The sequence below is a fragment of the Lichenostomus cassidix genome, chromosome 17 (genome assembly GCF_008360975.1).
Source record: "Lichenostomus cassidix isolate B80296 chromosome 17, HeHo_3.0, whole genome shotgun sequence".
In the NCBI taxonomy this organism is placed as follows: Eukaryota; Metazoa; Chordata; class Aves; order Passeriformes; family Meliphagidae; genus Lichenostomus; species Lichenostomus cassidix.
In genome coordinates, this window is record NC_139497.1 from 1,173,769 (window position 1) to 1,462,126 (window position 288,358).

Here is a 288,358-nt window from a genome sequence, read left to right on the forward strand (position 1 = left end):
TTTTAGCTCCTCACACCCGCAGGGACTGGACATGGAACCTTTTTGGCCACATTGTTGGGGGATGCCGCATTCATCTCTAACTTTTTCTTTGCCTCCTGTTTTCAAACCTGTTCAGGATCTTTGCTTTTCCCCATTCTTACTCTGACGATTTTAATTGTACAAGCCCAGCTTTTCACCTTTTGTTGCTCCACGGATATAGGAGAAGGCGAAATGCAGGTAGAGCACCACAAAAGCAAAAGGCAGGTGAGCTTTGAAGGAAAAGGGATCTAGGAAAGGGACAAAAAGGAGCATAGAAATGGAGGGTTGATCTCTGTTGTACTCACAGCATGGAGTAAGCCAAGCAACAGCTACTGTACCTTAACTAGGCAACCGGTAGAAAATCAAACCTTCCCTGTGATCAATAGGATAATGGTGAGAGTTTGATTAGCCTTGGAAAAATTACAATAAGGAGAGAATTTTTTCTCTCCATGGGTTGGGTGATTTCCCTGTGAAAGTTTTTACAAGAATGAGGCTGCATATAATGCGTCTTGTTAACCCAAATTACATGCACTCGAATTCCCTCTCTTTCCCCAAAGAAATCAGAGAAGAAATCAGGCGTGAAATGGCATGTGGGTGGGGCTGAGCCGAGGCAGCACCACTCTCGTAATTAAATGAGACTCACTGAGCCCCCACTTCTCAGAGCCTTTCAGTTCTTCTGCTGGGCTCTGCTCAGTGCCCACAAACACGGGGCTGTACTAGTTGTGTACAGGTTTTACACACTGTGCAGGAGCAAGCAGCCTGTGGGAAAGGGGGAGCTTCTGGCCTTTCTCCAGGTCAGGGAATCCTCAGACCCGCACTTCGGGTGCTGCAGCCCAAAACCTACATTGTTGAGTCCACTTGTCAATATTTCAAGCAGAGCTCTATCCTGTTTGCTAGGGAGAACTGGACCATGTGGTGCACTGCAGTTTAATTTAATCATCGTTTCTAGCAGATAATGGCACCAGCCATGCTGGCAGCCCTTTGCCCTGCCCTCCAAGGCTGACCCTACACTGCTGTTGGCCCTAACCAGGTGAAGGTCCCTGAGCTGGTCACTGTTAGTGAAAAGGCACCTGTGACACTGCTTTACAGCCTCTCCTGTTCACTTGTTTCATTAGCAGGAGGCCTGGGAGGCTCTTGAGCCTTCATGTGGCTCAGCATTGCAGGGCGTTAAAGTCTGCAGGAGTTTTGCAGAGGCCAGGTGAGCCCTGGCTGAGCACACAGAGGTGTGACCCTGTGTTGGTGTGACACTGGAGCAGGCAGAGCCCCCTGGGAGCCTCTCCATTGCCGTGACACGCTCAGAACTTAGGCAGGTGAAAGGAGTACTTCAGCCCCACTCTTGCAGCTGAAAACAGAGCTGCCAGTAGAATTCAACGGCGAGATGGATGTTTGGTTATTACAAAAAGATGTTGTGACTCTTTGGCTTTGCCATATGTTTCCCTGTGCTGGTGTAAAGAACTGCCATAGCTTCCAGGCCTGTGCTGCTCCGACTCTGTGGCCCTGCTTGTCCCTGGAGCCCGGTGTGTCCTCCTGGGCTTGTGTCCCTGTTTGTGCTGCTGGTGAGCTGGCACTGTGCCTGCTGGGCTCCTTCCTTCGCAGGCTGCCTCCCTCCTGGCTTTGTCTGTGCCGCTGGAGCACTCGCTTCGGTGCTCTGGTGATGCAAGGCGAGGCTGCATTGCAATAACAAACCGAGCTGCGCCGAGCGAGTAAAGCCCTGGGGGAGCAAGCTGGGACAATGCAGCCCCGGTGCTGCCATCCCCAGGGAGCTGGGACAAGGGACAGGAACAAAGGAGCCCATGGCAGAGAGGCAAGCAGGTGGCACTGGGGAGGCGGCAGGTGGAAGCGAGACAGCGGCACACAAAAGATGAAAAGAGGAATGTAAGGAGAATATGAAGCTGGAAGAGATGCTCGATCTGGGCCAAGGGAACGCTGGAGAAGGAGCCACGTTTTAGGCCTTTGCAACAATAGGTTGTGAGGAGGTCTGCTTAAGAGAGGATCAGCTCTCCTCCTTGACTGGCAGCTGCTAAATGTGTCAGTAGCTCAAAAGGAGATGTTTTCAGTGCATGCACCTCAGGCTGCCCCTGCTGATCCGCTGCCTCAGGTCAGGTATGTTTTATACACTATAAAATAGCAGAATTTCCAGCAGTTCCTGAGAATCTCCCCTCCTCGGCACTCATCAAAATGCACTCCTCATTCACACTCTCCTTCCGACACTGGGAATATCTCAACCCTTAGCAACAGGTGATGACAGGGCATGACATGTTGTATCAGTGTTTCACTCTCTAGAAGATTAAGACTGGATTTCTCCCACTTTTGCATTAATGTCCTGTGAGATGCACAGGGCTCAGCTTGCAAGGAAAGTATTGTGTTTCCTACACACAGATGTATGGCTGAGCTCTGCAACAACACAACTGATATGTTGGGAATCCTTTTATGCTATTTTTATAATTCAGACCTTTACTCAGAGCCGACTTAATGCAATGCTTTGACAATCCAGATGCCATGGCAAGAACACATAAACTCGTTTTTCATTCATGCCCCCTTAAAATAGCAAAGATGGTCTTATGGAAAGCACAAGCAAAGCTGCTTTTTTTAAAAGATATTTTGTACAACTCAGTAGTTTCGAGATGGGGCTCCCCAGCCAGCTCCACCTGCTAAGCAGGCACAGCCCTGGGGGTCCCACTGTGCCTGGGGCTGGGGGCTGTGGGCCAGGGGCTGCTGGGGCGGCCACTGCCTGGTGACACAACCTGGCTACCCCACAGAGCTGACCAGGGAGTCACCTGGTAAACCCCCACAATTATGTGCTGCAGACTACTGCTTTTAGTCTTGATCTGTGTCCAAAAGCAGTAAGGAGAACAAAGCAGGGGGGGTCTGATGTTATTTAGGTATTTACTTCTTGTTCTTCCTATATCCAAACATTCCTAGAAACTGTTAGGAAGTCTGAACACCTGCTTGCTTCTTCGTGCTGTGCCTCTGTGTAGAGAACTGTAAGCCCAAAGCAGGAGCTCTGGAAAAGACTGCGTTCAGTAGCAGGAGAATCTGCAGATTTAGTGTTAATCTAAAGGAATTGCTGCAGCTGGGCCACATCAGCCCATTTTTGCAAAGCAATGGAACGGGTGGGGACAGACAGGTGTGGCACACGGGACCCAGACGGTGGGAGCTTTCCCAGAGAGGTGACAGCTCTGCGCACAGCTGCTGCATTCCCGAGCACCATCGATCCCATCCTGCAGACCTGCGAGCCTTCCAGCCTCCCTAATGACTCCGTTAGCTGGATCATTAACAGTGATCAGCCATGCAAATGGCAAAAGAGTAACCAGTTATTAACAGAGGGCTCTTTTATTGTTTCTAAAAATAGGCCCGTGCAGTGAGGTGTTTTCTTGTTCTCCGTGCACACATAAAGAGAAACTGCAGCACAATAAACGTTAGTATTTAAAACACCCAACTTAAGAAGGGCACTTTCACTGTAACTTTCCTCTTTATGGAGGAATAACAAAGGATCCCTAAGCTGCTATGGTTCTACAGAGACTATAAACTGATTGTGAGTTTAACTGAATCTTTCCTGGGTTTGAAGGTATAAGATTAGTGTCTGTCAAGGGAATTGGCTTTGTTAATACTTGAGGTTCAGTCCAGCTGCATTTTCCCCGCATTTTATGACATCTGGTTTTGTCACTTTCAACAGTTTGGTAAAGCACCAAGATAAGAAACATACCCAAAATTAAACTCTGTAAAAGGAGAAATTGGGCTTAGAGCTTCCTGTTCCAGGCTTTGTAGTGTAGGAAACCCAGCAGCCAGAATCGTGTGGCACCAGTGCAGTAAGTGACATTTTCCTTGTCAATTATTCTTACGTAACAGCCGATCTGCTGCTAAGTAAATACATTTAATGAAGAGAGCCAGCTTACGGCAGCAAAGAGCAGTTTGGGGTGCAAAATAGCCTGGATTTGTCTCCTTCAGATTTCTGACAGAGCACTTGGCAGTGTGAAAGGGAGCACACAGCCCTGTGACACTCCTGCACCTCTTCCCTTCCTGGAGCAGCCAGGGTGGCTGTGCTGAGCAGCTGGGGAGGTTGGGATGTTCAGGTATTCTTACACACCAGAGGCAGCTTTGACCGGTGCAACCAGAGTCTGAAATTGTTCCTCAAACCAAAAGCCTTCCCGGAGGCCTGAGGTGGCATCACTTCTAACACAGTGACTTCTCCTTATCCTGGGAATCCTGTACTCCTGACCTCCATGCCCACTGTTCTTCCCAAACACTGCTCAGTGGGTTTTGTACAGAAATTGGTCTTTGCTTTCTTTCAGTTGTAAAGCTCCTGGGACTTTGTCTGTGTCTCAGGGAAGGGAGAGGACAGACTGCTCATGCTCTCAGCCTTACCTGTGCTGGCTGTGTTCAGTTTCCCACAGCCCTATATCCCAGTTCCCTGCTCTCTCATCTCCAGGAACCATATTTATAACCTAGTGCCTCCTTCCTGGAAAAAGGAGATTCCCTTCAGTACCTTCCACTCTAAATTCCTCTGAGTGTGTTGTCTGGGATTGATTTGTTCCTTCTCACACACCCTGCAAATCCCTGAAGGGACGTGCACTAGTTTCTGGTTTCTGTTCTCCAAAGTAACGTAAGCCAGGCCCTCCTGTCGTCAGCACGGCCGGGTCAGCAGCAGTCAGGAGCCAGAGGTGAGGCTGGAGCTGCACACGTATGCTCACACTCATCTGCTGCAGTGCCATTTTCTCATGGCCTCCCACGGGAAGTGTAATGACTTCCACTTTGCCTTTTGCTCCACTTTGGCACTGTTCAGTCCAGGACTTCAAAGCACTTTCTCAAAATAACACTAAGTAAGCTCTGGACAGGCGCCCTGTGCTGGCCACAGAGTGTCTGTGGTGGAAGCAGGAGGCAGGAGTCCTGCCCTGGTCTCTGCTCCAGCCAACAGGCAGAAAAAGAAAGAACAGAAATACCTGGAGTCCTGCCAGAAACACATTCTTCCCTCTAATGCCTGGCATCAGATCCAGTATAATTCTGGAATTAAAACGGATTATATTTTTACGCAGATCTTGTAAAAGCAGCCCAGCTTTCGGTCTGCTCTAAGGCAGCTGATAATGATGGTAGCTGCATGTAAGTGGCTGCAACACACCTTGTGCTCCCAACACAGATCCACAGGAGCTGGAGCTGTTTTGTGAGGAGAAAGTGATTCTACAAATAGCTGCCAATGTCTTTTCTGAGACTCCTCTTTTGTGCTGGAATAGCCAGAAGGGACTCTGGAGAATCCTGTCAGTGCCAGTGGGTGTTGGTGTGCACAATCTGTAATCTCTGGGACAAAACAGAGAGATAGAAAAAGAGAGTATGGACACAAAGCATGAGTAGGAACTGTCTGCACTCGGGGAGCTGAAGAGTAAAGAATCACAGAAAAGACCATTGTACAGCTTTTATATTAATCTGACATGGGTTCCTGAATTCCATACGCACAATAGGGGCAGACCTGGAAAAGGCATGCAGAGAAATGAAGGCCACAAATGGCCTTCATAACGTTGAAAAGCCTGTCAGAGTGTGGGTGGTTGGGCTTATTCCTGTAGCGTGAGTGGCACTGGCTGTGGTGGAACTTCTGCTGTCATTCAGGGTGTTGGATGAGGAGCCAACGGGGGTGAAATGGAGAAAGTCTGGGTCTGCATTAATGAGAGTTGACTGAACGAGGTGGTAGGAACTGATTTCTGTAAGCATAACATCAGCTCCAAAAGGCATCAGCAGCTGGCCAGGGCAGGACCTGTTCCCAGGACTCTCCTGTGAGCCCTGGCCAGATGAAAGTGAGCACTGCAGCCAGTGCTGGGGGCAAGAACCTGCTTTCAAAGAGCAGTGCAAGCTCCAGGCTATGAAACATCTCTCCCCAGCCCACGGGCAGTTCACACTTGTCTGCCTGCTTCTCAGAAACGGTCAGATCATACAGGAACAAAAGCGGAGACAAAAGCTTTTGAGCTGCTTCTAAGGGATCTGTGCATGTGAACTAACAAAGGCAAGTCCATGGTCAGCAGGGTTAAATTCACCAGACAGTCTGTGCTCCAGCAGAAAGTGTTCTGGGATGTACAGTGGGAAAGAGCTGAAACTGCCTGTCTGGGATAATCACAAAAGCAATGATAAATAAAGTGTTCTCCTGCCTCAAAAAGTTTCATAGGACCATTAACAAATTCTCAGAAGGCCTGGCTTCAAGTGATGAGATGCTTGGGAGGCTTGGTCCAAGCAGTGATGTCCCTTTACCCTCTTATCTGTCTGTGGGTGACAGACTGACCTCTCAGAAACTGCTCTTCCCCACATTCCCAGAATCTTTGCCCAGACTTGGCATCAGCTTCTCGCTCAATCACAGCCTGCAAAGCCATATTACAGAGTATCTCTTTTGTTGGGCTTCTTTTCCAGAGGAAGGACAGCAAAAAAACGACTGATGAAACACAAGGAAATTATGTGGGAAGGCCAAAGAAATACTTGGTGAAAGAGCAGTTTCTGTAGGCTGGAGGTTGAAATCAGAAAAGAATGGTTGGAACCTGTGCACTCTGATGAGAACATAAATGTGTATCTTGGACTCATTCCTTCCTTCAGTCATCACAGAGAGCCAGTAAGGTCTGTGCATGGAGAGCCACAGGGAGAATCTGAGGGGTTAGCTCTGTGTAGGGAAGGATTCATCTCTGACTGTCTGCTACAGGCTTCAGCCAACACAAATAATCCATGGATTAGAGCTCTTTATCACTGATACTCTGTATGGGACCAATATGCCCATGGAAAATCAATACCTGTTTCTAGGAACACTAAATTACCAAAGCCTGAGGATCTTCTCACTGGTTTTGAGTAGTAACGAAGGAACATTCCATTCACAATAATTACTGTTCCATGGATGGATAACAGCCTGGGTAGTTTTGTGTCACTGCAAGAAAAACACCTGGTTATTTCAGTGTTTGCAGTGCTGCAGATCCATTGTGGCTTCCCAGCACTAATCACCCCAGGGTCTGGATGCACTGAGGGAGGCAGCACTGAGATTTATCAATTAAAACAGGTCAGCACACAGTGAAGTCATGCTTCCCAAATATTTGTGTCCCTCTTGTTTGGGCTGCTACTTTTTTCCCCCACCATAGCTATTGGGCTAAGCTATGCAGGGGGAAAAATAGATTTCTTTCATTAATGAAAAGCTTAATTATTTCTTTTTTTCTAGATGTTGTTGCAAAAATGCAGCTTCCTGTTAAGTGCTGGATTTTACAATGAATTAAATTGATATAGTGGCATGTAAACAAGCTGTGTAAATATATATGCAGAGCCATGCCTTCTACAGGGCAAAGAAGAACTTGCACAGAAGTGGTATTCTCCAGAAATAATAATTTGCACAGTGTTATGCATTAGTACAATAAATGATACTGCAAGGTCTGAATTTACTGACGGCAGGTTGCATATTTTAAGTACTATGTTTTGCTCATATCAAAACCCCCAAAATATTTACTGGCCTTAGTTGCTACAAAAATCCAGTTATTAGGCCCAAAAGAGCTGCTAACCTCATACTAATCTGAGCAGAAATCCAATAAATGCCCAGTGTATATTTTTCCCTCGTCCTTGAGAAAAGGAATTGTCAGATTGATAAATGCCATTCACAGTCCTGGTCCAGTTCAGCTCTGGTTTTCCCAGGTGGAATGGTGGCGTGAAGCACTTGTTTCATGAGTCTGGAAGGCTGGGGGGAAGAACACAATTGCAGCAGAAATGGCAGTAATAGAAATGTCTGTCTCTTAGGCCTGTCAGTATTTGCTGCTTCAGTGGAAATAATTTTTGGGCTGGGCTCTGTGTCCTCACCCTGGACAGGTCTGATGCTTGAAGGAATTCATTTGTTGTGTGTTCTCCCTGCTGTGTGTGGCAGGATTTCACCTTTGCAAAAGCAGGTGAAAAGGACCTCAGAAATGCACAGCCCATTCCATTTACAGACTGGATGTCAGCTATGGACAAATTAATTGCTACCAGGGATGGTATAAACCCTCCTTCTTCAGCAAGGGTAAATTCCTGTAGGAGCAGGAGAAACTGCTCTGAAGTGCTGGGGTGACTGCAGGGTGACAGTGCAGTGACACTGTGGGAGGCACAGGAGAAGTGTTTGCCATGCAGGGAGCAGAGTGAGAGCTTTGCCAGGGAGCTGATGGACCTGTCAGGAACATCAGCTGATATATCATAATACAGCCTGGGGAAGAACCAGGGTTAAAGACTTGGAAAGCAGAGAAAAGGGGAAAAATGTCCTCTTTCAAAGCTCAGGGCTTATCTCTTCACGCTGATGCTCTGACTCTTCCTAATGGCAATTTATGTCAAATTGCATTTTAAAAAGAGTGACAGAATGGTGTGATTAGCTCAAGCAAAAAGCTTGCTGAGGTTAGAAATAAACAAAAAAAAAATTATAAATCACCTACTTTCAGTTAAAATCCCTCCTTCCAAGCACTATTAAGTCACTGCAGACTATAAGCATGTACACACAAAACTTCTTTCAGACACCTGGATGTCTTTGCCATCATCACACCGAAGTACGAAGCCTCATTCTTATTTTGATTTGTGTCTTTTTCTCCTTTTCCTTTAGAGGAAGATTGTTCCTACAGGTGCCCAAGCTTCCTTCCAACAGACAAAAAATTAGCGAACAGTTACAGGAAAGCAGTCTAATTACGTGGAGTTTTTAAACAGCCGGGAGGAAAAGATAGTTTGAAAACCAAAATATCTTGGAGGCACCTTCTGCATCCATAGTATATTTGATAAATTGACTTTTGCTTCCAGGGCACACATTCAGCTTCTTCATTAGTATAATGATCCTTGGTCTTGCTTCCCAAACTTAGATAATTTGAATAAAAAATAAGTTTTATGAAATGTAGCCATTAACAGAGTCAATAAATTTTAAGCTGTGGTTACATATCACTTGCAGCAATCCCATCCCTCTCTGCTGTAGATCAAAATATATTCAGCATTCTTAAAATCAAATGTCCTTTCTCTGTTTGACAAGAACAATCTAGTGTGCTGGTGAGTACCAAGGTGACTTGAAAGTTTTTCTAGTGTCTAATCCCCTTTTATATTCTATATTATGTATGAACTCAAAGACAAAATATCTGAATTATCTTAAGTAAACTAGATAAAATGTATTTCAAAAAGCTTCTTGAGTCAAAAAGTAGCAAATCATTGTATGTATTTCCATATTTGTATAGTTTCATTATATTCTTGTTCTAAGTTACTATTAAGTCTCTTTCATATTTAAAAAATGAACTACACACCTATCATGCAAAATGTAAAGAAGTATGTTCAACTAGTTCAAATTAGATATACAGTAAAAATACACTTCCAAAGAAATATCATTTCCATTTTTGTTCATGTTTTTAACAGAATTTCAGACTAATACATCAAACTGTGGAACTGTACAAGAATGTGAAGAAACATTAGGATTGCAGTAGTAAAAAAATGTACAGCATTCAAAACCAACAAGCTCTAAACAACCAAACAATACCACAGGATTGAAACAATCATGGGGACAACATAGGTCATCGGAGCCAGAGTGAATCCTAATGCACCTACATAAAGACCCTACATAGAATATTGTCTCTTATTTATATGCAAAATCCCTGATTTGATTAAACCAGACAATTTCTCTAATTGTCTCGTATAGGTTTCAGATAAGATTAACATGAGAGTATTCCCCTTCATGAAGGTCAGGTGTTTGAAAAGGCAATATTGAGAATTGATTTGAAAGGTATTTCCATTCACGTGGATTCAGGTAGTTAAGATACAAGATCACAAATAATAGCAGTACAATTTTAAAGAACCACTGGAATTGTTCTCCGCTACATTTGCCGTAACACTTCGGATTTCAGGATTCAGATTTTTTAAACTGTTTACAGGTTAATACACAGGGGTTTTATTAAGGGCTGTAACCATTTAAGAGTGGACCAAAATTGCCTTTTAAATCAAGAAAAGATCCAGCTAAGCATGTAAAAAAAAAAATCTCCAAGGTGATTGACAATGAACAAAACATTACAAACAGCAGAATCTCCGTGTCGGAACAGCTTTGAAAGGCAGATATGTATCTGTTACAGTCCACCAACCAGCACAACGTCCTTAGCAGACATTTGAATCACGAGGAAAAATGTCCTGGACAAACCTGTAACATTTATAAATTCAACACAAATTGTCTTTTCTAATGTCTCATCATTGTGCATAAACTCAAGGGACTCTGCCACCCGTGGGTTTGGTGAGCAGACCCCACTCCTCTCACAGATCTCAGCTAGTGCCCATTTTTGAGGACTGTCTTGCTTTTCCCATAGCTCACCTGTGGGGTTTTTTAAGTTGAAGTGTAAAAAAGGTTAATAAATGACCTAATTATGTCAGCTTTTCTATCCCACAGTCCTCATGCTCTGAAATCTCTCCCTGATCTCAATAGGAATTTGGCTTGCACAAGAATGGCAAATTTGCACCTCAGAAAGCTGAATAAGTGTAGCACTTTTAAAACCAAAACATTGTTAGGAAAGAGTCCAGCCTACAAAATCATCTTCAATGCCCTGAGAAGGGGAAAGAACACAAATCTGGGCATCTATCTTGCTGTTTATTTGGAATAACTTTTTAGTAGTTCTGATCCAATGGGAATGAGGGATTAGTTTTAGAGAACTGGCCAATACAACCCAACATCTGACTGAAAGAACTGATTGGAACAGGTTTGAAAAGGAACAACCATCTGTATCTTATGTACCACTCCAAACCTCTAAACCTACTGGGCAAACAGCATAGTGTAGACTCGTTCTTATACATATTTAAACTTTGCTGAGGTATTTCTTTTATTATAGAAAAACAACTTAAAAAACAATAGGAAAAAACCTCAAAATATGAGTTATATTCTGCAGAGAATTTTGGGGAGAAGGAATTCAACTGTATTGAAAGGTCCATAATCATTACAGGAATAACCACTTTCCGTGTCAATAATATATTCTTCCTTGGCTTTTTATTCCTTCAAAGCATTATGAAAAATGTAAGGCTGTGACTTTATAAAACATGATTTTGCCTCGACTTTGCCCACTAGTGTTGTAAAATAGCCTGAAATAATTCTGTCTTTTTCCTAGGGAAAACCTTTCCCAGTGTCCACCTCCGTGATGGACTGGCTGTGGCCACACAGCTGTGGGAGCTGCACTGGCCTCCTCCAGGACATGGACAAGCCACATCTTGCACAAAAGCGAGATTGTTTCACACAGGCTGGCCAAAGTCAGGTTTCCTTCACTCAGCAAAATTAAGTATAATTCTTCTGGTTGAGTTGTCACATTATCTGATAACTTCTAACTGCAACAAACATTATTTCTCTACAATGAAGATACCTAGACCGTTGTACAAGCTGGATTTCTCACCCATATATACTTTGGGAACAGGAGGAATGTGTACATCATATTTAGGGTTTTTCCTAGGCAGACACTGTGTTTGAAATGCAGTTTTCTAACCCTTTAAAATCCAGTCAGCCTACCTCGATTGTGACACTAATGTTAAATGTAACTGCAGCCATTACCAAGTAGTTTCCGTAAGTGGTTTTATTACTGGTTAGATTTTACAAATTCTGGTATTCCAACAGACTTCGACCTTAAAATTCTAAAACAACAAAGCAACCAATGAAAGGCTTAGGACTATTCAAAGTAACAAACTCTTCAACATTTTTGCCCTGGTCATAAATATACAGAGAGAAAAAGAGAGAAGTGGACATGGAATCCAAATAATGTAGATAAAACAGTATATAAGGCACATGGCAGTCTTTGAAAATACAGAAGCTTTAGCCAACTTAAATTAATTGCTGTTTCCCTTGCTCAGTCCACAAAACTGTACAGTTACACAAATGTTGTGTTGCAATAGATCTTCCAAGTTATTCTTCAGTCCATACTCCGTAATACCAGAACACTACATTTCCTTCTGTTTTTCAGGAGAGATCCTAATTGTGGTTAGTCAGTTGCTCAAAGCCTCTATTAAAATACACTTGGAATTTCAGCTAAGAATAATTTCTTTTTTAAAGAAATTATTAAGAAAGAGTCATCAGAAAAGATTTGTAAGAGTTGTCTGTGAAGGACTTCGAGATTCATGAACCTCAAGACTTCCGGGCACTGATGTCAAGACCGATGTCACAGTTGGCATAGTAGGATTAGTCAAGTCCGTTAAAGTAGTGGGAGTGCTGGATGGACTCATGGAGGCATTGGATATTTCTGAGGCAGGACCTGAGGGGGTCCCTGCTTGGAGTGTTGAGTCTGAAGTCTTATCCACCCCTGTGTTTTCTTGACGTAAGAGGTTCCGTCTGAATTTGGCTCGAGCATTTTGAAACCAAACCTGAAATAGTTTAATATAACAGGGTAGCATTTAAAGACCTGCAGTGTTCAAAAAAGCAAAAACATATTCACAGATGCATCAATGCTGGAATTGGGAAAGATGTTTTTACTGGTAACATATTAGAAAAGTAGCCCTAGCCATGAGAAGCAGCCTCTGTCTGCAAAATATTCCTCCTTCCCTCTCCTTCAGACCCTGGAAACTGCCTGGGACGGGAGTGCTCTGAGGACAGAGGATGACAGTCTGTCTGCACAGGGTATGTGAAAGGATGCTCAGAAATGTGTCAGCCTGCAGGAATCCTTGCCAGCCCTCGACCCCAGCAGCATTTATCTGTGTGAGGCAGACACCAAGCACCTGATGAACACAAAATCAGGAGTTTTCCTGCCTTATATCTCATGTCCATCTCCCTGTCTTCCCAAAGGCTCCAGCTCACCCAGGAGCTCCCTCACATCCCCGTGCCTGCAGTGTTCCTCTCTTCTGAAAGGACTGTCCCTCTTTCTTGCTCTTCACTTGCTCTTTCTCAAACGCTTCAGCTTCCTTCGCCTATGCCTGTTTCCTTTATCAAATGTTTTCAGAACTGGAATTGTGTGAAAAGAGGCTGGAGTGGTATTAAAGACCCACAGTGCGTCAAAAACTGTGATTTCAGTACGAATAGCATCCACACGAATTTTTCTCAAGGTTTCTACCTCTTGCATTCTTTGATTATCGGAGTGAAGGACAGGGAAATGGAGTGTGTGGGACTCCTGAGGACACAGCAGAGACTGTGCTCGAGGCTCTGGAGCTGCCTGGCCCTGCTGCAGGATGGGCTGAGTGCCGGGAGGGAGCGGCGTGGGAATGAGGGCAGAGCTGGGGAGCTCTCACTGCATCCAGAGCTTGTGGATCTGCCTTGGCTGCTTCACCTCTCTCCTCTTTTCTTCTCATCTAGGGAAGCTCCAGCTGCAAATTCCCCCAGTTGAGCACTCTTCCTTCCCTGGGAAGCTTTCTCCCCCAGCCAAAGGTCTTTAATGTGCACACCCTGTCTCTTACACTCTCTCCAGGGAATGCTACAAGGAAATAATCCTCAGGCACAAATTCAAGGGCCATGCATAAATCACATCCCTACAGGTCCTTCTTTCTGGAAGCTCAGTATTTTAAGCCAGTTTATGGTGGCATTCCCTTTGTTAAAATACTTCATTTAAAGGCTATTTAACAGTTTCATATACAAAAAGACAAGTTCTGCTAAACCAGCACAGGTAAAAATATCCTCATGATTTGATAAGAGTCCAGTATAACAGTGAACCTGCTACAGACCGGCAACGTGATCAAATGTTAGACATTGAAAATACCATATAATCTTGCAAGTATTACTCAAAAATAGAGAGTATATGACTGCTTTCACTCCCTTCCTCACTGGAATATTGTCAAGGTTAATCAGTTAATGGTTATAAGGCTCTTTAAAGATGTCTAACAAAAAATATTTGTATTATTACTGAAATATATCTAATTATTCATTAATTTAAATTCTGAAAATACCTTGTCTTATGATAGAAAGGGGTAACATTGTTATCACCATAGTGACATCCTGGTATGTGCTTAAGATCTGACAACACCCAGCAAAGCCTTCATGTTAGAATGGTGAGAGATGAGCACTGCTGTGCCCTGGGCTCTGGGGCTGTCCCTGCTGGTGGCCCTGGCCATTGTTCCAGCTGGGACAGGGCTGGAGCTGGGGCTGCCTGGCCAGCAGAGCTCAGACCCTGCACCTGTATGGGCACGGCAGAAATAACCACCCAAACACACACAACTGAAAGAATCCTTCCAGAAGGACTTATCTCACATCAATTACACAATTCCTTCAGGACTGAGGCATAAACAAAATCATTGGGAAGTATTTAGTGGGTTTCTGTCCAACTGTATCAGTACAAGGCTGAGCTATTTCAAATCAAAGGGGAAAATATGGACCAAAACTCCCACTGAAAAATAAAAAGCAGCTGCAAGACCCACCACTGATGCTCCCACACTCCGGTGAGCGGGGCTGGATGCATGGAGCTGGGCACTCAGCAGCTAGGCAGAGTAATATTTACTGAGGTGAAAATACTGCACTGCCTCTTCAGCAATCTGTGCAGCCAATTCTTTGTCTCCACCAAGTCAAATAAGAATAAAATAACATCTCCATATGATAAGGTAGTACTGAATATAAACACACTAAGTATTGTGAGGGATTTGGATACTAAAGGGAATGGGATCGTCACCTTAGGTAACTTTATTTTCTGGTTTGTAACGCCTCCATTGCTGCATCTGTTACATATTAGCTGTGTGAGCAGCTTCTGCTAAAAGCAAATTTTTAAACACAAATTTGCTCATTCAGCTACCTGGAGATGTTTAGGTTCTCTGAATTTCACTAACAAGTAAGTGGAGAAACAAAATATAGAGGATGCATCAGCACAAAGCCGACTACATTCACCCATTGCACACACAGTGATTACTCTGCTGTAATTAGTAACTGTACAGTCACAGGGATGTCAAATGAATGGGGGCTTGGGAAGAGCCTGCAGCCTAAAGCAAATCTTCGCCCAAGGCCAGCACAGGTCCCCACACGGGCTGAGAACATTTTAGGCTTTTTGGCTGCTGGAAACTGGACTAGCAAAGTCCAAATGCATGCAGTGGTCTTTGTAGGGCTCTGGTAGCAACTTCACTGGGGACTGATTCAAGAAAAAATAAGTGGTGTACAAGACACCCACTGAAAAATGACGCTTTATGTTCCTACAATGGTTTGGCTGTGGACAATCTTATTCCTAACCCCTGGGGAGAGAAGAGGTACAAACCTATAGCTAACACACCATACCTCCTCAGGGCTGTCTGCTTTCACCTTCCTTTTCTAAACTCACAGAAAGAAAGATCAGTTCCCCAAAGAGCAGCATTTATGCCAGTTAAGTTAGTTAGCTCACAGTTAGCCAGAGCCTCTAATTATGAATGATAGCTTACAATAAAGGGCTTGTGTTCCCCAGCTGTAGTACAAGAGGTATACATGAGTTAAATTGCAAATGTAAACCTAAATTGCAAGGAAACAAAACAAAAATAGGTGTTAAAAATATAATTAAGCTTGCTGTGATTCTAATATGGCTACTTCAGAACAGTGTGCATTACAAAGGCACTGAAGGAAATGCATTCTGAGAAGCAGAGTGTTACATCTCCAGGCCATCCCACCACTGGACATGTGCAGCTGGTGACAAATTGTATATAAAGCAAAGATATCAGTCAGGGCTTCCAACTCTAGTATCACAGATCATTTAGAAAATGCTCAAATTCTCTGCTAATCTACGAAGTCCCCTCATTACATGTCGTGTGGAGCTGTCTCTACAGCAAGGGCACTACAGCTGTTCCCTAAACCACCAGGAGCTCTGCTCTGTGTGTTTAAGAAGTGCATTGGTTTCAAAACAAGTGAGAATTTCTTTCTCCCAATCTGCTGCCCTGCATTTCCCCTTAAAATACATTCTGTGAATAGAATCCACAGAGGCAGGATCCCTCACCAGATGAATGGAGATCTGAACACACAGAAGATCCAGCAGGTCACAAACACCTTACAGGAAGTGTGGCAGAGTCCTGGCTTGTGGCAAGTGTGCCTCGACACCTGTGAGTCCAAACTCCTCGGCTGTGGGACTGACTGATGCTCATGTTTGTTTAGATCAATAGTGTCAGTGAATCACTTTGTGCTCAGTGAGTGACACAGATGGAATGCCAGCCTTTCTGGCTCCAAGGAATTAACAAGTGACGCTGTCTCAGTAACCATCATGACAAGTTTTCCCCAGCAAAGAGCAACCTTGAAACTCATATAGGTGAACTTTAGAGTCTGAAAAATTGCCACTCACAGGTAGAGATAGATCAACAGGGCACAAGGAGACTTGTGTGCTGTCCATGATGCTTCCCAGGACAGAACTTGCAGCCCTGCCTGGCTCTAGGAAGGTCACAGATCCTTTTTCTACAATTAAGATCCATTTAAAATTTTCAGCAATAGATCCTGGAATGCCATGGCTCCTATATGCCCAAATTTATCTCTAGGTATAGGCATTTGGGTAAGTGCTCCTTAAAATTGGCTTCTTGAGTCAGAACTATAAATTAAAATGCAGCTAAATCAACTAATATTGTCCCCTTCCCTTCTCACAAAGGCTCAAAAGGAGTGTGTACCCATGAAGTAAGAAAAAGTACTTTAAAATGCAGTTTCTTTTCATTCTACGTTACTAAATTATGAGCAAAAAATACATTTTTTAAAGTCGTAATTTATGTCCACTTCAGTCATGAAAGAAAAGCCCTCCTCCTTGTCCTAATAAAATGAATTCAAACTGTTGATTAATTTCTTACAAAGGTAAACATTGACATGTTTTCTGAGTTTCTAAACTAAAAGCTCTCTATTTACAGTGAGCAAACTAGCCAAAATAAGTCACTTTTTTTTACAGCAGCCTAGAAGCTAAAACATGCACCAGAATTAAAGAACTCCAGGAAAAAAGCAGGGCTCCATACCTTCACAATTCTCATAAAAAATTAGAACCCAAGTGATCTGCTTTAGAGAATCTGAAAAGAAATAACTCTTCTCATACTTTCTTGGAATCAACTTAGCCTCAGAGAAGGTAAGAATGATTAAGGATAGCTTGAAAATCAGCAAAATCCATGGCATTTTAAATATAAAATTGATACTTTGATCCCTTTTTGAGACAAAAGACTGCTCTTACCTGAAGAACTCTTTTGGTGAGGCCGGTTTTCTGAGCTAGCTGTTTCAAGTCCTTGGCATCAGGATTGTGGTTAATAGCAAAGTATGACTTCATTGTCCGCAGCTGGTGGTGTTTGAAGGATGTCCTCATGCGCTTGGTTTTCTGATTGCTGGGGTATTGCTGGTCTCTGTCCAGGTGGTCACCATCGTTTTCATTGCAACTTAAAGCTTAAGGCAACAAGAGGAAAAGGCCTGTAAATCTCTTGCTCCACAGCCAACGTTTCTCCGAGTGCAGCAATTAAAATAACACACCACAGCACCAGCCCTACCTGCCTTTACTCCATTTCATAGATCTGTAAAGCAGTTTAATTTGGAAAAGCCCTCTAAGGTCATTGTGTCCTACCATTAACCCAGCAGTGCCAAGGCCACCACTAGCCTATGTCCCCAAGAGCCACATCCGCATGGCTGTGAAGTCCCTCCAAGGATAGCTGCTCCATTGCTGCTTTTGAGGAAGAGATGATTCCCAATATCCATGCTGTCCCTGTTCCCTGGGAGCAGATCCTGACAGCCCAGCTGTCCCCTCCTGTCAGGAGCTGTGCAGAGCCACAAGGTCCCCCTGCGCCTCCTTTTCTCCAGGCTGAGCTCCTTTCCCAGGTCCCTCAGCCTCTCCTGGTGCTCCAGACCTTTCCCAGCTCTGTTTCCTGTCCTGGACACACTCAGCCCCTCAGTGTCTCTGCTGCCATGAGGTGCCCAGAGCTGTCCCCAGGACTGGAGTTGCCCCAGCAGTGGGACAAGGACAGCCCAGGGGCCGCTGGCCTCTTGCCCACCAGGGCACAGCTGGATCGTATTTCTGCATCTCCCAGCCATTCCCTTACAATAACCAGCCTGCAAGGACCCTGAGCTGCCCCTCTGTGGCTCTTAAAATGTCAGGTCTGTTTCCTTTTCCCTCCCCTCCACCGCCACAGAATTTTTCCTCCACTTTCTGTGGGAGGACAGTAGCTGTCCTCAACTCCGTAAAGGGTTTTACTGTACTTGATATCACCATAAATTGCACTATAACACACCAAGAGAGCTGCACAATACACTCCACTTAAATCTCCATGGAACAGACTAGTTAAAATCATAATTATTTCTTCCATCAAACTAAACCCTGTAGAGTACAAGAGAGACCATTAAATGAAACACTGTAAAAGAAATAAAGTTTGTGGCTACCAGACAGCAAATTACGACTATAATCTGACTAGCTAAAGAAATAAAACTGTTAATACAACATATTCACTGGCATGCCAAACGCAAAAGCTTTTTAATTATTTATATGTTTATATTTCCATTTTAAAAAAGGTGTTTGCAAATACTAGTTTGAATGATCACTTTTGTCATATCCTTTTGAAATCAAGGAATGACACTGGTTGTTACACTTGCAGAAATCAACCACAATAAGGTCTGTGAGCAAGGAGCACTGTAAAAATTATCAAGTAGTATTAAATGTTGAATGCCAAGCAAAATAATCTTGTAGACCAAAAGTAGTTTTACATTTATTTGTGCATACACTAAACCATAGAAAACCTCTTAAAATAACATTAAAGATTGATCTTAAATCCAATAAAAAAATTAGGGATATAACTGAAAATTAGCTGTGACAAACTGTTGTTAATTAGCTTTTCCTGTCCCAATATCTACAGCTCCCTCCTAATTTCCTGCAAGGTTTATGCTACAAGTAATGAAAAGTCACTCTTTCTGTTCTATGCAGCATGTGAAAAATTACCGAAAAAATTATTTTAAAACATGAATTGTCGCTGAGTTTCTTAAACACATGAACAGATTTGTTTTTAACTGTCCACTACTGCTGTTTAATTACAACTGAGTAGATCTCATGGACCTATCTTTACAGTGTTACTTGAATTCATGCTGTCCATCAGTGGGTCTCAGCCCTAGTGAAAACACTCACATTCTGAAAAGAATTCATTAAAAACAAGTTTTAAAAATACACACAAAATGCACAGATTCCTAAGGTTCCCTAAAAAAGTTTACAGCAGCTACAGTAGCTGCTTTACCAACCTCAGCCTTTCAAAACCTGCTAAAAAGATGTGGCACAATATAGAGCAAAGGCTGCAAAAATTCAGCTCTAAGCCCAAAAGCACGTTTGTTGAACAGATACGCCCAAAGTGTCCAAAACCTCAAACTTTTCTGTGTTTCTGTTCTCCTATAATTTAAAAAGCAGCTAAAAAAATGGTACTGTATATAGAAATGTGTGTGTCTGTGTGCGTGTGTGTGTGCATGTGCATACATTTGTATAAATCCTTTCCAGACCTCGGGATCTTGTGCCAAATTCTGGCAATAAGAAACATTTCTGTTTGTTTTCCTAGGGCAAGGAAAACTGCAAGCACCTGAATTTAAAATGTGTAAGATACTTAAAGTGAGATAGTAACAATGGAGTTGTAATAGAGCTGGATGAGATGCAGCAAAATGTTTTTGGGTTTAAGAACAGAGACTTAGTTGCCCATCTGGGGTCATCCCATGTGCTCCAGTATCCTCCATAGCTACAATTCCTGGTATAAAGAGCCCTGGGATGAATAACATAATAATGTTCATAGAAAATTCTGTTATGGAAATGTAAAACCAAATCATGCTTGTTTCTAAAATGTAACCAAACATTTTTAGACATTAGTAATGGAAAAGACCTTCGTGTGCCATCTTAGAGGCTTTCAAACACTCCAAGAAATAACAAGACAGAGACATAGGAGGAAATGCATCAAAATATCTGTCTGCAGGACTGAGGTCTGGTTCCTGTTAATACACAACAAAACAAAGCCTAGGGCTGCAAGGAGTTGGATTTTAACATGTCCCATAGAGAATGAGATACATTCAGAATCCAAGGATATAGAACTAATTCTAAACCCTCCCAGAACATAATGAAGGTGTTAGCTTTTCACCAAGCTCTGATAGGACAAAGAACAACTTATGCTTGGAATTTCTCGTCATTTTACCTCGTTATCTGCTAAGTAAAAATAATATTAAAATGACAGTAAACATGTACCATTTGAGAGTGGCAAAATGTTCTTGTCTGTGCTGGAAGTTACAGAACAGATTTGGAGAGTGCACGAGGGCGTGTGCTGCTCGTTGTCTTGCGCAAGTGGTTTGGCTACTCGCAGGCATCACCCAACATGACATAAATAGTCCTAGTTGGTGCCAATTCCCTGCGTGTATTTGGTTGTGGTGCCTGGCACCATCCTCAAAGGCTATTTTATTCAGTCTAATATTATCTGCATCTCTCACAGAATCTGCAATGTCATTGGGTGTTGCAGGCATAGAAACACAGAACGGGCCAAGGGTGTAAGTGGAGATTTTAAGAGCTGAAGAGTTTCTGCAAAAGGCATCAGGGTGTAAAACTAACACTGTACATGCTCCTCACGCAACCCTCTGTTTTTCAGGCACTATCTTCCCTGTTCTTTTGTGGTGTCCTGTGTATCTCCCAAAGGAATTGCTGAACTATCCATATGTAACATTTCCATTCCATTGCAGTATCTCAGGCTCCTGCTGGGATTTCAGAAATACAATTGGTAGAATTCCAGTCGAATAGAGGAGCCTTAAATTAACTAGCATTTCACTCCTATTTTTTGATAAAACAAATTCTGAAGCAGTGCCAAGTCTCTTTTTTGACCCTAGAACATTTCTAAGGCCCTGTGCCTTTCCCCAGACCCCACACCATTGCCTTTGCCCTCCCACCTTGGCTGGTGCAGCAGTGGCAGCACTTACACCCTCAGCCCCATAAGGGCCACCTGGTCACAGGATGGTGATGTCCATGGACAACATCACTACTTCCCTACAGATTAAGATGAAAACATTTTATTTTGATATTGGCAGCTAAAATACCCTTTGCAGATTAATGCGTAACACCTCCCCAAACCCAGCTGCAGGAGCATAAAGCAGGATGTGCTGACTCTTTTGTAGCAAACTCTAGAAGAGAAGAACTTTGGGAGCATTGCTTCACCCTCAGATCACCAGAGCCCCCCATGGCTTGGGATTCGGGGCAAAGCATGTACTTAGTAAGTTGCTAAAGATATGGCACATGAAGATGAGAAAGACAAATTTCCTTTGGGGGAAATTTTGTTCTCAGTAGCTTGTGTTTGACATGTTAGATTATGCCAAAAGAAAGAAAACTAATCCTGATTCTGAAAGAATGATGAAACAAGAGACACGTTTGGTGTGTGCATTATCTCTCAATAGTGGCTCAGGAACATACACCCCTTTCCTTTGTAATCGGAGTCAATCGGGGGTGTTTTAACCTCCTGCTGCCTGGAGAGGGAACTTGTGATTAACTAGACCAGGCAGGGGTGCAGCCGCATTTGTTGTTTGGTCAGAGTGTGTAGAGGACTTTGTGGTACCCATGTCCTCAAAGGGGACAGAAGTGAGACAAAGCCCTCTGAGTAGTACTTGGGACAGGAACAGAGATAGTCTTTCTCTTTGGCGGAAGGAGAAGACACTTGGATAAGGCAGATGCCTGAACTTCTCACCACAGGAATTAAAAGGGGTGAAGCTGTGGCCCTGGGAGCAGGCAAGGTACCCGTGGCTGCTTCTGAGGTGCCTGGTGGCTCCAACGGGAGACTGGCTCTGCCAAGCCATGAAGCAACAGACATGACAGCGCTGCCTCAACCTTGACATTTCCAGAAGTGTTTCTGAGGAGATAAAGCCAGTCTCAAGGAGCCCAGGCCGAGCATCACAAGGCCAGGAGGGAGCAGAGCCAGGATTAGAAGCCCTCTTCCTCCGGCCTTCCCCGGCCGCCGCGGACAAAAGGGCTGCGCGTCCCGCTGCCCCCCGGGGCTGCCGAAGGGCCAAAGCCCCCTGGCCGCGGTGCACCCCGCGGGGAGCGCGGCCGGGCCGGGGCTGCGGGGCGGGAGAACAAAGGGGCCGGCCAGGGGCGGCCGGGCCCGGGCCCCGCGGGAGGAACCGCCGCCAGGGTTTTTCCCCTCAATTAAGCCAATTGAATGGCGCTGAATGGCCGGTGCGAGTGCGCGGTCAGTCCCTGAGCGCCGCGATTAACCCGGGCAGCCCCGGCCGAGCCGAGCTCCTCGCTGCCCGCCCCGCCGGGGGAAGGGGCTGCGGCGGGCTCTGCTCCCGGGCCCTGCCCGAGGGACCCCGGCCCTGCAGCTCCCGGGGCCCCGCTAGCTCTTCGGGGAGGCAGCGGTGCGGCGCCCTGCCCCAGCCCCGACCCCAGCCCCAGCCCGACCCCAGCCCCTGCCCCGGCCCCGACCCCAGCCGCAGCCCCCCGGGGAGGGGCCAGATGCGCCCGGGGACCCGAAAGGTGACCACGGCCCGGGGGGAGGGAGAGAAGGCGGAGAAGCAAGAGGGTGGAGAAGGGGTAAACTCTAATTTTTTCCTAGGAAATCTCTTCAAGACATCCGATTTTAAGTTGAGATTCCTGTCTTCTCGCTCTGTCACATTAGTCACAGGGAAGCTTCTTGTGAGCTTTTAGTCCCAAGGGAAACGAGGAAGAGAGATTCGCTCTTCAAAACTTTCCAGGCTTTTCGCATTTTTGTCAGAAAAGAAAACCAAAGCACTTTTGACACAGCCACTTGGGAGGGTCAGCTCCAGGCAGCCCCGGCGCTGCCCCGAGCCCTGCCGGGAGCTGGGTCGGTGCCTCCGCTGCCACCCTCCCCGGCAAGAAGCCACCCCCAGCCCCAGTCCCCATCCGCCGAGGACTTCCGTCCAGCCTGGATATTCGGTCACCCTCTCAGCGAAGCACTAGGCATTTTCCTGCTAGCAAAGGAAGGAAGTATTTCTTAATATCTTGGCTGTTTGTACAGATTATGGGTATTTTATCAGCTCGTCGTGCCCCAAGTTTGCGCAATACATCTGTCATTTTCCAGGATATTTTAGTGACTTAAAGCCAGACTAGATACAAATGAATAAAACATAGCAGGCTGTGGGAGGTTTGGGGTCTAATTCACAAAGGGAGTATTCAGAATTCTTTACAGGTGCTTCTGTGTTCAGCAAGCTTTCAGCCATTGATTTACTGACCTAAAAAACCCATCAAACTCCATTCCAACAAGTGAAGAAGGAAATTATGATCACAGGAATACACTTAAAAAAAAAAAAGAAAAGAAAAGAAAAAAAAAGAAAAGAAAAGAAAAGAAAGAAAAAGAAATCTTTTTGAAGTTTCAGCATCCTTCTAAGCTATTTTCCACTTGTCAGGCTCTATCCACATCTAAACCCATCATCCCCCTGCAAACAGAGTCTCGTCTAAGTAGGGGAAAAAAGTCAGTCTAATTCGCGTTGCAGACGAATATTTGCTGCAATTTACAAAATAATTTCGGTCTCGACTCTGCCAATTTTATGGGTCCCCCTTTTCCCACCACCTCTGGGTGTGGATTTATTTACACAAACTATTCTACACAAATTACCAAGAACAGATCCCCTCAGAGGACAACATTTTGCATTTCTGGTGCACTTCTGAGAAGGAAATGACAAGTTTCACTACGAATAAAAAGAGAAACGATCACATTTTTAAACGGTTTTTCTTTTAAAAGCACAAAATCGAAGGGTTTGCAATAATTCGCTTGTTTGTGGAATTTTACATCAACAAGCAACTCAGTCTGATTTCCAAGATCAATGGCACTTATTACCGCATAAATTAGTCAATTACAGGTCTAGTAAATAGTTAAGTAGATAAATAGCTTAAGCAAAGAAGCCAAAGGTTACTCAAGGAAGATCTCTAAAGATTCAGTTGCAGGCTATAAACCAAGATTAAAAGACAAAAAAGTCGGAGGGCAATTACTTTGTAAACGAATTTTTCAAAATGCAGTTACAGGCAGTTTATTTAGGAAGTCAGGGAGCAGTGAGACTTTCTCAGGCTGTGCTCCCATCCAGGACAGATGCCGCTGATTCGGTTTACAGGTCCTTTGAATCTGAACATCTGCCCTGCACAGGGAGACAGCGGAAGGACAATTAAAAGCTAATCCCCCCGAAAAGGAAACGTTTTTAAACGGGAAAGATGTATATTTGATGCATGTTTTAATGCTGAACTGTTACTCGCGAGAACACTACATCCACCTTTCATCAGCCTTCACCACTGGGACTACTACCGCTTTTTGCACAATTTCCAAATTATTCAGCAATTAGTTCAACCAATAATAGCTGGCAATTTCGCTCCCGAGGTGCGCTTGCCGGTTAGAGATGCGCCTTTTCTCCCTTCCATTTTCGGTACAAACCACCCCATTTCGTCGCTATTGCTACTCCCTTTAGGCGCAAAACACCCGCAGCCTCCCCTTGCCGGGCTGCCTCCCCCGGCCCGAAGCCCGAGCCCCTCACCAGCCCTGCACTTCTCGCTCTCCCTCCCGCGCCTTCCTCCCCCCGTTCCTCCACCTCCTCCCCGCGCGGGCGGAGCGGCAGCCGCCCGGCTCAACCCGCAGCTGTCGGGGCACGCAGAGATGCGGCTCGAAACAAACCGCAGCAAACTTGGCCTTTACCGAACGCCCTCTCCGGGAAAAAAGAAACATGTTAAAGGCAAATCTGCGACCTAAGGGACACGTACGAACCAGGTAGGTTAAAGAGAAAACAGGCAGGGACAAGAGGAGGAGCGCAGAGAGCACCGGGGCACGGAACGGCGCAGGGAAACGAGCTGGGTGCCCAGGATCTGGCGGGACGGCCCGAGCGCTCGGCTCGGAAAGCGCCGCGAGGGGCGGAAGCCCACCTCCGCCTTCAAGTCCTCGAATAAAACCAACGTTTGGGAATTTTGTTTTGTCCAAGCATTTTTTTTTCCCCATGCATACAAGCGGCAGCACAGGAAGCCCCCGGGATGGCAGCCGTTCCGGTGGCAGCTACACGGGGAAGTGGAGCTAGGGGAAGGGGGGAGCGGAGATGGGGGCGCAGGAGATTGCTCGACTTCCTTCGCCTGTAAAATTACAGTGCTGTGGCGATGGGGAGGTTAAACGAGGAAACATGTCGGAAAGTTTGCTGTCGGGAACAGAGAGCCCTGGCTGCTGCCAGGTTCGCTGCCGCTCCTCCTGCTGCCGGGCCCGGTTCAGGGGCAGGGGCTGTGCCGCGGGGCAGCCATGGGCTGCCAAGGGGATGCTGCGAGTTTCCCGACTCTTCTCCGAGTCACGTCTCACGAACAAAACTCCAGCGGAACTAGTCCCCGCGTGTGCAGGCTCTGTGCTGCCCGCAGACACCTGCTGCCCGCGGCTCCTGCCCAGGCGCACCCAGCCCTGCACCCCCGGCCGCCTCCCACTCCAGGCCCTTGGGAAATGGCCACTTCCTCTCGGTCTTTCCTTCCAAAACTTTGGGGTGTAAGGGCTCAGGACAGGGCTGAATAATTCTCCCATCAGCAGCTTTAGAGTGTAGCCACTAAAGAAAATTCACTGGTCTCTGAAGTGCTAACTTAAAATCTCTGGTTTCCAGATTTTATTTCAGGCTGCACTCCCCCTTCTTCCCCCCCTTAACCAGATGACCTTGCTTCAAAACATTTTATTTCCAGCTGAAGTGAAAAATGCTAACATATTAGCTTCTGTAATTGCAGTTTGACAGCACTTGATCTCAATAATTATGCTGCAGCTAAACTATTATTAACAGTTTAAGCTAAAATAAACGGAAATCCCCCTTTGGAAGTGAACAGAAACAAACCATTTGAACTGTTCTGGGGAAAGGTGGGGGTCTCTTACCTGCATTGTAGGCTGCCAGATCTGCTCCAGGCCCCGGGCTTTTTCTTTTCCTGGGTCTCCCCTTCTGGACAGTCCCCACGCCGTTGTAATAAGGCAGTCCCAAAGTGTTGGCAGAGCCCGCTCCCAAAGCCGGGCCCTTCCCAGCAGCTACATCCGAGTGATTGAAATGCACCTGGTACTCCCCCTGGATGAGAGTCTCGAAATGGAGGCGGCAGTACACCAGATTGTCCTTCATGCCAAAGTGATCGCCAGTGGTCAGCATCTTGTTGCAAGTGGTGCAAGTGAAGCAATTTAAGTGATATACCAAATCCCTGGCCCTCATGACCATCTCGGAGGCAGAAATCCCCAGGTGACATCTCGCACATCTCTGCACCGAAAACCTCCTGCAAAACAGAAAGGCCAGAGGGGACGGTGAGAGGCGCATTCCCCCCCACCCCGTCCTTGGTCGGTTCAGCCTGGAGGGCGGCAAAGGGCTGCGAGTCCCAGAGCGGCCACCTCGGCCGGGGCAGCGGCACAAAGCCGGGATGTTCGCGGAGCACAGCCAGGCGGGCATCCCGGGACGGGAGCGCGGGGACACTCCGTCCCGTTTCCCAGCTCTCTGCGCAGCTCCTGCCCCGCCAGACCCCACCAGGACAAGGCACCGACCCCCGCCCCGCCAATGTACCCGCGCTCCGGACCGGAGGAGGCACCGCCGGCGGGCGAGAAGCAGTCCCGCTGCCGCCACCGCACCCGGCACAGGAGGCCGAGCAGGGCACGCCTGGTGAAGGCCCCAGCAGCCGGAGCAGGCTCGGGGGGAACTGTGCCCCCGGACGTGCCCCTCTCCCGGCAACACTGGACTCATCCTCAGCACGAGTCTCCCTCTCCAGTGGGAGGTTTTAGGAGCCCACAGCCTGCCCCACGCGTGCCCACGGATCCCCTCCGCAGCCTCGTCAGGACGGGGTCTGCTCAGCGGGGGGAGCGGCGGGCAGTGCCCCCGTCCCTGGCTGGTGGCCGAGGGCAGGCTGTACCTGTAATAGTCCTCCTTGCAGTAGATGCTGCCGTCCTTGCTGAAGCAGGTGAGCTCAGACTCCAGGTTGAGTTTACATTCACAGCACTTCAGGCAGCGCATGTGCCACTGTTTGTCCACAGCCAGGAGGTAATAACGGTCGGAGATTTTCCCCCCGCAGCCGGCGCACAGGGCAGCCCTGTCACTGCTGATGGAAGGCATGGTCTGCTGGGGGAAAACAATTACAGACCGTTAGCGAGAGGGAGAAACTCATGAGCACGGCTGGGCTCCCCCTCCCCCTGCCCGGCCGGGGCCGGGCTGCTGCTCTCCTGGCAGAGGAACGGGGGCCCCGAGCCCGCCACCCCGAGCGGCCCCCGCGCCCGGTCCCCAGGGTCCCGCCGCATCCCACCTTCCCGGGAGGAGGCGGGGAAGCGGGCGAGACAAACAGAAAACCACCCTGGCTTTTAGAGGAGGCATCCAGACCAGACCCAGAACTTTTTTTCTGGTGGATTTTTCAGTCCCAAACCAAGAAAAGATGCTGTTCAATAAACAGGCGCAATAATAACAGAGTAGGGCAAATCGCAGACAGTTAATTTTAAAATTTATTATTATGGATATACTGAGAGTCTGCACAGTTAATGCTCTGTGAGTGTGTGTATGCGGAGCGTGTCTGTGTGTGTATTTTCCTAGCTATAAAATTCCGAATGAATTACGATCAAACCCCCAGTAGTCACAGTGCTGCAGACACAGCTCTCTGCAAGCTGGTTCCAAACAACACGGATCGCGATCTGCTGTGACCCAAAGCACTAAAGGGATCAGTAAATAAAGCTGCGGAGGAGATGAGCGTTACTAAACCCGAGGTGCAGAATGTTTTATCAGGAAAACGAAATAGTGGGAAACGTGTAGGAATGAGAGTGGGTAAAAACGAACAGAGCACTTTAGATTATGCTGGGATAAACTTGGAAGCAATAAAACTAAATATAAGCCCTATATAATTTAATAGTTTAGTGTCAAATCGCAATCCAATCGAAACCCGCAAAAACCCCCAAATTCATACATATCCTGTCAACTTCTACCGAGCAAGAAAGAGGGAGAAATGTCGGAACCGTTTAAGCATGCTTATTTATTTCAGCAGACACCTTAATACAGCATTCGAGAGAAGACGCTCGGTAGAGCAGCGTTTGGGGCAGACCTTGCAATATGCTGCTTTCCACTTCAGTCCCAACTCACTCTTACCCGCTTTGCCCAAAAGCCCACGGCAGATCTGTTCTTGTGCAAGAGAACCCGAAACATTTCCTTACAGCTGTGACCAACACGCAGTTTGTTTTTGTTCGGGGCGGGGGAGAAGTTGTTTGTTTGCTTTTACCTCCTCTAGAGCCTTAAATCCTCGCGCAAAGCAAAAAGCAAAGACTACGAATCGGGGGAAATCGAAAGGAACCGAGGCTGATTTTCCAGCACATGCCAGACCCATTGCTTTCATCCTGTGCTTGCGGGGATCACAAAATCCCATCGCTGTGAGCACTCCCGTTTGCACTGCACCATTCCCACTAGGAGAACTCCACACAAATAAAACCCTGGCACTCCACTGGTGTTAGTCACAGGAACCCACCGGTAGCTTGTTTCTTTAAGGCATTAACTGAACTCCGAGTAGGGATCGTTTTATAACCAAAGTAGTTTCTTGTAAATCCACTTAAAATTAAATAACGATTTTTTTTCTACTTTACTTTTTCAGTAACAAAAATATTCTGAAACCTACAAATGGTACTCAAGGATCCAGTATTCCAACACGCTATTTGTTATATACACACGTGTATCCATATAGATTGTATATAGTTATACGAAGCTATCACGCCACAATATTTATTTCAGCAAAGATCATTGGATGTTGTTTAATTGTACGGAGAAATATTAACTTTTTAAAAGAAAATCAAAACCGTTTAGATTAGAAATTGCATCCCACCCTTATAGTACAAAGGCCGTTTTCTAGCCGCTATTTCAGGATTAAATAGTCTCACTGTCACCTTTAAGCAAATTTCCACATAGCATTACAAGAAAGAACACATACTGATGAACTTTGAAAACCTGAGAACGGATCTTCCTTGCATATGCCTGTATCAGTTTACAAGACAGCATTTAACCAATGTACGAGATAATTTCACTTCAGAATTGTAATTTGTTAACAAAAAAAAAAGTATACATAAATTGTTCAATCACTTAAGACACTTCAGAAATTCCTTCCACTTCGCCAGCTTAACACTAGTTAGAAGGATGCATCTTTTTATTATCTAAATGTATTAATATACAAAGACTACGCATCAGCAGATAGAAGATAAAATGCCATAAAGTTATAAAAATTCGCATCCGTCTCCCTGAGACATATCTCCTAGTTCTGTTTGCTATGTTTACAAACCCACATGTTAAAATTATTGAAAAAAACCCCCATAACTTAAAGACACTCGGGTTTGTTTTTTTTCTTCTTAAATAAATGCTATAAAGACTATCTCTGTGAAGACATCCTACCTGAAAAATAACACAGAATTGGATTCTTTGGTGTTTGTGTTTCCATTCTGTAGACAAAAAATTCGCTGTGCCAAATTGTTATTGGTATAAAACCACACTTTGCCTCTTCCTAAAAACTTTGGAAGGCTGGACAGGCTGGGGGAAGGGAAGGAGTTCTCGGACGCTACCAAAAGGCTGGTCTATCTTTCTGTTTTCTCACAAGAGTAGTACCGTTCATTTCACCCAAGTGTTACTATTACTATGCATATTATTAATAATTAACAGTTTCATGCCTTTCCCCACGGTTTCATTTAATCTTTTGGGGTGCCTGTATGCTTAATTTTCTTCTGATTTAGTATTTTGCATACGTTTCCCCCCGATCTGTTATTTTAGGGGAAAAGCTGTATCTGTGAGGGGTTTGGTATGTTTAGGGATGACTCTCCCATTCCTTCGGCTCCTACCGTTTCCGTCTCTCCCCTGTCTATAGCCGAGCTGATGGCCGGTGCTTCGCTTTTGGTTCTCCGATCCATCTCGTCGATGACCCCGTGCATCTCCGAGCCGGAAAGACTGTGGAAAAGCATCGCTGAGGAAGCAGAGGAGGAGGGCCCGAGTTGCTGTTGCTGCTGACAGTTGTCGGGGTCCCTGCAGGAGCCCAGAACTTGCATTAACCGGAGCCCTCCCCCATGCATCTAGCACGGCCGCCCCGTCTCTCCTTGGGCACCGGGTTTTTCCCCCGGCAGAACTCTTCGGAGCGCGGCGCAGGCACTGATCCGAGGTTTCAAGGGATGGGATGCAGAAAAGGCGGGCGAAGGGGATGAGGGAGAGGGGATAACTGATGGTGTGAGCTTCGGGGCTTGGATCTAGTCTGTTGCGCGGCCCCGGCACATCCCTCTAGGAGGCTTCTTCAGTGCAGGACTCATTGCCCCAGGTGCAGTCCCAGGCTTTATGCGCTGGCCCAGCTGGCAGAAGGCTGGGCACGCTTACGGTTGGGAGGGATTAATAAATAGTAGAAATATTATAAAAAAAATTAACCATCTTCGGTGAGAAATAAATAAGAATTACGGGGAAAAAAATTACGACAAGCCTCCTACATCGTACTGTGCGAAATTTAGAAGAGGAAAGCAAGGGACAGGGAGGTTGCAGAAGGCGGAGAGCAGGCTGGTGCCGCAGGGAAGCTGGGGCGGATGCCCACCGTACGCACTCACAGTCCAGAGGGCTGGCAGCGGCGGCAGCTCAGGGGCAAAGTTTGCTCCTTCCCCCGCTCCTCCCCCAGCCCGCTGGAGCTCATTGGGAAAAGAAAAAGCCAAGGGGAAGGAGGAAGAGTTGGACGGGCACCAGATGGGACGGGCACTCGCGGCCCCCCTGTGTCCTTAAAGCGGCGCGGCCCGCGGGGCCCGGGGCGGGAGCGCAGCCGGAGCAGGAGGCACCGCGGTGCTGCGAGCGGCGCGTCTGCAGCGCGGGGACCGCGCGGGGCTCCGCGCCTTTTCTACAGCCCCTCTGACATCATGTCCTGCCCCGCCGCCATTGGCTGCGCCGCGCCCGGGCCGCCGGCATGTGCTCGGGGCCGGGCGGTGTCCCCGCGCTGGCCCTGGGCGCTGTCCCCGCGCTGTCCCCGCGCTGTCCCCGCGCTGTGCCCGCGCTGTGCCCGCCGCCCGGGCACCGCCAGCGCTGCCGCCTCCTGCTCGCCCCGCGGCCTCGGGAGCCGGCCCGGCGCCCCGCGGAGCTCGGCATTTGTCGCCTGCTGACCGTCGGCGATGTATCGTGCCATGGCGCGCCGAAGAGGCTGTGGGGCACAACTCCTCCGGCGCAGGAGATGGAGGCGTTCGAGAGTTTGTTTCCACTCCGACATCATGATACCCCAAACATTCATGGCTAGTTGGATGCACCCAATAACCCTCGTTATGAAAAATAGTCACTGTTGGAATATAATAATTTGAGTCGCTCCAGTTTGTGGAGCCTTCCATTAACCAAGGCTTCTCGCCTCTCTCATTTCCATGTAGGCTGTAAGAAAACCAGGCCAGGTGGGTCTCTGAACTCGAGCAAAAGCTTCAGGAAGTCTCCAGAAAAGACAAAGAGTGCACAGGGAGAATGTTTGTGATGTCTAAATATTTATCCAGGAGGTGGGTAGTAAGGAAGGACTAATTAGTATTAAAGATGTCAAATATCACACTTCTAATTATGTTAGCAAAGGTAGCACAACGGAAGGTAAATCTGAATGCACATCTGAGATCATGAGACTCACTGCCTAATCCGTGACCACGAATTATTACATCAGTTGGCGCATTCCCATCAGGTGTTGTTTTCTGACAGTGATTTGCCTCTTACAGGTGTAGTGCAGTTAAGATTATCCTTGCTAAAACTGGAATTCTTCTGTTTATAGTCAAACTTTGCTGGGTTTATGCGTTCCGTTCTTACAATAATTGAGGCTTTTTATCATCTTTCTGTTGGGATTGCTCTGAGTAGTTAAAGACATTTGCATGTCACAGAGGAGAACAAAGTGTCTCTTGTAGAAATGCATATGAAATAGCCACAAGACCACTCAAGAACCCGTACAGAATGCAAGCTAATTTGGCATCTGTGGGAACTATCCAAAGACTGTCCTAAAATCAGACCTTGGAAACAATGGAAGTTCATGTTTGAATTCAGATTAGAATTCTGCAGCACAGTTAGTGGCTCTGTATAGTATTTATCTTGATAAAATCATCCCTCCCTTCCTCCGCAGAGCCGCGAGATATTTCCAAGCCCCGCCTGTGCTGGAGCTTTGGTGCCAGGAGCAGCTGTGGAGCATTGCTCACCGGACACCACCTACCCCATGGTGGGACAGCACCAGCTCACCTTTGCTCAAGCAATTTGCTGTAGATATCCTCACTCACAGCTGTGTACCCTACTATCCTCAGATGTTTTAATACCAGATTAATTCCCTATCACTGAATTGATTACGTACATTTTACACTTAAGAAAGGTCATGGGTTCGTACTCTATCTGACATTGCTAGTTATCAAAAATATTTTAGATATTTAACAGAATTAAAATACAGTATTTTATGCTACAGAATTGCCTCAGTGGATGGAACCAATAACACCAAGAGCAAGCTGAAAAAGTATGGCACGGCCTCCATTTCACAGGGTATCTCTGATTATCTTCCTAATGGATATACAAACAAGAAGACATCCAACCCTTGCTACCAAAACACAAGGAGAGTAACAGAATGTAAACATAAAGCTGCTAATGTACACACTGACACATGAATGACATTTACATTGTTCAGAATAAAATCCAGGATACTCTCGAATAATGAGCCACAGAAAAATTGCTGGAGCAAAATCGTCTTCAGAATGAAACACGGGCTCATTTGAAATGAGAGTTTTTTCATTTAAAAAAATGGTGCAGCTAATAATAAAGTCTTTTAACCTGTATTTTGTTATAGGTGACAGGTGAACAAATCACAGGTCTTGAGTTTCTCTAGCCTGCCTCTCTAGGTAACGTCATCTCCAGTACCATCTGCTACCTACCAGACAAACAGACCAACCACATAATGAGGACCAGCTTCCACCCAGCTACCGTGACTAAATCAGAACAAAAGATTCAACGCCTCCTTCAACAAAGGAACACAAGTCTAAGCTGTCTTTGCTAATTGCTGGGTTTCAGGTTGTCTGTTACAGATTTTAAGTGAGCTACAAACTTCCATCAGATACTTATAGCTGTTGGATAAAGGTACTAAGAATAAAAGATAAATGGAAGCAAAAGGTAAGAGAGAAGAGAAGAAAGCTTAGAAAATAACTAACTACTTATGGTAATTTAAAGGCTGTGGAATAACATAAACATGAAAGACCAGGGGGCAGAGTGATTGATATCTCATATGTTTTCGATGCCCCTACGGTTATTAGACTGCAATATATGGGAACATACAATAAACTACGAATTAAAATGTAATTGTAGCTTCAGGCATCTTCTTCATTGTCTGCTGTGGTGTTATGTCTTCATGCACCGTGATTGACAAGGTGTAATTAATCATCTTACTCAGTTGTAAATATGGGCACCCTTCACAGTAGGCATCAGGAAGTGTGTACCAGCAAAGGAAGCAATAGTTGACGCTGAGATACCATTAAATCAAAATCAGAACGCGTATATGTTCAGAAATGTGTGTTTGGTGTGATGCTGTTATCATTTATTTCTAAAATACTGTACCAACAGATTTACTTGATTTGCAAGTTAACTACAACATTAACTGGTTTTATTTATTTTGTCTCCTTCATTTTTATAGGCAATGATGTTGTTCTCCTAAAATGTGAGCCAGTTTGCTTCCTGTCAGCAAGTGGAGCTCAGCTCAGCTCTTCCTCTCCCTGAGCTGCTGCAGACAGAGCAGCAGCTTCAGTCAGCTGCTCCATGGACTGACTTGAAATGGTTCAGGGAAATTATTACTCCATTCATGGAGCACTTTTCGCACTTCTCTTATACTGAGTTAGACACTTCTGGTAATTTTAAAGTGAAAGAGAATAATGAAATTATCTTAATGTGAAATACTGTTCCATTTAAAAATAGGACATTTCTTGTCACCAATGCTGTCCCCAAATTGTAAATGAATGTCTTTTCAAGGACTTTTTTTCAGTATTCCAGGGTAGGAAACATACTATATCTGTTTCTTTTTCTAAATGATTGCTATCCTTATCTAGTTAGTACAGAAATGGTGTCTGAGTCATGGGAAATTTAAGTGGTTTGTCTCAGGAAAATTTGGTGGTATGCATGTTTTTGATGCACGTAGAGCTGCTGAATGAATAATTGGCCCCTATTTAATGTCCTCCGCTTTAAAGCTGTCTAGTACATTTGCTATTTTAAAAAATGTCTTTCAAAGCTGTTAAATATGTAACAAAAAGAGGTTGCTCTCCCCATTCTGATATGAACAAAGCCATACAGTGAGCTGCTCGAGGTACTTCCAGCATGGGATTAATTACAAACACAATCATAAATGGAAATTTGCAAAGTTTTCTGATTCTTTTTCTTTGAAATACCAGCTGATGAGTATTTGATAAAAGCATGCAGTAAAAATATCAGTCCAGGAATTAGCTATTAAATATTAAGCCAAGCATTTTTCAGAGAGAATGGGATCTGTTGGATCTATAATTCCAACATTTACCCCTGATGGAGTAAGATTTCTGGCTGTCTTCAAAAGCAAACCGAGCTTAAAACAGGAGCGCACTCTCAAGAAGATGATCGACTAAGAATGTGTTTTATTTTGATTTGAAAAACTGTCAATCACAGATAAAAAAGACAAAATAATATTATTATATATACTAGCTAACTGTATTTGTCTGGTGAACCAGGCATATCCAGGAAAGAGAAATAATACAGTTTAAAAGGAAAATATTCCGAAGGTTTTGCCCAGATGTTGTGCTGAAACTGTTGTTCACTGGTACAAGCAATCGATTTCGGAGGAAAATACAAGTATGTCTCTATAGATGTGAGAGAGAAATAAGATGTCCAATGTCTTACATATTTCAGTTTATATAGCCACAGCTATTTAAACAATTCCAAAACTGCCTCTACGGGTGTCAAAGAGGGAGGGAAATCTTCAACCACATGATCTTCTCTCCAGAGTCCTGTTAAATCCACTGAACTTAAAACAGAACAAGAAGTGTGAAATATGGGTTTGAACATGTTATGTCAGAAATGTAAAGGTTGGAAGCCTTTTTAGTAACCGATATTAATATTGTATTAAATGTTATGAAAAGGTAGGTGTTGGAGAGAAGGGCTGGGCTCATGTGCAATTTTGTCAAGGTTTTTATCTGTGATTATGATTCCAGATGTATCTATTCCCTGAGGAGAAAAATGAAGTAAAGTTGGCATGTGACATGTGTTTTAAGGTGTTTGGCACAGTTTCCCAAAGTGATGACAAAATGTTCATTTTTATTACAGTGAATTGGTAAAGAAAATACGATTCTGAAGGTCAGTAGCTGTATGTTTAAGGTAGCTTTGGAGTTTTATTTTGGGGAATACACATTTTTGGTGATGTGCTTAGATCTGATTGCCTATCTACCACAGAAAATAATGTCAACAGAATAACTTTTACAAAATACGACGTGGTAATTACTAGAAATTCAGTAAATTCATGCACAGAACATGGCAAAGATTATGAAAATGTCTCTTTTTTGCATCCAGTAGCATAGCTGCTTCTTAATTTTTTAAAAAATCTGTTTACTGCAAACTAATCTTTTTGCTCTGCAGTTAGAGCTCGAGTAAGTGTAACAAGGTGCTTTGTATGAACATGTTTTTAATGCAAATGGACAGATTTTAATTTTTTATGACAAACTGGGGAAGGTATTTTTGGGGGTGAAGAGTATTTTGCCTAAACGCACATGAAGAGCTGAGCTAAGGAAGTTGCCTGTGGCTGCCCAGCTCCCCCTGCCTCGTCGCTGCAGCCCCTGTGTGTGCAGCAGTGCCGCAGCTCCATGCTGACAGCAGGGCACCCCGGGCTGCAGGACCAGGCAAACACTCCCTCATAAACATTTTACAAGTTCAGCATCGACCAATCGGCGAGGTTTGGGAGCCTGTCCTGATTGGGTGTATCAGGGATTTGGTAAACACGGCTACATAACAAAAACAAGGTTTGTAGAGAAAAGGCTCCAATAGTATTGCCTGCTTTGAATATTCAGAGCCTAAGAATATGATTAATTCCATACTTTGTAAGTAAACTTCCCCAGCTCTGTATCCATCTGCAAATATTCAGAGTGATATGCTCAATGCATTCCTTTCTGTTCTACAACCACATTTCTTTGTGAATTTAACCACATCAGAAAGCACTTCGGATTTCTAACACAAATATTCGATGCATTTAATGTAAGGAAGCTTCCTTTATTGGAGGTGATTGGGAACATTTTGTATTTTATAGGTATATTTAAGAGGTTAGCAGTAGGGGGGAATCGTCTGTGGAAAATCTGTCTACAGCTGAAATTCTTAGATGCAGAAGTGTTGCTGAAATGCCTAATACATTTACATTCTTTTGTTAAGTAGCTTACAGGACTATCCTCTTAGCTACCAGATACCCAGATCCCTTTTTTTTAAAGTCAAATAGCATTTCTCCTTTTTTTTTTTCTTTTTTTGTTATTTCCAGGAGTATATGCTTGGTTTGGGGTTTTGTGTGCAATTAGAAGATTTTCATTTTCATGGGCTTTTTTACTCTTTTCAGTTAAAATTTTGTTGTTTTTTTCAATAATCTTCTGCAACTTTATTTCATCTCTAATACATGCAGAGAAGCCCCTCATTGGCTAGTGCATTACTGATAATGATTTACAAGTTTTCCCAGATTAATTTTCTATGGGGTAATTTTTTGCCACTATAACATAGCTCCAATTAAAGAAAAGAATGTCAAAGGTTAAGGTATTTTGTAATAAAATTGAGAAATTAATTTTTGAAGTCCTTGTGTTTGTATTTTAAATTTAGAATCTATTTATATTTCAATTTCAGAAAAATAATGTGGAGAATTTGAAAATTAGTAGTCTGGTGTTTTCCAGATACTGAAATGTGCCTGCCTAATGAAGGCAGAAGACTTGCTCACTAGATTTATTTTAAAGCAATGCTTTTAGATATTCATAAATTAAAATGGCAGTTTTCAATTGGATGCTTATTACTATTTTATTTGATATTTGCAAGATACCTGACCATTTAATATTTATCCTTTATTTCTCTGAGCTGATCTAATTGCACCTCTCTATTTTGCATTTATTTCTCTTTGCAAACACTACATTATTCACTCTCTCCTGTGCTTATTAAACAGTGCCACCTGCACCAAATGAAACAAAGCTTCACCATCAATCTATCCCAGCTAAAGAACCCTGACTATATATTATAATTAATTGAAGCTCAATTGAACACTTGAGTCTGAACTAGATACAGTAACCACAAAAAACATTAAAAAAATTAGGATGTACTTTAAAGAAATCTTTTAAATGAAAATGTTCACTCAAAACTGAGAACCTAACCTTGCACCAAGCACTCTTCATCAGCTCTGCACAGTACCTCAAGTAGCAATTAGCAGGTCCTTTAATTAATTAACTATTCCCTGTACATCACAGGGATTTTTGTGGCACTAACGTCATCCTTCATAAGTGAATACCAAATCCAGTCAATATTTTGTCACTCTAAACCCTTCTCTGGACTACCTGAATGCCACCGCCTGGCTCTGCAGCACCATTTCCCAGCCCCGAGAGCAGGTATGGAGAGCAGAGGCAAACTTTGCGCTGCAGCCTGGGGAGTGGGGATGGATGGATGGATGGATGGATGGATGGACGGACGGACGGATGGATGGACACAGCCACGGCCATGCAGGGCACCTGACGTGTAAATAGTGGCAATAAGGACTCAGATAAGATGCAAATTGAAATAGTGGCAATGAAATCTTGTAAATGTACTCGAGAGAGGTGATTTGATCTAAAAGCTGCATGTGTTGTGAACTTTGCAAGTGCTGGAGGCTTTGCTGCTGTGCTGCCTCTCGCTAACACTGTCCACTCCCAGACAAGAGCAGATTAATTAAGTGGCAGGTCAGACACGAGAAGGTGAGAGGGCATTTCCCACCAATCCGGGACATTTTGCCTAGTTTATACTTTGCAAACTTTTTATACAAATGTGGCTGATTCTTTTCAGTGTAATTCTCATTTGCAAAATATTAAGTAATTTTCAGGGAATTACCGTTTGAAGATGAGGCACAAAATACATATTGCTGGTTTTAAGATTTACAAAAGATGCAGTATGTAAATTTGTTTATATAAATATGTATAAGATATATCACAGTATGAGGCTCTGTGTGTGTGGATGAACATATGTGTGTGTAACCATCTATCTATTTGCAGATTCAGACACAGACATATGTTATCATTTCTTAGAGGCAAATAGCTGCAGAAATAATTCTTTGTGTTCAGTAGTTTTCTTCAGTGTGTAGCAAGTTTCTCTTCAGAGGTTTCTGTGTTCAGGAAAGATCTTATGAATTTATGTAATGTATAGCACAATGAAATCAAATAAAGTATGCCTTGTATGATTTTGCAAGAATTATACATTAGCATTCTCTTTCATTATGTGTAATATTTTGAATTATGGGAACCAACTTTATAGATAATTTTAAAAATGAATAATATATATGATGGACTTGTAGAAATAGATACTGTAGAAATCTCAAGCAAGAAGAAAGAATTATTATTCAAATATTTTGAGATGTTTGCCAAATGATATTATAATTTTAGAAAACCCACCACATTTAATTTGAACTCTTCATGAGGAGTAATATGTATTTAATTACTAAAAGATAGTAAATGATCCCAGTAAGATTTGATATTTACTAAGAGTTACAGAAATTTCCATTTTCACCTTATGGATTCTCCTGCATTACTGTTATTCCAACTTCAGTTAAAAAATTTTTGGCATGAGCGAAATATGAAATAAAATATAAAGGTCAACTGATAAGATATGATTGTATCTCTGTTTTTGCTGTGTAAATCTGCTCTTATCAATAATTCACTATTCATGTTCTACAAAGACTCTGTCTTTACATTTTTAATTAGCATTTAAAATTTTACAAAGATAATTAAAAAAAGGGAGATACTCTGTACTTGGAATCTTTATGTCATAATTTACTACACATTTTTTCCAATAGATTTGGCAAATGAATACTCTGTTTTGATACATCAATCTCAAACAAAGGTGGACTCTGATGCAATTTTTCACTGTTCATTTCCCTGAACCTTTTGGGATATAAAGAATCGTGAACAAATACTTAACAGCCTGATCAATAGCCATTGACCATTTGGAGCCCCTCGTACCCTAACAAGCACAGCTTGATCATGTATATTTGATCATGTAAAATTTCAAAGCACCTTGATAGAGCACAGCAAGTCTTTCTATGGCATCTTTGTGTTATTTCCTAAAGCACATTATTTCCCATGATTTAGCTTTACCATTAATGGAAACTTATTGCACATATATTTGATGAAGATCAAGATCATGAATTTCAGTGTTATATATCCACAGTATTTCATAAGAATGGCAAGTATAAAACACTATCCTAACATTTTAGGATAGGAAACTCTGGATGTGCCTATGGATTCAATGGACCCCAGAGTGCAAATCTAAAAAGCCCTATCATTATAAATCTTGCATTCCTGTTAAGTGTTGGCATGCACATTACACTGAGGTGTGTTAAGTTTATTTTAGTGGAAAAATTGCAGTAAAAACCTTTCCCTTGATATCCTTTTAAATACATATGTTCACATATGTATAAAATAAAAAATATCCAAGTTCACAGCAGTGTTAGCCCTCAGCCTTATTAATATCATGGAGAGAGATAAAGATCTAAGCAAAAAATATTTACGGTGAAAAATTTCTTTGCAGAACTTTATTATTGTTCATAATTCCATATCCAATATTTTTCACACAGGAATTTTAGTTTATCATTAAAATATAACACTGATGCTACATTTGTATAGCTGCCTTTTCTGCTTACAATCATAATGTTTATTCTAACTTTCTGGGCTTATTATTTTAGACAGATATCAGTTTAATTAGCTTAAGCTGTCATACTCTAATAAATACAGACGGGTTGCCTGGTACGAGAGGAGGAAGGTGGCTGCAGATTTCAGAAGCAGAGACACTTAATGCCTTGTACATTATCATGTAAACAGCAAAAGGACAAAAATAATTACCTGATAAACTTTCCATTTCTGACTGTCCCCTATATGCTTTCTGACCAATTTTTCTATAGAAAATCCATTCAAATTAGGCAAGTCCTCTAAATATCTGCAGCATCTGCTGGTTCAGACACCTTCCTTTATGCAGAGTACCATTTTCATATGATAATACATGTAATATGATATAGAATGACAGAATGCATGACAGTTGCCCATAATACATAGAAAGTCACTCAAAGGACAGAAGCGACATTTGGATAATTAGCATCCATTGGGCAGTCAATCATGCGAATAGAAAAAACTGAACAAAACCCACAATGGAGTTAGAAAACAAAAGGGACCCTAGCCAGTCTCAGGATTAACTGCTCTAAAGCGATCTAAATGCTTTTGTATCTAAAGAACTGAGGCTCCCAGGGCTGCCCTGTTCCCCTCTAGATACCCAGGGAACTAATTGTGGCGATCAAAGTTAAAGCATTCTCTCTTCTTTATAGACTGCTAAATACACAGAAAAATTATTTCTCCATTTGTGTTCATTAAACTATTTTAAAGTTAAAAAACTGATGCCACGTTCTTTTGCCAAGTGAAATGAGCTAGAGTATTGAGATTGTCCTGCTTTTATGAGAACACAACAGACCTTTTAATTTAAACTCTGCCTTTGTTTGATTAATATTATTTTGCCGTTGTCCAGTCTGCTATCTCTTTCTTTTTGGATAATGAAGGCAATTGTCATTAGCAACTCCTGTGTGAGAAAAACCTGAAAATAGGAATAGGAATAATAATGATAATAACAAAGCCCATTAAACAAAATTAAGCAGGAAAGGTCTCACAATTTCTTAGTAGCTTCCACTTTATAAAATAAATAAAATATTTTGTCACTCAATATATGCAGCTCAAAATATTTCCTTTCCCCAGATTAGATGGAAGATGAGGGCAGCTTCCTTTAAAGCTCCATCTAACAGAAGAGAAAGAGAAAGAGAAGAGATACAGAGAGAGCCCCAGGATGTGGAAAGTCATGAAAATACCTACCCTGGAGACAGTATTCCCATAGGATCCTTTTCATACAAATTCCAACTTGCCTAATGCCCTTAATGAATGAAATAAAAAGAGAATTCAGAAAGGCCCATGCTGATGGCTCCTGCTGGAAAGTGTGTGGTTTAAGGCATAGCTGCAGCAGTTCTGGGAGGGAATCAGCTCCGGTCCCCATCAGCCAAGCAGACAGGAATCACTGGGGCGAAATCTTCCCCCTCACACATTTGCAAATGACTTGAAATAACATCACGACACCTTTGGATAATTGACGCCTTCTTACCTTTCGTTGTCCTTTGTAATTAATATTTGTAGATCTAGAGGTTTCTCCCAGCCACAGATAACAGGAAGGTGGAAGGGGTGGGGAGAGAGAGCGTGTGTGTGCGCGTGAGTGTGTGTGTGAGTGTGTGCGAGAGAGACAGAGGCAGAGGGAAGGAGAGAGGCAGAGAGAGGCTTTGGTTGTGTCTCTGCTTGGGGAATGGAGTGCTGGTGTATTTGTGTGGATGTGCACTGGGGGCTTTGCAAACCTCTGGAGTTCTAAAGGCAAGGTAAAAAGTGAGAAGTAGGATGAGCTGGATGTCCCCTGTCAGTCCTTACAGAGTTTCAGCAGCCGTGACCTTCAACCCTTTAGCTGTGTTTCAGCCCCAACTTGAGCTCCCTTGCCCAGCCGCTGTGCCAGCTGCCAACGCCGAGAAGGGAAAGGGGACAGCAGAGGGAAGGAGGCAGAGAGAGATTGAGATCAGAAGGGCTTTTCGCCCAGTCAAATGGGCCTCTGGTGACAAATCAATCACGGCCCGTTCAAACCAATGATGCTGCCAGTCTGCAGCTCACCAAGCCCTCACAACCTCCCCCGGCTCCTCGGGCTCTCCTACATGACACTCAGCTGATGACGGGGGCTCCAGTCAGAGCAGGGCTGCTTTTTACAGGTTGATTTGGCCATTAGCATCATTTCTTCTCTATCTCCCCCTCTTGCTCTCTCTTTACCTGCCATCTATTTATTTATTAAATATGGAAAACTAATATTAGAAGAGGGATTGAGACACACAGAAACACTTGCAAATAAGTTGGTATACTGCCTTGTTAAAGGAAACCAGATTTATCTATTTATTTGATTTTGTACACTTAGGAAGAGCTACCTGTTTTAATGTAATGAGTTCATCTGATCAATATAATCAGGGACAAAGAGAGCAGGCCTTACAAGATGCTCACTTCACCTCGTCCTTCTCTTTATTTATTTTACACTAATAAAAAATTGGCTTTAATGATTTTTCCCACTATACCCATAGGACAGGAATTATTTATCAATTTTTTTTGCAGCCATTTGTTAAAATGCAATTTTAGGTCCCTTTTAAAGCTATGAGGAAGATCTTTATCTGGAACAAATTTGCACTATACAAGAAGTGTACAGTGATAAAGCCCTAAATGAGGTAGAAAAAAACTCTCAAAACTACTCCTAAATCCTAATAAGTACTTCTTTCAATACTGGCTTTTTTCTGAATATCTGAAAAAGTGTTTTAAAGCAGTTACAGAGAGAAACCGTAATAGAAGAAGAGGGCTTAAAAGTTCAGGAAGAACAAAGTAGTCTTTTGCAGATTTTGTGATCATAGGAATTACATTCTCTGTTTCCTCCTCTCTTCTCTCCTTGCCACGCCCCCCCCCCCCCAATTCCTAATACATAGGAGAAAAAAATCAAAACAAGGTCTTAACAGAGTATATCTTGCTCTGTCTTAGTCTTCTTTACCTTAATCCCTGGAATGAAATCCTCCTACAGCACCCCCTTCCCCCAACCCAAAAAAAAAAAAGAATTTTGCACATTAAGGAGAAGGGAACACTCTCTTCTCATCCTCGCTGATCTCCAGTGCCAACCTCTTGGCTCAGAGCTACCGTGTCCCTGCAGCCAGGGAGAGCAGTGCATGTTTTAACTAACAAATTTACATGTTGGCCATCTGAGAGCAACTGGCCAGGGTGGGGTGGGGTGGGGAAGAAGGATGGAAATGTGTAGAACGGAGCCCAGCTCTTCCAGGCCCTGTAAAGAGAGCCTGGGCACGATGCAGTGGTATAAAAAATATAGTACAATATACTCAAAAATGTCTCCCCTCTCTCCTTTCTACCATGAGTGAACTGTGGAAACTGAAGTGAAGTGCATTGCAGACAGCAGTGTGGGGTGCTGAACAGCCTGTAGCTGGAGAGTGCTTCGGTCTTTATCTTCAAAGCTGTCCTGTCAAATACAAGGTCTTTTAAACATCAGAGGGATAAAGTTTCTGATTCTGAAGGGTTCGTTTTCCTCTTGGTTTTCCTCAATCAGAAGTTAAGCCCATACGACCCCCACAGTAAGCTGGCTCCGGGATTGCTGCCCTGCTACTTGCCCCATGATTTGGGGATGCTTGGATAGAGCAATCTTGATTTGCTCACTGTTTGTTGAGTTCAGTTTTCTTCATGTTAGTTCTTTCTTCCATCTTATGTGTCTTGAGGCTTTTGCTGTGTGGCAGTGAATTGAATCTTATGAACTTAAAAGAAAATTGTGGCTGGGACCTGGAGAATATTCATCTGTTGCAGAAAATGCTGAAGTCTGAACATGTGAGAATTGAACTAATGAGTTTTCCCCTCATTTCAGTCCCTCAGTCTCTTTTTTTGCCATACCTTAATTGCAGTGTTTTGACAAAATAATCCTAGCTCCTAAAAAAATTTAAGTGTGCATCTTCATTTCATTGCTTGTACTTGTTTCTACCAATATAATAAAAGAAATTAAGATGATTTACAAAATAATGTGCCTTTCTGTCATCTTCCTGTCAATAAATAAGTACTACACCTAAATCTAGTTGATTTTTAAAATGAAAATTCATTACATTTCTGGAAACTTGAACAATCAGCTCCATGCATTTTAATTAGATTGCCTGTTTTTTCATTTATTACTAATACAGTCCTCTTAACTATGATTTATTTGTTAAACAAAGTGCCATAATCCGTCACTTATTCATCTTAATTTCAGCAAAATTAAAGTAGTCGCTGTTATATTACACCTAATTGCACTTGCAATGAAAAGAACGGAGATGTTAATCAAAATAAATTGAAGATAAACAATAAAATCATTAAATCTTTGCTGCAGTAAGTGTAACTAATCAGTTTTGACTTGAAGCGACCGAACACAAATAATGAATCTGTCAGTGAAGACGCGCTCATTAAATCCAGCCTGGTCCGCCCGGGTCCTGCAGGCAGCAGGCACCCCCGGCCCCGCAGCCTCCGCGCCGCTCCGAGGGGACAGCCAGGCGCGGGGGACAGCCAGGCGCGGGGGACAGCGGATCCCAGGCAGGATCAGGGTGCCCAGAGACTGCCCTGGGATCAGGCGAGGATGCAAACGCCACAGGTACGCAGGAACTCCTGTAAGCACCGCGCCAGGAACAGGGAAACACTCTTTGTTTTATTCAGCCACCAGCAGGTCAGAGATTAGAAAAAGGGGGGGAAGGGAAATGAGACCCAGAAACTCAGGCATAAGAAGCACTTGGTTTTAAAACTTATTAGAAGTATTAGTTTCATGGCAGATCGATGTAGTTGGCATTGTGTTAAATAATATATGTTAAAGAATACGTTTTGCAGTAGTACGAGGTACTGATTATAGTCCTCTGCTATCCCCACGGAGTAGGGACAATGCCTGGATTAGCAACAGAAGCTGTTCATGTCCTCATTGTCTTTCCACCAGTTACCACTTCTGGCCTCACTACCTCATTACAAGGGACAAAATGGGCACTCCAGTTATTTCCAAATACGTTGTTACACTTGCAAGGAGTCCTATATCTGAGCAGGCTGGTGAACTAAGCTAGAGCACTCATCACTTTCTACTTCAGCTTTCAAATTGTTTACTTAATGATTTCAGTTCCCCCAATGGAGTATTTGTGAATAATCACTGGTTAGCAGGAATTTACACGGCAAGGAGCAATATATCTTAAAATAGTTTTGCACGACACGCTTTTGTCTGATCTGAGCCAGCAACTAGGTGCAGATAGAAAATACAGCAGTGGTCCTTGCATTTAGTTACTCTGAACAAAGTCATTATTTTCTTGAACCGTTATCAGATCCTAAACAGAAGACACTGTTTCGTATTTTTATGTTTCCCCTCCCTGTATTTTACCAATCATTTTACTTATTTACAAATCTTCCTGTGCTTTGTCTTAATAATTTACTTAAGCAATATAATTCAGCTTTAAATGTTGATCAGCACAAAGGATGTCTGCCTGGCTCCTGGAATCAACATAACCAATTAACATTTTACAATGCTAATGCTTTCTCTTGTATTTTAAACAGTGGTCAGTACAAATACATGTAAGATAGTTTAACAGTTAACATGCTCTAGCTCAAGTATATTTGAGAATTACACACATTTTAAAGCTTATTTTTTACTATCTTTGGATAAGAAACGGACAAGATAACCCAGTGCCCTCTGAGCAGAAGGCTAATTTCAGCTCAGTTTTCTTCTTTCTTTCTCTTTCTCTGTATATAGTTCACATTTGGGTCATACCAAAAGACAATAATCATGGGACAACAACAGCCCAAATTCAGGTTTGGATGACTACTAAGCAAGTTTTTCCCCTCTGTTTTTCTCATACTGGTGTGATTTCATATCTGTGAATAATTAACCTTCCTTTTTTTAATAAAAAGTCCAGCTGATGGACCTTTTAGTTTCTGTTCTGCATCTTTCCAGCATTTATAATGCTTAACTTGGGACCTGACATCTCTCAAGGTGCTCATTTGGAATGATTTATATGGGCTTTGTTAGTTCAGTGGCAGGTGGGTTGTTCTAGAAATTAAATATTACCAGTTTTTTATTGATATAACTATAAGCACTTAACAGAATTAGTAAACATTACTGTTCCTAATTTCTAGGAAAGGTTAAAAAAAAAACCAAACTGAAAAGTGGCTAGCAAGATAGGAACCAGGTAATGATAAAAAATTACCGAAAGGACGGACCTGATCCTTCATTAGCCAAAAACTCCTACTGACTGCAGTCAAAATCTGCCTTGAATGAAAATGATGGAGGGCTCTGGAGCTGTGGCCAGTGTAAAGTTAATCTGAGAATCTTATTCCAGTTGCTTTCAGCAGGTCTCTAAAAAATATTCCCCAATACAAGTGGCACTAATTGGACCCCATGTTGGGAGGCTTCGCAGAGGAGCTGAGGATTGAATGGGCCCTGGCAAGTGAACTCCCTGTGCTATCTGGATGCTGCTCCTGCAGGTCACACTCACAGCGCCCTGGGGGGCAATGCACAAGGTCGCTTTTCCTTTACTTGTGCTCTACCTTTGCTGGGGCAAGAATACTGCCATATCCAGGCTTCTCAATGTATTACTTTCTGCTTGCTCAATATTTCAACTACCCTTTCTGAGCTTTTTTCCTTCCCTTTTTTTTTTTTGGTTTTTTTGTTTTTCTGGTTTTTTGTTACTCTAAAGTGTTTTGGACATTCTTCAAGTTAAATCCATTTTCAAACCAGAAGCATTGACCATACATGGTGAGAAGCTGAATGACATGCAGTATGTACATAGTGATTAAGGAATCAGCGGGGGAAGACTGCAGAGCAGGAAAGAGGGAAGGGATTCTGTTTAGTCCTGTTCTGAACAGCAGATGATGGTGAGGTATCTACGAAGACATTTCAAGAAGACAAAGTGAGATTTCACGTCAAACAGGAGAAGACAGGTTTGGAACAAATAAGTGGATCTGACAATTGGGAACATAGAGATGATAGCTGAATCTGTTTGACTGTGAGATTACACCAAAATAAGATTGGATTGGAAGGGGGAGAAGGCAGCAAATAATATAATTCCACTAAATATCTTCAGAGACTTGGAGATGTGATGTCAGGATGAAGGATAACTGAAGAAATTATTAGAGAGGCAACTGAAGAACCATGAAAAGACAAGGTCAGGGAAATCAAGAAGGACAAGATGTCAAAATCTAGAATTCAGTCAACAATTCTGAATGGTGAAACGTAAAGGCAGACAAAATTGGAATAGTATTTCTCAGCTTTAACAAAGAAGTCTGTGCTGTACAATGATCAGCCTAACTTAGGTATTCACCTCCTAGAGTGAAGGTTTGTGTGAGTATGTAAAACAATTCTCGCTCTAGATCTCTAACTCCCTCCCACAGCTGGACACACTGCCTTGCCCGTTGTTTATGCCTGTGTGCAGCACCCTGGTTTGCCGGGCAACCTGTGACTTCGGAGAGCAGCACAACTACTACATCAACTCTGACACAAGGTAGCAAAGGATGGGAAATAGAAGAGATTCTTTAGAAACAGAATCATATTCAACTGTATCAGAATGTATTTTTGAGCATAACAATGTAAGTAATTAATATCCACACCTCCAAGCTCCCAGTCCCATGGAGAGAAAAAGGCACTTTCAGAGAGGGATTGGTCCCCCCATTTTGGGGTAAGACCCCAGACCATGAGGGCTGTCAGTTTGCTTCTCCTAATAACAGAAATGCTCCCCAGTGAGCCCAGACTGCCCTGGCTCTTTACTGCTGCACACCCTAGCTCAGCCAGACCACGCCTGCACCTCTAGCACACGCATGCCTAACATTTACTTTTTATTTTACTACTGTTTACTGTGAGGCCATTTTCAGTTGGAAATGAGTAAATTTCAAAACATTCAACTAGCTTAGTAGATATGTTGGAGGTCACTGTCCTGGAGGGCTGGAGAAGCACATCCTTTCAGGACAGGCCTCTGAATTCTGATCACATCACTCTAACTTAAGGGATGGGCAATTTTATTTTAACTGGTTTATATTTCTTACATATATGGATCTCTGTGTTGTCATTTCTAGAACTACCCTTCACACCTTTAAGGGGATAAATGCTTTCTACTTTAGTATATGTGCTGATTTTAATCAGATTTTCTGTTCTTGTTGGTAGTTCAGAAATTTCTGTTTGAAATCCCCTTAGAATTTATTTATTTACTTGCCAGTCTTAGGAGTCTCTTTTTATTTAATTTATGAATTTGTTCCAGCACATCTTTTAATACCTGTGTTTGACAAAACCTCTTCTATATTACATAAGAGGAAAAAATTTGGTCTATCTATTTTACCCTAAATTCTGTGTGGAAATGCTAATGCAAACAAGTCATTTACCTTCATTTCAGTGTCTCTGTATTCTCATTAGTTTTCTTACTTTTCTACCAAATAGCCCTCTGGACTTATAAAATGTCTTGCAGGCTTGCTGCTTCTTAATACTTGAAAAAATCTTATTTTCATGTCAGGCTATCTGCTCCTCAAATCCTCTGTCATCCTTCTAATCTCCACTGGGTATCTTAGCCACTGTGTTTTATCCCTATTGACTTCACAAGTTATAATTCTACCTTCAGAAAAATATATGTTTGACTATACAATCTCGTTGAACCTTCCTGCAGCCCTGTGGCTCATTTTTGCTTGTCAGCATCCGTATTTGTTTGGGATTATGCGTGCCTTCTGCTACCCTGTTATGGTTGCTCAAGTAGCCTCCATGCTGAGTCTAAGGATTTTAATTTCCTCACTTCTGACTTTAGGGTCTTTTTAACTAGCTTCCTCATTTTTTGTACAATCTCTCCCCTGAGGATGTTGAAGTTAATTATATTGTGGTCACTATTACTTAGTGGTTCAGCTTTACTTACTTTATAAACTAACTCCTGTGTATTACTTGAGAGGCTTTTCTTGACTTAGTTCTTTATAGCTCTACGATTAAAACAACTAACATATGTATCAAAACATTTTTTTAACATCCTAGCAGGGCTAACTGGAAAAGTCTAGCAAAAGGCTTACAGGGGAATTAATAACAAGGACCAAGAACATTAACCCTGGTGAAATACCACCCAGTCTCCATTAACTGTAAGACCAGGACAAATCAAACCACATTTAACGATGGCTCCATTTAGAGGCAGCAGGATAGGAGCATACTGGTATCCCCACCTTATAATTTTAAATTATACCACAAAAGTGTCAGAACTAGACTCAAAAGAGCATTTCCAGCAGGATGTTATCCCCATTTTAGAGAAAGGGAGCATATTTGCTGGCTCGCAACACCACCTATTTAAAGTTTCTCTATTGAATTCAGAAGAAGTTGGTATTTGCTAGCTCATGGTATCACTTCATTATACCTTGATCACATATAGTTGCAGTAATTACACAAATAAAATTTACTTCTCGTGAAGTATAAAGTAAGTGTCGATGTTTAAATAAGTGCACTTTGGTTTGTGTTTGGTTTTTATCCCCAATATGAAATGGGATCATTAGCATCAAAGAATTAATTATAGTAACATCTAGAAATAAAGTACCACTCTTTTGTTAAACAATGCCTACAGTTTCAGAAGAAACCTCTCCTATACTGTGACCCTGTGGAGTCTGTGAAGAATAACGCTACATGCTTAAAAAAATTAAGTAAACTCCAGACACTAATCAGTGACAGTATAAAGACAATACCCAAGTTAGTCAAGAATCCCTGATTTTTTAATAATACGACCAGGCTTCTTCCCCCACCTGGCACAGGACATCACACACATCTTATTTGAACTCCTTGAGCAAAAGGGGAGTACAACCAAGAATGGACAGATCCGGAACTTACTTATCCTAGTATCAATCACAGGTAACATTACTGATGTCTTCTGGATGTCGACGCAGGAAAATCAGTAAAAGAAATGTGTACATCAACTCCATTTTATATATTTAAGTTCAGAACAGCTATGGCCTGCCTAGCACTAGGTGTTGTCAGAAAGGTAAGTTGGAATGTTATGTTTCAGCAATCATATGGAATTATATTCATATAAAATGAGTATAAGTTACATAAGACTTAGGCCCCTACTATTCAATCATTCTTAAACTGTTGAAGATTGTAGTAATTCAGATATTTGATCAATTCTCCACACAGCAATATAAATTAAATCTTGATTTTAACATTATGTAGTTCAATTTTGATATCAGCAGATACTTTCCCATTGTTAAAACAACCAGCTTACATTACAGAAGTGCCATTTGATGTTTTCTTAATAACAATTCAAAACTAATAGCTTATGACAACATGTTGTCTGACAACTTAATAAGTAGTGAGCTATCAATAGTTATCATGTTCCCCCCATCCTATGGCAGAAAGGACAAGCAGATTTCTCAGGACAGTGAAGCTGACACTGCTACTGGTCTTTTGATTTTTGGTGATTGTAGTGATTATATTTGAAGCCTGGCTCAAAACATGCTTTAATTTTTTATTTAAAAGTTCATTTAATTGCTACTGGAAAGTCTGAAATTAGGATCCTATCAACTCTGTGAGATGGGGAAAACCCAGAAAAAATAACCCCACCAACACCAATGCTTCATATCAAGATTTTATTGTTCTTATTTCTGCAATGAGTGCAACAAAATATAGCATCATGTTTCAAATAATAAACATTACCAAGTTAGAAATACTGTATTTTATAAACTCCTTGTTCTTTGTTCATTCATTCATTTGTTCACACCTTCCTTTCTTACTTCTTTTTTTATCTCTTTCTTTTTCCTTCCCTCTCTTTCATGCTCTTACCAGCTTAAGCTGGGCACTACTGTACAAGAGTTTAGTATCATCAGAAGTAAGTACTTCACTCTGCTCCAACAACTTATGTCTTGCTGTTCTGGATTTCTCCTAAGTATCCTTGTTCTTCCAGGCTCATTAATAACTTAGAGAGACTTGAATGTAGCAGTCTGATTTACATCAGTGATCTTATTCCTTTCAGCTCAGGAGGGTTATCTTTTCTGTGACAAAGGCTATCACAGATATGAATAACTATTTTCATACTGGGCTTTTTTTCGTCTAGCCGGAATCACACCATCATAGATTTTGCCTCATAAATCTGACTTCACTTTATAGAGCAATAACGGTACAGTCAGCACTCTGCTATCACAGCAAGGTGAACAGAGAAGAGTAACTTAGGTCAGTTGCTTCTTTATTATTGGCAGATGAAATAGTGTCTTCAACAGCTTCAGAGCAAGAACAGGCAGGCAGTGTTTGTGCTGGGAAGGCAGAGCCATTCCGAGAAGCCAGAGCCAGACAATTTTTGCGAGATGCAAGGAGAGGTCTGTAAGCCCCAGACTAAAGCAAACCACTGAGTAGGCAACCTGCTGTTGTTACCTACCTAGTGTTAATTTAAAACTGCTTGGGTGAAAATTTGGAGAATGAAATATGTGTGAGACAGTATCAGGTAGCAAAAATACTGGAGTTCTGTTAACTCTGGTAGACTGCAAAGAGGAGGATAAACACTGCAAAGCCAATTCCATCTAGTTAGAGTTGTATTAAAAGAAAATTTGGGACCAGTCGTGCAGGACTTTGTCCCTTGGAAAGATGGGCATTTCCCGCTTTTCAAAAGATTTGAGTGTTTCACTATAGCTTTCTTTACTTTTCCTAAGTTTTTTCTTTAGTCTACCTCCTGGTATCTTTGGTAACACGCAGAGTTATGTTCATGGTGAGCCAGATATATTTTGGGTGCAAAACTGCTGTTCTCAGCTGGAGAATGCTCTGAAGTCAAGGCAAAGGTAAAACCCTACAACATTTATAACAGGACCAATTTCTGAAATTAGAGATGAGCTTAATGATGATACAGGCAAACAGATCCAGCAGGTGAGAATAAAAGTGATTATGGGGAAGATGCTGGCAGGAGACAGTATAAAAACTGTCTCTGCACACACCAAACATGAAACAACCACCAAAGGGTGCTCACTCTTTTACCATAATACTTTTCTAAGCACTGACTTCTTCATGCCAAATTGGCTACTTCTCTCCTATGCAAACAATAGAAATAAGTAAAGAGAAAAAAATTTTCTGACAGAAAAATCACTGCACAGATAAAATCAAATAACCAATTCCTGTTAATCATAAGAGATTCTGATGAGGAAGTTGTTGTCTGTTGAGAGACAGTAGCACAGGGAAATATTTGCCATATTTAGATCTCCTTTCATTAAAAAATGAAAAGGCCATTTCAGGTCAATCATCTTGAGCTCTTTTCTTTAGGGGAATGACTCTCCAGCATGGCTCATTACATTAAAGGATTTCATGGGCCTGAGTTACAGCTATTGGTATAATCACAGGTATCAGAAATAAGAATAGTTACTTCTTATTTCTTTGTGAATGGAAAATGAAAAGGTCATTCAGTGTATGGTACTTCAAACACTTGAAAGGGAAGGTATTTTACTGCTTGCTTAGCTTTTAAAAGGAAGCCTACAGAGGGTAGAAGCAAGGACAGGTAGACTGAGAGGAATACATAGAAATTGTCTTAACAGTCAGGTATCAGATCAGGAAAGCTAAAGCCCTGATAGAATTAGATCTGGCCAGGGATGTCAGGGGCATCAAGAAAAGCATCTACAGGTACATTGATAATGGGAAAAACAGGAAAAAAATGGGTCCTTTCAGGAAGGAGATGAGGCACCTGGTTACCCAGGATATGGAGAAGGCTGAGGTACTCAGTGACGTTGTTTGCAATGACCTGATCCATAACTCATGAGGCCTATTGTTTGATAACAACAAGAATTACAAAATTAAGGTTGATGAAATAACTTCTACTTGACATCTAAAAAATAAGCTTTCCATCAGTTTATAAACATGGGTGGAGATTTTCCTAATATTCGCCCACTGAGAAATTAGGAAAAACGTACGTGAACATTATAATCAATATTAGTCAGATAGCAGGATATTCTCTTCGAAGGCACAACCTTTTACATGGAGCTTTCTATTGATCTCTAAAGTCAGCATTTTTCCCCTTGCCATTCCCATTGGCTGAAATGTAGCAGGGAGAATCTCCCCAGTAAATTCAGGTTACATTGTGCTTCAGAAGGGTTGTCACAGCACAGAAGAAACAGCAACTGTGTTCTCATGTACATTTGTTGCTGTGGGTGTGTTATATATTAAAATACAGGTTCAGCCACATTCACCAAATCCATCCTAGAAGTATAAGACTTCTATTTCTATGGTATTGAACTTAGATTTTCAGGTCAATCTGGAAGCATCCTAAGGCTTTCACCAAGCTTTTAATTCCTGGATTATTTTCTTCTGCCTGAAGTTTCCCTTCTGCTTCCCTTTTGTTTGCTATTAATGCTTCATCTCTTCTGGGAGGGTGACTCACAGTTAATCAGCTCATCTATTCTGAGCCACTCACACCCAGGGCTCCGTGGCCAGGCCAGCAGGCATTGCTGGAACCCTTCGCTCTCCTCGGGGGCTTCGCTGTCCCTGCTGCCCTGTCACTGGGACACAATTACATCAGCCATTGGGCCAGCTGCAGACATGGGGGCCATCCACACAATTGCAGAAAATGGGATTTGGGGTACCTAATGAGCAGCTTATTTACATAAATACAGCAGGTAAAGCAGGGGGAAAAAGGGTTCTACAGCTTGGAACACAAATTATTTTTAAGCAGATAGAGAGAAAAATTTCCTGAACTTGGAGAGGAACATCTACATCGTGTTTAACATTTTTTCCCATTTTCTTTTCCACAGAAAATACAGTTTTCACAATCTGAACAAATATTTAAATATTCAGTGTCTATTCAGTTGAAATTTGGAATGAATTTGCCTATTCTATTATCAACATTTGGAGAGTACAAGCATGTTCTGTATCCCAAATTCTGGAATATATCTGACTCTGCTTGCTTCATATATGCAAAACACAATTAGAATGCACATTACAAATTCCATGCTGAGTGTCTGTTTTATCCTTTAAGTAGCAGGAATTCTGGACACTCATCCTGTCCTCACCTTTCTGGTTTCCTCTGACTTAGCATTACACCATTTACAAGCTCACACCTATTTTATTAGGCAGTCTGTTAAACCAGAGTTTCCATAGACTGAATTTGCATGTTTCCAGACCCATTATGTCTTCTTTAGCAAGGACAGAACCTTACAATTTTCCATACATGCCCACTTATTTTTATTACTTAAATTCATCTTCATTAACTGGAACTTGAGGTATGTAATCACCTCCTTGAAATACACTACAATATTGTTTTTCAGATATATTATGCTTATCACATGACCTATGTGACTGCAGTATCTCTTGCTCAAAAGTTCAGGCATACAGCTGCACAAGATTCCTGGTTGAGAAACTGCTGATGAACAGATACCAATATGAGGTTCCCATTATAATTTCTTCCCCACAGGTAGGAAAATATGCTCATTACAAATCAGTCACCTACAAAACAGATGTTTCACCGAGACACATTTAAATGAAGTTACAAAACACTATTTTTCCTGACATTTGATAGTTACCAGGCGCTATCAGTTCATCCACCACCGCAGCTATCTGGTCCTGTTCTTGAAATCCACCTTTCATATCTTGTTTGCCCCAAATTGGGGTGAATGAACACTTTCTAACCACTCACTTTCTCTGTGAGAGGATTTAAATTGCTCATTTGAATCACACAGCCTTTTATTCCTTAGCATGTCCAGTCTAAAAACTATGAAATATAAAAGTCTACTACTCTTGCATATGTCTTCATTAAGTATTTCACCTGTTCACATTAGTAAGTTTACCAAATCTTTAAAAAACTCACTACACAAAACAGAGCAAAACTAAAACTGAGAGACTGTAGCTCTGCCTCTTAAATTTAATGTCAATCCATATTCCAAAAAAGGAAAATGTGATGAAATGTAAGGGTGATGAGATGCAAGCAATTCTGTTAGCCACTCCTAAAATGCTGGGTTTTTTCCCACATTGTTATTTTACACTGCATCAGCATTGTATTTATCAGCTTCCTTATTTTTTAACTCATTACTGACCATAGAGGTTTTTTTTTGCTTTTGTAACTGATTTTAACAACATTTCTATAAACTTACTCCACTTGATGTGTAACCCATAGTGCATGGATTTGTTTAAAGGGTTAGAATTCCCTGGTCTGGACACAGTAATTTTGGTTACAAAGCTGCTTTACGTGGATACAGGTACATCTGAATGAGACAGGGAACACCACTACAGATCAAACAGTGATTCAGGGCTGGGGAGAAGTACATCCACACCACAGAACAAGGCAAGGCTGAGGTCAGAGCTTTCACAGCTCCTGTGGCAGAGGCTGTGGGTGGAAGCCTGTGGTGGAAGCACCTCATCTCAAGTACTCAAATTAGTACTAGAAACACTCCTCCTCATCCCTCCAAACATGTCTTTGACTTACTGTAACTGTGAATAAATCTTCCAGGATTTTTTGCATAGTGTTTAACATGTTTTAAATTTATTACTTGAATGAGGGTGGTATGATTTTTCCTGCCCAGTCTCTCTAGGGAGCAAACGTAATGTTAAAGGATCACAAATGGGGTATGTTCTCCCCAGCCTTTCTAGATGACTAGGTTCTTCAGCTAAGCACTTGGTGTCTACAGTGATTTGCACTTTTAAAGACAAATTTTCAATTCTTTCATTCCTCACTGTAGATCATCCCTAACTCTAAAATGTTAGAAATTGCTAAATTATGCTAGAAATACTCCAAACCTCCCTGAAAACTTCCTGTAAATCCTGTTTAATGAAACAGTTGGGTACCTGTTTGTTCCTGTTTGCCAACTCCAACACGACAGGTTTCAAAAGCTGTCTGCAATTTTTGAGTCAATGTAAGATGTGTTTCCAGCAGACTGCATTCCATCTCTCTTTGAGAAATCTCCAGTCCCCTCTTATGACCTTGCTCGGCCTTGTGATTCTCTCTAGTCATGTTTTATTGTCTTTTCAGCCGCTTTGGTCTCTATGCCCAGCAGTGCACAATGTTCTGTCACAGCTCTGCCAGAGCACTCCCAGCTCCTCTCTCTGCCTCTTTCCTCTTTGACTTCTGCAGTGCCTGGACACCAAACACCTGAGACTGCGGCCTGTGCCTATGGGGACTGCTGCCTCTGCACAGGGCTTTTCAAGAGGGACAGTCTGGCCTGGATATCAGTGGATATCCGCGGCTCGGGATCAAGCTGGTGGCGGTGCCTGGCAATTCTGCCCCACTGACGGGCAGGCAGCTGGCTCCTGCCGCCGTCGGGGTGAGTTCCGTCAGCCCCGGCCCGGCCCTGCTGCTCGGTGTTCCTCCGGGCCGCTCCATAGCCGCTGAGCGCGGCGGGTGCCTGAGGAACCCTGAGGGGAGCGCGGCCGGCCCTGCCTGGATCTCCGTGAGGGGAGCGGGCTATCCCGCCGAGGGCTCCCGCCTAAATCTCCGTGAGGGGAGCGGGGCCGCTCAGCGTCGCCCTTTCCGACCCTCGGTGCTCCCGGCCGCCGTCACAGAGACACAAGACGGATCGGGTAGGAAGGGACCATAGTGGGGCATCTGGTCCAATCTCCCTGCTCAGACAGGGTCATCCTAGAGCACATGGCACAGATAGGATTCTGCCCAGACGGTTCTGGAATATCTCCCGTGAGGCAGACTCCCCACTCTCTGGGGACAATCTGTTCCAGTGCTCGATCACTCGCACAGTGAGGAAGTTCTCCCTCGTGTTCAGGTGGAACTTGCTGTGCACCGGTTTCTGCCCGCTGCCTGTTTTGCCGTGGCTCGGCAGCACGAGCAGAGCCCGCTCCGTGCCCTGACGGCTGCTCCGCACTCGGGCACACCGCCCGCCCCGGGCCCCGCCGCACTACAACTCCCGGCAGCCCCCGCGCCGTGACTCGGCCGGGGCGCCGCGGCGCGGGCCGGGATGGAGTGAGGGGCGAGCGGCGGACAGAGCGCGGCCCTGCGGCCCCCGCCCGTGTCTCGCTCCGCCCCGGGTCTATGCGGCCCCCCGGAGACCATGGGATCCAGGATCAAGTGAGTGCCCTCCGCAGCTCTCCAGCCCTGCTCCAGGCCCTCGGGAGAGCGACAAGGGGACTGACTTCCCCGCCCTCCCTCCGCTCCGTGTGAGGCCGCGCGGGCGGGACCCCGGCCGAGCCCGCGGGCCTCGGGGAGGGCGAGAAGGAGAAGGGAGAAGGAAGAGAGTGCTGCCCGCCCCGCGGGCCGCAGGGACGGGCAGGACGGGCCGTCAGAGCCCAGCTCCGGGCGGAACCCCCGGCCTGCCCCAGGAGAGGGGCGAGAGCCGACCCTGCCTCAGCCACAGCGCTGCCCCTCCCGCGCTCGGGGCCGGGCGGAGGGCAGTGCGGTGTTATCGGTGCAGGCCTGAGGGAGGGCGGGGGTGCTGGGATGGGAACATCTTCATTGCCAGCACAGGCGACGCCTCTTCTGGGGTGTGGAGGGGTCGAGGGAGTGCAAATTTCGTTTAGAGTGTGCTGACGGAAGGACCGCAGTCTGGTTAGGAGATCTTCAGAGCGCGTTAGCGACGGGGTTGGGGAAAGGAGAAGAATGATGCTAGTGACTGATGTGCTGGGCCTGCAGATCCATGCCCTCAATGTTTTTTTAAATTTTCATAAAACTGGTGGTTGATTTACTGGTAAGCCCTGTTGGTGTGTTTGGTATAGTCACAGTAAAAGTCTCAGTTCGTTCATGTGACATTCGAGGAAAATTCAGTCCCTTGGAGGCAGGTAGAGGTGTAATAAAGCTATTGCCAAGCAGGGAGTGCTGACATCTCTGTGTGTGAAAGGGTTATAGAGAGGAGAGACCCAGGTAGATCCTGTTTTGTTCAGCAGTTTCAGCAGGTGCTGTTGAGCAATTGTTTTTCCTTCTTGAACACAGTGATCTTCAGGACTACGTTGGGATTTAACTTTTCCACTTCTTTTGTTTACAAGGGTACAAGACTGGAGGGAACATAGTTTGTGTGATGACACATCTTCATGTTCCCCAGCCCATAGGCTGGAGAGATGAAAATGTGTCTTTTCAGCCAGGTATTTTAAGAAAATGTAAGTAGATAGTGACTGTAATGATAGCACTGTGGCAGTTGGTTGGTTCCAGAAAGGAGTGAACCTTCCTTCCTTCCTTGAGCATACTATGATGTATGTGTTCTCAACTGTTTTTTGGTGTATGTGTTCTCAACTGTTGCTGCAGAGAAATGAAAGCCTGAGAAACTAGTAAAACTCTTACAGTCAAATACAGGTAGAATTGAAAATTGTAGGTATTTTGGCAGCAGAGCAGGCTTATCTCTAACTTGCACCTTCAGACCTTGCAGCACTCACCCGTGCTTGAATCACTTCAAGATTATGATCCAAAATAACTTCTTATGGTGACCTTATCTTAAATCTATTAAAAGGTTGATGGTTACTTTCAGTTTCTTTTGTGTGCATACTGAATCCACAAGTTATGTTTGCCATCTTTGGGTTTGTGATTGCTGATTGGACTTCAGTGGCTTTGAGCAGACCTTGCTAAATGAGAATATCATAGGCAGGTGAGGTGCTCCAGCTGGAAACTGGTGTCAGGGAGATGTAGCTTTTAGAAATATTCAGTGCAGCCCATGGAGTTTAGAACTTTTTCTGTACAGTCTTTCAATGTGAACTTGTCTTTAAAGATTGTAGGTAAAACCCATGTCTTTCCCAATCACCAGGGTTACAGAGGTAATAAACCCAGGTAAACATTGCTTTTCATTCTTCTTGGACTTTGTGAGAAAGCATTTTGTCCACTGAGTGATTAAGCAACTTTGCCTTGAGCAACAATTAATAAACTGCTTTTTTCCACTTTGGACAGAACATTGTACCTGAGCAGTGCAAGGACAAAATTTCAAAACAATCTTAAAATATATAGAGTGAGAGAGCCTGTCTGAGTAAGAAGCTTTTCTGGTCTGCCTTTCTGAGCTGGGTGTTTAATCCAGCAAAGATTTTAAAGTTGATAATTAACTCCCTTATTGGGACAGGCTGGGAGTGTGAATGAGAAAACTGTTTGGTAATTGGGTAGGTTGAGGCACATCTCCTTTAGGGGTGTCAGCCCTCTGTGCTGGAGCCCCAGTAAATATCCAGTAATCAGATGTCTTGCTTCTTGCAATAGATTGATAACTATGAGGGATAGTAAACTCCTTGGCACAGGATCCCTTGCATGCACTGTGATAGACTCTGCATGAAACCCGGGCGTATCTGTCAGGTAGTTTTCTGATGGGTGTGTAATAATGAGTCATTTGACTGAAAGATTGCTTAGAGAAAAGTATCAGTAGCTGCATCAGACTGAAGTGAAAGAAATCAAGGAATTGCCAGCAGTCCTGTAAGCTTTTAGCTTCTGTATAGCTGCAGGCAAAAAAAAAAAGCTAAATTGAGTGTTAGGTTATAGTGCTGGCTTAATCTTTGTTGGGGCATGTCACAGGGAACGTGCCAGGCACTCTGTGCCAGCCAGGTGAGGTAGGATAGGAGCCTTGTTAACCTGCTGCTGTCACTGCTCAGGAGCCTTTGAACTCCACATTACAAGACAGAGAGGATTTCTTATTTATTTTACTCTGCATAAATCTCTTATTGTTTGGTAAAAACTGCAGTTGTTGATTGTAAAAGGTACCTAAATGTCTTATTTTAAGTATTATCTTCAGTGTAAAATTGAATTTTATATTAATTGCTTTGATACTGAAGTTATTTCTACATCAGAGATTTGAAGTAATTAATACAACTAGCATTTATTTTCTCACACAGCTCCTTTCTGAGTTTGTGTTTACAAAGAAGTATTGCATTTCCTTCTGAAATTACTTAATTCTCAAATAAATGAGGTACTAATGTTTTTGTACCTCTGTGTCCTATGTATTTTTTTAAATTGCATCTGTTTGTTCACTTGATAAGTGACTGGGTCTGTAAGTGATTTTTGGGTAGGAGACAAAACTTGGTGTGTGTATTCAAGGCTCTCGTGCTGTGGAGGATTGCAGGGGTTGGGGTTTCAGTGCATTGCACAAGTGACATTAGACTGCAGAATATACATTTTATGGTCATGTTTATGCTGTATTTGCAAACTGTATGAAGTCTCATAGTGACTTGTTTCCTTAATGCCTTTGAAAAGTTATAAAATATCCACAATCCAACAATGACTTCATTCTCATACTGAGGTGTTGGTTGTTGAATGCAGCCTTTAATACTTTCTTAGTTGGGAAAGCCACTTTAATTTCACTGTTCATAGAAATAAATGGACGTTTGTCACGGAAAATTAAAATACAAAATGTGATGTCTTTTTGTCTGAAAGTTTTGGTATATAGTCTGTGCTCCTGCCAGCTGTGTTACACAGTGCTTTCACTTAAGAATTTGAACATGGGCTCTAACATAATACTAAAAAGGTGTTTGTTGTTTTAACCATTAGCTGTAAAAATATAAAGTTTATAAACTTTTAATTAAGGAAACAGGGTGCTAAAAATAAAGACACAAACAACTAAGGTATGACAAGGCTGCCCAGCAATGTGTATGAAAGGAAAAATACATTTCTGATGCTCTGTGGATATCATTCCATCCTCACCCTGTACCATGACTGTTGGAATGTAGCTAAACCCCAGTATTTGCAGATTATGTTCAGCAACTTGAGTTGCACAGTGAGAATTATGTAAGTTTGGTTTATATTGCACAATAATAGCTGACTTTGGATTTCTCATAAGTTATGAATGTAGTTTTCTGAAAAAAACAGCTGCTTAAGACAAATCAGTTGGGAACTGGTGGCAAATTAAATTACCATTAATTGAGTTGTGAACCATTGTTGCTCCTGAGAGGTGCTCTGTAAAACTGAGGAGTGTGATCCTGTGCTACTGAAAGCAATGGTAGCTTTTTTGTCAGTTTAAATAGGTGTGGGGTTTGGCTTGGAGCCACTTGAGTTAGACTAAATGGGCCTGTGGCATGGTTAGAAATGTTTTCCTTAATCCTTTTGGTGTTAAAGTAGGATTAAAAATAATAGAAATTCTCTGAAGAGTAAGCTGAACTCCTTGACATGCTCATATGTTTTGTTTGAGATGTTGGGTAAGGTGAGTTTAATTCTTTTAATTATCATTCAGTCAGGAATTTTAGCATATATATTTATGGATTTGTCATTATTTTCATCCTTAGCTGTTAGGGACTTACAAAATTCACAAGTTAATTATACTGCTGCAATTTTCTAATGTTAGCTTGCATTAACACATTGGAGACAATATTATCACTATACAATCAACCATAAATTTGGAACAGTAATTATGCAATTTTGATTCTTGATTTTAACCAGAAAGTCTAAGAATAAAGTGTCACATGTTCAGACCTGCAAAATCCTTATTTCAGTAGCTAAACAACTACAGTCTCTAATCTCATAAAAATATCTGGAGTAGCTAAAATTGTTAGTCAGGAATTAACTCAAAATATTCTTTCTTATATAATCATCTGCTGCCTTTACATACTCATTATGAGATGTAATTCCAGAGCATCACTTACAGAGTTAAAACGGTAAGAACTGAAAATATACACTAAATAGTTTGTTTCTTTTGAAGTAATATCATTAGCTTATTACTTTTACTACTGTATATTTATAACTCTTGAGCAGATTAAATCTCTCTCCTCAAGCATCATTTACATCTTGTAGCTCACTTTGGTATGGTTTTTGACTATCGCACCTATTTCCTAGCATCTGGCAAATTTCTGGATTTAAGACTCTGGAGTCTCATGAGACCAAACCTTGTGCATTTGTAATATTCTCCAACATGGCCCTTTTTTGACAAAGAGAGAGAAATATTTTGACAGGTATTAAAAAGGGGCACTGTCTGCATCTAAATACAGCCTCTTAAGTTTTTCAGTAGTGTGTGCAGAGAGTGACTTTTTCTCCTCTTGACTGCAACTTCTTTTTTTTTTTTTTTTAACTTTTTCCTGGACAAATAGATGCCATGAAGTTGAACTCAAGGGTCACAGTAATGAAAATGTGAATCTGGGTTGTTTATTCAGTGTTGGACAATGTGACTTTCCAGTCTGGTGAAAATTTTTCAGGACTTTTTTTTTTTCTGAAAAAATCTTTACGTCCAGGGCTGTAAACCAGGAAATAGAGAATCTCTAGTTGTCATTGTACTGTGTGCCTTCTGAGAACCCTTTCTGACTGCCTCATTGCAAGTACACTTAACCCAAATTCTCAGTGTGGTATGTACCTTTCTTTTGTTTCAGACAAAATCCAGAAACTACCTTTGAGGTGTATGCAGAAGTGACCCACTCAGGAATCAGTTGCATTGGGAAAGGTACCGTTTTGCACTGTAGTTCTACCTATTTATTGGCTAAAACTATTCTTAAGAACCATATATTGTGAGATAATGAAGTGTATTTAATATTATGCTGTTCTGGCTTTTAAAAATGTCTTAATCGCCAGTTCTGTGGAATCTTTTACAGTTAGGATTAATAATGAGAAATTTATGTTTCTGTGCCTAATTATGGACGATTTTCTGGTTTCTTTGACTGTTTTGTCTCTTTTTGTCTTTTAAAATAGAAATAACTCTTTTCTTGATTAGGTTGAAAAAGTAAATGCTTTTTCTGGTTGCCACTTGCTGCTCATGTAAGAAAAGGGTAGTTTTAAACCAAAAAAATTCCTTAAAACGTCTTGTTTGGAATTTATTTTTACTTCCTCTTTCTTACTTGTCTACAAGAGTATTTTTATCTGCTTCCAGAGTTCTCACTTTGATCAAATGACTTTATCTGGAAATTAGGCATGGATGCACTTATGATTTAGTTAACTGTTATTGAGACATACTTATACAAATATTTTTCTACAATATTATTTTTAATAAGTATTTCTATGTTTATGGTAGAGAAGTCCCATAACTGCTGAAACCAACATGTAAGTACATTTTGGAATTTTTAATTGCATTTTTATCTAACCTGAGGAACTTGATCAAATAAGCAGGAAAAGCAAAGGTTGAAATTCACAGTTCCAGGGTTGAGTTCAAGATACTGTTATGTGAGTTCAGTCTCTAGAATGGTACAAAAAGGAAGTTTGTCAAAATTAAATAACTATGACTAGTCAGCATATACTGAAGTAGTATTTCTTTTATTTTTTATGAAACAACCATGCGTGTTGTAGATATGTTAAAGTGAACCAATTGTAGATACGTTATAATGAACCAGTTGAAAGGATTTTTATATTTTATTGACTGGAAAGCCACTTACCTCCTTTTATATCTGTATTAGTTTGTTACAGTCTGTGAAAGTCCAATAGCTGCAACTCCTTGCTTGCCAAAGCCTCCATAGGAGTTGTAACTGGAATACAGTTTTGGCTTGTCCTACTGCTCTGTGCCATCACAGCTATTTGATGTAACTGCAGGAGCCCTTTTAATAACTGGTCTTTGTTTCTGCACATCTGACCTGGATTCTAGTGCCAGAAAATCTGAACAAATTTGACCATAAACATTACATTGTACAGTACTAGTGTCTGGGTATAATCTTCTCTTTGAAGTTTGTTTGCATCCCCCTGGAGGGATTAATTCCCTGCTGTGGGAAGGTGGGTTAAAAAGCACGGAAACTACTTTACAGGTTTTTAATTGGAGAATTTAGTATACATTTTGTTCTATAAACCAACTGATTCTGTGGGAGTTTCACTTAGTTGTGTTTTTAGGTTTGTTGTATGCACTTGTAGGTGCAAAATCTTGAGAAATTCTTTTTAGGAAGTAAAGAAAAAAGTTTTTATAGTTATTTTTACAAGTCATGTATTCTGAAGTTACTCTCTCTGAAGAATCTTTTAAGAGATTTTTCCCAACCAATTTTTTTATACTTGAGAGGTGCCTTTTATTCCCAGAAGCCTTAGACTTGTGTATACCCAAATACTTCGTCCTTCTGTTCTGAATGAAGGTTGTCTGGTTCTCTGCAGTTATATTTAACAGTTGTACTGTATCCCAGGCAAATCACCATTCCAGAAATACAGACCTAGACACTGCCATGTAATCTGTGTCCACTTCTTGGCTGACTGTTCTGTGTCAGAAAACTAAGAATATAGATTAACTTTTATTTTTTTGCAGTCTGGGAGTGTATGTTGCATGACAGGGAACAGCTACTGTTGAGAAAAGCAAAATGCATAAAAGGTGTATAAGAAACAAATTATCAGGCAGGTTTAAATCTATTTCTCCCCATTTAATTGATCCCAAAATTAACTAAGACAGCTATTTTTGAAGTCTGTGTCTAGTATAATAGTGCTGTTGATACTTCCAATGCTCTTAATTCTGGTATCCATCTTCTACTTGGTCTTGAGGAGAAAGAATTGCTCCAAAGTTGTAGCTGTCCTAGAGTGGGGGATTGTCTGGCTTGTGAGATGGTAAAACTTGCCTCTATTTTGCTATTCAAAAATTTGTGTAGCTGTCATAGATTAACCCCAGCTGGCAGCTCAGCCCCACGCAGCTGCTCGCTGCCCCAGCCCTGGTGGGATGGGGGAGCAATTGGAAGAGGAAAAGTGAGAAACTAGCAAAGGATGTTTGCCATGTGACTGTGAAATATCAACTGAAATTTGAAGCTTTAAAGTATTTGAAAGTTCACTTGCATCTTGCAGAAATGGGAGACACTGACTTGTGTTCAAATGTTATTTGTTTCATAAGTTTTAAAATTGATGAGAAGAGCATTTTCCATTTGCTCATACAGAATTATTTAGGTTGCAAAAGACCTTTCAGATCATTGAATCCAACCGTAAACCTGATGCTGCAAAGCCCATATCCCTGAACACTAGGACTTGCACATCTCTTGGATACCTGCAGGAATGGCAGCTCCACCACTGCCCTGGGCAGCCTCTGCCAGTGCTGGCTGTAGAAGAGTCCCTCTTAATTACTGAGACAGTGGACTGCAGAAGGGAAAAATCTGTTCTGGGTTCCAAGGAAGACATTGATAAACTGGACCAAGTTCAACGGAGGGCCACAAAGATGGTGAGCGAGCTGGAGCTCTTCAGTGTGAGGAGCTGAGTGCTGGTCTGGTCCAGCCTGCAGGAGGCTTCAGGGAGCCTGAGCATCAGCCTTCCATACCTGCAGAGTTCATTGGGATGAGGTATCCAGGCTCATCAAGTGATGTGTCGCAGGAGGACAAGATGCAGTGATAGACTGAATCGAGACATTCTGAGTGAATATTGGGAACGTGTTCACCATGAGGAGTCAAGTATTAGAGCAGGTCACTCTAGAGATGTTGTGCATCTCCATCCTTGGAGGTTTTCAAGACCCAACTGCTTTCCAGCCTGAAGAACCTGCTCTGACCTCACACCTGGCCTGTCTTTGAGCAGGAGGTTGGTCTAAAGACCTTCTGAGGTCCCTTCCAGCCTGAATTATTCCATGATCCTAAGATTTGATTCATAGTAATGTAAGCTTCAGGATCATCTGAGAAATGTTTTGTACCTTAATGAGGTACAAAGAGAAAAATTTCATTGAAACCTAAGAAGTTGAAAAAGCAAACCTAAGAAGTTGAAAAAGCAAACCTAAGAAGTTGAAAAAGCAAACATTGTTTTATTCCAGTTTGGGCAGAACTTTGCCAAACCACAGTGAAATGTGAGAACTGAGAGCGGAAATGATTACTGGATCAGCTTGCTGTGGTCTCGCTGTCCTTTCCTGTAAAGAAGGGATGGGAAAACGTGTGATTTCCCTGTTCTTTCTGTTATTGTCAATGTACCTATGGAAGCTTTCCTTGTTGCTCTTGGTGTCCTTGGCCAGATTTATTTCTGCCAGGGCATTAGCAATAACCTGATGCCTGGTAATTCAGACAGTTTCTCTGCATTCTTTCCAGGCCATCTTTCCCTGCTTCCACCCTCTGTAAGCTGCCTGTTTGTGTTTAGTTTGTCCAGGAGCTCCTTCTTCATCCCTGCAGGCCTCCTCTTCCCTGGTTTCCTCTTTGTAGGGATGCACTGCTCTGGAGCCTGGAGCCTTCTCACCGAAAGTGAGAAGCTGCAAACCAGAATAGAAAGGAGTCTGTGTTTTTACAGTGACAGTGTATGGAATTTATCTAGTGAGAAATCTGTGTTGTGTGTGTCAGGTATAAGTATGTCAGGCATAGGAACTTTGCAAGTCTAATGCTTCTCACCAACTCCCACACATTTACTTTCAGAAAGAGAAGGAAAAATAGCTATGCTTTTATTGTTAAGATGAAATATTTTAGGGAAAATATTGGCTCAAAGTTAAACTAGTAAGTTTTGTGTCTCTGGTACATGGTCTTCTCTTATTCATTGGAATTGTTACATGACGTGGATAATCTGAGAGCAAAATAGAAGCTTTGCATGAAATACTGCTATTTTACTGGATTTCTTTTCCTATATTTAATCTTTGTCTAAAGGAAGGAAAAAAGCATTTTATAAGATTATGATTTTTGTATTTGTCATGGCATTTTGTAATAGTGAAACTTCACAGAAACTGAGGTAGTAAATTACAAAGAACTTGTATTGTTTTTTTTAAAGACCATAACTGCTTAAGCTTACTTAAGCACTTGTAGACACCCAGTTCTATCCTGTTGACACATTGTATACAAGTAAAGAGCATTGCAACTGTTTCCTGTGTTTTTAATCTCAGCTAGAAGCTTGTTTTGTGTGGTTTTTTTAAGATGCAGAAGTAGAAAGACTCTGCTAGCAAATTTAGTTTAAATACCTTTATAAAGAAAGTGAAAGCTTACTACTTGTGAAATTTTTCTTTTAACTTTCAAAGCACTTTATGATCTTAAAACTGCTGCAGATCATTCATCAAAAATAGAATGTGACAAATTTAAGGCTGTTGCTGGACCTCAGCCAAAGATTCTCTCTTGTTAGAAAGGGCTGTGAGGAGAATTGTAGTCTGACTGTCAAACTGTTCATATAGCAAAAGAGAATTTGTTAGTCTAAAGTAACCGATCAAAATAGTCTCTGAAGTAAGAGCATTTGAAAGTAAATGCTCACAAGAGTAAAACACCCCCTACACCCCTGTCTGGGAGGACGTACCATGCTTTTGTGTGGGGTTTTTGTGTTCTTGCCAAAGCAGACATTATAAAAGTATGTCAAATCTGTAGCTTTACCATGTAGTGTGCCAAAAGGCCTTTCTCTCCAAGGACCTCATCTTTCATCTTTTTGTGAGTGTAGCATAAATTCTTGCTGTGTGTTCAAGGAAAAAGCTGAAATGGTTTAGTACAGCTAAAGGATTTCTTTCTCAGTGTTTTTTTAAAAACCATGGTAAGTTAGAAGCCTAAATGCAACCGCATGGACAAAGTGTAAGTGTGTTAGAGTTTAACAAATGTTCACTGGATTAGGAAAGGAAATGTAGTTTATGCTACTTCTTTTATGACAGAATTTAAAAGGTCTTGCTGTAAGGCTCTCCATGTGCTTTCTTTTCTCGAAAACATACCACTAAGTTGAAAAGGGAGATGAATCTTAGAAGGAAACTATTAACTCTGAGGTAGTTTATCATTGTTTGAGTGAAAGGATGAAATTTGCATTTGAATTGGCTCCTAGAGTAGCATGTACTACTAATCTTGTTCCTACTAGAAGCTTGTGAGTAGTTTAAGTACTTCCTTCTTTACTTTTCATGTTCTAGCCTTGGGTTGTAATAGCTCATTCCCTCCCTCCCCCCCTTCCCAGTAGATCACAAATGTATAACTTAAACTAATCGAAGTCCTTAACTCTACTGGGAGAAGTCACGGTATACTTGGGCCCTAAAATTATTCTACAGTTGTCACTATGGTTTCTGCGGTAGGACTTTCACAGGTAGAGAGAACTAGCAGGTTTCTGGCTCTGCAAGAGACACACTGCTGCTCCTTATCATTACCTTTTGTCATAGATTATGATGTTACATAGCAGAGCAGTGCCTCCCATATTGATGAAGTATTTTCTTGAACATAAGCAAAGTTACTGGACTAGGATTAATTTAAGAGTTGGTCATTCAAAGGTTTGTAAACCTTACCCGTGCACGTCTCAGAGCAGCCTTTATTTTTTTAAGATGAAAACATTTTATTGGTTCATATCTGCCCATTCTGTATTGAGAAATAGATAAAGTGCTGAAAATTTAGGAATAACAAAAAAAGTGCAGAGTTCAAGTCTCTTTCCATTAAACAAGGGCTTTCCATTGAAGAGGTGCTGGAATTCCCATATAATGAGTTTTCCTATGGCATCTTTACAGTGTTATGTTGCTACACCGAACTTCCTAAGGCAGGATTGGAAAAGTAACCAAACCTAAGTAGGTAGGTGGTATTTGGGAATTCTAATTCTCCTAAGCTGCTGCTTTGCTTTTCTGTTTCCATTTGATTGCTTTGCTTCTAAGTACAAACAAGGTGGAAGATTTTAACAAAGAGCTTACTGAGACTGCAGTGTCCGGGTAAGTCAATAGCACTGTTTGAGCTGTTTTGTGTGAAGACAGTTCACAGTTTGGTTTTTACAGTATAAATGAAATACAGAACTCAATTTGAAGAGAAACTCACTTAATGAAAAAAATATTAGAGTCTGTCATATTGCAAGTCATCATAAATTTTATCTAACACATTTTTAGGCATATTCTTATCTGATGACACTAGATATAATGAACCCCTAAACCAGTAATACCAAGTATGAGTGTTTCTCTGTTGCTGTAGGGTATTTTGTGGGAAGAGAGCTGTTTGGCCTTTTTGCTTCATGCTTTAACTACTTCTGTCTACAGTCTTTCCTATTTCACAAGTATTTACTAATCTGCACTATATTGCTATGCTGGCACTGTTTAACTAGACAGAAAAATTCAGCACAGAAAGTCTCACTCACAAGACTTTAAACTCTTTTGTTGATTTATATTTTTTTAAAGGAGCTTGACATCTTCATCAAGTTCACAGTGGGCCTGCTTTGTTTGCTTTCTCTTGAATGCTTGATAAGATTTTTCTTCTATTGTTTTGTGCAGCAAGGACAGAACTTGCCATGGCTGAGGTGGTTTTTTTGTAAATCCACAATATGGTCATTGTCTGCTGCTGAATAATTGTGACTGCTTTTTGTACAACCAGAACTAAGGCTTTGGCTGTGAACAGATTCCTTCTTAGCGTGAAAAGAGACTAATCCATGTAAATACAGCCCCAAAATAAAGCTTTACAGAAAAAGGGAAAGGCTGCTAAGCAGGAGGGCAGAGGTCAGCAATTTAACCTTTAACCTAACAAATAAGAAGCATGAAAGTTCCCGAATTGGTTTACAAAGGCAAGCTCCTGTGATCTGTCAGTTTTTCTTTTCATGATAGAGTTGGGTGAGAAAACTGACTGACAGCTAGTGCCTTTTTAACTGCAGGTTGGAATTAACTGCTAAACTGAAACTTTCTTAGGGAGGGTTTTTTCTAGTGATTCTAACAAATTATTTTCATTCACTAGCTATACTTAGAGTTTTCCTTGAATTTATGGATTAATTTGAGTGGTTGTTCCTTTTAAAGAGTTCTTGAGAGACTCAATTTAGATATCCAATACTACTGAAACATTTAATATTTCAGCATTTGAAGCATTTAAGAATTTGGTGAAGCACTTGTTGCAATTAACTCTCTGTTACTGTGCTGCTTTAAGAGTAGGGCTGCTCTGCCAGTATCTGCATAGAGTCCAAATGTTGATCTTAAAGGGATGTGGGTGTGTTTGTGTGTGACTTTATTTAAGGGAGTAGCTTTAACTTTAGTTCATTCTCAGTCACAAACATTTCCAAGGTGGTTTGTTTTTTGTTTGTTCTCACTTAATCACAACAGGTAATCTTGTTAATGAGTGTTAACTTCTGCTCAAAGCTTAGTGCGTTGGCAATCAGCAGTTAACCTAGATATAGACATTGCTGTAAAGAACTTTCAATTCGAGTGTCATTCAGGTGAAAAAGAAACAAAGTAGTAATGACTTTAAAGGAGACTCCCCGTAGATTTAAGAATAGCGACTTTGGGTGGTTGCTTTGCCTAATGTTGTTAGCACCATCCCAGAAGTGACTGGCTGGTCCATCCACAGTTGAATGATGCTTCCTATGAACGTTTTCAATAGAAATACTGGAATTTAGAATTTGTATCTATCTTTGGTCTGTTGAGGTGTAGGTTGGTAGTTGTACCAGAGCACTACAAAGTGCTTTAGAGCCCTTAACAGAGCACTGCTTGAAGTGCTCCACTCAGGCAAAGCAAGTTTGGAGAAGCAAAAGATGAACTACATCTATTTTTTATTGCTGGTTCTTTTTGTTATGGGGAGTTCCTTGCAAGAAAAGAATGTAAACTTGAATTCCAAAAGAGGCCTGGCAGAGTGCCCTAGGCAGTACTGGCCTGTCTGCCTTTGGTGTGATATTTTTTGTCGTAAACAAAAAGTGACATTGTCAAGTTTTCTTGTGGTTTCTTGTTAGTTTTGTTTTGTGGGTTTTTCTGTTTGTTTGTGGTTTGGGTTTTGGGGTTTTTTTTACTTGAAATGGAATTTAAAAGAGAGATGATTTGAGGTTAGATTATTATCGAGTAAGTGTAAAATGAATGCAAGACTATTGTTTTTCTTCAGCAGTGGTTGTCAAAACCCAAGAATAAATCAAAACAAATCCCAAACTCCACCTTCTGTGCTACCAGAGACAATTTACATTTTGGTCTTTCTGGGCTAGCAGGTTTTGGTAAACCATTTGTCAAAATTCCAGATGCTGACAGATTTTTGGCTCCTGGGAAGATGATTTTTACATGTTTTCTTAGATGAAAACAGCTTTTTATATGCTTTTAGTATTAGTTATTTCATGGAAGAGTGAAATAGAAACCAAGGAAGTTGAACTTCAATATTAAGGTTCATAACTTTGGATAGAGGGATGGGAAGAGACAACTGATAGTGATAATCTGTTGTCTGGAATGGGTTATAGTCTGGAGAGTTTTTTCTGAACACTTTCCTGACTGGAATTTCCACCCTTAGAATTTGTGCTGGGATTTTAATGGTGGTGGAGGGAATTAGACTTATAATTGCCATTGCATTCTACATATGTTAACTCAATCCTGTATTTGGTTCCTTTGAAGAATCATTTACTTTGAAACTAGTAGTTATGAATATAAATAATGGCAACATGACCTTTTCATGAATTGATTAGTACATTGTTGCACCTCTTAAGTAAATGACTCTAATTTATGTCTCTAAGATACTTTGGAGATCCTTGAGGTCTTCTGTTCCAAAGATTCTAAAACCAGATTATCACTCTGTGGAGAAACACCTATCAGAAATAATTAATGCAGACTCAAACCAAGTGTGAAAATGTGAGGGCAGAATGGCTGATTGAGCACTACAGTATGGGCAGACAGAAGAATCCTGTTGCTGATGTTTCTTATTTGTAAGCTGAGTATTTGACTCAGTGTTATTAAAATGGTGTGCTTTATGTTTATGTGAATATGGCACTAAGAGTGTTCAAACAAGTAGGGAAGGAGCCCAGGAGGTGAGGAGCAGCTCTGGAGGAGTGGAAGCTGGCACATGCTGTAGGCTGGGCTGTATGTCTGTAGGACAGAGCTGCTCAGTGGGCAAGGGCAGCAGCAAACCCTAATAACACATGGCAGAGGAAAGGGAGAAAGCAAAAAAACCCAACCCCAAAACAAAATGCAACACCCAAAACTTTCCTTTGGAATAGGTATGAAATTTTCTTCTGAAACCGTGCTTCGCTTGCGCCTGAACTAGTTTCTGGTTTTATCTGATATTTGCCCATTGGTGATTGACTGTTTAATTTGGAGAGTTTATCAAACATGTTAAAAAGATTCATTAACGTAAAGGACCCTCTATTCAAGCTATAACCTATGTCCACAAATGCATTAACATTCATACTCCTTTTTTACATTTGCCACAAACTAATATATTGATCTCATCTTATTCCATTTTATCCAGTGGTGATCCTGGCACACAGAAAAATGTTACAAATATGCTTATTTTGCTTCATGGTGATTAATGTCCTTCTACAGTAAAGATCAGGTTACATTTGCTCTGTGTGTTTGTGGCTTGAGGCCTTACTTGTGTTTGTGATGGTCCATCACCTGCTTTTGTACACAGTAGCGTTAAAAATTGTTTTGATTGTGGTTTGGGAAAATGTACTTGTAAATTATTAGCTAAAAATATCTACCACTACAGTATAACACAGATTCCATCAGTACTGTATAATTAAAATATATATATTTAAGATATTTTCTGCCAGAAAGAATTAACATGTTAAAACAGAAGTGTGCAGCTTTGTGTGTACCTTGGCAGTGTTCATAAACAAGAATAGATGTAGTGAGTAAATAGAATTATTTGACTTGTTCAGTATTTTATTACTTAATGAACTGTACAGGTAAAGAGTAGTAAAATCTCACCATTTGCCATCTCTCTTGCATGGATGGCAGAAGTGTGTTTTGTTGCACTTTTGTGGCATCCAGTAATACAGTAATTACAGCTTTTGATTTTGATGTATTTCTTGATTGCTTTGCTCTACGCTGGCCATGGGATTAGGTCCTTCACTAAATCATCTTGAGACAATTCTGTATCTAGACTAAATCCTTAGAATATAGTGGGTATCAATCACGCGGACAATTAAAATTGAGTATTGACATGTTTTTAAAATAGTCATACATCTCAATTTTGTTTATCTCAAAGTTTTAAAAACCTAATGACCTCATTGCAGCTCGACTATAATTACCATGTTTAAACTTCTATGCATTTTTTAGTTTAAACAGCCTTTGTGTTTTTTTAAACCAAAAGAAAATTAATGAGAAGAGACAAAGAGACATCAAAGAGGTTTTCCCTCTGATTGCAGTGTTAGAAGTTTTGCCTGAAAATAGGTTACATTTCTTCTGTTTTCAGCTGAATCCTCATTAACTTTACATTTTAATGATGTCCAGAGCAAATTATACGATTATGGTAGATGCCTTAAAGGGAGGCTTAAAGGACACCTTTTTAATGTTTGTTTCTCTATTGGTGTCAGTATTTGCACCAGTATTATAAACAGCATTAGACCACTAGAAGTAATTCTAAAACATATAAAAAATATGTTCCATTTTTGCCATATATGTAGTATAAGTGTATTAATTTAATATTTAACACAAATGGAACATGTTGGGGAAGATCTTCATCTTTGTAGAAGAAAAATGTAAATCAGATCCTTTGAAAGAGTTTACAAATTACTTGTGCATCTTCTACTCAGTTTAATTTATAATGATAAAGTAAAATGGAGACACATGATTTAACAAAGTCTCTGAACTATTTTGTTTTCTTGAACCTTCAATGGAGACAACAGTTGAAATGTTAGTAAATTGATAGTTTGTGTTTTTACAATCACAAAAAGCGTTATTGGGGGAACTTGGTGGAATTTCCATTTATTCTGTTTAGAGGAACTCTAATTAAACAGCAGTTCTGTGTTCTAATGAACTTTTCCTACTAGAAATTAAGATTGCATAATTAGCTTTCTAGATGAAAAGTTGTGTTATATCAAATGCAGCAACAAAATCTTGTATTCAGTGCACCTTAAACAAGGTTAACTGAAATTGGCAATAGCTGGAATGGAATTTGGGTAGTTCAGAATGAAATATGTAATTTCTGACTGTAGCTCAATGAAAAGTTAGAGCAAAAGATCTTGTGACAAGTGGGGTCTTCTGTTTCCCTGCCCTGACACTTGGTGTCTGTGGTTTATGAATAGAACCTTTGATTTTCTTGTGCTGCACTTTAATCAATACATTTTTGGGAGGTGGGATTATGACAAGGGGATGGGAAGCAGTAGGAGAGTCCCGAAGTACAGCTGCAAGGTAGAACTCAAAATCCAGTTGACACAGTGAAATGCTGCCATTTGAGATCTGAAAGGTTCATCCTTCCTGTCTCCATTCCATAATAAAAGTGAATTCCTAATAATCTCAGATTATGCCCAGAGATACAGTTCGGCTTGGCATATGGTTTGATAAAGCTCATTATTTCAGTATTTCAGATTGGTATTTCTAAAAATTTTCTTTGCAATGGAGGCAATCTGTAAAACTTGTTTTTAATAAAATCAACCTCCTAATGTTGCAGGCTCTCCATTCCTGGTGCTGCCCAGGGTTTGGTGTTGGGGCTCAGTGGAGCTTCACTCACATGTACTCATCTGCTGCAAGAGGTTCTTGAGATTTGTAAATGTGACGATCAAAATATGTGTCTTGATGGAAGCATTTGATATGTCCATCATTAATAATCATTGAATAAAGCAAGAGTTGTTAGACAAAAAGAAAACTAAGTTTAATCTTTCCTTTTCAGCGTGATTTTACGTCTTCTGTTTCATGTTAATTTTCTGTAGAAACTGTTCAGAAGTCTAAATTGTCATGATTGTCTGGCAGTTACGGCAAACCCAAACAGCACATCCAGAGTGGTGTGCCTTAGGTGATATTGTGTTAGAAAATGGGCTTGGGTCTTTCAAAGGCTTGGCTCTCTGCAGGCAGGAAAACAGATGTTGTAAGCTGTGGTTTAAGTTCCTAGTTTATCTTAAATCTTTCAGCTTTGATACCTGCTAATGTAACTTTAGCTTGAAGATGATATTGCTGAAGGAAAAAAAGGTTGAGTGCAATTTCCTGGTTTTTCTCATTTTAATTTTATAATTATCAGAGAATTTACAATCTCTAGTTGAGATGCAAAATAAAACTACAGTTTAATAAACTCAGGAAAATTCAGATTACCGAGTTCTAGCTGACAGAAAGATGTGCATGTTATTTTTATTTCCTTGGCATGAAGGATTTTGTATGGAATCATATTAGCACTGAAAACATGGAATGTTCTTCCTGGTAACTTGTTCTCCAAGTATTTGCTGTGTGACTGTTTCCAGCCCGTTATGTGTTAATGATAGTGCAAGGCTGAAGCATTCCAATCATTCATATGTCTGTCCTCCCTTTCTCATAAGGGCTTCTTTGCTCAGGGTTTTTGCCTTATTCCTTTTGCTTTGTTGTGGTCAATTCAGTCAGAATAATAGCAGAGACACTGGCTTTTTTTCCCCTTTTTTTTTCTTTAATAAAGAGTTATGTTAGAGATATACTATAACAGCGATAAGAGCTATTTATGTCCTAAGCTATTGATTTTTAATTAATGTTGCCTGGGCTCATGCATGTTGGCAGAATTGCTAACAGCTTGTGGCATTTTTTAATTCACATCTTCTTTTTTGGTATTTTGACAGTGTCATTCATATCTCATGAAAAAGTACCTTGTCAGGTTAAATGTGTTAAAACACCGAGCAAAAAAAAAAAAAGGAGAGAATGGAACATAGGGCTGCCTAGAAACCTTGATCCATTGCCAAAGTATTTAAACAATTTAGTGTTTTGGTTTTCTAGCTCCAAGCTGCTTCTCAAATCCCTTGCTAATTAATCCAGTTAATTCTTTGTAGACTAACTGTATGCAGGGCTTTTTCTTGGGCCTCTATCGCTGAGAACCCTGTTTTGTTTGAAGCAAACCTAAGCTCTGCTATAAAGGTTGTAGTAATAACGTGAGTACTTGCAGATGTAAATACAGTGTTTTGAGCCTTTTTAAAAGGAGTTGTGTTTGTGTGGGTAACTTCTAATTTAATCTTTCATGTTTAAAAATTAAGCATATATGCTTGTATAAAAAGATGGAGAGAACTTCATCATTAGTTTGATCACTTAAGAAAAGGCTGTGGAGCCTCTATGGAATGTTACGTGGTTCAAGTTGAAACAAAAAGGTGAGGGTGAGTCCTGAAGGGTACAAGGCCAAGTTCTGAAGTGTCCCAATGAAATAATTATTGTGTTCTCTTGTGTATGATCTTTTAATATATGAACTTGCACACCTGAAAACTCAGGAATGTGTTGGTGACTGTGGAAACTGTTGGTCAGTTCTGTTTCATAGCACAGGTCTCTGGGTTGTAAGTGCAGTGAGGGTGAGGCTCTGAGCATGGCTACACTGGAAAAGCTACAGCCAGAGCACCACTATGGAATCAGCTCCCCAGAAATGCTCATGAGGTTTGGCTGTCCATTGTTGATGAGGACATGGATGAATCAGATTTATTGTATGGTAGATAGGCTGTATCTTACTGCACATGCCCAAAAGCATTTGTGGTGACGTCTCCACTGCAGAGACCAATAGAATTGTGAACAAGGTTTGCAGCGTTTCATCTTTGACAGAATCGTTTGTTCTGTTCAATGCCATCCCAATAACTAAAGCATCCTGAACTGAGCAGAGATGCACTAACAGAAGCCATCAAGCCCCCCAGCTGGCTGTGCAGTTCTGTTTTCTCTGAGCTCTGCAGTTGCTGTGCCGCAGGTTCCATCAGAGGGTGTTTGTGCAGTCAGTGACAGAGCAGTGTCTGGGAGCAGTGCTGCTCCACTGCAGTAACACATGGGCACTTGGAGACTGCAAACAGTTGGAGACTATCAATATTGAGAGTATGAAAGTGGGGTCAGAGTTTGAAACATTAGAAAGTTACATTGCTTGAGGCTTAGAAATCAGTATTCACTGTTGCATGTGTAACAAAGAAGGTTTCTCTCTGTAGTTCGGGCAATTATCCAGTTGCTCAAGAGAAGGGTTGTTGTTTTTCCTTTCTTAGTACAACACTTCAAGAACTTGTGGTTGGCTACTACACTTCGGTTCCACGTCCTTTTTCAGTCAGTTCAGGTTTTCTTCAAAGCAACAAATAAAAGTTACCTGGTTGATACGGGAAAGTAGAAAATGTAACATTTCTCATAAAATTGATTGATTAAGGATTTTTTTGAAAAGAAGGTGCTTAGTATGCCAGTGTTAGGTATGAATTCAGTTGGCTAAAAACTCTAATTTTATCAAATATGATTTATTTTTGCTGCTGTACAAAGTGAGTTTAGAGAAATTGTTTTGGGTGCCTGTGCTTGGCCCTTCAGCAGAAGCAGTAATCTCAGGCCAGCAGATAGGCATACAGAAGCTGTTTGAAATACATGTCGTGTAAATATTAAAGAAGTGACTGTTTCTTATAAAGCTGTCAAAGCCCTGGTTGCTTTGGTCCTATCTTGAGAATTTGCATTCTGAAAATCTAAGTCAAATTATGAGGTTTAGACAATCACTGCTTGTATTTGGTATTGTTAAACGCTAGATGATGCACTAATTTGGATTAACTAATTAATCAAGGTTCATTTTTGCTGCATGTTAGCTAGATGTGATAAAGGTCTTTTTATTTTTCTTTCTTTATTGCTTTTGAGACTTTTGGAAAAATCTTAGCTTGTAAATCCTGCCCTGTGTGGTATTGGCACTTCCAGACTGTCACATTTAAATCACAGCCTGAAATATTAGTTAACTGTTTCTTTCATATTCCCAGGACAAGGAGGGTTTGCCAGCTGCTGTGGAAGTGGAGAGACTGTCACCCGGCAACTCTGCTGTCTTGGAATATAAATACAAAGAGGCAGGAGAGAAACAAATTCAGTATTCATGGCCTGAGCACTTGAAATACATCTCTATTAAATTTATAGAGTGTCAAAAAGGTTATGAGAAAAAACATAGTGATCAAACACAAATTTTAAAAATTATTAAACCCAAAAAGAGCCTCTTTAAAGTAGGTGTTCCCATGCAACTTCTGCATTTAAACTCTTTTGTATAATTATTACAGGCAGCCTGTAAAATGTTTCAAAACACTTCGTATTTCATTTTGTAAGCCAGGCTTTGTGGATTTCTTGACCATTGAAGTATGATTTTACCTAATTATACTTTTTCAAGTTTAAGCTGCTGTATAATTTGTTGACTTAAATTACAAGGGGGAAAAGAATTAAAAATATAATCCATTCAAAATTTGCAGTTTGCAGGACTCCTGGAGTTTGGCTTAGATTTGCAGGAATACTACGTTTCTGGGTTGGTTGAAGAACAGATGGTTATCAAGAGAAATATCCCCTTAAGTGCATAGTAAAGCAAACTCAAAAGATTAATCAACTGTGCTTTAATGTGGGCTTGAGGTATCACCAAAGCCATTAACCAGTGCAGAGAAAAGATCTGAAGACCTCAAATGAAGATGGGAGAAACGTGTAACAAACAGGACCTGAAATAAGTACTTTTTTGGTCTTCTGGTTTTGATCTTTGTTACTTTAGTTTTAGCTCTAGCCTGTGTATCCCCTTCTTACAGTTCTTGTTTTAGTTCTGTCAGTATCAGCAGTTTAAAGATTAATCTGGACTGAAAGCTTCCTGCTCTTTGTAAAGAAATAATTCTGAGTTTGCTGATCACTGTAAGCATCTTATGCTTTCTAATGTCTCCTTACTCGTAGTAGTTTAGAATATCAGCAATAGCCATTAACCTGCACCAGTATACAACTGGGTTTTGTAAATCTGAAATCATGGTATGGATGGAACAAAAGAGTTTAAGGATTTAATAGATATTTCACCAGTTGTATTTCATATTTTGAACGCTCTGCTCGCAACACAACTGTTTCACAGCTTCCATTAAAAGAATTAGTAAAGTTTTGATTAAACCTGGCTCCATTCCATATGAGAGTGCAAGGGAGTAAATAATAGCAGTTAAGATGGAACATGTTGCCTTATAGAAGGGTCTGACTAAATGTTGTGCACATGGCAAACTGGGCAGTTCAACAACTTTCCCTGACACCGAATAATTGATGAGGAAACCAATGGAACCTCTTCTTGTAAAAGGCAATGAGTGCTTGTCCTGTCTTCTTATCCAAGAAGTGAGTGTTGTTTCTGTTTATTTAACAGGATTGTAAAGTGAAGCAAGACCCCTTTAGATAGAAAGTTGGTTTGTCTTCTAGGAACGATGAAAATCTCATATTTAGTGTTTACTCTGTTTACTTGGAATGGGTTATAAAGCTGCTGCTGGTCTAGTGCCTGCACTGGAGAGCTGAGGTGAGGGGATCAGAAAGCCTGGTGTGCACCCCAGATGTATGGACACGACTCTGACAACCTGTGCCACTTCTTATGTTGTTAGAGCTGGTGCCTCTCTATAGCTCTTCATTCCAGAATGCTGTATATTGCCATGAGTACAAATCTGCAATGAAATCTGTAGTTTAACCTGCTTTTTTTTTTTTTTTTGGAAGGATTTTTAAAAGAATCACAGAGGTTGCTGAACACTGCCTAGAAAGTTTTGCTCCTCACTGCCCCTCTGGCTCTTGATGTGTTAATAATATAAAAACAATTATGGAAATCATAGTGATTTGCTTAATCTGTTCTGGTTTTCCCCCTTCCTTCCTGTTTCCTATGATGTATATTTTATATTGCCTTTGCTCTCAGTCTTTCCTGCTTTCACATCACTTTACTGAAGCCTGAACAGCATTTTTTGTGTGAGTTACAAACCTTATATTACATTTCTAGATAAAACTTGTGAAAACCATTTTCATGTGAGGTTTGAGTACGGTTTCTGGCGCTTGCAGGGCAGACGTCCAACTGTTCTGTTAAAGAGAGGGAGGCAAACTTGCGAGTCTGTTTTCTGTGACATTAATGTCAGTGGCCTCGTGCACAGCAGCTGATGTAGCAGTCCTGGCTGATTCTCTCAGCTGGTGCTTGCTGGGGATTCACAGAACCTTCAGTACTGGCTTAGGCCTAAGCTGTCCCAGGGAGGCAGCCTAGATCCTGGGTGTGGGATATTTGTTTGCACTGTGATCTGCTAGGTGAAGAGGTTGATTCCAGACTATTCTCACGTGGATTGTGTGTTTGAGTGTGGAACCTCTGCAGGTGCTTGCTGTGCTCAGTGATTCGTGGGGCAAACCTCAGTCTCACACACTGTGGTGCTAGCAGGCAGCAGGGTTGTGCGATGGGGTGGAATTCTACTTTCTGGTAGAATTTTCTTCTACATCTTGATTGTTTTCTGACTTGTATGCTTTTAGAATAAAGAGCGCTTTAGGAAGAAAATATTGAAGGCTTAAAGCTGCATATTAAATAAAAATGGAAATTTTTATTCTATATGTATTTTATGCCAGAACTTGTTCTGAGGTTTCGCGTCTGTCTTCTTGTGTCTGTAGGTTTTTTCTTTCCCACATTTTCTCCACCCATCCCCGCCTTTTTCCCTCCTCCCCTGCTTCCCCCTCTCTGAGATGGTATCTGCAGGCTGAGCTGCAGCAGGTTAGGGGCAAGCAGGAGTGTTCGGCTGTGCTGAGTGCAGGACACCAAGGAGTTTGCAGAGGTTTGGAAAGAAGTTTGCATTGCTTTTAGTTGTGCTGCATAAGGATGAGAATGTGTAGTGGGTGTTGAAATTAAAAGTTACTTGGAATGGAATTCCAGTTCATTTTAGAGGGATTGCAGCTATAAGGACCTTAAAGAAATGAATGAGGTAAAGAGTTAGGAGAAAAAATGAAGTAATTTTCACTATATTTTTCAATTTGGGATTGAAATGAATTATTTGTAGCCAGTATGGATTAAATTGGCTGGTTTTTATCAGAAGAAGCAAGTTCGTTTTTATTGGGTTTGCATGGTTTACTCTGGGAAGTATTTTGTTACAAGTTTTTGAAAACTTCCCTGCTTTTATAATTTCCATACAATTCAAATACAGACCAGTTTGAGCTGTGCTATTTGTAGAAGTAATTAAGCCTGTGTCTTTTAAAAGCAAAACTCCTCACTTTATGATGTAAGAAAAGAATAAAAGAGCATCACAGTTACACTAATATGCCATTGTAGCATGTTCCCATCCTGTCATCTGGAAAATTAAATCAGGTTCCAGCATGGATTAACATCCAGACTTGTGTGGAGGGGAAGGTAGTGTCTTAAATGCCATGAAATTGAACAATGGGATTATACAGTTCACAGCTAATTTCAATATTCTGCTGTATTTGGCTTTTTGTTGAACAAGATTCTGTATGGAGAGGCAGGGATAGCTTTTAGAACTTGGAAACGTTCACATATTTAATGAAATACTAACAATAATAGCTGGAATATGGTTGAGTAATCAGTGCAGTGCTCTATGTAATGTTCACAGACGTGACATGGAATCTCTACTTCCAGAGGGATCTCCTCCTGCCCTCGGCTGAGCTTTCAGAGCTCTCTTAAGTTATAGGTGACTGCAGAGCTTCAGCTCAGGGCTTTGCTGTAGCTGGGCAGGAGGTTGGTCGGGATCTCAGTCTGGCTCTTCCCTTGTTCTGATGTCAGCAAATAGATTCCACTCTCCTGAACTTGAAAAAAAGTATTTTACATGTGTTTACTTTGCATCATTTCACTCGAAAGCCTGTTAAGTACCTGGAATAACAGCGTTCCCTGTGTTTTGAGCTGCAAAGGGCTTTCTTACTGTCTAGAGCTACAATGGAGCTGCATCTGACTGTTTGCATGTGCTGCGCAAAACAAATTACTGCGAGTAAAAGTGTTTGAAGTTCCCAAGTTACTTTAGTTTTACAGGCAGAGTTGACAGTCAGTTATGTTCATGTGTTTACCAAGTATTTCACAGAGTGCTGAAGCAGTTTTCGCTGGTGCTTGTAGTGCTGATTAAAGCTGAATCCCGGGGGCTGGTTCGGCCTATATCCACTTGTATGACTGTTTTCCCTTGTTCAGAATAATTTGGATATCATGTGTGTAGAGATTATTGGGTGAATTGTGCTTATCCTTTCAGGGAAGAGCCTGGATGGGCTGATTAATAGCAATGTTTGGTTTAGAGATGTTTGTATTTCATAAAGTCAGGTGTCTCAAAGGCCACTATTTTATGTATTGATGTCAGTCCTCTTGGTGTAGTGAGGGTCGTCCAGCTTCCTGAACCCTCATGGCATGACCATGTAGAATTTAAATACTTAAATATACTTTTATTGTGTATATATGTGTAGGTAAGTATAGTTGAAAACACCTTTCAAATGCACACTGGGTAACCAGTGAAGAGTGGATGCAATAATGAAAGATATTAAGAGGTGAAGTAGTTTCTTTTTCCCTTGTGTAGTGTTTTCCAAATAAAGATACTGAAAGTTTAGTAAATATTCCCAGACCATTTAAAAGCTAAAGTGATGGAGCTGACGCAATGGTAAATAGAAAGGACTTGTAAAAACATAAGGACCTGTGGCTGCCAGGCATAACTTAGAGTGATTTTCTTACCCGTAGGGTTCCAGTTTATAATACAATAAGCCATCCTGATGCTGTTGCGGGATGTGTCATCCCAAATGGCCTGTGGACAAGCTGTGTCCCTGTGGCACACGGGCATGTGACAGGCAGGGCAGTTCCCTCAGGTGGGATGGAAAGGCACTAACAGGAATGTGTTTGCTCGAGGGGAGCTGTAGCTGCCTGCGCTCACGGTGAGCGCTGGAGTCTCACAAAGCCCTGCACAGACCTCTGCCTCTCGACCCAGAGCTGAGATGGGGCTTTCAGGCTTCACAGAAATACACTCCAGTAGGTTTCTCTGGGCTGTCCTTCATGGCAGGGAGTTCCAGGAACACAGAAGGGCTTTCAAGATGCTAAGAAAACAGGAAAAATACATGTTTACACACACACACACACACGATTACTTTGTATGGCTAATCTGTTTTGTTGGATTTTTCAAGAATGAGAATGTGGGTTGCCATCTATGGAGGAATGTGTTTAGCGCAAACACACTTTGGATTTATGTCAATTTGAGTTCCTCATTTCCCTAAAAAATGGTAAATGATAAAATGCTGTGTGTGGCAGTATGTGTATATGTATTTATATTAAATTTGAGAGCAATGGATCAAGAGAAGTGGGGGGAGAATATAGGTATAATTTTCAGATACCATTACAGATATCTTCAGCAATACAGATTTATTGCTTTCATTGATTTGGGTTTTTTTGCTGTGAAATTCTGAAATCTTGCCCTGTGATAATTATTTAAAAATTGTTTTAAAACGTGCATCCTAATAGATGTGGCATAGTTTCATCTTACCACTGATACTGTACTTGTTGTGCCGAAGTGTGAAGCCATACTGTCTTACTAATTCTAATTGTGTGCAGAGGGTGCCCATGCCAGCACATCTGGTCACATCTGTTTGTGTGTTTGGGCACTTTGCTCACTTACTTGCGTGAAGATTGAAGAATTTTCAAAGCAAGGCTTTAAAAGGAGATCCCTTGCTTTCTGTTTCTGATTTGCTGTGTTACTGTAGATGGGCTTGTGTGTTTGCAGTGTGATACACTGTATATGTGTCATGGTGAAATGTTAAGACCAAGCATCTGATTGTCTGGAGAACGTGAAGCTGGAAAGTTTAAAAAGGCCCAGGCTGTTGGATTTCCCATGTGGAAAGAGAACACCTTGATAAAGAGTTTGCACCTGCTGCCAACAGAGTCACCATCACTGAACTCATCGCCCAGCTAGCTCTGCTCTGAGGACTCTGGGCTGGGACTGCTCTGAGACACCAGTGGTGCTGCCAGTGCCACCAGCACAGCTCCCTGCAGCACTGAGCCCAGCTGTGACGTGGCCTGCAGGGCTGTGTCTGCGTTTGGACTCCGTGGGACAGCATCCCTGCATGCCAGGCCCTGGCACCAAACCCAGCGGGGCACCAAGGAGGATGCTGCCAGGGCACCACTCACTTTGCCATGCCTTGCACTTGAGTTTGAACTCTTGTCAGAGTGTTGTATGATTTGGGTTTTGTAATTAAAAAATAATCTTTGTAGAATGGAATGTGGCCTTCTCCAAAGTATTCCTTTGAAAAACGGATGGCTTTGAAGAGATCTGTTTTAAATACGTTGTCGTATAAATAATTTCAATCATGATATTCTGTTGTTTTATGAGCATCTCTAATTAAATTTAAGATAACTTCTCAGGGAATACTATCGTATTATTTATTCTGACAGCCAAAGGAATAAGGACATTGCGTCAGTCTTGAATGCTTGCTGTCTGAAGTGTTTCACACTTGTTTTCTTGATGAGAGAGGTTCCAGGGCTGTGTTAATTGCCTCTTTCAAATTCTGGATAAATATTTCTGTTTTTCAGGGAGCATACCTTAACGTAAGTAAAAAGTAATTTGAGGGATTTGTAATGTGGTATCACTGAAAACTGTCTATGGAGATAAATCAGCACAGTGTCTGGAGCTGGCAAAACTGGTTGTCTGAATTTAACCAAAATGGTGTGCATTGGGTAAACATTTGCTGGTGACAAACTCAAGTGGCAAATTGCAGCTGGAAAGATACTGCACCAGGTAACAGCCTAAAGTTCAGTCTAGCACCAGGGCTTCTCTTAAGAAGTGATTTATATATATATGTGTGTGTATGTGTATGTACACACACAAATTTTGGTTTCATGTGTTTTGTGTGTGTTTTATGTACAGTTTTTTTCTTTCTGGAGGAGGGTTAAGGGAGAGCCTTGAAAAGTCCTTCCCTGCTCTTATCAGCACAGCAGCCTCAGCTGCCCTCCTTGGATCCCCTGCCAGGGTTGCTATCATCTTCTGATCAAATATTAATGTGTGATTCTCTGCTTGCTCACTAATCCAAAGCCAATTAATATTATCTGTCAATTATTTACAGATCCTGAGGTGCGGAGGCAATTCCCAGAGGGCTACAGTGACCAGGTTTGGAATGCGTAATTAATTTTTTACATGACAAAATTTATTTCAGGGTTGTTCAACATATTATTGCTGCTCTTTTTACTGAAAGAGATAAATGCATTCTTAGAAAGAAAAAGAAGCTGTAATTAGAAGCAGAAGGATAAAAACATTTTTACATTTAAAGCAGAAAATGGAAGAATTTGGATCTCGTAAGATTAGTTTACAGTCTCATTTTTACAAGCAAATATGAGAGCGAGAAGGAAAATTGATTAATAAATTTCACTTTTTGCCTTTAGGTGCCAGAGCCACAGTTCATTTGGCAGAGCTCACTGCATTGTCTGAGGTTTATAGCTGTGTTTAACTGGGCACCTGGCACTACAGCACATTTTTTAAATTCTTGCCTGATCATGCAGTCTCTATTCTGCCTCAAAAAGATGGTATAAAACCCCAAATGTGTGGGTAGAACACACAGGCATTTATCTTTTAGTTTAAACACCGATTGAATTAGGAATTTTTCACAGGATCTCTATCTGACTCAGGAATTACCAGCTCCATATTGTCTTGTCCTTCCCTGTCCCATGGGGAGTGGATTGGACTGGGGATAGTTCTGGGGTGTCAGTAGGGAGCACTGGAGTTCCAGTGCTCCTGCCAGGCTGAGTGCTGGGCTGGCACTGCCCTGGACTGCTGCCCCTCCAGTGCTGGGAAGAGCTGAGGCTGTGGCACGCTGGGGCTGTTTAATAGAACAATAAATGAGTCTCTGATATTGGGTGATACCAGGTTAGGGTCAGCACAGCTATTTTAGCTCAGATCCTTTCCCTCTAATTATGTTTTCATACAACAGGAAATTTTGTGGCATTTAGACTAAAGCATTTAACAAATTGTTAGCTGTGACGGCTCACCAGGGCCAAGACAAGTGGTTTCATTTTTGGCTGTAATCACTCTGTGCAGTGGGACCTTGACCAGGCCTTCTGGGTGGTTCTGTAGTAATAATATTTTTTCCAAAACACCTATTGAAGTACCTGACTGCTTTTCACTGTAGTTCATTGTTAGGACTTGCTGTACACATGGAGCTAGCATGGAACTAAACCTTTTGGAGGACTGCATCCTTATTGGCATGATGGGTCTGTAATTTGTTAATAAACAGCTCTGTGAGTTTGGATTGCCAGAAGGACTAACTACTCTTCAGCAAGTGTTGTGTGTCAGGGTGAGTGAACAGATGGTCCTTCAGAACCTGGATGGTCAGACTGTCCATGATCAAGGTGTTACAGGAGAGTCTAGTAATACAACTGACTTTATAAAATTCCTAACAGTCCCCTTTCTTCTGCTGGAAATGGTTAGACTTCTATAATATTGCTATGAATATGCAAGACTGAATGAAACTCAGAGGAGCCACAGGCTCATAAAAATTTGTGAGATGTTCACCCAGTTGTAGTCAGAATTTCCAATCGCTGATGTCAGACCCCCCAAAATACAGTGCTGGGTTTGTGTGGTTGTGGGGTGGGTGGGGTTTTACCTTGTCAGATATTTAGCAAATACAAACTTACAGGGAAAGCAAAAGAAACAAGACTGAAATTCTCAGACTTGAGAAGATTTCAAAGATGTTTTTCCCGTTGATGCACAGAAGGAATATTTTTTGATCCTGGTAGCTGGACGTTCTTAAAGAGGAGAACACATCCAGAGCTGACAGATTTAGATTTCAAAAATCACTTACTTGTGAAGATTCAAGTAAGCCAGAGAGGAAGAGCTACATCCATGTTTGTCCTGATTGATTTAGAGCTCTGGGAAGTACATAGGCTGCAAATCAGTCAAGTTAGGTTTATTTCTTAAAACTTATGGTTTATTATTCTTTGGAAGAAAAAAAAGTGTAGAAGTGCCAAGTCACTGCAGATGAAGATCCGTGGTAAGAAACCCTTGATTTTTCTGTGTGTATTCTGTATGCAAAGGAGAGAGATGATCTGCATGTTAGTGCAGGCAAAAATTGTTTCTAGCAATCAAACATTTATGATTTAATCCAGAAGGAATATTTGAGTTAAATCAACACAAGGTAAAGCACTTATTAGTAAGAGAAAAAAAAAAAGGAAAAACACCTCAAGTTTTTTTTATTCATCTAAACTCTCAGTGCTTGTTTTTACATACACTGTATTTCCCATGTACCAGCACATCTGATCAGAGACCCTCGCTGCTGCTAGATGTTTTATTCTGTGTGTTCTTTGTACCTTACAGTAAAAGAATCTGTCACAAATTATTGTGCCTCACTGCTTTAGAAACTGAGAAAAAAGGGAGGTTAGATTGACATCTGTGACTGAATAATGATGACCAGCCTTTTGGCTCCCCTTGAGCCACAAAGCCAGCATTGCCTTTAGAGAGGAAAAAGGAGTAAGAAGAAAGGGGAGGGATAAAAGAGAGTTACAAATCTGTGGTCCCGGAGATGTATTACTGTTGGGCCAGTTGTCTGCGTGGTATGATAATCCATTTTGATCTTCTGTCTTAATTGTCTGCTAAAGACAAATGGGCAGTAAAAGTTCATCAGTTTCATCTTTTGCTTCTCATTTAGAGACAGAATAAATGATCCATGGCTACAGAAGAAACCTTTCTTTCTGACACGGAAGTAATGCAGACCCAACACGTTTTATTAAAATATTTCTCCCTCATTATTTCAGTCCTCTCAGCTCTGATAGATCTTACTGTTTCATGAAAAATGTAATCTGAAATGTAAATAAGGGGTTTGATACAAAGTCAGGAAGTAATGAGCAGGCCAGCCACATTGCAGGAATTTTGATTGTAATTACTGACAAAGTGAATTCTGCATGTCCTGATTTTTTTCCCTCAAGTTGTCTTTGACATGTTCAGACCACAATGACATCTACGGTTTAAATCTGTTAAATAACTGTATAAGGGAATATTTTATAGAAAATGTCATAGACAAGGTAACTGAGGAGCCTTACCAAGGGGAGAAAATGCTAATGATTGCTCCAGGCCACTTGAAATGGGTAAAATGGGGCTTTTTTGAATGGCAGGAGGGGCGCTGGAGTAGTCTTGAGATACATTTTTAAATATGAGAGTGTTTTAACTTCTTGGGCTGTTTTATAATAGCTTTTAGGAACAAAATGGGTATGTATGTGTTTGTGGTTTTACCTAGCATGAAATCAGTAATTGTTGGTATTATAAGCAACAGTTTTCCAGTGTTGGATTTTTAGCATGACCTCAGAATTTAAACCAGATGAGAACTCGTAGTTTTTCTTTATAAAATGCAGTCATTGTAGATAGAAGTATCCTTTTAAAAACCAGAAAAATCCTTCTGTATCGCTGTATTTTCTGGTTTGGGTTCCTAATAAAATGTTATTAGTGAAGTTCTTGTTTTGTAGGTGGAATCTGGTGCTGTTGGGATATTTTAGACACCAAGCCATGCCTAGGTCACCATGTGAATTTTGGCTGTCCACTGTTTGGAAGATTAATCCCAAGATTATCAGGTCTCCTGGGCTGATTTAAATACAAGGAAGTTTGCAGCAAAGATACAAACTTCTATCAGAAACAATACAGCAAATAGTTGTTGTATAAATACGTAGAAATGGAAAATAGTAAAAGAATCAATGGAAGGTGTTGGAGGAGTTACACGATCTAGTAAAATGCAGTATATTTTGAATTATTTTTTCCTTTGAGTAGTGCATCATTTGGTTCCTGACTGGTTTAATCTTTATAGTTCATCTGGAAAGGAAAGAAAAACTGCTGTGGTGATGGCTGCCGTTTGTGAGCTGCTCTCAGTGCTATGATGGCTTGTCTGTAATTTGATGAACTATTGTATGTTCAGTTAATTACTCCAGGAATGACTGAGGTATGCGTGCTTGCAAGCTGGTACTTATGCAGATTGCTACTTCTATTCTGCTGGTAATTTTTCTTTCCACTGGCATTGAAACAGAGTTTATAACGAAACCAACAATCTTTATACATTTATAGATAAACTATAAAACTTTTATGGCAGTCTTTATATAGAAACTAATGGTCTTTCTTGTACAAAGTCTATGAGCATTGTGCAAATATTGCACACAGGGAAAAATAAAAAGCACTTTCTTTGTGTCATTGAGAGTTGTATGATTGGAGAGTAGTTACACAGTGCTGGCCACTAATGGAGCATAAACCCCCTGTCTTGGAAAGTCTGTGCACTAAGGGGACTCAGTTGCTTGAAGAGGGATAATTATAATCCAATTGGATATTTCTGAATCGCACATAATATCCTGAGAATAAACTTTTTACCTTACAGGTTTACCTTACAAAGTATGATAAAACGTGCCTTAAGAGTAATTTAAAATAATAGCTGTCCTTCAGAGCAAATGAAGAAGTTGGGTGGGAAAGGCTGAGCAATTAGTAATTTAGAGAATTTAGAAAAGTGGTTCTGGTGTTGTGAAAGCCACTTTGTATTAAGTCAAGGCAGTGTATATAGTAAATATACAAACTATTTGATACTCTCAGTCTATACAGAACTCTCACCTTGCATTTGAACAGGGAGGCTTTTAAAGTGAAATCCAAATAAAGCAGGGCAGGTGTGACCATGGCACTGTGCAGGGAGCACTGTCAGCCAGGTGGGTAAAACCTGGGGGGAGGCAGTGAGGGCACCTTTGGGGGAGCGGTGGCTTGGGAAGGTGTCCCTGGCGCAGGTGAGGAGCTCCCTGTGTCCCTCAGGTGCTCGTGGGACAGCAGCTTTTCACTGGAGTTTCTGCAGGTGCTGTAGTCATGAGGACAGAGGTGGTGGACAGAACCAAACCATGGACTTTGACTGTAGAACTGAGTGCTTCCTGAATTCAGACTGTTTTTCTAGAGAGTACCTGAGATAGTGTTGGACTCTGGAGTCTCTCTGTGAAAACCATGTCGAAAGCCAGTGTCCAGAAGTCAAAAGAATTCTGAACAGAAATAGAGAAATAATTGGGTTCAACTGTGAGGAAGTGTGTTCAAGCCACTTTCTAAACAATTTCAGTTCTCTTTCATGTAAAATTTGAATTGATATTGGAAGTTTGCTCAGCACGATATGATTTTACCTCAGATGATTCAGCGAGTGCAAATATTACTGGCTACAATCGCATGGCCTCTGTTATACAAGAGGTCAGACTAGATGATCATAATGGTCCCTTCTGGTCTTAAAAATCTGTGAATATATGAATAATTTAAAACCTGTCCTGCCAACCCTTATTCGTTGAGGTGGTCATATTAAAATCCTTTGGGACTCCTCGTGTGAGTAGAGGTTGTGGGATCAGGCCTAGAGTGAGTAATCATTATCACTTATGTTTAAATTTATTGATAAAGGTATAAAAGATTCACTGCAAGTAAAGCTGGGTTTCTTTAAAATGGGAGATGCTTCAGCAGTATTATTCTACTTGGCTTTCTTGAGCGAGTCAGTAGCCAAATAGTTTTGGAGGTTGTCTTGTACACCAGGCTCCTGAACCATTTAGTTTTATACTGAATTACGGTGCTATCAATCAATTCACAAACTATTTCAAGATTATTGTTTAGAGACTTGTAATATGTATGAAGCACCTTTGTTTAGTTTAAAAAGAATATAAAGTCACATTCAAGGTCCTGCCAGTGGGGGAATGGGCATGTTGAAGTACAGCCAGCTCATCTCCCTGCATGTAAAGCTCTTCCTTGCTTTGACTGCTGTTGGTGGTTGACAGGAATGTTGGGAAGGACTAGTGAATATTTTTATAGCTCTCAGGTAGACCACCATTCTCTCTAGCATATTCTTGTATTTGGAAATCTGAAAGTTGTGGAAAAGCTGTATAAATTTGAAAAGCTGTATCCTCTTATAACCTTCAGTTGTCTGAGGTTATCACTGACTCCATCTCATCTCTGCAAAATATACTGTTAGAAAAGTTCTTCTTGCCCTGGGGGCAGGAGTGTCCTCATCATACTCATAATTTTTATCTTGGTTCTTTAGGGAATTCTCAAACAGGTGTGATGGGAGTACAAGCTTGAAAAAAGGGCCTTGGGAAGTTTCAAAGTTGGTCAGCTGTTGCCCCCTTTGGGATGGTTGTTTAGTTTTGTTACATTTCCTTGCTGCAAAAGGCCGATATTACCTGGGTGAGGGAGGTGTTACATAACTTCATTAGGGGCAGCTTGGAACATGTTCCTCAGCAGTGAGGAGCATCTTGGGCACAGCAATTGGACACCTGTGAGGAGGTGAATCCAGGGATTGTACCAACTTCTGGGGTTTGATAACACTGTGAGAAGTGCATCCTCAGCAGCCATATTTAATTTTTAGGTAACAGCTCTCAAAGTGGTGTTCTGGTTTCTCCTAAGTCCACTGGTGCTGATGGAACTGGTTTGCTCAGTACTTGTCAGGAATTAGGGATTTGCTCAGTTCTTGGTTTGGATTCCCAGTCTGTAGCTTATTCCTGCGAGGGCTATCACTGATGGAAGATTCATGTTTTGGAATGACAAAGGGAATTCAGGATTCTCTTTGGTAACCAGTGCAGGAAGAAATTGAAGTCTAATGTTAATCTCTCACAGTTTTTAATGCTTTGAATTTCTAGGAAAGATCTTTGCAGTAAAATGACTTAATTTTGCAGTGAGAGATGGTAGAATTTCTCTAATATGGAAATGGCAGTAAAGTGATTCCAGAGGCCTCCTGTGTACAGAGGCAGAGATTGTTGACAAATCTTTACCTTGTCCTCTTAACCACAAAATTCTGCTCATGGCTTTAAAGTGTTCCAACATCGCAAGTTTCTGCACATCCTTTCTCTTGAGCAAGAGACAAGAGTTGATTTTTAATGATATTTACTATTTGTTGAACTAAGTTGGTTGTTTGTTTCTTTCTCTCTCTTTTTTTTTTTTCTGGTTGTTTATTTATAACATCCTAAGGATTAACTTTTCCTTTAATTTAGTTTCCCATCTGTTGTGCCTGGATGTGGCAGAAGTGTCTATGAAAATTTGCACCCAGCTAGAAGAGATTACAATCTTTAAAAAAGTAAAAACTGTTTGTGGGGTTTTTTTCCTACCTCATGAAAAATTAATGTCTTGTTGGGGCTGAACTACAGTGCAGATTTATAGAGGTGTAACAGTCACATGGGCAGGATTTGATTTTAAGTTTTAATTTCAGTTTGGAGCTCTAGCCCTTCCCTTTTAACATATTATATTTGTGTGAATGAATTCCTGTGGCTTGCATTATCTGATTATAGCAAAGATCAAATCTGGTTGTGTATATGACTGAAAATCTAATTGGAATAGTGCTGTCATAATGGTCTCCCGTGATCATAAAGTTTGTGTTTGATGAACAGAGCTCATTTTTAGGTACTGCAGCAGACACTGCTTTCGAGTATTTCCTTGCCTGCATTTTGGGAGGCTGCACAGTGGCTGGGGCAGTGCTGATTAGCAAAGCCTGATCCTGCCCAGTTATGTAAACAGGGCATTTCTTTCGTGCATGTCTTGTTAACTCTCCGGTGCAGACCTTTATTGGTGCTTCTTCAATAATTTGTTTAAACTGTGCAGTACAGATTCCTTATTTTAGCACTAAGACTTACAAAGGCTTCTTTTAGCAGCCTTTAATTTTGTACTTATGTATGTGACATAGCCTGTGGCTGTGATCTCTGCTGTGAATCTGCAGTTGTTTTGGGATGAAAGCAGAAGGCAGCTGGAAACTCAGTAGCTACATCTAGCTGTCTACCTAGAGAAGGCCTTGATTTCAAGTTTATCTAAACAAGCTCGACTAATCCCAACTATCTGGGGGGATCCACTGTCAAAACAAGCAGCATGGCCCTAAGGCAAACACAACCATACAGAAATGAAGGCTGGGACTTCCAATACTCTGATGACTGCATACTGGAGGCTTTTTTTTCCTGAAAAGAGAGTAAGAGAGGTACAATTTGCATAATGCCTTTTCATCAGGAACTTTTGGAAAGCTGACAGAGGTCCAGCTTATAGCGCTGTAGCCACAATACAGAGTCTATAGGAGAATCCTTGAATGACCTGACCATATTGAAAGAAAAAATGAAAGCATCGAAGTATAGCCAAGTGAGTGTGGAAAAGAGGGCTGGTGCATTGTCTAACATCTGCTCTACTTCTCGTTAGTTTTGTTCTTTGGTATTCTATGTGGACTTTGGAGAAACCTAAGACAGCCTAACATGAATCCTATAATCTTCCTTCTGAATATTTATGTAGTGTGCCAGCCTCTAAGCTGTCCTTTGCATCTTCCTACTTCCCCCTCATTTTCATGCTCTCAAATGAGGCCAACATTTCAAAAGCTAAATAAATGTTTGTGAATGTTTATAAAAGATTTGCATAAATTTGTCCTTGTTTGACAAAGATCACTTTTTTCTTATGCCAGTTCTGAAATATTTTAAAGGTTTCAGTGCTTGTCTTGACAACAAAGTCCTGCCTCAGAGAACAATGATTGCTGATTAAGTGGGTATGTGCTTGGAGCTGAATAGAGCGATGGAGACGACGGCTGAAAGGGCCACTCATCTTAAGCCAGAATTATAATATTTAACAAATGCTAACCGAAGGATAGATTTAAAACCTTGGTTGTGGTGAAGTGTACCTGTGCAAGTGACTTACAGGCTGAGCAGGATGTGATTATCTTTTCACAGCTAATAGTCCTCACCTAATTTCTGCTAAATCTGCAAGTGAAAATACTCCTCGTTTTTAGTCACTGAATGTTTAAAATACATTTAATTGAATCAGTGTTCCAGCTTTCTGATATTGACACTTCTTGCCTTTACCAATTGATCACTGTTTATGCACGTAATTGGACCTGATTTTTTTTATGCCTCTTAGGATAATTTTTCAATTCTTTGTGATTTAAGACTGGAACAATTATTTAACAGTACAACCGTAGCTGTAGAATTTTTTTTTTATATTGTATTAGCTAAAATCCATTTCTCTTAGACTAAAACTAAATCTCTGCTTTTACTGAAGGGGTTTTAAAGACATTTGTTGAGGAAATCTCTTTGAAAAACTGCTTAAATATTTAGTCCAGCATTACTTTCAGATTTTTTTCGACTGGAGAAAAGTAATAGTCGTTCCCGTTCTTTTGTTCTATGAGTTGAGAGGTTGAAGTTGTCATTAAGGCAAAAACTAGAGCTACTTCTCTGACACAGTTTTTATCACATCTGCTAGGCCTGTGTCCCAGGAGGAGCTGAGCAGAGCCCGGAATTCAGCATAGGCCCATTATCTCCTGTTTTTGCGTGTGTTGTAAAAGGAGTGAGACCTCAGGGAGGCTTGGAGCCTCCTCCCGTGTAATGTCCAAATCAGATTTGAAGGACTGGTGGCAGGAAAGCTTTGGCCTTGGGGTGTGAATTCTAAGAAACAGAGTCACAATTAGGTTTAAAAAATTCAAGGATTTTGAGCTTTATCTTGAAATATGTTTTTAGTAATGCAAGGAGAAAAGTTGCCCATCTGTGCACATATTTTGTACGTTTAAAATATTTAAATGCTAGCAGGCCTCAATATGCTTAGGAAATGTTATTTATCTCCTGCACTTCCTGTTTCCAGGATTGTGGATATGTGTGTTGGGGTTCTTTTTTTTTTTGTTTGTTTGTTTGTTTTTTTAAAACAGCATTTTTCTGAGAACAATCAGTTACCTTCCATAAAATCATGTTATTTTGCATAGCCGTGTTCCCCTGCTGACCCTCAGACAGGGAGAGGTGACTTTGGTAGAAAAACCCTCCTGTAATTCAAGCTTTAGAATTGCTCACAAGGAGCTGATGGATTTCTAGAGCAAGAATCAAATGGATAATCTAGTGCAATGACGTTGTACTGGAATAGCAGTAGAATTAGAATAGTAGAGATAAAACTAAATTCAGACAATTTAAAATAATTCTATTAAGCAAATTATATCCTGATCTTTTTGGGCTTCCAATTTCATCCAGATTTTCCTCAGGTTTCCTAATACAGGTCCTCAACCTGTTGGTTAGTGTGGTGTGTTGTTTCCCTGCTCTGACTCACGTTCATATTTAAGTATCATGCCTTAATCACTCATCATTTTTCACAGATCTCTCTGTATTTTAATTTATTTTCTGTCCAACTTCTCCCTACACTTCTTGTTCCCCTTTGCCCCTCTGTTGTCTTGTGCATCTTTCTAAGAGCAGATCCTTTGCAGCAGCCCCTTCTCTAGCCCAGCCATTTCCACATCATTTATCAGAGCAGTTTTATTTAATTGCAGTTGCACGTGGGATATTCGTTAGTGATGTTCATTTGTGCAGGAGAAGTGAAGCAACCCACTGTATTTAAGAGAATCTGAAGTTGTTCTGTTGATTTGGAGCTGGGAGCATACGGTGAAGAGTTTAAAAATAAAAAGACTTCAGCTACAGCTTGCATATTAAATTCACAAGTGAATGTGCACATTTTTTCAGCATTGTTGAGCTTTCTTCACTATTTTGTTGCAACAGAGAGATGGTTTGGGACATGAGCCTGCTGTGCTTTGTGTGTATTTCCCAGCCTGGCTTTCCAAGTCTGCCCTGTGTGTGCAGGAAAGCCTTGCAGAGCTGCCTCACCTTCAGGGGTGGCTGTGACACAAAGGGGCTGAGCGTCGTATTCCTACCTCATTTATTTTGAAAACTTTGCTACCGAAACCAAACTTAATCAATGAGCTCTGTGTTGTCTCCGATAAGTTATGTACTGCCTTTATTGATTGGGAAGGATTTTAGAAAAGCCGTGTGGGGTTTATAATGTCAGCAGTGTTTTGATTATGAAAAGAGTTGGAACCTTGGGACAGGGAGGCAGGTGGTGGCTGTCCTGCAGCCCCCGGTGCCACGGCTGCGCGGTGTCCCTCGGGACACGGTTCATGCCCTGCACTTTAGCTCTGGTGACTGCCTGCTGGAGATGCACTTTCTGCTCATTAAAATGTTAAAAATCAAACTGCATGTAAAAAGATTTGCGAAAATATAAACTTGGGGATTGATCCAGAAAACTGGCGTGTGATCCCCTGGAGACCCCGGCTGCAGCTCCTGGGTAATTTACATTGATCAGCTGCCTGTCCTGGATTGTTGGGGGGGTTCTGGGCTTTTTGGGGGCTTTTGCTTTAGAGGCATTCATTTAGGTTTTTCTTTATGAAAATAGGCATGAGGGAGTAAAAGAAGAAAACAGGCTATTGATACTTCCTCTATGCTGCATGTTGGGTAAAAAAAAAATCCAATTATAAGATGTTGACATGGAGTGATTCTAGGTTTTGTTTTGTTATGGTTTTTGTCTGAAATATGAAGAAACGAAGATTTTTCTAGGTTATAAGTAATAACCCACCTAAAGAGGTCAGGTAGGATGTCCTATATGAATGATGTAGGTATTGCTTATCTTCCAAACTGAGGAGTATTTAAAGAATTAAAAAAAACCCCAGCATTATATTTAGAGTAATGAGCTTGCAACTTTAGCAAAAATGGAATAGTTCTCCAGTAATTGTTTTTCTTACATGCAAAAGATCAGCACTTTCGCTAATTAAAAACTAATTCTATGTATGATATTTATAGTCTTTTGATAGTTACCACTGAAAAATAAGTCTGCAGTTAGCCTGTGTTAGTCTCAATTTTTTTTGTTGTGAATTCAGCCAGATAAGAATTGGTGTATAATGAACGGCAAATTATGTCTAATGCCATTACAAAAGCCAGATAATAATATCACTGTAAAACCTTTCTTTAGAAGAGAAGGCAATGTGGAGCAGCACAGAGCCAATATATTGCCTGTTTAAGTGAACATTTCATTTGCTGTGCTTAGGAAGCTGTAAATATCAAGGAACAAGTGCAGAGTAAATTCTGAGTAATGCACTTCTACTGTGACACAGTGCTGATGAGATGCTGAATGTTTTGTTATGGGAATGGTTTTACTTGAAGTTACAGGAATTATTCAAATCATCAAAATAATGGGGAGAATATATTCTGCCATTTTGAGGTGACTGATGGCTTATCTTCTAACACTGTTTTATTTCAGAATTTTATGTGTCTATATGGTTTTGTTTCTGAAAAAATAGATAAACAGTCATAATTTTGAGGACAACGTGGATTGATATGGCCAATAAAGATACAGGCATTTTGCTCTCCTGCAATTATAATTTCATAATTTTAGAATTCTTATGGGGGGTTTTTTTGTTTGTTTTTTAACATTTTGCACTGTCAGATTCCAGTTGTGACAAAGGACACAAAATAGTTGAAATTTATCAAGATGTAGTTTTTGTGCCTGAGCAATTGGAGTTGTTCAGCTTGTGCAAGTCAGTGAGATTCTGCACCAGGGGGAACCCGATCATATTAATGAGACCTTTGCTATCAAGGCATTATTTTGTATCCAAATAGAGATTTCTGCAGAGTTTACTCTGCAATCTACATAGCTCCTTTCCAAGTTTCCTGCTGCAATTCAAAGGAGGAGACGTCTTTGCTCTACATGGCATTCTTCAATAGATCCTTTCTTGTTCTTTAAAAACAGGAGGTTGTTAAATAATCTATCAATAAACTGTCAAGGAGTCAAAGTTTCCATATCTGTTTTTGCCTGAAATCCTCAGAACTTGCCACATTTTAGTTGTCAAGAAACCTCCAAAGAAGAGTGTGAGCAGTTGAGCCTGAAACCACGGCTAAGGATGGGCTGTGCTCGTTTGAATTATGCAGGAGGAACATGTTCCTGCAAGGGAGTCAATATGTTTTGTGCTTCACTGAAGAGGTTATTAGATTGATGGAGTTTATTTGAGAACGATGGCATTTGGGTTAGAAATAAATGAAGCGAGAAGCATCTATTTAGTTATTGATGATAATTTATTGCTATTGGTCAGAAAAGTGTTGAATTTATCAGAGGGTTTGTTGTTTGTTCAGGGGTCTGAAAGCAGAAATAGAATTTACACTTCAGGACCTGAAATATTGAAATGTGAAGGAGAATGAGCAATGAATTGGCTGTAGGAAAGATCTGCAAACTGGGAGACCTTTATGTGGGTTACAGAATTCAAATTTGGAAGATCTAATGGTTTACTTTTGTCTATGAACACAAGTATTTTGTGACTAACATATTTCTGGTTTTGCCTCTTTAGTGACTTAATTGGTTTAATCTTGTAAAATTGAAAATTATTAATTTATCTGCTGATCATGTTTTCACTTTCCATATTCATCCTTTTCTTTGCTCTCACGTTTAAACGTTTTTCTGTTTATGGTGCTGTTTTGCAACTTTTAGAAAATGGTGTGTAGGTTAAACAATCCATATTAATTTTAATACACATTATTTTAATCAGTCTTTTAACAGTCAGATTTCCTTTCTGAAAGCAGTAGGCAACATTAAACATTCCTGCTATGAGACCTATTGGCTTCATCTTTTGTTATTTATCTTGCTGATGTTAGGAAGTATTCTCTAATCCCCCAGACCTCTGTTCCTAGGTAACAGTCAAAAGCTGTGCCAGCAGAAGTGGTCCTGCCAGGCCAGGCCCATGTGGTTTGGTGTTATTCACTCCAATCCATATGGTCAGGGTAGGGATTGTCCCCAGAGAGGTGTTAACACTCAACAACCCAACCTCCTCCTCCTCTGTGGAGAATTGCTGGATGGCTCCTGCTGCCTGCCCATGTGTGAATCTTGATTAATTTTTCATTTTTAATGAAGTTTGATCATGTTTATTATTTCACATGATTGACTGCCTGGTACTCCTTCCATGTAATTGATAAAGCCCATATTTCTTCATCTGTCTCTTATTTCTTCAGGGCAAAGTTGTGAAATTGTGTGATGTGGTTAATATTAGATTTATTGGTCCCCATAGATGTATAAATTATCTTCTTTTTTTTTCTCTCTACAGGAAGTTCTACAGACTCTGACCAAGTTTTGTTTCCCCTTCTATGTGGACAGGTATTGTTAGCTTTTCAAACTTTACAAGAAAATAAGCTTGTCAATAAAACCCCTGTAGAAAATAAAAGCCATACCATTCATAGTGTTCTGTCTGTGTGACTGGGACTTAAAGCACCCGAGTGCAAATTACAGTCTTAGAATCACTTTTTCCTGGGGTTTTTATGGGCACCATCAAAAAAAAAGAAGTTTTAAAAGTTAGAGTTGTTCAGTGGCAGCACTGTGAGGGCATTTTGTTTTACTTCTGCACAATGCTTGATGGAAAATGCTTGCTTAGGAATTGTCAAATACGCATATTAATGGCAAAGCTTTGTCTGCTTATGCATTTCTATTCTTAATTGCCAAAATTGTGCTTTACTTGGTGGCTGCTTAACGGGACTTCTAATTTTGGGGGGGAAAATTGTAAAATGAATGTGAGAAGATCTGAGAATATTTAATTCCTTTAATTTAGAAAACTCTAGAACTTTAGTTTTGCTTTTACTGTAAGTTATTTTTGATGGTTTCATGAAAAGAACAAGAATTGAGATTTTGAAAGGATGCACCAGTGCTCATCTCGTCTCTGAGCATCATTTAATTGGTCAGAATGACTTGTCTTCATCAGCTGAGACTCTGAATGGTTTGGGTTGAGGGAATTGACCTTTACTGTCATTAAACTGCTGCAAGTCTTTCTCTCATTTTAGAATTTGGAATCACTTTTTTGCTGCTCATCTTCTTCATTTCCTAAGGGGTAGAAGTAGGGAAATACTCATATATTTTTGTCATGTATATGTGTCTACTGGAAATATTTATGCTTACTATATGTAGATTTATTGTACCTAGGGGTTTTGTTTGTTTTGTTGTTTTTTGGTTTTCCTCAGCAATATAACATTTTGAAAGAGAGAACACTGAAAACCCATATGGGGTGCAAATGAGAACATAATGAAAAGTGATTCCCATTTCTGGATCCATTTGTTTGTCTGAATTTCACAGACTGTCACTGAAAGAATGCAAGCCAACCAGTTTGAACGTAAAGGAGACATTGTCACCTATAGCATAATTAATAATTTAAGATGGAGAATGGACTTTCCATGCTGCAGGAGGCAGAGCACAGCCCAAGTTAAGGCTGTGGCAGCTGATGGAGATTCTTGTGCTCCTTCTCCTCTGGATGTGAAAATACACAGTTGTGTCACTGAAGGTTGTGGCATTCAGTGGCACAGACACTCCATTCTTCTCATATTGATTCTGTTTATAGATACTGTGCCAGTGGTCAAAACCCCAGGGACTAGTTGGCCATTCTTGTAGTCAGTGGACTAGGAGTTTGCTGCTGCTGTGGTGCTGGAATCAGGCAAAGGCTCTTCTCCAGCTGCAGGAGTGCAGAGATGCTCCTCAGTCCAGCTCCCTGCCAGGATTGTGTCAGGCAGCTGTAGGTGCTGGGGGTGATTTTATGGAAGTCACTCTTCCTCTCTCCCCTTCCCTCCAGCCCTAACTTCTGTCTGCCCCGTTAGAGATGAGATTTATGTTGCTTCCATCCTGTGAGGCTCTGAAATAGACCTTCTGCCCATTTGAAAACAGAGCTGCCAGTCTGAAGGACTGATAGTGAAACCTTAGGCAGAACACTTTGTATTGGGAAGTTTATCCTTCCCTATGAAGAACTTGCATCAAAACTTGAGCAAGTCCTGTCAGTGAGGTTTGGTTTCTCCAGGTCACATAAATGCAGGACTCTAGGTTTGCTCTGGAGGAGCTCACTAGCTTGTCACTGTTGTTTAATAAGCAAGCTTCTCCCTGCTGCTAATGAAACATGTTTTTTCCTCCCTGTTCCATAATTTTAATTGTCAGCTCGAATGCTATTTCTCACACATGCTCTGCTCTCAACCTTGTTAAAATTAAGCATATAATCCCCTTTTAAAACACCATACTAAAATCACCATAGTAACATTACATCCAAGCTTTACAGATAAAACACACCACCAGTGAGGGATTTTTGGGTATCCCCAGCAGCTCAGTGTGGTTTATGGAAGTGGTTGCTGTGCTGACATTTAGATTTCAGGAGGATGATAGTACTTACATTGGCTAATTCTCAGACTACTGAAATGCCTTAAATATCTGTGGTTTTGTTCATCTTCATCACTGCATGTTTGTCCTTCCCTGTTTGGAATCCACTGAAAGATTCTTCTTTCTAAGCTGGACATCTGGATCCAGCTTTTACTTCTGCAAGTCTGTTTTTCCTTTGTTTCCTGTAGGCACTGAGTGTGTAATCTCCCACAGAAATTGTTTTTTGTGTGTGGAATCATAGAAGAGAATGTTTTAAGGCCTGTGACTGTTAGTTAGATGGCCTTGAATTTAGTAGGTATTTCTTGCAGTTGGTAGGAGTGACTTGTAAAGCTGCACATGTCAATGTAAGTCAGATTTCTCAGTTCTCAGAAAACCTGAAAAACCCCTAGAACATGACCTGAAATAAGTCGTAATTTCCTATAATTAGAAATATTTTGGGTTATGTGAGAGAACATGGGGTCGATTGCTGGTTGATAGTCAGAACCATTTTCATTTAACGATAACTCATTTTTAGTATCCTCCCACACTTAAAAAACTGGGGAAAAAAAACCCACAAAACTCCCACTCCTCCCTCATCAAGCATATTTAAGGTTCTAGAGGGTGCATACTTTTCAGTTAATTTATGAAAAAAAACTCTGCTGAAAGAGGAAATGTTATAAGTTCAATGACTTGGATGTAATGCTTAGAGTTAGCTCAGCATTCATTTTTCTTTCTTGCTCTGTGTGTTTCCAGCCATGCCATTAACCAAGTTGGGCAGAACTTCACATTTGTGCTCACAGACATTGACAGCAAGCAGAGGTTTGGATTCTGTCGCTTATCTTCGGGGGCCAAGAGCTGCTTCTGTATCTTAAGGTAGGTCTGTGGTTTTGCTTCTGGCTGACTGCAGGAGCAGTGTTTGACTGTGCAGTTACACTGCAATTACCATTTCCAGCTGTTCAGAGTTATTTCCCTATCTGGTCCTCAAAGTCACTGCTCTTCTGCACAAGTCGTGCAAAATCCCTTGCACTTGGAGTTCTTCTGAAGATAACTGTATTTGTTTGTAGTCAACGTTCTGGAGTTAACAAAGTGGAAAAAGTCTCTTTGCAGTAATTTGATACAACATAGCATGATGGCAGCTGTTATCTTTAGCTGTCACAACTGATCTTGTTAAGACACTTTGTGGACATTTTGTATATGCAAGTTTTATTAACAAAGCATCTGTTGGTAACTGAGAGAAGGTCACTGATGCTCTCCACAGCCCCGAAGTTTGTATGTGTGAACTTCCCTCTGTCCTGTTGAGGGTTTTGTGAAGTTTGGCATAATAAAGACTGTCAGTGGAAGCTGGAACTATGCATTTCACAGAAAATGGGCCAAGAGCTCTATCAGAGTACTTTTTGATAACCTCCCACAGTCGTGTTGGAATACAGTCCAGAATTTTCTATTTATATTTGCTGCAAGAAATGATGCCAGTAAAATCAGTTTTGATGTCTACCAATATTTTAGTTCCGTTAACAACTTCCATGGATCAAAGATTTTTATATGGTATCTGGTCTGTCTTCCTTTAAACAAATTTAAGAATTGCCTGTCTTCTGCTTTCTGCTTTTCATGTGTTTATGAGGAATGGGCAGTTTAGGAGCAGTGGCCCAGGTAAAGCCAGCCCAGAGTCACCTCTGGACAGCCAGGGAGGTGACAGCACAGTTGGGGCTGAAGCCTCACAAATGAGGACACTTTGCTCTGTGAGCAGCTGGAAACATCTGTCAGGACCATCCCTGGCTGGCTTTGCACAGGACACAACCAGTGTGAGGACAGAGGAGCTTCTCTTTGTCCTTTGAGTGCCATGTGGGGCACCTGAGAGTGTCACCCTGGGTGTGTCTGACTGCATGTGCCCTCTGAAGCATTCCCAGGGGACATTGCAAAATACAACGTCACCTCTCCTTGCAGGGGGCTGCACACAGTGTTACGGAATGGGAGCTTAATATTTGGAGAAGTTGTTGTGAGATCTAACAAAACTCCTAATTAATTGAGTGGGAGGCAGAGTGACAGGTGTTCGCTTGGTATCTTCTTTCATTCTGTCTTTTCCCTAGCAGACACTTCAGTTATTATTAGCTCTGGCAGTCCAGCAGCATGGACTGAATCCTGCAAGCAGGAAGGTGTTTCCCAGCTCTTCCCACAGAGCTGCTCCCCTGTACAGTGGGGTGCTGATTCCCTGAGTCTCACGTGGGCAGTGTCTGCTTACAGAAGGTAACTTAGCCTGATTAATGTCAAATTAAAGGAGAAACACAGTTTTAAAAAGAAAATCTGAATGAGGAATAGTGTGGGTCCCTTCTGATCCCTCCTGGATAAGAGTTCTTTGCTGTCAGCTCCCTTATGTTGAGTGAGTGCCAAGAAGAAATGGAGGAGTTCTGTTGTAGTTAAATGCCTTCTGCTTCAACTCATAACCAAAAAAAAACCAACCACAGTGCCTGAATTGGGACTCTTTGCTTCCTTCCTGTTGCCTCTTTCCCCTGTGCACTGATGAGAAAAAGAAAGTTCATCATTAATGCAAGTTTATGCAAGTTTTAGAGGATAATAAAGAGTGTAAATCAGCTTACATGAAATCACTTCCTCTATTCCCAGGACTACAGCTCCCATTATTGATGTGAATCTTCTCAGTGTCCTTTATGTATTAAAGGATGGTGCATTGTAAATGGATGGAGAAAAACATGCTGAAGAATGTGAGAATGATAAGTGAAAGCAAATGGGGATGAAAAGAATGTTTGTTTAATTGTTTTTAAAGTACAGATTGGATGGCAGCAAGTTTCAAGTATTCCTTGCTATGCTCAGCAATAGTATAAGAATTAAGTGGTGGTGTTTATTACTAGAGATGGTATTCACATGCTTATCAAGGATTTTCTAGGACTGACCATGGTAAAATGGTTTGGAGGTGGAAAATCATCATATGTTTAGATTAGTTATTGAAGAGGAGCAGCAGAAAAAGGAAATTCTTTTCACTCAGAGAGTGCTTAAAAAATTTCTGCAGCATTCTGGAAACAGACTTGGAAGCTGACACAGTACTTGGGGGCCAGAAGTCAGGGTTTGGCCTTGAGCTTTGCAGTGACCCAGAGACTTTTCCCTGTGGATGCAGAGCACAGTGAGGCGCCTCTTGGAGTTCAGTAGCAGTGGGGTTATCCTGTGGCCAGCAGAAAGGCAATTCCATTTGACAGGGAACTGCTTTGACTATTTTACCCAATACTGCTTAGAAATCCACTTTTGAGGTAGTTACCATAGATTTTTTCCTGCTGTAGTAGCTTACACAGATTGATGAACTCTCTGATAACCTTAAAACCTGCTTTTCCGGGTGTCCCTTGGTTGTCTTTAAAGCAGAACCACTAAATTCAATGTCGAACCTGCCTCTCTTCTTCGAGTTCCTTTGCCCTGCGCCGATTTTGTCGCTCGAGGTGAAGCTGCAGGTCTGGCTGGGGTGACCCTGAGCGGCTGCGCTGCGGCGGCGGCGCCAGCAGAGGGCGCGCGGGGGCGCAGGTAGGGCCAGGTGAGGGACAGAGCCTGGAAGGAGGGTTTGGGGTGAGCCAGGTGAGGGACAGAGCCTGGAGGGAGGGTTTGGGGTGAGCCAGGTGAGGGACAGAGCCTGGAGGGAGGGTATGGGGTGAGCCAGGTGAGGGACAGAGCCTCCCCAGAGGATTTGGGGTGAGCCAGGTGAGGGACAGAGCCTGGTGGAGGGGTTGCAGTGAGCCCTGCTGAGTCCCAGACCCTGCTGGGTTTGGGGTCTGGGCCCAGGTGAACCCCAGACCCCCAAGGCTCTTGTGGCACACACCAACATCTCCCAGGGAGACTGGAATTCCAGACTTCCTTTTTCAATGCAATATGGTACAAAACTTAAAATGTGCTTTTGAATTATTTTCTTTACAGTAGAGTAAGAGCTGATGTCCTGTCATCAGGACATTCTGAGTTCTGATTTGGGAATTTTAATAGCTTAGAAAAAATTTCACACCCAAATATCTTTTCTTTTTAAGACACTATTTAAGAATTTCAGGATTTCAGCTGCAGTGGGATAAATCCTAATGGATATACATTAAGAGGCTGAACTTTTATTGTTCCACTCTAACTTCGCATCAGATTCTGCATGGGCTTTTGATGGAGACCAGTGTAGATAGTTCTGGATTTAGTGAAGAGCTCTGATCTTTTATTGAAAAAGAAAACAAAACCAAACCCAACTTTGTGTAGTTTTGCTTTGGTTCACAAACTTCCCGGGCAAAGTTACTGGTTTGCAAAGATCCCGTGTGCAACTCTGATTTCACTTTTACTGAATTTGAAGTTTTCGGTGGGTATTCAGGTTTTGTACCCAAACTGAAATAATTCTTTTGAAGTGAAATGCAGAAACATTTGTGTGGAAATCCCTCTTGGCCAAAATAGCTGAGCTCTGCACCGCTCTTTTTCTAAGATAAAAAGAAATGAATCCATAATAGTTTGTGACAGATGGCAGAAAATGTAACTAACTGAATGTGATTCTGTATGGAGTTATTTGAGGTTTTTGGTGTGATTTGTTGTGAGTTCCTCTCCTCCCCCCTTCCCTTCCCTTTGATTGCAGTCTTTGTCCATTTATTCTTAGGACAGAATAAGATTTCTGAGCAGGGGCCTCTCTTGTGGTGCAAAGTGAGAATTGTTTTTAATTGAGCAGAAACATGTGGAAGGATCAGGAATATCTCAAGGGATTACAGAAAAATTCCAAATTTGTACTACTTACAGCTTGTGTTTAGAGCGGGGTCTGCTGGGAATAAATGTTAGTTAGTGTGACCTGTGACCTTAAAAACTGTTGACATGGATTTCAGCCAGAAACTGGCCACAGAACTCCTTTGTTAGGCTCATTCATAGCTCCTTGAAAACTCCAGTCAGTGAAAGTTGCCAGCTCAAATCTAAGGAAAGCAGAGCCCTTTTTTTTCCTTTTTTTTTTTTCCTCCCCCCCTTTTTTTTTCCCATGCTTTGGAAACAGTGGCCGCCCCTTAACCAGCAAGACTTCTTTAATAAGGCTGCAGGGCTGGGTCCTGATTGGAACTGACAGCTTCCTGGCCCGGCTGTGCCAACTGGCAGGGCTGTGACCATGGGCCAGACAGCTCCGGGGGCTGCACTGCCCTGCAGCCCTGCCCCAGCCCAGCCCCACTGCCTGCTGCCTCTGGGCGAGGAGACAGCCTTCTGCTGGGGCTTGCTGCATACCAATTTCTTGTTATCTTCTAGAATCTTCCCTTTTCATTGATTTGGCCAAAAGCCACGGAAAAATATTGACGCCTGAGGGAGAGAATGCGTTTTGATTTTAGAATTTGGACGTTATCGTAAAATGGGGCTGCATTGCACTTTGAGAAACCTCATTGTCAAAATATGAAGGGGTTAAATTTACAAAACCTCTTTTATGTGCATGCACTTCTTTACAAGTTTTTCCACTTGCTGGGTTCTGTGTGTCTTCAACTGATTCTGCAGTGGGATTCAGTATTTGGCTGCACAAAGGCTCACCTGCCTTAAATTGTACTTTTTCACCACCCCATCAGTGAGTTCATTTATTTACCATGACATTTTCTGTTGTTTCTCAACTGTGATGTGAGATTACTATTATAATTACTATTTAAAATAAGTTCATATATAATACACTTATTTGGAAGGAGGGGAAGAGAACTGACAATGAAACTGGGCTGTCCTACAACAGAGGAAGAATTTCTTTTGCTAGTTTAAAATTGTAATTATGAGTCAAAGCTGCGATCAGTGACTGTATATAACCCCTGGGCAGAGACAGCCTTAAAAAAAAACCAACAAAAAACCCCCTCCATCTCTCTCTCCATATGTATCTCTTTAACTTGATTTCTTTCCTTCCCCTTTTCACTGTTAGATTTCTGGGTAGACACAAAGTTAGACATGTTACATTCTAATTATGTAGGAAAAAAAGTCCAGGCTTTATTTTCTGAGGATTTACTATAGTTGTATGTTGAATAAAATGATAATAAGTGAAATCAATGTTTTGCTTCTATATGTATCTATATGGTACTTTGAAGCCTTGCAGAAGGTGTTTGGTAATGGCTGGAAATGCTTGGAACACTTTTTGGACAGGCTGTTTGGTCCTGGAGGTGTATCGACCCTGCAATCCCTGTTCTACTTAAAATGCTTGGGAGATGAAAGCAAATGGCAAACTGCTTCTGTTAGACATGGCAAAGGCCACAAAATACATGTATAAATCATGGGAAATTGGATCTCCAATTCAACGCTACAACAGAATTGTTACTAATAAAAATGTTGCTGTTGAGCCTCTGACGCCTTCATAGATTTTTTCCCATTATTATTTTTTTAGCAGTGGCTTCAGCACTCGCACTGACTGTCAGTGAGAGCTGGAGAGCAGAGATGCCTCAGTTCCTTTGCATGGGCCTTACAGAGAAAAGAAAAGAGGGCAGGCAGGCCTCGGAGCTGCAGCCTGACCTTCTTTGACAGAAACTGGAGTTTCTTACAAGCTGTAACTGTAGCAAACCAGGGCGACTTTCTGTGCTGGGTGACAGGAAATTGAGCTGAAGTGGCTCAGAAAATGTGCGAACGCCCCGAGTGCGTGTGCAGGGCCAGAGGGGCTCCGGGTGCTGCAGGCATTCTGCCTTAACTTGACATGTTTATAAAACAGTTTACATCTCAAAAGTTTAGGGTTTTTACCCCTGCTGATTCGCTTAAACAGACACTGGCTTTTATATTCAGTTGCTTGTCAGAATATATGTGGAAAAGTGATGAACCTAGTGAAGAGGGAGCTTGACATCAATTAAATTTAGCTATCTGCTTTGTGTTTCTTCTTCCTGATACACTGTCTCCAGTATGACTTTTCCAAACTTCCTGTGGTTTTTCCTTTATTGTCTTTACAAGTTTTACAAGATAGAAATGAGCAATTTGAAATTACTGTTCCAGGGAAAGAAGAATAGAATTTTGTATTGCATCTCTTCATTTGTTATCTTCCATTTTCATCTCTGCCATTAAGCTTTTTGTAGACTCTAGAGATTTCTTTCAGAAAGACTATAAGGCTTAGTGTCTTCTCTTGCTCAAGTATCTTTCAATAAGATGATAAAAATAATTTAAATATGCTAATAATGCCTTATGGCTGGAGTAGGGGATGTGACGTCACTGCTGCAGAAGGTTTGCTGTGTGTGATCAGCTGGTGATGATATTTGAACCAGAAGTTCCCCTCTGTTTCTATCATTTTTTCTCTTACTAGAAACTAGAAACAGAAATTATTTATGTCCATCCAGCAAGCTCGAAGTTTTACCTGCAGGCATGGCTGGCTGCACTCAAATGCTGAGAGATTAAGAGGTTACTTGGGTGATATGGGGAAGATATTCTTTCCTGCAGAACTTCCTGGATAAACTGGACCTGCTCATTGATAAGTGTGGCCATGAGCTCTACAAAAAAATGGTATGTCCTGGGAAGTATTGATTTTAGAAATAAGTATTAAAAGTCAAATTTTCAACAGTCAAACTTAAGTCTCTCCCTACTTGTAAATCACAGGTTGCAAAGAATATCCATATGGTGCTTTGCACTGGAGAAAAGATGCTGATTTTGTCTTCCACTATGTATGTGCATGTACACATCATTGTTCTTAGTTGAAGTGTTATCCTTTATCACTGGTGTTTATTTATTTCCATGTTGATTTTGGTACCAAGGCTGAGCTGTGCACTTGCATTAATTTTGTAGTGGGATGAAGTTATCCCACTTGTGAGTTAGCAGCAGCCAGAAAGTACAGGGAGTTGTTTACAGAGAGCCCATCGATTCTGCCTTTCTGTGGAAGCATTCAAGCAGCAAGGGCTGCACAGTCTGTTTGGCACAGTAGCTGCTCTCAGCTGGCCCCGTGCCCTCCTGCTGTTCGGCAGGGCAGAGGATGTGCCAGATCCCGGCTTGTGACGGAGCAGAGCCTGCCTGCAAATCTGCTTGTAGTTAGCCTGGGGCCTTTTGGCAGCACTCTACAGCCGATTGATTTAGTTGCAATCCCTTTTCCTTAATATTTTCCATCTGGCCAACAATGACCTATAATGACAGACACAAAACAGAGTTTGAATTATGAGCAACGTAATTGTGCAAATGCTTCCAAATCTCGCTCTAGAACCTGCACTGATGGGCTCTGCTGCCGTGTGGCTGCAGGGGTTTGCTCCACACTGCTGGTGCAACAAGGAGAAGCCTTGGAGCTCTGGAGTTTGAGCTCTGGCACAGAGAAATGTGCATTTCAGTTAAACTTGGAGTGTGTTCCACTCTTGCTTTTCCTTGTTTTCTGTTGGTCCTGAGCCGGGGGTGCAGCACTTGCAGCCTCAGCCTCCTCACACTGCCAGGGCTGAAGCAGCCTGTGGGGCTGGAGCCAGCAGGAACAAGGGATGCTGGAGCAGGGCTGGACAGGGAGAGGAATGTGACTATGGAAATGCTCCAGGACATGCAGCAACAGGTTTGGGGCCTTGCACTGTCAGGGATGTTCTGAGCCCACAGAACTGCAGCCATGCTTTCCAGAGGGAGCTGCTTCCAGGGCTGGGCTCTTTGTCAACTCTCCCAGTTCTGGACAAGCAGAGTTATTGCTTCCAGTACAGTGATACTGAACACTTCTAGTCCTCTGTGTCTCTGAAGTCTATATCCTTGGAGAAAATTTGTGAACTTGCGCAGTTTCATGCATTCCAGCAGTCCTGGCCCTGCAAGCTTTTCTGTGTACAGTTTGTCACCTTCTCCTGGGAACGCTTTGGGGTGCAAAAGGATTCATGTTTTTTTCCATGAGAGATCTGAGACCCAGGATCCCTAAAAACACTCCTCCCCTTTCTTCTCCTCTTCCTTTGCATTGCCAGGGCAATAGTATTGTAAAAGACTTTTAGTAAATGTGAAAAATAGTGAAGGTGTGTTGAAGGAAGTTTGTTACAGATTTTGTTGAAGCTTAATTACTTGATTGCAAGTCAAAACACTTTTGTAAAATATCAATGAGAAAGATCACAACAAAAATGTCAAGTGTTAGTAATGTATCGCTACTGGTGGAATTGGATAAAGCTGAGAGTTCTGCATTCAGTCCAGCTACTTCACTGGTCTTGCCTTCTGACCAGAAACCAATTCTACTTAATTAATTAGGCCTTCGTGTTGCGCCTTCTTTCGTTGCTGAACAACTGTAACAGAAGTAATTAAATCATGTCACTTTTTATTACCTTTGGCCCTGGCTGACTGGCTTGGAAACTTCATCTTAAAGCTAATACAAACTGAATTAGTGCATCACCTTGGGGAAAACCCTGCTCCCTGGCATCAAAAAGGTAGGGAGGAAGTAGTTAAAGTACAAGATGGATAGATCCTCTCTTCCACAAATGGATCACTTTTGGGTTGCTGTCTGAAGGCTTACAAATGCATCTGTCAGGAGTGAGAGCATCCTGTCCCTGCTGACAGATGTGTACAACATTCCCAATGAGATTACATGGCAACTTCCTCCTTCAAAACTGGAGCTGTGGCAGAGCCCTCGGGTTATGCAGAGGTAATTGGAGACTCCAGGGCTGCTCCAGAGGTGGAACTGCTGAGAAAAGCTGCTTGAGTAACTTGTGCATATTGTTCCAATAGAAACCGAGATCCAGGCACTCTGTAATCACAGGAGAGAGGCTTTGTGTGGCTTCCTAGAGGCAGAGTTCCCTGGGCTGTGCAGGGAGCCCAAATAAAACCCCTCATTTGTAACCCTGGCTGTTTATGAACATGCTTGATAAGGGACAGATCTTCCTCCACACAGAGCAAGCATCACCTGCAATAACTTTCCTCAGTGTGTTTTAACGTTTATTAGTGTTTGAGTATACAGAGAATAAACTGATTGTGGGCAATTTCCTGTTTTAATCATTTGCTTAAGCTGATGGTTAGACAAGAAATATCATAAATAAAAATTTTGCTTGCTGACCAGGAAATGGGCCTGAAAAACTTTCCTGTTAATTTATGTGTCACATTTTCAGGAATTCTGTGGATATGTTGATCAGTGGTGTTTCTGCAGGTGAAGAGTCAAGCACTATAATTTTGTATGCTTATTTTTACATCTGAATGTTTGCTGTGAGTCCTAAACCATTGTACACTGTGGTCATAAATAATCTTTACTCAAATGTCAGACTCTGACTTGATCTTTGTGGCCTTCCACTCAAGGACTGTGTTGACATCTTGCTCTGCAAGTGCCTGTTTGCTGTAAGGTGATTTTTGCATGCCTGGCCCAGCTCCTTGCATTCTCAAATTATCAGTTGCAAGTACCACAGCACTGACATAATCATGAATTTTTCACTTGGCTCTTTCAGCTCTGCTTGCATTTGAGTTTAACTTTTGTGACTTCCTACCAACTTTGCTTATTATTAGGAGCCATGTGTACTCCCTCTGAGCATGTGAGTATTTCTTCCCTGTGATGAAGCTCCCTCCCTGTGAAGGGAGCTGTAAAAGCCCTTGCTTCACTTAACTTTGTTTCTTTGCAATAGGGAGCACAACTGGTTTGGGAAATGCAGAAGAGGGGTACATGTAAATGATTTCTCATCTGTTACTGAAATATCCTTACTCCCTACCCCAATGTTGTCTGTAGTTAATTTACCAAGATGCAAGGAATCACCATTGTGTCTCCTGAACTCACACACAGGGATCACAGATACACACCTGATGCTCAGCTGCGACTTCTCAATGTATGGCAAATCCCTTTAGCAGCCGAGCACAGCTGGCTGCTGTGCAGTGGGGCTCCTGAACACAGAGGTGTGTAAAATCTTTCTTCCCTTCAGGAATTTATCTGTGTTACAGATGGCAACACAAACTCTGTCCCAGAGTGGCTTTGGAGCTCCCTGCAGCATGTGCCAGAGCTCAGGGCCTGGAGACTGGGAGGCAGCACTTTTGATTTATAATAAAAAGTTCACAATTCTACTGAAATTTCAGCTGAAACTTACTACTAGAGGGCATAGCTTGACAAGCACATATGATTGGAGTCAGTAATGAAAAGGAGCTGTTTCTCTGGTCAAGGAAAAAGGGTTAATTTGCATTGGGATGAAAAGGCTGTTCAGGATCTACTATTTCAACCTGTGATAGACTTAACAGCAGGCTTTGATCCCCAAATGAAATGTGATGGATTTCAACTGATGCCAGATGTCTCAAACCTAGTGGGATCTCTGATTGTCTGCCACATCTAGAATTCTCTCTTCCAGCACTTTCATGTGTGCTTTTAAACATGGTTTGAGAAGTGAGATTCCTTGACAAGCTAAGCCTTTGGAATCCTCTCTCTGTATTGTCACTTTGGCGAGGATCTTGAGGCTCTCATGCTGTCTAGTGCATCCTGCTTTTTAAAATCAAGCTTCTTGTGCCAAACTGCTCTAACTCCTTCATAACCAATTTTTTTTAAGCCCAGATAATTTAGAGCCACCGTCATCTGTAACTTTTCTCAGTTTGGGGCTGTTCTCTACCTTCTTCTTGTTTGCTATTTAGAGCATTTTACCCTGGCCGAGTACAATGGTTGGTCGATGTGTTTCTGTTGGTGTTAAAGGGAACGTAGTGCTTCAGGCACCTAAAACCCATTGCCTTCGGATGAAAATGTTTTTCAGTGAAAGTCCAAGGCATGTTTTTTGTGAAAATACTGTTAATTTTTCAGACTGTAAAATGAAGTTGTTTTGTCCCTTCTCTGCACACCCACGAGAGGCCAGGAGGTGGCTGTAGGTGCTGCACGGTGCCACACTCTGTCGTGGTAAACTCCTCTGAATTCCTTCTATTTACAGAAATTCCACAGCGCAGCTGCACTGGACTCTTTTCTCCCCCAAGGTTTTAGAGTGACCACAAAGAGCCTGGGGAAGGGTGACAGCTTTGTCCCACTCAGCCTGCCGCTCCCATTGCCATGTCCCAGTTAGATGTCAGTGCAGGAACAAAAGCCCCTCGGAATGGGCATCTCAAGCTGCCCTGGCACTTCTCTGCTTGACTAAAATGTGAAATTGTTACATCATAAATCTCTTGGTTACAGTTTTCTGGCTCCGTGTTGTTCTGGGGTAATTCAGCTCTCTTGAGCTCCTTTGTGAGCTGCAGCTCCAGAGTCCTTTGGGAAGGGCTGGGCTCAGTGCTGGCATTTAGGGAACTTGGGAGGCTTTGTGCAAGGGAGACTTGCTGTAACTGCTCAGACACAGTCACACTGCCTAGGAGACAGGAAAGGGAATGGTTTAATGGACTTTTATTGGTAATACACAGTGGCAAGTCAGCAAAGTAAGCACCTGCTGTTGACACATATATTAAGATGCTCCATAAAATGAGATCCAGTTCTATGGGGTTTAGTACTTCTAAAATATGTACATGAGTCATGCTTAAGCAGCATAATTTTCAACCGAATCATGGAAGGATCACTCATGGGTAATAATCAAAAGGAAGTTTATTACAAAATTGAGGAAAATGCAAGAAGAGAAGAAGTCCTGTGGGAGCAAGAAGGGGCAGGGGTGCAGCTGGCTTTGTGCACTGGCAGGGCACTTATGGTGGGGCAGGTCTGATGCACAGACAAACCTGAAATAAATAAATAAAAAGCTGATGTTCAAAGGAGGCTGTTGGCTGCTCCGGTGAAGGTAAGGCTGCATCTCATCCACATGCACAGGGGTTGCTATGGAGATTTGGGGTGTCTGTGCTTGAGCTTGTAAGTGTGAGAAGGTGTCAATAGACTGAGTCTAGAGCAGAGAATAATGTGGCACTGAGGTCCATGAGGTGGAAGGGAGACACTGGAACAGAGAATTGGCTGCACTGGGAATTTAGCCTGCCGAAATTCCCAAATGAGCCTAGGGATGCCTTGGTTCTTTCAAATGCATTTTGTAAAGATGCTGGGAACACTGGGTGGCGGAAGAAGGTGGGGAAAAGATTTTAATAGTGTATTTCTGCGAGGAAAATAATATCATGTGGAGATTCATCCCTCTCTTGAGCAGAGAAAAGGGATTAGTTTTAAAATTTTGTAGTTTGATGTCAGTTTACTTCATCTTAACTGTTAAAAATTAAGGTGAAATGTAGAAATAATTAAAAAGGGAAATGAATACTTCTAATGAAGGGAAAGAAAGTGTTTTGATGATGTGTTTTTGCTATTTAAATTCATGTTTGTGTAGAACCCCTAAAGAACATTGTGACTTGGCAAACATAACTTAGTTCATCATTAGAACATGAAATCACCATTATTAACTTAAAATAGAACATGATTCCATGGTGAGGAATAATGCTGTCTGGGGGGAGAATCACTGGTTGCCAGGTATAGGAGGATGGAAAGAGGCAATATTGGGTTTAAGTATAAATTGCAGAGTTTTATCTTTAAAGGCAAGAAGTCTTAAGATAACAAGTCACCAAGAGACTGGAATAATTTTTGATCTATTTTCCATCCTTGCATTTTTTCAAACGCTATGTTGGGATTATCCACAAGGATCCTTCTGAGTTCCTGCTGAGGATTTGTCATTTGTCCTGCAGGAATTGACAGGCACTATGAGTCAGAAGATATGTTCTGCTTCACCAGGAACCTTCATTGGGTTCATACATGGAAATTAAAAATGGCAGTAGTAGTAGTGGCAATAATAACAATAACAACAATAATAATAAGCAACTCCATCTCTTTTGCTCAATTTGCTGAATCTTGGGATTTTAAACTCTCATTGCCATGCTGGAGTTTCCCCATTGGTTGCAGTGCTGTTGTGTGGAGGGGACTCAGGGAGAGGTGCAGGTGCCCCTGTGGCACAGACTGTGACCCTGCTGGGCTCCACGGTGACATCACTGCCACAGCCAAGGACCTGGTCACTTTTATTTGTTACTGTCTGTTCTTCAGAGTCCATGAACTGAAGCACTGGGTGTTTTAGTGGCACATGCATGAGTCGTGCTGGCAGAAGAAGCATTTGGCCTGAATTTCCTCTTCCTTACACTTTGTCAGTCAGGGATTTCTGGTGAAGTTAGTGATGGTGCATCTATAGTTCATATAATAACTGAGGTCATGATTGCATTCTGTATTCTCGGTCACTGTTGGTTATTGTGATGAGCAAAAGGTCAAGATTTGGGAACTCCTTGAAACCAATCCTGGCTAATACAGACAGATTTTGTAAGCCTGTCACCACAGAGAAGTGTGCCCATCTGCAAAATGGAAATGACTGTTCTGTTTTGCAAGGGAGATGGCAGTTGGTTATGCTGTTATCAAAATATATATAGTATGTGTTATAAATAAATACATGTTAAAAATTCCACTTCTGATCTGTGTGAATGGAGGGAGTAAAAGTTATGAGTGCTTGCAACTCAGTCTAGGAGGAGGTGCTGCATGAAATGTGTTGATGTCAGACTCCTTACTGAGGCCACTAATTTCAAATGAGAGCTGTACCTGAGTGCAGCTCAGCGTGTGCACAGCCTAGGAGCTGCTCCAGTGCTCCTGGGATTGTGTGAACCAAGGTAGGACTTCACAGGTCCAGAGGAAACCAAAGGTACCACAGGTACCTTTCCACAAGGGTTGGCTCTGCTTTTTCACGGTGTCAGCACACCAGGAACATGGAATGTTGGAGGTGGCAATGTTAAAAGTTAGTTTTATAAACAGTTGCTATGGCAATTGGCAAACCTTCATAAATCATTTGAAAAGGTCCCCCTTGCCACTGGGGTTTGCTGCTGCTGCACTGGAATATGGAGCATTTTTGCTGGTGAGGTTCTCAAACCATTTAGTGCTCCATGGGAGTTGGTTTTGATGATTTCTGTGCTCACAGATTGGTTATCTTGCTATTGCTTCCTCCTTCCTGATTGCCTGCTAAAAATAACAGTGGAAAATCTCTGCCTTTTAAAGTTGACTTCACTGGAGATTTACCTTTCTCACAGTAGGTAAATTCCTGGTTCCACAGTGTGTTTGGTGTTTGCCCAGCCCCCTCTGCCCTTGCCTCTGGATGGACATGATGTCTGTGGGATGGCTGCAGGATGTGGAGAGGTACATGCTGTAACTTATGACTCTCCTTCATCCTAATGAGTGCTCGAAAATATCAAAAGAAATTATAATGGTGGAATTTTCACATCTAAAGAAAGGACATTTATTATCAAACCCTCTCTTCATTAGTAATGCTTCAGAACTGGATAAGAAACAGCTGTTTTTTCCTGAGGAAAGCATCTTTTCCTTGATCAAGAAATCAACTGGATGCCAGTGTAGATCTTCTTAGAGATTTCCCCTGTGCTATTCTGTGTTGTTGCATCTTCTGACTTGGGATAGAAACAGATTAAAATGAGGCATCCATTTTTGGTGTGTGTTGTGGTCTTTGTGGTCTTTATCCAGAGGTACTGTTTGACCTGGCTCAGCTTCAGGTGCTCATTTCAGTGAATGTCCTGGGGGAGGCAAAGCCCAGAGCCCCACGGCCATGGCTGGGCTCCTTTTCATGCTGATTTGCTCCTTTTTGTCCCTTTGCTGTTGGCTGAGCCTGGCCCTCCGTTGTTGGGTTTTCACCTCTGTTTAAACCCCACAGTTTGGAGCCCTTTGTGTTTCCCCAGCAGCTCAGTGCTGTTGTCTCAGGGCTCTGCCTGCCCTGATTGCTGTGACACATGTAAGTAATGATGTTTTGTGCTTTCCAGGAGTACTAAGAAGGTGCTGACACATGAGTTAGTGAATGCAGCACTGTGCAGGGAGCTTGGGCAGGCCTGGCTGGGGCAGGAGCAGCTTTCCTGGCTCGGGCAGTGCTCCTCAGCAGGGCTGCCTGTGCTGCAGGGACTGTGTGGCACCCGCAGGCTCAGAGAGCAGAATTGCTCACCCATCTCAGCTCTGAGGAGCCCCAGCTGATGGGGCTTTGGTTTCGTTCTCAGGGCTTGTGGCAAATCTGTCACTATCACAGTGAGGAAACTGAAAACGGGGGTAAAGCTAAAAAAACCCTGAAATTTCAGATTGCCCTTTTGTTTACTGTTCAACCCCAATCTGATTTATGCTCATTGGAGCCTTTGAACTTCAGCTCCCCTGGATGCTGCCCTGTCCCTGGCTGGGTTGGTGTTGCTGGCAGGGGCTGCTCTGCTGCTCTGCTGCTCTGGGCAATCTCACTGCAGAGAGCTTCCCTTCCTTTGCTTAACCTCTGACCTGTGAAAACAAGAGTTAATCAAAAGTTCTGAGGTAGCTAAGAGGAAGGGGAAGTGTTTGGTTACAAATTAAATATGAGCAAGTCATAAGCCATAAATCTTCAGTAGTGCTACCAGTTGTGCTACTTAAGGTCCACGCGGTACAGAAAATTTTGGGTTATAAATTCAGCCTCTGTTTCTTTGGAGGGGTGTTTAAAGGCTGCCTTGAGGATTTGCATTTTATAAGAAAAAAAAAATATTTTTTTTCTTTTTTCCTTTTGGCAGACATCTAGAAACAAATTCAGATAACTATATTTCTTGGGGGATTTTAAAGGTGTTTTTCAACTTTAACTGGTCACAGTTTGGTCTAATAAAAGTAGGACTTGTTTTATTCTTGAGTAGTCAACACATGGAATAAGTGATGAAGTAAAAGTATTGAAGATGGCAGGATAAATTAGCTTTCTAATGTATACAGAAATTTTGGGTTGAGAGAATCCTGAATTGTGCAGTGACAGTGGAGGGAGGTGAAAACTGAAATGAGTTTGTTCACATAATTTACACAGTTTTGTGGAGGGTTTGTTTTAGTTTATCTTGCCCCTCTCATGAGCAAGAGCCACACAGATCCCCCTGTGTTGTGGAGTGCTGAGTTCTGCTTCAGCTCATTCAGCTGCTTCAACCAGCTCATTTCCTCAGATTCCAACCTGTGACACTGTCCTCAACACGGGAAGTTATTCTCAAAGTAGAAAAAGAAGCAGTTGTGGTGAGATGCTAACCCATCATTTGGAAAACGAGGAGGAGTGGATGTTAAAAAAAGGACACTAAGTTCATCAGAGGATACTGGTGGAGAGAAGGGAAAGCCAGGGAGTCACAAGTGTAGTGGAAATAGGGCTGTGTCTTTTTCTGTGTGGAGGGTTTGCTGGAGTTTTGACATTGTGTGAATATGAGACTTATCTGGGCTATTTTTATTAGAATCATAGAGGCTCTTTTCTAGGTGCTGACTAAAAGATGTAAAATTGGTTTGGGCTGGAGTATTCTCATGGCTGGAGCCTACAGATCTGTCGTGTTGGGTACATGATGGTAATAAAGGAAACTCCCTGGAAGCTGCAGAGAAATTCAGCAGTGAGCACAGGACAGGACAGATAAGGGGAGCTCTGAAGGACACCCAGGATCTGCCCCTGCTTTGGGGGCTCAGCGTTGCCCCACTGGGTTCCTGCTCTGGCTGCCCTGGGCCCTGAGGAGGTGGGATCCTGGGGGAACCTGCTTTTGTTTTCCTCTTTTGCAAGACATGATAAACAGACATTAGAAACACAGCTATGGTTTTAAAGATTCTCATTTTAACTCTGTAAATGTATTTTTCCAGCAAAGTCCCTGAGCGATTAAGTAGAACTTTTAATTGTGCCTCCCTGAGAGCAGCTTTGGTTTCCCACTGCCAGGGAGCTTTCTGCCTTCCTGCTTTTCTGTCTTCTCAAACTCTTTTGATAGATGCCTTGCACGGATTTGTTTACCAGGTTCTTAATCTCTACTTAGCAGATATGTTTGGAGAGGATTTCTTGTTACTCCTGTAATGGCTTTTAACTCGGCTGAAGTTTATTTAACTAAACACAAAGAAAGAAACTTATCTTCTACCTAATCCTTCTGGATTGTTTACAATATAATGCCAAACTTAAATGCTGTTTAAAGTGGTAATTGTCTGTCTTTCTGCTCTATTCGAGTACACACTTTGTAAAGATGTTTAGAGCATATTAATTTAAACGATAATACTGTCATATAACATGAAAAGTTAAGTTGCTTATCAGTATATTTTGATAAGCTACTTACATTTTACAGTAGCATTTGCAGGCTTCAAACAAACGCTAATGATGGAGTGCCAGTCACTTTGTCTGTCTCATATAGAGCTTCTCACCTCATTTATCACCAGAGCTGCACAGCCAGGGACCACAGGGCACTCCATTCCTTACAGCTGTCAGGATGTAGTCATATTTTATAAAAACTTTAAATCCTGTCTAACTATATCAAAATAGAATCCATTTGCTTCAGAAAGCAGCTGTGATTAAAGAGCATCAGGGAGTGCATCACTGACTGGCTTTGCCTTTGCCGCAGCCGAGGAAATTCCTCACTGGTGTTGGAAAAGGGGTTGAAATGAAGAGCTGTGCCATGAAAACAGAGCACAGAATCCTACCAAAGGTGCAGTGAAAATGAATACCCTCGCTGTCTTACTTTATGGAATGGAGATGTAAAGTAAATTAAAAAGGTGTGATTTCTTCTGCATGTTTCCCTTTTATTTTTGTTTCTTCTTCTCTTTTGGAAGTTGTGTGCAAATGTACTGAACGTGAAGTTTCTATTTGACTGAAGTAAGGGCTAGGCTAAATACAGTGATGGAGTGAGATTTGAAAACAATTAAAAACTGAGATACTGACATACAATTTAAGAAGTCCACTTGTATTAGGATTCAAAACCAAAATAACTGTCTTTTCTTTTTCTTTTTTTTTTTTTTTTCAGTTACCTCCCATGGTTTGAAGTCTTTTATAAACTGCTCAATGTCTTGGCAGATTATTCAGCAAAAGGACAGGTATTATTCTCAAATACTGACCCTCCTTTTCCTATCCCAATATCAAATGAGTGAGGTTGAGAGGATGAAACAAACTGTTTGAAGAAGTGGCTCTGTCGGAGATGACCATGTGAATTATTATTCTGTATGATGCAGTGATGTAGAAGATCATATTCAGCTTGGCAAATGCCTCTGAAAAATAAATGTGCATTTAATTTTCTTTTTGGAAAAGATGAAGTCCAAGCCTGTGGCTGTGGATCCAACACAAGTCCCTGCAGTCACCCATGCTGGGTTTATTGACTCCCTGACGTGTGTTCACCACCATTCCTGCAATTCCCATATTGCAGAGTCCCATGAGTCTGCTCCGTGTTTGCTTGTCATGGGCAGTAGAAGTAGAACTGATCTTATGAATGTACAATGTTTACCCATCTGGCATCCTCTGGCTCACACTGCCCTTCTGCCTCGGAATTTGCCTGGCGACAGCAATGCCCGCTTAGTATTGCTTGGTGTTTCTCCTTCTCATTTCAGGATAGTCAGAGGAGTGAGCTCCTAGAAACATTTCATAAACTTACCATCCCTGAGCCAGGAACCTCTGTTCATCTTGGAGTGGTAAGTGTGTGGGGGAGATGTAAACTAAGGAGTTTAATATCAGAAGCATGTAATATATAATTAACTGCTCATCACATTTTCTGGTTCCCTCTTCTCTTCTTCTCCCCCCTCAAAAAACCTCACACAAAAAAGAATGTATTTCATTTTTATATCTTGTGAGAAAATGAAGCAATGCACATTGCTTAGATCCCTATAGATGTGAGATTTTATTGATGGGATTGTATTTTGAATTTAGTCTTTTGGGGTTTTTGTCTTTGAGAGTTCATGTGGACCCTCCTGGGAAGTCTCCCTTCTCTTTCCTTTACTCCTTCTCAAGCACTTTGTGGCAACAAGCAGCTCATGCCCCTCACTGCCCCCAGGCTGGCAGTGCCCAGGGAGCAGCTGTGTGGCCTTGCTGGTCCCAGCTGGCCCTGGACATGTCCCCAGCCCCTCGGAGATCCCTCTTGAGGAGCAGCGTTTCTGTTTAGGGCAGGAGCTGTCTCCAAGGCCAGGGTCACTGGGGATATTCCAGTTTTTCATACCAGTGGTTCCAAGGAATGCTGCCTGTCTCCCCTTGTCTCAGACATTTCATGGGTGATGAAGCAGGAAAGGATATAAAAAAGCAGCTCAGAGACTGTGTCTTTCTCATTTGATTTTGGCTGTTTCTGAGCCCATTGCAGGGTCAGAGTGAAGTTCCTCTACGTGATACAGCTCTGAGTGCTGTTTGCTCTCTCTTGGCATTCCATCTTTGCAACCAAACCAAACCAAACCAGTGATGCATCAGAAAGCAAAACTTGTGTTTCTCATTTAGTGTCTCTATTCAGTGTAGCTGTGGTCCCTGCCTGCTATTTCAGGTTACAGCCTGATCAGGAAGCACTGAGATGGCTGAGATTTGTGTACAAGAGAATTGTGCCAATTGTGGAATTATGCCAAGAATGGAACAGCCTTTAAGGCTTCAGCCAATAATTAATAGCTAGTCCTAAGACAAATTGTAAAAATCTTAAAAATGATGCAAACTGTATACAAGTCACATTCTCTCCTTTTCCAAAGCCCTGACCAAGGATCATGCAAGTCATCCGTGGTCAGATTGGGAGCTGGAATGAATCTGGGCTCCTGGAATGCAGACAATTAAAAACATTGAACAATATAATGGATTATGAAGTTATGAGAGCAATATGGTCTTTCCAAATGTGCTTTTAGGGTGTATAAAAGTGACCTAGAACTGTTGAGTATTTTTCAGGTAAGCAGGCATTAAACCTTAGGAAGCATTTCCCAGTACATTTCCATAGCTTCCCCCTTGGCTGGAATGAACCTCTCTGGTGCTGTGAGTCAGAGGAGGCCCTGCCTGCTGCTGTTCCCTCAAGTCCATCCTGCCGTGGGCTGGGGAAAGATGGCTTGAATTACAGCCTGCCTTGGAGTTTCCTTGGCATCTGTCACAGCCTGTGTGTCTGCCTGTAGCAGTGTCTCAGAAGAACAAAAACACGGACTATAACTTTCCAGGAGCATTTGATACTTTCTATCTTAATGCATTTCCTATTGCCCCGGTGATCTGGGAACCCAGCCTGGGCAATCCAGGACAGACAGCTCAGGCTGGTAGTTGGTAACAAATGTTCTGTCATTTTTGCTTAGCTGAGCAACTGCTGTTAGTGCTGCTGCTAATACCAAGCAATAAATTTAGATTGCTTTTGACATTATTGAAATAATCAATATTTGCTCTTTTTGTAGCACTCTTACTTTACTGTGCCTGACACCAGAGAGCTTCCCAGTATACCCGAAAATGTGAGTATTCGAGAGGACCCTGCACTTTATTGTTTCTATTTAATACCAGCAGCTACATAGATGACAAATATTACTCTGTTTGGAATAGGTTATATTCTGTAAAAAGCTGAACATGCAAGAGCTGACAATCTGCATGTGTGATTAAAAGCTGAACTGTATGAAGGACAAGGTACTGTTGGACAGATTGATATGGGTAGCAGCTCTGCTAATCCTGCACTGCCACCCCTCTGGAAGAGTGACCTGAGAGAGCAGGGAGAACACTCTGCTTGGTAGATTGCTCCTGAAAGTGCCAAGCACACCTGGGCTCTTTAGAGCCACTTTCTGGAGGCTCTTTAAGCCTTGTGCAGTCGAGTGTGTTCCAGCCTGGCTCAGCTTTCCAGCCAGATGATAAATCTGTGGGAAGACAATGCTGGCATTTGCTTCTCTTAAATACTCTTTAATGTGCTCCTGCTCTGTCTCAGCCAAACTCCTGTGCCTGACATCTCAGTTTTCTTTCCCGAGCATTTTGCGGTCGGTCTCAGCATCGTATTCTTCAATTGATGGCATGAAAGAAAAAAGGGAATCATCAAGACATTCCATCTCATTTGTGGGTGATTTGTATAGCAGATAGCATTCGGGGCTTTTTGTTTGGCTTTCAAAACACTGTTGCTGGTTTTTCTGTGTTGCAGACTCTTCATTCTGACACGTCTCCTGACAGGAAATGTAATAGATGTGCTCTTTCTTCTGAGGTGCTTTATTTTTGTACAAATATGATATGTTGGGTGTAATTCGGGAATCAATTCCTGAGTCGAAACCAGCCATCAAATCCTGTCGTAATTCACAGAATCATAAAATCCCAGAATGATTCGGGTTGGAATGGACCTTAAAGCCTATCCAGTGCCATCCCTTGCCATGGGCAGGGACACCCTTAGCTATCCCAGGATTGTGTAGTTTCTTAGGAGGTTTTTATCTGTCTGTTATTGCAGCTTTCATGTGGAATTGGAGCATATTAGGGAATAATATATTAAATGAGCATAAGTCTGCTGTATTTTAATCAATTGACCTGATTTATTAAAAGTTATAAGTATCTTACTAGTAATTGCACTTAAAACCCATATTAGCAAAAGTTTTAGTGGTGCCAAACTTTGAACTTGAATGTGATGATGAATGGAGAGCTGCAGAGAGCTCTGTTTGGAATGTTAACAAACCTCTTGGAATTATCTGACTTTGTGTCAGATCAATGTGTTTAATGAGTCACAGAACCATTTAGCATGGGCGCTTTCTGTAGCAGCAACTCATTCCCTGGCTCAGGAGATGGGAGTTTTGTGAGGGATGCGTAAATGCAGTGTGACTTCCGAAATAAATGGGGTTGGTTGCAGGAAATGCAGTGCAAGACTGAATTTCCTGGCTGTAGCTGTTGTGTTTCAGAAGTAGCAGGTAAGTTAACAGGCTGAAATGATGGCATTTTCTTGGGGTGATGTCCTGGGTATTTTTGTATCACTGGGTCCATCTTCCTCATTAGATAATGGTGGAAGAGAAGTAAGTGAATTTTACTCTCAAAAGTCAGTGTAGTCAGTTTTTATTGATACTAAATAGCAAAAGATCAAATAGATGATTGATCTGGGAATGAGCTTTCAGAGGAGCATGAGGGAGTTTTGTAGCACTCTTGGTGAATTTTGAGAGGAGTGGGGATACCTGTTCTGAAAATCCCCCTTTTTACTGCCCCAAGAAAGGTTTAAATCCTAGGAAGCAAAATACATAACAATTATCCTGCAAATTGGAACGCTTTCATTTGTATTTATTTAACTCATTCATGGTTTTGTCACTTACGAGACATGTCTTTCAAAATACATGTGTAAGTCCCAATTTCAGCTTCAGAGCTGACAGCTTTCTTATAAATACAACTTCGAGGGAACACGTGAATCTCCTCAGTACCAATACATTTCCATGCAGCCCACATGGTTCCCAGGTGTCCTTGGCAAATCTCAGAGAGCAGACAAGACTAAAGCCTTACAAATCTTTCCATCTGAAGGTACATTTGTGTGTCATGTCATCACAATAAACTCGATGGAAGAACAATTGCAAATCAAGTCCCCATGTCTATTTTCCTCTCACAGTGGAGGCTGTTGCCTCCCAAACAGATCCCTGTGAAGCAGAGCTGCATCCTCACGCTGGATGCAGGGATTGTGTGCTGCTTTTGCTGTGCCCCTGAGTTGGGTGGCATCAAAGGGAGTTCAGGGCTCCTTAAACATTCTTTTAATTCCCTCTATTAGCAGGAATTGTGTCGTCACGCGCTGTGTTTTGGCGTGGTGGAAGGGTGGGTGAGAGGGGGAAGAAGAGCCGTAGAGAAGACAGCTTATGTTTAGACAAAAATATCATGTTAATCAGCACAGATGGGATGAGAAATACAGAAAAAGTACATGATAGTTTAATAGGTTTTTGGCAAAATGTGTTGGCTTTTTTTTTTCTCCTTTGACTGTACCTGTCTGTGGCTCCAGCTCTGCTGTAACAAAGACCTGAATGATTGTTTTATTTTACATGTTTGAAGCCAACCATAATGAGCTCAGTTTTTATCCCTCTACATACTGGTACCAAAGTCTCCCAAATACAATGCTTAATTTTCCTTCAGTTCTTTGTGTTTGGATGGCAAGCTGGGGAACATATTTTTGCACAGTATGAAGCATCTTGGCAGACTTCTCAGGCCAAGTATCTTGGATCTGTCAAAAGTGCTAATAGGCTTTGTTGAGCTTCTTTAAGTTTCTAAATCATATTTGCTTTTTGCTTTTCTGCACTTTTTTATTTAAGGATGATTAAGATTGCACTTGAATTCATGACTAATCTAATTTTGCTCTCACATGTGCTTTTTGTATAAGGCTGTCTTTATCCGATAGCAACCCTTTCATGTCTGTAAGAAGCTATTGGAAAACAAAGTCCCAGCATTTTTGGGTATTGTCTTTTCCTTCACCTCTCCCCTTTTCTTTAATTTCTATGTTTTAAGAAGGGAAATGTTCAGAGAGAGAATTCCCAGCCTCCTTCCTCAGTTTCCCATGGGAAGTTCTCCTGTCTCCCACCCTGGCATGTCTGAGTGCCCAAAGTGAGGGGTTCAGTTCAGACAATTGGTTTTAATGTGTGTTAAATGCCCAGATGTGTTTCCAATAGCCTGAATTATTCTAGCACAGACTAAGCTCACAATTGCATTTGTTTTATTACAATTGGCCTCAGAGCTGCTTTTAGTGTTGGGGTTTTTGGTACTTTATCAGGCAGCTTTGAAGTTTCCATAAAAATGAGTCAATTTTTTATTTTTCACAGAGAAGTATATTGTATTCAAAAAACTGTGTGTGAAACATCATCACTTTTATTACTCCGAGACCCAGCTCCCCAAAACTTTTGGGAAAGATAACTGCAATTAGAAAGGCCTCTGCCATAAGATGAAATCCTGCTTTCTTTTGTTAAGCCACATACTGGATGTAGCATAATGGGATGAAATCTCTTTGGTTTTGGTTTTTTTGTTATTTTGTTAAGGACACTTGGTTTTGTAATATCATGAGTCAAAAATTATCTTCTCTCTCCCCAGAGAAATCTGACAGAGTATTTTGTAGCAGTTGATGTCAACAACATGCTGCATCTCTACGCCAGTATGCTGTACGAGCGCCGCATCCTCATTTGCTGTAGTAAGCTGAGCACTGTAAGTAAAATGCACAATAATTTCTTCTATTCACTGTATTTAATTTTTTTTTAATTACAGTCATAGGTGGAAAATTACCTGATCAACTCCAGGTCCGTCTTTCAACCTCAGTTATGCAGACTCAGCTCAGTTCTGTGCCTTATGTGAGGATTTTACAGAACTTGTGTTGGCCCCCAGTGTTTAAATGAAAAAGGATTTTTTGGATACAGGGATTTTTGTGGCTGTTTGGTGCATGAATGTTCAAAGACTTAGGCCATAGTGAAGTCCTTTATTCAGAATTTACTTGACAGGAAAAAAAAAAAGATAAATGACACTGTCAAATGGATGTTCTAGTGACCCTTTCCGGATGGACCAGAGGAGTGGGCTGAAGTACATTGACAATGCACAGTTTTGCAGTTGTGTTTGATAAGGTTTAGACTTAATGCTCCTTAGGCTCCATCAAGTGTCTGAGAGATGAAAGCTGCTGAATATTCTAGAGTACTCTCTTCTAAAAATGGCTGGAGATCAAAACAAGCACAGGGCTTGATTCAGTTCAAAGTTTTGTGTTACGCATTTCAAGGTTTAGCAGTCAATAAGATTGTGATTTTCGTTATAAAAGCAAATGCTCTGTGGTCATCATGTTTGCTCTGTAAATGGCTATTGATTGCTTTGCTTTGTGAGTGCTGAAGATGGTTTAACTAATTTTGGTTTCTAGTGCTGTGGGCTGAGCACTCGAGCAGTCCTGGCTGAAGTAGAGCTGCCATTGCCATTTCCTGTGGCTGAACTGGTGTGTGGCTGTATGGCCAGAGCTGCTCTGTGCTGGAGATTCAAACTGCCTCATGGCACTGGATGCTCTGGAAGGCTGGAATGATGTCCACAAACCCTCATAAGTGTGGGCTGTCAGCACAGGGCAGAGAAGTGAGAGCAGTAAGACCTCACACTTAATGCCAGAATAACTATTACAGCATCATTTTGAAAGGTACATGAAAGGAGGAGAATTACAATAGCCTCTGGGACCTAATAATAATTATTAATAATGTTTACAATCAATCCCATATTTAACTGAAAGCATTTAAGTATTATAAAGTTTAATACCATAGAAAACTTGTAAAATCATAACTTCTCTATCTGCCACATGTTCTATGTCCTCACTACTAAAATAAGGAAAATTCCATCCAGGTGTGGTAATGGAATAAAATGAAGGAGAGGTGTTTATTTCAGCAACCTACGGAATGAAAATAACAGAAAATGATCAGAGAGGAGGGAAAAAGAGAAGGGCTGCCCAAAGCATTTCAGAGGTTGTGTGGTTGGTTGGTTTAATCTCTCCCTTTGTGACAGAGCCTGGGAAGAGGAATTACTTACCTGTCACTGTGCCTTCCTTAATGAGCTGCTTCACAAGTGGGGCTGGGTTTTTTTTCCTCCCTTTCTGCTATTTCTCTTCCTTTTGCCTCTGTCCAAGATAAAAGCACGTCTGGTTCTTGGGAGGGAGGGGTATTCATACTGTGTGTTCTTAGCTTACAACTTTATATATAAGCTGCTGGCAGATTGGAGTGGCAGTGTAGGACAGGTTTGAAGAGCTGGGCCGGAGCCAGCGGTTGCCGCTCGCCGTTCCAGCCCAGGAACAAGCTGCACACTCTGCTTTCAGCCTGTGCTCAGCAGAAGCCAAGACCTTGGCACTGGAAATGCACCAAACCCTCCAGTCTGGGGTGCAGCCAGCCCGAGGTGCTGCTCAGGGGCTGCTGCCTTTGGTTTGGGTTTTTAGCTTTTTAACAAAAAGGTGGGAGGGAGCTGTTTGCAGTTCATTTCTGTTAGCTTTGGGAGACACAGATTTAAGGCTTGAATTTAATACTAGGTAAGAGAGAGAAAATTAAACCATCCTGGGTAGAAAGTCTTTTATGGTAGAATGAATTCTGTGCTACATCATCTCAAATCCATATTTTGATTTTAAGTATCCTTAAGTTGAATAAAATTTAGAGGTAACTGAACAAAACTGTGTTTGTTAGCTGTTTTATAAATCATGTGTACTGAACCTATGGAGAAATTATTGCTGTTTTCTTGGATTTTATTCTGCTTTTTTGCAGAAGGAAATGCTGATAATTTCCCAAAATGTTCAAACAGTTACTCCTGTTAAATTTTGCTACATGTTCTGTGATCCAGCTCCTCAAGAAAAGCCAGATATGAACCAAAATGATAAACCCCCTGTGCTTGGCAGAAGCTCCCCTGCTGGTGGGAGCATGCTGCTGCAAAAATGAAACTAAAGCTCTCCTTGCACCCAGAATTCTCTTTGCCCTCAGACCTTGCAGCTCTGCCACCCCAAGGTGCTTCCTGACTGTGAGCAGAGCATCAGCCCAGTGCCTCTCTTTAGAAGGTGTCTTACATCAAGCTCTGAGAAGGCTTAAACTTGGGGACTTCAGCATACTGAAGTGGATTTCTTTGCCTAATTGTCCTGTGATTTTTGGAGTTTTCACACAAAGCAAAGAGTCCCATTCTGACACAGATGCTGCTTTGATCCTGGAGCAGAGCTTCCCGTGCTGCTTCTGCCACGGCTTCGGGAGCTCTGACACAACGTCTTATTCCCTGGCTGGGGTCTGACGAGCCTCAGAGCTCTGAGGATGAGGAATTAAAACAACATATGATCAATTTGATACCCCACATGTCCTTGTGATGCTTCACAGCTGAGAGCTTGCCCAGCTCTAGTGCCACAGCTCTGTTGCTGTCCCTGTAGGTGTTGGCCTTCGCACTCCCCCTTTGTGACAGGCCACCACAGGGACCTGAGTCCCTTAGGGTTCATCTTCTCAGGACTTGTGAGCAGCTCTCCCCCTTCTTCCCCTTGCCCAGAAGGCATTAAAGGCTCTATTTCCTCCTGCCTTCTGAGAACTGGGAGGATTTGTTGAGTGTTGTGTTCAAAACATCTCCCACCAGTGAAGCACAGTTTAGTGCTTGTGCTGGGTGTCCCCAGAGATGAAAGGACACTCTGAACTGGGAGCACGGGCAGGGTGGATGTGACTCTTCCCTGTCACCTCCGAGTCTGCCTTGGATGTGTCTGTGTGTGAGAGCTCTGAACTGATTGATTTGTTTCCCCAAGTGTGTGTGCTCGTATCCTCTTCTTACAGTGTTTTGCCTATAGCTTTTGCTGAGATTACCTTATTGAGCATTACCACCTTCTCCATATTAATATCCTTAGTGAATGTGACAAATATCCTGCTTATCTTCTTTTTGAAATTAATAATTATTGTTTGAAATAGGATTGAGAGCAGTAATTTCCTCTCTGAGGATTCTCACCATGGCTTCACTGGCACTTGCCTTTGCTGTTTCGGTACCTGCCACATCAAAACTCTGCTGCATGGGTTTTTAACAATATAACTGAGAAAATCAATGGATCAAATGATTAGGTGGAGGGCAATTAAATCAAATTCCCTTTTAAATCATCAAGATTTAATCACTGGGTTTAACATACTGTGTTTTTAAGAAACGCGTGCCACATTTTTTTCAGTTTGTGTTATAATTTCAGGCAGTTCTAGGATATTTAATGGGTGGTAATTTCCAGGTTTGGGAGACTTGCCATTACTATTTCTTAGTTCCCTTTGTGTTTGCATTTCCATGTTTCTGTTGCTTTATAAAACATTGGGTGTTCTTTGCAGGTTGGGTTTGTTGAGTGAATCCTGTTCACAAAGTCAGGTGGATGACAAACAGTAATGCTCCCCCCAAGACCCTTGTTTTTACTAGCAGTTTTGTGTATTTTCTAATAAAGCATTGATAGGAAAGCCGAATTGATTCTTTACTTTCTTGCCTCTAAGTTTCCCCTGTGAAGCTTGGGGTTTGTCTCATTTACGCTGTGGTTTCTCTGTGTGTTTTCCAGTTAACTGCCTGCATTCATGGGTCTGCAGCCATGCTCTACCCGATGTTCTGGCAGCACGTTTACATTCCTGTCCTGCCGCCACATCTCCTGGACTACTGCTGGTAAGGCCCTCTATGTGTGTGCATTGCTTGTGTGTGTTACGGGTGTGTATATCTGTCACTCAGTCCCACAACACTGTGCACGTTTCAGAGTATCTGAAGCCTTCTCCTGATGCAGCTGTTCTTGGGGATCCAGCTGGGATAACCAGCAGTGAGCGAAGGCCTAGGAGCTGAAAGGTGCAGGTTGAAGGGAAGTTTGCTCCTCTGCAGCTGATTTAAATGTTAAGTGTGTGCCTGCGTGGGGCATATGGGGAGCGGAATCTAAAGACTGTTATCTCCTGTGGAAATGAGCCTTCCCTGACTCCCTGCGCAGGAAGGGCAGATCCCAGTCATTTGCAGTGCCAGCAGGTGCCTTTCCCTGGATAATGGGCTTCTCACGTGTAATTAACACTTGGAGAGGCTGCCCCAGCTCCCCTCAGGTACCTGCTGCTCGCAGGGCTCAGCGCAGGCTTTGCCTTCTGAGATCAGTTATTCATCGACTTCCTGACAAAGGCAGGGAAAGGGGCTGCTCAGAGGGTGAAAAAGCAAACCCTGGGGCAGGAGAGAAAGCCACGAGTCACTGAGCATCACTGAGGGATTCTTTCGTGGCCAACACCCGGGCATGGCAGGAGGGAGCCAGGCTGTGTGCAAAGAATGGTTTCAAAATGTACAACTGTTAGGCAGCTCACAAATGCAACAACTGATTTCCTTACCCAGCCAGGAACTTTAATTGGAGAGGTAGCTACACACTCTGTCATTGTTTGAGTAAGTCAATTTAGCAACAATTTATGTGCCATAAGTATATTTCCCAAAATAGAGTCCATCATCTATTTTGTAACCATGTGAACTTGGAGATGTCATTTTTGCCTGGGAGGACTGAGCAATCAGCTCCCTGCTCCTTGCTTTAAGGCAGTATTTCTGCTAACTGGTGTCTGCCTCTTAAGGGAAATGACCTGAGATTATTTAAAATAGAAGAGTTTCATTTAATTTTAATTATTGCCTGGTTATTTCTTTTGCAAATATGACATAAGAATTTTAGAGTGCTGAAATGGGAATGAAACTTAAAGCAATGAGAATTCTTCAGTTCTTATGAATACGGAGTATCTTGTTCATTCAGTTGGCTGTGCTCATTTACTGACTGTGCTGTGATGCTTTTGAATCTTCTCCTGCTCTTTTGAAACTCACAGAAGGATGGATAGACTGTGTCACTCGGGATCTTTGAAAGTTTTTGAAAAAAGTGTATTCCACCTGTGATTATTTGCCTTTTGCTTCCCATTCCCCTCTTGAAAGGATTTTCTTAAACATAATATTTCTGTTCCCCTGCATTCCTCACTGATGTACCTTCCCTCAGAACTGAAAATGCCAAAAGGTTGTGTCTCCCAAATGTTTGTTCTCAGTGCACTTGCTCTGTGGTGGGGATGCTGAGTCAGTGCTGGTGGTGGGTCTGGAATGACTTCAGTCTTCTCATCCCTGTCATGTAGATTTGTTGAGGACAAGGGGTGGCAGGGGAAGCAAGAGTGCTATCCTTTATTTTTATTTTATAATTAGGCTCTGCTCTTTAATATGTTTTCCGCCCAAGGAAAGATTCTGGATGGAGTAGACTAAATACTGTCATTAGATTTCACACCTTAATACCCAATTGCTTGTTCCTTTGAATGCAGTATAACAAAGGAAGGACAGCAGCACAGCTGCACTGCTGCTGGTTGGTTTGGGGTGTTTGGTTGGGCTTTGTTTGTTTAGAGCACATGCCAGCAGGTGCTAGAAGTCGTGGTCAGTGAGATGCTGCCACCAAGCATTGATAGTCAAGCCCATACAACTATTTAAATTTGACCAGATCATCCATCTATTTTATCGGGACTTTAAACATATCTTGATGTGAAGGATGCAGTGTATCAATTTTCCTCACTACTTTTTCCAGTTTGTTTTTTGTGTGCTGCAAAACCACTTCCACTGTGTCTGTTTGCTTCCTTTTTGCTCTCAGTGTCTGTGTGTAAAAGGAGCCCTTAGAAAAGCCCATCTTTGCTGAGCTGGGACACAGCTGAGTGTGTGCTGAGCCCCAGAGCTTTGTCACCAGAAGCAACAGTACATTTTGCAGGGTGATTAAAACAGTCTTTTCTATCAGACAGACAGCTTAGCAGCCAACATGAATATATTCTGGGAGCACCCTGGCACAGCTGCTGAACAAACCCTTGTATTGGGGCAGTTTGCTCTTTCTCCAGGAGTTTTTTTCACTCCCTTTCTATTTTCCAAATCTGCATATAGTCAATGTGCTCCTCTGAGTAGGTGGAGGGGGGAGCTGGAGTCCTCCTGCTCCTGGGAAACAAAAATTCCTGCCCAGGGAGCTCTCGGTGGGCATTTCCATTGAGGCTGGCACACCTGGGCACTCTCTAAAGCCTCTTGTAGAAGCTCTCCTGGTGTTGGAGCTGTGTGTTCTCTGCATTGTTCCAATTTATGCAGTCAAGTTTCTAATTTGCATCAATTACCTCAATAAATTTTGGGTGGAATTCTGTTGCATATCAATGAGGGATTTGAAGAGAAATTGGGAGACTGCCCTGGAGAGGGAAGTAGCAGTGGTGGGACAGAGCCACCCGTTAAGTCAATGTTTGTATATCAAGGCTTGAATGTGGTAAATGTGATCTCATCCATTTTCCTGGAACAATGAAGCAAAATGGTGAAATCCCTGTGTAGCTGTAAATAGGAACCTTTTGGAGATCCTTGGGCTTTTACATTACTTTTCCTGGTGAATTGCAGTATTTTTCAAGGCTGGGCTTTTTTCACTTAAGAAGAAATGTCCCTCTATTTCACCTGCTTCTCTTCCAATTAGTAGTTGCCCACCTCTTGGGAGCATAATTAAGAGGTCTCTAGTTTGCCTAAGGAAACGAATTAAAGAAATTGTAAAAATGCAGCTGTAATAAATGGGCAATATATAGCCATTATGTCCCCAAAATCCATATTCATGCTTATGCATTGCTACTTTAATGATTTGATATTTACCTATATAACTCATTTGATTATAAATAAGGCTGATTGCCTTGGGAGCCAGTGTAGCACAAGAGGAGTAATGACCCCTCTCTTTGTTCCGAAAGGCTCATGCAGGCACTTTGTTTGAGCAGTAAATACGTGTGGTAGAAACTGATACTTCTTAATTTTGCACTTAATGGCTATTGGCTGCCAGCAAACAACTTTGAGTAATTAGTAGTTGTGGCTGTAAGAAGCCCTAGGACTGATGAAGTGTCAAGCAGTGGGGAAGGCCTGCTCTGAAGGGCAGTTCTTTAATCTGCCAGGGCTCCCAGAAGGATTAAAGGTTGTGCTGAGTGTTTCTGCCCTTTATACAAGGGATGTGTCTCGCTGAACTTCTCTTGGAAGTCTTGCAAGTACAAATCTACCCTGATAAAATATTAAAAACTCCTGGAGTGTTCCACATCTCAGGACCTGAATTGCAGTGAGGAAGGGCTGTTCCAGTGTGCCCTGGGTGGGGAAGGGGGGACACATTACGTTCCCCTGCACAGGATGCTAAAGGTCTACTTAAATAATGGCCTATGATTAACTCCTGGTCAAGAGAAATAGTGATAAAAGCAATTTATGAAGTCTGACATGAACTTTCAGCATTTACTCCTAGGTGTGTTTCCTTTTCAGTCATATTGATGAGTGATGACGGAAGAATAGAATCTCTCTGGTAGATTTTATTGGAAATATTTATGTTTTTTACCAGAATTACATTTTATTGAGGTTATTTATGCAGTCCTTGTAATTGTTTTATGTGCTGTATTGCCTTTACATGTAATGTTTGCCACTTCAAAACTGAAAAGATGAGTCTTTGCATCTAAAGCTGATCCATGTATCTTAAGCCATATCTTTTCTTTCTCCATTTGAAGATGTAAATAAATGGCTGGTTTTTAGGAATACTGCACTCTTCCTGCTTCCTTTCATTACATTAGCAAAGGTTCAACTAGATGAGACATTTGCAGGCTTAAGACTTCCTGCCGAGGTTCCGACTCTGCATTGTGGGGATTGAAGCTGTCGTGTTGCTGGAAGTGCTTAATTGGAACCACATTGGTGGCAGTGGCACCAGAGGGGCTGGGGCAGCTGAGCCCAGCTTGTGGGGCTGCAGTGCAGCCAGAGCCAAACCAGTGCTTCATTCTCAGAGTGTAAAATTCCTGGCTGTGTTCTTGCTCCTGGGCTGTAGCCACTGGAAGTGAAGAGGTGGCATTTGTAACAAATCAGATGTGTGCTGTGACAAATCAAACAGTGCTCAGCTGAGCAGCACTCGTGTGTCGTGGGTGAGTGGTCAGAGTCTCTGTCCAGGGCCTTGGGTGGATGTTGCAGTTGTCACCTGTGGAATTCCCAGGGAGCAGAACATCCAGGACAATTCTGTGCCATATCAGCCCTTCTGGCCTGTGGCACTCATGGCAGTGATGTGGGACAAGGCCCTGGAGTGTTCTGCCCGTGAACTGGGAAGGGGCTTTGGAAGTTGGATGTGTTTAATGTCTTCAAAAGGAAAAAACATGGTTTCACATGAAATGTCTGCTGAAGAGGCTGTTTCCACCTCAGCAGAGCATCCTACAGAGTGGCGGTTTGAGGGGGTGTATTAATAAACAACATAAATATTAATATGCTTATCAGTAAATATGTTTTAAAGGTATTTCTCAGGAAAAGGAGAAGCAGGGATTTTTGCTGGCCTGGTGTCTCAGGAGCTTTTTCAGCACCGTACTGCTCTTACTGAGCAGTAGGCACCAGCTTAGAGCAGCAATATGGGAGATATTTTAATCCAAGGCAGTACAGTGACATTTCTCTCATTTTTTTCATCTGAAATTGAAAATGAGCTCTTTGAGCTTCTGTATCCAAAGCGAGCTGAGGCTCTATTTTAGAAGTTGTGTCTGTCTGTGTGCGCTGCGTTTCACAGGCAGGATGTGCCATATTTGCAATTAGCAGCTCTGGCAGCCTCGCTGATGGCTCTGCTGCTGGTCCCTGATTGCCGAGGGGAGTCTGCGAGCAGCTTAATATCAGAAATCCTCTACACAGAGATGCAGCTCCCATTCAGGGCTCTGCTGGGAGGAAGCCCTGCTCGGTGTTTGCTCACATCAGGGCAGGAAGGTGGAAAACATCAGTCTTCCCTTAAACACTGCCATTCTGTGGGCTAACAAAGGTGTCTCACTTGTGTCCGAGGCTACAACCTGGCCCAAGAGCCTCTAGGGTATTTCAGTTTTGTGTTCTGAGGGGAATATTGGTATCAGCAGATGTCCCAGGAACTCTGGAGTTTATCAGGGGCTTCAAAAGCACTTTTTATGTTTTCTTTTACAAAGGAAAAAGCGTCAAGACTTATACTTAAAAGTAAATTACTTAAAAATATGTCTGTACTCATTCAAAGAGTTGTGGACTTGTACTACTGGGTGATAGATATACATTAAATTAGCCACTTTACGCTACAGCAGGAACCAGTTTTTGAAAGAATACTCTTAGAAAAGTCTGGGTATGTTTTTTTAAATTGCAATAACACATTTTATTTGGTTTTCTAACAAAAGACCCCAGTGTTGGGAATATGTATAATAGCTGTCCTTAGGTACCTGCCTAAACTTAGTCACTTGGAAATTCTGATGTCAAGAAAAAGTAAGTCATACAGGAATGGGAGGCCTTTGCATGGTAACAAAAGTCTTTCAAATGTGGAATAACATTTTGTTCACATGTGATTTGTTTGTATATATGTATCTGTTATTTTTTAAGCAAAATCTAATCCAGTACCCCAGTGTTTTCCTGTAGCTAATTTTATAAGTCATGTGTGTTACTCACTGTTATGAGGATGTAAAGCCAAGTTTCTTTCCTCTCCACAGTGCCCCCATGCCCTACCTCATTGGAATACACTTAAGTTTGATGGAGGTAAGTCTCTCTCACCATTTCTGAAACTATATATAGTGCTATGATTTAGAGCCAGATTCTGCAAGCAATTACACATTCATTCATATGCTTAAAAATGAAATAATCCTGTTAATTTGGGAGTGCTGAGGGAATAGAGTGGAGCATACATGATAATGTTGAATCTTCAGGAGCCTTATTTGCTGCCCTGTGCTCCTTGGGCAGACTTCCCGTTTGCAGCTCGGCGGTGACAAGCTCACGTCGTGCTCCCCTCCCCACCCTGGGGCTCCATTTAATCAGTTCAGTGCCTTGGTTGGACTCAATCACAAAGGCAGACTCGGTATTAAACCACAATGTTGACAGTTACAGTTCTCTTTTAGGTTTTTGCAGACAGATTGTAATTTTTTTAATGTTCAAAAGATCTGAAAAGAAGGAACTTGCTGTTAATGTTAACACAAAGCTGGCAGAGAACCAGCCCTCACAGAAAGCTTCTCCTATAAACAATTCCCAGTAATTCATGTGACTTTTTAAAAACTCTAAAAGTGGAAATAACACATTTGCTTTTGCTTCCAGTACTGGTGAAACAGTCGATGACTTTCCTCAAAAGTATCTGGGGGACAAGAAAAAATACTGACTTAGGTGCCTATGAAAATTGTCATCCTTGGTGATTGTGTTCCTTCCCAAGGAGTGCTCCGGGAGGGAAGAGGCATTCCTGTGCAGGGAGCTCTGCCTCTCTGGGGCAGGGCTGGAGAGCTGGGACTGCACATGCCATGGATCTGTGGATCTGTGGATCTGTTTGCAAATCGAGCCTTCGTGTTCAGGATACAGAACAGTTTACAAAGCTGGGGTTTACATCACATAAAGGAATCTGTAGTACTAGGATAATTGTTCTTGTATTGTCCACAAAAATGCATAATTTCTCTGGAAATATTGATCAAGTATTCTTTCACTAGGGGAATTGGGTGTAATAATGATGCCCTGTTTGTTTGTTTGTACTGTGTAACATCCCCCCTTTTCCAGCATTAATGGGAAGTAATTTCAGAAGTGAGTTTATTCAGAAGAAAATAGATTGCATGTGCAGGATGTCTTTTCTTCTTCTTACCATCCTGGGTACAGATGATTTTTAATGCCCTTTATACTGCTAAATCAAGTAAAGAATTGCAGTACAATGTGTTAGTGAATAACCAATTAGTTTAAAAGTCAACATGTACATTTGTTTGCACATCATGTGCTTCTGTTCAAGGGGCTTCTCATAATCACCCTTGGATACTGCATAGGCAGGAGCAAGGAAGGAATTTATTTTTCATATTGATTGAGAAACTTTCTGCCCCATGTACGTCCCAGGCAATCATTGGTGTGATTATTGTGGTATCTGTAAAAGACAGAAGAGAGCTGGTAGAGGATAGGATAATATCTCCATACACACACCTGTCAGCTTTCACAGACATTTGTGCTCCCAACGAGCTGTGTGGTTGGCCTGGGAATGGATACAGAAAAAGAAATTAATAATTACACTTTGGAGTTGCTTTGTGTGATGTCTCACTCCTGCCTTGCTCCATAAATCCATTGCCTCTTCCTTTGTCTCTATGTTTCGAACTGCAGGGCTCTGTGGGCCTTCCAATCTCCATCTGTAAAAACTCAAAAAAAGGAGTTGTTCTTGGAGAAGCCAATTTTCATCCATTTTAGTAACTTGTGAAAAAATCTGTTTAGTACTAAATCCAGTCTGGCTTTTGAATAGCTGGAGATTCTGGAACACAGACACGCTTTGGCAAAGTACAGTTATTCAAAGTGCCTTATCAAATAAATTAAATAAATAAACCAAACTGTTTGCTCTGCTCTGATGGATAAATTGAATACAGACAGAACTACATCTTGCAGCTAACTCTGCTTTTTCCATTGACAAATAGCATAAAATCTGACAGTGGCTGGTGGCTCTGTCTAGTGGCAACTGCTGCAGAATTTCTGTGCCCTGGGCGAGGGAAAGGTGACATTTGTCACATGAGCTGAACAGTTCCTACGTTGCCTCTTAGCCTGTTTGTGGTGCTGCATGCTCACTGTCTTTGTCCCTTCCTTTTAAAGCTGTGTGTTTTATTTGTTAGAGTAACATCACAGTTGCAACAGCAATTCTTTTTCTCATGATCTGGCAGTTGTGTATTCTCAAAAATATATTGTCTTTCCCATATCAAAATAATTTTATAAACTAGAACTACAAACTACTGCCATTATTCCTTATTCTCTAAATGCTGACATTTCAGCAAATAGGACTTCAAAAGTGTTCTGTTAATCCACATGTTCTAGTGCCAGGATAAGGGATTCACTCCCCACTCTTCCACTGCAGTTGAGGCAGGTGGACTCCTTCCCTGGTGTGGAGCCCCAGGGGTGCTGCAGGTAAGTCTGGGCTCAGGCTCTGCCCCAGCAGCTCCCACGGTTGGATTTGTCCTCCTTGTGCAAACGTTGGCAGCCTAATCTTGCCCAGGGAAAGCTGTGGTGTGAAGGCGAGAAGGGATTTGGAATATAGGAAAAAAAATTTTCTACCTCTAGTCTTGTTTCTGTGGGTTTTGCTGTCTCAGTGTTGGAATTGGGCCTCTTTAAGAAGCAGAAGTGTTGGTGATTTTAAACAAAAGACAGATTTTTTTCTGAACTGTTTGGTACCTTAAAGTTAGTTTGCAGTTTCCCGTGTTCCACAGGGGCTCTGTAGAAGGAACAGTTATTTTAATGGAAAATGACAAATTTTTCTTATGATTAAAATATCAAGCCTATCCATTGACTGTTAAATCTAATTTGCTGTGACTGAAATGTTCTCCAGTGAGATAAGATAATCTCCTGTTATAGGTCAGAGGGCTCCAACTGATTTATGGGGGAAACCCTTGGTAGAAAATACAGAGCTGTGTTTTGTGCTCTTATTTTTCAGCTTTTCTATCATCACCTAGTTAGTCATTCTTTATAAGATTTCCATTTAGCAATCCATAAAGTGACTTCAAAGAAGGCTAAAAGTTTATAAGCTGTTGGATAAGCAAGGCTGGAGCTATCACATGAATAATGGAACATGCTTACGGAACTAATTGAATTCATATTAGATGAAGATAAGTACTTAGCAGAGATAAATAATGAGATAGGAAAATGAAACTCTATCAAAAGAACACACCCCTTTCATAATGTTGTTTTCTGCCTGTGCTCTGTAGGCTGTTTTAGTCTTCAAATTATATTAAATTGCCCTTTGTGTTGGAAGCTGAATCAAATTTAGCTGCAGCCTTTTACATTTTGTCAGAGTAAACAACTGTTTCTGTAGGAAGGTTATCAGTGTGATGGTGCTGATGGAGGGGGAATGCCCTTGACCTAGGGATCCCTGCTGGAATTTGGGCACATGTGGTTTTGATTGACTCCTGGGGATGGCTGTGCTGGGCTCTGAGATGTGGAGCTCCGCAGCCAACTCCAGTGTGCCAGGATCCACTCAGGAGAACATCCACCCTTTTCCTGCTCTGTTTGGGGCACAAACCCAGCATTTACAGTTAGAATTAGTGATTAGAAAAGTATGTCTTGTATTTTTTTATTAGTATTACAGATATTCAAGGACTTTTTCTGGGACTTTAAAATTGGAATTCTTGTGAGATTATGCAGGATTAATTTGTGTGTGAAACTGCATGTTGCATTTCAGAATGCTTTTCTAACGTTCTTCCTGAGGAAAGACGACAGTAGTGTGTATCATAAAAGCTGTATGAGCAGATTTTTGTTTTACTTCGGCCTTGTATCAGTAAAGATGTTCATGTGAGGAAAGGAAGGTTCACTGGAATTGCTGTTGTGTGACACATTGGAGGACATGGCTGATCTCACCTGGTGCCAATAATGTATCCTTGTGCAGCCAGGGAGGTGGAACTGGGGCCCCCTGAACCCCACACACCCCTTTGGGGAGCGCTTTTTGGCACATTCCCCTGCACTGGTTCAGGGTGAGGATGCTCTGCTTGGGATCCAGTGTGACCACAGCCCAATTAGTGTGCACTGAGTCTGAGCTAACGAGCCCTTAGCACGGGTTCTGTGAGGCTGGGCTCAGGCCTGACCCTGCCATGGGGCTCCCCTTCCCCACCACACACCCTGAGAATCCATTGACCACTGGCATCTGCCGCTGCTAGTGTTAATTGTTAATTATAGTTTTGATTGGGGTGAGAAGCAGTAATTAGCTTTTTCCACCCATTTATACTTAGTAAATCAATGCCTTTTCTACTTGAAACTGAAGAAGTTCAGCTTTTCCATAGGATTTTAATGAAGGGGTTATAGATTAGCTTAAATCCAGGTCTTAGACCCCTAAATGCAGTTTAGCCACTCACAAATATTACCAATATGGCTGTACGTGGTTTCAGCAGCATTGGTAAAAATGCCTTTAAAAATATGGCAGATTGCGTAAGGAATTGTCTTTTACCCAGTTCTTGGGAAAATGGAAATAACAACCATGTGTTAATAAGGGATTCTGGGGGGATGTCTGCGGGTGAGTTTTCAGAAGGCCAAGCCCTGCAGTACTGAGCAGCCTTCCTCAGAAGCACAGAGGTTTTCCTCGTGTGCCACAGTGCTGGGGCAGCCCGGGTGCTGTTTGTCACTCAGTTGGCAGCAGCTGCTTGTGATAAGGATCTGGGGAATCACCTGTAGAGGCTCAGGGTGCCCGGAAGGGTGGGAGATGTGCTGGGGGGTGCAGCCCACCTGCTGTGCCCGGATCAAAGGGCTCCGGGGTCAGGGGCCACATCCCGCTTAAGCAGAGCTGTCTGCTGAATAGCCATTTCAGATTGTAAATCTGGCCGTGATTTCATTAAGTCCTTCTGGCTGCTGTTGGGGCATGAAATAATAAAATTTTATATCCGTTGCCTTTCCTGCTTCTGGCAGCCAGATTGACACATTGTTGTCTGCAGCGTCGTGGTGTTTTCCTTAAGAAAATAAATGGAAACTATTAATTCAGTAGAGACAAGTCATTAAGCAAATGGATTTTAGACTTGTTGTGAATCATACTTTCTTAACAATTTCAAACCTAATGCACAAGCTAGCTAGAATGTTAGTTTTTGTTAGGAGTTTTGCCTTTCCAGAAGAATCGGTGGAAGGTATGTTACCTTTTTACTGTTACATTTTTTAACATGTTGATCACATTTGTACCTGGTTATAAAACCTCATGATCTACTTGGTTTATGTTTTGGCAGCAATTTAGCCATGAAGTTATGCAAACCTGGTTTGTGGGAGGAAAGGCAGGGGGTGCTGGTGTTTGATGGTTATGGAGGTGTTTTGTTTTGTTTTGTTTTAAATTGAACTATTCAATAAAATTGTTCACCTGAAAGAAGTTTAACTTGCGATTCTTTTATGGCAGAATATGCAAAACCTGCCAACTGTAGCCAGTGATGATAAAATACCATTTAGTGTAAACTGGTGTTATTGTTATGGATGAATATTTCTTCTATAGGGTGTGATGGGAGTGAGATGGAGGAGCACCCCTTAATACTTCTATTAAAATATGGTTTCTGAGTTTTTGTGAACTTCCACATAAAACGTTTAAATGACTCAAGCGTTTGGCTGCCTGTGAGCAGGGCAGGCGCCCGGACTGCACTTATTTACGGACCTGGTGTTTAAGGCCCCCTGGAGTTTGTTTGAAAAGTTAAGAGATTTTCACAGTAAAGGTGCCATTTCTGAAATTTAAAGTGCTCTTTTCACCAGGAGATAAGTTCTCTCTGATTAAGTCAGTAATTCTTACTAAGCCATGTTTATAGAGGCCATAAACAATGGGTTCAGTGTGCTTGTTAAACCAGCTTTCCATACCTCTCCACTCTTTTAAAAAGAGACATTTAAAATAAAAGGCAGGTGTAGATGTTAGCTTGATTTAGATGGATTTTAGGTGATTAATTATGGCTAAAAGTAATTGGGCAAGGATGGTTAAGAAAGGTTTGCAGGAGTGAGATGTGATGCACGTTTTCACTGAATCTCTCCTTTTGACTCAGTACATGCCTGCTCTGAAGGAAAATGAGATAAGGAAACTGTAATGCTCATGTTTCCTCTTGGCCTTTTCTTAGCCACATTTTTTTTCAGCAAAATATAAATCTGCTGAATACAGTCCAGTCTGTTGCACAGGTATCACTTGTAAGATTTTGTTTAGCTCTTCAGGAAGCTGTGAAATATGGATTGGGACTGTGTGTGGCTTGTGGCTGTCCCTTCCCATTTCCAGAAAATTACGACAATGCACAAACTGTACTTGTGAAAAATTATCTACATGTTGTTGTGATTCATAGAATCCAATGGGGTTTAATGTGAGAATTGCGGTTGAATGATGGGAATTTTTACTCAAGTTCCAGCAAGAGAATAGATACTGTTATTTTGTCTCGGTTGGGCTGATTAGGTGCCAGGTTTAGTGAAAGAAGCATGTGATAATTGAACAAAAGCCCTTATAACTGTCTGATAATCCTTTATCAAAGATGATAGTGACAGGAGAGATGATAAAACCAGCTAAGGATTAAGATGAACTGGTCAGTATGCATTTCTGTAGAATGAGACACAATTGGACCATCAAAAAATTATATGTTTTTGAATGCATTGCAAGACAGATGCTATTAATCAAGTTAGTCTCCAGTGTTTTATTAAATCTGAGGGTTGGTCTCAAGGGAAATCCACTGCCTTTGTACAAATATTATGAAGTTTTACAGTGAGGTTGAGCTCTTGTTTGTGTAAAGGTGCAGCCCAGCAGAGTTAACATCAGCTCCCTTTCAGATACCACAATTTCTGGGCCAGCTGTGGGGTGAATACACTGAGTAGCATTTACAGTCCCTGCACCACGAGAGCATCATTCTGGCTTGTCCTCCCTGCCTGAGCCTTGCTGGGCACAAGCCTGTTCTGTGCTACAGAAAACCCCAAATTTTGCTGAAGGGGGGGAGGTGCAGGTTCATCACCAGAGTTACACAAACACCCCTGGCACATTCACCACACGTGTGCTGCTTCTTCAGTGGCAGTCGGGAGAGAGCTTTCATTCCTTCTGTCTTGTCCTGCCAGCACTCCAGTCTGACAAGCTTCTGGCTTTGGTTAAGTACTTTGCAAGACCTTTTTGTTGGAGGTTTTTAGAGTCCTCTGAGTATAAGTGAGATTTTTAATTTTCTGAAACAGGAAGGAGCAAATCAGTTTGTCTGGTGCTTCCGGACTCCTAGAAGGAGCAAGGCTCCTGGATTGCTTTAGAGTTTATCAGATGCAGCCAACGGGGTGACCTTTGGTTCCTGAAAGGCAAAGTACCTGGTTTGTTGGGCAGTGCTGGTGCTTTTTATATGGAAAGCATTAAATGTAATATTCTTCTATTTAAGTTAAAGAAATGTCTCATGAAGACCTAAAGTTAAATGTCTACAAAGTGGGTTTTATGGTTGTTGGGGTTTTTTTCTGCCCTAAGTACACAGCAGTTTGCTTTACAGACAGAGGACTGAGCCTTGAAAACTGAGGGTAATTATTTAGCTGCCTAAGGCTCAACTTTGCCATTGTTTTAGGACTTCAGTTCCTTTCTTTTAAAGGAAACAATTCCCTCCGCCCCACAAAACCTTAATTAAAAATTGAGTATGTTTTTGTTCACTTTCCTGCTCAGTAACTTTCATTTGGTCCTGTGTGTAGGTAGGTAGGTATTTAATAGTTATTGACAGTGTCTCTGGGATATTTCCTCAATTGCCATATTCTGTAATTCCAGTTTTTCTGATTTTGAATTTTCAAAGCTTTATTTGAAGAGATTAAACCTGTGTGATTAGTCAGTAAAAAAAAAAAAAAAAAAAAAAAAAAAGACACTAAGACAAACATGAATAGAGCTGCTTGAAATAAATCTTTGCTTGAATAATCACAGATTCTCTGGTTTGACAAATTTCAGTGTGCCTGATATTAAGAACTTCCCTCTGCCAACTGAAGGTTAATTTTTTAGCATTGTAAAATGAATACATAAAACAAATGATGACAGGAAGTCAGGAATGTTGATTGTTTTTAAAAAGGTTGAGGTTCTGTAATGTCATGTTGTTCTGCCATCACTTGTGTCTTTTATGCCTAAAATGTAATTCCTCCTACTTATATTTTCCTTTCCCTTTTCCTGAATTTGCTCCCATATAGAAAGTAAGAAGCATGGCCCTGGAAGATGTGGTGATTCTTAATGTAGACACCAACACACTGGAAACTCCTTTTGATGATCTTCAGAGCCTCCCCAATGATGTGGTATGTATGGAGAGACTTTTCCAAGGGTTCCATTCCCTGGCAGCAATTCCTGCTTGGTGTGTGACCGAGGGGTCTCACTGGGAACTCTCGTTGGTAGCACTAAACTGCTTTACCTCAATTCCTTCTGTCCCAAAGTGTTTGGGAATGTTTGTTTAAACATTTGCAGACATGCATTGAAGCCTCCCTGTGAAAATCAGCTAATGCTCACATGAGATAGAGATCTTGCATCTTTAGTTAACTTTTGCTTCCAAATGAAATGGTGTGGGGCTTTTTTCCTGTGACTGCATCCAGGTGAGCTTTAAGGAACTTTGTGCATTTTATATCCTGAGATATGATATGAAATGGATGCTTCACATTCACTTCAATCACTGCTAGAATTCAGAACTTATTTTCTTTCTCATTCACCCTTTTGATTGGTAAATGTATTTCATTTTTTTAATAACTTGATAGTAATGGTGTATAAATACTTGACATTTAACGGGACACAAAGACATCCCACTTGCTGCTGCAATCATCTCCACTAAAGAAGCTGAGAGGAGAGAGCAGAGGAGTGAGAGTGTCAGGTGCTGTTTTTAAGGCAGAGAGTGAATGTTTAGGAGAATGTGGCAGGGGAAAATCTGGATTTCCTTTGCTAGTTGGAAATATTGTGCTGACAGTTAGATCTGAACATTTTTATGTGCAGTTGAGAAATAAAATTGATATGCAGGGAGCTCAATATAAGCTGGTGTGTGAGGAGAAGCTGTAGTAATGGTGAATGCCCAGTGCCTCCTGCTGTGATACCTCAGCATTCCGATGGGATTCATCCTTCAAAAACAGGGAGCTCAGGAGGAAAGGGCCATCTTGACTGTGAACAATTTGGCTTTAGTCAAGCATTTAGTCTGTAAAAGTTGATTCCATGATTTTTTCTGGCTTTATATAGTTTTTCATTTTGATTTCACTCCCAGCATCCAAATCTGCCAGCTGGTCACTGCTCGTGCCATTATCCACAACCCGGGGATGACAGACTTGTAAATTTCATGGAATTATGTAAGAAATGTCTGGATACAGTGAGCATGGGGCCTCAGACATGTATATGATTTGTCAACAATCAAGTATTATATTAGATTTTATGAGACTTCATTAAAGGAGCTGTTGTGGGCACACTGTAGAACATCAGAAGAGACTTTTCCCATAAACACAGAACTTCAAGCTTTGGAATGTAATAAATTTTAAGAGACTTCCTTCCTTTCATTATTTACTTTTACTTCACTTTTATAACAGTAGAGAGTTGTGTTTTATTAGTTCAAATTTCTTGATTCAGTTTTCCACAGGTCTATTTAAAAGCTCCATTTTATCTTGGAGGATGTTGAGAGCAGAGCAGAGGAAGTGCTGCCAGCAAATTCAATTAACTGGCAGGGCTCACCAGTAGCGTATGTGGGGTATTTTTTTTCACAACTCCTATATAAATACAGCTGGGATTAATATTTCTCACAACAAAGCTTTAAGTTGAGTCGTGTTGTGTTGTGTAATTAATGTTTGGGCTGAGGATTTATGTGGGATTTAGCTCTGTTGCATTGTTGGAGTTACCTGGATGATGCAGTTCCCCCTCCAGGTCTCTCCCTTCACAGGGTTCCAGAGTTGGCTTTGACCACTAGAGAGCAGCTGCTCTGCTGTGCAAGAATTGAATTTCTGTCAGTTCTTTCATGCATCATGTGTTTGGAACTGTAAGTGGATCAAGTTGTTCATCTCAGCAGGGAGACACTAAAGCCAATCCATTATACTTCTTTTTCTTTCTTTTTTTCCTTTTTGCTTTCTTGGGAGATTTTGGGAGTGTGTCTCCCCACTGGTCTTAGTCTAAGTAGATGCATTTATGATCTGAGAAACTAAAAATGTCTTCAAGGGTTTCCTGATCATAAATGCCTGTTATGTCAAACTACTCTGCCAGTTTTGCTACTTAATGTGAGCAGTGAGCAATTAATGCACTGCTGAATAGACAAAATTTACTTTGCTAAATTAAATCTATCTATATTCATCAGTGAGCAAAAACATCTTCTCTGTAGTGCATTCACCATCAGGTAATTAATCCAGTGGAAAATTTCTAAAGCTGTTTTCCCCCTCTCCTTGAACAGCTTTTTTAATCAAGTGAATGAAGTCTTATGATTATTTTAGAGCCTCAGGTAGTGAGTTGTTCTTGAGTTTCATCATAGTGATGCTGCTACCTAAACTGTTGATTCTTGGAAATTTAGAGCGAATTATTCTTTAATTCTTAGGATCCAAACAAACATAGGACACAGTGAAAGGTCTTTCCGGTTAGAATTTGTGTCAGAGGAGCTGGATGGAATTCAGGCAGTTCCAGAAGTCAGCTCAAGTTGTTCCTTTGCCCCAGTTTATCTCAGCAGTACTGCTGCCTGTCAGGCTTCTGAACTGGTCAGGTCAGGTCCCTGAAAATCAAGGTTTGTACTACTGTGTTACTGATTAACTGTTTGAAATGTGAAAAAGTGCCCCTCCTTCACCTTCTGCTTCTCTTGTATTGCTGGAAATCTGGCAGCATGAGAGCACCCTGGGAAGTAACTTTCCTTTTAAAATAATCAATATTAAAAAAAGAGATTTATTAAGGACTGTGATTACAATAAGTGCATCTGCTGCTGACAAGTCTCCTACACCACCGTCTGTGTTGCAACGAATAGCAAAGAGGGGGTAGTAATTTTTTTTTTTAATGCAACCCGTATGGATTTTTCATGTATTTCCAAATAAGTGTCATCTTCTAGTCATAGTTGTAGTCAGAGCTCCACGTTACATGGAAGAAAGCATAAGCTTGCTCTGTCAGCTCGTAGTTGTTACTGAATGAAGGCCTGGTGTGTGCCAGGGGATCACGCAGAGCCGGGAGGTCTACAGGGGTCAGAGAATGTCCTGGGCTCTTGGGCTCCAGCTGTGAGCTCCTGCTAAAACTCCATTCTCTACTGAGCTACCACAGGTAGGAAGCCAGCACTGCTGGTTTGCACACAGGGAAGTGAGCTTCTTCCAGGGCAGCCAGGAATACCAAACCGCAGCTCTGTAGCCAAACCATTTTCCTAAAGGTGAATCCATTTTTATTTCTTACGCTGTGTTTGCAATAGAACATTTCTTGCTTTATTCATGTTGACAACTGAAAAGCCTTGGACCTAATTAAAAGAATTTCCACTAGCACCTTTACTGAACCATTTCATTCTGCTGCATTGCACAGATTGCATTCTGAAACATGGTGAGAGTTGAAATCGGACCTTTAAACCTCAACTGCCAGAAGTATAAAAATCTTCTTTAAACACACTCTCAGGGTAGACTGCATGTATATGTGTCTGTTTGGCTAGAAATAATCCCCATTTTCTGTGGTCACAGTTTTGGGGTTTTTTAAAAGTATCACTGCCTCTTTAGGCAGGAAACAACCTTAATTCTGCTTGTTTAGTCTACTTTGTATTATGTACTAATTTATTTGAGAGAGTAAACACGAGGGTGTTTTGGTTTTGTTGGGGTTTTTTCTGCTACCCATTAGGATATTAAAATATGTTAACTTTTTTAATTAGAAAATTGACATGCCTATTGCAGTAACGCCACATATATATATATAAAATGGACATCCTACAGCGCTCAAGGAAGTAGCAAAATACCTGTAAATATTTTGTTTCTGTCCCAAGCAGGGGAGCTGAAGCACAGACAGGCTGTGACCCGCCCTCTGAACTTCTGGTTTGCTTAAAACAAAGCCTAGAGCTTTTTCCTTCTGTTTGGCTGGCACATTCTGTATCTTCACTTGAATGTTTAAAGAAAATGCCCTGTAACAATGTTTGAGATGTATTTGAAAGTTGCTCAGAGCTATGGACATTTTATTATACTTTTAAGAGCTGTCTTTACGTGGTTTACATACGTTTGTTCATATAGAAAATAAATGCATATTTCATCCCTTCAAGTCTAGACCCTTTCAAACATGAAGTGTGCTGTTTGGGTTTGAAAAGCTGCTGAAGCTTTAATATTTAGAGAATTAGAGAACTCCTTGAGGGACTTTATCTCAGCGAATAGGAGTGAGCTTATTTTACAGGCTTCAGACTAAATCTGGTATCATGTGTTACATTAATATGGGTTTGTGGGCTCATTAATGCGTGGATCATTGGCATAAGCATTCAGATTTATAAACAGCGCTGGACACGCTCTTGGTTATTTCTGTTATACTAAATAATGAAATGCCTTTTACAGCAGAATCTGCAGAAGATTTAAAAGGAAATGTCTACGCAACTGTTTTAGTAAACACAAGTGCAAAGATAACATCTAGTTCTAAAAGGAAAGCAAGTAGTGCCTGGCATGGATTCTGTATTTAACACCCTTGGAGCACAACGAGGTGCTCATCGTCCCCAAATCCCAGACTGCTGCCGGAGGAAGTTTAGGGATGTGCTTTGGGAGGGATGGAGCTGTTCATGAACAGTTCAGGAAAATCACGCTGCCTTGGGCTACCAAGGCAGGCTGGTGACAACACCTCAAGGCTGAGGAAATTCAACTCATCTGGTAGGATTTTGGAGATATGGATGAGGCAACGACAAGATTTCATTGAGAGCTGGAGGATGGGAAGGTCTTGAAAGTTAATTTGAGCATTTGAACCATCGGCTTACATTTTATGAGGTGTAATTCTTACTTTCTGAAAACAGTTAGTTATGGTCACTACAACGAGATCTGCTCACTCTGGTAATAATATTCCTACAGCATTTCTTGCCTAGTGTGAAGTACAGAGAGCTACCCCATGGAGATTTTCAGTATGGCATTTGAAAAAGGAAGATTTGCTCGTTATTGGCTCTTTCTGTTAAATTCATCATATGGATATTTATGGAGTCAGTCATGTTCTCTCACAAATCGGGATAACTGGGGATCTCCTGCTGTTCTGCTTTCCTCCTGAAATTGTGGCTCCTGCCTGGTTTTTGTGTCAGGTATCTCACTAAACTCAGACTTTGCACATGGCATGGCTGCAGCCTCTAAAAGCATCACCTGAATTTCATTCAATACCCAGTGCCTAGGCAGTTGGGTTTGTGTAGCTCTGAGTTGTGTGAGATTTGTGTCACAACCTCAGCTTGTCCTGTTCTGTCTGCAGCGCCAAAGGCTTTGAGGGGCTGGGAGAGGCCGTGAGGGAATCGTGAGGAAAATCGTGAGGGGTCCTGAGGGAGCCGTGAGGGGAATCGTGAGGGGTTCTGAGGGAGCCGTGAGGGAATTATCAGGGGTTCGGAGGGCTGTGAGGGGCTGGGAGAGACCATGGGGGAATCATCAGGGGTTCTGAGGGGCTGCGAGGGAATCGTGAGGGGCTGTGAGATAACTGTGAGGGAATCGTGAGGGGTTCTATGGGGCCGTGAGGGGTGGCCGGCGCAGGACACGGCCGGCGGCTCCCGGGCACGGCCTCGGCCTCGGCAAACAACTTCAAAAATATGTAAAAACAGACAAAAAGCCCCACGAGCGAGCGAGGAAAAGTGTGAGTAAAGAGCGGCGGGAGGAGCTGTCGGGACTGATGTCAGCGGAGGGGAGGTGGAACGGGGCGGGGAGTTGAGCCGAGAAAAAGCGGCGGGGGAAGGTGTTTAAGTTTGTGTCTTTGTTTCTCCCTATCTGTATTTTAATTGGCAATACGTTAAGTGAATTTTCCCAATTGGAGGCTGTGGCTCAGGGGTCCATGTCTCCCTGTTTCCCCGAGTGCTGCTGAGGGGCAGCGGGAGGGCAGCTGGGCCAGCCCAGGGACTTCTACTGACACAAACAGCCCTCATCGGCTTGCTTCCCATCCAGCCTCTGAAATACGAGGGAATATAACCTTAAAAACCCCTTGCGTTTGTGACAAATTTTTCAGACCTCCAGGATTTGTTCTTAACCTTGGTGGTGAGGGATGGCCTGGTTGTGTAGAGCGGTTTCTCTTATTAATCTGATGTTTGAATTAATTTAGCTGCAGTTCTTTCATGGATTCTAATCAAGAATGACACAGTTTCATGGACTGCCTTTAAAAGAGTACTCAACAGCATGTTAACAGTGGATTTTAAGTAGGAGGGAAGGTTCAATGAAGCTTTTAGTGTCCTATTGGTTTCTGAATAGAATCCAATAATATCTTAGAGAAGCAAAACAGCTTGAAAAGTAATGCTTTTAGAACTGAAAAATTCAACTCTGAATTCACAATGTCGCCTTTTGTCATAACTGCTGCTGTGGTTAGCACATTTTTCATTTAGCTGTGCCCCAATGTGTTACGCTTTGTTTGTGATATGAGAGTGATCTAGACCTGCTGTGTGATTTCAGGTTTCTGCACTGAAGAACAGATTGAAGAAAGTCTCTACAACCACTGGAGATGGTGTTGCAAGAGCGTTTCTAAAAGCACAAGCAGCTTTCTTTGGGAGCTACAGAAACGCCCTGAAAATTGAACCTGTAAGTAGGCAATTAGTAGGCATAAGATGTAAATCTGCAGCTGTGGTGGAGAAAAAACCTGACAATTCAAAGTGTAGCATAACCTGCTTTTACTGAGGTCAGCGTGGTGGCTCTTTGGCTGACTAGTACTGAAAACAATGTTCAAGTCTCCAAAATGAAAGAGGTGCAACAAGCATGATCCATCACACAGGGAAAAACCTTCTTATGGAAAGGTGTGGGTGTTGCTTGGTGGTTTTGAAGGCAGTTGAATTAGAGGAAAGATGATAAAGAATAAATTAATGATCATAAGAGGCTAGTGCTGAGCTGACCATTTCCTGCCCTGAAAAACCCATCTTTTCATTGTGTTATTGTGTTAAAACGTGGTGTATTTGCCACTCTCCTGCTCATTGAAGATTAATGAAGAGATCTGGCCTGCAGACACGTAATAAATATAATTTTAACCATGATGTTAAATGGTTACATGGCCGAAAGTTGGGCTACATGTATAGTGTTTCTTGAGGATGTTTCAGGAGCTAAAGTCTCTTCAGTACTGTAGTTTGTCTTGTTATTTTTAAAGCCAGGAGGAAAACACAGCTCACCCTGACTTTTAAACAGCCAGTTATCCCCATCAAATAATTTCATTTATGATGCATATTCCGGTTTCAAAAATTACTTTTTAAGTCAGCACAAGTCCTTCCCCATCTTACTGAGGGAATCCGTATGTGTATAAAAAATGAATTGTGTTGACCTGTGTGTGTGTATGTCTGGGTGTAGGAACTGGGCTTTTAAAGCATCTCAGGTGAAATAATGGGAGGTATATAAAATGAGGTCCATATAAATGACAAAGATGAAACTAGCGAGGCGCTCTGGCTGTGAGCCTCCTTTATCCCTGCTGGGGAGACACTGACTCCCCTCCATCCGTGCAGGCTTCCTTGTTCTCCACTGCTCCTCCCTGTAGTTGCCAGGCAACTCTGGGAATATTGGTGTATGCTTTGCCTGGATGTGTGTGTGAGATTAACTAGTTAAGGGGTTTATGAAGGAAAATAAAAATTTAAATTGCTGTTCTGGAAATACCATCTGGTATTTTGAAGGCTGAATGTTAAAGATGAACATCTGAAATGAGTTGACAGTGGCACAACCCCTAGAAACTTCGAGGGACAGCTAACCTGAGGAAGTAGCAGAAATGGTTTGGTTTGCTCATCATTCCATCAAAGAAAACTTGTAAACATAGCTGCACAAATATGTCATAAAACCTACTTTAATAATCAGGAAGTGGAAATTTTCAGGGCTTTCTTTCCCAAGTCCTTTTGTAAATCAAAACTTAATTTCTGATTTCATGTTTCAGTAGTAGATTTAGATAAAGAAAATTTGCAAGTGTTTCATGTATCACCTTCACATGGAGTAAATACAGGGCATAAGCAATACCAGGTGAGGTGGTTCTTTGCATTTCACGTCCCATAACTCAGGAAATCTGACTGTTCGTTTAAAATCATTGATAATTAGGACATAAATTCAAAGAAGCAGCAGCTTTTCCTCCTTTCATAGTTTCTGTCTTATAAGACAGTTTAATTTCATGGACTGTCTCGTTGTTATGAGCTGACTTTTTGGGTTAAATGGTGTGAATCTATTTTTCATTATTCTGTGTAGGCCCAGAATGTGTGTCAGAGCAGGATGTAAATTCACATTATTACACTTTAGCATAGTAAGAGCTCTTATTCTGTTCAGAGGTTTTAACTCTAGAGGTACAAGGTTGTGTAATAATAGTAATAGTAATATTTACTTGACAAAATAACTGATGCAGTGCTGTTTCCTACTGTATTTCCCATAGCTGCACTAAGCCAGTTTTTAAATACAGAAGAGTATCTGTTGGGTGTGATGTACTTACAGCCCCCACAAAGCTCTGTTGCTATTAAGTACAGTCAAACACAGCAGCAGCAGGGTGTTCACTGGGCTGTATTGAGGCAGATTATCTTCATGCATTTGGCTTCAATTTCTACCAGTGACACCAGTGTGAGCATTTTGTTCACTTGAATGACTTTCTTCAGATTCCCAATTTTTGTTGCCATTTGCAGAGGGTATGTTTTTATCTCTTCTAAATATTTAATTCACACAAGGAGGTCATCCTCAGCAGACTTACTGTGTGAATACAAGGTGTGTGTAAAGGTGCTTTGTAGGACTGAGCAGTTGGGGGATGTTGGGAAGCGAGGCTCAGATTTTCGGGATGGGAGCCGCGGCCGTGCACTTTCTTCTGCTGACACCTAGTGGTTCCAGGCATTCAGTCGGACTCTCTCCCAGTGTTGGTGAAGAACAAACCCCACGCACACCTGTGGGTCGAGGTAAGCTCCGGGTGGGGCTGACCCAGGGCACTGAGTGTGGGTGTGACCCAGCACGACATGTGGGCTCTAGGGTGGTGCTGCTGCTGCTGCAGCCTCAGCCTTGTGGGCTTTGTTCCCCTCTTACTGCACGAACACAGCAACTTTCTAATAATTCGTGAATTGCTGATCTAATGTGAAATTACTTATTGAGACTCAGAGATGTGTTATATACTCAGTTGTCGCAGTGCTTTAGCTGAACTACACTGGATGTTGGAATGTATATTATATGCATGTTGCTGCCTAAGGTCTGTTGTCCTGTCAAAGCCTGATAATTTATATTTTGGTTTTAAATACAGAAGACAATGTACTACCAATTTTCAAAATTGTAATTTTGATACAAATTTTCTCTTAATACAATGCAATTTGAGCAGTGGTGGCAGAAGAAACCATTATGAATAGGAGGAAATAGGTTTTTTACCTTTTCGACATAACACTCAATCTGACTGAAGGAGATAATTAATGCATTAATTATTTTATATGAATCTGTTGAACAGAACATAATAAATTCCTTCAACAATTCCAGATCCATGAGATCAGAGTCAGAAAAGAAGTGATATTTGGTCAGAATAAAAAAGCAAATGCCAGATGAGTCAAAAAGGAAATTTTGTTGGAATGTGTGTGCAGTAATATAAAGCAAGTGCACGCTACGTACTGGTGCATAATTCATTTTGCAAAGGCTTTGTAGCATTCAGTGCTTTATCTGCTATGAAGTATGATTGTTGCCATGGTGAATTAGTTTTTTAAGTTATTCAGCAGAAGAGTAAATAGTTGTTTCCAACTCCCAGTAATTGCCACATCCCAGTTCCTTCCTCTCCATGGCCATCTTCTGCCTAGCTTCTTTTCCTTGCATGTATATTTTAAAGGCATACACTGCATGTGGAGTAGATACTTCCCTGTCACCAGAGCTGCCTCCATAGTTCAGAGCTTTAGGAGTGTTTGTCCATCTGTAGAAAATATGAACAAGGATGATCCCTTATGCTTATATAACTTGTGCACAGACCTGTTAAAATGAGCCCCAAGCTGTAAGAGAAACAGTGAGCAGAAGCTTGTTCAGTAGAACTTTTTGTTTTACTTGCAGTTTTCTTTGTTCCTTTTAAAGTCAGTGCTGATGTATAGAAATAGGAATTTTCTCCCACCCATCCCTACTCTTTTCCTGTTCATGTGGTTGAGCTCTCAAATCCATGCCTGTAGAGACAGTCTAGCGATGCCTAAATGACAGTAATTTCTAAATGTCATCCTAGTGACTTTACTAACAGGTAGGAGTAGACAATGAGAACAGCACTGACAGTGACAGTGTGTAAAATCTGATTTTTTGTGATAAAGATGGAGATAAATTGAGTTTCTGTATATTCTGGAACTGAAATTTAAGACTTTTTTCTTCCTACTCTGAAGATTCTGTGTTTTGTGACATTTTAAAGACCCGAGGTTTCAGCAACCTCCCTTAAAAATCAACTGTAACTATTCCTGTGTTTTACCATCCATAGGAAGTGCTGTAGAAGCTGTACTAACCCAAATTCACAGTCACTGACTGGAAAAGATTTAGTGGGGAAACACAGTTTTGTTTGTTTTCTGTGTGATGTTTGTTTTCATTTCAATTCTGTTGCTGTTTCCTCTCTGAGCCTTACTGTTGCTATAGACAAATTTCTGCTTTTGCTGTTTTAAACCTTAAAAATGGCTCTTTTACTAACAAGCAGTTACTGTTCTTCAAAATGGCATTTATTATTCTACATCTAAGTCTGTTGAGATATACATATGTTAATGAACCTGAAAAGACATTTTCTTTAATCTCTTCTAGCAGTCTGGTATGTAGTAAATAGAATTGTTTTGTAATTTCCAAACTGTTATAAGATCCTATGTTATCTAGTTCTGTATGCCACACTAAGGGGAGGGGGAGCCCAGGATTCTGAGGGGAAGGTAATAAAAAGTAATATTTGAGGAAGTTAACATGATCCTCTGGTGATTGTGGTGTTTCTGCCCTGAAAGGTTAAGGCAAACTTCCCTGTCCATCATACATGTTAAAGTAAAAATCCAACAAAACCCAAATCAAAACAAAAATAGCAGAGACCCCCATTCCCCCTCAGATCCATCATGGGAATGGTTTTGGGTCTAGGAACATTCCCGAAAGTAAACGATGGGGTGCTCTGCATCTCTCCATGCAGGAATAGCTGAAACGTGAGTTCCTTTGAGTGTGGTGTCAAAATGGGTACAGGTCTGCTTTGAGATTACTAATGTTTTCCTGCTTCATGGTGATGTTTAGGTTTTTGTGGTCTCTTAGTTTGTGGAACCTTTGAGCAGGCTGAGATCTGTCTTGGGTTTTGTCTTAGTAACTTTGCAACCCCCCATAGAAGTTGTGTGTTCAGCCATCAGCCTGGATCAGGTCACTCTGCATCTTCTGTGGTGGTGCTGCAGAAATAAAGGAGCTTTGTTCCAAAGCCTCTCAATCTCCCTGTTACAGGGCAGGCTGTGCAGTGAGCAGCAGTCCGTGGTCTGTCAGCTTTGCTGTGCGAGGATTTGGATATTCACTTACTCGGCTGTGCCTCTCACACCTGATTCTGCAGTTTGTGCTGTTTGATGCACTTGGTTTTGTTTCTTCTCAATTTGTTTCAAGCCTTTGGTTGTTTGTTTTAGGCTGACTCTTGTCTGTGTTTTCACTGCATTGTCTCCTGATACTTCAGTTCTAATTGCAAGTGCAAAGCCTCGTGCAAATGCCTCCATGCAGGAGAACCTGGAGATATTTCCTGAACTAATAAAGCGCAGGGGACTTAGAGGGGAACAACGAGCCACGTAAACAAACACCAAGCAGAAAATAACATCACCCTTGAATTCAGCTTCTGTGTGAGCCACTCAGTGACTGTATTTTTTCAAATGAGCTGTTGTATCTGGTATTAGGGGAAAAACAAAAAACAACCCAACACACACAACCCCATGAGAAACCCCACCCCAAGGATCTTTCAGGCGGATAGGCAAGGAGTGAAATGAACATTCTCAGTAGTATGAGCAGCTGTACAACTGAAGAAAAAGTATCACTTCCCTTAACAGAAGATAGGGGAAGAGATTTTGGGATTTGGATTTGTAAAGTAGCCTTCAGTAGCAGACAAAAGTGGTGAAATTATGATAAAAATTAGAATATTTGATCAGGTTAGAAACATAGTAGAGAAGTCATGCCACATTTGGCTTTCACATTGTATATTGTGTATAAATGGGAGTGTACAATTTGTACTGCTGTGGTACTGAAGGAGGCAGCTGAAAGGCAGTAATTCACAATTAGCTGTAATGATTGGCATAGCTGGATGATAGAGCTCCTGCAGTGATGCCTGGAATGCAGTGGGGCTAAAGGCAAAACGAGCCCTTTGCTCGTGAGCCAGGACTGACAGTGGAGTGTGGCTGCTTCCATGGCAGCCAGCACAGGAGCCCTGCCATCCTCCGGAGCTGCACTTCCCTTGTGGCCACAGGGGAGATTCTGGCACTGCCTGGGGCTTAGCAATCCCTCTGTGTGCACTGGGAAACACGGAGGGGACCAAGGCCCCTTTCTGGTTTGGCTCTTGCATGGCATCAGAGAGCTGGGCAACTGCTCTCCACAAATACCATTGGTTTGGTATGGGCAGGGCATTAGTGAAAAACCAATTCTGGCTCATGGCCAAAATGCTGGATAGGCAAAACTTAGTCTCACACTGAGGACCACCTTTTCCTTCTTTATTCTGTTTTGGGGAGCACAAAAAATATGAACTCTGCAGAGGGCAGATAAGTGTGTTGTTCTTTAAAACACACGCTACTTCAGTCTGGTAAAATGTCAAATGAAAGCATTCTGTCCTTTCTTATCTTTTTCTAATTTAATTCATTGTTTTCTGTGCCTTTCATTCAGTGAGTAGCAGCTCTGGCAATGACAGATATTCTATTGTGACTGAAATATGCATTTTGTAAGTCATAACTTTACTTGGTATTTAAATAAACTGTGTATGTACAGCGTGCAAGATTTATGCAGAGCACAGCTGGAGGTATTCTGCTCAGAATTCCTATGGTTTAAAATGTCTCTTTCAAGTTTGAAAATGTGTTGTGAAGTAGATACCATTATGATAATTGGAAGTTCAGCTTCTCTGTCTTGCTCTATTATTTTTTTTTAATACAATTAACACATCACACACATTTCACCTGGTCTCTCCTCATTTACCTCTGACACTTCCTTGATATTTATTTAGACACATGTGGTGTCTTTGCTTTGAACTCAATAGTTGGTATATTCACTCTTTTTTTTTTTTTAATAAACATTTTTCTCATTTAGAGATATACAATTAGTTCGCATTGTTAGAGAAAGGTACACATATTGATGTCAATTTAAGTCTTTTACTTATTTGTTAGATGATCAGGACATAAATTGTATAAAGATTGTAGAGAAAACTGTGATTACTCTCAAATCAAAATACCTGCTGTGAAGTTGCAGAAGCAGCTCATTTATTATAGTTCTCATGAGAAAACAGTACAGAGCTGATATGCACAAAGCTGTCTAGAGAAGAAATTAAAAAAATATATATGAATAATACATTTAATTTAGAATTGCCATATTTTCTTTAAGGTAGCATAAAGATGCACAAATCTCAATGTTTAGTTTGATTTAAGCTTTATTCTTCTGGAGTCAGTAGCAGTGCTTTTATTTCTGATAACAAAACAAAGACTAAGTTTTGTTTTTAAAATATTGTCAAATTCTTAAACTGGAATTAATAACATGCTATTGGCATAGCTTTAAACTAAATTAATGTATGTGGTGTGCTGTGTTATGTAACATGTATAAAACTAGCAACAGAACACCAGTGGCCTCCAGAAGACAATTACAAATTATATCAGGTTTATAAATTTGAAGGGAAAAAAAAAGCATCTGTCACATCACATTTCAGTGATCCAGGAGAAAATAATATGAAAGTACTGTTAGATGTATTTCATTTATGGAAAATAGGCTTGGGGTGTTCTTTATTTCTTCTTTTTTTCATTTAATTTTGGTTTTAGGAAGACTCCTAGTGCTTGGAGTTTTAATAAGGAATAAGTCCAAAATCCAGCTTAAGCTTGGTCCTCACAATAATACAGGAAGTTTTTCTGGATTATTGCAATAATTTTAGCTGCACTTTGAAATGAACTGGGGCTGTGATTTTGCAGAGTTCCTGTTCACTGTCCCTTCCTTTGATAGCTGTTTCCGTAGGATTTTCAGTAACTGCATTACTGGAGATGTCTGAGATTTGTAAATTAGTTTATTGCAGGAAAACAGTATCATCCACCAAATAAGAATTCATTTTCTTTATCTTAAAATTGAAGTGATCAGCTGCAAGCTTTTCAGGCCCAAGACTTTCCTATGACAGTTTAAAATCCCCTCCCTGAAGGGAGTTTTTTGTTGCCTTGGTCAGTGCAGTCAGGGCCACGGCGAGAGCCCTTGTTGTGCAGCTGCCTCTGCTGGAAGGCTGAGCTGCAGAAACCTTGGGAACAGGCATTTGCCAGGGAGATCCAAATCCAGGAGAGCTAAAGGAAACCAGGGGATGCTTTCAAGGTACCTTGGATTTGGGCTTTTCAAAACACACACTTAAAATTATCTCTATAAAAAAACTCCTTGGAAGAGTGTATACATATATATATCTATATATATTTATTTATTTTAATGAAATAATTCTGTAATAAAATATTTCAAGTCCTGGCTAAGCTGTAAAGCTTAGGGCTGATAAACAAAGCATCTGAAGCCAAATGGCCCCTTAGCTAACCCCAATTAAAATAAAGATTTCATTGCGCTCTGTCCTGACAGAGAGGGAACATATTGTTGCCTTTAAGGGAGTTTGGTTTAGTTAATGAAAGAATTTATTTCATTTTTTCAAATACAGAACCTAATTAAATGAGTTTCAACTTGACTTGTAGTTGAGGACGTTTTAACTCCTTAAAGGTTACTCTTGTGTCCAAGTATAGCTGCCTTTTAAATAATTCCTGGTGCAGTATTTAGTTTAGTCATTTAAATAATAAGAAATTTTATAGTAGATCTCATGTAACTGTTTGCCTGTTATATATATGTCATAAATATATGTTGTTGATTCTTAAAGTGTTAAAGTTGTTATTGACATTACATTATTTCCACATATTACATTAATTTGGCATCAAGTGTTACTCAGAGCTAGTAACTAATACAGCATTCTTAGAAGTACTGTGGAAATGAAGGTGCCAAGATTTTGCTTTGAGAGCACTTTAAAAGCAGTAGATTATATATGTACTTTGCTTACTCCTGGTGCTCAATGAAAAGAAAAATATATCAAAGAATTATTTAGGTGAAGCTCTTCAAGCAGTAGCTAAAGTCTGTATGTCCAGAACACTTTTTCTTAAGGAGGATTAATGGTGAAAATGAAAGCCAATTGTGAGGATTATATGTGTGATTAGTTTGTCTTAGGATCCGTCTGTACTTGTATGGATAAAGCTCATCCCCCATTTGTCAAGCAATAATTTATTACATATTCTCAACATATTCTCAAGAATGTATGAAAAATAAAGAAGACTTCTTATTTATTTTCCGATAAGTAACAAAATATTTAGTTGTTTAGGAGGGGCTTGCAGAGACTTCCTAGTTGAAAAAGAGTGTTCTTCGGTGTGGGTGTGAACATGAATGAAATTAAGGGTTAGATGGTATTGGGGTCCTAAAAATCTCTGACTTATTTGGCATATGTTACAGATCCTGAGGTAACTGAAATACAGTGCTGTTCTTTCCTCTTCTGTGAATTTCTGTGGATCATTATAATTAATTTGTGTTTCAGAAGTCTCAATAGTTGCCAAATGTAGCCAAAAATAAAGCATTGCATCCAGCCGGAGTTCCAGATATCCTCACTCTGCCCTAAAGCCATGTTTCCCAGCCATTATCTTGTCATAGCTTATTGTGCTCAATTTTAATTAAACATTAATAGCAATTTTGCAGTCAGAACTGACATGAAAGTTTTCCAAAGATTATTATACCCACAGGATATCTTTATTATGTGTTTTTCTTGTTTCTTCTTTTTCATCTTGTCCAAACCCTGTTCTTTCGAAAAGTCTTTGGTGATGGAGAACATAAAACAGAAAATAGTGCAGTGTCTTGACTGACAAGGATCGGTTTTACAAGGACTCATCAATTGCATTTTGTATTCTTCAAACATCAAAAACTTAGCTGTTTGATAAAGATCTTGAGGTTTATTTGATTTTCCTTGCTGTGGTGTATACACTGAGTGTTCTACATTTAGGTTTCAACACAGAGATGCTGAATCTTTAAATACAAAAAGGACTTGGAATGCTGCAACCTGTAGTCCTTGTGTCTCTGCCTTTAAGGGTGTTGTGTTCACAAATGGTAGGCACAGCTTATACTGCTGGATATTGGATCACTGGTTCTTACTGCTGTATAGGAAGCCCTGTAGTATTAATTGGTTGTCAAATCCCTAAGAAATAACAGATTAATGTGCTTGATCACAGTGCCCTGTTTAGAAGCTGCAGTTTGCCCCTGTCCCCAGCCTCTCCATGTAACACAATTACAGATGTGCATCCAGGACATTTAGTGGATTGCATTTCATTAATACAATTTGAGCAGACAATACCAAGTTGCTGTCGGGCCGTGCTGACAGCTAATTACTGAAATGAAGGGTGTGCATGGCTAAGGAACAATGGAACATGTCTCAGGATCAGGAAAGCAGTGCAGAAATTGTGCCACATCTTGGAATCACTCCTCTGGACAGTTTGCTGTCTCTGCAGACCAGCTTTTGTCACATATCTCATCATGGTGGGGAGTTAGACTTCAGGGAAAAAAAGGTTGTTACTGTTGACAAAAATGCAGTGTAGTTCTGGTTTGCCCTTTCCTCTGGTTAATTCAGACACTTGTATGTACTTACTCGACTGCTGACCACACTTACCTCTTGCTTACAGACATCACTGCACATTTTCCCCATAAAATGTCCAGTCTGCTGATTTGAATACCAGAGATATTGTGAATGTCAGTCAATTTTGTAGCATTATTTATGGGGAAAGCTCTCCCTGACAGTTTGAAGGAGGAGGATCAGGAGTGACTCCTCACTGTTTCTTCCAGTATAAGAAACCACAGGCAGTCAAGTGGGGTTTGTAACAGCAAAGGTTCAAAATAAACATGGAGTGTTCTATGTAGGATAGGCAGTAATCCTGCCAAGGACTTGATCGAGCGATGCTGAGGAAGCTTTTATTGGTTTGAGGGAATTTGGAGAGATACTTGGGAGAAACCTTGGTTCAGGTTTGTTTAATATGCAAACACCCCCTTCACTGAGCACTTCTGGACCTGTCCAAAAACTCTTTGTGCACATGTTGTTCTAGAGCAGAGGAAGCTAAAGCACAGGGTGTTCACTACTGGGCAAGGGGCTTAGTTCAGGCTTTTGTAAAAACCTCTATAGCCCCATGGGGTTTGGTCTTTACAATATATCTGCAGAATTATTAAATATAGTGGGATGCTGACTGCAAAGCAATTTTATCATCCAATTCATTCATCTGACATCTGCATTGTAAGATAAAGTGCTAGTTATTGTTGGAGATATTTTTTCTGTTGATGCTCAGAGAACTCTTAGATTGCCAGTGTGACTTAACCATATCCTGATGGTAATGAGAGCCGGTGTCATTTCTGAGCAGCTCATATTATTTAGTCCGTGCATCTTCAAGTCCACAGGTAACATGGAGATAGCAAATACTCTGTTTCTTGTTGAATTGAATCTAAAAATTTTTGATTCAAATCTACTACTTAGTTGGAGAAAAATAAAGGGACAGTAGTAGGTTGTCAGTAAAAGATCCATTCTGCCTGATGAACTCAAAAATTCATGTTGAGGTGCTGCAATAGTTTGCTATTTTTGCAATTCATTTTACAAAACAAGTTCCATATTGAGCTCTGCTTCCCTGTATTCTCTCTCCATGGAAATTATGTCCTTTTTCTCATTTCAAATTAGATGAGTACAATGAAATCCTTATTTTACATATTTATTAACAAGGCTTTCATCCCTGTGGTATTGTAACTACCCTCAGTACTTTATGCAAAGAAATTACATAGAGAACTTACAAACCTTCAAGAGGTGTATGTGGTCACTCTTTTTCAAGCATTACTTCTCCTGTCTGTATTATTCTTATGTGTTATTCTACTTTATTTTGTCCCCTTCCTTTCCAGAAGCTGTTGGTGGCATTGAGTTTTTTGGTTTTTTTTTTAATTCTGAAATAAATCGCATTAAAGGCCTCATGCCAAGTTTGAATCTCTTTGGATAGTCATTGTTAGAAAAGTGATGAGTAAAGAAATTATGTTGAGTGTGCTGTCTGGCATATAGAGGGTTAAGGGAATTTTTAGTCTCACCAAAAAGTATTTGGTCAGGTACTCAGGTGCTGGAAATTTTCTTAGCAACATCAGTCACCTAGGAACATGATCATCTGCTGTTCTGGGGTAGAGATTACAGAGCTTAATGATTAGCTTCTATAAGCTGCAGCTGATGCCAGACTCTACCCCCTTTACACCTAATTAGCCTCATTAATGAGCTCTTCTGCTCTCCACAGAGAGGGCTTCCTCCTCAGAATAGGAGGTAAAAATACTTCACCCAGGTAGATGTGCTGAAACCTTTAATTATTGCCCACACCTGCAAAGCGTTGTGTGTCTGACAGCAATATTGCTTACCCGAAACTGCTTATTTACAGTGACCACAGCACCAAGCATTAACTCTTCAGCACCATAGGAAGTGGTTTGAACCTTTGCAAGTATTTATAGAAGGAGGAAAGGAAGACAGTTGAAAATGTAATGCTTAATCAAGTTAGATGTAATCGTGAGAGGTTGTATGTGATGCAAATGTTTTAAAAAGTTTCTGAGTATTTTGTTTAGTCCTGAAAAATGAGCTTAAATTGCTGTTGCATGTCAAATATAACATCAGCAGAACTGAAAGCACTGTTAGGCAAGTTCCATTCTTTAAATGAGCAACTTCTGTGTTTGAAGAAATGTAATTTAGTACTGCTAAAAAGGAAACATGGAAAAATACACTTGTAATGATCAATGCAGCAGGCAGTAACTGAGCTAATGAAGTGTTCAGGGTGATTCTGAGTATAGCAATTCCTGGTCAATATCTAGTGTAAACTTGGCAAATTTAGTAACATTGTATGTTATTGGTTTTTAGATGGAATGCTGAGGCAGCTCTGTAACATTTTTGCATGTGCATTTGGCTCCGTGTGGACAGTTAGAGTTGGTTGGTTATTTAGTAACTCTTCCCACTGTCGCCAGCTTTGCTGAATTTTCGGCAGGAAGTGCCTGCTGTGAGCATTCCCAGCGGCCATGGTGCAGGTTCTCTGGCACTGGGAAGAATCACCATCAGGTCGGTTCTGTGGAGAACTCGGCCTTCTGGAAGCTGAATCTTGGGCTGCAGGATGCTCTGGGGCTGCTGGTAGCTGCACTCACAAACTGGGCATCTTTCTGAGGGAGTACGAGACAAGAAAAATGTTTTCCTGGAAAACTCATCTTCTAAAATGACTAGAAGATTGTGTGCTACCTGCAAGGCATGGACAGTGCTTGTTTGAGTGAATGGGCTTTTCAGCCAAAGTGATGAGATTTCGTGCATTTTAGTCAACTCTGTTTCCCTTGAAGATGCTCTTAGCAGGCTGCTGAACTCATGTGAACTGAAGCCTTTGCATTGAAAAGGAATTTGGAACAGAAAACGTGTCTTCATGCAACTGAAGATTATTAACTGAAAATAGGGTCTCAAAGCTGTGAGGTCACTGCAATAAGACACATTATTATTAACAATTTTTTTATTATTATTATTAGCAATTCTTTTGAATGTGTGGGATCATTTGTTTTACTTTATTAATAATTAAAACAGCATCAAACATCCCCAGCCAAGATGGAATCATGCACTGTGTGAATCACAGAAATTCCTGTGCGTTTTTCCAAGAATTCAGTTTAAACTGAATGCCAAAATAAAGCATCAAAATTAGTGTTTTTTCAAATATTTGGATAATGTTTTGTCAATTGCTAGTGCTTCTCATCATCATTACATAAGTGGGATGCTTGCATTGCATGTGGACTCTCCTGGTGGAAACGTTGGCAGGTTCTGTTCCGTTTGCCCGGTGGAAGGCAGAGGTTCCAGGGCAGATGAGAAGGACTTGTGCAAGATGATGCTGCTCTCTGAGGGTGTGCGGGTGTGGAGGGGAGCAGAGCCCGGCGGTCCCTGCCCATCTGCTCCCTGTCAGAGCACACAGCCGTGCAGCTGGCCCTGTGCCCCGGCCGGCCAGCTCCGGGCGCTCCCGCCTGGTCTCCACGACAACTTCGGGAGCTGCCGAACCGCTGCTCCCTGCCAGATGCTTCCCTGCACACGGGCTCTAATTAGATGGCGTTTTCCCCTCACAAAGGAGTTGGGAATTTTGCATGGTTTCCGTGTCAGAAATGTGTTGCAATAGGATGAGAGTTGGGAGGAGCCCTGTGGCCAAACCCGACGTGATTCCACTTGCTGCAGAGCTCGGCGTGGGAGCTGTGGGTTTGCAGGAATGCACGACAATTCCTCTTTGGCTGCTGCTTCGTGGATGGAGCAAAACGTGTGGGGAAAGCGGAGAAGCGAAAAATCTGCTTCCTTTTTTGTCCTCCCACTGGGTGCAACTTTCTGTTTATGAATGTACTAGGGCAGAACTGGGGGACTGAGGCAGATCACAAATCTGGCACTAAGTGCTTGGAAGACCCAGCATTCCCAGGCTCTCAAAGGCAAGATTTCCCCAGAGACCTGTACGTGACTCAGGCAGGAGGGAATGGAACCTTTTGCCAGTGTTCCTAATCCAGTGCCCCTAGTAACCTCTCTCAGGGAGCAAGATCCTAAGGTGAGTCTTTTCTGGCTGTGTTTTTCCATGGCAGGAGCTGAGGCTTCCACATCAACTTATCGAGTGCCATAACACGAGGACAGATCCACCCCCAGTGAGTTCTGCTGTAGCATTTCCTTTGCCAGTTACTCTGTGAAGGAGGGGGCACTGCAGGCAGTGCTCTTACATCGTATACATCAGTGGATCTGCCAGTGACTGCATGTGTCTAACTCAGTGCAAAATTAAAGTTTCATTCCATTATATCCACTTTATTTATAGAGACAGGGGGTTTGTTACTTAGCTAAGAGAGTGGGATTTTGTGACCTCTCTTTATGACTAAGGCTTCTCTCACATTGCTTTAGTGAAGTTAAAAGCAGTTTATTCTCTTTCTGCATCTATATCAGCATCTAAATCTTATAGTAGAATATCTTGCTCTTCAATATAGCTGTTTATTGAAGGTGGTTTTGGGGATCATGAGACAAAGGAATCATTTACATCGTTCACAAAAACATATTTTGACATACTTACTTTATCTGGAAACTTCATTGATTTGCTTGAGTTTGGGCTTTTTACATGTGTCTAAGAAATCAAAAGGAAGCAAAATATTAACATTTGTGATCTTAAGGAAGCAAAATATTAACATTTGTGATCTTAAGGCACATTGGTCTTTCGTAAATCTTGGCCAGTGATTTACTACTTCTGCAGGGATTTTTTTTCATATTTAACAAAATACGTTGTATTCTACTGAGTTTTGATAAAAGAAGCAAAAATAGCTCATCGTTTATCTGATAGGCAATACTTCATGTAGATTGTTTTTCCAAGCACACTTTTATATTTTGTCATAGTATAAAATAGCTCATATAAAGAATTGCACAGCAATTTTTCTCCTTTTCTGTATTGTCACTAATATTGCACAATAGTTAAAATAGAAAAAGCCTTTTCATTGCAAGGACCCTGAATTGGCAGCTGCTTTGCATGCCGAACGTCCCAGCTTCAATGGGAGCAGTGCTCATGGAATGATTGCAGAACCAGGCCCTGAAATTACCTTGCCAGCTAATGATAAAATCGCATGCGGGCCACAGGGGTTTTTGTGGAATAAATATAAGAGTGGAACAATATCCAGTACACATTATACCAGTAATTTAAAGCATATTCAGGACAAAGAGAGAGTTCCCAGTGCAGGCAGCATCATAGAGATTTGCTGTATCTGATAAAGATTAGGTTTCTCAGCTCATAATACCATACTATTACTTTCCTTTTGTTAGTCTTTCAACACCTACACTTCTGCATTGACACAATATCAAGTAGGAAGAGGAAGAATAGCCTTGTATTTAAGGGACTGAACAGGGATTAAAGAAATTTCGGTTCTTTTCCCTGGCTCTGCCAGAGACTTTTGTGACCGTGTACAAGTTACTTATTATTTTCATGCCTCTATTCTCAATCTATGAAATGGTGATTTTTTTTTTCTTTCCTTTTACTCCCAGCCCTAAATGGTTTCTTGCTGGCTTCTTTGCACTTCGTGTGCCAGGCTTGTTGCTTGAGTTCCAGCTACAAGGCTGCAGCAGTTGCTTAGGGATAGGAAGTGTCTGGCTGTTCCAGGTGATGAATCAGGGCAGGCAATGGCTGGAATTAGCCATATAAACACTTGGAAAGCTGGCTGGATCCATTCTGGTGAAGGACTTCCATTAGTTGTGAATATGAGTGTGTGTCGTTTTACTTGGTCTAACAGGAAAATGCCAAGTATCCTCATAAACTAACAGGGTTTGAAAGGAGAAGCAAAACAGTTGCTCTGCCATGTAAGTTTGTGGCCAAGTCTCTGAGCATGTGATTTCTTTGTTCCTGAGCTGCATCTTGAGATGCTAATAAAGCTCTGGTATCATTCGCTTAATGCGGAGAGTTTGATCTTGCTTTCTGGATTCGTTATGACTGAGGTGAATGCAAAGAGCTCTCCTGTGCTCAGCGTAGGGACTGGTTCAGGGAATTTGTCAGTGCAGTTGCAAGCTGAACAAGCCAATGTCCTATCAGGTGTCTGTCACCAATTTCAGGTTTTTTTATGGAGTCCTGCTGGCTGGCTGATGATCCTTCTTCAGCTGTGATGAGCTAATCTTCCTGTGACATTGCAATCACAGTTCTGGAAAGGTCTGCAGAGCAGTGCCTTGCCTTTGGCTGCTGCTGTACTTGACATACACACGTATATATCCAGCTCATCCTCCTATCTTGCTTTCATTATAATTCTGGATGGAATTAAGGCTGATGAGTCCTGGAATATCCCTACTGGCTTTACTTTGTCATTTGCAGCCTAACCAATGTAAGTATAGAATGTGGTTGTTTGCAACATCCAGGTGGTAATAAACCTGTGATACATGGCTGGCTTGCATATCCTTGGTTTGCTGTGTATGAGGGATCATGGTGAAATGTTTTACAGTGTTACTAAACAAAGTTGGGCTTTATCTTTTAATTTGCATTATGGCTTCTTAAAATAAAACATCAGGTTTCCTGAAACTCCAGAACAGTCTGAAATAAGTCCTAGACTCCTTTTGTTTTCCACTTGCTGCCTTAAGTAGATTCAACCATTATTTTAGAAAGTAACAGAATTACACTGTAAAAATAGGTCTGGCAGCAGATCAGATGTGGGCTGAAACTTTTCAGCTTTTTAAGGGGTCATGAGATGCAGCACTGCCCTGATGAACTTCATTATGCCAGATGAATATAAAGTAGTCATATGAAGGGAGATTTGCAAAGACAGAAGGGAAAGGCACCTATTTTTTCGGCGCATCTGGGAATCTTAAATCTTAGTCTTATCTTTTAAAGTTTCTTCTGTTGAGTTTGCAGATTAAATGTGTACATTTTTGTAATAAAAGTAATTCTGTGATCCAGTCTTGAAATAGATATGAATTATCTGTAGCATTACAGATCAAGTCAGATTCCTCATCGAGTCATACAGTGCACACATTTAGAGTCTTTCAAATGCAATATTTTAGCCTCTGTTAGGCATTTACAGCTGGGCAGGGGATTAATGGATATTTAAGATGTTGATGAATCAAGGCCTAAATTTTAATTGTTGGAACCAGCAAGTTTAGAATTTGCTGAGGTTTTCAGGAGAAATTATCTTAATTGTTTTACATGCAAACAAGACTATTCATTTCACAACATATCTGCAGCATGTCCGCTCATGTATAATGTCATTTGTCAGTAAAAGCAGAGCTGATTAGCTTTATAATTTACAGTTAACCAGATCTGTCAGGAAAACGGTCTTATTGTCCAGCTTGTCTTTTTGTCCTGACGCTGTGGCTGGGGGTGGAACAGTGTGTGCACCTCGGGGAGGTCAGTGAGGGTGGAAGGGACTAATGCATTCTGAGCTGCAAAGCTCACGCTTGACCTCGATGATTAAAGTTTTTCCTGTCATCCAGCAGCAGTTGAGCCTGAATTGTCTCTTAAGAAGTCAAAAGGTCTAATCAACCTAATGAACAAACTCAATCATTAGTACTTTGGGAAGGAAGTGTGCTAGCAGTGCTGGTGCCCCAGCTGCAGTGTGTGTGTTGATGGGGGCGCAGGAGGAGCTGCTGGAGGTACAGCAGGGCACAGCCCCCTCCCCTTCGGCAAGGCTGAGCTCTTGCCACAGTGTCCATGCTCTTCTCTGGCCGTGGGAGAAATTTTGGATTCTTGTAGGTGATAGGAAGGGCTGCATATTCCCTTTGAAGGGTTTTTTAATGAGGATTAAACAAAAGCTAAACCTTCCCCAGGTGAATGTCTCTGCTAGTAAACTAATCTTCATTTTTCTTCACCCATTCCTCCCATCTCTTTTCACACTCAGATTTCTCTGATGTGGATAAAATATTTTTCAGAGATCACTTGTTATGTTCCAGTATCTGAAGTTAATGGTAATGCCTTTTCCATACTGGTCAAGTAGCTGTTAGTCATTTAAATGCAGTAAAACCTTTCAGACAGTGCACACTGGTGGCCAGAACCTTTGTCATGTGTGTCCTGGAGACTGGCACCAGTGTCTTGTGTACACTCACATACCAGCCAGACCTTTTTTGTTTATTTTAAAATGAAGTGTCTTGGAATTCTTTATTCCGATGAGAGCAAAGCCACAGTGAAGAAGGAAAAAAAAAGGTGGTTTTTTTCACACTCATGCTTCTTGCCTGGAAAGCATGTAGTGATTTTGGTTTTCCCTGTAAATAGAGTAAATCAAAACCAGGTTATTATTTTTAAAATAAATTACCCTGAAACTGTAATTATCACATAAGAGACTTGTTTTTTTCCCCAAATCTGTGGAAATTTACTGGCTCAAGCAAGGGATGACAGAAACTCTGCTAAGAAACTGACTTCTTCCCTGTGTGAAGGAGACCCATCCTGTGCTTAGACAGACACTTGCAATTGATCCCTGTCCTCAGTCATTTTCGTGGCCCTGTTGTCTTGATTTTACACAGCCAGTGGTAAATTAGATTGCTAATTTAAAGCTTTGAGAAATGGAATTATATTATCCATTTGAAGGGGGTGCATTGAGATGTTTTGCTATGTAATGTTAATTTTGAATACTCAACAGATGAAGAGTCCAAATATATTTTAGTATGAGCATCCATAATAATTATACATCAGTATAATTTAATCCTTTTTGTTACTTGTTTTTAATTCAATAAATATATTTGCTTGCTGTGTTGTGAATTTGTGGAAGTGTGGAGGAAATGGGTGCCCTTATGGCAGATACACAGCAGACTTCAGCATTACCATTACTCATTAAAATCAGATAAAAGTAGAGCTGCAAAACAATTTCTGCCTTTTGCCAACAAGATTGTGAAAAAGGGAAATTCCATTCCTCCAATATAAGTTGAGTCTTTCAGAACTGTGGACAGAACAGAGTGAACATTCCTGACCTGTTTGTGCTGGGTATGCTGAGGCAGATAAGCAAAATATACAGAATTCACATGACTGTGTGTCATATTTTGGGGACAGTGAGTAAAATTAGCTTTTTGGATGCTGAAAGTTCTTCACCAGCTCTGGCAAAATGTGTGTGAAACCACACTGGTTTATTTTGATGATCTGCAATTTTCCAGCCTGTTTTTCCATCCTGTGGCTGTAACCTGCAAATAAAGTACAGTTTACTCAATGCTAGCTAAGACCTGCGTTACTCACCTGTTCCTTTTGAAGGGAAGAAGGTCAGATGGAGGCAGGGGATTCAAATGGACTCAGTCAAGGCTATTTGAATGTTTAATGCTCTGAACTCTCCAGGGTGAACCCATCACTTTCTGTGAAGAAGCATTCGTGTCCCACCGCTCCTCTGTGATGAGGCAGTTCCTGCAGAATGCCATCCAGCTCCAGCTCTTCAAGCAGGTACTGCCCTCCTGGAAAAGCAGATTCTCTAACAGTTCAGGTGGGGTTTGGAGGGCTGTTTCTATATCACTTGATCCTGTCATTGAGTACCTCAGGTCCTGCTTGCTGGCTTCTCAGAGTCAGGTGCTGAGGCTTTCTCTGTTTTAAGAGGTGGGTGGGTTTTCCCACTAAAAGGTCTCTGAGCTCAGGGGTTTTTCTTATGTGAGCATACCTAGACCCAAACCACATATATATTACTGTTAAACATGCAATTTACTGCTTCAGGGCAGCCGAAAACATGGACATGTAGTGAAACATGAAACCTGTTTTTAGCAAAGCCTCACACCTTTGGGCAGTGGTCAACATTGTGCCAGTTCTGGTGGTATTTTCATTCTATTTTGAGTCCCTACCCAGTATGAACATCGAGGTTACTCCAGCTAATGAAGGGTAAAGCCTTTCCGAAGAGATGGCTTTCTGGGATGGCTGACGTGGTTTTGTCTTTTAACACTGATGCAGTTCATTGATGGACGTCTGGATCTCCTGAACTCTGGTGAGGGCTTCAGTGATGTATTTGAAGAAGAGATAAATATGGGAGAGTATGCAGGTAAGAAATCACTTCTTTTAAGGTAATTTCATGCACTTTCGTTGACTTACCATTTGTGGGTTATCATGATGTAATTGATCATTGCTGCTAGGTAAATAACTGAGGCTTTGTGATCCTGGTAGCCTGAAGTGTCTTAAATTTTTGTTCTTTCCTCTGTCAAGTACTTTGAATAATGTATTGTAGTTTCAGTAATGCCTGTTCAGTCTTACAAAACCTCAGCTTTACCACTTCAATAAAGTACAACTAGTTCTTGCAGTGGAGGACAAATCTTGGCTTTACCCAGAACCACCTCCAATTTCTTCTAGTGAACTCACTGTTCTCAAATGTCTGAGACAGCACAGAGAAAAAAGGAAAGTGTAAATCTGTCATCACTGTTCTGTTGTTGAGTTTCTCCTAAAAGAAAAGCCTGACTATCCTGTTCTGTTCAGGCTCCCAGAACCGTTAAGTGCCAGCACTTCACAGTTTGACCTTGTTTTCTGTTCAGCAGAGGGTTACAATTTGTTTGTTTGTGTTTGATTCCCTGTAGGTAGCGACAAACTGTACCACCAGTGGCTGTCCACAGTGAGGGTAAGCACACGAGATCCTGCCAGCACACCCTGTAACTGTTGTGGGCCCATTGCAGCTCTCTGGGGCTGGGAACCCTGTCCTGCCAACACACTGAGCTCAGCTGGGACCACCCCAGCCTGGCTCAGCATCATCTTGATAATTTGGAATTATACATATTTTATAGCAGTAATTTAATGCAAATCCATGGTATGGTTACACAGGTAAATAAATATACATAAATAGAAACGAATGCGTAGGATGACAAGTAATCTTAAAATTATAAGAAAGGGGAATGCCTGAGAGTGGATGTAAAAAATTATTGTAATAAATTCAACAATTTTTCTTGAAGATTATTATAGTGACAGAGATAGTAAACCTTAAAGCTGTTTACATCTGATTGCATATATTCAAATTTGATCTCTGGAAATGTAATTTTGCTCTGAAAGGAAAAGGATTGAAGGAAAAGAAAAGAGCAGTCCAGAAACAGCTCTGTTCAGATTGAACACCCAGGCTTTCCTGAGACTGTTTCTGCCTCAGACGTTGAGTGTTGGTCAGGATACTTGTGTCTTGTTTAGGATTTTAATGGGATGTACAGGACAGCCATGAGGGTGAGTGGAACCACCGAACACCGTTTGTGAAAGGACCTGTAAGACAAGGACACTTGGGAGACACCCATGTTTCCCCTTGGACAAGTGCTGTATTAAACAGAATTGGGCAAAACCACAGCGACATTCAGTGGGTTTTACTTGTGCCTGTTCTTTAAATCAGCCCTTTTAATACTCAGCTCTGCTAATAAGCATAGTTAATGCTCTGTTACTTTAAGTTAAGAATAGTGGATTTTAGATTGCTGTTTGCTTTAAAGAGCTTTGATAACATTTCTTCCCTTGTTACTATAATTACAGAAAGGAAGTGGAGCCATTTTAAACACAGTAAAGACCAAGGCTAACCCTGCCATGAAGACTGTCTATAAGTTTGTAAGTATGGAGTATTGGCTTACTACTGAGATAAGAGTCTAATTACAATTCTGTTTTAGCCTTTCAAATGAGACTCAAGACTTACATCCATTTTTCTGGGACTCACAAAATTACTCAAAATATGCATTCATTCAAATTTCAAATTTAAATGAAAAAGTCATTTTGAAATTTCAACATAATTGAAATGCAAAGGACAATGGGAACTTGTGATTTCTTTTGAAAGTACAGATGATAAATTCCATTTATTACACAGAACTCTTTCTGGGAAATAGTGCCTATGTGCTCTGCTAAGCAGCTCTACCATCTCATCATTGCTCTGTTGGAAATCATTGTTACCTCAGCTTTCCCTGCTTGCAGCTTTGTTGAAAGAAGGGAATCCTCTCATTTTCCAAATTGTTTCCGTCTTTTCTAAATGTCAATTAATTTTCCCTAGAGATTTCTTATACCTGCTTATTTAGAGCCCAACTTACTGAGTTATTCTTTAAATGGAAGTGTTTTCAGTGCTGTTAACAAACAGCTGGTGTGTTGCTGTGCTGTCGTGTGTGGCTGCCAGCTCCACTCTGCCAGATCAAACAGCACAGAAACAAGTGAGGATTTCTTATATGCTCAGTTCTGGGGAATAATGCTACAAAAAGCATTGAGATAACGCTTCAAACTTTGGTTTTTTCCTGCCTGCTTTTAGCCTGAGAGAGAGGAGTAGGGTGATATTGGCTCTGCTGAATGGAACTGGCATCCAGAGCACTGTGAAGAGAGTTTGCAGGCTCACTGCCAGTGTGGAAGAATAGAAGTTTATAGCAAAGATAAATGCTTACAGGGGAATGCTGAGGCTGTGGAATGCAAAAAAAGATGCAAGAGGTCTATGGCTTCAAAACAGGGAAAACAAAATTTTTGCAACAAAAGGTGGGGTGGTGTTTTTTTTATTTAGGGTCTTTTTAGCTTTCTGTTTGTTTTAATGTGTTTTCAGTATCCTGTTACATTTTTTGTTGCCTTTTTTAGTAACTGAAAACAAACTTATTCACTGCTGGAAATAGAAGGGAATTTTAACTTAAATTAATTTTTCATGCAGGCAAAAGATCATGCAAAAATGGGAATAAAAGAAGTGAAAAACCGCTTGAAGCAAAAGGTACTTGAAGTTCTTATTCAAAATGTATAAGCACCACGTCTGGAATCTTTAGCCACTGAAAGCATGATGTGATCAATAGGAAGCTGTTTGATACAGTGTTGTTAGCACACTTCAAAATGCATTACCAGCTGTCCTGGATTTTTCACACTTATAAATATTCACAGACAAAAAAAAATGGTCTTCAAATACGTTAATGCTCTGACTTAAACATACAAAAGCCAGAAAATTTAGTGTTCTCTGTGGAGTGGTCCTGCTCCTGTCCATTGTGCTGGGGCACTCTGGAAGGGGACTGTGCTGGGTAACTTAATGAATAGCTGGGTAACTCTGCCATGGATTATTGCAAATATTCTCTATAGTCTGTGAATCAGAGCTCAGAGACAACTGAAGTTCTTATTCAGAAATTTGTATTCAATTTGTTGCATAGGAGTTTGTTGGTTTTTTTTAATCTGTGCTCACTCTGTAAATTTCTTCTGTAGATTTCTAGACCATCCTCTTAAGTTAGGGGTACAAAAGTGTTCATGGGCAGACAGAAATGCACCTGAGCCTGTCACCAGACTGTTCTTCCAAAGGGGTTTCTGTGCAGCTGGGCTGCAAAGTGAGGAATTACCTGTGTACAATAAAGTTGCTTCAGATGCTTTTATGCTGTTTTATTTTATTACATTACATTACACACCACAGATATAATTTGAAAAGAATAGAAACATGAAGCAGTTTTCTTGTACATGGATTTCTTTGTGTCATTCCATGTGTTTCATTTCTGGACATAACCTTCATAAATAATAAAATGTTTGGCCTTCTCGTGTTTCTAAAGCAATTGGAGCTATGTAACGTAACCAGATTTTTTCCTGCATTTTAAATGATAATAGAATTGTGTGCTGTTGTATGACATTTGTATACGAGGCTGAGAAAAGCCTCTTCAGTCATTGCTTTGTTTTATTATTATGTTGTCCTCCTGGTCTGTCAAGCAGCAAGCTTCTCTGTAAAAAACACACATAACATTTGCAACTAAATGGCCCAATTTTGTTTCACCTTCCTTATTATGTGGTGTTTCTGTAAGTGAAATGCTTAAACATGATTGTTCAACATAGGCATTCACAAGAGCTTAAAAGATTGCTGTGAGAAGTTGACACACAGTGCTCTACCTCTCCTTCCTTTATTATTCTGTCCTTTTCTATCCCATCTTCTTCTCCATGTGAATGCAGATAGGAAGGTAACTCTAAAATTAGGGATTGCTTTGTTAAAAGTGATAAAAATAGCAAACACTGTTTTGGTGACCCTCATTTTTAGTCTAAGTGTCTGTGCTGCTCCATTATGGGACTGTTATGCACAGGTCTATTAATGCGTCCTTCTCAATTTTCATCTAAGAGCATTGTATTTATCCTCTGTTTTCTCACTAGCCCATGTGAGTATTAACTGTCTGACATTCTGGTATCATTAAATACTTATTTTTTGCCAGATCTGGGATGCTAGTCTTTCATCTTCTAAGAGTAACCTAAGGTTATTTTTAAACTGAACTTACTATCCACTGCATTTTAACATACTATTTTCCATTATTAATACAGAAAGTATGCAGGCCCCTGGTAAGGAAAAGTCAAATATAAACATCCCTTTTCCAGTTTTCGCTGCCAAATCTGAGCAGCTTCTGTACAAGATAGAATTTAAAAATGCAATAAAGCTGGAGGTCTGCTTCCTCCAACTCTGCATAGCAATGGTGACCTCTTAAATATAATCAAGAGCCCATTTTGCCCTTGGTCTGCTCCAGTCTTGGGTTTGAATTGCAAATGAGAAATGCAGGATTGACCTGTTGAGAGGTCACTGTGGTGTGTGTAAGGTCCTTCTTTAATATGATAGTGGAGATTGAATGGGGCTCCATTTCCATCCCTTGTTCATTTGTGGTGCAGTATTTCAAAGCAACAGAAATAGGTTTCAGAGGATTCTTATGAGTGAGAGCAAATAATTGTTAATAGATACAGTCTGGTAGCTTTATTTTATATCTGATACAGTTCTTTTTTTCTTTTTTTTTCTCTTTTTTCTTTTTCATTTCCTTTTTTTTTTTTTTGGCAAAGCTGCTTTTTTCCGTCTCACAAATGGACCGTGGTGGTCAAGTCCCTCCGTTAGTGGCTCATTTGAAGCTTAACTGCATAGAATTAGGAAGAAGGAGGAATATGAATGGTACCATCCTCAACTTTCAGCCAGGAGAATGGAACTTACTGAAAGCTCTGGCTAAGACAATTTATATAAATGGTTGGGCACTTGGCATTAATGTATTCAACATTATTTTAGTTACTAGAGCCCTGTGTGGCTCTAGTTATGCCTGATATTCTAGAAACAACTAATTTGGAGCTTTTTAACATGACCTGCACAATGTTCAAGACGTTCAGAATGTGTTTTGCTCCTTTCTAGCCAGTGTTTGCAGTCCATTACAAAATTTAAGATCAGGTTTCAGTGTTTCTTAATTCAAATGTATTTTCATTGAAGGTAGAAAACAAACTTTTGTGGATGCCTTTTGGGGATGTTGAAAAATTAGAGAGGACTCAAATACTTTAATTCTCACATTTTATTAAGCAGGTTTTTATAGAATATGTTGTGGTTTCTTCGGAAGTGTGTGCACCAAACAGTGCAAGTAGGCTTTAGGATATGCAATTATATCATCAGGGAAGTAGAGCCAATCTATAGCAATAAAAGCTCAAGGATTTGTAGTGATCGTTACACATCTGAGGGGATTTTGCTTAATGGCTTAATCTCCCTATAATTTATCTCCCATTCCCCTCATGTCCAAACTTTTGTGTCCTTTTTCCTTATAGCAAAAAATTTTGGGGGGAATTTGCCTGGGAAGGTGCTTTGCTTTCCATTGATTCCCAGCTCTGTGCTGCCTGGTTGGAGCCACAGCTCCAGGTGGGGCTCTGCAGGGCTGGGAGCATCCCCTGCTCAGTGCAGGTTGGGTGGCCCTGGGTGTGCTGGACCTTTGGCAGCTCAAGGCACATTTAGTGTGGCTTTCCCCCAAAATATGTAAATAGAGTCTGTGTTTAGTGGCATTACAGCGAATGATGCTGCCGTAGGCTATGTGAGTCCCAAACTGAGCACATCCCTTGGTGGCTCAGTGCTTTTTGGAGCTGCAGTAGCAGTTTGACAGACACTCAGGTTTCTTGTCACTGTGCTGTTTTGGGGCTCTTTGATACTAATTTGGTGGACTTTGTTGTACTTTTTCAAGACAAGGTGGCATTGTGCAGCTGGAGGGCAGGGGGGGGAGAAAAAGTTCTTCTCTCTAGTTTGACCTTAACAGGTTGTTAATTCCCCACGATCCTTGTGCCCATATTGGGGAACCACTGCTCTACCAGCTGGATCTAAAGAGGGGTCTTAGCTTCTCTGTGGAGCAGACAAAGCCCCTTAGAAAGTCCATCCAGCTTTTTGTTTCATTTGACCTAAACACATTAGGTCAGTATGTGTCCAAAGGAACCATTTCTAATTGGCCATCAGCTTACACGGCTCATTATTGTACCTGAGCGAGCCGGGGGCTCGCAGGGCCGTGTCAGAGGTCAGGGAATCAAAGCCCTGCCGGTGGCAGCAGCCACCCTCAGGTCAGCCTTGCAGAGTTCCAGCATGTGCAGCCTTCTCTCCATATTTACCCAGCATTATTTCCTTGGCATTGTTGCAGAGATGTAAGCTTTGGGGCCCACTGTGTTACAGACTCTTTCTCAACTCAGTTTCAAACTCTTCGCTCCTCTGATTCCTGGTGTCTGCAGGCCTTTGTCTTTTTCTTTGCTTTCACTTGCCAAGTCTTCTAACCTGGGCTGGTGGGTCACTTCACTTCTGGAGATGAGAACTGATGTCAAAGCAAACAAAAAGTGTTCTGCCAGGCAGCCCTTGGTGTTGGACCCTCTCCTGGAGCCATATTCAGTGCACACAGACTCCAGGATGAAATGCAAAGCTAACTAAGTTCTGAGTTCCATCTCTCCTTGCCATTTCCACCAGTAATTGTTCTGCTATGGATAATTCTGTGCAGTACATAAATGGAATTACTGTGTTCATTTAGGTTTACAATAAGCAGAATGCCCTTTCCCTGGGCTTCTGTTGAATTCATTTCTAAACCAGAAAATCTGAGCTGTTTTTTTTCCTCCACATGCACTTCCTGGCTTTTGTGTGTTTAAGTCAGACATTTGATTGAATGTCCTGTTTGCACCACTGGTGCTGGGAGGAGAGAGGGGTTGTGTACAATCTCTGATGGATAAAATGTTCTATTCTAATGATGTTTTCTTTTCTGTACTTTAGTGTTTTTTTTCTCCTAACATCCAAATTGTTAGTCGGCATTATCCTCTAGTGTCTCCTTTGTGCACCTCACCCTCACTCAGGAGTGTTCTTGGCCATGCTATTCACCTTTTCCTGCCACACAGGACATTGCTGAGAACGGCTGCTCAGCAGTGCCGGAGGAGCCTCTGCCAAGGACAGCACCATCACCACTGGTGGAGAAGAAGGACCCTAAGTTAAGAGAGGACAGAAGACCAATCACAGTACATTTTGGTCAGGTAGGTCTTAGTATGAGGTTTTTCTCAATCAGGTCACTCAGCAAAAATAGTTCAGAGAAAAGTCACAATAATGAATATGCCAAACATTTCACTATTTTTTGTCACTGAATTGTGCTATTTTAATTTCATTTCTGTTGTATCTGTTTAAAGGGGATTCCAAAACCTGATTTTTCTGGAGTTTACTGATTCCTTTTGTTCATACAATGATTTTGAGGAAAATAAATCATAAGTGAATGGAGGGTGAAGCATAATTATTGAAGCAATTTTATGAACTATTTTGCAGCTGTTTTAGCATGCAAGGTGCTGCAGCCTCCAGGACTGAGGATATAGAATTTAAAATGCCCTCTGTTATCTAGCCAGATCATTAGTGTCAATGTGGAACATCCAACTATTAAAGCATTTGAACATTCTCTGAAAATTAAATGCAATGAACTAAGATGGAAAAATCAATTAATAGCTTGTTAGTGTACTCTGTATTCAGTATTGACAGCTGAGCTGTTCACATTAGTTACTCGTGTAATGTTTCTTTTGATTTGTGTGCAAAACAGAGAGTTTTGGGGGTTTTAACAGCTAGCTATTTAGAAAATGTTGTAGTTGCTGTGATTTTCATGAAAAAACATCCACTATTTATTATCGGTTTGCCTGTGTTCCCCTATTAAGTGTAACCTGACTCAAAAAATAACACCATTTGTTTTCACAGTTCTCTTTTCATTCCCTGTTTCTATTCTTTACATTGTTTTGACCAGAAAACATGAGGGAATATCTGATTTCTTCTAAGGAAGCAAAGTGTAATTGTAAAGCAATTGTAAAATATTACAAAATGTGAAGCAAATCAGAGTTTTAGAGAAGTGTCTCTGAACAGAAACAGTCAGTGGCTGCACTGACTGTTCAGGAGTTAGATGGGGCTACCTGAGGTCTGAGCAGTGCTCAGAGCAGTGTTATCTGTATCATTTTAGAATTAGTTTTATTTCTTTCAGAACTTTCACCACTGTACTAAATGTAAGTTCTCGGAGACTTTTTTAAAATCAGATTCTCTTCCAATTAAGTATTTGCAGTAGTGATTTATTTTTCCCTCGCTTTCTGTGCCAATACAGTTCAGAGGAATTGGGGCTACTGGAGGAATGCAGCCATCTAGCTCCAGCAGGGACATGTTACATTTCATTTGAAGCAGTCAGAAATCAGATAATATTACAATTTATTTTCAGTTTTTCCTTTAGATTCTTGTGAACGATGGATGGTTCAAACATTATGGTAGATTAATGAAATATATATTTGAGTGGTACATGCAAATTTAAATTCATTACTTTTTTTCACAGTCACTTTCAAATTTTTTAATGATCGCTTTCTCTTTGGCAAAAGAAACACACATCAGCTTTCCTGACTCCTGGCTGTGGGGAGAGGCTCACTGGCTAAATGCTTGTTGCTGTCATTACTTTACAAATGTTGGTTTCCAAAAACTGATCTGACATAGCAGTTGTAGGGCTCTCTCACTCACAGCCTTCATCCTGGCACAGGTCTGGTTTTCCTGATAGCCCAGTGCCAAAACAAAAATGAAATCATACTTTCATTCAAAAGGAAAGATGTTCAGGTTTATGAAATATAGATTAAGGCTTTGGGGAGGAAAAAAGCAGCAACATTTACTGTTTAAATGGGAGATGGCTTCTAACTCGTGATTAAAGGCAGAGATTTTAGTGTCACTTTTAACTCCATCTAGAATACAGAAGGTGGGAACAATTAAAAAGACGCAAGAACTCTGAAATCAGGGCTGTTTGTGCATTCACAGCTCTCATAAACCGAAGAGGATGAAAGAGACTTTTTTCTCCTTGTCAGGGGCTCTCTCGGAGCGCAGCATTGTGCGGTGCTGGCGGAGAGGTTTAAAATGCAGGCGTGCGGCTGAGGTCAGGGCCTGCGCTCGGGGCGCTCGGCGATGCAGGGAGCTCAGCCCAGCGCTGCAGCACAGCCCGGCAGCCGCCGCGCGCCTCTAATTGAGACGTGCTGTCAAAGTGACAAACACATTTGCATACAGTCTATTTATTTTCGTCGGAAAGGTCTGCAGTCTGCTGTTGGTTGAACATTCTTAATCAGCTCGCTGTAAGTGAGCCGGCAGCGAGCTGTCCTGTGCTGGGTTCTTCTCTTCATTACATGACAGATTAGCTAAAGGGGGATGGGCTAGCGAGCCAGTAGCAACCTTTAATTTTAACTCATTATCTCTCACCCTAGAGTGAGGGAGTTGCTAGCTTTCCAAACACAATTGTGTATCTGCAGTTGTTAGGCTACAAAAATATCAGTAAAATATCTTGAAATGCCTGTGAAAGCAGAGCCCGTCTGCTGATGGTTCACCAAAATTTGGCAGTAATCTGAATGGGGGAGATTCTGTATGTCCTGGCTCATCTTGGTCAGTGGTGCCTGGGCATCAATGGAGAGCCTTGTTTATTATGGAGTTGTTTTAATGATGCTGTCTGTAATACTGAGACATTGTGGGAAAGCTCTCCTTGATGGTGAAAAGAAGGATTTTAGCCAAATAGCCTAGGGCAGTGCAGTAAAGTTTTAAACTGATTGTTCTTAGTAAGACACCACCGTGGGAGGGTGGGACCACTGCTTTTCCTGGGTGGGACTTTGCATGCATTACCCAGGTGTACCTTTCCTGTTAGTCCCTGGATCAACCAAAACCAGGAACTATCACCTCGGGCTGTGGGACAATGCAACTGCGCTCAACACGTAGCAGGAGCAGTATGGGTAGCTCACGGTTTAATGAGTGGGCAGAAGAGGGAACAATTTTCAAGCCAAGGCCAAGATTCAAATGAGAGGTTTGTAGTACGGAGTAGTGCTGTGTGTTTTGGGGAAGAGTAAGTTTAGTTGTTCCGGAAAAGCCAGTGCTACAGAGAGCATCTTTTGTGGTGCTGGGCTGATGGTTGGACTTGGTTTTCCAGTCTTTTTCAACTCTTATGATTCTATTAATGTCCTATTACTTGCTTTCTTCTGGATTTTGCCTAAACCTGACCTTAAAGCACTGGAACACATGGTACATGTTCCACTGCCAGAGCTGTCCTCAGGATCCTTCCCAGTGTGGCAGGCAGGGCAAGCACTGGGAGCCCAGTAAGCCCTGACCAGGGCAGAGTGGGACAGTAATGCAGATGATGTGTGACTCGGGGGTTTGGAGCTCTTCTTTCTTGTACTTTTTAGGTAGAATGCATGTGTCTGTGTTATCTTTGAGCTGTTTGGAGAATAAACACTACACAGTGTCATGGTGACTGTTTTGAGCAGGTTCCTTGTCCAAGCAAGCAGCTGTTGGGGCTACTTTGGCAGGACCCACAGAATTCATACAGGACTGCTACCTGTGCCCAGTCTTCCCACCAGTCTGGGAGGGGTGGTGTGAGCATGCAGGATGAGCCCAAGGGCTTTAAAAACAAACCTACACTTAGGAATGTTCTTCCTTAGGAGCTTTCCCACAGTCAGTAGCACCACTGATTTAGTGAAATTAAACCAGCAAATGATAAGCTGCCAGAAACATCATTTGTTGGGAAAGGGAATCATTTCATTAGATGCAAGTGATCCTGGCAGTTCTGTACAGCTCTCTAATTGTGTCTGTTGTAATTAGAATGTCTTTTGTCAGCTTAGCTGGGTTTATGTTTTTATGGCTTGTTTTTATTTACCAGCAAAGAGGATATTGCATTCTGTTTATGTAGAAAAAGGTGTAAAGCTTAAGAAAATACAAAAGACTCTTCCAAGTGTATCTGTACTGGAGGGATTCAATCATGTTCCACTCTTGATGCGAACTACAGAGAATCAGTGCTCTGGGGACTAGTGTAAATACCTATGAAACAAATGGGAAATGCACTCATGTACTGAAGCAGCTTGTCTGACTGTGGAAAGGCTTCTCCGGTTCTTTCTCCAGCTCATTCTGACTGCTGTTAAACTTTTGCAGGCCACAGCATGGAAATTGCCATCTTATTTGCTGTTTTGAGCCCTTTTGCTGTAAATGAACGCGTTCATTTTTCCTATTCACAATCTGCACTTGGACACGCAGAACAAGCAGCTCTGCTTCGTGGGGCAGTGCTCTTCTTCCAGGAGATTAAATGGCATTAAGAGGTCAGGGGGAAGATGGGGGAACACCAGCCAGCTACATTCCAGGAATGCAGAGCTGGATCGCTGAGGCCAGAGGCAGCAGAGGAGGGATTATCTCCAGGGTAAAAGGGATGAAGTAGGGAAGGGAGGAAGGCTCCTTTGCCAGACCCTGTGACTCCCTTCACACCCAGGTGCATCGGAACAATAGCAGATTCCCCTGGATCACAGCAGGCATTGTGTGGCACTGAGGTAGAAACCAAAGGGGAAAGGGGAAAACAAGTTCATTTGCTAATATTCGTGCAACTGTATGCTCTGGTTGCAGAGCCAGCTCCTCTTCTGGCCACTCTGAGCTGCTTGGACAATAGCAGGACCTTCATTAAGAAAATGAGCCTCCTTTCCACTCTTCCCCACAGATGAGCGATGTGGGTTCCCATTTCCTTTTTCTGGAGCCACATGGGGTTTCCTCCCTCTCCCCATTTGATTCTTTATGGATTTAGCAAAAGTGCAAGTTCTTTAAAATTATTTTATCTTCAGACAACATATCTTCTACGTTAATTTTTTCTCCTTTCTTTGCATGTTCCTTTCAGGAGGGAATTCAATGTTGCTCAGTAAAAGTCACCTTGCAAGAAAGGTCTCTGCTCGAGACCTCCCAAATGTCCCATCAGGTTCTCAGGGGCCAGTGTACTTAGTCAGAGGAGTAAAACCAATGTCAGTAGACAAGACAATGATGCATTGGATTGAAATTCTGCTTAGTGGTGTGCAGGATTTACAGAGATGGCAATCTGTGGGGTGGGAGTTAGGGAAGTCCTGCAGTAGCCATGTGTGCCAATCTGGGACAAGCGTAAGCAGCACCTGCAGAGCGTGCCTAGCATCTCTGCCCCTCCTGCACCTGCTCCCCAGGGAGCAGCCACAGCTGAGTTCTCTCCAGCTTCTGCAGCAATGGAGTCCCTGTGGGCCCAGTGCCATGCAGGAATTCGTGCTTTGCAGTGAGATTGTGGTCCCAGTCTGCATCCAGCAGATGTGTTCAGCCACGAAAAAGCACATCCCAGACTATGGCTTTTAGTATTTTCCAGCTGTCTCGGTATTTGAAGCACTCCTTACACAGGGATGTTAGGAATCACTGTCCTGCCCTGGGTACATGGTGTCAGGTGCTGCAATGCTTGGATGTGTGAAGGGAATGCTGGCAGAGCCGACCTCCCAGGGCTTGTGACAAGCGACAGCAGCTGTAACATGTCTGCAGAGTCTCCTTGTTAGTCCTGTTCTGCTGAGGAACCCATAAATATCTTGTAGAGAGGATCTTGGTCCATCACTGCTGGCATGTGGAAGGAGAGTTGTGCTTTATAAATAATGCATACATAGAAAATAAATACATCAGTACATGCAAGGCTAACCAAATCACCTAGATTGACAACTTGAGGAGAGCTTGCAGTGTCTTATGGATGACTTGCTTCTCTCTCAATGTAGATCAGCATCCAGAAGCTTCTTATGTATTACTTATGAAGTTGATATGTGCAGTTAGGCCAGAACTGTCTGAATTGACCTCTGGGCCACTGGATTAAACCAGGAGATTAAAGGCAAAGAGTGTATGAAACATATGATTCTTCTAAGTGCTGACCCCACTGTGTCTTGTTTGTTTGGCCAGGCATTTTTGGATTTGCCCTTCAGAGCTGGGCTGATGAATACCAAGTAAAACAGCTCTGAGTGCCAAGCTGCAGATAGAGGGTCCATGTCCTTCTGTGGGTGTGTGGGGGAGAGTGTCCACCCAATTATGCAGCCTGGCTTGGTGAATGATGAAGCAGAGAAACACTGCTGTTTATAGAACTCCATAAATAAGAGACCATCTCTTTTTTCTTTTTCTTTTTTTTTCCTATGCAAGTATTCCACTTGCTAGAGAGGAATAGCTGTTAAGAGATAATAAGGGATTTGTCCGTTTTCCAACATTTTAAATCATGTGGGTTACACGATCTCTTTGATTTGTATTCCAGCATCAGGACCACAGAAAGCCAACATAAAGCTGGCAAAATGACCAGTTAAAAAAGAAAACACACACAAACCAGTGTGGCTTTTTTCTTTAAATTTAATATTGCACTGCTGGATTTTCTAGTATTTTAAATGAAAAATATATGTAGTTAGTTCCATGTTGACAATGTCCTTGAGGATTTGACAGTGAGATTTTCCAGCAGTTGCTCTTCGTTAGAATCCTGGTGGTGTTTAATAAGGCAGCCAAACTGCTGGCACCTCGGGCTCGTGTTTGTTCTCCGAGGGCTCGGGGCTGCTGCAGTAAGCACATCGACCAGGGCTGATCATTACAAGGGCGTACGCCACCATGAATAAAAATGTCACACGTTCTCCCATCTCACAGCGGTACAAAATGTCAGTCCTGTCAAACAGACATTGCAGGTAGCAGTGAGCAGTCAGTACAAATTGGGAAGCCGAATATTCCCCCAGCTTTCTGATATTCTTCATCTGAAGCAGAAGAAAAACAGTTGTTAACCTATTAGCTGTGATTTTAAACATTGCTGAGGTAGTAGATGGATAGGCCTTAACACATGGGGATAAATATATTCCTGGGGTCTGGGATTTTTTGCAACATGTCTCTCCATCCATGTATACTGAGAAACAGACAGAATGAAAAAAAAACATAGTAAAATGAACCTCATTTTGGTAGAATTCCTCTGGAAAAATGAACATCATCTCAATGAGATTCTCTTTCACCCCTTCCCTCTTTTACCTCTGTTGTACAAAAGCTCTCCTTGCTGGTTTGCCATAATCCAGACAGGGCCTGCTTCTATGAGTTAAGGGAGTTTTCCTTCCTGGTCCTGTCATTATGCAGCAACATCACAGAGAATTGGGGTTTTATTCTCCTTCTGGACAAATGAAGGTTGTGCTGCTTCAGGGTAAAGGCCCATTGCACAATGGAGAGTCCATAGGATATGTTCCTTCCCAGCTTAGTACCAGGAACACTGCCTGAGGGGGGCAAGGAGAGCAGGTAAAAGGGGCTGCAGTTTTCTGTGTCACAGTGAGTATCTCAAAGAAATGGGCTCAAAGTCCATTCTCTGAGTAGAAATTTCTGTGTTTTTTCTCTGACACCTCAGAACAAAAACCTGGGATGTGTGTGTGTGTGTATTTAGAATAGTGAATCGTGACAAATGAATCCCTTGCCTGAACAGTGGTGAGTGCTGGAGCAAATTGCCAAGGAAGGCCCAGTGAGGAGCAGGGATGGCAAAGCTCTGCAGGAGCGGAGCAGAGCAGGTGGAAAGGGGAGCAGCAGAACCCCAGCCTGCTTCTGCCTTCTGTAGTTACTGTCTGAAGCAGGATCCTTCGTTATCCAGGGCCTCACTACATAGGAACAAAATGGAAACAACACATGTGAGGCTTCTTTGAACCAGAAAGACTCTAAATGGAATTAAATATTCTGTGTTCTACAGGCACCTGTTTCCTGTGGGAAGAGGTACCTGCTGCATATAGCTCAGTGTGCAGAGGCTTTCAGCCTGGTCTGCAGCACCTGGCTCTGCGCCAGGTAAATGAGAGGCTGTTGACAAGCATCTCCTTTGGAAAATGTCAGGAGTTCTCAAACTACAAAGTGTCAGATAATATCAGTTTAATGGTTAAGGGGTGGTTTACATTTTTTAGAAGAACTGAGTGCATGTATAGATGGGAGGAGGTCAGGGTTGATGTTCAACTGCTCAGCAGACAGAAAGTGAGAGAGGAGAACTAAGTGGTCACAATCTCAGATTTTGCTGATACCACCTTCTGTGGGTTTTACTGCTGGTTTGTGTAGGACAGGGACTTTCCTGTCACTGGAGCTAGGGAGTGATCAGAAGTCTTGACAGATCTTTAACCACAGATACCATCATATTCCTCCCATCTACATCACAAAACAACACATGCTACTTCAGGCGTGGCCTGTTTAAGGCACTTGAACACACATAGAAAAATATATCTGTGTCATTCTCAAAATTCTTCCATTTTTTTCTGTAATTGCAGACAAAAGAAATAAGATGCAATTCAGTTCTACAGCCCAGGAGTTTATTATTTAAGGCATGTGTTTTTAAAATAGCATCAGTTATCAACAATAATAATCCACAGTGGTGTTCCTGTGGTTTTGGGATTTTGGCTTTAGGCATTGCTGCATTTTTGCCAGACTTGTTCTACCTTCCCAATCTACAAATGTGGCTTGAAGAATGAGGCATCCCTTAAAACATGGAGATTATTTTTATCACAGGACCCAGCAGATTTCTGTTGAAGTATTTCAGAGTGTAAATTAAAAATATATGCTGTAAAGCATACACTGTTCCTGTCAGCCCAGTTTGTGAGCTGTACATATGGGAGCATGTAAAAAGCAGAGTGTGCTGTGCAGGGATCTGGATGGATAATAAAACAGCTGCCTCGTAGATTCCATCTGCTTTCTCTACTGAATCTTTTTAGGTACCAGACATTTTTCAGTGTTGTTATTTTCTCCTTTTTTTTTTTAATTGAGTGTTCAGTTGAGGTCCAGCATGTTCTCCCAAAGTCAGCACTTCAGGTCTCTTGCAGCCTGGTGTGTGTGAGCCTGGGCTCATCCAGCACAGAGCACCTCTCGCCCCTGCCTTATTGGCTTTAAAGTATAGTAGCAGCTTTCAAACCAGTCCTCAGTTTCTGAAGGAAATAAGATATTCATGTAGAAAAGCTTTGCTTTGGAAATCATTGGAAACACCCTCACTGCTAATTGAGAAAGAGAAACACTGCTTTCCACATCCTGAAAAAACAGTTTTCAATTGGTTGTGTTTCCTTTATGCATTTCCTTCCGGTTGCACTTGTTGCTCTACATGAACTAGCACCTCTAATTTACTCACAAGGCTCTGTTTAGAACACTATTTTAAAAAAAAAATCTAAAGACATCCACAATTAGTTTGAGATAATATTCTGCTCATGAGCTGTTACCTCACAGACCAAAAATGATCCCATTGTAATGTTTTCTCTAGTATAAAACCCTGAATAGCTGTACTGTGAAAGTGCCTTGGGTATATGATAGCTACTTTATGAGATGTGGGATCTATAATTTTTAAATAGTGTTTTGATAGTGTAAAACTGAATGTAAGATTTTTCTTGCTCCACTATCTCATAGCTTAAAGTCACTTGTCTGATAATTAGTAAAGCAGAGCCAGATCTGCAGTCATAAAATTGGTTTTCTGCAAATTTTCTGTCTTGTTACTTCAGAAGTATTTAGAACAAGACAATTAAGCAAATATCCAGAGGAAAAAGGTATGCTGGTAAACAACTATTGGTGAGAAAGTGCTAATTTAGACATTTCTCTCCTTCACAGAAAAAGCCATAGTACATACATTTAGGACTGTACCTAGAATAGCAATTTAGCAGCTTTTAGCACCGTAGCCATGTGCTGGTTCGTGCCCATTCATCCCTGCAGCCCAGGTAATTAAGTTGATATTCCAACACAGCTTCACCTGGTGACCTTTTAGAAACAATGTGTTTTGCTGCATTAACAAATTAACTTCAAATCAGTGGCTCTTCCAGTAAACACGATCTGCACAGGGTTTGAGTGTACTTGCTTATCCCCCTGTGGTGACAGACAGGAGCACCAGCATGGGAAGTGCAGCTCTGGTAAAGTCCCTGTCCTCTGCCCTGGGCCTGCCTGTCCCTCACAGCCCTGCTTTAAGCCATGCTTGTCCCTGCTCAGTGCAGAGAGCACTGCTGCAGTGGGGAGCTCTGTCTCACCCTCCTCTTGGATTTTCCTGGGGCTCAGCAGTGCAGGATATGGTGCAGTATGAGCCTCACAACAAACTCCATCGCTGGTAGCACTGCAGTGGATAACAGGAATTTGAATCCTAGTGTTGAATTTGCTTGTGTTGTTACAAGCACTGAGGTCACAGTTCTGAGAGTTAACATGATGTCTGTTTGGAAGTCCAAGAGACAAAAAAGTTTCTACACCTTTAATCTTTTCCCAAAGCAGCATTTCTATGACTTTATTGTGGAAACACATATAGTTATTTTTTTGATGAGAGATAAAAGCTTAATCATATATCTAAATCTCAGCTGGAAAAAATAATCTAGTGACAGGATAAAGATATGAAAGTATTGGCTCCTGCAAAGGAGTAGTTTATTGTAATATAAATACATAGAGTATTTGTGGGATGCTCATTTTCGCTTACACAGAACTAAAATGATACTTGCTGAAATAGTTTTGAATTCTAGGCCATTGTGATGCTTTAAGGTCTTCCTTGTAATTGTTGGTCAGTTGGGATTGAAATCCAGGACAGGATCTGAACATAAAATCTCCTTTAAGTGCATGAAAAGTTTAAATGTCTGGTTTGAGGCCTTCTCTGTAAGTTTTCACAAGCACTAAACTCACTCTAGATTTTGGTGAAAGTGTTCTGTGTATCCTGGTCTCCATTTGCATAAATGTAGTCTAGAACACTTGGACCTCAAGGTCCAAGAATGCACCTTGGACATCTTTGTTCTGTCAGTGAATTTTGGCTGTCTGTGGTGTAGTGCTGCCCCTGCTGCCTTTGGTGTGCCAGGAGCTGTTCAGCCCAGGCAGACAGGGGTACCTGTGCTGCCAGGGCACATCATAGGTCATGAGATTTCTCACTGGTTTGGAAAAATAAAATAGGAAAAATGCCATTTTGTGAGGTGAGTATGAAGGTAAATCACGTGCTGTCACATGCTGATGCTGCTTTTGCCAGGACATCAGAGGTGTTTCCATGCAGGTGACTTTAATTCAGTCTCCACTTTGCTGCAGCAGCACAGAGTCCGCCCGCCGCGGCCGCCGCCCCCAAAGATCCAGCGCTCCTCCAGGCCCGTGAGTAGCTGGGGATTGTTTCACTGGCACAGCTTAACACTGCCTGAGTTCCGCTCTTCGTAGCATTACTAAACCCTGGTAGTTTGGATTGTCAAAGTCTGCACAAAAGCCATGTGTGAATTATGCTCCTAAACTGCCTTCTCTCTGCTGCGGCACAGCCCTGGGACCCGCGGTTGTTCTGCTTTTCTCTGGCGAGCCCTGCAGCTCTCGGGCAGCTCTGCAGGTAACTGGGGCTGCTCTGGCCATGTCTGGTGTGACTTTTGCGGTGATCTCTTACATACAAAGCCCTGCTAGACTGGCTGGCAGAGTTTTCTAGCCAGTGAGCTTTTGAAGACTTGCACTGAACTCAAATATGAAAGGAAGCAGAAGTCTATAGAGAAAATACTTATTCTCTGCAAGTTAGGCTCTAAATTAATTTGGGGTGCTTAATTCTCCATGGGACAGACATGTGAATAGACTTGAAGAAAGCAAGGTTGATCTTTGGCGGTAGAACATTGGCACCATGTTCTGGATGACACACACTGGGTAATTCCATGATGTAAAATGAAGGCACAGCAGGTTGGCCAGAGGAAGGGACCCTTCCATGGAAGAACTGCACAGAAATTACTGGCAGTGCAGTACCTGTACTGTGTTAGGTATCCATACACATATGTGCATAAGAAAGAGAAAGATGCAAGTTTTCAAATCTAATCTTGCTAAGACTTGTTAAAATGTGTTTTGGATGAGCAGGTAGCTGGTTAACAAGTGCAACTGGGTGTGTGTTTTAACTTCTGATCTCTGGTGCATGTGCCTGTGTGACACTTCAATGGCATGTGTTTCTTCTCCTCCTTCTTTTTAACTCTGGGTGTTTATCTTAATAGAGTCATTTATATGGATTTTTTCCCCTGAAGATTTCTGTTTTCTGTGGTTAAAAAGTAGCATTGACTATGATTATGTGTGTTCTCTTAAATGGAATGGGCATGGGCAACCCTCACGGATGTGTTTCACTAGGATCAGACTTGCCATGTACTGTGGGGCTCCTGTAGTGCTTCCATGCCCTCGTGTTCCACATTTGGCAGGTGTAAGGGGGCATATTGTGATTCCTCTGTACCAAAGTTGCTGAATTGTGTTGTTGAAATGGAGTAATTTGTTATGTGGAGGTCTTAAGACTGTTTAATTTCCCAGCTGTAGTGTATTAATAGTCCTCACTGTGACATGGTTGGTTCAACTGTCTTTCCTCCCAATGTGATTGATAAAAGGGTGGAAAAGTAATAATGAAAGCGCCTGTTGCATTCCTCTGGCTGTGTCAGTAAGTGGAACAGAAAGGCTTCATTCAAAAAGAGGAAATTCAAGATAAATGTAAATTATTATAATCAATCCCAAAAATATGCTTGTACCAAATATACATAAATTTGTTGTTGTTCAGAACTGTTATTTGGCTTTTAATAGTTGCAACACATTTCTGTATGTTTAAATAATACTTTGTGCAGGCTGCTTTTTCCCTCTCAGGCTTGGCAGCTCTTACAGAGGTGGATATCAGCAAGTGATTTATCCTGGCCTTGTACACAAGCACTGAAGAAGGAAACTAGGTCCCTCTGCTCTTCCAACAGGGCCACATAATACCAGAATTCCTGAGAAATACTTCATGCTGCAAGGAGGGATCCATGGGCACTAGTGCTTGCAATATGAGTAATTGCTAATTATAAAGCCAAAAACACAGACCAAAGAAAGGTTAAGGAAGCAGAACAGAGATGTTCTTTGCATTCTGCTGCTTTGGATATGAGTGGTGTTGGTATTATGGAAGAGAGAGGATTGTTGCTTCTAATTAATGGAGATCTGTTTGGATTAACAGTGGCTGTTTGGAAACTTCATTCAATTAGAAAAAGTTAAAATATAATAATTATGCATAAAGTTGATAGGGACAGTAATAAGCACATTCAACCATTCTGTCCTGGAAGTTTACCTTTTTTCTTTTGGCTGTGTGCTCACGTAATTGGATTTCTTTGCTACTTTTGCATTTGATAAGCATTTAACCTTGCCTCTCTGGCTATGTGAGACTCAAAATCCAGCAAGGAATTTACTTCATTTCTGGCTTTTCCCTGCAGTTGCCCATGAACGATGCTCTAAATCCCACTTAGCTTTGTCACCCCGCGTTGCGCTGGGCTGGGGGGCCCCAGAGCCACCCCAAACTCTCATGTCTCCCCCTCCTCAGCAGCACACCCACCTGAAAGGTGAAAGTGTTCCCAGCACGCTGACAGGCCAGCTTTACACATCAGCTCCCAGCTCCCATTTAATTAAGCAGCTTGCTTTCTTCCTCTCTTTCCCTTTCTCCTTCGCGCTCTCCTCTCCCCCGTTCCTCCTGCCTGTCCCCCCCTCTCCCGCACTCCTCTCGGCGCTCTCTCCCTGTTTTATCAGCCCTAATGAAGCAGTATTCTTCATCGATCCTGCTGATTGCCAGCCCATTCCTTTTGTTTGTTGGCACCGAGCCATTCTGCCGCGCTCTGACAGCTCAGCTCCTCTAATTAGCTCTGTTGTTCTTTTCCCCATGTTTCACCACGTTGCAAGTTCAGTTGAAGTTGCCACAAACTTAATCCTTCCATTCCTGCCATAAATTCACATTCTTAAGCTGTCTTTATTGTAGAGAGGAGCAGCCTTGTGTGGGGACTGATCTCCAAGACCTTAACATCTGACCTTTTCATAAGCCCTTTTTCCTAAGAAATAGTGGCAATACAGCTCTGGATTTCTTCATCATATCTGCTGTGCACCATTTCCTTTGAAATGAAAATTCAATGCAATAATGCTGCTGCTGTTCTCTGCATACTGGTGTGTAGGGCAGAAGTGCTACACACAATTTGGTGGCTTTCTCTTGGCAGGAAAATTTGAGGTTTATGTGCCTGGGGAAAAAAAATTTAAAAAAAACAAGACAAAACCAAAACAAAGCTGGAAAGCCCACTTTCCCCAATAAATAATGTTTTTAAAAACCTTCCTTAGTCATCCCAGAGCACTCAGGCTGTAGGCCCTGAACAGCTCCTTCCTGTTGTGCCTCTTAAGGGAGCACAGGCTCTGGGAGGTCAGGAGCTGAGCTGTATTCCCAACTTTATTTGGGTGTTTATGGATTTGTGTTGAAATTAGCATTGAGCTGAGCCAACAGATCTGACCCTATTTCAGGTGGAGTTGTACTTTCTTAACAAAACACGTGAAGCTGGTTTGTACAGCCTGCCCCTGATGCTGCAAATTCCCACATTTGACTCACAGGGATAAGTTCAGCACAGGATTACTCACTAGTGTAGGCTGGCACATACACAGACTTTGAGCACAAGTGCTTATTCCCTTCCTTGAAATAAGGCTGGTTTGCTCATGGAGATCCTGGTCAGAAATCAAGCTGAATTTCCATACATTAGGAGGTGATGGATATGTATTTCAGATTCATTGGCAGCAACATCATCTTCCACAGAAAAGCTTTGAATTTTGTTACAGACAACAAAAGATTAGCATAATACCAGGAGTGATAATGACAATATGGAACAAATTTGCTAATAGCAAACAGTTAGTGATAGGCATATATATCTCATTTGCAAGTCGTGGGTCCATGTGGTTTATATTCATACTTTAGATTCATTGATGTATCCACCTTCATTTGTAACATTGTTGTGGCACAAAAGACAAAGCAAGGCGGAATGGAAGATCCCTCTAGGATACTGGTGGTTCTCCATGTGTTATCTGTGTGTGCTGCTGGATCAGGGGAAGTGTTTGATGAGATGTCTCTGTATGTCACAGGTTCGCCCCCCAAGACCTCATGTTGTTAAGAGGCCCAAGAGCAACATTGGAGTGGAGGGCCGGAGGACTTCAGTTCCCAGCCCAGAACAGTAAGTACTGTGCTGCTCTGCTTCTCTCTACTTGTATCAGCAAACAGTGTGTCCAGAACTGAAACTAACCACAGGAGACATTGAAAAGTACTACAGATCAAAGTTAGTTTTTAACTAAGAAAAAATTTGACTTTAAAAAAAAAAATTTGGAACATTGTAGAGGAAGTGTGAAGAAGCAAGTAACCAAAGTTTGCTTATTGAAGAATTCTGGTTAGCCAAGTTACACACTCTCTGATCAGCATCTTCAGTGAAAGTTTTTAGGTTCTGGAGGTTTGTTCATTTTTTTGTTGTTTTGTTTTGCACTTTTCTTTCAAGGAAACTGTCAGTTCCAGCCTTGCAGATGCAGTGTTCTTGCCAGGCTGTACCTGGAGGGTGCAGAACTCTTTATTTTACAGTGATGGCAGAAGGGGCTGTGTCTGACTCTTGAGTGCGTTAGCAGGACCGTGATGTCTGTGTGAGCTCTGTGGTGAGGGCTTCTAGGGCTTCACTTAGCACAGTACCAGCAAATTCATCCCCACTTTAGCTATGGCAGTGAAGAGGGAATGTTCCAAATCAGTTGTGCTGCTGCAGCCCACTGCTCCTGGACAGAAGGTGTTGGGTTCCAAGTGTCTGTTGTGTGCATTGGAGTGCAGGCATGTTCTGTCACCACAGAGAGGTTTTTTCAGGAACTTTCCCAATTGTCACTTTTTCAAGGATTTTTGCAAAGAAGACAAGGTGTATGTGTTGCAGATTCCTGATAGTGCCAGAGTGGAGTTAGCAATGGTGACCCTGACCAGGGAATGGATGTACTGAACTTGCCAGCACAGCCCAAAGGACACTGCTGTGTGTGATGGACACACTGGAGGGGCAGCAGTGGCCATCAGTGCATGGACATCTCTTTCTAGCCATGCCAGGGTGGGGACATGCTCTGTCCCCACCTAAACTCAGTGGTGACTTCTCAGTTGTACAGGAGTATTTGTCCATTTTACAGTGGAATTTGGTTGCCCTCTTGTGGAGCAGATGCAGCTCCTGCAAAGGGCCGTGCTGGCCCTGCACAGAGGTTGGGAGGATTTTTAAACTAAAAGCATTTTCCTAGTGTTTGATCTGATGACTCACTGCATGTAGGTGGAGGATAATTGAATCAATTTAACATTTATATGTGTTCCTGTGGAGGATTCTGCATGTTTGGGTTAAAAAGCTGCTGACAGTCCAGTGTGGCTCACTGCTAATGTGTATCTTCAATTGCTGCCACTATCAGACCACAGATAAATAGAAACATGGACGATAAACATTATACCCATGATGGAAATAGATTGTATTTTAATTTTTTTTTATTTAGTTTATTGCTGTTAATTTTAGTCTTTACAGTTCTGCTGCTTCCACAAAATACAGAATTTTCATTATGTTTCCTACAAACTTTCTTTCTTCTGTCCCAGTAAGTAATCTTAATAAGTCCATACACCCCTTTGTACCATAATCTCAGTACTCAGGAAAAGGCAATACTGTAATAAAATATACTAATTTAATTTTCTCATAACCAAAATATAATTTAAAATTATTACAGAATTCTCCTTATTAATTCTCATATCCTGCACTCCCATTTTCTGTATATTTTCTTTTCTATCTCAAGTACATTTAGGTGTCAATTAAATTTGAAATATCTACATTTGTCAGCATTTCATTTTTGGCCAGCGTGATGTGCTGCTGATTTGTCCATGCATCCTGACACATGAAAAAAGCTCCTGAGATGCAGATCTTCCTCATTAAAACGGAGCCCCCACTCCAGGCTGGTGCTGTGGAGCGAGTCCTGGCTGTGCAGTGCCGGGCTGACATGGGGATGGAGGCGAGTGGCTGTCAGTGCTGGCAGCAGCCTGCTGCATGCTGGGGTGCTGGCAGGGACTGATCCTTCCCTTCCCCTTCCCTCCCCTCCCCATGGGGAAAATTAGTGTCACTCTGGATTGCTGGACATAATTTTGGATTTTCTGGAATCATGTTAGATGGTAGTTTGCTTTCCTAAGGAACAAAGACATATGTGTCTAAATGCAAAATAAATATTTGTAAAGTATCTTTGCTTTCTAATTTATTTTAGGTGGAGCCTTCTGTAACTGTAAATTGAATTTTTTCATAGTTACTTTAAAAAAAAAGGTTTAAAAAAATGTTAAAACAAATGTCTCCTGCTGCAGTGGCCCCACCTCCTTCCTCTGGCTACCTGTTACAGCAGAAGAGGGGAAAGAAAGCAATGCACCAGCTTTAATTGGAATAATACAGACTGTGGTTTAACACCATCAGCTGCAGCCGCTACCACCTGTTAGAGACTTTTTATTAATTAGCTCTGACCTGACTGTGAATAAACATTCATTGGCACTGGCAGCTCAGGCCCTCTTGGGCTGTTGGTTGCGGCATCTAACTTCTCTTTTCCTGACCTAGTCTCTAAGAACTAATTCTCAGTTAACCACTGAGGAAAGAAACATATACACCTTACTTGACAAACTGCATTTCATACTAGTCCTTGGACAGCTTAGGTTTTATCCTAGAGTGAAGCAGTTTCAAATTTGAAAAGTAGATGGAAGTAGGAAGAGGTGCCCTGGAGTCAGCTCCTCTTGTGCATCAGGCTGTTGTCAGACAAAATGTGTGAAAAGCAGAGAAGGAGATCTAATGTCTGTTTGCTTATAGTCAGAGCTCAGAGAACCTGAGGAGCAGAGCTGTCTAAAGAACAGAAAGGTGCCCAGCTCTGTAGGGAATGTGGTGGAACAAAGGTGGTTTGTGTATTGTCCCCTGCACTGTGGTGTGACTGGGGATCATGGTCCCCTCCCTTGGGCACCCACAGTCCCTGCCTTGGGAGAAGGGCTGTGTTTTGTGTCTGGGCAGCAGAGCTCAGCACTCCCTGCCGAGCTCTGTGCTGTGCACTCAGTCAGGGTCAGGATGATCTGGCTCTGCAGAGCCCTTGGTTTCTGTCCTCAGGAGCTGTCACTGTGACCACTCGATAACTTCCTTTTCTCTTCCTGTTCCCCAGCCTCGTAAAGCCCATGCGACACTATACAGTCTTCCTCTCTGAGGACTCTTCTGATGATGAATTTCAGCAGGAAGAGGATCCTGTCTCTGGCTTCTCTGAAAACTTTTTCTTCTCTGCTCCTTTTGAATGGTCTATCCTTTACTCTTTGGTTGTGTTCATGCCAGCTTGGAACAGTGGGGTTTGCATTGCTCAGGACACCTGCCCTGTACTGGGACTTTGGAAATGCTCCTGGGGTCTCTGTACAGTGCTTGATGAATGACCAGCATTTCTCCTGCTTGTTTGTTTTGATGTTGAGCAGCATGAAAAAGCATCCTCCTGCATGAAACACTGCAGCAACACACAGCTTATGGGTTTACATCGACTCGAGCTCTGTGGGATGTCACCCTTCCATTTGTCCTTTGTTCCAACATGCTGCTTGTGCTCCTGTCCAAACCTTCTGCCATTCATTCTTGTGTGGTGCTACTGTGCGTTTGGGTTGTCCTGTAAGCCTTGTTCCAGTGCAGGTATCAGCCTTTTCCAGTGTCACTTGTTTGATCCCAGCCTCTGTGCTCTCTCAGGTATCACATCCCTGCAGGTGTCCTCTGAGGGCATTGAGTACAATCTGACAATTACACAAGAAACAGGAAGTTTGTTGGGTCTATTTGTATCCAGTTTTTGAATTTGTAACTTGTACATTTCCAAACCTCTGTAAGTCAGTCTTGAAAGACTGTGCTGAGCAGCCAGGCCAGAAGCACTTCTTGATGCTGTGGCTGGAGGGTTCTGTCCCCTGCCACGGTGCCAGTGTGAGGTGAGGGGAGCCCTGCCAGCTGTGGGTTCAGCTGCACTAAATCCCTCTGCCTGCCTATTTGAACATCCCAATCCCGGTGGGCAGGTCTGAGCTGAGCCCTCACTGAATGTCAGCAGAGGATTTGTTATTTCCTAACCTCACCTGCTTGAGGATTTCTAGGGGATAAAAGGGAGATAAATTGCATGGAGCTGCATTCATTCCTTTAACAAATGCAGTCACTGGTTTGACCAGAACCTGTAGGAAGAGAGGCCAGGGTATTGTGAGCTGCTGCTTCAGAAATTCACATGATGCCACATGCAGGCAGTTCAGGAGCTGGGAGATGGATGATGCCCAGTCACAACTGGAGCCTGGCTGTCATAGCTGGGTCAGACCAGGCTGGAGAAGGAGCCTGCAAGTGGCACAGAGGGGTCTGCAGTTGCTAAAATCCATTGTGTGCTGCAGACTCAGGTTCGGAAGCTGACAGGGATGGGATGTGACTGCAGGAGGGTGGGATGGGGAGGTTCAGGAGGAAAGGGCCAGAAAAATGTTTCCCCACTCGTGTTTGGGGTGGAGGAGGCCAGTTTTGTTTGCAGAATATCCCTTGAGGGGTTGCAGTGTGACCTAGAGCAATGTGAGACTGAAGATACAGTGAGGTTTGTGAGATCCCCGCCCTGAGGCCATGTGCCATCACTGTCTGCCTTGTCCCTGCAGTGTCACTGTCCTGGTGCTGGCTGAATGCCTTCTCTGTGTGTGGTGGGGAGGGAAGCAGGCTGGGCTCTGTGAATTTGCATGATATAGATATATTATGATAAAATATGGAAAGATGAGGAGGGTTCTTCATAGGATGTGTTTTTGCAGGTCTCACAAATATTTTCTTTTAATTGAAAGCTTGTTTAAATGCCACAGTACAACTGGCTGCCAGTCAAGTGCCAATCCCCACAGCCATGTGTGGCACTTGTTGTTATTAATTGGATGCACATCGTGCTGCTGTTCTCTGTACACACACCAAAATGCAAATGTGCTGGTTCAGTTTTTTGCTGAGGTATGTGCAAGAGAAGCATCCTGCTAACTCAGCCTTGGCTGGGAATGTACAGGAGGTGTCTCCATAATGGATTGTGGTGTTTCTTGATAAGATGACACCAATGAAATCATTGGAACCTGCACAGTGTTCCCAATTATTGCAGGAAAACACAGAGTTGTGCTGTGTGCTGAGTTAGCTTGAAGCAGGAGGATGTCAGTGCCTGAAACATGGGGTGCAGAGGCCGTGCCTGCCCCAAGGGCAGGCATGGGGAGCTGGTATCCCATTATCCCTGCTCCGAGAGCTCCCTCCCCAGCCTGGCTGTGCCTGCATGACCACAGCTTTCCTCTGAGCTCTTCCCCCTCGGGTCTTGCCCTTCTGAGCACCCCGGGGTGCCAAGTCCCCTCTGCATGCCCCCTGCCCTCGGGCACTGCTCCCAGCCTGCTCTGCATGGAGCTCTCTGAGCTCTATTTGCCACTCGGGAGCTCTTTGTAGCTCATCCAGCTCCTTAGGAAATAGTGTTCAAAACAAAGAATTAGAAATATGGTCATTTGTGATTTTTGGTTCTGTGCCAGGCCTCAGCCATACCGGGCCCTGAAGGAGTCGGACAGTGCCGATGGAGAGGATGTGGGCAGTCCAGAGAAAGCGAGAGAGCCACTGCCCCCGAGCCCTCTGCTCTCCAGCAAGGCCTCAGATATCAACCTCCTGGAAGACATCTTCCCCAGCCTGGAAGTGGAAGCCCAGCCCCAGCCTCTGAGCCAGGCCAAGAGCCTGGAGGACCTGCGGACGCCCAAGGAGGAGGTGGAGCAGCGCTGCACCTTTGAATACCAGGTCAGGGGGTTCCTGTGCCCTGGGGTGGCACATAGCTCATTCTCTGAGGAACTTTTTCATTTTACTGAGTAGATCCTAATAATAATAATCATTATCATCATTATCATCATCATCATCATCTGTTTTCCAGGGGTTTGCTCACATGTTTCAATATTAATTTCTGAATTAAGGAATAGCCTAAATGGGACTCTCAGTTTTAAGATCCTCTTCCCTCACAGCAGCCTGAACTCACTTCCTGCTCTGTGTTGTGAGGACGTCACTGAGAGTTAATATTTGTTCTGCTCTCTTGCAGAGAATGGATCTTGGTGTGTCCGAGAGGAGCAGGATTGTGCCAAGCATGAAGCTGTCCCACCCTTACAACAAGCTGTGGAGTATGGGCCATGATGATATGGCCATTCCTACCAAGTATTCCCAAAGCTCACCGGAAAGACCCTTGGCTGCCCTGGGTAATGTGCTCCCCATCACACGGAGACCCCAGAGCAGAGACAGTGGCCTGGCTCCTGCAGAAAAGGATGAATCAAATCCTGCCATTCAAGGGAACATCACCATTCCTAGGCCACAGGGAAGAAAGACTCCAGAGCTGGGGATTGTGCCGCCACCACCAGCACCCAGGGCTTCCAAGCACCAGACTGCAGCTGGGTCAGCAGAAATCCTCACCACTCATGGGCGCAGCCACTTGGTTTCAGATCTTATCCCAGAGCCCTTTGGGGCTGGGAATGTGTCCTTAGACCCCGAAATCCAGCAGTCTGTAAATTCCTCCTCTCACCCATCCCAGCTGCTGTGCAGTGCTACAGGCACTGCTGAGATGCTGCAGCCAGTGCGGCTGAAGACAGAAAGTGCAGGTAAAGACAGTGACCTCCTGCTGAGCCTGCTGGACCCACTGAGAACCACGGCCTGGCCGGGCAGGGCCCCGCAGGGCTCAGCCACTGCGCCCTCCTTCAGCACCCTGCCAAGTGACTTTGGGCCTGCAGCTGCTCCCTTTGCCCAGCCCCTTGGCTATCCTGCCCCAGCAGCCCCTTTGCTACAGCCCTCCCCGAATCCCTTCACCCAGACACTGCCAGGAGCCCTTCCGGTGTCCCTGGTCAGACCCTCGAGGGGCTCCTTCACCCCTTCCTTAGGTCATGCCTACAGCTCCAGCTTCATAACCCCCACTGCTGGCTTCTACCCACCGCAGAGACCTCAACCCCACATGGCCACGCTGTCCATGCCAAACCTGTTCAGCCAGGCTCCAGCTGTGCCAGCAGCTGGCTCCTTGCTCCTGCAGAGCCACAGCCCTTCTCCCACCAGCTCCCTCCAGCCAGCGTGTCTGGGTGTTCTCTCCAAACCCCGAACATTACAGGTGGGCCAGCCCAGCACAAAGGTAGATCCCAAACAAACGCTGCCTCTCCTGGCCAATGAACCCCCTCTGGTCCCTGCCAGGCCAGCCAAGGGCTTGGAGTTGGTGTTACTGTCCTCAAAATCTGAGGAGACAAAAGATCCTTTTGAAGATCTGTTAAGAAAGACCAAGCAGGATGTGTCACCCACACCAGGTAAGGTGGAGCAGCTCAGAAAGCGATGGGAAACCTTTGAGTGATGCTCCCGATGGCCTTGGTGTCCTTTTGGAAGTGACAGAGGGGTTTTCTGGTTTTTTTGAGCCAGCATAAAACCAAGCATTTCTTTTAAGGAAGGCTGAGCCAGGATCGCTGCAGGACCATCACTGAGCTGCATCTCATGAGAGCTTTTTGCCCACAGGTCAGAGTCCCCTGTTGTCCCAGTCCCTGGCACTGCTCCCTCACTCCCCACCACCCAACCCTGGGATTCCTGCACTGACCAAAGCATGAGGGGAGGTGGGTTGGGTTGGGATTTCCACACACAGCTTTTCAGGCAGTACTACTGATGCACAAGTTACTCCTTCCCTGTATTTTCAGTCCTTGGCACACCTGGAGTGTGACACAGCACACTACGCTGGGGTTCATTCTTGCCTCTGGGAATGGGCCTCAGTTTTTCTGGAATTACACACAGAAATATAACATTTTGTTTCCACGCAAAGTGCAGCAAACCAGCCTGACCTGTGGGCTGCACTGAATTGATCCCTCGGGCTCTGCTTTGTGCTCCTTGAACCCCAGCCACTCCCAGGGGCTGTGCTGTTGGATGGGCTTTGGTGGCACTTGTGACTTCCTCCCTGAACAGTGACAGCAGGGACAGAGTTGTCACAAGGCCTGGAAACCACAGCACAGAAGAGCTGCTCAGGGACTGGTCCTGCATCTCTGTTGGGAAACTGGAAACACCAGCAATTGTTTTCTTTTTTTTTTTTTTTACTTTGTTTTTGTTAAATTCATCAGAAAATAGAGGCCATAAAGAGTATCCTAGTTCTTATATATGTGTATCTTAATATTATCTATCAATATTATAAATGGCAGTATATGAATGGAATGTAACAATATCTTACTTGATTATTACAAACAAAAAAGAGAAAAAACTTGGGGTATCAAGGTTCCCAGCTGCTGAGATCAGGTGAAGGCCTCTGTGCTGAGGGGCTGAGGGCAGGGCGTGTCCAGGAGGAGGATGTGGGCTCTGTGGCCTCGCTGGAGCCTCGGGCTGGTCCCACCTGGCCTGCGAGTGCAGAGGGCGCCGAGCAGCGCAGGGGATGCTCAGCTGGCTGTTCTGAGCCCCCCTTTCCGTGTTCTCCACACATTTCACAAGAGCCTCAGCATCCCCCAGGAAAGCTGCTGTCTCTGATCATTTCTGTTTCACTTCAGTGGTGCTTTTTTGGTTTGTTTTGTATCTGGGCACACTGGTGTAAAACCTGTCACTCTCGCAGAGGGAATCATGTCACCATTGAGCCTTTGATAAAGGAAATCATCTTGGACACATGGGGAAATTCTTGTAAAGCTTTATCTGATTTCCAATGTATCTATTTTATTCATGTAATCTTGGAAGTTTTCTTACTCTGGGGAATGGGAATGGCTGTCTTTGTGTTCGAATCTGGGCAGTACAAAAGAAAAATGCTCTTAATATCTGAAATGCCGCTGGTTTTGGAAAGACTACAGTATTCCAGGAATATTTTGTTTCTGTACAGTGCTGTTCCTCTGACAAGCCATTCACTTGGATTTGTATTTTCTTTTTGTGTTGAAAGACAGATGGGTTTAGTATTGCATAGTAAAATATTTAAAGTCTAAGAACCAGTTCCATTTTATTTTATACAGTTCAGAATATGAGCGTTATATAATTGTCTGGCATTTCAGAGCCCCTTTGCTATAAAACTTTCTGGATTAGGGTGGATGTGAATGGGCATTGGACAGTCCTGCCTGTGCCAAGCAGGGCTCCACAGGCTCTTTTTTAAACTCTGTAATGTCACACAGTGATCAGACACTGAGGAGCCTATTATAGGTGCTTAAAACCACTCAGGAAATTCTGTCCCACTGCACTTCATTTCCTTCCCCAGTTACTTTACCTATATTATGGATCATTTGCTAAGTCAGTTTTGGGGCACTAAGGAGTATTAACACCAATTTATTTATCCTTCACTTTATTTAGCACCTCTGAGACCCAGGAGGACAAGGAGTTTGTGACTGTCCTCACTTCTGGAGTAGGGTTTGCGAGCAGGAGACTTTTTTGGGGTTTCTTGTAGCATAGGAATCAAACTACCCTTAGGACAGCATTTAGGGATTTTCGTCTTATTTAAACTCAGGAATTCCTAACATGATTCATTCCTGATAGTGCCAGATGTAAACAGTTTGCTTGTCTGGGAGAGCAGGCAGGCTGTGAATCAGCTCTAGTTCTGAACTAGAAGGAATTGGAATGTTTTTAGTAATCCAGCATAAAAACTGTTCCTGGTATTATCCATCAGTCACTTTATACTCAACTTTGTCATATTCCTGTACTCACGCTGTGTTTGATACCACTTTGCTTATTTACAGCTGCTTCCTGCCATGAGAAATAAGTTTATTTAAAAAAAAAAAGACTGAAACCAAGAAAAACCAACCTCTTCAAAGTTTGTGAGGCATCTGCTGCTGCACAGGAGGTAAAACCAGTTCTGCACCTTGTTCACTCTGGGTGGAGGCTTCCAGTTCACTGCACATGGACAGCCATTGGACACAGAGTCCCTTTTTCCCACATTCTAGTCTTTTTTTTGCCCATAAAGTCAGGGACTAATGGTAAAATGTAGAGCACAGGCTCAGTAAGGTGAACAGAGAGAGCAGAGGTTTCCCCAGCTCCCTCTCTTTGTGTTCTGCAGCCCTGTCCTGGCCTGTGCTGAGGGCTCTGAGCAGTGACAAATCATCACAAAAATACTCCTTGAACTGCAGAGAGCCATTGAGGTTTGCAGCTGTGCAGGGTGTGTGGCACAGACCATGATCAGCCATCCAGACAGCAAGGTGTTCTACAGGGAAAAACAGTCATAAGTCAACAACTAGGTCTGTTTTTAGCCAAATTTTATTGTAAATTTCTTTTGAAGGACATTCTAATTATTTACAAATTATAAAATTTACAATTAAAAAAGAAATTGGGATCATGATCATCAACTACAGCAAGTCCAGTTTTGTGAAAAAATATATTCAAAAATTAAATATCAAAAGAAAGTTAAGTTCATTATGAAAAAAAAAACCCACCTTCCATAAATTATTTTGCAGAAATGCTCAAGACACTGACAGAGTATTTTAACACCTTTGCTAATACTGGCTTTGGGTGCTTGGAATCCAGTCCTGAGGAGCCACTGCTGGGGCACAGCCAGACCCGCTGGGGGCTCCAGGGAGTTTGTACCTTCCAGGGAATTGCAGGAGCTCTGGGAACACAGCCTGCAGTTCAACAGCCCACAGGCTGGAGGAACAGCTCTTCTAGATCCTGCTGCTGCCTCATTTCTGTACAGTTTAAACACCAGCGGTGCAGTGCAGTGAAAAAGCAGCAGGACTTGCCCTGGCAGCAAGCTGGGGTGGCAGAGTGGAGTTCTCAGAGAGCCCCCTGAGCTGCAGGAAACCACAGCGACCTTTGCATGGCAGCACAGGAGCTGCCAGGGCTCTGCTCCCCACTGCTCCTGCCAGGAGAATCCCCCACTCAGCTTCCCTCGGGACAGAGGCAGCCCAAGGAGGAGTTTGTGTTTGTGCTGAGCAGTCCCAGCCCAGTGCAGGCATCTCAGCCCCACCATCCTGGCACAGCTCTGCTGCCCTGGAGCCTCCAGGGCACAAAGCCACAGGCAAAAAGCCCCTCACTTGCTCCCAAAGTCCCACTGCCACGAGGGGACCAAGCGGTGCCACTGTCTCTGTTCTCAAAGTGCACTGGCCCTCCCCAAGCAGCAGCTGGAAAATGCCCAGAGCAAAGCAGTGACAGCAACAGTGACAGCAACAGTGACAGCAGTGTCACTGCTGATAAATACAGAAAAGCAGCAGCCAGCTCCCACCTGCAGCCAGGGCCTCTCTGTGGCACTGCCAGTTCCAGCTGCCTCCCAGACACAGCCAGCTGGGATCACACTTTCAACTCTTCTCCACTATTAGAGGAAAAGTGATCTTACAGACAAAATATTGTCTCCCACTCCTTTGGTTTTTCCTATTTTCTAAAATTTCCATTCTTCTGCCAGCAGCTGCCTGTGTACAGAGAACCTGTTCAGACACAGACACCTGTTCTTAAACAGACACATCTGATCAGTAGTTTCATGCTCCTCCCTTTGCTTGGAATCACACAAACATTTACAGCTACAGTAGAAAAAAAAAATCCAAAAGCAGACCAGAATAAACAGCATTTTCTTCTGGCGATGAGCTACAGTGGGCAGGTTCCCACCCTGCTTATTAATAGTATTTTGGAGATTAAAAAGCAGACACTGTGTTCTAAAATACTCCTCATTGGCAGCTGTAGTCATTATCCCAAAACACTAATGGCATCAGACCTTACCTGGCGTGCTGTGCTGCATTTTCTTCCACAGCCTCTGCCACATTATGCTAAAGAAGAAACAGCACATTCACCAGCTAAAACAGTAACACAGGAGAAGTGAAGCCACGAAATCAAACCCCTTTTTAGGGCAAGGAAAAGCAGATGCTGTGTCACTACACCAACCCTGGTTTGGGTTAAAGGATTGGTTAACCAACTTCCACTCTTCTGTACCAACAAGCCCAAACCTGTCAGTCCAGAGGTCAGGTCTAAAACTATTTCTTTCTCCCCTCAACCCAGCAAGTACCACCTCAGTTACTGGCTCTCACAGTAACTGGTCAGTTCTGTGGTCATCTCCAAGCCCCTGCTCAGGGGTGGCAGAGCCAGATCATAAAACATCCTCCTTCCAAAAGGGTTAAACTGTACCTGGCAACTCAGGATCAGAAAGGCACTTCAGATATTCCTGTGGTTTGGTCTGGTCTCAAGGAAAGCTCCAGCAGCCATGTCCAGCACAACTCAGTGGGACTTAGTGCCATGCCAGCTCTGGCCCAGCTGGAAGAGCAGCAGCAACTCTAGGAAGGATTTCCCACCACTCACTCACCTGGCTTAGCCTTGCAGAGGAGCCACAGGCACATGGTTTTTTGAAAGAGCCATATTATTCACATTATATCTGAGTACAGTGGTTTAATTCCCATTCACTGGGCCTGCCTCAGGGTGGTTTTTATGTTGCCTGCCCAGCAGTGACCATTCCCACAGCTCTGAGCCGTGGTGCCCGCAGGAGCAGCAGGAACAGGAGCCCAGCTGGCTCTGGCTGTGACACAGCCCTGTGTCCCCTGCTCTGCCACAGCCACTGCTCCCTCCCGCTCCTCCACTGGCTCTCAGCAGTGGGGTTTTCCTCCCCAGCGCTGCTGCTCGTGTTGCCAGACAGTTTGACAGAGATTGTCTGTGGGATGAGCTGCTCTAAGCAGCCCGATGGAGCAGTGGGAGCAGGCAGTGCCTCAGAGCCATGCAGAGCTGTCCCCCCCAGCCTGCAGCACCTGGGCAAAGCCTGCAGCTGCTCCGTGGCCCCGTAGGTGACCCCAGCTCAGATCAGCCGCTCCGTCGGGGGCATCTTGATCACGTTCCACATTTCCACTCGAGCCCCATCCTTCTCCTGCCGGCTCGGGCTGTAGGTTCCCTGAGTTGCTCTCCTCCTCTTCATGGCAATTGCCGTGGCTACAACCAGGGCAAGGAGCAGGGCAGCCCCTGCAGCCCCGACTGCTCCCACCACGGAGGAGTGGCTGAGGTGTGCCCACACTCGCTGCTGCGGTAGAACAGGGAGTTACTCAGAGCTTCCAACAGGACGCTGCTGCATTTCACACCCCTCAGTCCCTCAGCTGCGCTGTGCTGACAGCGGTGCAGGGCAGGAGCTCCCTCTCCCCTGTCCCCTCCCTGTCCCACAGAGCCTAGGGAATGCAGAGGAGATTGGTGACTTTTCCTGCTCCTCTCCCCTCCATGCACACCCAAAGTCCAGCATCTAGCAGCTCCAGCACTGCCCAAACCCTGGAGTCCTGCCTGCCCCTTCCCTGTGCGGTACCCATGGGAATGTCTAACAGCACCACATTCAACACTGATTTACACAAGGATTTTGATCATTCCTGACAATTCCCTGTAACACTGGGCTGTCACAGGGCAGGAGGTCACAGCTGCTGTTGCTGTTGAAGACTGTGAAAACCTCACACACCTGAGCTGAAAGAGTTTGAATGTTTCTCAGCTGTTAACAAAACCAGAGCAGAATACACAAACCAGCCATGACCCTCCTCAGCTCCTGAGGGACCCAGGGAGCTGAACCTGCACAGGTGCCTCAGGTCACCCTGCCTTGGAAAGCAGACTCAATGTGCCACTCCTGCCTGCGAGGGGCTGGAGCCAGAGTGACTTCAGCTCCTGCTGAGGTGAGCAATGGGCATCCAGGGCAGGGCAGGAGGGAGGGCAGAGGCTCCCTTGGAGCCACTGGGGTGCAGCAGTGCCAGGGCCCAGCTGGGGTGGCGTTCTCAGGCACTGCTGCCTCGTGTGGAACATCCATGTCCTCGTGACCAGGCCTGAGGGGAATGGGATGGGATGGATCTGCTGCTGCCAGTGCTGGAGGAGCTCAAGGTCCAGGCAGACCTCGCAGGTGCAGGTCCTGGGCACGGCAGGGCCTAGATTAGGCGCTCTTCGGGTGGCACCTTTAGGACACTGTCCATCTCCAGCCGAGCTCCTGCCACCTCCTGCTGGCTCGGGCTGTAGGTCCCCTCGGACTGGCGCCTCTTCCTTGCCGTGAGAATCATGAATATGAGACCAATACTGAGGAGCAGCACAGAGCCACAGGCTACAGGGACAGCTACTTCAATTAGTGGGGAGGGGAAGAGAGCACCTGGAGTCCCTTTCTGTAAAAGAAATTAATGGAGAAACAATGAAACTCCAGTGGTTACAATAACTGCAATAATTGACCCAAATGGTCAGATTAGAGGGAAAAGGATTTTTAGAAAAGCAAAAATAGCACTTTTTCACACCAGGACAGCCCCTTAGGATGTAAATGCTAGTTTACTCAGCATCTACAGTGGGAGTCTTTAAAGGTGCCTTCTTATCAATATCAGAATCAAATGCATGGGTGCCACTGGCAAAGTTGTGACCAATGTTGCAGAAAAAACAAAAGAATAAATCCTATAAAGTTAATGCAGAGCAATGTGAATTTTCAGTAACCCCAAAAAAATTTCCCAAAGCAGGGGAATGATACTAAAAAATTCAATGATGCCTGTAATGGCAAAGCAGAGAATTGATTTAGCTGTTAAACCGAAACAGAATTGAAGAACGTGCAGCAGGAAGGGGAAGATATTATAAAGGTCAGGATATGGATGGGAGATGGAGATGATAAAAAAGCCTAAGTACTGAGGAAAGAAATGAGAATTCTCTAGATTCTGGTGGAATGAAGGATGGCATGGAAGACAACAAGTAACTAAAAACAACTGTGGAAGTTTTGTCATGAAAAAAAGCTTTAAGATTACAATAAACTTAAAATTAAGAAATATTTCTTATTGCTAACAATGGTATCAGCCACCTTACAGCTAAAACCAAAACAATTCAAGCTGGATTATTTACAGCTTTTGGATGCCATTCAGTTTGTGTTCATGTCATAATGCAAAGAAGGAACATTCCCCAAGGATCTGGAAGTCTTTCTGCCCTTTCCAAATGCCTGAAGTTCAGGTGTGTTCCCTGAGCCTGCCCAAAGCCAAGCACCATGCAGGGTTAGTTCTGGACCATGCAGGTTAGTCCAGCACCACGAGGGCCCAGCAGGGCAGCCCTGGAGCTGCTGCTGTGGGAGGGAGAGCAAAGGGAGCTCAGCTGAGCTCCAGCTATCCCTGTGGCACTGAGCACCATCCCAGCCCCTCCCTGCCCCACCAGGGCCTGGCCTTGCAAGGGGGAAAGGAAAGAGTGAAGAAAAACAGCAGTTGATGAAAATGAATACAAGGAACCCACAGGAAGTGTCCTGGGGCAGAGGAGATGGAGATGCCTGAAGGAGTCTGTGCATGCAAACTGGAAATGTCAGGGTGACCTTGGCACGTGCATTACAGAGCCCTGGGAACAGCAACAGCAGCAAACCCCGCCTGGCACACAGCCCTTTCCATGCAGGATGGGTTAGTACATTCCCAGGTTACCCAACAAGCTACCTGTCCATGCAAGAGCTCACAGAGAAAGCAGGGTATGGATCCCATCTGCCCCAGGAAGGATCCCAGTCCCACCCAGAACACTTGGATTAGGCACACAGGGACAGCTCAGCCGGGCTGGGGCAGCTCAGGGCAGGACTTGGCTTTTCACACAGACCTGAACCACTCTGGGCCTGACTTTATCCAACTTCCCTTCTCCAAAAATCCACTTCTACTTAGATGACCTTTGGAGAGGGAAGGTGCTTTGTAACTCATCCAAGATAAAACACCAAATGAAATTCCATTCTCCAGGAACCTGGGCCAACTGCAGTAGTTGGATTACTGTCCAAAGAGTTGTGAAATCTATGGAAATGTGCAGAGACAGCCCCAAAGGACATACAGCAGCACATGCAGATACTGAGGAGTATTTGCTGCAGTTGTTTATATGCTGGAGACCAACAAGCAGCAGCACTGCAGCAAAAAAGCATTCAGCATTTCCCAGCTGTGCTTTAGGCTGGACACGAGCAGGGCCAGCCTCAGCAGGACCCCAGAGCCCCCTCCCCCCGGGCAGTGTGCAGGGACAGCAGGAGCCCCAGCAGAGCACAGTGCTTACGTTGATGTCGCAGCGCTCGCCGGTGTAGCTGGCGCTGCACACACACTCGTATCTGTTCTCAGAGTCCTGGCAGGTGCCACCATTCTGGCACGGGTTTGGGTCACACTCGTTTATGTTGATTTGACAGCTGGAAAGGAAATTGTATTAGAATTGTCACATACATTCTTGTGCCATAGAACACAAGATCATCCAGTCTAAAAAGGCCTCTTTTGTTTGAAAAGCACCTGTTGCAGCTTTTCCAGGCACTTTCTCCAAAGAACATTAAATTCTCCCCCGTTCACACCAACCCTCCTGTTGTGGTTTCTGTGGGACTGAGGCCAGCACAGGTCTCCAGCACAGGTAGTGTGCTTGAAAAACTTAGAAGCAGTTCTCACTGCAAAAACTGGTGTTGGCAGCTGAATGATCTGAAGCCTCCCTCTGCTGCAGGTAACAGCTCATGTTCCCTTTAGGAGCAGCTGTTTGACTGGCACAACAACATGGAGGAGGATGAAGCAGTGGCCCTGCTCAGCCACCCCACAGAGATCAGGATGGGAGCACTGGCTTTCCCACACCATCCCAAAGCAGCACTTACTTCCTTCCAGTGAAGCCAGGCCTGCAGGAGCAGTTGGCTCCCCAGCTCTCAGTGATGCACCTGCCACCGTTCAGGCAGGTGAAGTTCTTGCCACACTGCTGAGGGGGGAATGGCCACCTGGGGAGAGCAAGAAACAGCCTTTAGAGCACTCAAGTTTTGGGGAAGGGCAGAGTGTTCTGGGGCTCAGGGGGAATGGGGATGGCAAGGGTCATAAACACAGTCATTGGTATTTCTAGGAAGGAGTTTGACACAAGTGGAGAAGGGAATAGTCCCAGAAATCGTTTGTAAAATCTTGGATCATGCCCAGAGAACAGACAGGAGCTCTATCAGCACTCAGAATCTCAGACAGGCCTGTTCTTGCTAATGAAAATATAAGCAGGGACAGGACAGTGCTGGAACAGTACAGCCAGGCACCAGGAAAATCATCCTGGATAGATCAGGTAACTGAAACTCAGCCATGTCAGTATTTAACTCCATGTTCCATTTCAACTTGCACAAGCTGTTTTGTTTTAAATCAGTACAGGAATATGGCAGAGGGGAGTCAAATCCCAGAGATGATGGACTTCTTGGGGAGTGCTAGAGGAAAGGGACAACAGGCCAGACTACTTGCCCTTCAAACAGCTCTGAAATGTAGCATGGTGATTAACCCACATCAAAAGGAAGGATCCTTACCCTGTACCAGGCTGAGCCCCTGGCAGTGAGGATTTGGACCTGGACAGCACTTTCCAAGTCACAGCAGAATTTAGGTGCTTTACCTACCAGATGCTTGCAATGAAAACTTTTCCCAAAGTGTCTCAAAGTAAAAAGTCCAGTTTATCTGGGGGCTCCTCTGCCCCTGTATCAAGGCAGCCACGGCACTTACTCGCAGCGAGGTCCGGAGTACTGAGGAGGGCACTTGCAGGAGTATCCATAAACGCCATCGACGCAGGTGGCGCCGTTCAGGCACTGGTGCCGCACGCAGTCGTCCACGTTGATGTCACACCTCTTGCCGATGAAGCCCCGGAAGCACTCGCACTGGAAGTCTGCCACGGCATCCACGCAGTCCCCGTGCACGCAGGGGCTGGGCTGGCAGTCGTCGATGTTGGCCTCGCAGCGCTGCCCCGCCCAGCCCGGGCTGCAGCCGCAGCGGAAGGCGTTGAACAGATCCTCGCAGGTGCCGGCGTTGAGGCAGGGGCTGGAGGAGCACACGTCGGCCCCGGAGCAGCCCAGCTGCACGCTGCCCCTGCCGGCCCGCTGGAACTGCTCGGGCTGTGGGTACGGCTGGTGCGCCGGGAAGGGCAGGAAGATGCCCCCGATCTGCACCTGGCCCAGGCAGCCGGTGAAGTTTTCAGCCAGAATGACCAGCGCGTTATTCTTGAGGAAGTCCAAGTTCCCAGCATTTCCCGGCAGAGTCACATTCACCGACCCATCCAAGCGGAGCAGCCACCTGGAGGAGAGTGCAGTTGGCTCCTCCATGGACACGGAGATGCTGTGCCAGGCCCCGTCTGTGATGGGCTGTGGGCTCAGGAAGCTGACACCCTCGATGCTGTTCCCACTCCTGATGTCAACCAGCAGGGAGGAATTCTTAATGGCTACCTGGAGGGAATCCACCTCTTCCACAGCCCGAAGCAAAACAGCATCTTCATCCCTGGTCCTGAAGTCCATGTGGAGGCTGCTCAGAGTCCTGGTCACTGATGCGTTGGTGGTAAATTCAATGGCAGCATAACTATTAAATGTTGCATTAGCCAGACCTATAAATAAAGGGAGAGAGCACGAGGGATTTGAAAGACGGTTGGTGTCCTGTTTGAACCAGACCAATGGCACACCCCTGGCAGGTTCTCTCCCTAAGAACCCATAAGCTTAGCGTGAGCAGGATTACAGGCGAGCTGCTGGCAGCCTTAAAGCTCTTCCTGTTTACAATTGCACCTCCCGTAATAATATCCAGCTTTTAGGTAGCAATTTTCACTCCTCAGCTGGGCTCTGCCACACCTGGGGGCAAGCCCAGAGCCCTTGCTGCCTGCAGGAGGTTGTACCTGGGTACCACTCGTGTCCTTTTTGCAGCATGTGTTTGTATTGTTTTCAACAGCACAACCTGGGAGTATTGATTATAGACAGGGAACATGGGGGGTTTTACCAACACACAGGCAGGAGAACAGAACTTACACACATATCCTGCCACAACGTCTATGCAGGTGGTGGCTTCAGGACATGGGTCACTTTCACACCAGACTTTCTCTTCGCAAAATTTCCCAGTGAAATTTGCTGGACAGCTGCAATGGAAATCATTCCAAGTGACAATGCATCTGCCCCCATTCTGACATGGCTCAGACTGAAAAACAAAACAGGGGAATTTAGGGGCAGAGTAATTCATCTTTAGGTCTAAGAAAATTTGGTAGAATTTTGACAATTGAGCACGAGCAGCATTTGAATTAAGAGAGGAGGAAAATAAAACAGCAGCTCAGCAGCAGTGAGGGAAGCACAAGGATCTCTGTACAAGAAATTCCTGAGCCCCTGCTTCCCCCTTGCACAGCACTGACCAACAGGAACTCCAGCAATTCGGCAAAGAACAAGGCACAAAAGCACAGGTGAGGAACAGATGAAACAAACTGTGATGCTCCCAAGGAGTTTGCAAATTTCTGTCACTGGAAGGACACTCCTGACACCACAGGTGTGACAATACTTCAGAGTAAGAAGGGCAAGATGAGGGGGTATGGGCTCCCCATCACCAGGTATGCCAGAGAGGAGAACCAGGCTCTGATCCAAGGGCACATGGAGACAGCTTCTTCAGCTGCTGTTGCTGAAGTGGCAGATTCCTGGGGAAGAGGTTGTTGTGCAATTGGAACAGGATGAAGGGAGGAGCTGGCAAGGTTACAGGTTAGAGAGGGGAGTCTGGAACCTATGTGGGCTCAGCAAAGTGGAGATGGACAGCACTAAAGTCCCTGCCCAAGTTCTAAAACCCTCAAAAACTACAAGGGAGCTTGAGAAAGCTCACTGTTTAAATCATATGTAGCATACTGAGTGAGGTGGGAGCACACAGAACCATGTGTTCTTCAAGACATCAAAAAAACTTCTCCTCTTTCTGATATCAGCAACAGCCAAACTTTTGTGTAATCACAGAACTACAACAAACCCCTGCACACACAGAGACAAACAAGACACAGCACATACCTTGCAGGTGTCATCAGAGATGCAGCCATTCACAAGATTCCTAGTTTGAGTCCCATTGAGTTCCTCTGGCAGACTGTCATTCTCCACCTGGAAAAACTGCACCTGGTGGCTGTTGAGTTGAATGTCCTGCAAACAGCCCTTGAAATAGCCCCCCCAGAGCTCAGCACTGTCGGGGTTCGGGTGTCCCCCAATGAACACTTCTGAGCCAGCTAGCAGGGGTTGTGCTGAGAGCTGCCCCAGCTCCACATACGTGTCTGACTGCAGAGCACCAACAGAGCCTCCCTGGAAAGACAGGGCTACCAAATGTCTTCTCCCATCAACCACATTCCCTGGGAAGGTCACAGTGTCCGTAGGTGACATCTCTATGCTCAGCTGGCCATCCCTCAGGTACAGGGTGAGGCAGGGATCTGTCCCATTGCAGAGCTGCAGTAACAAACCATTGGGCTTCCGACTCCGCAGGAAAAAGGAGAGGTTGAAGTCTGCACCAAGGCTGTCAGAAAGGGTGTAAGAGGCAAAGCTGGTGGAATTCTCTAGGCCAAATGTTGCTGCTGGGTGCTCTGGAAGAGAAAAGAAACAGACTTCAGCTCACAGATAAAGGGAACGCAGCTGGCACAGGGATGCAGCTTCTTAGGAATGGAGCAAATGTTTCTTCTCAAGGTTTTCCATGTGTGCCAGAGTAACCATGCTCCTCTCCACAGGTCTGTGAAATTAAAAAGTAAGTGAATGTATCCCTGCTTCCCCTGGAGGGCACAAATTCAAGTAGCATGGGAGTGAAACACAAGTCTAGCAGAGCCCTTGCCAATCCAGCAGATTTACTCAAGGACTTTTGAGATACAAAGTTGCTTTTAAAATTTGTAAATTTGGTAATAGCAGTACATGCCATGTTTACAGCTCAGAAGTGTCAAAAAAAGCCCCTGGAACAATACTAATACAAGCCTTACTAAAGCAAAAAATGCAAATAGATAAGATTTTAATTCAAAATTGTCAAAGAGCTTCCTTTAACACTTTATAGTTTATCTATAAAGTAATACATGTCTATTCATCCTCAACTCAGAAGCTCAAGATCAACTTTTCACAGAAAAACAAGTTAAGTTCCCTACTCCCCTGCATTCACACAGATCTGTTACAAAGGTGAAGTCAGAGCCTCTGGCTCAATGAGGAATAACCTGCACCACAAAACTGACAGTCATTCCTGCAGGAGCAAGTGACAGGAAAGGAATCAATGAGAATTTTTATTCACAGAGGTTTTTGCTTTATTTGTCCCCCAGACAAGTAGAAAACACTGTTTCCAGAGCTAACATCCAAGATTCTCTAGTACCTGTGGAGCTGGCAGGTGTTAATCCCGTGGCACTTACCGTATGAGCAAGCTGGGCCCCCGTAGGGCCTGGCACAGTCACACCTGAAGGTGGCCCAAAGGTCCACACAGAGCCCTCCGTGGAAGCAGGGCTGGGAGAGGCACCACTCCGTGCGGTCACAGCCTGCCTTCACCGGGCTCGACTCCCCCAGCGGCAGATCCGCCGGCAGCACAGCCTCAGCGTCCACCTGCAAGTCTTCCAGGCAGCCCACAAAGCCTTGCTGGCTCCGTGTGTTGTTGGCCATGGCATCCTCAGCACCTCCAATATACAGATTGAGGAAGGCAGGTGGGATCAAAGCAGTGCTGGGTGGGACAGGAGAGCTCTGCAGGCAGACCCCAGCCTCACAAGAGCCGTGCCAGAGCTTCAGCTGCACCGTGCTGTGCGCAACAACTTCCACTTTATGCCACTGGCCATCGTCCACTCTCAGCCCCTCGAGGAGCAGCGGGTAGCCAACATCCTCCCTCCTCAGCTCTGCATGCAGGATGCCATCCAAGAGCTCCAGGAACAAGTACTCAGCTTCATGGCCTCGGTAAAAAAGGACAGCGCTGGGCAAGGTGGTTCGGAAGCGGAGGGACACGCTGGCTCCTCCTGCGCCCCTCCCGCTCTCACTGTTCTCGGGCAGCTCAATGAGGAGATACCCTCTGGAAGCAAAGGAAAACGTTGTTGGTGTCGAGCATGTGGCATCAGAGAAACCAGGCTGGCACTGGCACAGGTGGCCATGGCTCTCAGCTTGGTAGGTTGGGATGCACAAGGCCTCGTTTTGGCAGTCGTGTGTCTGGCACCCAGTGAGCTGGACAGAGCAGTTCTTCCCTCCCCACGTAATGCCATCCTGGCCAGGGGCACAGTGGCAGGAATAGTCAGCAATGCCATCCTCACAGACAGCTCCATTCTTGCAGGGACCCTCCTCACACTCATTGATGTTAACAGCACATTCCACACCTGTGAAAGAGATTTAGAGATGGGATCTCACTGTGGGATCTCACTGTGGGACTGGGATGCCCTCCCAGAGCCTGCCAGGCACAGCCCTCCCCAGCTCTCTCCAGGGAGCAGCTGCCAGCAAAGAGCACCACACTCTGCAGAGGGTCCTGCTGATGGTGCAAGAGCAAGAACACCTAACTTCTGTGTCTTCCCAGGTGCTATTTGTAGAGCTTTGGCCTGTCAGCTCACATTCCCCCACCAACTGCTGTCCTGTCCCAAGCTCAAACCCCACAGGCAGTCAACTTGCAGAAGGTATGGGAGGAGCAACACAGCACAGACAAGGAATTTATGCTTTTTTCTTAATAGATTTGGTATGTTGAAATGCCAATTAGGTCTATAGATCTGACTGGAGCATGTTCCAGGCACCAGTGTTGCACACAGCAGTAAAGTGGGAAGTTACTGGAAAGCCTCAGTTAAAGAAAATCAAATTCCAAGACGACCCACCAGTTGTAAAACTCACAAAAACCAATTCATGACCAAACAACAAACACAATATGCTCCACAGGCACTCTGCCATGCTGGCACTAAGCTGATTTCATTTCTACCCAGTCCTGCAGAAATGAACTGGGTGAGGTCCTGCACTGCAGTTCTGTTTCCTGGAGGCACATGGGTCCCAATGGGGCTCAAAGAAATTACAGGCCATTACACCAAATCTGGCTAATGAAAATCTGCTGTCATTTTCCTGAGCATCCCCAGACTGACAGAAGAGCCCTGAACCAGTTCACTTTATCTGGCCCATAACGTTGGTTTTCACTAATCTTCAGAGACAGTCCCACAGATAAACCAAGCATGGATTATCCCAATCTAATAGCATTACACCCGATCCAGCCAGCAAGCACAACAAGGGCAGCAGGAAGAAAAAGAAGGAATTCACACACAAAGGAGGGGAATCAAAACACAAAGGACATTTGTAAAGAAAAGCCACTAGACAGAATGTGCATGTCAAAGAGATTAGAGAGCTGCCTGGGTGACAGAGATGAGGGGAGATGGGGCATTAGGTGCACTGGAGCTGGACTTGATGTGTGATTAGAAATAAAAACTTAGCAAAGATACAAGTTCTTGAATATTTGCAGTGATGGTTTGTCCCCTGAGCTCTGCAGAGAGATGAGGACTCGGCAGCAACTTCCAGCTCCAAACTGTCCAATTGTGCCAGTGTAGGGACAGAGCTCTGAGAAGCACTGGAAGAGAAATGCAAGACTCTAATTCTGCACTTTCCAGCTATGCCAGAGCTGTTCTGTAAGCAACAATATCTTCATCACCTCAGCTCAGCCCTATTCAGCTTACTGCTGGGCTTGTTTCAGCAAGGAAACAGCAGGGACAGAACTAAGATTGCAGCACAAAGCTATGCAGGAAATGTGTTGGAGTAAACAGTGTAAGGGACATCACTGAGCCTGGAGAATCCCAGTTTGGGAGCAGATGGGAAGACTTCAATTGCAACTGGGAAAAATCACTAGAGCAGTATTACTATGTGAAGTGGGTTTTCTTGGACAGCTCTCCAGGCTGCAGGAGGCAATTCTGCAGTCAGATTTAAGGGGAGAGGCTTTGAATGAGGAAAGACAGGTTTGGTATAGTCCCAAACCCTTGAGATGCTGTTGTTTCAGAGTTGCTGATATTTACCAAGGCAATGAGGGGCAGATAACATTGGTTTGGAAAACAAAAGGAGAGATGCCGTGAATTTTTGCATTTCTGAGAAGGCTGGGAGGCAGTGAGAGGCCCATTTTCCCATCCCACATTCCCAGCCTGAGCAGGTCTCAGCTCTCTCTGGCACAGCAGCAGGAGCACCTGCCTGGGCTGTTCCTGCCCCCCAGACCCCCGAGTGCCTCACACCAATTGGGAAATGAATCCCCAGGGTAGGTGGCTGATTAAACACCAGGCTTGCCCATGCGATGCAGCTGGTTTGATTTCTTAGATTGTTTGAAATGGGTGAAAAGGAGATTGCACAAGAATTCAAAAAATCTGGCTAATGATAATTTTTTTTCCAGGAAGCCTTGCTGAGCAGTTACCTGGAGCTACATCACTACAGTTTCCAAAAGTACAGAGTATTTCCTGGATATCTGTTATTCTAATCTTTTCCAAGACATGGACAGTTGTGTCTTTGCAGACCCACTGGGAAGCAGATATTAAGAAGTTGTTCAACACTAATTGGTTTTTCTAAGAGCAGCATAGGCATCCCTTTTCAAGTATGTTTAAAAAAATAGAAGTGGGAGACATGACTCTGTTCAACAAAAACAAGTTACAAAAACAAGTTATTCTCCTCGTAAACAAGTAGAAGTCTCCTCTGTTCCCTTTAAATTTCTTAGCTCGAAGGTTTACTATTATTTGAGCCATCAATAGTAAAAGCAACGTTGTCAATCTGATTCATTACACCATTAGAAGACCTTAAAACATCTAATGAGTTCCTTATCTAGTTGAAGACTAACAATAGCAAACCAGTGGAACTTCTTATCTGAAAATCAGACAAATGGTATTTAAAAGGCTGCTATCTGGAGTGAAGGATTTCAAACATTCTGGTTAATTCAGCAGTGTCTGAGGTAACAGTCCCAAGTCACCAACCCACAGGGGCTGGGGCAGAAACAATCAGAAGTGGCTGAGCTTTCACAGCCTGCAGTATATTCAAACACAAATCCTTCACCACATTCAGAGGGTTACCACTGCGGTGGGAACACTCCTGTTTTGTAGATGCAAGTGTGATTAAATCCACACAGCTCACCACTCCCTGAATGCAGGGAATGATTTACTGGCTGCTATTAATAAGCAAAGATTCATTGTATACAGTGTAAGAATCTCGTACTTCAACAGATATATAAAATGTTAAAAGAATAAGCGCAAATGAAGTGAAATATTCTAATTTAGCTGTCAGATATCAAAAAACCTTGAAGGACAAGGTCTATTCCTTGAAACACGAGAGTTCAGCAGGGCTGCCCGGCCAGCACCGCCTTGCCCTCTCTGTAAGGCAGCTGAATTCCTAACGACCTTTCCCTGCTGCATCCTAATTAGGGATTGTATTATTATTATCAAAAGGAAAAAGGAGGGGAGGGAGAGGGGGGAGGCAGAGAATTAGCCACAACAAATGGACCCCAACACAATTATATTTGCACAATTACTGCCATTTCCATGGCAACCCCTGCTCTGCCGCTCTCCCACCGCGCACTCCTGCTCGGGGTTGGGGAGTGGGAGGAGGTGGGGAAGGCACTGACCACCGAAGGGTTTGGCCTCTGAGTTACAACTACAGCTACTTCTCAATAAGGCAGTTTTCAATCGTTAAAGGAAAGATGAAAACTGCAAAAACATCTGTAAAAAGCAAAACTAACGCTTCACAGAAGTAGCCAGGAGACACCTGTGTGTCTCCAGAGCCCACCTGGGCACAAAGCCGGAGCCTCAGAACAGCCCAGCTCTGACACTGCACCACAAGGCAGAACAGCACAGAGTGTGGAGCTGTCAGCCAGAGCCGTGCAACAAGGAAATTCCTCACCCTAAAGTTCCCAAAACAAAACTTTAGGTCTCTTCAAAATAAAAAACATTCCTCCTTTCCAATCAATTCTAGTTCCTCCTCGTGCCTCCAGCTAGCACTCATCACACAGCCAGCCCCATGCCCTGGGCAGGCACACACACAGGCAGGACACACTGCAAGGACTGCACACAGCTCATTACCTGCTAGCAGAAAAACTCCCTTCAGGATCACGCCAATCAGCACAGATTTCATGGCCGACTCCTTGTGGACATTGGTGACAGTAAAGGGGAAAAAAATGGGGGTGAAGGGGAGGAGGGATGACAAAAAAGGCCGGGCTGACAGGGCAGTGTGTGCAGGCGCTCGCTGGTGCCAGTCACACGAGAAGGGATTGCAGGGAAAGAGCCGAGGGAGCAAGCCCTGCCCTGCGCCAGGTCTAATCCAGCCCGGCTCTGACCCTCCCAGCTGGCCCCTGTCCGTGCTGACACCAGGAATGTGTGCTCCCAGCATATTCCTGCTCTGTGCCTCACAGCAGTGCCCAGCAGTGCCCACAGCCTCAGCTCGGCAGGGCAAAGCCAACAGACAAGCTCTTGCCCTTGCTGCATTCCAGGTGAGTCTGCCAAATCCCACAAAAAAGGCCAAAATGTTCTTTTTATAGGCTAAGCCAAAAAGCTGCATTTCCACCATTGTGCAATATCTAAACCATAGGAACAAGGAGAGTTCCAAACACAGAGTGAACATGGGCCTCGCTGCACATTCCATACTGAGAGAATCAGGGTCCATCAGGTGCTTTTCCTCCTCCCTGTGCTCTGTTCCAGGGATCTGTAAGCACAGGCATTTCCACTCTGCCATGTTCACAAAGAAAAATCTCAGGTTTTAATGACCATGATCTGTTTCTCTGAAGTCAAACTGGATGGAAGGAAATTGCCTGTATTATGCTGAATGTACTGGTTCAGACATGGCACTGCACAATCAAAACTCTCTTTCCTCATTAGCCACCTTATTATATTAGCTGTTGCAGTCTTCTTTTTCCTCTGTGGTTCTGGGTTTTGTTTTTGTTTTGTTTTTTTAATATAGTTACTTTCATATTATAAAATTCCTGGAAGCAGAGTTGTATTTTTATGTTGTAAGGACCCAGAGAAATTTCTTATTTCTGTGAGGAAATGTTATCTGGGAGCTTTTCCCCAAACTTGGAGTTTCTATTTGTATCAACATCAGGCCCAAGCAAACAAAACCTCCCACATGTCAGCGTCTGGAATCTGCATTAGCACTATCACTCCGATATTAAAAAAAACATTCCAACAACTCTTGTAGCTATTTCACTTTCATAATTTTGCTCAATCCAAACATGCCAGTCAGTTTTACAGATACTTGAAGCGGTAGGGATATGGTGAGTGTTTGTTTGGAGTCAAAACTTCTCAGAGAGCCACAGACCTGTGCACACACAGACCCATCCCAGCACAGATTTGGAGCATTATCTTCATTAGCTATTCTGACCCTTCTGTTATTGCTCCAGAGAAAACAAACAGGCAGTTGTGCACATTCAACAGGCAGTTGTGCACTACTGCAACAAAACGTTAACAACTGTGAAGACTGCAGAACAGTCAAGGTCTTCAAAAAGATGCCTGTTTTGGTTTGTGCACCCACACCTTTATCTCCACATACACACACAGAGTCTACCTGCACACTACTGCCTGGAAATCCATCACACCCCAATGCACCCAGCACGGATTCTGCTCTCACCTGGCACCAGGCACAAGCAGGCTCTGGACTGCAGCACTCACAGCCTTCTGATCAGATGACAGGGAAGTCAAAAGGTCTGATTAACACGGAGCTGTGATCCAGCAGGGAAAAGAAACGTGGAGCGGAAGGCAAGGGGGGGAGCCTCACCAAGTGCTGCCTAGCTCCCTTCAGCTATATTTACCAAAAGGGATTTGGTTGAAGGGGGAACAGGCCTCTAATCTCTTTACTATCTTAACCTTTTAGCTGCCCTTGCTCTAGAGGCTCCGTCTCTAAAACAAATCTGAGTTAAGAAATACCTGCACAAAAAAATTAAATCTATCCAAAGGTGGTTAGGAGGAAGAAGCATCTCCCATTTATTTCCTGACCCATGACCCAGGAATTCAAGCCCATTTGATCTGGGCTGGCACCCTCACAGAGTCACCATTTATAGCTGCTGCACAGAAGGTTTCTACTTCTTTAAGGAAACAAAGACATTATGGCTGAACAAAGTGAGATGGTCAATAAGCCCTCCAATTATACTGGGACACATTCACACCACATCACCTTCTGATTTCTCATGAAAGTAGAAGTGTTCCTCAGCCATGTGCAGAAAAGCTCGCAATGTTCCCATGATCACAAGGTGCCACTGCCCCGGGCTGGGTGACTGCGGTGGAAATTCCATGCTCATCCTCCCTCATCGGGGCTGCCCAGTGCCACAGAGCCATGGTGCAGGACATGGCCTTTTCCTCTGCTTGAGCACAACTTTAGCAGCACTGGGAGCACTCAGGCCATTTAAAAGTTTTTAAAGGATGAATGATCCAAACTCCACTTCAGTGATAGCATTCTTGCAGGTTAAAAATCAGTCAAATGGAGATGCCTGTCTTTTTCCTGTCCTGGTCTAACCTATTGCCTAATAAACACATGATGGACTGAAACCATCTCTGAAAAAATTAAATAAGGAATTCATTTTGTTGGATTTCTTTTCCCCCTAAAAGACAGACTTTTCCTCTTGACGACAGTTGACATAATTTCCAAGAGTATACAAGATTCCCTCTCCTTCACACTTCATTTAGTACCCATGAAATCTTCTGATTCACACTTCTTGCATCCTCTCAGGGTACATATATGCTCTGCTAAAGCACAAACCATGTGCTGAACAGACTCTTCAGGACCTGTTGTTCTCTCAGGAATGAGGCACCAGTTTTGCAAAACACATTTCCGAGTGAAGCTTCATCTGTCTGCGTTGCACTGAGGCACCACTGAGGCAGTTAATTTGCAAAGAAAGAATTTCTCCTGACTTGCATTGTTATCCCAACACTCCCCAAATTCCTCAGACTGAAGAAGCAAACACACAGAAGGAACCCCCTGCCACCCCAGGAAAGCATTCTTCATCAGAGTAGCAAGTTCACTTTAATCAGCAGAGGCAGCTTAAACCCAAGTTCATGGCAGATCTAAGCTGCCACAGAAATGTGTTTTGAAGAGAAACATTATGGGAAGCTTCACAAAGTTGTTCTGTGATCCTAATATGAAGTAATAAGCTGTTTACCCAGCATGACTGTACTGGGATTAATTGACAAAGGAGGGGAGATTAATTGCTATTATTTCCCTGTCAGCTTCACTCCTCCACACGCACTCACTGATCTCACAGACTGCTCCCAGCCCTTCGCTGTGTTAATGTGTCAGAACTACCTCAGCTGAGACAAAGTCCTTTACCAAAAGCAATATCCAGAAGAGCAACCTGCTTCTAATCCCCTTCAAGTACTAATGAACCCAAATTCGAAGCAACAGAATGAACTCTAGCACTCCTTTGCCCATCAGCCCATGTTTCTGTCAGCTTTTCTGCCCATGAGCATGCTAAGAATTGGAAAGGATTAAACAGATCTGCAGCTTGGCAAAGCACAATAAAATTCTGAGCTCTGTGAGGGTGCTGGGGCACTGCAGGAGGAAAAGAGAACAGAGCACAGATGTGAGTGGGAATTCTGACAAGAAGGATAAACTTTAAACCATCTCTTTGGACAAGATCTCAGTTCACGAGTACAGCATTGTAACTGCTTGAGAAAGCAGCGATAACGAGCTTAGATAAAAACTGATTTTCAAAGGCGTCATCTACAAAAGCAAATTTTTCTTGATCTGGCCTAAATTAGCAAATGAGATAGGCCAGGAAACCCCACAAATAATTCAGCTCAGTTACAGAAGGTGTTAACTGGAAGCTGATTTTAGATCCTGGGAATGAAAGTAATAGGTCTTCCCAGGGAAGAGCTGGGCAGAATTAAACCAACACAGCTCAACCACTGCAACCACAGAAGCAAAACAGAAATTTTTCCCATGCAATAAAGGCCTGAGAGAGTCTCTGGAATGTTGTTACCTGCTGTTGCAAGTTAAGGGACAGGGTTTTCTTCTGGCTTCAAGTGTTTCTTTTTCCCACGAGATGGCAGCCTGGTATCACTGTGGAGAGGTTACCCTCAGCTCAAATCCAGCAATCCAGGATTGTGCTGGGATCACCTTTCTTATAAACTACTCTAGTGTCAAATTTCCCAATACATGTGGAATTAAAAGATGAAGACTGAGAACGAGTAATTTAAACTCAGATGAGGTTTAGTACCAGTTACTAGAGGACCTTCCCAACAGGGCTGACATTCACTATCCCCCAGATTCTCAACCAGCAAACTGAACCCTTAGGGTCAGGCAGGGCATTTGGGGAAGAATCCAGACTCCTCATTCCCTTGTAAACAGAGAAGGCTTCCTTTGCTCACATCACAAAGACCTTTTGACCTCCTACATAGCAGATCACTGCTTTCAGCCAAAAATGGCTGGATCTTAATCACCTCTTATCATCCCAGGGTGCTAGTGAATGGAGATGTTTTACAGATGTTCATGTGCTGGTGAGCCAATCTGCTACAGCCACTAGCCTGTGACAACATTAAGCATCCCTTTTTTTATTTAAGGGTTGGTTTTCTATATACTTCATCCTACATGTATAGAAACTCCTCCAGTTCTCCCAGGGAACTTTCACTCCAGGATACAAATCCCCTGGGTACTCTGATCTTAGACTCTATTCTGTAGCTGATCTTATGTCTCCAGATCTAGTTCATGGCCTATCAACTGACTTGCCCACAGTCACACAGCTTTCCCGTGGCATTTGAGCCCTGAGCTGCAGACACCCTGCTGCACACTCCCAGTCCAGCTCAGTCCTGCCCTCTCATCCTGCAATCCTGCAGCCAGGCAGCAATGCAGGAGCTCAGCATTAGCCAGCCAGAAGGATCTGATCCCAGCCACCCCCCTCCCCAGGGTTACCTGAGTAACCAGGGAGGCACTGGCAGAGGAAGCCATTCACCAGGTCCTGGCAGAGCCCTCCGTTCTGGCAGGGCTGTGACTCACACTCATCGATGTTGGTAAAGCAGGTCTCCCCTGGAAAGTGAAAACATAACAGCCTCTGAAGTGCACTTGTGCTGCACTGAAACAAAGAATGACAACTGCAGTCATAAATTCTGCACTTCTTTTCTGTCACCTAAAAAATGCTTAAGAATTTCTTGAACTCTGGTGTGTCTCTGCAGGCACACAGACATCAGCACCAAAACAACAGGGGCAAAATGAAGTATGGAATGATTTTCCAGTGTCGAACACTGGCAAGATCAGAACTTCTGAACCATTCCCATCTGTGCAATAGTGGACCAAACCCTCATCTTTCTCTCATAAAATAATGGAAGTATTATTGTTTATGCCTTCCCACTAGGGAATTTCCCCAGCTGTTAAATCCAGCATTTTATCTGTATCTCCAATCCAGGGAAAGGGTGATATTTCAGTGGAACATCCACAGAGCTTCTAGCTCCAAGAGCACCATATCAATAAATCCCTCTTCTCCCCCTCTGAGTTGCTGTCATGAGAGTAGTCTCACCAAGGAAACACCTAGAATAGTAATCTGTGACTCCAGGGAATTAGCTTCCTCTGATGAGGAATTTCAGAGATATCCCTAGGGGTGAATTCTGCCATATGCATGAGAGACTGACAAGGGGAAAACACCCTGGCACCTGCATAGCCAGAGGGTATTCATGGAAGCATAGGGAAATGCATAGGCTGCTGCCCCAGCCTGGAGACAGGTTTGGACAGGGAATGACATTCAGCTGCCTGCAATGGGAGCAGAAGCACATTCCTGATGCATCAAGCTGCCACCCCCTCTGAAAAAACAGTCCTTTAGTGATTTTTGCTGCAGAGATAACATTGCTCCATTCCCATCTCCCCAGACCAGCAGCACTAGGCAGTGCAGACAGGATGAACTTTTGCTGTGCAGCTCACCTGTAAAGCCTGGCTGGCACTGGCACAGGAACCCAGCTGCTTGGCTGTAGCTGAAGTTGCTGGGGAAGTGAGGCTGTGTCCCGTAGTGGGCTGGGTTGGAGCGCTCCAGGCACAGCCCCCCGTTGTGACAGGGCTCTGTCACACACTCGTCCACATCCTGCTCACAGTCCTGCCCAGTGTAACCTGCCACGAGACACTGCTGTCAGCATCGTGCACAACTCCATGGGAACTCAGCTCCCAAACACTGTGGCTCTCCAGGGTGAGAATAACACCCACAAATCTGCAGCTCATCTAGCAGGGAGTCCCCGGCCCTTTACTTTCTCCACTTTGTCAAATACAGAAGCCAAAATCAGCAATTTACAGGAAAGCATCACCGCATGATAGAGAAACTAGTGATGGAAAATGGCAGAAAAGTGAAAGAGAACTTCATGGTTGAGAATCAGGGTGATTTTTGCAGGTCAGTTGGATTTTGGGATAACCTGTAAAGTGCAGCAGTGCAGCCTCACTGTTCCAGACAATGAAAACTCACTGTGGGCCATGCAGTTTGATCATTAATTCTCTACTTCTTCAACGCAGCAATCTAGCACTTGCTGTCCATGGCCATGTGCCCACACACCACACCAGCACAGAGCCCCAGCCCACCTGGCCAGCAGGCACAGCTGTAGCCCTTGATTCCCTCCAGGCACGTGGCACTGTTGTGGCAGGGGTCAGAGGCACACTCCAGGATGTCCAGCTCGCAGTGGGTCCCCTCAAAACCGGTGTCACTGCAGTCACAATGGTAGCTGTGGGGCACCAAACAGAGCAAGGCATCAGCTCTGCCTTGGACAGCAAAGCCCCGGGTGAGGAAAGGGCAAAAGAGCTCAGCTGTCAGTGCTCACACCCACTTGTGTTCACACCTTACCTGTGGAAAGGTAAATTCAGACACACAGGTATGTTTTCAGCAGTTGCTTGTGCTGTTCATGCTCTGCAAAGCTCTTTGTGTTTGTTCCTCCCTTCCTTTAAGCACCCCTGGAGTGCTGGGAGGGGGCTTCTCCCTTATTGCCACAAATCATTGTTACTGCCACTAGGATGTACAAAACACTAAATCCAATCCTCCCCACAGCTTTCTACTCTGATTTTCACAGGTTGCACTGAGTAGACTTTTAGATCAGTCCTGGTTTCTAACTGCCCCCACCACTGGTTCCTCACCTGTTAACGAGGTCATGACATGTCCCATTGTTCTGGCACGGCTGGCTCTCACATTCATTGATGTCCACCTCACACTGGGCTCCTCGATAACCTGGTGCACATGTGCAGGTGTAGAACCCAACATGATCATTGCACAGGGCCCCGTTTTGGCAAGGGTCTGAAGCACATTCATCTATTTCAGTTTCACAGTTCACACCTTTGTTAAAAAACAGAAGAATATCTGTGTTACAAATCCAGGAAAGCGTATATGTGCTGCCTGGAATTCTGAGATGAAATCACACGAGTTGTGCTATCAACCCCAACTGGCCACCAGAACGATCTCTACCTACTTTTCCAAAATATTGTTCCATTTATTTCAATTCTGTTTGTAACTTGCTTTGTGATACCCAGGGAAAAAGCACTCAAGCAATGCAAAACACTGGCTACAGTGATACCTGATGTTAGTAAGTGATTTTATTGGGAAATGCTATTCAAAATTTAATGTTAGCTCCACCACTCCTGGTCACAGATAACTGCAAGTGACGCCTTTTTGGTCCACAGTCCCAACTTCCCCAACAGAACAAGACCTCATGCAAGATTTCTATGCAATTATCTTATTTATGTTCCACCTCCTTGAGTTGCCCATTGCCTGGCATCACCTCCAAACCTTACTCATTACAGTGGCACCTATCAATCCATCTAATCTGCCCTCCTTGGCAAAGGCTCCCCACAGAGTGGGCATGGCCATCCTAATCCTGGCGGAATGTGGGCCCCCTAATCTGGTTCAAACCCCTCAATACCCACACAAAACTTCCTTCACCCAACCAAACTCCAGCTGCCAGCACCAGGAAACAACCTGGCCTTGCCAGCCAATGGCGCTCAAACCTCTGGATGCAGAACTAAATTACAAGGCTAAGCCTCATGTTTGACATCAGAATAACTTGAAGCACAACAAACTCCTCCAGCTGCCTGGGTCCCTTTATCACTCCTTTGGCAGGGAATCCCACAATCCTGAATTGAGGATTCAGCATAAAGATAAAAAAAGAAACTGATTTGCAAAGACAGAATTATGCTTGATACTCAAAATCACCAGTAACCTTAGGGCCCACATAGAAATTCTGTCTTTTTTCTCCTTCATCTCTGTTCATTTTTATCAGAGAGTGAGTCAGCATCAGGGACTGCATTCCTGATGTTGTAACTTCTCCTCATTCCACTGGTAATCAGCAGCATTCCTTCACAGCAACCCAACTCCTTAAACAGTCTGTGAACAGGAGGAAGGCTGAGAAAGTTCATGTGCGAGGTGGTACCAGGCAGACGTGGACACATTCCACCCCACTGCACTCTGATAAGCAGGGCTGCAGGAAGGAGAGCCCCCCACAGCCACCTCCCAGATAACTCACAGGTGTGGATTCCTCTCTGACTCACCATTAGCACACATGCACAAATGAGAAATACTTCAATCATATGCCAAATAAACATTCCCCAGGCATGAAAGAATTGGAAATCTCCAACTAAAAGACACTTTTTTCCAAAAGATAAGTACCCCTTAGAAAAATCCTGCTAGACCAGACAAAGAACTAGAGGCCAGGTCGGCAGAGCTAAGTTATACCCAGAAACACTATGTATCCATTTCCTGATGAAAAATCTTTTTATGTATACCTCCCTTAATTTCATGCGGAGAACTAATCACAGCTTCATGTCTAGTACTCAAGTCTCAGGTAATCCACTCTTGGATCCCTGTCTCTCAACACCTGCACCATCCATGGAATTCAAAGCCTCAGGGATTGCCTGGAAGCCACTACGAACAGCCCTATGCAGTTACCGACACGCAGCCCCAAACTCTGCGGGAATCCAGAGACTGAGGCAGCTCCTCCCACCGCAGGAGCGCAGCAGCAGGAGGCAGAGCCCTGGGGCCGGGCGGTACCTGTGTATCCGGGCGCGCAGTGGCACTCGTAGTGGTCCATGTGGTTGAGGCAGGTGCCGCGGTTGTGGCAGGGCCGGGACGCGCACTCGTCGATGTCGATCTCGCAGTTGGAGCCCTGGAAGCCTGGCACACAGAAGCAGCTGTACTCGCCCGCCCTGTCCCTGCAGATGGCCCCGTTCCGGCACGGCCCCGAGGCGCACTCGTCGATGTCGTCCCCGCACGTGGCCCCGCTGAAGCCGGGCTGGCAGAGGCAGCTGTAGCCGCCCGCAGCCTCGACACACGTGCCGTTGTTCAGGCAGGGCTGGCTGGAGCACACGGAGCTTTCTGCTCGGCAGCCTTCTCCCCCGGGGCCCGGCTGGCACCTACAGGTGTATCCTGTCGTGCTATCTACACATTCAAAACGCGGGTCTGTGCAAGGGCTGCTCTCACACTCATCGACATTGTCACAGTCAGTTCCCGTGGAGCCAGCTGTGCACACACACTCATATTCCAGCAGGCCCAGAGTCCGGCTGCAGCTCATGTGGGCAGGACAGTCATGTTTAATGCAAGCATCATAGAGCAGCTCACAGTTCATGCCCATGTAGGCTACAGGCTCCACAGGGCAAGTGCACTGGTAACCCACTTCCAAATCCTTACAGCTCCCCCCATTCTCACATGGGGATGAGGAACAGCCACTGTCATTGTCAGAGTATGAAGTTCCTGTTGAGTAAACAGACTTTTTGTTAGTCAGAATTTGTAATCATTTTCTAAAGAAAAGAAGTTCTGCTGATCCCCACATACAACTCAGAGATTGCCCACCTAAATTCCACACTCCAAAGGGCTGTTCTAGCCAGGAGATGAGAAGGATACTAGAGAATCAAACATTTACTATAAAGAAGACAACATAACAGCCCTTCACTTGGTGGGAATTGGGAATCTCTTGCCAAATTGGGTAACCAGGTGCCTTCTTTTTTAGGAGACACTCACAAACCAATTATTTTACTTGTGCTTATTCATCCATGAGTCACTTTGAGAGCAGTGACACATATCACCTTAAATCCATTCACAAGATTAACTTCGTGTAAAATTCCATGACCCCTTTCAGTGGCAGGGCACAGCACTTGTGCTTGGAAATCCAGAGAGGCAGGATGAGTTCAGGTATTGGCTGTGGCTCTGTATGTCCCAGCTGCTCCTTCTGGGGATACAATTTTTTTCTCAGCTAATCCAGAAGTGATTTGAAGATGCTCCCATAAATAACCCAAGGCAAACTCCAAATGGACACATTTCACACAGTCTCTGATTACATCAGGCAGTTCAGGTTGATAACCACTGATCCTTACTCACCCTTTGCCCATGTTAGACATGTAAATTTACACAGCAGGACATTTTTAGCAACAAAAATCAGGGACTGATGTGATTCTGATGGCATTGTAGATCCAAACACTCAGTACCTGCTGAGCCAAAACACCAGTCTAACAACAGATACCAGGAACTAATGTTGATACCAGATTCCCCTAAATCTGGGAGCATTTGGATGTGATCAGTTAATTCACACTGAGACACAATGCCTTGCTTTCCCCACAAAGGCAGAGTTTAAAAGGCTCTTGCCCCAGTAAGTAACCAGAAATGTGATGGGATGTGCCCACTGAACTGCAAATTTAGTTCATATCAATGAGATTATGTAGTATATATGATTAGGGGAAAAAAAAAAAAGTTCAACGTAGATATTTCAAAATGGAGCAGAATGGAGTAATAGGAGGAATCCTCATTTCTTTTCCAAAAGAAGTTTTAGATTTACTTTGTGAAACAAGGGGCAGATTGGCCAAAGGGCAGGACAGCCCAGGTGAGAGGAGACAGAGGCCTTTATATTAGAATTAGGATATATGTCCTGGAATCAATGCCACAATTAAGCACTTTCCAAAAGACATAAACCAACCAAAAATAGAATAAAGGCACAAAGGCAGTGCGAACTGTGTTACTGGAATCTGTCTGCAGGGACTTCACTCTGTCTTTCACAAAGGCAGCAGTCATTAGCACCTCATCCCACTGTGGCCTTCTGAGATCAGAGCTTTTTCATTCTGCTCAATTCCAGGATAAAAAAGAGAGAAGCTGTGTGGTAGAGATATCCCAGCCTAATTCCTGCATAAGTGTTATGAAACATCCAAACTTGGAAGTAACTCTGCAAACAACTATATAGCAGATGTTTGGAAAATGTCTATGAAAAATGGTCTCAAAGCAGAGATAAAGCTCATGAAGGAGCAAATAGTATCTGAGAAATTGCTACTGATGAGACAATCCAGACTTCCTGGTGTTGGTAGTCAAGTCATCACTCGAAGCCTTTGGGTAAGCAGCTCTCCAGCCTTTCTGCTGCCCTATGTCCCTGTGGCTCAGGTAGTGATGTGCCTCAGTCTCTGCAAACCCCACAGAGCTGCAGGTGGAGAAAGGGCAGAATCCCAAATCCCCACAGCTCCCTCAGCCCTCGCTCCATGAGGAATGTTGCTTTACCCTGCCATGCTCCATGCTAAGGACTAGCCAGGATCACACACCACAGCATTGCTCCTCAGCTGACCTTCCACATTCTCTCACTAGTGCCAGCATTATCCCAGCCCAATTTTGGTCACATTTGCCTTGCTCTCATGCACCTTTTTACACCCCCTGTAGTTAATCTGTGTCCGAGGTGCTCTATCAGCTCTGCCCCATCAGCCCCTCAGTCTCTTTGTACCTGCAGGTGGAGAGCACCAACTTCAGGGCCTGAAAGGGATTTGTATGAGACTCTGGTTTACAAAAGCCTGCCCCTGCTCTGACCTCCCCCAAATTCCTCCCACCAAAGACTGTAGTGTTTCTAAGTCTTCTTTTAAGAGGCTGGGGGAGGGAGGGTGCTCAGGGATTTAGGCAGCCCTTTCTTTTCCCAGCATCATCTCCATGGCCCACCCCTCCCTTCCCCTCTCATGTGATGCTGGGGAGAGCTGCTGAGCCCTGCACTGTCCAGCAATCCCATTATTCTGCCATCAACCCTTTTATTCTCAGATTCCCAGTCAGGCAGAAAACAAGGATGACGGAATCTGCCTGGAATCTCTGTGGCAATTAAGAGTGGAAGCCCAGGAAACTATTCGCAAAAGAGCTTTACTAGGCAGGAGATACCAGCCTTTGTAGGCTTAATGAGTAACCCGCCCCAGCCTGCACTTTCCACAGGCCAGGAGCGCAGTTCGGGATAAAAAAGGAGCCCCAGTCCTGTGCCTGTTGGGAAGGAGCTGCACCACACTCCATCTGCAAAGAAATTCACATTTCCACACAATCCCCAGGCACTGCTGGCATAGCCAGGCTGAGTCACTGCCAAGGCTCATGCATGGCTTTCTGCTGCCATGAGAAGAACACAGGCAAAATGCTTTTTGCAAATAAACATCAAATCCCTTTCCTACTTCCTGCCTTTCCCGAAGTTCTTTCACAACAGACACACCTTTTTGTACTTGCTCTGTTTTGATCCATCATATGGCTGAAATGCTCAATGATCTGTACGAGTCACTAAAGCCTGTCTCTTACAGAAAGATGTGTGACAAACATCTTTGTGGCCATCTGATTTTGTTGTTTTCAACCATCAGTCCTATGGCATACAGTTATTGCTCTCAATTTTGGAAAAGATTATTATATGAATGTAAATATCACATGAATATGCATCAAATGCTAATAAGAAAAATTATTGCTGGATGAACAATTACATTCAGAAGTTTTCCTTTATGTTTCACAAGAAAAATATGAATTAGTGATATTTGTGAGAGAAAAAAACATTAAAAGTGTATTACAGTCATACCATCCTGCAAGCCTACTCTGAATTGAAACTGGAGGAGACTACAGCTCCTTTGAAGAACAGTTCCAGGCATTTAGGGGTGGATTAGAAGGAACTTCAAAGGCTACCAGAGTCCCATATAAAGCATTCATTGAGCTCTGTCAGGACAGGGCTGGTTTTACACTTTAAAGGTAGCTGACAAAGATTTTCCCCAAACAATGAGGTGTGTGACCTTTTGTAACACTTTAAGGCAAACAAGCTGCATTACCAGATGCTGTTTTAATAATTGACTTTAATAATCCTATACTTTATAACTTCACTATGTGATCTTGTCAAAGTTGCAACAGCAAGTTTTCTAACCACAAAAAAATCAGAAATTAATGAGAAGTTAGGCAATTACTTCTCTGCTTGGAGATACTGCTTTAGCATTACCTACTGGCTTGTGTTTTGGGGGTTTGCTTTTCACAAGTTTGTTTTTCCAAAGTCTTGGGTAACTCTGATAGAGGACAGATGTCCTCAGTCTGGGGACACACCTGACCTTGTGGAAGCTGCTCAGTGCTGCACCGGTAACTACCTTAAAGGTGTCTTAATGATCACTTAAAATCCCAGCAGGGAAGAGGAAGCACTGGGGTTATCAGCTCACAGATTACCTTGTTCCATTTGTACTGAAGGACAGAAAAAAAAAATTCAAGCAGAGGCAGTGGTACCTACTGAAAATCCCCATCCCCAAGTACCTGTTCATGCACATGCACTGCATTGGGTGAAACATGAAAATGTACCACCACCTGTGCACAACCTCTGCAAAATGCTCATAACCACAGACACAGCCCCCAGCAGAGTCAGGATGCCATAATACTATTTCCTGGCCTAGCAAAAACTGAATGTGAGCTTGGATAAGCCAGATCCACCTCGAGTAGAAAGAACCTTCTTTCAGATGTATTTCACCTGCTCTACTCACTACAACTGAAAAAACCCAATTTACAACTAAGAGGTGAGAACAGCAGGATTCCCAGAGCACCACAGGTCCCAGCTGCACCACAACAATATTGGAGCTTGAGGGATTTCCATGTTCCCAAACCATGACTGGTCAAACCTCAGCCTGGGGCAATTCTCACCAGTCAGGCTGTGCTCCTGCTGCTCATCCCAGCATACTTCCCACTGGAGAAAGATCCTGAGGCCAAGGGGAGAAAGGGAACCCTTCCACAAGAAGGGATTCAGAGCAACACAACTACTAAATAAACTCTGAATAAAGGAATGGAGAGTTAGGTCTCCATGACAACAGGAAGGCATGTGCTTATATTAGTAAATCCCTGCTGACCTCTGCTGATCTTTCCCTTTCCTGGTCAGTGTAAAGGATTAGTGGAAGGGGACACACTTTGGCCTGTTCCCAGAACCCACACAACCAGAAAGGAAAATGCACAAGCTTGAAAAGAGGCTTTCATATTTGCCCTCTCTCTATCCCACCCCAGCTCACCTTGGAAGGACAGCAATGGAAGGGAATGGCAGGATAAAACCAAATTCTTCTTTAGGAAGCACCTTCCATGTACCTGTTCAGGGAGGGTACAAGGCCTCTTCAGGTGGCTTTACACATCCCTAGGGCTTTACAAGCCCCATTTCCTTCCTGACACACAGAGATTAAACCTTTTTTATGCAGACCTGAGCTAAGCACCTGCTTTCAGTAATACCTGCACCAGAAAACAAGGTCTGAAACTCTCTGAGACTGTTGACAAGCTCATGACATGCTAATAATTGGCAGTGATATTTCACCTAGGCTAAAACATTCTATAACCTGTATTCCCTGCCCTGTTTAACACAGTAATGGCACTTGTGACAGCAGCTTTAACAGTGGGCTTTTCTATTTTGCCTCAGAGAAGGGGATGTGGGAATGGGAAACCCTCCAAGATACCAAAGTTTGATCACAATTACTAAACCCCTGGGCTGCAGCAGCTTCCCACTGCTCAGCTCTGTTGGAGTAACTTGGTGACTCTGGGCCCAGAGCCCAGGTCTTCCTCCCCATTTTTTAAAAGGGAGAAAGGACTCTGAGATATATCTGCTGGCTGAAGCTAAACATTATTGTTACTGTCTCAGGTTATCAGCTTATCAGATCTGATAATTTATTTGACACAAGACGTGGCACTATGACCAAAAAACCCAAACCCTGAAAATAAAGATTAGCTAATCCAAAAGTAGTGTTGGCAATCAGCAGGCAGGACTTCTAAGACTACTGAATAAATGGCCTGACAAGACGCCAAGGATCCCAGCAATGCCAAGAGTGTCTTTTGGAGAAGTCATTTTTTAAAAGAGCCTTATTATCCATGTCTCTGCTTTAATGTCTCTTGTAGAGTTTTGGTAGGTTAAACACACAAGCCCAGTATCTCAGCCAAATACCACCTTGGATACCAACTTTAAGACATCTCCTGATGTCTCTGCACACAGGCCAAATTACAGTTTTACCTAGTTATCATGTGTCCATCACTTCCCAGACTGCTTCTGACATTGTTTCTCTGTTACTGGAGACCAACAAATTCCACACCACATCGGTACATGAGATTTTTGGTATGACAGGGTTTTTCATGCCAGATATATGTACACAGTCTACTGGTGCAAAATATTTATATAGAATTTACGAAGGCCTAGACTTGGACTTTCATTCATTCAGGCACAAGAAGTGTGGCTCAGGCTCTGCTTGTGAAATATGCAGAATATTTAGCCCCTCGAAGAAGGAAGGTGGCAGTTCCTGGCTCTCCCCCCAGCTTGCCCAGTGAATTGCTAAAAGGTGCCAAACAGTGGGCACCAATCCACAGGGCCCAGCAGTGCCAACATCATGGCCTGAGGCATTAACAGCATTAGTAAGAAATATCACTTCAGGGAATTGAACTTATTCTTAACACAGAGCAGGAAGCCAGCTAGCTTGTGTTCATTATCTGCTCACTGTTTTACTGAAGATTTGAAGGTGTAACTCCTATTATGCTTCTAGCACTGGGAGAAAGACAAGAGCTATGAATCCCTGGTTTATGACAGCATTGATTATATTGCCACAGTAACTCTTTGATCTTCTGTGCTTAGGACATCCCAGTATTTTCCCTTAATAAACACTCCTCCAAGCTGACCTTCATGTTTCACACGTTCTCTGATCTCTCAGCCATTTCCACAGATCAAACACTGGGACAGGGACTTTCCTGTGTATTCAGTTCACCAGAGTGAGTCACAGGCTTTAATTTCCAATTCTTATTTAAATATACTGACAATCAACACAACAGCTGGAAAGATTGGTTTTGTTTGTTCCCTGGTTTAGAAATAAGCCTTAAACGGTTCCTATGTCCGAGCTAATCTCAAGAGTTGGCAGTAGTGCTGACAGCAAAAGAGGTTTGTCTTGCACATGGTCTCCCTCAGCAGGCGCCCAAAGCATCTTCCAGGCCAAAGGTATGTAAATTCCTGTGTCTGCTGATGGCTGGAGCTGTGGGAACAGAAATGAGATGACACTCCTGCCCTCCAGGATCTCCTTTAAAGACAAGGAATTAGCTGGGAGCTATTGCATTCCCATTACACAGAGAGCAGCAGTAAAACGGGAGTCACAGGCAGAGCCTGCACCGCTGCCCCTGCAGGGTTTCTTTTAAACAACTGGAGATAGTGAGGATCTGGCTGCAGGATGCTCTGATAGTTACAGATTGCACCAGGCCAACTGCATGCTCAGAATTTCCACACAAATTTTGAACAAATAACTTAGGCACTCTCTCCTTTAATGACATTTAGACAGTCAATTAGAAAGAAAAGAAGCATTGATATGGTTCATAAGGGCAAGAAAAGACATTTCTTTATGGCCTTAAAAACCTACAAGTGCTAACTAAATAGCACCATTCACTCCAGTTAAAATCTGGCAGAAATCCCCTTGCAAGATAGGAGTAGGTGGAAAGGCTATGAAAATTGGCACTTTCCTTGAGCTCTCCTGGCTCCAGCAAGAAGAGTCATCCACCTGCACTCAGAAGAAAGCCACGTTCTCAGTAAATCAGTGCTCCAGAGAAGAGCTTTCTCCAGGAGTGAAAAGCCATGAGTGCAGTGGTCAAAGAGCACAAACCCTCCAAACCATGGCCCAGCCCTGGCAGCCACACACGGGCGATCCACCCATGCAACTGGCCTTGCTTCTGCCCAACACAAAGCCACCGTAATTGCTTCACACTCCAAACCAGTAGCTATGGTTACTAGATACAAAAGACAGTCCTCCTGCTTCCCTGTGGCCAGAGGAATTCCAGGCACTTGGAGCAAACACACCAGACAAAGACAAGCTGGCACAAGGAAGAGAAAGAAAAAAAAAAAATCAGACAAAAATCACAATATATTCTGGCTTTCACATTCATGGTCTGAGGTGGTCAGAGCAAAGGAAATCTTGGGAGGCTTCAGAAGGAAAAAGAGAGACTGTTGGGGAATCAAAGGAAAAGCTGAAAACTTTCTCCAAATCTCAAAAATTACACAAACATCACCTACTAATGCAAGAAAATGCCAAGGGCCGTGTTCAGCAGACACGAGCAGAGAAAAGGCTCTGTATTTACTCAATGCTCTCCATCTTTTACATCCATTTCTTCATGTCCTGGATCATCCCTGTCCTGGCTCAGTGGAAACCAAACCTGCCTTGTACCTACAGGTAACTGGCCTGGCAGTTCCGAGGACAGGATAAGGAGACCAGTTCAATCCCAATCATACTTTCCAGTAAAAGGCTGGATGTGTTCCTGACATGACCTTATAATCCCTAGATGGCTAAAACAGATGTCTAGGCCCAGTAGATCTCTAGGCACCTATTCCAGAAGAAACAGAGATACCTATTTTTAAGGGAGCATAAGATACCGTAAACAAGGGTGACAATGGAAACCAAAGACATGGTCTTGGGAACTCAGAGAATCCCAGTGTACTCAAGTATATTATTTGGCTATAAAATAAGTTTTCAATGTGGAAAAAAATACAAAACAAAACAACCCACCCAGCAGTGTGATAGACTCTTGTTACCTCATCACTTTTTGCACTTTGAAGATGGTTCTGCTTTCTTCAAAATTTCTAAGTGAAGACATTCCTGTCCTGTGATCCCCCTCCACATTTTGTAACAGATGTATCTGGTGCTACACTCCCCTGGGTACCAATCCTCTTGTGCCCAGATGTATTTCTAGAGCATATAGGATGGAAATAAAGCTCTGTGTTTCTTCTGTATGGGCACAACCAAAACATTCAGACCTTTCCAATGGAGAAAATGGTTGCTATAATAGCTGAATACCTAATTACATGAATACTTAATTAATTTTAGCTCTTGTGAATAAATGCATACATACATGTGCACAGGGAGAAAGATGTAAAGACACAAAAAATAAATACAAGGAAAAACATATCTAGAATGAGATGCCTGTTTATCTTCCAGACAAAAGTTTTCAGGCTTCAAATCTAACTGTAAGATGACAATTTGTTCAATGTAAGAGCAGGTCACAGATCTGATCCAAAGTTACTGCATAGTAGCTGGGTAAGAATCAGGCACAGAAGACAAAAACTTACCCCAAAACAAGAGGAAGAGTGGCAGCAGGAGAGCAGCATTGTACGGCCTGGAGGTAGTTTTCTGTAATTCCATGACAAGTGTAGAGTGGCTATTCTAAAGCCCTCCGGGGAGAGACAGGAGCTGGAGCCCAGCAAGCCCCTCCTGTGGCCACATCACGGTGCGGGGCGGGCTCTGGCCAGGCCGGCCGCTCGCCCCATGCTCGGCCGGGCCGGAGCAGCACTGAGCCCGCGGACAGAGTCTCGGAGTCCCGCAGAGCCCCGCTCGGAGCGCGCCAAAACCCGCCTGGATCGCGCGGAGCGGACTGCGCCCAGCAGCGCCGAGCCGCGCCCGAGCCCCAGGGAGGGCTCAGGGGAACAAACGGGGCCGGGCGGGCTCTCTGTGCCCCTCTAGAGTGCAGCAACACACCCGGGCTCTCCCCCATAGCTGTGACACCAGCTCACAACTGCCTGGGGACAGAGGCTGCTTGGAGGATGCAGGGTTGTGTATCAGCTCATATTTACAAACTCCACAGGAGGATCGAACGCAGTTTTCTGAGAGAAGCTGCTTTGTTCAAAGAGGAATAAGACAAAAGCACTCTGTTAACCCCAAAGAGTTACTCCACATTAGTCTTTACTGTGGTCTCATCATGGGATGGGTGATCCACACAGGTGAACTCACAAAATGCACAGTGACCCTCTTCCCAACTGAGGAACAGTTACAGAGATCAGCAGCTATATCTGCAAAACACGGGCACCAAATCACACCACCTTTTGATACATGGGTTCAGTTTTAGAAGTGGAAAAAGTTATCAGAGTGCATTGTTTAATGACAGTAAGTGGAAAAAGACAGAGCCCACACTCAGCTGAGACCTACTAAGTCCCTCTAAATCCACATCACAATTGGATTAAACCAACTGTAATGAGAATTAAGTACATTGCCTCACCCTTCACTAACAACTAAAAATAGAACACAGGTAGGATGCCAGACAAATTCCTAGTTTAAACAAGGAATATGCAAGATAGCAAGGAATTGGTGCAGACAGAGCCAGGCTGCACACGAGGAAAACAGGAGCAATCCTACAGTGAGTAATCTGTATTATCCCAAAATGCTTGCAGGGCAGCAGAGGCTGGTGGGATATATGCATGGAAATGGGATCATTACTGCAGGGGTTTTACCTTCAGTGCAGAAGCAGAAGGTATTTTCTCAATGTTCACAACCACAGCAAGAGCCTTTTCACCACTCAGACTCTGCAGTTCAGGAACAAATGGTTCATCTCACTGTCCTGCCTTGGAATGCTCCAAAGATGATATATCATGTGTTATCAACATTATCTGGACCACCCTGCCCCCACTTTCATCTCTGGTGTCCTCAGTCTGTTTTCTCAAGATCAGCCTCAGTATTAGTTTCTTGCCAGTTACCACAACCATCTGGAACTCATTTCTGTCTCCTCAGACTCTTGTGTCAGGGGATGTAACCAAACACTGACGTGTGCAGGATCCTTCTGCTCAGAATATTTTTGCCTACCTGTGTGAATTATGGTCCCAACAATCCACCTTTTCCAAATCCCACCAAATACACATTTACCATTGCATAATTAGCACCGCAACAAAGCACCACTCTTAGCTAGACACTGCTGTAAGTCATGTAGTGCAACACATCACAACACCTGGAAAACACACTTCTCCATGGTACTCTGTGGCTCCTAGGACTACCTGAAGGACCTGCTCAGCTTTCACAAGACAGAATCAGTGTGACAGACCCCCCCACACACAGAGTGGAGGTCCTCCCACAGAGGCTGAGGTCTTGTGCAGCCCTGCTGTTCCTGCTCTGCTGTGTGGCCTGTGACACTCCAAACCCTGGACAGAGTTATGACTTGTGGCACACTAGCCAGGCTGAGGAAAAACAGTTACATCCAACTTCCTTATAATATAATCAAAATACCTTAATTCATTGTCTACCTGTGAGGATATTAGAACTTCATTTTATCAATGTTCATGGTTGCAATTTCATGCGATTTTGCCAGCATAAATGGCAAACCACTCCTGTGCTGGACCCCTGGGCATACAAAAGCCAATGTGGGTATTAACCAGCTTAGTCCAATTAAAGGACCCTAATGCAACCCTGCTAAGGCCCTGATTTGTTAGGCTTGACTACATTTCTAAAGGAGCACAATTGGGTGGATTTGTTATCTAAAGCATAAGCTCCAAGTCCTTAGTCATCCTTGCTAAAGCCTTCCCCAAACTGGTCATGGTTTGTGCTACCTCCGCATCGCTGCCGTCCAACGTCACCATAATCTGCTCTTTAACATAGTATTAAAACTAGAGCCAAAGGACACAGCTGCTTTCCTTGGTGTAACACTCATTATGAGAGATTTAAGGACAGCATAACAGCAAGGCTTCTATTCTCAGCCCGGAGCAGGAACCTTTGCAAGCCGGAAATGCATGCCATGGAAATGGGGCAGCAGTGGACAAGCTGGATTAGGGGAAAAAGGAGAAAGTAGGTCTGGGGTACTCAGCAGAACCTTCCTGTCTGCTTATTCTGTATTTGTTTGTATACTTGTCACAATACAATCCCATACATCTTTCTACAAACAGTTCAGAGAGAACCATGCACCAAGTACCTCAGTGAAAGTCTGCTTTTCATTCAAAGAACAATATACACTTGCCTGAGTTTCACAACCTTTCTCTCACACAGGGCTTAAAATAATCCTAATACTGCAGATTGGATACTGGAGACGTGTGACAGGCCAGCAAATATCAGTGGTACAAATAAAGCCATTCCTATCTCCTGTCACGTGCATGCTGTAGCTGCCCAAGAGGACAGAGCCTCACCTTCCCTCCTCACTGTCCTGAGCCACTGGGCACAAACCTACCTTACTGAATTGAACAATGGAAGCCAACAGCATCAAAATTACGATTTTTTTCCCCAGCTTTATCCTCCAAGGGTCATAAAGCACAACCATACACAACGGAGTCCATACTAACAGTGGCTGCAGGCTTGGGAAGTCAAGTTAGTAAAGAAAAAACCTACCAGTTCCACTCAAAAACTGTACCAAACCTGACTGCTTCCGTACACTCTCCTGTTTTCCATCACTGCTGAAAACTGCCAAGAATATTTTTTAAAACATCAGATTTTGGAATTTCAAGCCTCCAGACTCACAGGCCAATTCTCCATGTTGAAATATTCAAATACAAGTTGGTGTGTAACTCTCAAGGGTTCCCCAGAGTCCAATCTCTAACTGGAAATTGGCTCTTTCCTGCTGCCCTGAACACGCTGTGTCCCCACTCTCCCATCAGCCCACTAGATGTCCCTTTTGCACTGCCAAAGTCGCCAGAGGCCCCGTGTGAAAACGGGAGTGTTGGAAAGAAAGGAATGTTACAGCAGCACTGGGGAACCAGAGCAACTGGACACATCCTGAACTGCTGCAGGACTCTGCCAGCGGCACCCAGGATGCTTCAAGAGCTATTGCAACATCCCCAAAATGGAGCAGGCAAGGCAGAGTTTGGGCTGCCAGCCAAAACTTTAAAGTTGCTATTAAAAACTGGAAAAATCACACAAAATTTCCAATCTTGAGAAATCCTAATTGCATTTTTTAGACACAATAAATTTAGTTTCTTATCACTGCTAATCAGAACTGCTGGCAAGCAAATCATGCTGCCTGATAAATGACAGAGCCCTGAGCTTGTGACACTGGTCAGTACTGGGCAACGGCACTGGAAAAACTCAGCTGACGAGGCAGAGCAGGAAGGTTATTGTCTGGGCACTGGCTTGGGTAGGCAGAGTTCTGGCACAGCCTCACTTTCCTGGAGCATGATCATCAGTTTCAGATAAAATTAAAGTGCTGAGAACAGGAGCAGTCCAGCAGGACAAGGGCAGAATGAAAATGTTTGCCTGAGGTCTAAAATCCCCTCCTCTGCCTTGCAACATCGGTTGCTTGTTCAGAGATCTTCATGACACAGCTCATGCCAAAAAAAGAGCAAGTTGTAAGGACTGTAACAAGGATATCCAACATGTGCACAGCACCCACACCTTCCTCTCCAACAGATAAACCCATTCAAACACACAGAGACAAAGCTGTGGTAAAGACAGGGCCACACTCCTGCCAAGTTATCTCTCGAGGAAGTCACAGAAGTCAGGCTCTGACCGTGGATGTACCCTTTGATCTATGTGAGAGACCCTGCTGGACTGCTGCAGGTCAACTTCATGCCCTTTGATCCTCTTCTCCTGCTTACAGCTGCCTGGTGGAGGTGAATCCCTTCCAAGGGCCTCTCTGGCAGATGGGAAGATGAGAATGTTGACCAGCTAACAGGAGGCAGCCAAAACAGTGTAAAAAGGGTCTCAGGCAAGACTTTCTGCAGTAAAATGTTATAGCAGGAAGGATGTGCCCAATACATCACCAGGATCTGAGGGTGTTTTGAAGGCATGTTGACTACTGAGAGGCCTTTTTGCTGCTGTTTTAGTCAAAAATGACCCAACATATTTGTAAATAGCTGCTTTGCAGCAGGGCTCAGCGGAGGCTCTGGCACCACTGGAGGGCAGGTGTGTGCTCCCAGCCCCAGAGCAGCCTGCAAAGGTTGCACGAGCAGTGTTTGCTGCAGAGCTCCGCATTGCCAGAGCCCTGGAGCCAGGCTGGGCTTCAGGGGAAAACCAAAGGAACCCACTCTCAGAGCCAGAGGGAGGGAGGCTGCCCTGCAGCACAGCTGGGCTGAAGGAACCTCCTCGTGCTGAAGTTTGTATTCTGTGAAGGCCAAACAGGGGAGGGGGAGAAAGGGGTATTTTGGACCTGGAAAACTAACACATCCAGCTGCACTGAGTGAGCTGTGAGCCCTGAAGAAGAGTGTAGCCTCAGTCCTGTCTGACATCTCTCTCTGCCATGGAAATTACACCTTAGAATTCTGCATCAAATCAGCAAGCTTTGTAACAATTTTCCTTCCAGCTGCAATCTCTGCTTTCCCTCACAGCCTTCATGCACACAGGCTGCTCAGTAATGAGGCCTCTGGGAAAGCTGGACATTCTCATCACAGTAGGGAGCAGTAAAATGGATGCAGACCACAAATGTGCCAAAGGTTGAGGAATGACTAATGTTCTCCAAGAAGCCAAAGATGTGGGGCTCATTTTTGTGTATTTGCACCTTAATGAACACTAAACACTTCTATTATCTCCAAATCTAACCCAGGTAACTAAAGACAGATTTGTCAATATGAAGGCAAAGGACAACTCTACAGGAACAGCCCCACATTCAGTTTCCTGACTAGAGCTGGGGACATTGTCCAGTACTTTCAGTATTTTGAGATGGCACACTCCTGCCTTTCTAGGCCATGTTCCACACCAGTATGAGCATTATTACTTCACAGACTGAGGCACCCTATGAATCAATTATTTCTATTTCACAAATGCCCCAGAACAGTGGCCCTAACTAAACTGGGTGTGCACAAGCTGCTGGATCTGCTCTCACTTGGATGGGATTACCACAGCACATACTGCCATTTTGCTGGGATGCTAAATCCTGGTGTTTCCATCGCCAGCCATTTGTCAGATTGCTTAACAAACCTCTAAGAATGACCAGTACAGATCTGCACGTCAGTGTTAACAGCATTCAAGCTTATTCTCATGGTCTCCAAATGAGTACCTTGTTTGCTTCCACTTGCAGAACCAGACCAGAGACAAGGGCTTCAGCACTTCCCTCTGCCCTGAGGGAAGCTCTGTTCCACTCCTCTCAGCCAGCATGGCTTATGCACATTTTCTACTTCATGTCTCCCAACAGCAGGCAAACTGAGCTCCTGCTGGGCCTCTGTCAGAAGAGATATTGATCTGCAGCACAAATGCTTGAATCTCTTGCCCTCCTAACTGGTGTACTGAATGTGCACAAGAGCTCATCAATATATCTGAAACAAAATCCGCTCAATGGCTGTCAAAAAAAAAAAAAGCCAAACAAAAAACCTGAGGTTTCTGATGAGGTTGTATACAAAATATTCAAGTGGATGGATCTAGAAACTTTCCATGAATGGTAAAAGCACCATGAAGCACCACTTCATCTGGTATACAACAGTTTCAGTAAGAGCAAGAATAAGCACCAAAGCATCTCTCTGATGAGACACACATAAGGCTTCTTATAAGGCCGTATAAAAAAATATTGAAGTGGATGGATCTAGAATCTTCCCAAGAAATACAGGGAAAAAAACAGAGGAGTTATAATACTTGAAATCGACTATTTAATGCCAATCCAGCCTTGCCATTCCCCAATTATATAAATAATTTCTGGAAAGAAACATAATTGACAGCTTATTGGAACACTACCCATTTTATCCCCAAGAAACTTCACTGCATCTAAGCCAACTTTATATATACCCCAGTCAGAAGCAGCATCTTGTATATTTAAAGAAGTTTTCCATGCCAAGGCCAGTGTGTCAGCACCATTTGTTATGCTTGAATGCTTTATGAGACAGAAGTCACAAACCTGACAATTTAATTCTCATTAGCTTTGGGAGTGACTCCATGTGCCAGCCTAGCTACACTCTCTGGGCCAATGACAGACCTTTTTGCTTCCAACTCAGCTTTAGGTCCCCCTCTATTACAGGACTTTAGCAATATTTCCTTTGCTGTCTCTGGGAGCAGAAGGGAAGCCAAAGTACAGATGGCTGAGCTTCCCAGAATCCCAAAGAGCAGCAGAAATTCGGCTCTGCTCGGTGGTGTCCAAATCGATCTGTGGCTCCTTGGCTCTGCTAACTCACACCTCCAGTGGGTCATTGAAGGGTCATGAGGGCCCATCAGTGCTTTTCAAAGAAAATCTTTGGCTGAAGATTTAAACTCCATTTGATCCTAACCCTTTTTTAGTGCATGACTCTGAACTAGGGCACTTTCCATATTTCAGCCAGTCTCCCTTCCCAGGAGGTCACTATGGCAAACACGCTGGAGAAAATAGAAACCAAGAAAATTTATTTAGGTATGTGATGTGCGTGTGTTCCGGGAAAATGATAAACCACTGTCACTTGTCCTATATGAGACTAAGTGAAAATTTCTTCAATTCCATTTCTGCCTCCTGTAAAGCTTGTTAAAACACAGGTTCCCTTATCGTCTGCATTTCCTTGGATTCTGGTGAGACAATGGAGATTACTCAGTGCCCAGTATCCAGTATTTCTGAGATTTCACAGCTTCCTTTCACTTAGAAAGGCAAAAAAGTTAACTTGTATGGGCTGTTATAGCATTTCCTCTTTTAACTTGGGGAATCATACAGGCATTTCACTGAAATTGTGAATGAGCAAATGATTACTTTTAATTTTATTTTGTTAGCCAGAGTTAATCCTAAGTAATCTTCCAGAGTGCACATTACAATCTGAATGACCCTCTTATTATAACAACCAAAGTTTTGGGAGAGCAGGAATGAGAAAACCAAAGCAACCAAAATGCAGGGGAGAAACCCAGGAATGTCAACACATCGTGTTTCCCCTTGAAACAGTTTCTTCCCTTTCATATGAGGTTATGTCCTTCAGACAGCATTCTAAAACAGTGAATCCCACTTCTGGCTATTAGCTTCCACACTGATACACACTTAGCTTACACACTGATACATACTCCAATTTCCTTGTTTCTTTCCTTTCCTTATTTAACCCTATTGGCATGATCTGTTACAGAGAGAAAGCTGACATTGTATTCCCACCACCCAATACTCACTGAGTTATCACTGAAGTCAAAGCCACAGTTCATCCTCTTTCCATTACTTTAAAGCTCATAATCCTCTGTTACATCAGCCATAAGGACAGTGATTTGTTGAATCTGCCCAGCAGACTCTTGCCTTTTTTCTACTGCTTTGCAGAGATGGTGCTCCCATTAGAAACGCATCCTCGAGGGCTGCTGGAATCTCTCTGCTAAGCCAGAATTGGCCCCTACGATGTAGGAACTAAATGACTTATTTGGGCAGTAACACACAGAATTGCTACAGCAGCAGTGGACACAATGCCCCCCAGTTCATTCATCCATCCCCAGCTGAAACTGAGCTTTCAGGGGTGAAATAAGGTCAAAACAAAGTAAAGAGGGAAATGGAATCTGTCCAACAATAAACCAGGTGTCAACATCCGCTGCACAGAGCCTGACCAAGGACAACACGGTCATTCTCTGTTAGCTGTGCTGGGATGTTGGGAATTTTGAGCAGATGTTAATAGGATGAATGCATACCAGTCGTACAGTCTCAGAATAATAATGCCTGTGAATGCCAAAAGCATATTGATCTCCTGAAGTGCATAGTCAGAGCATCTAATGGCTCTAGAGAGAGCAGGGAAACAGAAGGGGAAGGAAAAAAAAAAAGAGAAGATGTTTCAGATTGGAGTTTTATCAGCTAAAAGAGCCTTGGGGCACACAGGGATGTTAAACTGCTGCTGCACAGATATGTTCTGAGGGACCCAAGAACACACACTTTGTGTACAGGAATGGAAGAATGAATTTACAGAACTTGTATAATTGTAACGGGTCCAAACCACTTCTTCTAGGTAGAATATTAGAACCAGGAAGAACCTAAAGAGGAAAAGAAATCCTTACAGCACTGTCCTAATGGACCAGAACCGTGGGAAAAGAAAAGCTAACACCAGTGACACAGACAATGCAGATACTGTTCAAAAGAAATTCAAAGGGAAATTCTTTCTATTTTAATGACCTCAGCTGTTATTAGTGATGCAGATCAGGGCTTTGTTCTAAATGGAAATCTCATTTCTAACCTGCGGTGTCTTTTTCAAGTGGGAGACATTGAAAGCTCCTTTTTACACAAGGGCTGTGTAACTGGGAAATTCAATTCATTCTCTTTGCTTTGATATCTATTTAGTTCAGCACTACCCACACCGTCAAAAGCAAAATGTTATCCTCCACTGCACCTGAGTGCCAAGTGGTCCAGTGGCATATGCTCCACAGAATTGATGCAGTGTTTTCACCCTCTCACAAAGACGTGCAGCTCTTTGAGGGAGGACAAGACTCTAGGACAACAGGACTGCAAATTATCAGCTTGTTCAGAGGGGTTTTTCTTTTTTATGAGCTACAGATCAGACCAAGCTACACTAACAGAGAGATGCTTGTAAAATTCACTCCCAGCAGTGCCACCATAGGAGCATATGAGAATTCTAGCAACTCTGGTCAATAGTATTATATATCCCCTGAACCACTAAGGACATTAAGCAAACACATTGAAGAGATGAGAAAAGATTCCAGTTATCCTGAGCTTCCCACTCTCTGACCACAAAACCACACTCTTGCATCAAATGGGGAATGCAACTCAAGGGACATTTTAATCCTACACCCCTATTCTAATTAATAATCCTACTTTATCAATATTTGATGGAGCTGTTATTGTGTCTGCTCTGACCATTTCACTTTTCAGAGAATGCTCTGAATTATGCTGCTCAAAAGCAATGCAAGAGCAATGCCTCCTTTCAAGGCAGTACAGATTGGAAATGCAGCACCTCCTTTCCTAAGCCAGTGCCTCTCCTCAAGCTGCTGCTTCAGAACAGCCTATGGGATTAATTGGCAGCTACAGCATCTGCAACTGAGCATCAACTGATGCAGAAAGATCTACTGACTCAGCCCTTAATGACCCCTCCCTGTTGTGGCCCACTATGCCACCATTGGATGGGAAAGAAAATAAACTCATATCCTGAAAACCAAACCACAAGAAGAATTGCCCAAAGAAGCAATTAAAGACAGCTAGCAATTACAGCAGGCTTTGGTTCAGACCAACGGAGAACCTGTTCCTAGGGAGCTCTGTCCTTCCACATTTCAGCAGGTTGTGACAGTCATGAGATTGTCAAAGGTCAGAAAAACCACAGAAGGAGGGAGTAAATCCTGAGTAACAGCTGTCCGCTGAGTCAAAACCACTGGATCATGCAAGCTTTTAGGGAATTTTTAAGTCATCTGTTCTGTCTTTAGGGAGAAGAAAAGATGCAAAGGCACTATTTTTTCACAGCAATGATACAAGCACAGAACAGCAAACTGATGGAGGTGTCATAACAAAGTGTGAAATAGAACAAAGAATAAAGTGAGAGCCCCTCCACTTGAGATTCTCGTGCTGTGAAATCCTGTTTGAAGTGACCTGTCAGGAAAATGCTTCAATTACTACAGGCTGGGATAAGCACAGGTACTTAACCTCAGAGACACAGGGTCTGACATCCCCCAGGGATGGCTTGGGGATCCACACCACGGAGAAGGGCAGGCCTGGCACTGGGCAGGGTGAGGGCTACAGCAGTGCCACAGCAGACCCCTGGCTTGGGGTTGGAAGTAGCCCTGGAATTTAACCATTTGCAGGAGTATTCATGCAAATTCTGAGTAGTGGAGGTCTTGAGATGTGCCAAGTGACAGAATAATGCTTTGGGTTGTTTGTTTCCAGGAGGAGAAAAAAAAATGGAAAAGTACAGAAGAGAAAACTTCCCATAAATGGAAGGAACTAAATGTTATCCAGAGAAAACAGAAAAGGCTTAATACAGACTATCAAAGACTATTTATCCCCACCACAGCGCATGCTGGCAAGGTTTAACTGAGCAGCGTAGATTTTGAAGGACACTGTTTCATCTATAAAAAGAAGGTTTGGAGATGTTACAACTTAGCTTTTTTCCAGGAGATACTTTATTAAACTTGCTGTAAACAGTAACTTGTTCAAGCAAAGAAGAGGCTCTTCCTGCCACGAGCTCAAAAGGATGTTAGCCTTCAACTCTGTTTTTGAAGAATGTTTCAGATATTGATTTCTGCCTCATACTCAACATAAGTTATGTTTTCTTCACAGTTCTGGTTCTCAGAGCAAAAAGAAGCAGCATTTACTTAAATCTCCTGAATCTCTAAACAGTTCTTTTTTAACACCATGTTCTCTGAACAGATCTTCCCAATACTTCTCCATCCCATAACCCAGCCGTTGTAGCAAACCAAAGTATTTGGCAATACTGAATTACTCAAAGCAATCTGACCCTTCTCTCTGTTCACAGATCTCCCTCAGGGCCCTGAGTGGGTTGCAATAGCACAGACAGTTGCTCTAGATAGCTTGGATCCAAACACCCTACTTGGTGGTGATTAAACATATAAAATGTCATGCATCCAATGTTTGAAATGCAAAGGCCCAGGGCACCTCAGCAATGCTTTCCACACAGAGCAATTATAGCACTGGAAGTACTGGAAATACCATCATGTGATCCAGTCACAAACTATTGCTCTAAAGAGAAGGAATCTAGAACAGAAAGAAACAGTAAGAAAGTTCGAGATGTACAATTGATGATTTTCTGTTTAATTCCATGTGTTTGTTGCAGACCTGCATGAGCAAACAGATGTTATACACACTCAGCTGCCTCACAGACACTGCTCCTAGCAAGTATGATAGTCTAGGCCACACAAGGCAGAGCTTTTCTGCTGCTACTCTGAGATCCGCAGCCTTTAAAAGTTAGGGGTTTTTAGTTTGAAAAGGCTGTACTTTACAAAGATGTTGCTAACAGAGGAAGTGACTATCTGATGCTGCAAATTAATTAGACTTTGTTATATAGTTATACTTTTCTCTAATAGAATACTAATCCTGACAAGTGGCACTGATTAGTATTTTGGAAGTGGTTCTCAGAAGCTGCTGACTCACTGGGCCGTGGTCCCCACTGTTTCAAAAAACTACAGAACAGGCAAAGCAAAAGCACAGACAAGGCAAAACCCATCTATGGCTCATCAAGTAATTTAAATACATGAAAGTTAGTATGGCTTTATAATCCTTTAATTATGTATTGCATCTGAATTATGTATGGAGCACAGGGCACACAGGAATTCTGGTGGAAGGAAGCAGCACTGTGCACTAGTACTTCCTCTCCAGGATAAGGCATGAATGTGCTCTGCACCAGGCTCTCTCCAGTTTAATGGAAGCCTGCAATTCCCAGGCATTTTGCACAGCCATTCTCATGACAAGGAGCTGTCTTCTCCAGCTCAGCAATTCCCTGCTGCCCCCTGAGAGGAGCACATTTCCTTTGCTGGTGAGCAAACACTTTCCCCTAGATCCTGCTGCGCTCTTAGTTAGCCCAAGTACTCTTCAAGAATAATGCAATCCATAGGTACTTTAAACCTATAAAATCTAACTTAATGTCAAGTGTTTAAATGCAGATCATGCCTTTCATATCAGTCAGTGCCTTTGTAATAAACAGCATTTTTCTCATCTGCAGTTTTACCATTCTGTTGACTGTAATGACTGTTTTTGCTACTCTAATTCAATATTTATACCTTCACCATTCTTGTGAGGGACAGATATTAATCACCTCTTATAACACCATATAATCTGGCTGTAAGCTCCCTTGGAAACAAAAGTCAACTTTAATCATTATATCATTAGCCAATACTAACCATTATCCCAAGTTCTGCCATCTCTACCTATAGTGGATCTATAATTAATGCATACATATACAAATCATGCATGAGTACAAAAACTCCATGTTCAGTCCTTAATTCCATAATCTTTTTTCCATTTAGTTTTGTTTTCTATTTACTATTTTTCACTTTAAATGCACAGTTGTGTATTATACGTGAATAAATACAGACCATTTAGAGAAGTGATAGTGGATAAAGGATTAACGCTCTGAGACAGTTTTACAGGTTGGTCTGTCATTATCCATTTCAGTAGCTAGACATCAACAAAGAACATCTTTCCACCTCCACCCCACCTCCTCCTTAGACTGTACCTTGCACTGGGCAAAAGACTAAACCCTGTTCCCTGAAGCAAGTTTCATGCAGAACACAGACACTGTCAGCTTCAGATACAGCCCCACATGCAGGCTGACGTTTGGTTTGTGCTGGGAAAACTTCTGAAACTCCAGGTCTGATTCTGCAGAAGGAATATTTGTGGTTTCGTCTTTCCCTGAGGCACAATGACCTTCCCCTGAGCGGGAGCAGCGCAGCTCTGCAGCCAACCCCAGCCAGGCACTGAGCTGCAGCTGCCACGCGGTGGCAGAGCTTGGGTATCGTCACCACAGCGCTGCTTCCCAGGAATGCACCGGGAATGCTTATTCTCTGCTCAAGGTGACTCTCATGATGATTTCTTGCCTCCTCATTAATTACTATACATATTTATAGACAAATTAAAGATTCAAACAAACGTTTATTCAATTAATCGCTTCGAGTTCTAGTGGAATAAACAGTATCAAACCAATTCATTAGCTCGGGGGCTTATGGCAACTTAACACAATTTAATTCTTTTCCTGTTCCCTCCCTGCAGTATCATGTCTCACACAAGAGTTAAAACACCAAACACTGGCAGAGTTCTTTGTAACAGAAGGAGCATAAGAAGTTCTGAACCATCAACTATTTGCTTCAATTCGCAATGAAGAGAAAATTGATTTGATGCAATAATCAAGTTAGGCTTGCTTCTACACCCCTCTCCCAAAGACATTGGGTCTAATCTTAAAGTATTTAGCTGATAATTCAATTACCAGCCTATTGAAAGCAACTACAAAGACAGTGTATGCTACTCACTGCGATTTGGATCGCGTGAATGAACAGTATTCCACACAAGGTGCTTCTGAATGCCTGCTTTGTGAGACCTTGCCATCCTCCCACTTCAGAGGAAGCTGCATATTTTATCCTTTAAAGATGCTACAACAGCTATGACTCCATGTAGCACATTCCATGTATTTTTAGATCACACCAGGTCAACCAAACCCCTTTTCCCCTCTCTGCCACACCATTCATGAACCCCCTAACAATGCAGCACAGCTTAGTTCTGCCCTCAGTATTCCAGCCTTGCCTTCATACAGTTTGGCCCAATTCCTCTATTCAAACCCTGCAGAGTCTTCTGCTTTTCAAGTAATTAAGCACTTCAGCTGTGCCAATGCACGTTTTTATTTGCAGTTCTACATGGTTTTGCTCCATGCAGCACAGCACTCAGCTTTAACCCAGGCATGCCATGGCCTGGACAGGGCTGTAGAAGCAGCCCTGGCCCTGCACACTGTGCCCTTCCTGCCGAGCACAACCCAGAAAGGCCACTGCCGTGACAGTGACAGGGACTGGCACGGTGTTTAATGAGCCACATACACCACAGCACTAACAGACTGACAGCTTGGGGTTGGTGGTTGTCGAGGCTTTTTAACACCAAATTTCCACCACCTTTCTAATGGTAAAGCACCTGAACTAATCAAGAGTCAGCTGTGACAAAGCAGCATGAATGATTTCAAGCACTTTTGCAAAAGGAAAACAAAAACCAGGCACAGGGATGCCTTTCAAGGCCAGCATGACAAATATTCTGCAAAGAAAAATAATTTGAGAAGGTCACACTATACTTGCCTAGAACTCATTTTGCCTTTACAGGATCTGAATAGGAATATTCATGCTCTGTTCTAATAAAAATGGAAGTGGAATTACAAAGTGAGAAAAGAACAATTTGCAGGATAGGGCTCACTTACAAATTGCAAGAACAGGTCACAATGGACAATTTTATGCTGTCCGTCCTTTCCAAGTTTCACAGTTCTGCAGAAACAAAATAGAAGATCAAATAAATTAAAATGTTTATGTATTAAAAAAAAAAAAAACCCATCCTAGGTACTTTCACTCTTCCCCTTTACATTTTCCACAGAACACTGTTTTTGTAGCTGCCAGTTCTGTGACCTTGCTGGAAGTGGCCAAGCCAGAGATCAATTAGTGAGCACAGAAGAGAGGAGCAGCTTTGCCTGAGCTGTGCTGTCCCTTGGGAGGAGGGCAGATCGTTATCCAGGGGGAGTGCTAACACACAGATTGGGACTCACTGCAAGATGCACAATGCAGCAAACCTGAAAGGAAACGGGAGAATCTCCTTTTTCCTTTGACTTTCACATTTTACATTTCCTCATAATTTAAAAATACTTTAATTTTGCATACAACAAAGCCTTGTTACACTAATGATATCTCCAATAAACACACCATGCTGGCTTCAAACACATAAATTATGAAGCAAGCTTTCTAAACCCTCAGGAAATCCCCACTATCACCCATTTCATAGCCAGGATGACATAAAGCACAGAACTCAGAGATTTTAGTGTTACACACTACAAACCACAGTACTAAAGAAGGCTAAAAGCCCCAGTACATGAGCTCCAGGTCTCTAGTAAAGGGCGCCAACTGCTGAATGCCTCCAGAACACAACTGGGGAGCTTTCCACTAAGGACACAACTGCTGCCTGACATACAGCCATGTTCTCAGGACTGTGTATTTAAATGAGTACATAAATATTTCACGTAAGATTTAGCCTAAAATAAGCTACCTGCCTGGTTACTACAACATTACTACAGCCTGTCTGCTTGCCTTAACTTGCAGGCAGCGATAATGCTGCTTGTGAGACACACTATTCCTGAAGTTCTTCCAGAAAAAAACTGTAAACCCTGGGAGATCCTTTACTGGTGAATGCTCATCACAAGGATAACTATTTATCCAAACATTTGGGCTGTCCAGGGAACCATCTTTACAGACTGGGCTCAATTTTCCCTTCACGAGAAATCTGATACACTTCAAAACTGATAGTCAGCGTTGCAGTCTCCATACCTCCTACGACACAGGCATCCAAATCTTCCCCAGAGTTTCAGCAGACACACGACTCATTTGCTAGTCACAGCTCGCTGACATCTCCAGCTACTAAATATCCACATTTAGATAACATTTTGGCATATCAAAGTTGATGAAATTTTGAGGTACATGCCTGAAGTCTGGAATATGACTTGTATCTGTTGCAGATCTGTTTTCCATTTATCACATTATGTGACAAAACTAGTTAGCTCAGCAGCAGCTTCATGGGTACATGCAGTCAAGAGTCTCAAATATGGAAAGGTTATTTCTGGTTTGTGCAAGGTGAGGGGACAGCACATCACCACAGACGAGACAAAGCAGACTGCAAAAAGTCCTTGGTTCTGGTCAACACCCATTTGTCACAGCCAGGCTTCAGCATACTAGACCTTCTCTGTTTGCCGTGGTGCTTTGACCACTTGGAGATGAACCAACAGGAGGCTGACAATCTGCTCCAAGCCACATTCCAGGTTGGATTTGGCTACTGGTGCGTTCAGGAAACATCCTAACCAGCTTCAGCAAGGTCAGTTTTATCCCAAGGGTACAGCTTGGGAGAAATTTTCAAACGCCATTGAATTCTGGCTCTAGTATCACAAAATTTTTGATGAAGTTATAAAACTACTTCATTATAACCAAAGCTCTCATTACAGCAAGATTTTTAAACCATATTTCTGACCACAGTTCAAAGTGAGACAATTACAATTATTCCTAAGAGATCTCCACTGTCTGTTGATGAAAAATTAATCTTGGTAAAGCTTTTTTTGAAAAAAAAATATTATGACTGTACTGCCAGCTGCACTCAAACAAACTCTGATTCACATTCTAGGCTTCAGGGTCATTGATCAGGGTCACTCAGCTACTGCTGCCATCAAAAAAATACCAATCGCCAAGACAGAAACAGATACGGGAAGGAGAAAACATGCAGTTAAAAAAACCAGAGGGAAGAAACCAAACCCAGTGAAAACAAAAACTTTTTGTACTAGAAACAGATTGAAAACAGAAAGGAAATTAGCATTTAGGAATGAAAAAGCCTATTCACTGTTGATGTTAAATACAACACCCAGGGAGAGAGAAGCTGGGTTTATTTTTGATAGCAGCATAAACACTAAAGATAAGCCAAAAACATTTAGAAAATATGGGTGCAGTACAAAGGCTCATGTGATGAGAGCTGTTTTGCTTTCAATCTTGACCTGGAAAACCTCTTGTATGACAGAGCCTCTTTTCAGTGGAGTCAGTCCTGCCTAGTTGCTCTGCCTATTAGTGATAAAAAGGCCACCCAAGTTGTTTCTGCTTTGGAACGATGGCAGGTTTTCAATCTTAAACTTCAAAGGAAAAAGAAAAAACCCACCCTAATATATCTGTCTAAGGACCTGCACCAAACTCCTGTCATCCCTTATCTGAGCCAATCACACTCTTCCCTAAAACAACAATGCTTACAACTGTATCTCTGTTTTTTTAGAAGGGACATACACATACCCCCAAATATTTATATCTACTTGCCACTGATATAAATGAAAATACTTCTATTGATATGAGATAAACACATATCATGTCCTACCCACAAATGGCAAAACCAGCTGATTTCCAGATTGGTTCAGCATGTCTACAAGCCCAGTAACACAGAATTGCAAACCACATCAACCACAAGCACTGGGAGGGTTCAGCGATCAGACTCACATCTCAAATGTGTATTGCAAAGTGTAAAGACTGAAAGCTGTGAAACTCTGTGAAGTTCAGTTCTGCTTTGGATGTCTGTTCACACAGTCCAGGCATGTCCAGAGAGCAGAGCTGCAGACCAGTGCTCAGTCTTTGCAATTTCCCACCATTCAATTGCAGTGTGTAACTTGCTGCACACGATACTGCCAACCCCACAGGCTCAGTGACAAAGGGACCCTAGAACCTTCTTTCTGCCCCTTTTCCCTTGCAGCCCACACAGCAGAGATGCAGAGCATCTCTGCAGTCCTCCATTCCCACAGGCAAAACAGGCAAAAGCACTTTCATTCACAATAAAAATGCTGAAGTCTAGATCAAGTACCAACACCCCACGTTGATATGTAGATCAGGAGACTTCACATGACCACTCAGGGCATCACCTTAATTAGAAACTGTAATTAAATGCCCACTGAAGGTTGGTAATATCATTTGCTTCCAGGCCTTCTTATTTCATGAGGAATGCTCTGTTGAGTCAGATCAATTCTCCCATGGAGCCTGGTACTGTCCCTCTAAGCTGTGTTCACTGCTATGAGTTTTGTCATGTCCACCAGAAGAAAAGTTTTAGACATTCATCAGTTGCCAGATGGGGTGAGAACACAACCAGAGCACTGAGGGCAGCACAGTCTACACAACCGAGCTGTAAGAAATGCCAAGCTGCACTGCACTGTGTCCTAAACAGCACCAATAAAAATAAGAATAAAGCACTAGTGTTTACAAATGGTTCAGGAAGCTGCTAGCCTGCAGGTCACTGCAGACACTGCCTCGGGCTGGCTCTGGCCAAACCAGGTTAGTGCAGGATGGTGTGACAGAGCTGCACCATGGGGGCTGGCAGGTGAGTGGCTGCTGCACTCAAGAGCAAGTCATGTGCTGGTTTAAGGAACACTCTGTACCACGACTCTGCAAAGCTCAGAAAACTAACAAGTAGAGAAGCACATATTGAGACCTGCACTTTTTTTTAACCTAGATCTTTGTTGTTTTTAATAATTGATATAAAGTAACAGATGACTCACTAATTGCACTTCTAAATTGTAACCCAACCTGGAATCAATCACACCTGGCATAACTTCTGTTCTTATTTGAAGCTAAATCCACCACAGTGCCTGCAGTAGTCTCTCTAATAATTGCATTAGCCATAACCTGAAAGTATTTCCCATTTCCTTAGTTCCAGTTTTGCTTGCTTTTCAAGCTGATCCTCATCCCTATCGCTAAAAAGATCTCTGAAATGTTACCCCCAGAGCCAGCTCTGGGACTTGAGGAGCTCTGTGCACCACTTCATGGTGTGATTCCTCCTCTCTTGGTGTCTAATTTTCCTCCACTACCATTTTATCTCCTTTGCCCAAGCTCCAAGATGGAGATTCATTTAGGGTTGCAACAGATACTAGCAAGCACCACGTAAAACTTGGTGATGAGTTAGGAACACAAACGACTGCCAACATAAATCATATCTTTGGTTTTGCAGCATAAATTCTCAGTTTTCGCCTATCCTCTGCATGGGATACTTACCTGTTTGATTCTCTCCCTTCTATGCCTGAGATACACTTCAAAATAAAAATTAATACAAATCTTGTATGCATTTTTCAGAATAAAACTCTTTGCCATGTCAATCTTATGAGAGTAATTTCCCATGTAAAGACAGCTTTTTCTATGATGATTTTTAAAAGACATGCAGAGAGTTATTTTTTGCAATTCAAAGTCTATCCTCAGCTATCTTTGCACAAATCCCATTACCTTTAGTATATGTCTAAAGGCAGAATTTGAAACCCATAAAGAACTGGGTCACTGGACAATGGTGAGTCTCAAACAGAGATTTCTAACAAGAAAAATCCCTCTTCCCTCAGGCACTACGTGAGCATTCCCATTTGTCTGTAAACAATATTAAACACTTAAAATATGACAGGCTGCATTTCATCCTTGCTCACTTAGGGGTTTCCCCTGTCCTATAGCTAATGGCCACTTAGTCCCCAGTGTAGCATTTGGGGCTGACACTCCATCCCCCAGTGCCCATCCCATGGGCTTCCCCTGCACAGGGCAGTGCCTCCCTCATGCCAACCTCAAAACTGGCACTACCAGCAACTTCTTGTAAAGGGTCCCTTGTTTGTCTAAGGGATGCAGGTAACATTCAAGAACACGTGACAATGTCTTAACTAAACACACATTATTTCCATCATAGTTATATATTTTTAAAAAATCATTCTTCCTATGCCAGTATTTTGTCCCAAGAAAGAGCATAATAATTGTTAATTACTACAACTTTCATCAAGGAACTCCTAATTCCATGTTGCTTTTGGCACCATTCAATCCCCATCTTTTATTGACTATACTTAGAGCTATAAATTCAATTTTCTTCCTTTTTATTCCATGAAGCCTAAAGACAGATGTTAACTTTTTTTCCAAGCCTCAGATGTTCTTTTCCTTGTTAAATGTATATCCTTGTACTGCAGCGCCAAAGCTCTTCCAATCCTCTGTATTCTAAATTAATCCATCAATCCCCTTTCCTCTGTTTTTGCCCTTGGCAAATCATTAGCCCAAGGGAGAACTCAACAGAAAAATTCAAGATTTCACTCAGACCACAGCTCAAAACACCTTTCTTCTACCTCTGCAATAACTTCTCTACCTGAAATGCCATCTCTTGCAGATTTTTCCCTCCTCACATTTCCAGCAGCACTGCACAGCCACTCATTTCACAGCTGCTCCTTCCCATCCCACCACCCCCCCAGTAGCCTTTCTCTAGGCTGTGCTTGTGCTGTGTCTCTATTTGATGTAACCAATTTCAAGTAAAACTGTGCTCATGTTAAGTCCTTGGACCAGTCCTTGATTTCCAACTATTATCTTCTGCCTCTTTTTAATGCCCACACTAATATTTTAAGGTCACACAGGAGATTTGTCTAAATTCTTTTATTGCTTTGAAATCTCTCGATTTGAGACATGAAAGCAGCAACTGAGATTCCTCATATTTGTTTCTCCTTTCAATCCTCAAACACGACAAGATAAAAGTCTGTTACAAAGGCAGAGCAATGTCTGACTGTTCAGAACCAAGGTAACACTTCAGCCACAGGCTTGCAAAGAAGTACACAAAATATAAGTCTAATTGGAACAAGGTGGACCTCTCCCTGCGTGTAAAGTTATTAATACACATGTGCTTTCTACTTCCACACTAATGCTGAAATCACTCTTTTGAATGAAAGTTACTGTTTCACTTCAGCACCACAAATCTCCTGATCCTACAGCCTTTGGCCAAAGTTCCCTCAGGGGCTGCTTCAGCACGGCACATTGTGTACTGATTATTTTGGAATACAGCTCCCCAGTCAGCAGTCTTTCATCTTCACAGCCTATATAAAATCAGTTTTGAAAAGTATAAAAAGTGATATCAAATACGACTGCTATGCATTTGTATGTTGAAAGCAGAGTTTGAAAAGGCATTTAACCTAGAAAATCTGGCAGAAATTTTGAAGCACTCAAGTGAATATATCGGCCGTTTGAGTGTTGAAGCACATGGAATGTTGAAGGATTACGAAGTTCTGTAAATGTTCTATGGAATGCACATACAAAGAAAAAAGAAAATCCCATCAGACTCAACCCTCTCTCCTTGTACCTGAAGGTTCTGCTCCTCAGGGCTGCTCAGGGTCTGGTGAACACCAGCTGTGGGAGCTCTCCTCAGCAGGGCCATCTGCTCTTCAACAGCCACCTGTCTGCGATTGGGAACAATTATTGCCGAGAGCTGAAAACTAGCTTAAACCCATTGATCCTGACCTCTACAAGACAAAGATGGAAATCATTGACCACCACACTCCTTGTGCAGCCCAAACCTGCCCGAACATACCACGAAGGTGCCTTGATTTGGCCTCAACAACCGAGGATGCCACAAGGAGCTCAACTGCTCACATGGAAACCCTATTGACTATCACTCACTTTATCCTATCAACTCACTTTAGGAACCTGCTCTTTCTGCCCTATTTTGGGTTCGGCAGTGGATTCAAGCCCCCCAAGGCCGCGCACTGCGTGAGGGGCCGAGGCCTGCCGCACCCCGCCCTGGCCCCCTCCCCTCAGCCCTGCCCCCGGACCCGCCCGCCGCCTCCCTCAGCCGCCGGAGCCGGGGCTGCCGGCGCTATTGCCGCTCGGGTCGGTGCCGCTGCAGCGCCGGGGCTGTGGCACGGCCGGAGCCCGCCGCGGAGCCCCGAGCACGGCCGAGCCGGGCCGGCCCTGCCCTCACACACCTGCCGGCCCGCGCCCTCAGCGCTGCGCCCGGCACGCTCGCGCTACGCCGTTTGCGCAGCGGGAGCCCTCAGGTGCGGCGCCCGCGCTGACGACATTACGGAGAGTCCGTAACACACACCGACCTCTCGGAGGGGCTCTACGCAAGCGGCGTTTCCAGGTGCGGCTCGGCCGCTCCCGCCCCGTGCGGCCGCGGGGCGCTCCGAGCGGTTGCGCCGCTCCCCGGCCGGCGGGCGGGACCGCGCAGGCTGCGCGGGCAGCGGCGGCCGCAGGTGGGGAGCCGGGCGGGCCGAGCCGCCCTGCGCCGATTCCGTAAGGCTGCGCCGGCCTGCAGGAAACGGCCGGCTCGGCGGCGCTACGGAGCCGGCGCAGGGCGGCGCGGCGCCCCGTACGCAGTTGGCGTAGGGCGCTCTCAGGTGCAGGGAAGGGGCGGGCGCGCGTTGCCCGGCAGCCGCAGCCTATGGGGGCGCGGGGCGCGGTCACGTGCGCAGCCCCGCTCGGCGCTGCGGAGCCGGAGGAGCCGGACGGGGCCGCGGAGCCGGGACGGGGCCGCGGGGCAGCGCCGGGGCCGGCGCCGAGCGGGGTGAGGCGGGCGGGCGGCGGGGAGGGGTCGCGGCGGCGAGCGGCCCGTCCCCGGGCGCCGCTCCTCCCACTGCACCGGGCACTGCGGGCAGGAGGCAAGGGCAGGACACGGCGCGGGGGGCGGCGCGGGAGGGGGGGCGCTGCTGCGCGCGCGGAGGGGCGCGGTGGGGCGGGGGGGCTCCGAGCGCCGGAGGGCCGCGGGCGGCGGCGGGGAGGGGCTCGGGGCTCGGGGCTCGGTGGCGCCGGGCGCGGGCGGCCGTCCCTCCGCTGTCCGCGGGGCGCGCTACCTGTCCGCGGGGCGCGCTACCTGTCCGCGGGCGCGCACCTGTCGGCGGGGCTGGGGCGCAGGCGGCCCGCTGTGCGCGGTGTCTCCCGGCGCTCCCGGCCAGGTGCGGGCTGGGCGGTGCGGAGGCTCGGGGCTCGCCCCGGAGTTCGCTCCGGCATGGTCGGTGCAGCGCCTTCCGCGCCGCGGGGCAGCCGAGTCCCTCCGGGCCCCAGGCAGGCTCCTGACTCTGAGGACACTCATCCGTTCTATGGTGCATGGTTTGTTTGGGTTTTTTTTCTTCTTTCATTCTGTATTTGCTTTGCACTGGATTTTGTAATGATTAACCCGCTATTCCTTCTGGAAGTGAGAGCATGAAAGGGATAACCAGGGAGTCACATGCCCACTACTGAGTGGAGCAAACTTGAGTTTTGAGTCAAAGTAGAAATATGCATTATCGGGCTAAATGTCTTATTATTTATTTACATAGCTCTGAAAATGGTGCCTTGTGATTTACAGAAAGAAGAGAGTGAGCATTCCAAGCAGCTTCTGCACAGGGCATGGTAGAAGAGAAAATTTGTAACATGGGGGGTCGTAGATATGTTGGAATTATTTTTTTCTGTATCTCTGTCCTCTAGTTTGTTAACGGTTTTTAAAAGTTTTATTGTACTTTGTCCTGACAACTCAGAAATGCTAATTGTAGTTAAAGCAAAGAAAGACTTAAGTGGGGATTGTGGTCAGGAATATCACATATTTCAGATCTCCAGATCCAAAAAATGTTTATGAAACTGTAAGTTAATTAAAATAGCTGGGCTATTTAACTTAAATTAAAATAGTTGTGTGTTCTAGCAAACATTTGAAGCCTGGCCTTCTAGGGTAAAGACAGAAAATGAAAATAATTTCTTCCATTCATGCAGAATACTTTGATATCTTTAGAAAGAATGGAGAAGAAAGGACTGTTTGCAAACTTGGTCTAGTTTTCTTTGATTTTTAAGGACATGTTAACCATTTCTGAGACCCAAAGGAAGCAGCAGTGGTGGCAGAAAGGAAGGAAGGAGTATGGAGCAGTGCTGTCTGTACTTGGAGGGGAGGCCTTAAAACTTTTGGAATGGGAAGAGAGGAAGGCCTGGCAGTGTCTCTGGAGAGGTTGCATTGCTGTATTCCTGTATCTGCTCAAGGTCGTTGTTCAGTCTCTAAAGAGCAAAAGTATTTTCCAAGAATTTAAGCAGCCCACCTCTTCCATGAACCATGAGGAAGGTGTACAAACTGGGTTGGAGTTATTCCCTGCCGGTGTAGATAGGAAGGAGAAGTCCATGTCAGCAGACTGCAGCTGGCTGTAGCTTCTCCCAAATTCCTGGTCATTTTTATGTACTTAGACTCATCTCTGGAAGTTCTTGGTATGAATAATTTTCTTCTGCCTGGAGCTTTCCAACTATTCTCCTTTGCTTCATGTTGTGTAGAATGCAGGGAGTGATGTGGGTAAGGATTACTAATAACTGAGGGTTTCGTGTTTTCAGTTCTCTGTTCCTCAGAATCTCATCATTGATGGTGCCAGTCTGGTGCTGCTTTGGCATTTGTAGTTCAAAGAGAATCTTTAGTCTTGCTGCTTTGGTTAGTGCTGGTTTTATACAGAGGCTTTGGTTGCACGGGTTATTCATCCAGACTCATTGTCACTGCTGAACTCTTGGCAGTATTTTTCATCTCTGCACAAAGAAGATGCTGATAAAGCGCCAGTTCTTGCTCCATGTGGTTGGAGAGGCTAAATACGAGGTGGAAATCTAGGACTTGATTTCTTGGGGAACTGGAGAAAGATTCCTTGTAGAAATACGTGTGTGTTGGGAGCTGGGGGAGCCCCAGGGGTAACTGGGAGCAATGTTGCTGAGGAAGTGACCAAAGCCAGCTTTGTGGTTTGTCCTAGAAAGAATTTCACACACAGCTGATTTCAAACTAAAGGTTTGGAAGTAAATGAGAAGACAGTAAGTAGTTGGAAAGGTACAACAGAAGATGGCATAAGGTGAGCCATGCCAGCCCTAAACATGAGAGAAGTAGTTTAAACTCTGACAAATATGTGGGTTTTAGTGGCCCTTGTTTCTCACTTGTATGCAGTTATTCCATGGATGTTCATTCAGAGTGCAATGCTTAAGGTCGCAGAGCTCTTTTCTTTTGAAGCCCCTCTGTTAATGTTCCTCAAAGGCCTGTGGGTGGACTGAGATTTTTTTTATTTTTTGAACTGTGAAATCTTGTTTGGAAGTAAAAAAAAAGTAAAAAAAAAAAGTAGTCTAAGAAGCTGCTTCATGTTGTGAAAAACCTCACTGTAGAATCATAAAAGCTGCAGTTTTTCCATGTTGCTTTGTAGCTCAGCATGTAAATGGAGCTCTTTGAAGAACATATCCATGACTGGAAAGGGGAGAGGGAAAGGCTCTGGCTGGTTAACAAGCTTCTGAGTGTGTGAAAAGCCACCATGAACATGCTTGGTGAAGTGTTTGTTAAAACATCGCAGTCTGTCCTTGGCTGGGGTGAGGCACATACACCTAGAAGTGGCCAATGTGTCGAAGTAAAAATACAGAAACAGTAGAACAGTGGCAGTTTGTGTATTTTTCAGACTGGGCTGGGTGAGGGAAGTGCTCAGGGCAGGTGGGAGGGAAGTACCAGCATGTTCTGGCTGCTGATGGAGACGCTGGGGGGTGAGGATGCAGAAGGTCAGTCTGCACTTCCCTGGGCTCACCTCCAGCTCTTGGTGAGTAGGGGTTAATGGTGTCTCTCACCATGCCAACAGCAGACTTCAGCATTTTGGGGTCTGTGCCTTACTTTGTACTGGGGTGCGGAGAGCGAGGACTTGTCTGACAACAGCCACATGAGAAGCACTTGGCTGGTGTGGTGTCCTGGATTTGCTGTAGCCCAGCAGTATTGGCAAGTGAAGATTGTTTTGCTGCTGAATATGCTGCAGTGAGGAAATCAAAAGGAAAATTCCTGTTTAAAGCAACATGAAAAAGCTGTTAGAGATTTAAAGAGCAGAAGAATGAAAATCTCAAACCCTTCTGTAGAAGCCATAGTTTGACTATGTTTGTTGCACTCGAAGCATGGTTTGAGAAACAGAAACTTTGTACTTGATGTTTAAGGAAGGAGAAGCCTGAGCTGCCCTACCTGAAAGCCACTGCTGGTATCTGTTGTTAAAAGCAATAATTCATACAAGCTACAAGGCTAAAGACAGTATCTTTTCCAGTTTTAACTCTGCAGTTCTTGGCAGTTGTGTAGTTTTTCCTTCTTATGGGCAAGCTTTTCACTGAGCACTGATGACAGAAAACAGTGTCACAGTTCGTGCCTGTGTCAGCTCACAGAGGGACAGTGTTCCTATTTAACTTCTTTGAAAACCTCAATTCATGTCCCTTAACAAAAAACCTGCAGAGGAATTCTTATGAATGATATGAGCGAGTAAACATCTTGCACTTTGGATTTTTAGACTTTATTTTGTAGCTAAATTACCCTATGTTTCTGGTCCTCTCACTCTAGACACCAAGGAATAGGAGAGGACAGAATTCTTGGAGCCCACTCCATGTTGGTCTGTTGCCTTGTGCTCATAGTTGTGCTTTGCAATGCACATCCTGACCTTTCTGCTAATTTCCAGTGCAGTGTTGGAATGTGGATGAGGTGCTGGCTATAGGAGAAGCCCAAGAACAAATTCAGGGTATGTCTTTTGTTCTGCTGTTTGTGAAGGGTATGTAAAGCATGGCCCTGAGCTGCTCTGTCCCTCCTCTGTGCTAAACCCAAGACCTCTGCGACTAACCCAAGGCTGAATTTTCCGTGCAGCTGAGCCAGGCTGCTGGATCTCTGGGCAACCTGCACATCTGCCCACTGGCTTCTCCAGTAATAAAGGCCAGGGATTAATTAGTAAACCCCATGCCCTTGTGGTCATGTAGTTGATTTTTGTATTACTATGCAAAACTTTCTAACTCTTCTGTAGTAAAATATTGTCATAACCTGCTGGTAACGTAAAGGTGTAAATGGACGTTGAAGAGGAATAATCTTATGAAATCCATTTTAGGGATCTTTTGGATTGTAGAAACTGAAGTGATCATGCCACATGTGTTGATTTACATTAGTTCCCTTATGTTGTGGTTTGGCATCCTATTTAAGAGCCCTAAGATGCTACTGGTGATTGACATAACAAAATGTAAATTATATGCTGTTTTCCTAAGGTCTAATTTATCTGTCGTAAGGTTTGTGTACCAACAGTACTGAGCTCTTCTTACAATAATGTTTCTCTTTCATGTAGTGCCTACACAGGGGAATTAAATTACCCTTAATCGTATGCTTAAAAAGTAAATAAAATTGGGGTGTGTATGGCTATGCCAGTAAATTAAATTTTGCTGCTTCTTGTTCTTTTTGTGCATTTAGTTTTAAATTGTCTTTATTGAAAAATTTAATGTTTGAGGATCTGGTTGGGAAGAACACTCTTACTCGTGGGTAGCTGTGAGATGTCACAAAACTTGAAGAAATCTTATAAACCAGAATTAATTTAGATTTTAAAGCAGAACTTGGCATTTGGCTTGGCAGTAAATGAACTCAGTAGTGAGAAACCAGTGTTGCCTCATAGAAATTGCCCCCCGGTAGGAGCAGAAAAGGACAGGCTGTTTAATAATAGGGCCTTTTACTTTTCTTTTTCTCTGATTCTTGGGAGGGAAGACACTTTGAACACATTTCTTAAACGTTTGACTTGCAACAGAACAGATTGGAGTGTTGGCACAGCGAGTTAAGTGTTGGGCCCTCAAGAGTCTTTAGTATTCCCTGGGACACAGGGATGATGTTCCATGGGGGAACATTCCTCAGGAGCTATTGGACTGAGTAGATAATGACCCTAAACCAAATGTTCCCTAATCCCAGTTCTTAGCCGGCAGTGGAAAGGCAGGCAGAGCCCACAGGTGTGTGGGAAGCTCAGCCCCACAACCTCTGTGCAGCTGCTTTGTGCTTCCAGAAGTGAGCTTTGGCCAGACACTCCCTGGAGAGGCTGAGGAGGCCTGAGGCTGTGGGGAGGGGCTTTTTGGGAACACAGCACGATTTTGCCAGAAAATGGTCTACCATAGTTCCATTGACATTGTGAAATTGATACATGTTTTTTAGTCTGTATTTTAAAGGGGATGGGTCTTGTACTAGGATTGTGGTAAGCCATGGTTGATCTAGAAGGAGGCATAAAAATTTTCATTACTTGTTGCAGTGCTTTGTTTTTTTGTTACAGTGTAGCAGCCAAAGCACAGTTCCCAATTTAACCCTTTCCATAAATATGGTATCATTCTTCATAATGTGAACTCATAAATATGATATCTGTCTTGGTAAAGAGACTGCACAAAATTCAGCAAGGAAACCAGCTGACATGCTGCACTCCACTGAATTTAGTTGCCACTGTTTACATAGGTGATGTTTTAAAATTGCCAGCTGGGATATAGCTGAATAAAGAAGGTGTTTGATTTACAAGGTCTTCTTACAGCCTTAGCAAGACACTGAGCAGTTGGACCAAACACATCACCTGGAGACTGGGTGAAGGCCTCCAGTTAGGACAGTATGAATAGGTCCATTCAACAAACAAATTACAACTTGTACTAAAAAAGAAAACAAGAAGCATTTGAGCTGCCCTCCCCATGGCAGTCAGCTGGTGCTGTTCCCGCTAGAGTAGTAGCATGATCATCAAGGCTCCAATGGTGGCACCTTGTATGGGTAAGATCCATGGAATTGGGCTGCAGATTGTTTTAACCATAAAACAAATAACAGCAGTGAATGTGGAAGTGCTGACTAACATGTGTTAAGGTTTAATCAGTTCTGAAGCTGAATGCACCCAACAGCTATTTATGAGGTGTTCATTCCCTGGCTGTGGTGGCAGTGACCCAACCTGCGTGGCTGGTTTTCCCAGCTGAGGAAGCTGTGTGATGTTCTGACAGGTGTGACTGATGCTGGGGCTGGCTGAAGACAGCCATTTTCCAGTATGAAGACAAGGAGACAAATTAGTAATTTATCCCTGTTTTTGATAGTGCCATGCTGAAAGGGGCAGTTCTTTGCATCTGGAAACTTGTTCTTTTTCTCCAGGTATGGGGGCTGAGTTTGCTCTGTGACCCTCTTGGTGCTTTTTTACTTTTCCTTGTCCACTCTGCCTGATTGCTTGCTATATGCCTAATGTGACAATTTGGGGGTATTTGCTTTAATGGAAAATATTATTTAATGGAATAGAAGGCGAGCTGTAGGTGTATAGCCTGTGACTTCAGGGACTGAAGTACCAGAGAACAGACACAGCTACTGGAAAGCTGAGGGCTCTCATGTGATGGAACAAGTAGAGAGATACTCGATGGGATTTCAAGGAAACCGATACAGAGACTCAGAGTATTTGGGTTTCTGTTGCTCTTCCAATCCCAATCTCTTCCCCTTTACTCTGACATCTGGGATAGCTCAGTAGAAGATAAGGGGAAAATATAAATGTCCAAGAACTGATTTTTCTCTGGGAAGAAACATCCCCATTTCGAAAGGATGCCTTTTCCATGTCATACTCTTAGTGACTGTCATCTTTTCAGAGAGCTAAAACTCTTTGGTGAGCAGTTATTCCGTGTCCTAATGCTTCATGATCTCTTGATTCCATGTCTAGGTAATTGGACTTGGCAAATAGATTAGGACTTCTTTGGTTACCCAGTCATGCTGGCCAAATCTTCAATCATGCAGAGACTTAATCTGTTTCTTGTAAGTGCTCAGCTGTGCCATTTGGGTGACCTTAAAGAGCATCCCTGGGCCTGAGCTGCAGCGTGTGGTAAGCGGGGATGGGATGTAGGAGAACTGGGAGCACTCCTTCCAAAACTGGAAACTGGTAAAAAGCCCTGTGGGTAAAACCCTTCACTACCAGGCACTGAGCACCCCTGTGTTGCAGTGAAGAATGTCTGGTGATTAATATTCAAGTATTGATTAGGGAAGCATTTGGCTCCTTTTCAGGTTCTGCTGCTGACTTACCACACAATTTCATTTCTTTGTGTCTGAAGTTCCCACTATAAAGATCTGAAATGTTTCCATGTCTTACAAAAACTGTTATTTTAAAACCAGTAATAAATGTACTCTGGTAAATATGGTGACAAGTGTTCTAGAAAAGCCGGGAAGAAAGGCAAATACTGGGAAAAGGGGGGGAGACAAAACGGATAACTTTGCTTCTGGTGGGTGAGGGTGAAATTGGTGACTGCCAAAAATATGAGCTCAGAGAAGTAGCTTGTTCTGCTCTGAGCCCACATCTGTACACACCTCCTCATCTCTACAGATGGCCAGAAGGCTGAAGAGAGAACACAGTTGTCTAAATTTGTGTAAGAGAAAAGAATCATGACTCCCACCTTGGAGGCACATAAGAACCTCCTGTAACTGGGGGTTTTAGACAATTTAAAAAATTTGGTTGAATTTTCAGTCTTACCAAATTTTGTGGAACCTGACACTGTTCATAGTTGCTAAATAATTGCTTTTTAAATTTTAATTTGTATTAAGAGATGGTTGTCTGGAACTGTAATCTTTATTCCTTCAAAACGAGCCTGCTAAGCAATACATTTGATCTAGAAGTCATCTTTGCCTGCTTATACTTTAGCAACTTATAAGATGCTTTTCCACTTTAGATTTCACAGTACATTATATTTTAGATAAAACAACTGTCACAGTCACAATAGTGATGGTTCTATCTAGATCAATCATGATAAAACACGAATTTTTGCCTTTATGTTTCTTTTCTGCTACCATTAGTGTGGGAATCAGATTGTCTTTTACATTGAATATTTCCATATGGTCTGCTTTATCTTTTGGGGGAATTCAGTGCTTTTCCTTTTGTCAGCCCAGGAGATAAAGGATATTTTTTTAAAGCAGGTAGTTGGGAGTCAGCATTATATAAGTAGTGATCTCTTGACCAAAAACCTGGTTTTGTGGATGTGGCCTTATGTAATAAGCCAGTAAAAGAGAGCACTTTACAAAGTGCATCTTTGACAGGTCTCTGATCAAGCCCATTCTTTGCAGAGGGGTTGAATACTGAATGTCCCCGAGTTGTGACTGTAGATACTGTGCTCTTCCACCCCAAACACTGAGGAGCCTGAAAATGGAAACTTCCTGACCCTTTTAAAGATGAACAAGCAATTTTGTTTAACTTCTTGCTGTGGGTCAGGAGCCTGAGCATCATGCCAAGTGTCAGTGTGATCCAAAGTAACACTTAAGGAAAAACTCTTGCAGTATGGAACTGTTGAAGCTGTGACTGTTGAGGTGCTGTGATTTATTGCAGCAGATTTTTAAAAGGAGAATCAGTGACGTCCTGCCCTAAACATCCTTCAGTAAATGACAATTCTTAGGTGAGAACTCACCAAGTGCATAGATGCAATATTTTGTGTTCTTTAATATGGCTTCTGCATTAGTGTTAAAACAGCCACGTTACAAATGGATGTGCTCTGTCTGTGCAGCTAGGTGGTAACTGGCCTGTTTTGGTTGCCCTTGAGATGCTTCCAAGTGTGCTTTTAGTGGTGCAGCACCAGCCCAGTGCCACTGTCATAACAGCATTCCACCCTCCGTGAGGAGTTGCAGCAGCACCACCATGGATGCACTGGTCTCTCCCTCGCAGGATGAAGACACTCATCCTTCCAGCACCATGTTTACAGAACTTTCTCTGATGGCTGTTCTATGAAGTTTTGAAGGGGAACAAGTCTGCTGAAAGAATATTAAGGATAAAGAGGATTCAGAAGCATTTGCAGAGAAATGGGCAATTCCAGAGTTGAACTGAGCTGATTGGGATCAATGGGTTGCCCAGGGAGGCAGAGGGAGTCCAGGAGAAACTGTCAAATGTTCCTTCTGGAGTATCCATTTACTGATGCTTCTGCAGTTACTGCAGGGTTTGAATATCATTGAACTGGTGCTTCTGCAGTTGCTGTAGAAACTGTTGGCTCAGGCTGTCTCCTTGCAGTTCTCCTTCAGAGGAAGGACTGCTCAGGGAGAGCTTGGCTGGGCATGGGACTCACTGGTACGTTCCCTGTTTCCTTTCACACTGCGATCTGCAATCTTTATTTTAATACAGATCCCTTGGATAGCTTCTTTTCTTTTGCTTATAAATGTTTGATCTGTATGTGGTACTCACAGTAAAGGAGTCCTCTTGTGCCAGAAGAACAAAGACTTGCTTTCTGTTGGTGCTGGCCACCACTGATTTGCAGTGGCTGCCTGGTTTGAGTGCCAGTTTTAGCAGGTGCACCTTGTCTCAATGAATTCTCTTTGCCCTCATCACACAGCACAGTGGCAAGTCTCATGCACAGTCCATAGAAGACTGAATTTTGATGGAGAGCTTAGGAGTTCAGGATTTACTGTACTTCCCCTGTCCTTTCTTTCCCTTGTTCTGCTTTCAATTTTTTGTGCTCCTCTTGTTACAGTTGGGCTAGGTGATCGATGTAGGTCCTTTCCAGCTGACAATATTCTAAAAGAGTTTTAAATATCTCCTGAAAAGATCAAAGGAGCCATCCTGAATAAACTCACAAGAGTTAAACTGCTGTTGGATGGCTGTAGCTCTGTGTGGAGCAGACAGAAGATGTCTTCTGTGAGGGGTGTGATTTGGGGACAGGCAGGGGAAGCAATGCCACATCCACTCCTGGTCATCTGGGAGTTCCCAATAGTTTTTCTGATTTGTGAGAGATGCTCTCAGACCCTCCATCCTTTACATCTGATTCTGGGTGTTTTAGATCGTCACCGAATAGCTAATGTGAAAGCTGGGTTTGGACTGGTTGATTATTTTGTTGTTCATAGCCTACTCCTATGTCAGTTGGAGCTTTAGAAAAACCAAGTGACAAAGAGAGCATTTGGGTTTTTTCTTCAAAGGCAAACGATATGCTGGAATTTGGTGTGCAGAGTGAGCACTCAGTGCTGAGGAGCTGGCTGCTTTACAGAGTGGGGCTGCAAAGCTTCCCCTTATCTTGCAGAATGGCTCAGGTCCCTTGCTTGAGTTCTGAAGTGTTCTTGTTTTTTTGGCTCCTGTTCTTCCTAAGAACAGACTGTGTGTGTCCTGCTGCCTGACAAAAGAGGGGCTCCATTGTCCTCTTTTGAAAAAGACACAAGGTTCCTGAGTCCTCATCAGTTTGACATTCAAAAGAGCACAGTGCTCAAAAAATTTGATGCCTGAAAGTAGGACACATAGTGAATTAGGTTCCTGAGTTTAATCATACCATATTCAGATATTGAATTGCTAATTTGAATCTCATGAATGGACAGGTAATTGTTGTCAAGTGTTTCCTGTGCCAGTTTGCCAGGCTGACCTGTGAGGAACTCATGGTTCTTCAAGAGAGATTGAATAGCAAAAGCAGCCGGGAATGCAGTGTCTGTTCAAATTGAACTAATGAAGCCTAAGGAGGTGGAAAGATAGAAAGGGGGAGAGGATGCTCCATGCTTGGTGTGTGTAGTAAATGAAAAACTTACACTGCTCCAAGTGCTACTGTGGCACTGGGCAAGTCACTTGAATTTTTGTTTTCTGTTTTAACTTTCATGGCAATATTCCAAGAGGAAAAAACAGTACTTAAGTTTTGTTCTTAGCACAGAGGTAAGTGGAATGTCTCTGTCATTTGTCTGAAATCATGTGGTGAAAGGCATGATTTTTTTTCTAACAGTTTTGCAGAGTAATAGGGCAGACCATGATTTGGATTGCACAAGACACGTGCTGGATTACTTTAAAGTCTGCCAAGTTCTAATTTGCAACTTCTAGAAAATTTAGAGCAGAAACATCTGAGTGTCTGCAGAAATCATGCTTCTAAATTTAACTTCTGGATTTTTTGTTGGTAAAGCATGAAATTGCCTGGTAATATTTGTCCACTGACTTTCAGGGACAGCCTTTCCTTCTGTTGACAGTGCTGCGCTGGTTGTTCTGCTGTTCTGTTCCTGGTCCTGCAGTGCGTGAGTTATAAATGCTTTAGAGCAAAATGCTCAGTGAAAAGGTGTTAGCTAGGTTTAATTACTTTTTGTTTCTGTCAAAACAAGTAACAAACCTTTGTAAGAATGTTCTGTTACCTTGTTATTGTTTTCTTTAATGTGTTTCTGCTGTTAATAAATAATGAACTAACTTTCCCAGGCCAGTAAGAACTGTTTCTGAACACCCTGTTACAGCAAGTGTAGGAGTTTGCAAATATCACTGAGAAAGCCCAATACAAGGACTTTCGTTTCCACAACAGAGGAGCTGTGCAAAGTGAAGAACCCATAAACTAGCAGAATCAAGCTCTCTTTCAGTGCACGAAGCATTGATACTTTTTTTAAAAAAGGACTTTTTTCACTAACACAGAAGTGTCAGGTTATAGAGATGATTTTTGTTTGAACTGTGGAATAAGATTGATGGCATTATAATCTGACATTATTTTATCACTAAAAGTACAGTTCTGGACTGAAAACCAGGCAGGTTTTTTGTGCTAACAAGAGTAGAGTTCAATATAATGATGGTGTTGACGGGGACACAGATTTCCTCAGGTCGCTAAGCAGGCAATAAAAACATTTACACTCTAATGTGGACTGAGGGATGAAAGGGTTTCTATCCTACTGCCCACCTGAGGAGAACACCCTCAGTGTGTGTGGTAGGTGGTTGCTAATCCTGGTTTTGATCCTGCCTCTGCATCCGGAACTGTGTGCTCTCCTACCCTGACAGCTTGTGGCTTCCCAAGTGCAACTTCAGAGAAATAAAATAAACCCCATCAGTGCTGCTTTTAGTAACAGCAGGTTTCCTGTTATCGAGGGAACTGAAGTGGCCAGGCACAAACTGCAGCTAATGGCCCAAGTAAGCTAACGTTGATTGTTTTTCTCTAGTCTTTCCCCTGATGGTAATTTTAAGTGTTACTTTTAGCAACTCTAGTGCATGAAGGGAGCTTTGGGGAGAGAGTTCTGTTGTCGTGAGCTGATGTCCCTGTAAAGCTGAGAGCACTTGCAGTGCTGGCATTGACTGGCCAGGCTGTTTGCTCCTCCTGCAGAAACTGGCATTTGCCCCCTGCTCCAGGACCTGCAGCAGCTCCCATGTCCAAGCCTGGCTGGGGGTTGCTAACTTGCCCAAATTCACTGAGAAGGAGCTTCCTGTGGCTCCTGACAAGTGGTGCCTCCAAGATGCTCATGGTGATCCTGTTTTGCTGTTCAGAGATTTGTTGTTTGATGCTGGTGGGAGGATGGGGTATGAGTCTGGAGGAGAATGCAAAGACTGAGGAAGCTTCTTTAGCAAATGAAGAGCTGGAAGTGTCTTTCCTGCTCTTGTGAGTGGCACAATGGAGATTACATCATTATCTATAAAGAGAAATTAAACTCATTCATAGCCCTGTAGGAAATGTAAAGAAAGAGGACAAAGCAGAAAAGTTGTGTCTGTGGGCTTAAAAATGCCTTCCATCTGGGACTGGTACATTTATCCTGAGAGCTCCTTCTTCTCCCCCAAGATTTTATTTGAAATTCAAAAGATACAAAAAGACTGACTATAACTTCTCAAGTTGGACATCAATTACTTAGCACAGTTGTGTTCTCCAAAGATACTGGAGAATACAGTATTACAGACACCTAATTTAACTAATTTTTAAAAAATTTCAATGACCTATTAAAAATAAGCAAACTGTAAAAGACCGTGGAATTCATTACTCATCTGACAATATTCCTGAGGATAAGACTGACAGATATAACTTACACTGAGAAATTAATTTTGCAACCTAGCTTGTGGTCTACAAACTGAGCATTTCTACCACTGAAGGTCCCTGCTAAAGTCATCCTTCTTTTTTCATTTTCATGGCTGTACTGTGCCGTGCGAACTGGAGAGAGGAATAATACATGAGGTTTGAAAGTGAAGTTGGCAGATCTGACAGCACATGCATGCAGTGGAGATCTGCTGAGGCAAGAGGATGCAGGATTCAGCCAATTTAAAATATTTTTAGACTCATGGTTGTCCAAGGAAATAGGACTTTTGGTTTTATTTATTAATTCTGTAAATCTCTAAATATGTTTGGGGCTCTTCTTCTTCCTCTTAGCCAAGCTGGGACTTTCTACTACAAAATCTTGTCCAAGGCAAATGGTGGCCTTGGGTCACAAATGATGGCTCCTTCTCTGCCATCTCTGGTGTGGCGTTTTATTTTGATGGATATTGTTGCTAGCTTTCATGCCTAAGTAACCTAATTCAAATCTTTTGGTAGGGTTATCATGCATTTGAAGTAAATAATTGTGTTCTGAGGCTGAAAATGGATGGCAGCCAGGGTACTCTTCCCTAGAGAGAAACCCCAGAGCTCTCTGTTGAAGGGGTGCTGGTGCTGAGTTCTGAAGGGTTTCAAAAGAGCCAATTCTGTCCCCTAAAAAGCCCAAGATTTTAGTTACAAATTCTGTTTCAGACCTTTCTGTGGCATTGCATGTTGTGACATTGAATCAGACTTAAAATAATGTGGTTGGATGGGCATGAGATGGCAAGAAAAAACACTTAAAACCTTAAGCTTTTAGTGACCAAGAACCTTTGACAATGTGTTCTTTGGCAAAACAGCCAATTAGTCAGGAAGTAAAAAATTATCCTGAACTTGTTCAGGAGTCACAGTGGAACTAAAACACGGGAAAAGTCTGATGGAGGATGTGCACTGGCTGGGAGTACAAGAGCTTTTTTGCACAACACTCACAAAGTCTAGTGATCTTCCATTCCAAATCCTTTTAAATCTTCTCTCTTTAATTAAAAAAAAAAAAAGTCACTGAGGCAGCAAGACTGACATACTAGAAAATGCATTTCAGGGGAGAGTCATGAATGTTTAAAGTGGCTGAAAGGCAGCTGGGCACAGTAACCAGGGGGGGTTTGCAACACTTGAAACACAGGGTCTGTATAATTGACATCAGGGAAGAAATTCTGGGGAGAAACTTCCTTAAAACTTCACTGTTGAGAGTTGCTGAAATTTTAGTCAGAAGGAGAGCATTTATTCTTAAAAACTTCTTAATGCTTTGACACGTCATGTAAACATTGGGAAAACACAGCTCTCAAAGACGTATTTGCATTGTGTTATTTGTAAGAACTACAAAATTTGCTTTGTTTATAACCAGAGCTTTAGAATCCATGTTGCTTTTCTCTTTCCTCTTACTAATTCCCAGGATATGCATTAGGCTGGGCTGCAGAGCAGGGGACAGACAGCAGAGCCAAAGCGTTTGGCTGTTGCCTCATGGAACTGATGAAAAGTACAAACCACCAATACAAGCAGATCCAGCGTTACTGTAGGACAGTTTGGGCTCCAGCCTCTCTCTTTTTATTTAAATTTTATATTATTTATTGCCAACACAGAGGGAATGCATTGCTTTCCGCCTTTGCCTCCTTGGCGGCAGTTCCCCCATCCCGACTGAGTCACTGAGCTGCAGCTCGGTCCACCTGCAGAATCCCATATTCTATGGGATATGAATCACAGCAGCAAAGAAATTGGGGCACTGCAGCTATTTCGGTGAAGCTGAAGGGTGCTGGGGAAGGAATGTCCCTGTTCTGAATCTCCTCAACATCGTGGCTGCTTCCCGCAGTGGTTTCTGGACCAGTGGAAGCCTTGCAGGTAAAGGCAGTGCACACAAATCCAGGGATGTGGGAAGTCTGGGAGTTTGGAGATTGCAAGGCTTTAGTGCTGGGATGTGATGCAGGACAGGGCTGGGGTGGTGAGGATCCAGCATGGCACAAACTGGGTGGAGGAGGTAGAACTGTGATTCTCTTTTGGAGAATGTGATGTCATTTCAGGCATAGATCCAGAATTTTGCTTAAACCAGCTCTGTCTCTGGGAAAATGACATTGCAGATGGTGAGTGTCATTTCAGTGTAATGTAATCCTGTTATTAATTTAGTTAATTCTTCAACTATAGATGAATGTAGTCTGGGTTAAGAATTTCAGATGATTTTGAGTGTGGGTGTCACATTATGACTGCAAAGTACCTTCATGTTTCCATTGACCAGTTTAACCAGGAAAACAGGAATGCAACTTTCTCAAGTCAGAAACCAGTTCAGTGTTTCACAGACATTGAGAATCCAGTGGTGGTTTCTGCCTTGTCTCAAATGAATACTTTGCTATTCATTATTTATGTACTACCTAATTTGTGACTATTTAAGACACCTGCCAAGAAATGCACCCTTTAAGAAGTTTTGTTTTCTGCAGTGCTCAGTTTTGCAGGCAATTCTGTTTTGGATACTTCTGACCGGTTGAACAGGAAAGCCATTAAACTGTTCATACATTGATTTGTTACTTAAGGGCCAGCAGCCAGTTTTTAAAACTTTTTGCACTTGGTCTGTCTCTAGTCAGTCTTGCATCTTGATGCCCGTACCAGGAGGTGAAGGCAATTTCAGAATGATCTCATTAGAGACTCTCTGTGGCCCTGGCTGTGCTGGGGGTTGTGAAGTTTCAGGGAATGTGAAGCCAGATAGAAATCAAGAGGGAGATCTATGTAAAAAATACCTCGAGGTCTACAGCTGGTGTGCTGCTCTGAAGACCACCTGGTGAGTGTGCTGAGGCACCTTCCTGTCCTCAGGAGTCAATAGTAGGTTCAGTCCCAAAGGAGAAGTATTTATATTCTTTCCAAAACTGTTATCTTTCTTACCCATTACAATTCAATAGCTGCAGTTATTCCTACTAATGTCTTTCTTTCTGAGACAGGATGGTGTGATTCTATCTAAAATAGAGCATTTTTTTCTTCCAATGATTGCATATGTGCTCACACAGTGCCTCTGTTGTTCCTTTTTTAACCTTCCTGTTAGGCTGGTAATGATTTCCCCTTAGACCATCTTTTCACCTTCTTTCCAGGAGCTAAAAATATGAGCTGCACATACTCTGCACATCCCTGTTTCCTTTACCGTAATACATTAATTTAGATTAAGCAATTGCTTGCCTTTGATTCTTCAACTTCTTTAATTACTGTACCAGTGTGATTTATTTTGGCTCTTTTTTCATTCCTTACTCCACAGTCTGGAGGGGATAATGTGTTCACTGATTTTCAGTTTCATCTTTGACCCAAGGGTCCCCAAGTTCTCCATCTGTGCCTTGGCACAGATGGATTCTCTCCAGGAGCTCTCCAGTAGCTTCCTGCATGCTGACAAGTGGGCAGCTGTTTTCCTTGCACTGTGAGCATTGTCAGAGCTCTGGACCCTGGAAGGTGACTTTGATTCCTCCTTTCTGATGGTTACAGGTGCTGTGGTTCCAGATCTGGTGATCAAGTATGTGCCTACCCTGTCTTTGGCACTTAAACCTGAGTGTGGGGACTGCCTGGCAGGGGCTGCTCCCAAGAGATCTTGGATCCCAAGGCTCCAAGGCACAGGAGGCTTTGCTTGAAATATTATGAGAACTGAACAGGCAGGAGTAATCCCAGACTCAAGTATTTGTTGTATGAAGTATAAGACTTTGCCAGAGGAAGTACCTTTTCAGCTTCTAACTATAGTGTTGCTTTGTAATTATTCATTTGGATGGAAAATTCCAGCCTTCTAAAGGCTATCCCAGATGCAACTTTGCCAAGAAATGCATTACATGGAAAATAAAACTCCTATGAATACAGTCTCCAGGTGAAATTGGATGCTGAGCATACTGCTGGAAGCAGTCTGAGCCTTGTTAAGTAAGTGTCCCAGTGTTACAAGGCACTGCTTTCCACTATGCTGCTGGGGCTCTGAGTGGCCAGGATTTCTCTTCCTGTGGTGGGGAAGGAGGAAGTTCCATACAAGGAGCTGGGATTTTAAATAATGAATATCTGCACAAGGCACAGGTCAGTCATATTTTGCAGATTTCTCTGCCCTGTGCTCCCCTCTGAATCCTCATGAATTGTATTTCTTATCTGTTCCCCCCGGTTTGTTGATACTTTTAACATGAGGGAAAACTATTTTGATACTTCTCTGTCAGTTATTTTGACATTAATCAACACTGCAGATCTTGTTTTGTTTGGTGTCTGGGTACATCATAAAGAGAGTTGCTGAAAGAGTTCAATTACAATATCAGCATCTCTGCCAAATGTATTGAGCTGTTCTGAAAAGCGGCTTGTCTTTTCTGACCCAGATACACAGTTTCCAACTGTGGGAGATGCTGCCAGAAAGACTCTTGGCAGAAGGCCAGCAATAAAATTATACTGCAGAAAAACACAACATATTTTCAGCAGCACTTTGTGTGGTGTGATGAAAAATTACCTGTCTCCTGAATTCAAAGCAGAGGCTAAAATAAACTTCCAATTTGAAGTTGCAAGCCTCTCATTCTGACTTTTGAAGGTAACAAAAACCAGCATAAATTCCAGTTATTTTCTGTTTCTGTGTCCTGATACCTCAGGCTTTGTTATATTCTCATTGCTTTGTTATTAGCAACCTCTGTTGTTCTTGCTCTTCTGTCAGTATAAACTGTCTGCTCTTGGGGTGCTGCACACTGCAAACTGCAGTTCTCCTGGGCAGATACTGGTGTCAGGGTAGATTAGGAAGGTGGAGGGTGTTTTTAATGCTTCAGCTGAATATTGTTAGCGTGTGCCTTCTTGATGGAGCATTTAAACCAATTTTCATGGTGTTCTACTTGGCCTGGCCAGGAGCCTGAACAGCAGCTCAGTGAAGTGAGGGGTTTGGAGCTCTGGTGTCCAGTGACCCCAATTTCCTCTTCTCTGTTGCACCAGTAGCACTTCTGTGCAAGGTGCTGCTGCAAGGGGATACTGGGGTGCCAGGCACAGTTCATGTCTCCTTTCTAGAGGCTCAGAGCACCCGAATTCTGGTATTTCAGTCCCCATGGAATGCAAGTACCTGTTTCTCCTGCCTTTTCACTTCTCTGTTCACAGGCACTCAGAGGTAGCTGAGTATATTCATCACCCCTAGCTGTTTAACTGTCTGTCCCTTGGGAATGCAGATGCACGAATATCTCCTACTACAAAAGCCTCATCTGAATTCTTTTGTGTTTGTCTTGAGCCAAAGCATAAACTTCCTCTGTGAAGGATGAGATGTTTAATGGAAACGTTGCTACACTGTCATGGTGTTTTAATAACATTTCTAATGTGTCAAATCCCCAGTGATTTTAAACCACACTGCAGACTCTGCTCGGCTCCGCTGTGACCTGGTTTGGAGACAGAGATTATTTACTCTTGTTTTACACTTTAGGGGCACATGATGCAGAGGAGAAGTGACTTTTTCAAGGTCACCAAGGTCTCGGTGGTGCAAGGAGCTTCCTGTACAAGTTTTGTTGCAAGTGTGGGTGGCAGCCCCTGGGTAAGACAGCCACACATTTAAAAACTGTGCTTTTTAGTCTGGGCATCAGCTGTTACTTCCCTGAGGATGCAGGAACAAATATTCTGCTTTATTCTGGTAGTGGAATGAAGCTGTTGGATTTATGGAATTGCTGCTCACTTCACATAATGCTTTCTGATGTATTTGGTGCTGAGCTATGTTATACTGCCTTAGTCCATATGGTTGGAGCAGATTTGATTTTGGTTTTCCTTAATTTAATTCTGTGTGCTGTCAAATGTACTTTATTCCATATATTGTGTCTGCACTTTTATAGTAAACTCCCTCCTGTTTAGTGCTTTTGTTGAAAATGTTCTCTCAAAGTCTGAACTAAATTAGGGTTTCACTCCTATGCATGTTCCTGAAATATTCGTAGGATGTTAATAACTTGGAAGACATCATGTATCAGCTTCAGCTCAATTTTCAGGATTTTCTTCCCAGCTTTCTGAATTTTATAATAAAGATCCCTTTGTAATTCAGCTGTCTGTGCCCTGACTTCAGCCATACACTGCTGAGAAAAAGGGCAGGTAAAATAGAGCTTATAAATACCTTCATCCAACAACCTTTACTTATCACTGAAAACTGAACCTGTCTTGAAAACAAGAAAACAGGTCACTGCCTGCTAAGGCAGAGTATGGAGAGGTGTTGGTGTTTTCACTTCCTCAGCCCAGCAGAGATTAACCCCCAGCATTCATTTCCAGCCTGTCCAGGATTTTCCAAGAACCTTGAGAAGCACCCGGCACAGGCAGGATCACCCCCGAGGAGTGTGTGTTTCCAGGGCTCGGGGTTGCCCTCTAGACAACAGCCTGCTCAGCACTTACTGAGCACCAGAATTTGCTCAGCCAGCTATCTCTGTCCATCTGCTTTCCGGAGCCTGGGCGAGCTGATACGCAACAGCCTGCAGGAGTCTTGGGAGGGAGGCTGGGCTGGAGTGTTGCTGGAGTCTGGAGACATTGTACTGGGCATATGCTGAAGTCAGCAACACATTCCAGTGCCCTTCTCTCTGCCTGGAATTGCCAAGTTACAGCTACCAGGAAAGATAACAAACTGAAAATGTGAAATGTGGGAGTGACAGGGAAGAAGAGTAGGTGAAGATAGCTGGAATTCAGTTTGGAGAGAGATATAATTTGAAATAGATTATCTAGAAATGTGTCTCATAAAAGTCTCTCTAGTTTGCTATCTGCTGACTCGAGTTAATATTATTAAAAAGCAAAACGACCTTGTAATGAGTCTGGTTGGTTCTGGAGATGGTAAAGGCTGAATATGGAGTAGCTTATGACTAGCTCACAAAATAAATATTGCCCAAGCAGTGATCTTTGCTTAGTTTTCCTCCCAGATGCCCCTGTCTGACTTTCAGGATCTCTTAAGAGAGAACATCCCCTTCCTTGATTGCTTCTGGGAAGCAATTTGGTAGAGTGTTAATACACCTTGGTGGGCACAGAGCCTCTGTGATGAGAAGTGGGGTCACTCAGGTTTTTCATTAGCTTGCTTTTCCCAAGTATTTTTAGTATGACTGCACTTAACTCTCTTGGGGTTTCTTCCTTGGCAATTTTCAGCTGCTGGAACAGACAGGCCCCTGCACTTGTCTGGTTTTTTGTTTTACCCAGTTCTACATTCTAAATTCAATGGTGTGACATACAAACAACTATCAGGCCCTCGCTCCCAAAGCTACTGGTCCTGTAAACCTGCTTAATTTCTTCCTAACTAGGGAAATAGGGAAGCAGGATTTGTTGTTACCTTTTCCCCTGTCACATTCAAATCTCTGTGGGATGCAACATTTTAATTATTCCCTGTCATATCACAGGTTTAAATATCTTCTCAGCTTTCAAGTCATCTCACCTATCCTTCTGCTGTTGCCAAACATGCTTTTAATCTCTAACAATGTCAGGCTTCTCTGACACACAATATGCAAAGCATTGCTGGAGAAGGGGGGTCAGCATACAGGAGAAAAAGAAAATATTTTTGTGTGTGTGTGTGTGTGTGTGTGAATCTGCAGAAATTTACTGACTGGCTTTCCAATTGCTTCAAAACATTGCTGGACAGCTGATGGAACAATATGTGTAGTGAAAGAAAAACAGGAATTTTTCTGCAAGGACTGGAGTGTCTTGCTGTGCAGTGAGCTTATGCTTTCTTCTCTCATATTACCTGCTCTGTTATTCTGCTCTTTGCTCTCATAGAGCATTTCTTTGCAGTTTTATGCTGCCAGTGCTGGTGTTGTTTCCCAGTTTAGTACAAGAAGGCTGCTCTTGTAGGATCTTTTCTGTGCTGTGTGCTGGGAAAGGTGGTGTATGGGCAGCACAGGCAGTGTGGGTGATTTCAGCTCCTCGCAAGTCTGACGTCTGCAGTTTGTTAGAATGTGCTTGTCTGCCTTTAAATAACAACTTGCAGTTATTGCAACTTGAAGCCTTGGTTCTTGTGCAGCATCTGACACAGGATTGAGGGCTGCACTGGGGATTTCTACAGAGAATTACTTTTCGGTAATTAAGTGTACCGTGTTTGATTTCTAATGTGCATGTGACACAAAAATAGAGACTTCTCGAGCTGGTTGCACATAGAGCGCATTTGCCATATTGGATTTTCTGTCTTCCTCGTCCCAGAAGCTGGGATTGCCAGGTGGCTGACAAACCTCCCTGGGATCAGCTCTAACTGGCATGGGAAAGTCATTACATGTGTGTGGGCACATCACAAAAAGTTGCTTTCCACAGTGACATCTGTTTGCTCAGATATAAATGGATCAGTGACTGTCTCATCTGGAAGCTGGTGTGCCCTGATCAGTGGTTTGCCTCGGTGTGCTGCATCCAGCACTTCTGGAATCAACACGCCATCACTGTTGGTTTCAAGTTGTTTCTCTCTTTTTACAGGTGAATTAGAGAAAGTGACTCCCAGAGCACCTTGGCTGTATGAACTCTTGAGCTGTCAAGGGACTGAGAGGCTTATGAAGAGGTTCTGTCAGGCAAAACAGTGCTTAGCAAAGACACCAAGGAGGAGGGAAAAGGAGAAAGGGAGGGAGAGAGACCTGAAACACTAACAAACCATGGTAGGTATTTGTTGTCTTTCACTGGGGTGCATTAAAAGTGTTTTCTGCTGCCAGTCTTGCATGGGGCCTGATCAAACCCGAGAGAGGGGATTTTCTGACCTTGTGCTAACTGAGGGATGGTACTGTGTGCTTTGAGCAAAGCCAAGTGAGGTTTGATGTATTGTCAGCCTCTTAAAGCCAGAGAGTGTTCTTGTGAGCCTGCAGTACATGAATTATTAAATACGAACGAAGGGGATGCTCATAAGGTTTTCTAATAAAACTGGCATTAGCAGGCTGTAGCAAACAGCATCAGTGACCTTGAACTTGCAGATTTCATCACCACATGCTCACATTCGCCTTCCACCTCTACCTCACAAAAGCAAGTTCTGATTATTCACATCTCTGTGTGTGTGATTAAACGTGCCTCTGTGCACACTTTGTAGCAGTGTAGATGAAATGTGTGTAGCCAAATATACCCGGTGTATATTGTTTTAGTGAGGAGTCACTTCTCATCTGCCCGGGTTTGGCTGCAAATTAGGAATGCCTGAGATGTGGGATTTGTAAAGGTATTCAAGTATGAAGTATTGTGATGGTGAGATTCTGAAAGTGTGTTCACAAAAAGCCAATAAACCTACTCAGTTCCTGAACAATATGTGTGGAGAGCAGTTGAAGCATATTTATATATTTTTAAGCCCTCTAAGGTTGTTACTGAGAGAATGGAAATGAGAATAAATGCAGTAAATTTTAAATACAGCTGCTAACATTTGTGTGGCTGGTTGCTGCTGGTAGACTATGTGTTCATATTTGTATTTTAAAAAAAGACCTAAACCAAGAATTCTACCCGTTACAGAACAAAAGGGAGAAAACTCTGCTTTGCAAAGTGTTCTAATATATTGTATTTTAAATAGTGTCCCACTTTATCATTCTTTTTGGCCTGAATTGTAATGAGGAATTGATCTTGTCAGCCCCTTTTCATTAGAAAAGAACACATGTGTCTCATAATTAGGAGCTACCAATTTGTTTGTGTTTCACTATTGTGACTGACATTTCCTAAGGTAAGAGATGGTGGATGAGTTGCTAGATGCAGCTTCTGCTGTATCCATGTTGTGGATAACCACAAGAGGGACCTCCTGGAAGCATTTTGCAGCCTATCAAACAAGAGGGGATAAAACCATCCCCTGGCAGATGAATTGTTACTGCCCAAATTATCCATCTGGCTAGGAACACAAAAATTAGGAAGGGAATGATGTCATGACCTTCAATGGAAGACACACAGGGAGTGCAATAAACCAGGAAGCTGCGGACAGTTCCTTAATAAGGATCCAGCCCAGAGATGTCTGAGGTTGTTCAAAGGCCCTTTGTGTCTAGGATGGGTACCACTACACACCCATGAAGTAAGGGTGAAAATGACACCTAATTAAGGTGCTTAGCATGTGTGAGGAACAGAGGGAGGAATCCTCTGCCAGGGAGGATTCCCATTCAGACAATGTCTATCAATAACCCAGTAACTTTGTTCTCTTTTTCTCCTGTTTCCTGCTCCACACAGAGATCGATCCGATCTTTTGCTAACGATGACCGCCACGTAATGGTGAAACATTCAACCATTTATCCATCTCCAGAGGAGCTTGAAGCTGTGCAGAACATGGTCTCAACAGTAGAATGTGCCCTTAAGCATGTCTCTGACTGGATGGATGAAAACAAGTCTACGAAGGGTGAAGGTGATGTGGAAGCCAAGGAGGAAGCTGCAGAAGGCGCTGCCAAGTGAGTGAAGCCTCAGCTCACAACGTGTCCCTGTGCTGCTCTCAATGGCTCCTTTCCTTCGAATAAGAGCTGTAGTGTTACTTGGGTCTGCTGCAGATGAATGTTCATAGAGGGAGGAGGATATATTTGGGCTTTCTGAGGTGGAAGCATGTGGGGGGAGTGCAGGGAATAGCAATAAGTCCAGTGTGGGCAGCAGTTGCTCCCTATTTCTTTGTTTTACTGAGATGTTGTGAAGTTGCATTTAGCAGACAAACCTTTCAGCAGTTTAGTTAAATACATGTCCTTATAACACACCAGTGCAAATCGACCATGTGACTGGGGGCTCCTACAATCGGATACGCAAAAGAAGTTTTTATAATCCAGCAAAATGACTTTCCCAAGCCTCCATTACCTTACATTATTGCCATGGTTTAACCCCAGCTGGCAGCTCAGCCCCACAGAGATGCTGATTTTTTATAAAAAAACAATCCAAGTGTGCAGTAAATGCTTTGGAGACAACTGGATAAGAGCTGGTGCTGGCCTGTCAAAGAAGCATTTCTTGCATTTTACTCCATGATTGTAAACAGTCCTGGTTGACAAAACTGGCTTTTGTCATAGTCTTTTTCTCAGCACTCAAAAATTAAGTTTTCCTGTGTTGCTTTGAAAATTCTTTACTCTGGCTCTTAAAGGTTCTCCTAAACTGTAGTTGGAGACTAAAATACCATTTTAATTACCCTAAATTGTATCATTTCCAGGGATCAAGGTGGTCGGACATTATGTGGTGTTATGAGAATTGGCTTGGTTGCAAAGGGCTTGCTGATAAAAGATGATATGGATCTGGAGTTGGTTCTCATGTGCAAAGAAAAACCCACAAAGACCTTGTTATGTATCGTTAAAGACAATCTCCCAGCTCAAATTCAGGTGAGTTAATTGGGAGCAGTCCTTCCACAATTGTTGATAGCACTTCAATGGATATTTGGGAAAAGGCTGGAATTTGTTCCAAGAAGAAAGACAAGTGAAATAAAGGAATATACTTTGAATCTAGGACAGCATCTGGGGCATGTGACATGTTTAATGTGGTGACATGAAGTCCTTACTCACAAAATGTAACTTCTTACTGCTGTTGTTGCCTACTCCCATTTGTGCTGGCAGTCCCTGGGAGGACAGCTGACCTTTGTGTGTGTAACTAACCCCGTGTGGGTTTGGGCTTTCTGGTCCAACCAACATGAGCTGAACTGCAGAAATCTTCCCTGCTCAAGTGTGTGACTCAGTCCCTGTTGTTGTCCCCTGCCTGAACCTGCAATTCCCCATTGCAGCTGCTTTGCTTGGGCTGTTGCCACATAAACCCCTCTGTGCTGCTGAGGTGAGAACGTGTCACTTTAGGTGGTCACTCATTTTGGCTCGTGTTAATCATGAGCTCACATTGTTTTTATTTATGGCTACTTAATTCTGATGGTGGCATCCAGTGGGCAGCAGCTGCAGCTTGTTTTAGGGATACCACCTCTGTGACAGAGTTCTGAGGCTGAGGAATCAGCCCAGCTTCCAGATTCACCAACACTGGTGCCAAGGAGCTGCCCTCCAATATTCCACTGCAAGTGTCCCTCTCCACAACCAAACTCAATCTGCTTTTCTCCTGGTCTGCTTTTCTCCCTGTGTTTTGCCATTCTTGATAGCTTTTTGTTCTCACCATTCATTTTCTCACACAAAGGGCTTGTTTTAATGAGCTAATGTTGGTCCTAGAGATGTGGCCCTATCCATAGCTAAACATGCAAAGGATCTTTTGAGTAGTAAAGAGTAAATTTTACTTGTTTGAAAATGACAGGGATGTATTGAGTATTACAGATTAAATTTTGTGGTGAGGCATGAAGTGAGGAGGGTTGAAAGTGAGAAAAAAAGTTAGTATGTGCTTTAAAAAAAGTGAGATGAGAGAATAATTAAAATATGTGAAGACTGAATAAATTCAATGGACAGGCAGTTAAAATCCTGTGGGGAAGGACTGTGAGGGATTACAGAAAAGATGAGGGAAGAAAAGGACTCTGACTCATGAAATGCTACAACTTTGTGGGCATGGAAGATGAGGAGAGGCTCTGCAGAAGGATCAGATGCTGGAGGCAAAGGAGGGTTTAGGCCCATTTGTGGACAAAAGGAGCAAGTGAGGTACAGAGACTCAAGAGCTTCTGCTTTGCTGCTTTGAAGGCTCATGGTGAGCAGATGCTCAGCCATTTTCATCCCAACAATAAAGGAGCTGGCGAGCAGATTGCAGCAGGGAAGGAGTTAGAATAGACATCCTAACCACCAGTCTGCTGAACCAGACTCCACACAGGAGGGATGGCTGGAGGACTCTGAGCCATCTGGGGCTGTCTTTATGCTTCTGGAGGTTGAGAGAGGTCCCAAAGGGCTGCTGAAAGACCTGCAGAGAGATCACTGCAGAGAACTCTGATACAGTGCATATTAATGGAACAAACTGTAAGGCAGTTGTAGCACTGGCTACAGAAGAAATGTTTTAAATTGTTTTTAATGAGGGAGGCAAGGCTGCCTTTGTTATTGCAATGCCCTGTAGCCTTCTCATTAGCTGAGGCACATACACAAATTCTTCACTTTTTCAGTTGATTGGGAGTCTTGAAATTTTTCTTGGTGACTTTCAGAAACTTACAGAAGAGAAGTATCTGGTGGAGGAGCATGTAAATGAGGCAGCTATTGTTATCCATAACACAAAGGAGCCCAAGCTCACTTTGAAGGTGATACTCACATCCCCTCTCATCCGAGATGAAGCAGAGAAGAAGGAAGGAGGTACACAGAGCGTTTTAACTTGGTTTTAAGACTGTTCTAACTAAATGTCCTGACTGTGCAGCACAGGATTAATTGGGAAGTAGGCTTTTAATTGTGCATCATGTACTGACTAGACTGGCTATTGCCACCATCGGTTACATTATTTGTGCCTTAAAAAGACAACAGTCACTTAATTTTCATGTCAATATGCCTAGTTTTCCTTCGCAAGTGATATTCCTACGGTGTTAATTCTGACATACAATTAGATCTTAGTTCTCCTTTCTTTCAGACTTGCTACTTAATTCTTGAGCACCTGGTGCTGCACAGTCTTGTTTGCAAATTAAGTCAGTCAAGTGGGATTGGTTCATAGTTTCTTGAAAAACTCATAAAAATGTTTCTCTTTATGGAAAAGCCCTCTCCTGCAAAGCTCGCCAGTGTGTCATCCTGGCCCTCAGCTTTTATTAATTGATGATGTGTACGTTTCTGGCTTTAAGAATTTCCTAACTGGGATACGATTGAAGTTATGGTGCTGTGATACAGCACTTTCGCTTCTGAATTGAACGTTGTACCTCATGTCCTTAGAGTAAAATAGTTCTAGCAAACTGTCACTTAGTCCTTTCCGTTCCTTCTCCCTCACCGCGGTGTCCGACACAGTTCTGTGCCCGTGCTGCAGGAATAGTGACTGTAGTACCAGTGAGGCTGGAAACAAACTGACAGCAATAGAGAAGAGCAAATGTAGCCATACTTCATTGTATTTTAAAAATCTTGTCAGTAATTTCTGCTTCCGCTTCCCAAACCTATCCCTAGAAACTTTGCCACTGGATGATGTCAGACCTTTGACCAACTGGCCACTCTCTGTCATGACAACTGAGGCAGCTGGGCCCGTGTGGGCTAGGGAACTCCCTGTCGCTCTCTTCCCATTTCTAGACTTGCCACAAGTCCTTTGCTTCCTCCCTCTCCCACATGGAATACGTCGGGATGAGAAATGTTGGTCAGTTTCCCCTTGTTTTGTTGGAGGCGATGGCAGGAAGGATCCCTTTCCAAGTGACATGTACCACTTTGGCAGCAATTGAATGCAGAAAAATCTTACAGAACAGATGAATGGCAAAGATCCCCAAATTATGCTGGCTGTTTATTCTCAAATTAGCAACAATGTTGTTTCCAACACCATTAAAAATAAACTGCATATTGCTTTAGTTGTTCAGCATCCCACAAGATGCTGTGACCAGTCCTGGAGCTGCTGCAGCTCATCCGTGTTCGTGAGAGAGCACAAAGTGCAGGACAAATTTCGCTGGTGAAGGATTTGTGAGATTACCAGAAGGGGATACAGTTTTGCACAAAGACTTCTGCCCAAGTATTTTCTTGCAAAATTTGATGCAGTTATGCCAGTGAAGTCCAGGAATTTCTCAATTAATCTCAAACTCAAGGAAGATTGGAATTTTTATGCTTTCTCATGCTTAAAATGTAGGTGGTCTATTTTTTTTTCAGTATCTTAAAATATTCCTCTAAGGTCTCTACTATATTTTTTTAACTTAATGGTTTTACCACCTCTCTTGAAGTAGTTATATGCTGTCATTCTGTTAGGGTCATGGTCCTCATTTTAAAGCCCAGGTTCCTTGGCATTGATTCATCACAAAGAACAGAGACATTTATCATATTCCTTTTCAAGGTATATGAAGCATTATGCAGATGTCACTAAGTAAATCGAAAGGAGGGATGCATTTTTTGTAATCTTTCCAAGCATATTTAGATTAGAATCAGTTAGATTCAGACCAAAAAAGTTTCATGTCTAATATCAAGGGAGAATACTAGTAAAAACACCTTGATCTCCAAAGCAGTGCCATATTTTTTCAGTACCACTGAACAGTGTCAGCCAAATGTAAAAACACTTTCTATGCAGTTTTAAAAACCTGTCAGTTGACTCCATGCATTCTTTTGACTGAAGGAACTCAAAGTGCTGCTGAACTTGCCTTTCATCTTCCATGTAAGATAGGCCCAGGCTGCCTGAGCCTGTGGAAAACTGACCAAGGTTTCTGTGGTGGGATTAGCACTAATCTGTCCTCTAACAACCCAGGTCAGGCCAACGGCCCTCGTTACCAGTGCTCCCATTGTTCTGTAGGAATGCTGTGTGTGCCTTCATGCCCTGATGTCAGAATGTATCGAAAAACATTCCTGGATTTCTCTTCAGTCCCCACCTCTTTGGAAAAGTGTTCATGTTTAAGATGTGGTGTTTGTCCTATTTGTTTTTGCTGCTCCTTAGCAAAAATAAATAGTGGCCCAGTGTGTGTGTGCATTTTGGTGTTTCTCACAAACAGCTACCCATAAAGCTCTGCTTTCTCATGTTGAGAAGTCAAGCACCTAAATTTCCTGCATTTTGCATCAGTTTAAACTCCTTAAGAAACCGAATTTTTAGTCACAGCATCAAACATAAATTGGGCTTTCCAGACCAGAACCTTGTAGCTTGAAAACCAGTTGTTGTCACTGAGCATACAGTAACAACAAATTCTGCAATTACAAACAAGCTGGTTCACCAAAGTGGGGCTGAAGTCCCATTGCTCCTGGAGCAGGACATGGCCAGTGATGCCCCCAAGGGGCCAAGTGCCTCTGAAGGGTCAGCAAGCTCCAGACTGAGCTTCCCTCTCCAGAGAAGACAAGGCTCCATGTATGGCTCAAATGCATGGAGCTGGCAGCTCCTGTGTGAAGACAATGCGTACAGCAGTGGGGAGAGAATTCCTGAGGGATTGGTTCTGCATTGCATAGCGTGAGCTAACATCAGGGCTTTAGAATTTACTCTTTACTAAACTCCTTGGATCACTGCCCTTGTTAAAACTACAAGGAAAAAAGGAAAGCTTTGCAATCCCATTTGAAAATTTTGATTTGGTCTCACTTTCCTGACTGGCAGAGCATGAAGAAACATGCCATTCTCCCAAGGGGGTCCGAAGGGAGCCCGCTGCAAGCCGCTCGCCCTCTTCACTGCCTGTTCTCTTCATCTTTCTGTTTAATAGAATCTTGCACCCAAAAGTTGGCAGACTGCAACATCAGGGCACTGGGGCTCAACTCTCAATTGGCAAAATTCTCCAAGATATTTGTAAATTAGACCTTGCAAGATGGCCTTAATTCTGTACGAAAATGTATGGTTCTAAATTGTTGTAACAAATCTTCAGAGATTTTTGATTCACCTGAATGACAGACAGGTGACGTGTTCTGTCTGGTTTGTAGTTTAAAGGAAAAATGAATTTACTTTGTCAATGGCTGCAACACTCTTTAGCAAAGCCTTATACAACACCAAGCCCCAGTTCATTGTAAAAAATTAATGATTTTGCAGTCAGTCACCTTTGCCATTTCTAACGTTTTAAAATAAGATTCTGATCATTCATTGACAGTACTCGTTTGATACAATACTTGAGCTTTAAGCAGATGTTTATATTGTCTGCAGTGAAGTTTTCTCAGATAACTACCCAGATGGATGTTGAGTAATCTTGTGCCACAAAATGTCACTCCTGAAAACAATGAAACTGCAAAGGAAATTTAGAAACAAACCTTGTGTTCCAAAGTGACCTTTTGTGCTCAAAGAAAGCCAGAGCTTTGAGACTTTGCAGCTTTCATTTGGAAAACAGACAAGAGGAGTGATTAATCCCAATCCTGGAATGCTGTTGATGAGGGCAATAACAAACAATGCAAATATCTGCTGTGAAGTTCACAGGGGTTAGAAAATAAGCCTATAGCACTTGGGTCAGCAGCTGTGAACTGCAACCATCACCTGTCAGACAAGATTCTGGTTCTGTTCAGTTTTACACTGGTGGGGTTTTTTGGCTTTGGCCTCTTCTATTCGTCATAACGTCAAGTGCTTTACCAGAGTAACCTTCCAAGGGAATGGCTTAGGAGAGGCAGCCTTAACAGTAAAGATGCAATTGCTTATGCAGCCAATCCCATTCAAATTAACCCACGAAAATGTACTTTGAGATGGCACCAACAAACTGATAGTGCTTTTTTCTCCTAACTTGTCCTATTATTTTAAAAATCTTACTGGATTTTGCTTATCTAGCAGAGTCTTCAATTTGGAATGGATTTAGTATTTCATTCAATTCTGCAAAGGTCTCTAAAAGTCTGGAGAATTGACCATTATGAATAACAAAAAGAGTGTATTTCCAAATTATTTAAGTCAAGAGTAATTATTAATACACTTACGTATTCATAGGAAAATAACATATTCAAGGTTTTAGTTGAGCCATGGATTCACTTTGTTATTCCAGTTGTTCTCAACATCAGCTAAAATTAGTATCTTTGTAATGTGATTTCACAGAAATGTAGGATCTGTCATTTACACAGTTTCCAGAGAATCTAGATGTTATAAATTCCTTTGGATTAAAATAAAATAAATATGGAAGAAAGGACTGATGGAGAATCCCCCTTAATGCAGAACTAGATGTGACTGCTAAAAGCAGTTTGTTACAAGCTGGTTGATAAAAAGAGAAAGGGGGGGAAAGGAAAAGAAGTGTAAACCTGGACAGAAAAGATCAGTGTCTTGTCTCTCAAATCCATCTTTGAATTTCCTCTGTTGGTTTCAGTTGCTGTTGGGCAGATTTTTAGCAGAGGGCACTTCCTCTCAAATACATTAATGACCTGGAAGTTACCAACCCCACTCTTTCATATGCTCTGGTTATATGAAAGACTAATCAAACTAAAATATTGTACTAGCATTTCCTGTATATTTCTTTCATTGAACTATACTGGCTAGTACTGTTCATGCAATAATATTTCAAATATATTCAGTGCTTTTCTTTGGAATTCTCAGCAATTGCATGGATGTAATTTCACTTTCTACCTATTATATTTTTTTTATTGCCCCCTGAGAATATCTTCCTCTTATCCAAAGAAGCTTTGAAATTCTGTGCCACCTTTGTGGAATAAAAAACACAAAGAAGGGAAAGAAGAGGGGGAAAAAAGCCCAATATATCCCAACAGAAAAAAAAAAAAGTGCTATAGAGCTATTTTCTGCCCTGAAATGTGTTCTACATTTTTAATAAGATCCCAGATTGTCTGTAGCAGTGGCCATCTTTATTATTACTATTATTTTACCAGGAGTGAATGCCTTTGCTTCTGTTGCACACGTGCACATTTACTACCTTTAATGGCTTGTTTAAATTAAATAACACCGTGCACTTAAATTCTGGGAGTCTTATTATCTCATTGAGATGCTGCCGCTCTTTTTGTATTGTGACAGAAACCCCTTGGTCAAATTGTATCTGTCTCTTTTTATCCCATTTTTACCAGTAGATAATGTTGCGATGAAAGATCCTCCGGACTTATTGGACAGGCAGAAATGCCTGGAGGCCTTGGCGTCTCTGCGGCACGCCAAATGGTTTCAGGTTGGCTCTTTGTTCTTACCTTGTTGTTATTGTAGCCTTGCGAGGTTTAATTTGAGACAGTTTTAATTTTAATGCCTCTTTAATTTCTGACTAGTCCCTCCTAGGGCAAAGGTCTAGAATTCCAAACCCAGTGCTGTACTGTGCGAGGGCAAACGTGACAGGGAGACAGTCAGCTGGTACTGAGTTGTCATGAGGCTACAAAAGCAGTCTTGACATTTCACTGCCTTTTTTATTCTTCTCTCTAAATTCACATGTTGTACTTTTATATAAGTGTTTTTATTTTGCATGAAGCTGATTAAGTATTAAGTAATGATAATTTAAAAAAAAATCTATCCCAGGACTCTGTGCATTTAAAAAGAAAAGCAAAAGTGAAGGCCAGGCTTTTGCAGGTGTATTGGAATCATTTTGTTTGTTTTAGGCCAGGGCAAATGGATTAAAATCATGTGTAATTGTCCTTCGTATTCTGCGGGATTTGTGCAACAGAGTCCCCACATGGGCACCACTGAAAGGCTGGGTAAGTACAGAAAGAGCTGAAGGCCACAGCTGTGAGTTGTAGCAGTGTCAGGACTGGAGAAAGAAGAGTCTTGTATGAGACTCCTTCTTCCACCCCATCTGTTTGCTCCCCATTAACTGCTCCCCATGTAGGGAAGAGAAGACGAGTAGTACTTGAGTCTGTGACACACTGATCCCATGGAAAAGGACACACTGCTATGGGCCTTGTGCATCCTGAAGGATAGGCAATAGCCTCTCACTTGTTACCTTCTATCCCTCTTGTTTAGTTTTCCAAAACTATCCTGCTCCCATGACAATGTCGCTCCTGCCAGCAGCTGTTTCCCTTTCCTGGGGCAGGTTTGCTCTGCATGCCTGGAGAGGACACCCTAGGGCAGCAGAGGTGGTGCTTCTCTTGTGTGGAA

At 42.9% G+C, this 288,358-nt stretch overlaps 4 protein-coding genes and 1 long non-coding RNA gene across 21 annotated transcripts in view; 2 read left to right on the forward strand and 3 right to left on the reverse strand.

Moving 5' to 3' along the window:
* Positions 1-9,182: 9,182 nt before the first annotated feature.
* On the reverse strand, positions 9,183-30,593 carry LHX2 (LIM homeobox 2). Of its 2 annotated transcripts, none has more exons than XM_085076702.1 (5): positions 29,611-30,593; positions 26,673-26,875; positions 25,666-26,048; positions 17,031-17,236; positions 9,183-12,330 (listed from the first exon to the last, which is right to left on the reverse strand). In XM_085076702.1, the coding sequence occupies exons 1-5, from the start codon at positions 29,836-29,838 to the stop codon at positions 12,043-12,045; spliced, it is 1,308 nt and encodes a 435-aa protein (XP_084932828.1). In that variant the 5' UTR covers positions 29,839-30,593; the 3' UTR covers positions 9,183-12,042. The 2 variants fall into 2 exon arrangements, with proteins under 2 accessions (XP_084932828.1, XP_084932827.1); XM_085076701.1 differs by having other exon boundaries at positions 26,673-26,878.
* A 25,815-nt stretch (positions 30,594-56,408) lies between these two features.
* Positions 56,409-199,247, forward strand: DENND1A (DENN domain containing 1A). 5 transcript variants are annotated; one of them, XM_085076713.1, is made up of 24 exons: positions 56,409-56,567; positions 61,748-61,818; positions 83,782-83,825; positions 97,537-97,586; positions 100,347-100,466; positions 118,107-118,176; positions 118,684-118,764; positions 120,469-120,522; positions 124,076-124,186; positions 128,025-128,125; positions 133,930-133,975; positions 142,040-142,141; positions 148,403-148,528; positions 167,920-168,021; positions 168,517-168,604; positions 169,131-169,171; positions 170,053-170,124; positions 171,191-171,247; positions 175,639-175,770; positions 186,575-186,634; positions 190,391-190,479; positions 193,472-193,600; positions 195,831-196,086; positions 196,379-199,247. In XM_085076713.1, exons 1-24 carry the CDS (start codon positions 56,551-56,553, stop codon positions 197,657-197,659), a joined length of 3,300 nt encoding a protein of 1,099 aa, XP_084932839.1. In that variant the 5' UTR covers positions 56,409-56,550; the 3' UTR covers positions 197,660-199,247. The 5 variants fall into 5 exon arrangements, with proteins under 5 accessions (XP_084932839.1, XP_084932838.1, XP_084932841.1 ...); XM_085076712.1 differs by lacking the exon at positions 56,409-56,567 and adding an exon at positions 61,462-61,511 and having other exon boundaries at positions 186,578-186,634; XM_085076715.1 differs by lacking the exons at positions 56,409-56,567; positions 193,472-193,600 and adding an exon at positions 61,462-61,511.
* Positions 199,248-200,481: 1,234 nt separating this feature from the next.
* Positions 200,482-255,875, reverse strand: CRB2 (crumbs cell polarity complex component 2). 8 transcript variants are annotated; one of them, XM_085076708.1, is made up of 15 exons: positions 255,643-255,875; positions 254,898-254,994; positions 248,464-248,527; positions 224,805-225,503; positions 222,902-223,097; positions 222,356-222,495; positions 221,714-221,896; positions 220,715-220,828; positions 211,273-212,211; positions 209,918-210,474; positions 208,913-209,078; positions 207,633-208,500; positions 206,771-206,887; positions 206,200-206,326; positions 203,523-204,329 (listed from the first exon to the last, which is right to left on the reverse strand). In XM_085076708.1, exons 4-15 carry the CDS (start codon positions 225,382-225,384, stop codon positions 204,102-204,104), a joined length of 4,215 nt encoding a protein of 1,404 aa, XP_084932834.1. In that variant the 5' UTR covers positions 225,385-225,503; positions 248,464-248,527; positions 254,898-254,994; positions 255,643-255,875; the 3' UTR covers positions 203,523-204,101. The 8 variants fall into 8 exon arrangements, with proteins under 8 accessions (XP_084932830.1, XP_084932831.1, XP_084932834.1 ...); XM_085076707.1 differs by lacking the exon at positions 255,643-255,875 and adding an exon at positions 255,520-255,597; XM_085076711.1 differs by lacking the exons at positions 248,464-248,527; positions 255,643-255,875 and adding an exon at positions 255,520-255,597.
* Positions 255,876-256,016: 141 nt separating this feature from the next.
* Positions 256,017-288,358, forward strand: part of STRBP (spermatid perinuclear RNA binding protein) — a 45,095-nt gene continuing 12,753 nt past the window's right edge. The window contains exons 1-9 of one of the 4 annotated variants that reach the window (XM_085076722.1): positions 256,018-256,100; positions 258,280-258,375; positions 277,412-277,587; positions 279,113-279,327; positions 280,062-280,227; positions 281,952-282,096; positions 284,021-284,149; positions 287,353-287,444; positions 287,863-287,958. In XM_085076722.1, coding sequence (XP_084932848.1) covers positions 277,585-277,587; positions 279,113-279,327; positions 280,062-280,227; positions 281,952-282,096; positions 284,021-284,149; positions 287,353-287,444; positions 287,863-287,958 — 846 coding nt within the window. In that variant the 5' untranslated portion in view covers positions 256,018-256,100; positions 258,280-258,375; positions 277,412-277,584. Of the gene's footprint in view, positions 256,101-258,279; positions 258,376-277,411; positions 277,588-279,112; positions 279,328-280,061; positions 280,228-281,951; positions 282,097-284,020; positions 284,150-287,349; positions 287,445-287,862; positions 287,959-288,358 lie in introns of all 4 variants that reach the window. The other 3 variants (XM_085076723.1, XM_085076724.1, XM_085076725.1) reach the window with 3 other exon arrangements.
* The window catches only part of LOC146429768 (uncharacterized), a 20,420-nt gene continuing 20,016 nt past the window's right edge, over positions 287,955-288,358 (reverse strand). For both annotated transcript variants that reach the window (XR_014855440.1, XR_014855439.1), the window contains one exon: positions 287,955-288,358. This exon is cut by the window's right edge and continues 188 nt beyond it. This is a non-coding gene — a long non-coding RNA (uncharacterized LOC146429768).

Bases quoted from the DNA above. Each gene is read 5' to 3' on its own strand.
- CRB2 (XM_085076703.1), bottom strand. From the start codon at position 234,172: ATGGAATTACAGAAAACTACCTCCAGGCCGTACAATGCTGCTCTCCTG. The intron at 221,897-222,355 runs GTGGGCTGGGGC...GTCTCGTGGCAG, and splicing joins CAGCTGTGCCTGCTGGCCAG to GTTACACTGGGCAGGACTGT. The intron at 209,079-209,917 runs GTATGTGCTGTG...TTTGTTTTTCAG, and splicing joins TCTCTGATGACACCTGCAAG to TCTGAGCCATGTCAGAATGG.
- LHX2 (XM_085076701.1), bottom strand. From the start codon at position 29,838: ATGCATGGGGGAGGGCTCCGGTTAATGCAAGTTCTGGGCTCCTGCAGG. The intron at 26,879-29,610 runs GTAGGAGCCGAA...GTTTTCCCCCAG, and splicing joins ACAGGGGAGAGACGGAAACG to CAGACCATGCCTTCCATCAG. The intron at 26,049-26,672 runs GTACAGCCTGCC...TCTGTTTTGCAG, and splicing joins TGCAAGGAGGACTATTACAG to GAGGTTTTCGGTGCAGAGAT.
- DENND1A (XM_085076712.1), top strand. From the start codon at position 61,477: ATGAAGTTGAACTCAAGGGTCACAGTAATGAAAAT. The intron at 61,819-83,781 runs GTACCGTTTTGC...AATTATTTACAG, and splicing joins AATCAGTTGCATTGGGAAAG to ATCCTGAGGTGCGGAGGCAA. The intron at 170,125-171,190 runs GTAAGTATGGAG...TTTTTCATGCAG, and splicing joins TGAAGACTGTCTATAAGTTT to GCAAAAGATCATGCAAAAAT.